General features: G+C 34.2%; 2 protein-coding genes, 2 long non-coding RNA genes and 1 pseudogene across 10 annotated transcripts; 2 read left to right on the top strand and 3 right to left on the bottom strand.

The window, feature by feature from the left end:
- Positions 1 to 16,685: 16,685 nt before the first annotated feature.
- Positions 16,686 to 25,700, bottom strand: LOC128315061 (uncharacterized). The gene is made up of 4 exons (XR_008297429.1): positions 25,160 to 25,700; positions 22,997 to 23,224; positions 18,924 to 19,044; positions 16,686 to 16,797 (listed from the first exon to the last, which is right to left on the bottom strand). It is a non-coding gene; the product is annotated as an uncharacterized LOC128315061 (long non-coding RNA).
- A 41,559-nt stretch (positions 25,701 to 67,259) lies between these two features.
- On the bottom strand, positions 67,260 to 221,232 carry SI (sucrase-isomaltase). 5 transcript variants are annotated; one of them, XM_015085747.3, is made up of 48 exons: positions 221,211 to 221,232; positions 165,222 to 165,339; positions 163,810 to 163,946; positions 157,401 to 157,518; positions 156,990 to 157,099; positions 155,870 to 156,021; positions 154,274 to 154,445; positions 152,509 to 152,608; positions 151,443 to 151,555; positions 149,167 to 149,292; positions 148,458 to 148,589; positions 148,251 to 148,370; positions 146,402 to 146,515; positions 141,147 to 141,231; positions 140,268 to 140,385; positions 138,766 to 138,937; positions 135,046 to 135,162; positions 132,887 to 133,041; positions 131,894 to 131,978; positions 130,753 to 130,809; positions 123,823 to 123,947; positions 121,721 to 121,809; positions 118,747 to 118,796; positions 117,839 to 118,009; positions 115,497 to 115,652; positions 113,844 to 114,050; positions 111,776 to 111,930; positions 109,957 to 110,125; positions 108,367 to 108,463; positions 108,110 to 108,222; positions 107,667 to 107,792; positions 106,015 to 106,143; positions 105,170 to 105,280; positions 103,190 to 103,252; positions 98,384 to 98,500; positions 93,150 to 93,237; positions 91,829 to 91,967; positions 84,154 to 84,287; positions 82,529 to 82,563; positions 82,329 to 82,445; positions 79,326 to 79,474; positions 77,284 to 77,368; positions 77,143 to 77,199; positions 76,420 to 76,544; positions 74,631 to 74,719; positions 70,665 to 70,714; positions 70,248 to 70,415; positions 67,260 to 67,462 (listed from the first exon to the last, which is right to left on the bottom strand). In XM_015085747.3, exons 2-48 carry the CDS (start codon positions 165,337 to 165,339, stop codon positions 67,394 to 67,396), a joined length of 5,484 nt encoding a protein of 1,827 aa, XP_014941233.3. In that variant the 5' UTR covers positions 221,211 to 221,232; the 3' UTR covers positions 67,260 to 67,393. The 5 variants fall into 5 exon arrangements, with proteins under 5 accessions (XP_014941233.3, XP_053077217.1, XP_053077219.1 ...); XM_053221242.1 differs by lacking the exon at positions 221,211 to 221,232 and adding an exon at positions 168,273 to 168,378; XM_053221244.1 differs by lacking the exons at positions 163,810 to 163,946; positions 221,211 to 221,232 and adding an exon at positions 168,273 to 168,293.
- LOC128315249 (uncharacterized) lies at positions 220,691 to 265,025 on the top strand. The gene is made up of 4 exons (XR_008297844.1): positions 220,691 to 221,476; positions 245,571 to 245,766; positions 246,111 to 246,295; positions 262,033 to 265,025. It is a non-coding gene; the product is annotated as an uncharacterized LOC128315249 (long non-coding RNA).
- SLITRK3 (SLIT and NTRK like family member 3) lies at positions 259,665 to 270,916 on the bottom strand. 3 transcript variants are annotated; one of them, XM_027061491.2, is made up of 3 exons: positions 269,720 to 270,338; positions 266,636 to 267,800; positions 259,665 to 264,989 (listed from the first exon to the last, which is right to left on the bottom strand). In XM_027061491.2, the coding sequence occupies exon 3, from the start codon at positions 264,966 to 264,968 to the stop codon at positions 262,029 to 262,031; it is 2,940 nt and encodes a 979-aa protein (XP_026917292.1). In that variant the 5' UTR covers positions 264,969 to 264,989; positions 266,636 to 267,800; positions 269,720 to 270,338; the 3' UTR covers positions 259,665 to 262,028. The 3 variants fall into 3 exon arrangements, with proteins under 3 accessions (XP_026917292.1, XP_026917291.1, XP_014941231.1); XM_027061490.2 differs by lacking the exons at positions 266,636 to 267,800; positions 269,720 to 270,338 and adding an exon at positions 270,743 to 270,916; XM_015085745.3 differs by lacking the exon at positions 266,636 to 267,800.
- An 8,412-nt stretch (positions 270,917 to 279,328) lies between these two features.
- On the top strand, positions 279,329 to 280,312 carry LOC106987450 (peroxiredoxin-5, mitochondrial-like; annotated as a pseudogene).
- The last annotated feature ends 8,046 nt before the right edge of the window (positions 280,313 to 288,358 follow it).

Genomic DNA, 288,358 nt, shown 5'->3' with positions numbered 1-288,358 from the left:
GTATTACTTCAAGAGGCAGATTAACTGAAATAAGCCCGGAAAAATTTACTAAGTGGATCGGTTTGTCCAAAACTACAGGTATGTTCTTACTCTTAATCTAAACATACTCATAATTCTTGATTTTTATTCTTTTTCTTAAGATAAAATATGATTGTATGTGAAAAGGAAGAAGGATCTTTCTCTCTCTCTCTCTCTCTCTGTCTGTCTCTCCCCTCCTTCCCCTACCGCACATGCTAAATAAGTTTTTTGTAAAATTATGTGAGTTTTTTTTGTTAAATAATCATTTTGCAAGAGAAGAAGATGAATCATCAGAAAGCTGTAACTTACCCATAGTCACATAACTAGTTTTGATCACATCCTAAATTGTAACTGGGTCTGTTTGATTCCAAAGTGGGTGCCTAGAAGCATGCATTGTGCTGATGAAGTATTTAATTATAGGGGGAAAAATTGGGAAAGGTGCCAAAGCAAGGAAAATGAAGCAGACTAAATTAAATTGGAAAAGGAAAAGGACAAAAAAAAAAAAGAATCCCCCTTATACCTTATACAGGTGACCACTTTTTCTAGAATTCACTTAAATGTATGTTATAGTCTACTGAAATGGAAGTTCTGAATCAGACCCCACATGCAGCATGACTGGAAAAGTCACTTGCAAATTTAAAGACAAGTGTAGCATTCATTAAAGTTCAACAAAGTCTTGCACTTTAGTAATACAATATGTAAATGATGAATTATGCCCGTATTCCTTTCAGCCTATTTCACAAGGGTTCTTACCTGACCTCTTAAATTGTCCATACAAGTTTTTAAAGATAGAAAATACTTCTTTGTGAAAAATTTCCATTCAGCATATATTGTTTAACCAAGGTAATGTTTCATTATAACAGACATACATAATAATTACAAATGGTTCCTACCATTCTTATAAAAAAATATTAAGAATTTTTACTATTATTATAACTACTCATTGTCCTCAGTGCCAGTAATTGTGCTTAGTGATAAACATGCATTTATATATCTTAAAGTGAATTAAATGTATATTATTCTAGAATAATGCTAGCTCAGGAAAATTTTGGTGAGTTACCATTGGATATCACTCATGATGCAAAAAATTTATAACAGCATATGACTGAAAATGATTAGTGTCCTTTTATTTCCTTAATATACTGTGAATTTTTGTTGAGCAGAAATTAAATGTTATAATTGTGTGTGTTTTACCCATCAACTCATAATTAGTACAAACTATGTTCAATAAATTTTAATTGAACAAATAACTTAACCAATTGATTAAGTTGTTATGATACTGAAAATTACAGATTCATAGAAAAGAATGCTTAATTTAGAATCAAAATGCCTCAATATGAATCCCTTCTTATTATTTATTGGTTATAAATGCGAGAAACCATACAATCTCTCTGATTCTCTGATTCTAATCTAAGAAATGAGGCCACCAATGTTACACTCAGGATTACTTTCAGCATCAAATGAGACAATGCATGCAAAATTATTTTACTCTCTTTGAAATTATGATTATGGATTTTCTAGTTTTCATTTATTTTAATGATACACATAAATAATACAAGCTATTATGTTATATATTACTCTTTTTTTTAATTTTTTTTTCAACGTTTATTTATTTTTGAGACAGAGAGAGACAGAGCATGAACAGGGGAGGGGCAGAGAGAGAGGGAGACACAGAATCAGAAGCAGGCTCCAGCTCTGAGCCATCAGCCCAGAGCCCGACGCCGGGCTCAAACTCATGGACCGTGAGATCGTGACCTGAGCTGAAGTCGGACGCTTAACCTACTGAGCCACCCAGGCGCCCCTATATATTACTCTCTTAATAAATAAGAGTCAAAATCTCCCAGTGCCTACATGACAGAAATTGCATGGTACAATAAAAAAGAGAATTAAGAAACGTATGCCTTTGCCTAATTTTGTCAGTACAATTTTTATCTTTACTAAACACCTTTATTATCTCTGAAACTTAAGTACTAGAATATTTCTGTGTTTCTCAGTTCTGCTAGGCCATTAAGGATTCTTTAGTAGCTACAGTAACATTAAATTGAATTATGTACAATATATTCATTTTATAAAGTGTACATATTTGTGACTATATAATATTGAGATTTTTATAACATTAAAATATGAATACACCTAGATTATTCTTCTCCTTCAAAAGATGTACCTTCAAAACCCATACATTTCCTTTTTTTCCCTTTTCTTTAGTGTTCTTTGCTTTTGGCTTAATGAACAGAAATTTATTTTCCTATCATTTTGGAAGCTGAAGGTCCAAGATCAAGATGTCAGCAGGTTTGGTTTCTCCTGAGGCCTCTCTCCGACGCTTGCAGATGGCCACTTTCCAGCTATGTCCTCACGGGGTCTTTCCATAAGTATTCATCTTTGGTGTCTCTTGTTGCCCCAGTTTTCCTCTTCTCTTATTTAATAAATGAAATGTACTTGGCATATAACATTATATTAGTTTCAGGTATACCACATAATGATTCAATAAAAAATAAATTGTATGTAATATAGAAACAGGTCACCACACTAAGTCTAGGTAACATCCATCACCACCCAGTTACAATGTTTTTTCTTGTGATGAGAACTTTTAAGGTGTACACTCCTCCACACTTTGATTGCTGTCATAGTGGCCCAATGCTCTCATCTTTTACTACAGGACACTCAACCATCAACCATTTGATACTCACTGTAATGTTTATTGTAGCAACAGTGCCAAATATATTGTCTGCCATATCTTTCAATGTCTCTTTTATGAGATACTATGTTCTTGGGGCCAGGAAAACTTTGGCTTCTTAGGAGCAACTGATATTAATTTTTATGATAATGACTAAATCTTATGTCTAATCATGCATTTCCTTTTCCTTTAGCTGCTAAGAATATCAGAGCCAAATATTTAGTCTGCATTCAATAAATACTGCAGAAACTTAAGGAACAGATTTTTTAAAAGCACATCTTTTCTTGGTTTCCAATTAACCAATCCTTCCTTCCTTCCTTCCTTCCTTCCTTCCTTCCTTCCTTCCCTCCCTTTCTCTCCTTGGTTCTCTCATTCTTTCTCCTTTTATGTCTTTCTTGGTTCTACTTCCTATTCTCTTTTTATTTTATCCTTATTTATCTGCATGTGTATGTGTGATACAATGGTAAATTATCTCAGTAACATTTATCTATGTGACATTTCATCTTGACTTTCATAAACTAGGTATGAAAATCAATCTTAGTTGTACTCTACTCACCCTTAATTTTAGATCAAAACAAAATGATTGTGCTTAGCTACTAGTTTTCTTAGACTGGGCATTTAACAATTTACCTCCTTCATCTGTGAGATATATTATATATATAATAAATATGTTTGCCTTTAGACTTTCTATCATCCCAGAAATACTGAATTAAAAATTATTTTCATTTAGGGCAATTGTGAGCCCCATGGTATTCTAATGTTATAATAAAATAAAGTATGAATATGATTAAAACCTATTTATGGCTACAAGTATATTCAGAAAAAAATTTAATTATCTACAATTGCTTAATTATTTCTAATGGAAGAGTAAACCACTAAGTGAATAAAATGGTCATATGGAGGACAGAATTGAGAATTAGGTAATAGATAGAAGCTGTACTCCTCTAAATATAATCTATTGTGTAGATCAAGCATTGGGAGCTTATAAAGGTTTTGCATAATTATAAAACAAATTAAATCAAAGTAGAAAAAAATCCCTAAAAACCATGAGAAAAATAAAACCAATAAACCTGAGTTGGTGATTCCATCACACAGAGAAGAAATATTTCAAGTGACCTTAAAGAACAGTAATTTGATTATAAAAAAAATCAAAATAAATAGACTTGGAATAAAAATAAGTGGGGCAGGAAGAGCAAACCTTAAACAACTTTCAGTAATACTGTTAGAGGTAATACTAATGTCTTCATTTTGAAATAAGCATACCAAATAAATAATTACATTAATATTTAGGAACTAATATTTTTAGTGGATGAAAGAAAAATTCGAAGATATATTAAAGAGATAAGCAAAACCCTACAGTCTTAACCTTTTTTTTTTTTTACTGTTTTCTTATTTTTGAGAGGCAGAGAGAGAGACAGAGCATGAATGGGGGAGGGGCACAGAGAGAGAGAGAGAGAGAGAGAGAGAGAGAGAGAATCTAAAGCAGGCTCCAGGCTCTGAGCTGTCAGCACAGAGCCCCACATGGGACCCAAACTCACGAACTGCAAGATCATGACCTGAACCAAAGTAGGATGCTTAACCAGCTGACCACCCAGGTGCCCTGTTACAGGGCTAAATTTAAACTGAAATACCAATATAATTCCTAACATACTTCCTCTTTTACATCATACATATTTCCTAGCTTTGATCATTGTAAAGGTCTAGAAATGGTGACAAATTCTATGAGCAACAAATACTCTATCATCCAGATGGCAGACTCTAAATATCATTTTTCACTAAAGGGAATTATGACTACTTACAGAAATGCAAAATTCTAGGTCCAGAGCAGGAAATGTAGAATAAGTCCTAGCATTTTTTTGCTTTGTTTGTTTTGCTTTATTTTGTAATCCCTAAAACCAAAGAATGTTATCAAGTTTACTGGAGTTGTATTAAATAGATACAGGAACCAAATTGAAGAGGTTGACAAGAAAATTTGAATGCAAGTTTGCCTTGTGGCTAACATTCATTGCAACATAAACCTCATAACTACATACCTCATCCACAAAACTCTGTTCCCATAAACCACATTCAGAAACCAAATAAATTACCAATGGTCTTAATTCCCAAAGGCCAAAATGTGGGCTTTTTTCTTTACAGTTATTATTATATTACATAAACAAAGGAACTATTTTTATTAATTAGATCTTTGTGGAATTATTTTTACCTTGCTTCAATATAAAAAGGATTTGAAATAGCTTACAAAATATATTCAAGGAGGTAAAAATGTAACAGAAAAATAAGGTGAAGGAAAAAATAAGGGAGGTAGTATTAAAATTTAAATTCCATGCCATTTATAAGCAAGTTCTAAAAAGTTGCTAAAGGAAGTCAGCAAATCTTTGGGATGTGGACGAACCATCATGAAGTAGCACATAGTTGTGATTAAATCCTTTACACCCATAAGATAAACACAACCTAATTAATCAGTAGAAACACAATTTCCCACTCAAGAATATTCATGAAATGGTTATTATGCTATGTTATGAAGAATTCCTTATAATAACGAGTCTATAGAAAATACAACAGAGACAGAAAAGGGTCATTATTTGAAACACCATGTGGGGGCAAAGTTCAGTAAATTCCAAACCACACATTGGCTAAGTAGCACTCTGGTCATGAGCTAAATCCAAAGAACATCTTTTAGAAATCTCAAAAGGGACAGCTGCATTTTCTTCAAGTTGTCCTTTCTAAATAGTATTTTTTCTAGCACAGATTTGCTAAGGATTGAACCATCATAAATTCAACTCCATTTCTCCACACTACTCTGTGAGTTTTCAAGCGAGGTATTAAAGTATCAACAGCAAATGGGCAATTGAAGGTCTTCTTTACTGAACTAGCATATGATTTCCCTGGAAGTATTCTCCACTCTTTCAAGTGAGAAAAAATAAAATAAAATGAGTGTGTAGCACAATCCAATCACTGTAAAAAAGAAAGAAACAAAACCCAACAACTAGATGAGGAAGCCACTGCATGTATTTACAATTAAAATGCCCAGCAGGATATTCAGTGGTATGTGAAAAGTAGGCATCTCAAAGTAGACGAGGGCTATTTCTCTATTTTAAAATATTTTAAAAACATTTTAATAACATACATTTCTTTAGATTGGTTATAAATTTTAGTTATGATCATAATCATTGGGCTGTAATATTGATCCACAGTAAATTGAGCCAGATAAAATTGCCATAGCAGCATGTTAAATTGAAGCATCTGAGAAAACACTCTGTAAAGTTACTTATTCAATTCTTTGTACCAGCATTTACTTTATATATTGAAACATAGAATACTATTTTATTATAACATGTCAGTAGGTATGTGGATGTGTGGATGTGAAATATGTTGGTTTGTTTGTATATTTGTTTTGTCTAGATTTTTGTTCTATTATTACCCAACATACCAGTTAGGGGAACATTGAAATGACATGTAGTCCACTGTTTATGTCATAGCAATGCATAACCATAGATATATATGCATGGTTTAAATAATACTAAAATGAAAGAGTTTGCATTTTTGATTTACCATATGTATATGCAATTCATTATTATGCTATCTCTTGATGGTGACTATAGGGTATTTAACCTCCCCAAAGTGTTGGATTCAGACTTCTTGCTATGAAAAAACTGTCTTTCAAAAATAAAACAAATGCTCCATATTACACTTAGTTACCAAATGAAAGCAATAGTCATTGAACTAACATTCTCATAGTATCAATCTTGCTATTCATTTCTAATATATTTAAACCTAAAACTTTTTATTATTTTACATACTTTTAATAAAAATCTGTAACCTGTATTAAATATTTATCTTCCTTCTCTAAGGATGCAGAACATAGTTTTATGATTCCTTAATGATGCATTGCTGAGTTTCAGACATTGGTGTAAAACAGTATCTTCCAGGAAAACCGAAATGTAAGTACTACTAGATCCAATAAGTTAATATTGATAAGGAACTCCTGGCTGCCATGCTGTTGTAAATTCTTGCATTTTTTACTTTTCAATTTATTTTTAATTAGATTCAACTAATAAAGAAAAACATCTTTATTTTTTTTAATTTTTTAATGTTTTTATTTATTTTTGAGACAGAGAGAGACAGAGCATGAGTGGGGAAGGGGCAGAGAGAGAGGGAGACACAGAATCTGAAGCAGGCTCCAGACTCTGAGCTGTCAGCCCAGAGCCCGACGCGGGGCTCGAACTCACAGACTGTGAGATCGTGACCTGAGCTGAAGTCGGACGCTTAACCAACTGAGCCCCCAGGTGCCCCAAGAAAAACATCTTTAAATGAATGAGGGGTTAAGTGCAACCGGTTTTCTCCCAGCCACAGAAACACACAGAAGGGTAGGGATGAAACATTACCAGAACAGAGCTCGTTAGACACCTGCCTAACATGAGATTGAAAATGCTTTGATGAAGGTTTGAAGCATTCTCCTACACACAGATTATAATATAATATAATATAATATAATATAATATAATATAATATAATATATAATTGTGTATATATTGAATGTTTAATAAGATATGCTTATATATATTTAATAACCAATATTTTGTGGACACTGCCTAAAGAGAACAAACACCAGCCACAGCACTGAAGTAAGATTCTAGGGATCTCCATCTATGTCCTTTGGTTGCACCATTATTAAGAGGACTGAGGTTCTTAGAATACAGGGCTAAGAGCAATTATGACTGTCAAGGGATTTGAGCTAGTTGCAAAATAAAAGTGTTGGCAAGTATGTGGAGGATGGAAGCTATAGAAAACGTTAACGGGTAGGCAAAATGATGCAGCTGCTATGGAAAATAGCGTAGGTTCCACGAAAACTAAAATAGGACTACTCTGCGATCCAGCAATTCTACTTCTGTATATTTATATAAAAGAATTGAAAACAGTATCTCAAAAGAGATACTTGCACTCTCATGTTCACTGAAGCATTTTTCACAATAGCCAAGAATCAGAAACAACCTAAACTTCCATGGATGGTTGATATACAGAGCAATGTGGGTGTACATATAATGAGATTATTCAGTCTTTAAAAAGAAGGAAATCCTACCATATGTGACAACATGGGTAAACCTCAAGCACTATATGTTAAGTGAAATCAGTCACAGAAGGACAAATACTGCATGATCCCACTTATATGAGGTATCTAAAGTAGTAACAGGGAGACAGAAAGTGCAATGGTGGTTGCCAGAAGCTGGAAGGAGTTAGACACGAGTTGCTGTTCAATGAATATAGAGTTCCAATCATGCAAAATAATTAAGGTCTATATATCTACTGTACAATAATATGCCTATATTTAGAAACACCATACTTCCACTTAAATTTTTATAAAAAGGGTACATATTCTGGGGTGCCTGGGTGGCTCAGTCGGTTAGGCATCTGACTTTAGCTCAGGTCATGATCTCACAGCTCGTGGGTTCGAGCCCTGCATCGGGCTCTTTGCTGACAGTTCATGCAGTCTGCTTTGGATTCTGTGACTCCCTCTCTCTGCCCTTCCTCTGCTCACACTGTGTGTCTCTCTCTCTCAAAAATAAACATTTAGAAAAGGGTACATTTCCTGTTATATGATTTTTTTACCATAATAAAAAAATTAAAAGAGAAATGCAAAGGAAAAAAATGGAGTGTGGGAGGGGTTACTAGATATTGTTTATTTTGCTAATTTCAGTGCCCTGAATAATATTTAAAAGCATTACTGCCACCACCTCCAGACCATTGTAGTGAAAAGACAAATAGGTTACAATGCAAACTGAATTTGTAACTCATTAAAATATAAGAATTCTAGAAGGACATATGAAGGTGTTAGGTTGTTTTATTTTTTTAATGTTTTTCATTTGTTTTTGAGAGAGAGGGAGAGAGAGAGAGAAGCAGAGAGAGAGGGAGACACAGAATCCAAACTAGGCTCTAGGTTCTGAGCTGTCAGCACACAGCCTGACACGGGGCTCGAACTCACAAACCACAACATCATGACCTGAGCTGGAGTGGGACACTCAACGGCCTGAACCACTGAGGCGCCCCTCTAGGTTGTTGTACTTTTAGGAATTATCCAATTTTTAATAAAATATCCTGGTTAAAGTCAGATTTGTTTGGATATGGCTTTACATATTCTTCCAGTAAGTTCAAAGAAGAAAGGGGTTTTGTATTTTGTTTAGTGTTCTATTCAAGAGGAAACATGTACACAAAACACAAAGCAATCTTATAGCTAATAGTAAACTATAAAATAATTCAACAGTTGAGTAAAAAAAAAAAAAAAAAAAGAAATCACCTGATATACGCTACTGAATCTGTAATGTGTAAAGTGTAGTAAGAAGGATAAGGGTTCTGATTCCAGTCAGACCTGAGGACATCGGGTTGTACATGACTAGCAAATTAAGGCTCAGTGTGAAAGGTAACTTTACATTACACTTGTCACTAATACTACTACCTGGAAAGTAGCACTGCTACACAGACACACACCAAACGGTCAGGTATGTGTTCCCTGAAACTGGTAACTGACTACAATCGCTTCAACAGCTGGATTCCTAAAGTGTCCTGCATATTTAGGTTTGAGATCCATAGATTTTCTGTAAAGATATTCTGGTTAAAACCTTTTCCTTTTTCTTTTTCTTAAGTCATAGGTTGGCACAGTAGATGAACCTTGTTCACACACACACACAAAAGAGTTGAAGGTAAGATCCTGACAGCTTTCCAGGCCCATTCTGATTATTGCCCTTGGTTCTGTGTAATAAAAGTTTCCAATTTTCTGATTCAAATAACTTTCTGTTAATTGAAGGAAATGGCCCTAGCTCACCACTTCAGTTTCCTAACATATAAAGAAGCAAAACTGTTGTCTTACTACCTTGCAAGGTCATGAAACAAGGTAATCTGCATAAGGGTCCAGTCGTCCTTAGTGCAGTTAGAAGGCACTCCGTAAACCTTTGCTATTACTTTTTACTTAGCAACTCCTCTTGGAAGCTAATCAGATGAAGTCAGAAAGCAGCCCAAAGCATTTAAACCCAGAAGGGATCTTAGAGCTATGAATCCGAAGCTAGAGATAATCTCTGATTCATGTAGTGTTCCTAGAAACTCATCAAATTAAGTTTTTAAAAATAATATTCCATATTTCAAATCTTATCCTCATTTAAAGAAATCTTCTGTCAAGTAAGTATACATTACTCACGAAAGGCTTTCCATATTTAACTGCTTAAGTTTTTTCAGTAATTGTTACCAAGGGATCATATTTCACTAGGAATTAATTCAGGTTTTAATGAATACAGATGTGGACTATGATTTCACTGTGCAATACTGCTGATCACCTTTTACTATATCAGCCAAGCTATTGCACTTCTAACAGAATTCTCATGAAATTCATTTTTTGGAAAGGAAATTATGACTTAAATAGTTTCTATTATTTAAAAATTATATTTCCAGGGAAGACTGGGTGTCTCATTCGGTTTAACACCTGACTTCAGCTGAGGTCATGATATCATGGTTCATGAGTTCAAGCCCTGTATTAGGCTCTGTGCTGACAGCTCAGAGCCTGGAGCCTGCTTTGGACTCTGTGTCTCCCTCTCTCTCTGCCCCTCCCCCACTCGCACTTTGTCTCTCTCTCTCAAAAATAAAGAAAGCATTTAAAATTTTTTTTAACAATTAATTAATTAATTAATTAAAATTATATTCCAGTGTTATAAAGGTATAAACATATATAAAAATTAATCAAGTTGAACACAGTATTCATGTATTTTACAGTATGTTATCTATTTAACGTTTTAAATTTATTTTTTAATTATTTTTATTTTTATTTTCTTATTTTAGAGAGAATGAGAGTGTCTAAGCAGGGGAGAGGGGGTAAAGATAGAATCTCAAGCAGACTTCACATAAAGCCCGACATGGGGTTCAATCCCATGGCCCTGGGATTATAACCTGAGCCGAAATCAAGAGTGTGATGCTCAAATGACTGAACCACCCAGGCACCCCAGTATATAGTATGTATTTAAAAGTGAAAATAAAATAAGGCATTTACTTAAAAGAAGCATATTTCTTACTATTGTTTAAACCTACTCTTTTGCATATGTAACACTGTCACATTTGAAGTATATAATAATATTATTGTGTCCGAAAATTTTACTAGTTATCCTTAGATAGAAAATTGATCATCTTAGCATCAAGATATTGATTGTCTCATATCGAATAAATGCATTACTAGCAACTCTTGTTTAAAAATTTACTTCCAATCTACAGAAATCACTTTTGCAGGATAGTCATGATTATTTTCAATGAATCTGCCTACCTTGGTAGTAAGAAAGAACCCAGGGAATTAACTATTATTGAAAAAAATCTAAGGGAGCCAAAGCATGCATAGATTTCTTACAGAGTCCCACAGTTCATTTGATGAATAATTTTGACAATTATTATCATTAAGAGGCATGTACAACAACTAAAAAAAGCGATCTTATTTCTTTTATTATAATATAAACCCCGTAACTTTGACTTGGTATAACAACTGATACCAATTACACTGTCATCAGTTTGGCCAGTGAATCAGGTTGAGAGTGGTAAGAGGGCAGAGTTTTATCAGAAACCGTTTGGAATAGAGGCGCCTAGGTGGCTCAGTCAGTTAAGCTAAGTGTCTGACTCTTGGTTTCAGCTCAGGTCGTGATGTCACGCACGGTTCATGAGTTTGAGCAGTGTGGAGCCTGCTTGGAACTCTCTGTCTGCCTGTCTCTCTCTCTGCCTCTTCCCTGCTCACTCTTTTTTTTTCTCTCTCTCTCTTTCAAAATAAATAAATGAATTTTTTTTTTAATTTTTATTTATTTTTGAGAGACAGAGAGAGACAGCATGAGCAGGGGAGGGGCAGAGAGAGGAGGAGATTCAGAATCCCAGACAGCCTCCAGACTCTGAGCTGTCAGCCCAAAGCCCCACTCGGGACTCAAACTCCCGAACCATGAGATTATGACCTGAGCTAAAGTGTGATGCTTAACCAACTGAGCCACCCAGGCACCCCAAAAAATATTTTTTTAAAGAAGAGTTTATAATAAATTGATACACTTAAAGAAAGGTTTTACAAACTTGTCTCAACTTTAGACAAACTAGGGTGCAGTTCTATCAATTTAGAATACTAGACCAAACTTCTAACCTACTAAGTGACTTTTCCATCAAAACAGTTTTGGTATCAACAACTTTGATACCAAGTGGTTCCTAATTCCTATCATAAGATATTAACATAGGTTTTTTTAAGTTTTTTTTTTTAATGCTTATTCATTTTTGAGAGAGAAAGAGAGTTGGTGGGGGAGGGGCAGAGAGAGAGGGAGACACAGGATCCCAAGCAGGCTCCAGGCTTTGAGCTGTCAGCACAGAGCCTGACACAAGGCTTGAACTCACAAACCGTGAGATCATGACCTGAGCCAAAGTCAGACGCTTAACCAACTGAGCTACCCAGGTGCCCCTTTTTAAGTTTTTATTTAAATTCCAGTTGGTTAACATACAGTGTAATATTAGTTTCAGGTGTACTCTATAGTGATTCAACAATTCCATAAAACACCCGGTGCTCATTACAAGTGTAAAATACTAACATAGTTTTTAAATAAAAAAATATGAAATATGAGGATATTCACTAAACTGTTAACAGTGACGATCTTTTGAATAGTTTAATTACAGGTGATTTTATTTTCTTCTTTAACTTTATACTTTGCAATGTATTTTCATATATAATTGAATATATTTTTGCAATATAAACATAAATTGAAATAAACAACTAAGAGGATGGATATCAGAAAAAATGCTCAAGAATAATAATACTAAACCCAATTATTTGCTCATAGCAAATACTGTTTTCATGCTCAATATATAATACTAAATAATTCTATCCAAGCTTCCTGTTTATTCAAATTTTATGTAGATAATCCAGATTGACCAATTGTCATTCTTTCCACTTATTCTCAAATATTGTTTGCACACTGACTGCATATCATAGATAGCACTGTATTATATAAGCTATTTTGTTGTTGTTTTGCTTTTAGTAATTTTTAAACTGTTCCATACCCCAATAATATTTTCCATGTTTTGAACAACAATGTCATGATACACAGATTGTGACTATCCACAGTAGAGTAAAATAAAAAGTACAAATCACAGTAAAAAATCAATACTTGTATCTTATTTATTTATGCTTTTCTTATTCAGAGGAGATCAAACTTTAATATTTACAATAACATTATCTTGTCAATTAAGAGATTCCAGGACCAGAATACCTGTGTTTGAATCCAGTTCTGCCATGAGCTAATAATGTGACTTTGTACACTTTGTGTTTCTTTATGTCTCAAATTTATCATTTCCCTTAAATGGTATGACATTAATACTTGTTATGAATGTAGATCACTAAATGTAAAACACTTAATAGAGCTTGTGGTATATACTAAGCTCTCTCTATTATTCTCACCTACCACAGGACTGAGTGCTGCCAGAAATATTAGCAATAGTGTCATATAAATTACATGGAAAACATTTGAGAATTGTAATTTTCAGGCACAGTATTCCAATGTAACTCCTTGAGTACATCTACATCTCAATCTAAATATACATATTAAGAATAATTCTACCCCACCTCACTGCACATTTGCATAGAATCACCAACTCTCATTGGCCTGAGTTTTCAATTTCACTCTGAATAATTAATAGCTCATTAGGATACCCTTTAGGCTGCAGAACTGAAGATGAGTTCCACTTGGGAAACCATTATTTCAATAATGAGATTAATTATGTGTGTGAAAACCTGCTGATAGCCACTGACAGTTTTATTCCAGAAGAAGAAAAATAAGTGGCTCATACCATGTCACTGGTAAATGCTATGTAAGGACAGAGAACATGAGCCTATAGAACATGTTGCCTTCATATGTAGCAATAACATGACACTGTCTGGAAAACAGGAATAAACTTTCTACACAAATTTTTATACGCCTCCCCAAAGAAACTGGTATGAATGTTTTCCTTTCAGTGGCTACCCTTGAGCAACTCAATTAGATATGTTCGTAACAGAGCTCATTGCTCTTCTATGGGCAGCCAACCATTTCCCTACAGTAGAAATCTGAAAGCAATTCTAGAGGCATCTCTCTCAAGCTTTGTCCCACCCCAATCCATTGAATCATTCACAAAGCCCAAAAGTTTTAATATTACACATATTTCTTAAATCCATTCCTCCCATAACCTTACCTAACCCATATCTCTCCAATTTTAGATACTGTGTTTCTCCCCTGAGGGTTTCAACAACCCTCTGATTGACTGCGCTGACTCCAGCCTTGTCTCTTTCAAATCAATCATCCATGCATTTGCTGGAGAGATCTATTGAAAATGCAAATCTCTCATTTAAAATCCTTCAACGTTTTCCTTTGGCTATAGTACACTGGCCAACTTCCTTAATGCATCAAATTAACTTTGTGCTACTTCATCTTCTATCTTCACAGAGAGAAAACTCCATTATATCCAGTGTTGCCTTCTCTGAATCTGCTTTTTCTTTCCCTTCCCCTTCCGTCTACATTCAGCTCTCCCCTCTCCTCCTCCAACTCAATTAGGTAGCAATTGTATCTGCTTCAATTATATCCTGGGGAAAAACACTGCAGTTGTACTTATTAAACTGCATTGTTATTATCTATCTGCCCACATAGGTGTTTAGCTCTTATAAAAGGAGTGATATATTGTGTAAGAGTGAGAACATTGAAGTTAAACAAGCCTTTATCATATTTTGATCAGTAATATACTACTTTAGTAATAACAGGCATATGTTTAAGCTCTTTGTACGTCAACTTTTGTATCAGTAAAATGAGTAATTGTGAGGTATAAGAACGCCTATTATTTATTTTAAAATATCTCAGTATGTGCACAATATTTAACTGATCAGAAATGTATACTCAGGGTGCCTGGGTGGCTCAGTCAGTTAAGCATCCAGCTCTTGATTTCGGCTCAGGTCACAGTCTCACAGTTCGTGAGTTCAAGCCCAGCATCGGGCTCTGAGCTGACAGCAAGGAGCCTGCTTGGGATTCTCCCTCCCCCTCTCTCTGCCCCTCCCTGTTTGTGTGCGCTTTCTCTTTCTTTCAATATAAATATACTTAAAAATAAAAATAAATAAAAATTAAAAAAAAAGAAATGTATACTCACCCCCAGAGTGGTAAATTAATATTTGAAAGATTCTAATCCACATTCTGCATGAAGCTTCTCAAACGGCTTCAACTATCCTTATTTCTGTTAAATATCACAGAGTTCATTAATTAGCATTATAAGCATTTAATTTTTTTTCATTGCTGAATGAGATATTCAAGATATGTACATTGGTTAGATAAATTTTTTTCAGGCCCTCCACCTTGTGTAAACTAGAAAAAAGAATCTAGAGCAACCAGTATCTTATACCCTTTCGAAATGCACCTGAAGTTTAGGATTCTGATACCTGTAATCAAAGCTGACAAGAAAGCTTGTCAATATTTCTGCTAGAATACTGTTGCATATGTCAGAAAAAGCATTCTATGCGAGGTGCTGGTGGGAGCACATCAAGGACAGAAAGCTAAAGAACAGAATGAAGACTGTTACTGAGCTTGTTTGCTAAGAAAGGTCTTTATGTGGGCAAACTCTTGTATGAGACTCACATTCAATTGAAATATACTTCCTAGGGGTGCCTAGGTGGCTCGGTCGATAAAGTGTCTGACTGTAGCTCAGGTCATGAGATCGCTGTTTGTGAGTTCGAGCCCCACGTCGGGCTCTGTGCTGACAGCTCAGAGCCTGGAGCCTGCTTTGGATTCTGTGTCTCCCTCTCTCTGCCCCTCCCCCACTTGCACTCAGTCTCTCTTTCTCAAATATAAACATTAAAAAAACTAAAAAAGAAAAAGAAGTATACTTCCTAGTAACAAGGTCACGGTTAAAAACATGTAAAGCTTTGCCCACTGCTAACTAGTAGAGGCTGCTCATACCTACATAAGAGCCATATAGTTGTAAGTAAAGCCTTTCCTTAGATAAATGTGCAACGATAAGACAACATTGTGCAAAGTGACAACCATAGAGTTTAGCATATAGTAGATACAATTATTTAATACATAACTGTGTTTACTTCATCTTTATATCCCTGCAGCCTAGTGTTCAATGTTGGCAATATTGACATTTTGGACCAGAAAATAGTTTTTTGCCGTGGGGAGGGGGCGCTATCCTATTCATTATAAGATGTTCAACAGCATCGTTGGCCTCTACTAACTCAATGCCAACAGCACTCCCCATCTGTGACAACCAAAAAGGCCTTCAAAGGTTAAGTGTCCCTGAATGAGACAAAGTCACCCTTGGGTGGTAACCACTGCTGTTACCTAATGTAGTGCTAGGTATATACCACAAGTTCTAAATTTTATTAGAAGTTTCAGGGGCTGCATAGCTCACATGAAACTCAATTAGTGGTTTCAATCCTCAAGTGTCATAATAAATTTTATTCTTTTCTTGCAACTTTTACCATTACCTCAAAATTTTATGTCATTGATAATTGAGAGATTATCCTAAATTTAGAATTAGTAAGCATCAGAGGGAGAAGGGTATATTTTTTCGTATCTTAAATCTATGGATGGGAAGGATGTGATGAAATAGAGACAAAACCTGAATTTTCCTCATCTCCCTCCCTTTTTATGAATGGGATTATTTCTGAACTTTTAATGCAAAACAATTAGAATTACAAAAGAAGAAAGAAAGAAAAAGAGAAAGAAAGAAAGAAAGAAAGAAAGAAAGAAAGAAAGAAAGAAAGAAAGAAAAAGAAAGAAAGAGAGAAAGAAAGAAAGAAGGGAGGGAGGGAGGGAGGGAGGCAGGAAGGAAGGAAGGAAGGAAGGAAGGAAGGAAGGACGAAAGAAAGAAAGAAAAAAAAATTTATTAAACCTGATGGGAAAATATATTTTGTTATGTATGAATCGTACCAATAACTGGTGTCATCATTTTTTTAAACTTAAATAAATGTAAAACAATTACTTACAATTTTAAGACCAGTGAATTTTACTTTCTGGTGAATAAACTCATACTCATTCACCCAACAATTTACAAATGCCAGATTGGTAAAGTCAGGTTACAAAACCAAATCCTGATCATACCTAAAAGACAAAAGATTAGTAGGTAACTTATGCCATGTATCTATAGCCAAAAGAAAACAATTACATAAATAATATATTTTTCAGACTTAGAACTTGAAAATGGTTACTCTATCAAATATCTCCCAATGGGACTGGCTAAATGCAAAACAAAAATTTTGATTTCTAATTAGAGTTTAAAATCCCATAAGATTAATGGGATCAATTAACATCAACATAAAAAAGCACACTATACATATTAAGAAAATAACCTCCTTTAATTCTCAGAATTTAATGGCAAATTCATACTATGAAGATGGACAGGTTTGAAGTACCCCCCCCAAAAGCCTCATTTATGGATTTAAAAAATGTAACTCTTTGGGGCGCCTGGGTGGCTCAGTCTGTTGAACGACCGACTTCGGCTCCGGTCATGATCTCACGTTTTGTGAGTTTGAGTCCCGAGTCGGACTCTGTGCTGACAGCTCAGAGCCTGGAGCCTGCTTCTGATTCTGTGTCTCCCTCTCTCTTTGCCCCTCCCCCACTCATGCTCTGTCTCTCTCTGTCTCAGAAATAAATAAACATAAAAAAAATTTTTTTAAATGAAAAAAGTAACTCTTCAATAATGAAATAAATTGCATGCATGAACTAACTCCAACATTATGCAGTTCTGTATTACCAATAGTTTTCCTTTCCTCCATTACTAGCTCTCCAGTTATGAAATAATACACAGTTTTAAAGAAGAAAATTTAAATTTTATAATACTTGGTTGTTTGATATACCTATTATTTTTTTATATATACAAAGTGTTAGAAGCATCTACGTATTTAGAGAACTTTTACTGAATCTCTATTACGTGCCAAATATTGCACTAAATTATGGTAAACAGCTGAGCAAGAATATTGGAAATTATTTTTGGTCACAAATCAGAAAATGGGAATTCTAGTCCTTAGAATTGTTAACATAATACTACTTTTCATTATACTATTATTGGCAAATAGTTATTAAGTTCCCTCTGTATTAATCCTGTGCTTTTAGCTCAATGCATTATGCATGTTGAATCATTTATATCCTCTTAACAATCCTGCAAGAAATGTATGACCTCTATTTTTAAAATGAGTAACTTGAGATTCCCTGAACTTCTCTTTTTCGACTTATAAAATGAGAATAATGATTTCTACTACTAGCTATTAGGATTGTTGTGGGAATCACATTCACTCATGTGCATGTGTGGGCAAGAATGACCCACACAAACCTCAGGTGATGTTGTTACCATGAATGGCATCAAAATAGTCCCTTTTGAGCATAATCAACCTTTTAAGATTTAATTCTTAGTTCCTTTTAGGAACTAGAAAGCATGCCCCCACATATAAGTCAGAGCCTCTGATACATCAGCCTGTCCTTTTTGGCCAGGGATTGTTGCAGTTAAGTGCCTCATGACTACCAGCCCAGCGGGGTGCCCTGGATGCTCTGACAGGGCACTCTACTAAACTGTTGTTGAGAAGCAGGAATGTGACCAAACCCCACGCAGCTGATGGTGTTCAACCCCAGGGAGAAAACTGGACTCAGAAACAGGTTTTCTAGTTTCCTTTAAGACTGGAATTTGAGAAGGGACAATGAACTAAGGTTGGTTTGGAGAAACAATTACTTTCAGAAAAAAGAATATATTCCATTGCTAAGAAATTTCTGTTCCTTGGGGGGAAAGGGGGCATAAACAAAGGGTGCTAGGTCTCAAAAAGAGGAACCAAGTGATCTGGCAAATTATTGGCTTCTATAAATATTTCCAAAGAATCTATGGAGACCTGTGGGCTCTTGAACTGGATGGAAAGAGGAAGTTCCTGGAAAAAAATATGGTGCAGGAAAAGAAGGCTGAACTTTCTAGAACAAGGGATCAGCAGAAAAATGACTATAATTTTCCCAGCAACATCATGCTTATCTTTTCTATTTTCTCTTCTGATACATTTAGGACAGATTCATTGCAATTTTGACAATAACTCTCCACCTGGCAGCTGTTTAGCAGAGTGATTCTCAAGTTCTGAGTTATATGATTGAGGTGAGGGAAACGGGGCCATATTATCCTCTCAATTTGCTCTTCCTCTCCAACAAATTAAATAACATAGTGATTGGTTCAAAACTAGGTTTTTACTAGTTACCTCTTCAATAACTGGTGTAATGCCATCAGACTCATTAATCCACACTTTTTGTACTCTTCTGTTATCATAGAGTTCATATGCTCCTCCATTTCTACATTTTTTCTATAAAAAGAGCAGGATCCTTAACAAAAGAAAAGGGAGAACATAGAAACAACAATTATGTTTTCAAAGGAGGAACTTAAATTAGTATCTTTTACCATTTCCAGAATGCTGACATATTTTTGACCATGGTTGTGAAAATCTTGAGCAAATTCAGGAAGGTCTTTGAATTTAACTTCATAATAACTGAAGTCTTATGTCTTTCATGACAATATCAGCGAACTGAACATACTGAAAGGCAACTGTGCATATCAGTAACCAGTAGTATTTACATGCAGTTTAAACTATTCAACATCCGGGTGTCTAGGTGGCTCAGTCGCCTGAGTGACCAGCTCATTATTTCAGCTCAGGTCATGGTCTCAGGGTCATGGGATCTAGCTTTGCATCAGATCCTGCTCTGAGTGTGGAGCCTGATTGAAATTCTCTCTCTCTCTCTCTCTCTCTCTCTCCCTCCCTCTAACCCTCTTCCCCACTCGTGCTTTTTCTCTCTGAAAAAAAAAAATTTAAAAAGTAAAAAAATAAAATAAAATAAAATAAAATATTCAACATCCAATATGCATTTCATAGTTCTGGAATTATGAAAAATTTATACATTTCTTTGGAATTACTTTTAATATAAATCAATCATAGTATCAATATATTCTTTAAATGTTTTCAAAATTTTAATATTAGTTACTAAATATTTTGTTTCACGGGATAGCATAAATATTCATCCAGAGTGTACAAGTAATTTTCACTGAATGAGAAAAACATGTTGTGCGGTTTGGCATTTTCACACAAAAAGTTACAGATAAACATGAAATACTGCATTTTTACCAGATTATAATAACTTTTCCTTACACTAATTCTCATAAAAAAACAAGGCAATAAAAATACTGATAAAATAATGACTGTCTAGTGTTCAAATCTATCAAATGATATAATTTTATGTACAAATATAAAATATATATGCATGTATATTTAAATATACTTATGTACATATGAAGAAATAATGTCAATATTGGTCATTTTGGAAATTGTTAAGTAACACATTTAGTCACTGAACTAACAAAAGAAATGCCTGTTTCCCAATTTCTAGCCACTATCTCTTTCACATCATCTATAATTAAATAATTTCAGTGGCTCAGGTGGAGTTCAAGCACCTAATATTAAAGTATCGGTGGTAGTCCAATAAGCTTAAACAAAGAAAACAAACAAACAAACAAACAAACAAAAACAGAGGTAAGGAATAAGGAATTGATTTGATGAAATTTCAATAAGTAGCCAAATTCCCCTGAATTGTGAAAAATAAGGATTCTGTATTTACTGAGAGCTATAAATGCCTTACCTCAAAACTTTGTAGAGTCTGACAAACATGACTTGTTATCTTAGCTTATCATTATGTATTTTAATTCACATACAGAAATCTATAAGAATTAAATTGACATATATCAAGCATGAGAAGAATGTGTAATGGTCATATAAATTGTGATTATTCTGCAAGGAAAACAGAATTTTTGAAAATACAAATATTCAAATACATCATTTTGTTTTAAATGTTAACTTATTTATCTTGAGAGAGAGAGAGAGAGAGAGAGAGAGAAAGTGTGCATGAGGGATGGGCAGAGAGAGAGGGACAGAGAGAATCCCAAGCAGGGTCCATGCTGTCAGCGCAGAGCCCAGTGAGGGGCTCAGTCTCAAGAACCGCAGGATCATGACCTGAGCGAAAACCAAGAATCAGCTGCTCAACCGACTGAACCACTCAGGCACCCCTTATTTTTAACTGAACATTTTAAAAATGGTAAAATTCTAGCACTAATGACTTATCTTTTTGTCTATGTGGTCTCTCTACTCTAAATTCATGATATCCAATCATGTAACACATATGAGCAAACCAAATTGTTTCAAAAAGTCATTTTAAGGGGCGCTTGGGTGGCTTGGTCGGTTAAGCATCCAACTTCAGTTCAGGTAATGATCTCACAATTCGTGAGTTCGAGCCCCGTGTCAGAGGCCTTGGTGCTGACAGCTCGGAGCCTGGAGCCTACTTACAGATTCTGTGTCTCCCTCTCTCTCTGCCCCTCCCCTGATCATGCTCTGTTTCTCAAAAATAAAAAAATGTTAAAAAAATTTTTTTTAATCACTTTAATAAGCCAATTCTTTTTCTAGTTGAATGTGTTCTACTATAACTGTAATAATGTCTTATTTGTCTATACTTACCCTAAAATTTGTTCCCCACATGACTTAAGGCAGTTTTAAATACATAAGTCATGTAAGGTAGAATAAAGGCAAAAATGTTCATCAAGAAATCCAAATGGAGAGAAATTTCTAAAAGAATATGTGCCAATATCATGAACTTAATACCTAATAGATTACATTCAATAAATGCTACAATTTTTAAATTGTAATAGCAGTCATTTTCCCATTGCATTTGCAGTACAATAGCAGTTATATTTCCATTTCCATATTGTGTCAGATATGCAAGATGCCTATATTTGCAAAACAATGTACCTCTAGTACTCCTTGGGTCTCCAGGTTCAAAATTGCAACTACCTATTCTACATCATTTCTTAGATGTCTAATAGACAACTGAGACATAACATGTCTAGAAACAACCTTTAGATTTCTGTTCTCATCCATCTACCAAACAAATCTGTTCCTTTTTAATTCTTCTACAATTAAGTGGCTGAACTTTGCTCTCAGGCCAAAAAATTTCCAGGGCCCTTATCTTTGTTTTATAATCCACCTCCATCTATCAGCAAATCCTTCCTTCTTACTATATTTTCCTAAGTACACACAAGTTTCAACTTCCAATAATGCCACCTTCACCCAATCAATTTTGATTATTACAATTATAGCCTATCCATTCTGCTTGCTTGCATTCTTGTTCCATCTAAATATTTTCCTACATAGCTCATTACTCATCTGTCCACAACAATAGGTGCCTAGCCACTAAAAATCAAAGCCCTTAAAATGGCTTCCACTGACCAAAACAATCTGCCCAGACTACCTTTCATTACCTCATCTACCTATCTTCATTTTACCAATCACACAAGCCAAGATCTTCCCAATCTCATTTTTGTTCTTGCTGGCCACTATGTCTAGAAATTATCTTCCCCAGACACCCAAGCATCTCACTTTCTACAGGTCACTGTGCAGATGTAACCTTACCAGAGAAACATTCCCTGCCACTTTACACTTTAGCAGGAACATACTCTCTTTTTATGTTCCCATTTCCAGTAAGCAAGACTAGGGGAAAGAGTTAGCAGAGTTATTTAAATGAGAAGCTATTTTTTAAACCTAAGTAGTTCCTGGCATATTGCCACAATATCAATTTTTATAACTGAGAGCAACAGTTCCAAAGAAAGACAAATGCAGCAGTAGGGGCTGAAGTCAAGCAAAAATAGAGAATTTGGAAGTAATCTGTGATGAAAAAGAAGTAAATCATGTTGACCTTTGTCGTGAACTTGCTAAATCCCTAGAAGGTGGTTCTGAGTTGGGAAATGCCATATTCAAATGCACTTATAATTTTGAAGAAATTATTTATGTTAAGTATATTGTTATACTTGCCTCTTTGTTTCCAATGTCAGCGGCAATTTAGACAGCCATTGTCATAATAAACTTATTCTACTTACCTTCCTTTCTACAGTGTGCATTTGTACTCATTAAAACAGTTTAAAAATAAAGATTTAATCTCTGATAGTTTCCAAATATATTTTCTGACATATTGATCTTTGCTATTTCCTAAATATAATTTTGTACTGTTGTAATTACTTTTGTCTTTTCCTCGATATCCCATATCCATTTTATCTTTTTTTGTTTCCCTAGCAACATTTGTCAAAAGATTTAAATGACAACATTGGGAATAATGTAGAAGGTTTTTCGTATTTTATATAGAAGAGCCTGCTAGGGAAATAGCAAAGTATCTCATATTTTACAGAAACATTGCCTACCAGAAAAACAAAAACAAAAACAAACAAACAAACAAAAACTTGTACCTTTTTATCCTTGATTTCTAAGTGTAAAAAGCTCAGATACATGGGGGCACCTGGGTGGCTCAGTTGGTTGAGCATCCGGCTTCGGCCTCAGGTCATGATCTCTCAGTTCGGGGGTTCGAGCTCCGCATCGGGCTCTGTGCTGACAGCTTACAGCCTGGAGCCTGCTTCAAATTCTGTGTCTCCCTCTCTCTCTGCTCCTCCCCTGCTCATGCCCTGTCTCTCTCTCTCCTTCAAAAATAAATAAAAACATTAAAAAAAATTAAAAGAAAAAAGGTCAGATACATGTTTGAAACTGGAGAAATGTCAAATTAAAAATCACTACAAAATGTTACTTGTTCTGATGACTTTAATGCTACTGAATGTACTGTAAGTGACTTCAAGAGATTACTGAGTGTTCAAAGTTGCTGATCCACTGAACTCTTTTAACATACTGATGAGGGACTTCATGTCTTTTGTTATTGGGATCTATAATCTAAACAGATTCACACACACACACACACACACACACACACACACATATATATCATAATTATGATATATTTGGACATTTGCTATTTTCCAATGGTCATAATGGTCCTATGTTCATTAATTAAATATAGAACAAGATTGTCACATACCTAGTTTGCATAATTAGTAAATTGAAGTTATCTGCGGCTTAGAGAATACATTATTTAAAATATAAAAAATGTTACTTTTAAAATGTTTAGAGTGACACAGTCAGTGAATATTTTCTAATTCTATGGTCAATCTGTAGATAAAATTATGCTAAAATATAAGTGCTGTTTTTGAGTTAATATAAACCTATAGGCATACATTATTAGAATATTTTAAAATAATTTTCATATATTTTAAAATAAAAGTAAACGAAATAATTTGAGGTTATGTTGCTTTACATGATTTTTAAAATTAGAATTTTTCCCCTTGTACATTGTCTTTGAAAATTGATGGAACTCTGTTGCTGCTGACATTACTATTGCTTGAACTAGGTGAATAAGTATCTACAAAGTTTTATAAATAGCAACCTAATCTGCTTTTCTAATTTCACTAATCATATTTACTTAGCAGTTTAATTTCTTTTTGCAAATATTAAACTTAAAACAATATTGAAGGCATTTATATAGTTTCACATTTTAAAAGTATTAATTGATCATTTTCACTTGCTAAATTTAGGGGACAAGAAGATTCTTATAACAGTTTGGCATACAACACACAACGTAAGAATCACTGTTCCTAGATAAATTCAATTTCCAAATGTAATGATTTTTCTAGGTGGTAAAATTATGTAATAAATATAAAAACATATTTTACTTTTTATTCTCATCTTCTAAAAAACATAGGGTGGATATGAATGGGGTTAGTATAAGTATCTGGACACAAAATGACCATTAAAATGGATATAATTAATATGAAAGTTTTATGAAGTTTATACAAATATGTAGCAATATACATATTTGTGGTAGAACAGCAAAAGAACTCTTGGGGTAAAATACAGATGCTCATTTTAAATCTTGATGCTATTTCTGTGTGATAGATACATTGTCTTCTGAAATTTTAATTTCTTAGTTTAAAGTTAGCTTGATTTGATTGGATCACTAACTCTAAACCAGTGGATATTTCATGGATGCATCTCAGGAATTTCCCTGAAACTACATGCAAAATTTAGTTTGTATGTGCATTTTTTTTTTTTTTGGAGAGGAGTTCATAGCTATTATTAGAATCTCAAATAGGGACTACAAAGAGAGAGAGAGAATAAACAACTTAAAATAGATTATCATATGGTCCTTTTTATTTCCAAATTTCTGTTATTCAATTTTAAATGGAACCCATACACTCTCTCCATTTTATATATCATTATTGTCAAGGAATATATGTAAGCCTGTTATAAATAATTTGCACAGGGAAGAAAAATATAACTTAAACAACTTGAAAACCAAACCTTGACCTGGAAACAATTGGGTGTCTTTGTGTTGTGAGAAGCACACTGTTAATATCATTGCCAAACAAAATAGGTAAATTTATCCTGCTAAATTTAGCTTCTAGCCCTTAAAAGAAATAGAGGGGGAAAAAAAAAACAGAGGGAGCTGGAAAAAGAACACACATGAACACCCCTCAAGGACTGTATAATTAAAGAGCATGTTGCTTATAGAGAAACGTCAGCCTCACCAGCATTTGTTGTTGTCTTTTGGTCAACCTCATAGCTATGATTGTCTGCAAAGAAGCACCAGGGAAGGAGAGACTCATTCAGTGGATGCCAACAGCAGCCGCGCTGTTCATACACTGCCTGGTAAAGCATCACAAAGAATTGTATTATTTGCCATTTTCTATTATGTCCATCTCAAATTTTCACATAGAGCTTCATTTGGCCCATGGTAATGAAAATACTCCTCTCTCTTTCCTTCAAAATGTGTTTTATCGTGAAACTCAATAGGATTTAGTGGGGGGGTAAAAGATACCTTATTGTCAGAGAGCCAAGGATGGAACTGCAAATCTGCCTCACTAGCAAATAAGTAGTTTATTTAATATACCTGAGTCTCCATCACCTATATCTGGAAAAGGGTTGTCATTTTACTTACATTGAATGAGTATTAACTGTGATAATGCTTGTAAGTGTTGGCATGGCACATGGCATGTAATAAATGATTAACAAATTGGATATCATAATACATCACATATACAATTGGAAATTGGAAGCTTTCTACAATTTATTATAAAACTCTGAACTAAGATGGCTTTTATTATCCTTAGTTATATAAGTAAATAATAGTCAATTAAACTGCTAGTAAATTAATCTTTGCAAATCACTTGCTTTTTTAGAGGAAATACATTCAGAGTCAGATTCTCATGTGTATACAACATGTGTTATGTTCACACACTTACAGACCATAATGCAATGAACAGTAAGACCTTTATCAAGGTGATGAGCTTTATCAAATACAGCAACTTGATTTTACAAGAAAGGAATTTATATACATATGCACTGATACGATACCCGAACTAAAATGAGAATAAATCACAAAGGTAAAAAATAATATTTTTTAGCACTTTGAAAGTCTTCTAAAAAGAGGAATATAATATATCAGGTCTGGGTTGTTATCATTTTGAAACATCTGGTGTTTCCTTTACATTCTTTTTATTTCCTATGTTTCAACTGAAATTCATCCATTTATCTAGCTTCATTAGGTGTGTGTGTGTTCCAGGTGTGGTGGCAAAATGTGTGCATAAGTGTATCAAATTTTGGTGTTCTTTGGTGTCCTTATTACACTCTTTGTTTTCAAGACAGTTAAAAAACTTGGACACATTATATTGTATTATTTCAAAAGAAGTAACAAGAAACAACATTTTGATCTCTTGCGTTTGTTATTGTTGTTCTTTTGTTTTATGATAATAAAAGAGATTATTTAATTTCATTAGAGATATAAATCACAATATCTGCACGAATTAACTTCTACTAACATGCCTGGCAAAAAATGTTCCATAATTCATTTCTGAGTGTTTTTTTTTTTTTTTTGCATGGTTTTTTATTGTTGTTGTTCCTTTAAGTGTATTTGACCACAAAGATGACTTCTCAGTTAGATTATGTTGTGGACGTTTTCTATAAATCAAGCTAAAACTTTAGCTCCCCAGTTGTAATGAAAACTTACCTGAATCATGTGTGCTAAAATGACATATAAAAAAAGAAGACTTGGGCTTGAGTACTCTGTGAGTAGAAAAGAAACATTTAAGTCACATAAGCCAAACTACAAACCTTAACTTTTATTATGCATTGTAAAGATAATCATAAGAGAAATTTAAGTTACCTTTCTAAAAATGGTATGAGATAATGACTTTTAATCAATACTCTGCCATCTGGAAATCCCTTGTAATAATCAGTTACTGCAAAAGTTAAGTAATTTCCCCATTTCGCTTTATAAACCATCCTGTAATGTCTTTGAATTTAAAAGCGCCCATTTCATGAACTTTTACTCTACTTTAGTAAAAGTGTATATACAATAAACTCTCACTAAATACTATTTAGTGATTTGGTGGTTATAATTTTGCTAATTCTGGGTTTTTGACACGTGATAAGATGAATTATAAAAAATGATGTTGTTGTAAGATTTAGCAAAACTAGTAATACCTTTTTTTTCAACCCAGAGCATATTGTATTAAGCCATGTGAGTCAAAGTGAAATCTGTTTGCTAAATCTCCGTCAAGTATTATGGGTACACTCAGACTTCCATAGCCTGAATAACTAATGAATAACAAGTCCTTCTTTGCAAAGTCAGATGTTTCTGATTATTTGCCTTCAAAAACAAAAAGAAAACAGAAAAGAGGAAATAACAGGGTTTCTGGCTAATATATTTTTTAAAAGAATAATTCTTTTGATGATACGCAATTATGTGTTTTAAGATAGAACTCAGATAAGTTTAAGGAACAGACTGACCTGTCTTGTAACAAATCTCTTTAGTTACTTTACCTATGTGAACAAAGTTTATCAACTTGAACAAAACTTAAAAGAGAAAAATAAGAGTATATCTCACATGGAATTCTATCTCATTCTATTAATAATCTATGGTCACTCACAGATGCAAGAATGTGGGGGAAGCCCCATTAAGCGCATTAAGAGATGTATGTTCAATAACATTTTATTTCTTCTTTCATAAAATATGCAATATACTTAAGGTATTTTGAGAAATTTTGTATTACTAGTAGTTGAAATTATTTCTTTACCAGAAGAAACGTTTGTAACACTTGGAAACTTAAAGCAATAGTAAATAAAATAAATTTATAATTTCAGTTTATTTATAAAATTTTGACACTGCAAGTCATAATATGTTTACCAACAAAGGACTTCTAGGCATAAAAATAGGTAAAACTCTCATGGCAAAGGTGAGGGGATGGTAGGGTATAAATACAAGTGCAAAAGAAAATGGAATAAAATTTCCTACTGAAAAAGAACAACTTGTATGTGTATATTTTTGGACGGATTACATAGCATGACAAATCATTATGAAAAAGTATTTTTATTGATATATTTTATTTTGTGGATGTGATAACTTTTTTATTATGGGATTTTTATTAAATGTGCAATTATTCAAACTCTGATAATGATTTTTTATATTTTAACTTAAAGGAGTTGGAAGGAATACATGGTTTTTCATATTTTTTATTGGCCAATTACTCTTGTCTACTCGGTAACTCCAGTTCAATGGAAGGGCTTCATCAAAAGTTTTCTAAAGAACAATTATTTTCGTTTAGTTGGTAAAAAATGTGATGGAGACAATAAGTTTTGCTTGTTCTCCCAAAGTTTTCTATTTCTTCTCAAGAAGGAGCCAGTATTTTGTAATTCTAAGAGTCAGGTTTTCTGCAGAGCTAAATTAAAAGCTCTTTGAATTCAGGGTTTCCTCTCCCAGACACTCCTAGAAGTAAGACCGTCGAGGAGTTTGATGGCAGCCAAGAAGAAGAGAGATTTGCTTCCCAATGTGTGGAAAAGTCAAGTGTCAGTAGCTCCCTGGGTGACCAAATCCAGCACCCCACTCTGCATAGTGCACTGGAGAGTTGGCATGACCCTAAAGCTAAGACGACATGACACATTTGAGGAATACAGACCTGAACCACAGGGCTGTTCCAGGATTGCAACAAACTGGCAGTGCCTCTTCAATTAACGGGACTTGCTTTGCTGGATGAACAAACCTATAACCAGAATAGCAGCTAAGAAGTCGTGCTTCACAAAACTACAAATTTAGCACAACCCTGGGAAGCAAGAGAAGCCCCAGCAGTGGCTAAAAATGAATGTCTTACCAATCGGACAGATTAAGGAATGAAAGATTATATTTAAGTTACTTAAGGGGAAAATACTTAATGCAAATATGTATATTTCTTGCAGGCCAGAGGTTGTGCACTAAATATTACATTTATAACATGAATATTAGGAAAATAAAATCCATGATAGAATTTGGGAAATCAGATTTCTTATATTCCTCAATAGAAAATATTACTTTAAAAACCAGAACCAGTGATAAATGAAAATAGCCATAAATTTTTCCACTTAGGAGGCTTTTGTTATCATATGGTAGTTCTATTTGTGATAAACTGAAAAAGGACAAACAATTACACATTTGACAACTGTAAGTCCTTCCAAAACACATGGCTGCCCACTCAGTCCTGCATTTGGAGAACAAAAGCAGCCATAATTTAGAAATTCCTTACATTAGCATAAATTGAGTCCTTTTTTTTGGAGAAACACAGTAGACTTGATGCTTAATAATTTGCTTTTTTGCTTAATTTGTTAATATCAAATATAGACCTTCATACTTCTTAATGATTGCATAGAACTCCATTTCATGTTCGAACTGCCACATGTGCTGAATTCCATCTTGAAGGATAAAGAGGTTATTGGCTGCTGTTGTCTTTCATTTTTCTTGTTTTTTTTTTCTCTTTTTGACCACCTAGAATATTTTATTTTATTTCATTTTTCTTTCTGCTTTATTGAGATACCATTGACATATAACATTATGCATGCTTAGGTTATACAGAATGTTAATCTGATAGATTTACATATTGAAAAATGATTACCACCATAGCATTAGCATTGACACTTGTTAATTACAAGTTTCTGTCCTATCAGTGAATTTCACCCACTATTTCTGTCCTATCAATACACAGAACTGGATGCCTCTAGTTCTTATATTTTGCCTCTGTATTACTTTGTAGACTTCAGTGTCTGTAAGATTAAAGACTTTTCTATAAGACTAAATTATTTCTTGTAAATGTACCTGATTTAAAATGACTAAAATTTAAAGTGATATATCACACACCTATATACATACACACATACATGCAGGATAGACATTGCAGTAGGGAGGCTGCTGGTGAAAAATAGTCTGGGGCATCTAAGCTGATTATTTTGGTATTTCTCTAGAAGTTTTACAAAAGAATGAGTATGTTTTTTGTTTGTTTTGTTTGGGCAGATTATTCCTTTGACCATTAAAGTAGATCTCAATAAGTAACTGACAAAATTTAAGCAGTTAGTATGAAACTGTGTCTTTAGTTAACCAAACCTTGAGATTTTTAGTTATAATCCATTTAGATGTAGAGCAGTATCTTAGAAAGAGTTGATCTTTTTAGAAGTAATGAAATAGCATTAACTTGCTTATTAGTTAGTCCTATGTAAAATTTCAATAAAATTATATTCTACTTTACCAGGGTTTCTCAACCTTGACACTAAGTTTCCCCCTAGGGGAAAAAAAAATTGCTCCCATTTGAGAACTGCTGTGTTATATCAATCTGTGTTTGCAGTAAAATTATAATTTATTTATAATTTTGATTATAACAACAATCTAATTTCATTCTAAAATTTATTTTATACATTATTATTCACAATATAGACAATAAATGTATGGAGTCAATAAATGCAGAAGTTCAATAAAAAAACTAATCAGTAATATATGGCCAAATTGTGTCTGAAAATATATTTTTTTGAAAATTATTTTTAAAACTGTTTTTACATCTTGAAAAGGGCAGATTATTCTTACTACTCTATTATAGTATGAATTTATAAATGGGACTTTATAAATAAGATTTGCCCAGGCCAGTTGATTGGGCCCAAACTTCTATTCTATTAGTTCATTAAAATGGATTAAGGAATGCAGAAACAAAGCATTCATAAAACTTCAAAAGAACAAAATAAAAGTGATGAGATTGCCTTACAAAGTCAGGTTTTTCCAACATTTTGCCACTCTGACCTAAGAATTATGGCTAAGTGAACAGTATGTACGTATGTTAGCAGTGGGCATGGTTTCATTGTTCTGTTATCAAATTTATCAGTAAAAATTTTTAAAAAATTAACATTTATTTATTTTTGAAAGAGAGAGACAGAGTGTGAGCAGGGGAGGGGCAGAGATAGAGGGAGACACAGAATCCTAAGTAGGCATCAGGCTGTCAGCACAGAGCCCAATGAAGGGCTCAAACTCACAAACTGTGAGATCATGACCTGAGCCAAAGTTGGGTGCTTAACCGACTGAGCCACCCAGGTGCCCCATCAGTAAAGATTTTAAACTTTTTCATCATAAAATATACACACACACACAAACACACACATATGTGTATATATATGTATATGTATATGTATATATCATGGCACCAAATAAGCTGCCATGGACAAATCAGTCTAGAAAACCTACTTAATTCTTAATTTTTTAATGGGTTTTATCTTATATGTTTAAGTTATGTTTCAGCTCTTGATTTACCAAAGCAATGATAGTTAAAACATAGCAAATTGTTTTACATGCTTTTCTTTACAAAAAAAGAAAACACAAATGTATTACTTAAAATCTCATTTGGGATCATAGATGAATGAAGGAATTCTATCTAGAAATAATGTCTTTAAGAAAAAGAAAAGAAATATTTTACCTAAAACAATTTATGACTCAATTGAGTAGTCAACTCAGTTTTATTTTAGAGTGAACTAGAAGAAAATGTAGTAATCCTTCTTTATTTAGAATCTCAACCATTGAAGAATTCAAAGAAATTGATACATATTTTTTAACATATCATCTCAAGCTAGCTAGCTAGAACTGACATTCTCTCACAGAATGTGAATTAGTGTTTGTTGACTGAAGACAGACTGATCTACTCCCCTTTTAAAATCTCTGTTTCGATATACACCCTACCTCAGAAGTGGCTTTGTAGCTATTGCCATGGTCCAGATTGTTGTGCACCTCAAAAGTAAGTTTTCTAAAATAATCTTATTTTTATATTTGTATGCTCCACCAAATGGAGCATACATTAAGATGCATACCATTGAAAAGGAAATAAAAGAGTTTGGTTTGAATAAGTAATACTTTCAAAAAATAAAAATCTCTCTCTCTCTAGAGCTATACAGAGAACATAGATATTTCATAATCAAGTTCAACAACAGGTAATACCTATGTTCTTTTAGCTATTCGCATTTATTGTATGGTCTCAATTCCTATATTTTCTGTCCACAGTATTGACACAGAAGCATGATTATATCCTGAAAGGTTTTCTACATTAAGTAATTAATCAATTAACTCACTAAAGTGTCTTCACCATGTGCCCAGCACTCAATAGTTATAGAAGATCTGGTCTTAAGATACATTTCTCACTCAATATTAGGAAATTTCCTTTGTCTTACAAAAACCAATGCAAATGCCATAGTTATACAGGGCCCACTTTCTAAAACACAAATTTGACCAAAATTTTGAGTTAAATGTATTTAGAAGCACTGTATAATTAATATTTTTTTTTTTTGGAAAAAGCACAAAGTTCATAGTTTAATGCACAAGACCATTAATGTTCTAAGTTTGTGGTTATGCCCTCAACTACTCACCTAAATGCCCTCTTCAGTTTCGTTTTTGGGCTATCTCAGTCCTATTGGATACTATTAATAACTTCATTTTCCATAGACATTTCTTATAAATAGAGAAAGTCAGGGGGATTCTTTTCAGGAAATGAGAAAATTTTAATGCCTGTGTTTATCAGCACCACCTATCACATGGATTATTTCCTTTCCGGATAGCTCTGTCATTGTCCACTAATTCACTCATATATTTTTTTTTTGTCTTTTTCTTTTTCCTTCTTTTTTTATTTGTTTTTATTATTTTGAATGTATCTTCCTTCCCCAGCGAAAACATTGAGGATGTACAATAAAGAAGCTTATAAAGTCAGGTACAGAACACTGGCACACTCTCAGGAGTACACATTCCTCTTGACAATCCTAGTAGACATTCTACCATAATAGTTACACTTCTGAATTTCAGTATAATTTATGATGTAAGAAATTAGAAGTTGTTAACAGAAAGAGACTTTACAGTTGAGGATTCTGATAAAAGAAAGAACATAATGAATTTTTTTCTGTTTTGAAAGTCTTGGAGTTTTGACTATTTGATCCAGGTAGTCCGCTTTTAATTATCCATGGTAAGTGGAATAATGCTATGGCTCCCCTAAATAAAAATGCTAGACAGTTCATGAAATATGACATATAGCGTGGTGCTATCCCAGGAAAACAGCTCATTTGTTTTGTGCATGCTCTGAAGGTGATCATGCATATCATGCTAAGGAAAGAAGGTAGAGATATTAATCCTTTGGAGCCAGGCAGTTATTACAGAAGAATAGGCAGAGGAGAGGTAGAAGTAAATAATGCACATTTATAAAGTCCAGAGTTACTTATATCTACTTTAGAAATATCAAATTGATCACAAGATTTGAGAAAATAATATTATTCTAAATGGTCCTAGGAACCCTTGAATATTTGGTCTAGTTTCCATAAATTATTTCAATGGATGAATGAAAAATCCCTAATCCAAATAGAGCATGGTTTCCCTTTACACAAAATATATTCTAAATGGTCTGCAATCATATTATTTTTATACCTAATAACAATTGCTGTAATACATAAAAATTGATGTAACATGGTTTGAGATCCTGGGAAATGACTCTTGCTTATTACATTTTGATATTTAATGTCCCTTCACTGTTACCTGAAACTGGGTTCACCTCTTGGTGGGTGTTGAGCCAAAAGACACAGCCAAACCAAAGAATAGGAAAAGGAAGGGTTTTACTTGCAACAAGTAAAAAGGAACACCTGGGATATTCCCCAAAGCAAAGTCTCCTCAAAGAACAAAAATGGGGAGGTTTCAGGGTAAAGGACCATACATATTCATGAAGGGACTTTCCCAAGAGGGATTTCAGCATGGAACTGGGGCAAAGTCACCTTAAGGTGACTAGTCCAGGTAGAAGTCAGGAGGGCCAACAAGGGTCTGCCATCATCAATACTCTGGATTTAGTCATCTGGTATCTTGAGTGCTCAAAGGGGTTTAGATCCTGCAAAGATAACTCAAGAATGCACTTCAGGTCAATCTTCACTTTTGAGCCAGCACTGGGAGTTTTACCACTGATTTATTGTCCTTGATAGGATTAGCCTATCTCCTAGCCTGATAGTGGCTCTTTGTTCTTAAATGTTTTCACAAAATGGCTGGCTGCCTAATCTGACTTTTCTTATGCCAAGAAAGCTATGTCTGTCTTTCTTTTTCTGGGGACCCCTAACTCTTTCTGCTTACATCACCTTTAATGGGTCATGTTTTAGTTCCATTTATGTTCATTACAGTCATGAGTTTCCATTATGTCATATTTTTTTTAAACTGTCAGCCTAGATTCCATCACAAAATAATTTCAATATGTGGCCTCTTAAAACACCCTTATGATTCCACCTCCCAGGCTTCCTTTCTCAAAGTTAAATTAATATGTGAAATTATTTGACACAAGTCATGCAGTGAATTAGTGAACCAGGCCTAAATCTATGACTCAGATTCCTGATTCATTTTATCTAACCTTTTAAGCAACACTTAAATACTTTAAACTATTTTTTTATGTTCCATCCCTTATCAGAGCATTCTACTAGTTATCTTCCCCAAACATTATCTCTTCTCTATCATTAAATGCTGTAGCTAATGACTACTATCTCCAAAAGCTATGTTTTACTGTTTTTGAAGAGAATTCCTTTGTGGTTATATTTGATTTTCACTGCTGTGACCTTGTTCTTTTTATCACAAATGTATTAGCTGTCATAGGTCATTTTATACCCTTTTTAACCAAATGTATTGCTGCCTTTATAATTTCTTTCTATTGTCAAGGACATTTCTGAATGTCCTCAACAGTAATGAGCAGCCTTTATAAATTACTGAAATAAAAGTGTATATAAATAAATCCTTCCAGCTCCAGAATTTGCAAGTAGTAAAAAGACACAGAAGCTGATTTTAAGCTATGTATATTATTCGCCTCAACATTTTTCATTTTATGTTTATATTGAGTAAAGTATATGACTACTTCCCGAAGTTTTCAGTGTATAAATACCAAAATGTATAGACATAAACAAATATTCCACAATCAATAAGAAGTAGAGGGTCAAGGAACTTAGGGTAATTTGTTATCCTTTAGCCTCAATTCACAAGCAAACCTAGAGCAACACGATTCATGCAAAATACAGTTTAATGGTTATTTTTTGGTATAGAAAGAAAAAATATGAAAAATTTGTGTAGAACACCAGTTTACAAAATGTTTTCTTCTTTTTATTTCTGATGCTAGAATTTCCTTTCATTAATCTAAAACTGATTGAATTTAAAGATTATCCTTATTCTTTCCCATCTTAACTAAACAACATCCTTCCACTATCACAATATATACTCTCTATTCTATCAAGGCCGGTTTCTAGATAACTCCCCTACCAGTACACTATAGTGAATTTATGGTACTTTTTATCCCCAGGATCCTCTCCAACTGAGAACTTCTTTTTTCTATTTGAGCTGTCAATTTCACGGTCCTATGTTCCCAAGAACTGGGCTGTCCACTTGGCAAAGATTAGCAAATCAGCAAATCCTACCCACCTGGTCACACCATGTGGTTCAGGGATGAACAACCCAAGGGAGTAAATCAATCAGTAAATCTCCCCCAAGATTTACCACACACTACCACACACACACACACACATATGTACTGTATGTACTGTCTTTTCCTTGAGATCATTAAACATAAAGATGATAGTAACCTTGGAGATACTAGTGACCTCTTTTTACTGTCATGCATAGCATTCTTGACTAAATAAAGTTAAGAAAAATAGGAACTCCTCTGTTCTGGAGAGGTACTAGGGCAAGTATTTAATATTGCTGACATACCAGCTACTTCGTGTAATAGCCAGTTATTCTCCAACCCATGTTATGGCATGAAAAATCCATAAAATCCCAGATGTCTTTGAGAAATTATAGGACAGGGGTATATGACATATATCCTAAAAAACAGAGACTCATAGGGCAGCTGTAGAAAGTACAAAGAGTCTGAATATTCTTCAAATGTTTATAATCTACAATAATTTATTTTTTGTTATGAGATGTTTCTTTTTAGAAAGAAGTAACAATGGTTCAAAATGCTTCTTCACTGAAAAATCCTATTCCATGCTTTTGCAGAATCTAAATTTGTCAAACATTCAATGGAATAATAAAGAAAGAAAACTTACTTGAAAAACTTAATCTTATAAAAACATTTACTGAAGAAAACCACTCTGATTGGGAGCAAAAAGTAGTACCTGTGGAAATATTTGAGCTAAAATATTTACACATTTCAATACAAAATAATAGAATTAGGTGTATGTTCCATTTAACAGAAGTGGCTCTGAGTTTACAAATTCCTTAGAACCTGTATGAGAGTATTTTAAAAATACAGTTTTCTACAGAAAAGTGTCCATGAAAGGTGCAAACAATTTCAAATTTAGAAACTAAAATGTAACATTAAAATATATTGTAGAAAACTTTATGAAAAATTATAATGAGGCTTTGATGGATAAATTTATGTGTCAACTTGGCTAGGCTATAGTGCCCAGTTGTTTGGTCAAACACTTGAAGTGGCATCTAGTCTAGATGTCACTACGAAGGTATTTTGTAGCTGTGACTATCATTTACAATTAGTTGACATTATGTAAGAGACATTATCATTGATAACACAGGTGGACCTTATCCAAGAATTCAAATATTGGATGGATATTTAAGTGTTAAAATAGGCTTGCTGGAGAAGAAGACATTCTTTCTGTCTCAAGACTATAATATAGAAACCCTGCCCTAATTTCCAGTCTGATGGCCTGCCCTACAGACTCTCAAGCAAACTTCAAGAAGTAGTTGTGTTTAGAATGTGGCCTAGAAAACCTTATAGACATTTCCTATTTCCCAGTGTAAATTAAATGGAACAGAAAAATTCCCGTGTCCTCAAGCATAGAAAGCTACAGCAGAAACTGGCCACAACTCAATAGACCAAAAGAGAGGAACAAAGGCTACTTAGGAAAAGGCCATCCTCAGTTAGGCCCAAGGGGAAATAGATGACTGGGCTCATGGCAAAAGGGATAGATGGCATCTATTATCAGACTGAGCTACCTCCAAATACTTTCATAATATGAGAGACCCCAAAACTTAGATGTAACATTGGAAAGCTTAGAAACTGAAATCACTTAGATTACTATTTTTGACTGATAGCCAAAGTTATCATTTAAAACAGAAATTAAACTAACAGAGTTAAAACGTTTTTATGTTTACAAGTAGATACAATTTATGTAAAAACTGTATGCTCTACCCAACATGTACTCACAACAAAAATTCTCAGAAAATTTATTGTATAGAGGGGAATATCTGCAACTTCGTAAAAAGCACCTAAAAGAAAAAACCTTCAACAATCTCATATTTAATGGCGAGAAAATAGATACTATTTTACTAAGATCAGGAAAAAAGTATGACTGTCCTCTCCCATCACTGCTATTTAATATCATACTGGAAGACCCAGCTAAATCAATAAGAAAAAAAAAGAAAAAAGGAAATGAAAAGTATATAGATTGAGAAGGAAAAAATAAAATTGTCTTTGTTGGCAGATGATATAATGTCTACATAGAAAATCCCAAAGATTCAACAAAAAGTCTACTAGAATTAATAAGTTCTGTTAAACATTTAGAATTTAGAGTGAAGCAATTAATGATTGGCTAAATGCTTTTAAGTAAGAGGTTACCATATCAAAATACATACTTATGATATACATTATAAAATTATATGTAACTACCGCTATATATTTCTCATTAATGCATCATATTAATGTTTCAAATTGAAGTAGAATCATCTTAGTTTTATCATCAATTATATTTTTAACTCTGTGAGGATACTTAAGAAAATCTTCCACTTCTTCTTTCATCCTTTACCTAATAAGGGAGGAAAAAAATCCCAAGGAAAATACTAAGAGAATTTTGAAAAGAACAAGTTTTGGCATTTTGACTGTACTAGCAAGACTCAGGACTCTTCCTTTCATTCATTTATTTTTAATTTTTTTGAATTAAAAATTTTTTAATTTAAATTCAAGTTAGTTAACATACAGTGTAGTCTTGGTTTTAGGAGTAGAACCCAGTGATTGATCTCTTACATATAACACACAGTGCTCATCCCAAAAAGTGTCTTCCTTAATGCCAATCAACCGTTTAACCCATCCTCTCACCCACATCTCCCCAGCAACCCTCAGTTTGTACTTGGTATTTAAGAGTGTCTTTTGGTTTGCCTCCCTTTCTGTTTTTATCTTATTTTTCCTTTTCTTCCCCCATGTTCATCTGTTGAATTTCTCAAATTCCACATATGAGTGAAATTGTGTGATAGCTATCTTTCTCTGACTGACTTATTTTGCTTAGCATAATACCCTCTAGTTCCATCCACACTGTTGCAAATGACACAATTTCATTCTTTTTCATCGCCAAGTAGTATTCCATTGTATATATAAACCACATCTTCTTTAACCATTCATCAACTGATGGACATTTGGGCTCTTTCCATAATTTGGCTATTGTTGATAGTGCTGCTCTAAACATTGGGGTGCATGTGCCCCTTCAAATTATCCCTCCTTTCAATAAATACCTAGTAGTACAACTGCTGGGTCATAGGATTATCCTATTTTTAATTTTTTGAGGAAACTCCATACTGTTTTCCAGAGTGGCTGCACCAGTTGCATCCCTACCAACAATGCAAAAGGGTTCCCCTTTCTCCACATCCTCGACAACATCTGTTGTTTCCTGGATTAATTTTAGCCTTTCTGACAGATGTGAGGTGGTATCTCATGTTGGTTTTCATTTGTATTTCCCTGATGATGAGTGATGTTGATCATCTTTTCATGTGTCTGTTAGCCATCTGGGTGTCTTCTTTGGAAAAGTATCTATTTATGACTTCTACCCATTTCTTCATTGGATCATTTGTTTTTTGGGTGTTGAGTTTGGTAAGTTCTTTATAGATTTTGGATACTAGCACTTTATCTAATATGTCATTTGAAAATATCTTCTCTCATTCCGTTTGTCTTTTAGATTTGTTGATTGTTTCTTTCACTGTGCAGAAGCTTATTATCTTGATGAGGTCCCAATAGTTCATTTTTGCAAATAGCCAAAGTAATGTTGAAAGAGAAAACCAGGGGCGCCTGGGTGGCTCAGTCGGTTAAGCGGCCGTCTTCGGCTCAGGTCATGATCTTGCGGTCCATGAGTTCGAGCCCCGCATCGGGTTCTGTGCTGACAGCTCAGAGCCTGGAGCCTGTTTCAGATTCTGTGTCTCCCTCTCTCTGACCCTCCCCCATTCATGCTCTGTCTCTCTCTGTCTCAAAAATAAATAAACGTTAAAAAAATTAAAAAAAAAAAAAAAAGAAAGAGAAAACCAAAGCTGGAGGCATCAGAATTCTGGACTTTAAGCTGTATTAAAAAGCTCTAATAATCAAGACAGTATGGCATTGGCACAAAAACAGACACAAAGATCAATGGAATAGAATAGAGAACCCAGAAATGGTACCACAAATAGAGGGCCAACTAATCTTCCAGAAAGCAGGAAAAAGTATCCAATGGAAAAAAGACAGTGTCTTTAGCAAATGGTGCTAAAAGAACTGACCAGTGACACACAGAAGAATGAAACTGGACCACTTTCTTACACCATACACAAAAATGACATTCAAAATAGATGAAAGACCTAAATGTGACACAGAAATCCATCAAAATTCTACAGGAGAAAACGGACAGCAACCTTTTTGACCTAAGTCACAGCAACTACTTACTTGACATGTCTTTAGTGGCAACTTCTCTTCATTTTAGTATTTGCCTCCCAGTTTTCTGTTCTTCAACTGTCTGCTGCCATCCAAAGTCCTGTAACCAAATGTACATGATTCCTTTTTTGGCTTTTCACTGGCATAACAAATGTTAAACAAACAAGCAAAAAAAGTGGTGTACAAAACTATGGGAAATTATCTTATAAATACTGAAATATATAAATATGATCCAATTCAGAAACTGTATATTTCTGATCTGCTTTCAAGAAACTTTAAATGCATTAACTGCTGCCTACCAGGAAATTAAAAAAAAAAAAGTGGAATAAATGGATGCAGTATACTCCAGTGAGATGAATTTCTGGTACATTATAAGTAGTTATTGAGGATAATGTGAGATTCCTTGAGTGGAAAGTGAAACTCTTGTTACTGGTATGGCTAGGCATCCTATAAATATAAGCATTCAGATATTGTCCTCTGCCTCATCATTTCTACATTAAAAAGTGGGAATATTTCACCATTCCAAGCTTTAGTACAATGCTGAACATAGTAGCCCCTTCAAATACTTTTTTGATAACTGAATAAAACATCTAGACAATAATTGAGAAACAGATTATAATTAAATGCTGTTTACTTACAACATTATCTTCTATGATTTATGGCAGCTACTAAAAGCCACTGATTCCGAGATCATATCTCCAAAATAATCAAAAATGTAATCAAAGGTTATGATCTAAGCAGTGAATTCAGACATGGAAAGAGTGATAAGGGCATTAAAATAAGTTGTTAGTGATAAATGTCACAGTGCCCACCCACTTCCTCTTAAAATAGGTTATTATATTAGTTTCCTAGGGCTATCGCAGCAAACTACCACAAACTAAGTAGCTTATAACAACAAAAACATGTTGCCTCACAGTTCTGGAGGGTATTCTTTATGAGGGAAAATCTCTATTCCTCGCATCTCTCCTAGCTGCTGGTCATTTGCTGGCAATCTTTGTCACTCCTTGGCTTGTAGATGCATCACTCTAACCTCTGCCTTCATCTTCAAATCACCTTCTCCCTATGTGCCTTCCCATAGTCTTACAATGTAAATGCCTGTGTCTGTGGCAGAATTCCTTTTTTGATAAGAACACCATCATGTTGGATTACGTCACACCCTAACGACCTCCACTTAAAAAAATAGAATATTTATTAGTTTTCATACACTGTTACATTACTTTCAGGTGTACAATATAGTGATTCAACAGTTTTAATATCATCTTTTCTATACTTTCTAACCCTTTAACCTCTTGTATCCCCAAACTATGGTGCTACAAACATCTGTTCAACCAGGAATCTGCTTTCATACCCAGGTCTACTATTACTGTGGCTACTCTTTTTGAATTAAACTTTTGAATTTTATAGATATATCACTTAATAACTTTGACAATATGACTAATTATTCTTCATATTCTTTTACTATACTGTTTATTAGATATCTACATATTTTTACCACAAAAATAAGGGGGGAAAATGTGTCATGAACTCCCTCGAAATTCTATAGACTCTTTCAATTCTTTTAAGCAGATTAAACTACTTTGTACTCATGTTAGTTTTCTTTGTGTTACTTTACACAGGCATTTCTACTTCTTAATCATTTTAATTAAAATAAGAAATTTTAGGAAAGGGGTTGGACTAGCATAGGTGGCCATGGTGTCATGAGCCGCACCCACTGCGTGTGCGCAGAGTTTAGGACGGGCATAGTACGTGCTCCCTTCTGTTGGCTGCAGTCGCTGCCGCCAAAAACGAAAGAAATTTTACAGACTGCTCAGGTATTAGCTAATTCTAAGGCTAAGAAACATTTTGCGTTCAATGATGAATTTTAAACAGGTATGAAAAATAGTTATTTTTTTCCTATTGAGTTGAATTGTGGATGATGCTAATAAATGAATTATTAGACAAAAAAACCTCACCAATTTATATGCTCCTTTTAAGGAAGAAGTAGATTTCCTTTCCACATCTGTACATGACTTGGGTTATTTTTATAATTTTTAAGTGAGTCTGCTTTAACTCTCATTAAAAAAAAAAATTAGCATTGTATACCTTTTTCAAATGTCTAAAACATAGTCTTACTGTTTTAAATATGAATCATATCATTCCCTTAGGACAAATATATTCTTGTTTCTGCAACCCAAATACCTTACCTGAAATGGCCTATGCTCACCTTTTCTACATACTTCTTAGTATTTCCTCCCCACTCGTTGCTCATCAGGCACTCTGGCCTTTCTGGTTCTCAAGCACCATATGCTGGGTCTTTTCTCAGGGATCCTGCACATACTGTTACAGGTTATCCTGAAGGAGTTGCGTTTGCCACTTTCCTGTTATTCACTTCTTGGTTCAAATGTCACAGTCTCCTGGTAGTTCCTCCTAGGAAGCAGATCTAGGTTCTGAAGAAAAGATAGGAGATAGACACCTCACCATTTTCCATGTTCTCCGTCTCTTCAGTGCTCATCTGCTCTTTTTTAGACAAGGGTTAGGGAACAAAATGTATTTGTGGCAAGATTCTTGATAGACCAGCTTGCTGTTTCAGGATAAAATACGATGTTTTACGACATGTATAGGAACAAATCAATGCGTACAACTTAAATTGTGATTAAGAGAAGAATGATTCAAGTCTACTTATTTTGAGAGAGAAAGGTGGGAGGGTTGGAAGGGCAGAGAAAGAGGGAGGAAGAGAATCCCAAGAAGGCTCTGCTCTGTCAGGGCAGAGCTCAACACTGGATCCTACGAACCTGCAAGAGCATGACCTGAGCCAAGCCAAGAGCTGTTGCTTAACCGACTAAGCCACGCTAGCACCCCAAGAGAGGAATGATTAAACTAAATATCAAAATGTTAATCACAATGAAAAATAATTATTATATTGTAAATAAAACAGAACACAACAGGATGTTTCTAGTGACTGTGTACAAGATGTAAAGGAAAGAAAAAAAAAACCTGTCACCCACCTACAGTGTGATTAAAATAAAAATAATATTAAAAGTTCTGTGGATATGTCTGGATGAAAGAACTATAGATGCCCTTACTTTTTATTGCTCTTTGCTCAAGTTTTATTATAATATGCATTATTATTTAACATAAAACACACAACATAAACACTTAGACTTTCAAAATGTACTTCAACTCAAAATAGTTTGTATATTTCTGTCAATCTATCTAATAAATGTGCCTATATGTGTTTGCTTACTTAAGTTAAATGTTTCATTTTCATTCTGGACTTTATTCAAATAAATGAGTTTTAATTGTACACATAACATTTTGGAGTCTGTCATTTAAGCTCTAAAAATCTTAGATATTACTATTTTTTAACATGGATAACTATTAGTTAAAATGCATTTGCTTCATAGTCTCATGATTAATTCTTAGGAATGGTATTATATGTTCAACAATTGTGTAAATTTTATGGTCCTTAAAAACAGGCTCAATTGGACATTTCTCTTTACTACATGGCTTTGTGCTATTTTCTAACTTCAATTTCTACCCGGTTTTGGCTTGCCATCATGATGACTGACATCTTCACAATCTCTTCTTTATCACGACTTTGAGTGAGAAACCCCCTCTTGTCTGGAAAATTCTAAAAGTGTCATTTCTTATTTGAAATTTAGTATATGGTGCCCCTATATTATCCTTAATGTCCTATTTTTGGAGTACTACACATTATATTTTATCAACATGCATAGAGTTCCTTTGTAAAAATATCTTCCTGATATTTTAATGGTCTCAACTTTATCCCCAATCTCAGTTTTATGCTACCAACTCAATTTATCTTTATTTGTAAATTGACATTAAAATGTATTATTTTTATATTGTTTTCTTTTTTAATGTTTATTTATTTTGAGAGAGAGAGAGACCACACATGCATGGGGAAGGGACAGAGAGGGAGAGAGAGAATTCCAAGCAGGCTCCACACCATTAGCACAGAGCCTGAAGCAGGGTTGATCTCATGAACCATGAGATCATGACCTGAGCGAAAGTCAAGAGTCAGACGTTTAATCTACCGAGCCACCCAAGCACCCCTACATTGCTTTCTGAATGACTATCCACAATCTCTTTTTTTTCTGCTGTATATTTTTCTTTCTTTTCATATAAATCAATAATTAAGATTGGAGGTTTCTATATTTGGTTCTTTCTTGCAAGCATCTTTCTAATCTTTATTTTGTTTTGCTAAAATAATGAGAAGTTACCATGATATGTTAATTGGCTCACTCATTTGGTGTTTATTGAGTTCCCATGTGCCATTTACTGTTCATTCTGAACTCATTTTAGTCTATGTTCACTACTGGTTTATAATTCAGTTTTTATACGTACGATTCTAAAACTTCAACATCCTCTTTAAATTGTTTCTTCATTTTCTTCCAGAATACTCACTTTTGGCTCTCTCTTACTTACCAAATAATTATCTGACTCTATGTCAATCTTCCTGTTTTCTGTTATATTGGTAAATGTAAACAATTCAATATACCTGAGAGTATTATACAATTTTTTTCACGCTATGTGTAAATATTTTTGAGTATTGACATTTTAGGACCATCACTAACATGAAGGATTTTTTTCTTCAAACAACTGTTTTAGATTTGAAAGTGAGATTTAGAAAGTGAGGAAGAATAGAATTTGTAAATGTTTATGGGTAAGTTAGTGATTTTTTTTTTTTTGAGAGAGAGTTTGCTTGCATGTGCACACATAAGCAGAGGAGGAGCAGAGGGAAAGAGAGATAGAGAATCTTAAGCAGGCTCCATGCTCAGTGCAGTGCTAGATGTAGGGCTCAGTCTAACAACTGTGAGATCATGACCTGAGCTGAATTCAAGAGATGCTTAACTGATTGATTGAGCCACGCAGGCACCCCTGGGAATTATCATTTCAAGATAAATTCAAAATCCATTTTCTTGGTAAGTGTACTCAATGATATGGTTCCTTATTATCATAATTTAGACTGCATGGAAAGGAATTCGATATTATTTCTTTCTCAGGGGCTTTGGGTTATTAGTATATTATGCCTTAGGATTTGAGAGATTGGGAATCTAGAGAGGAATAAAGCCAAATCCAAGGTATTTATAACCAGTTTGTAAACTCTTCATTAGTTTTATCTGCTAGTCGTAATATGTAAACAATATAAAAGTAAAACTAGTCTTGTATACTTTCACAGATATTCTATGTAGACTGCAAGGCAGACCTTCAACGTAGTTTATCTATAAGTAATTTCAATAGCACCTAAGCTCATATATGAGCATACACACACACACACGTACACACACACACACACACACACACACACACACACTTGCTTTCTGAATATAAAACAACACATAATTTTGCATGACTACAAAACATAAAAATTGGAATTCAGTCTTTGTAAACAGTGTTATCACATTATAGAAAATTAAACTAAATAGTTGAATTAAATTAAAACCCTTATGTATTCTGTTTTCAAGAACACAGTTATATTTGTCAACTCACATCTTTCTTTCCAGAATCCAAAATAATGTTTCAGTTTGCTATGACTAAACCCATATGATCTGATGTTAAGAAATATTTTACTGGGGCGCCTGGGTGGCTCAGTCGGTTAAGCATCCAAATTTGGTTCAGGTCATGATCTCACAGTTCATGAAGTCAAGCCCCACATTGGGCTCTGTGCTGACAGCTCAAAGCCTGGAGCCTGCTTTGGATTCTATGTCTCCAGCTTTCTCTGCTTCTTCCCCGCTTGTGCTCTGTTTCTGTCTCTGTCTCTGTCTCAAAAATAAACATTAAAAAACTTAAAAAATGTATTTTACTAAGTAAAGAAAAAAATTAACTTAAAACATCTAAGTTAAAAAAAAATAAGGATAACATAATTGGAAATGATGGATACAAGGTTTCCTAATGTGTCTTCTAAGGGATACTGCTATAGAGATGTGCTCCTTACAAGTAAGATAGAAGGGAAAGGAGAGAGAAAGGAAATAAATTTGTTAAAATATCCTGGAAATAAATGCACATCATAGGTATAAGATAGTATACTCATACCCCTCTAAAATCTGGAAGTTTAAAAAAATATTGAATTGTATAAAATCCATTTTTTCTCTTGTTGAATAAAGAAGCAATACTGAGGAATATACACATCTTCCCAGTGCATATGACTCTTCATATATATCATATTGCAACAGATTCCCTTAACTGTGTGCAAAGAATCAGAACAAAATTACTGTCTTTGTATGCCAGAGAATCATTTGAGTAACAGATGGAAAACATTGTCTAGTATTCAGTGGCAATGAAAAACATTGCTGTTAATTCGAAGAATTCTAATAGTTTGCCAATATACTCTGAAATGAGAAGTCCTAGCTTTCTATTTGTAAAATTGGAATATAGTAATATTTTTTTACTAAAATGTGCTTATGATTAGTTTAGCAAATGACACTCTGAATCATGATGTAATTGTATCTTATAGAAAATCTTAATTATAAGGCTGATCACCTTTGCTATGCAAATGATTCAGGTAATCTAGGAAATAAAAATAGGAATTTCAGAAAATGGGTTATGTTGCCTCCCCCAAAATTGGTATGATATAACCCACATCTAGGGAGTATAAATAAATTTTATTTAAAAAAAATTTAATGTTTATTTATTTTGGAGAGAGAAAGAGAGACAGAGGTCGAGAGGGGAAAGGCCAGAGAGAGAGGGAGAGACAGAATCTGAAGCAGGCTCCAGGCTCCGAGCTGACAGCACAGAGCCCGATGCAGGGCTCGAACTCACAAACCGTGAGATTGTGACCTGAGCCAAAGTTAGATGCTCAACTGACTGAGCCACCCAGGCGCCCCTAAATAAATTTTAATAAGGGGGCTATACTCACACTCTACTAATTACATTTGTATCAATAATTCCACTGTATGTTGAAAGATATTATGGAAAACAGATTTGATGGACATACAAGTTTGAAAATTTCTGTGTAAACTAATTTATATAGGTTTTAATATTTCAGGATTTCATACTACATTTCATATGCTAATAAAAAGTTTTAATTTCCATAAATAAATTTATGTATAGAATCTTTCTATTTTTTCCTACGATCACGTCCTAACGCAAGTATTATGATTCACCATTGTTTATCAATTCTATAGATATCTTAGGTTAGACAATTATTCTTATATTTTAGAATCAAAAATTGAGAAACAATTACATTTTAGTACAGAATGAAACATGGGAAAAAGATTTTGGGCCGCAACTATTTTAAGAAATAGACCATATATATCTAATTCAGCTCTGTATAAGATTTTGTTACACTTAAGAAACAATAAATGCAATGATTATAAGTTATTTTTACTGTTAAATCTTCCCCTACTCAAACATGAGAGATACTGAAATATCACCCCCTATGGGAAAACCATTTTGATTCTCATTTTACAATATGAATGAGTAATCTAATTATTACTCAGTGTTTGCTAACATGGCAGTTCACTCAAGAGTATTGAAATTTTATTATAAACATATCTGACCTATATCTATTTCTAGTAAGCATTTATCATGTAGTAAGTACAAAATCAAACCTCATGGGATCAAATATTCTTAACATAATAACCAGAGGAAAGAAATCACCTAAGCAGGCAAAAAATAAAATGGAGTCTATCTCTAGAAATTGCAGTTATTTTTCCTTGTTCATTAGAATTTCTGTAAATTTTCCTTTTTTGTTGTTGTTGTTATTGGGATAAGTGAGCATTACAGTGCAAATGGTATATTTATATTGAAATAAATTGACTACCCAAACTAAAAGAAGGTGTTAACAATCTGGGATTGGCTATAAAATAGCTCTAATTTAAAGGTAAGGTAGTTAGTCATAGAATTTAGCAGATCTCCTATTCCTTAACAAAATTAAATATAAAATTTCTCCCTTCCCTAAAGCCATGCCTTGAATTCTTCCTGGACTATTGCAGATTTGGTAAGGATGATCAGTGTTTTTGTCTACACACTACTTATTTGGGGTTTGAAAATGTTGAAGCACAGAGAAGTTAGTTCTAGACTGCAATTTTTAGTTCTCAGTTCACTTTTTAATTTTTTTTTCACACTATTCCATTTCATTATTGAAGTTGGATAAAATATTTTGTGTTCTTGTTTCCTGCACCTGTCTGATGACTTTTTCTCATTTCAGCTTGAGATTGTTTGCTCTCTGTGATTTCAAGAGATCACTCTGTCTGGTTTTTAATATCATCCAGACTAATTCTAAATGATCTTCAAAAGATTCTTTTACTTTCCCAAATATTAAATGTTGATCTTTTCCAGAGTTCCACCTTAATCTCATTGTTTCCTTATGTTACATGCCTTTCAATGATTATTTCATTTACATACATGATTTTATTTAACCAGTATATGGGGTAAGATACTGATTTGGGGGCCAGAAAAAAGGTGAGTTTTAATTTTTAACTTCACTTTCTTTAGCTGACGGACTTTGGACAAGATGCATAATCACTTTCTACTGGATGCTCTCCTTCCTTGCACATCAAAAAAACCCAAAAAACAGGGGCGCCTGGGTGGCGCAGTCGGTTAAGCGTCCGACTTCAGCCAGGTCACCATCTCGCGGTCCGTGACTTCGAGCCCCGTGTCAGGCTCTGGGCTGATGGCTCAGAGCCTGGAGCCTGTTTCCGATTCTGTGTCTCCCTCTCTCTCTGCCCCTCCCCCGTTCATGCTCTGTCTCTCTCTGTCCCAAAAACAAATAAACGTTGAAAAAAAAAATTAAAAAAAAACAAAAAACAAAAAACAAAAGTGGGTAATTTTTAACAAATTACTGTCGACTTATCTGCTCAGCAACTCCTCCTCTATATTCTGGAATTTCCCCATTTTCTGACTTCATCATCTCAGTATCTTGGTTGATGGTACTACCATCTTCCCCCTTAACAAAACGCACAAGAAAATCACATAGGTATTTGCTGAGCCAGCCCTTCTCCACTGCTACTGTTCATTTTGATGCTCAACTCCTGGCAGTTGAACATCTGTGTCCTGAAATTCTCATTTCTGCAAAGTAAAATGTGGAGCAACTATGTCAAAATGGTTTATAAAAATTCAAGACATCCAGATATTATTAATCTCAGAGCGAGCAGACTTTATTCTCAAGCACAATAATAAATTTATCTGATGGCTCATATTCTTCAAGTTTAAATGCACATTTTTGAGATCTCTAGTAAGAAGAAAGTTGGCCACTTTGCCCACGGTGATTCAGAGAAATCAGTATGTGTAGCCACAAGTTAATGCTGCCTTGAACTAGCCAAGAACCAGACCTGCCCAGCAGAGTTGCAAACTCAGGAGAATGATTTTTATCAAGTCACCAAGAGTGAATTTATTTTTCGCAAGCAGTCTGAAAAGTCAGAGTTATAGCTTTCTTTAAATAATTCAAAGCAACTTCTTGAAATCATGCCAGAAGTGCAAATATAAATATCTGTAATGAAATGCCATAAAACCTTTCATTTGCATTCTTGGTTTGGACAATTCATGAATGACTGGGAAAGTTTATGACATGGTAATTTGCAACTTCACAGTGGAACAAATTCAAACAGTCACATTTCGGAAGTCTTATATGTGGAAAGGAGGCATTTATCTGGGAATTGAGCCTAGCTCGCTACACAACATCAAAAATTCCATGCAGTTTCCCTCTTCTACACATGTGTCTGCTCCATCAATAATCTTAATGTGGGGCTGAAGGGCGTCACCTACAGATTTCATTGATAGTTTTTATGTACAAAATTTGGAAATTTGACCCTGACAATGGGCTTACAAAGCTGTGTTTTTTAATAAAGATAAGAATTTTAAGAGCCCTTCTCTGAAAATAACACACACACACACACACACACATACACACACACACACAACATGTGTTGGGGAAATTGTAGTCTAATGGTCATTAAAGGGTAAATTCAAAGTTAAAGGGAAAGAGATTTTTTGAAAATTTTATAGAAGTAAAAGAATACAATGTTATCTTTTCTAACACCTTTCTAATGACATCTAAAGAGAATATTTTAAAATGATAATTTCTAATAGCACTGTAGTGTGGTAACTTCTTTCATTATAAGTCTATACATTTTTCTAAGATAGTACTAGTTATAAAATGTGTATAAAGAACAGAAAGAAGGATATCATAGCTATTGGAATTTTTATGCTGCAGCACCAACAGTGAAAATTAAATATTCTTTAGAAAATGGGTTTTGGTATCTCTCTGTACATATAAAAATTGAGATTTCTAAAATGATGGTCATCAAATGTAAATAAGAGTCACTTCTGGGTGGTGTGATTTGGATGACTTGAAATTTTTTCTCCATAATTTTCTGCTTTGCTTAATTTTTTTAAAAAATGGCAATGCAGTGTATTTACTTAAATAACAATGAAAAATAACATAAAACCCTTTTTAATAGCTTTACATATTAGAAAGGCAATTCCAAGGATGATTTGAATGCTTTTGTCATTTACTAAATACAGTAGAAGCCCAAGTTTCAAGTCAACTGAGTTCAATACACAATAGTTTTTAACTGAAATGGGGATAGGAAGAAAAATTTCTTAATGAATTATCACTTTTGACATCTCTTCTCAAGATAAAGCTGGACTTAAAATGTAATCTCAAACCCTGTTTTACATTTAAGATATTTCTATTCAGCTTTCATTTGTTGAAGGACAAAATAAATTAATTGGTCTAACCAGAAGATATGTATTCAATTTAAATTTGTACTTGTGATAACAATTATTAATAACATTGACTTCAATATATTGATCACCTAACATGCCAGCCGTGTGTTATCTCATAGGTGAGTGGGTCTACATCTTAGAGATGAAGAAAGAAAATGTTAGAGGAATAAATAATTTAGCAAATGTCTAAAACTAGTAACTGATACAATAATCGGAATTTAAATCCATGCCCACCTGACTCTTGCATGTATTATTATTCTAATATTTTCTTCTGAAATTAAGACAAGAATGGCTAAACTATATTAAGTTGTTTCTGTGTATGTTTTCTTGAAATTATTTCCAAGAATCATTATCTTTAATCCATGCAAGTATACAAAGTAGATATTATTATTATACCCTTTTTACAGATGAAAATAATTACATACAGCTAATATTCCCACCAATGCCTATTGATATTCAATAGCATGCCTGTCTTACTAAAAAGTCACCACAGGGGTACTAGGTGTCTCACACACTTTATTGTCAAAGAATTCTTATTAGAGAAGTTTGTATTTGATACAGAATCCAGAGGAGAAGTCATTATTTATGATGACAGCTATGGGCTGGTGTATCTATATCTTCAGAGAATACATGTGGGATTCTGCCTGCAGGGATCAGACATCTTACTGATTCAGAATTATAGACTTAACTCTAGATGTATATACACTAATAGCATTTCTACTCTAAAATATTGCTTACAGATTCAAAGGTTATGAATCAAAAGTTGTATATGAAAACTACTGTTCTGAGTGCCATTTGAGGTTATACCTTAAATATCAGTGTATTAGTTTTTTGTAGCTGCTGAAACAAAATATTATAGATTTAAACTTGGAGTATTAAAATGACACAATGTATTATCTTACAGTTCTGGAGGTCAGAAGTCTGAAATGAGCCTTACTAGCTGAAATCAAGGTGTTGGCAGAGCTTTGCTCTTCCTGGAGGCTCCAGGTGAAAGTAAGTTTTCTTAGGTTTATCATCTTCCAAAATTTTCATCTATTTTTTGTCTTGAGCTCTCCTTCCATCTTCAAAGCCAAAAATGGCCAATCACATCATTGTAACAATGACTCTTTTCTGCCTCCCTCTTCCATTTATTTGAACCCATCTGATTATATCAGGATTACTCAGATAATCCAGGACAATCCTCCCATCTCAAGGTCGGTTGATTAGAAACTTTAATTTCTTCAGCAACCTTAATTATCCTTTGCTATGTAACTTAACATATTCATAGGTTTGGGTTTAGGACATGGACATTTTGAGGGGGACATTCTTCTGTTTATCACAATTGAGTATTAAAATAGACCAAAGATTAAGGTTTGAAATCACCAATTTTAACTCGATAACTATCTAACTTTTGTGATCTTGTGTTTGGGAAAATATAGTAAGTTTTTCCAAAGAAATAATATATTTGCTGTGGTAGTTCTTGTGAACGTAACTGTGACAATGTTTTGTGGGGATTCCGCTATTATAAATATGGAATGTAGCGTGCAGTTTCCAAAGTTTTCATTTCATAACATAATTATTGGCAAAGCAAATTGTGTTCCTGTTAAGGAAAAGTCTATTTTAAAAGTTCACAATATTTGAAGAGATAAAACACATGTCTGAATCCCATTTTAAGCCAATTTACACCTATTAGGATGTGTTGAACTGAAAAAGGAAGCATCCATATTTTCACTGTGTCAAATGCAAATATTTCCTGTATTTCGATGTTTCAGGGGTGAGAATGCTCCTCAGGTCAGCTAAATTTTACCACACACATGACTAATTACAGGCAGAAACCCATCAATGCCAAGGTAAATAATACTGATATCTGTTTCTTTATGAGATAGCAACAGGGAAATGGAGTGCCCCAGGGATGCCCATGTAAAATTGTAACCATTTTGTGGAAAGGAACACTTTATTTTCCTGATTCATGCAAGTGCATATGAGGGCATCAACCAGAATATTTACTGGCCAAACAGCTGAGATCCTAATCTCTGTTCTGCCTCTTTCTCGGTGTCTGATGCTAGCAGTCAGCTTCCTCATCTTAAAAACAGAGGTAAAAATACAAACTTCAAATATCATCAGGAACTCGAGTTAAATAAGATTTGTTAGTTCCTTGAGAAACATTTATTGAGTGTCTACTCACTGGCAGGCAATCTTCTAGGAGTTAGGGATAAGGCAATGAGCAAATAAGAAAGACCTGCTCTCAAAGAGCTCACATTCTGAGTTGAAGGAGGACAGTACACTGATACATAAATAACATATATAGTATGTTTTATGGTAATTATCAGTAAAGATGCACTATGGAAGAGGGATAGGAGTGCGGGGATATGGTCAAGTACAAACTCACTGAGAAGCTGATGCTTGGCAAAGACCTGAAGGAAGTGAGGAAACTAGATGTGCTATTACCTGGAGAACAAGGTACGTCCAAAGGGAAGAGTATGTTCAAATGTCTCAAGTGGGAAGAAGCTTGGAATTCCTAGGAACACAAAGAAGGTGAGTATAATTGGAGCAAAAAGAGTGAAAGAGTGCTTGACTCAAGGAAAGTATGAAGAACTAAATTGATACCAAACCAGAAAGATCCCTGGGCTTATGTTAGGGCTTTATTTCTACCTTAAGAGTAAAGGGAACTTAATGATAGGTAAGCATGGTGGTGATATAACTATATTTCTGTTTTTATTAAAAATCACTTTGAGGGGTGCCTGGATGGCTCAGTCAGTTGACCATCCCACTCTTGATTTCAGCTCAGTCATGATTTCATGGTTCATGAGCATGGAGCTGACAGCATGGAGCCTGCTAGGGATTCTTTCTGTCTCTCTGTTTCTCTGTCTCTGCCTCCCTCTCTCTCTGTCTCTGTCTCTCTCTCTCTTTCAAAGTTAATAAAATAAAAAAAAAATCACTTTGACTTCCACAAAGAGAATAGACACAGAGAGGGCAGGAATTGAGGAAATTGAAGAAGGTGGAGTAGTTAGTGAGCTGTTGGGGTGTTCTGAATGAACCTTAACAATGGCCTGTACTATGACTGTAGCAGGAGAGATGAAGAGCAGGAGACGTTGTCAAGAAAGAGTTAGGAACTAGAATGAGTAGGATTTGTTGACACATTAGATCTGAGATATAAAAAGGAAGCCACTGTCAAAGATGACCCAAAATTTGGCATGATTACTGGATGAGTGGTGGGGTCATATTCTTAAATAAGAAGTAGATGAAGAGCTAGTTTGGCAATTAATGTGGAGTTGGGGAATTGTGCAAGGGGATTATGAGTTTACTTTTGAAAAGTTTGCATTCGAGATGTGTGTGAGATGTCCAGGTTGCTGCTGAAAAAGAGGGAGTTGAATACACAGATGTGTAGCCACTGGTAGGATCTGGCCTAGAGTTGGAGGTTGCTGGAGTTTGAAATAATAAACAGCCAGAGAAATGGTGTCATCAGGGATCAGCCAGGCTTCGACTCAGGTCAACAAAAGGTGTTGGGAGAATATGTGGAGGAGAACGTGAAGATCTGGGCACCTGATGGATGACTGTGACACTGGAATATGTTAAGACTCAGAGAAGAATTAGGAGGTGAAGCGAAGATCTGTGAATATACTGAGCCTTTAGGGGATGTGGAATGTTTCTAAGTTTAATTTACAATATTCTCTGTAAGATACTGCATGTTAACTTTAGAGACAATTTTATTTTAATATTCTGAAGATTTGCTTTATTATAATTCTATATGTTGATAATAATATTAACATTTTAACTAAATATATCAGAGGTAATTTAAGAGTAAAAATATGGTAATTTAATCTTATTCTATTTCTAGAAAAGTATTTTTCCAAATAACTATCATATATTATGATTGTGATTTTTTGCATATTATATTATATTTATGCATTTCAAGTATGAATTTCACAAAGATGAGCTATATTTTTTCAAACTTACTAATAAGAAATGAAATACTTGATAATATGCAAGAAAAAGTCAGTGATAATGGAGAAAGTACAGTAATATGTGTTTTCTTTTCCAATTAACCTACTTTGTTGCAGTCTCATTTTTAAAGTAAAATGTTAATAGTTACTACCTACTGTTAATATTCATATCTAAAGTAAACCAATGTACATATCCATAGTAATCAAAAAAGTTACATCAAAGAGCCTTAGAATATTTACTGAAGTGACATTAAAGAACATGGAATAGTATTAATATGTCACAGAAGGAAAAGCTTTACCAGGCATTTGGCAGGAATATAAATCAAGAATAAAATGTGAAAGCTTGAGTGATTAAGGAAATAATTATTTGACTGAAAGGCTGATAATTTCAGGTCCTACATGATATGCAAAGTTTAAAAAGGGTCAAAGCTGTATCCAGCCATTAGAGAATTTCCAGAATCACTGGAATACCTAAGAATATGACAAAAAACTATAAAAATAAACAAGAGGCTAAAGGAAAATAATTTCATTAAAGGACTCATTTCAAACAATTTTTCAAACTTTAAAGGACTTGGAATAGAACGGACAATTTCATTAAAAGAAAATAGAAGGAGAAAATATATTTAAATTTTGAGAGAAAACAAAAGATATATTTTAGAGGATATAAAAATAAAAGAAAACATATCAATAAGCAACTACAAACCATAGTATTCAGTAACCGTAAGATACTACATGTGCTCTCAAGAGAGATTACGAAAGGATTGATTGATTGATTAGCTCATCATGTCATTCAATCCCTGAAATTAAGAGTTGTAAATTGAAAAATAGAACATATATAGGCAAATAATATTAATAATTATTCAATTATAAATCTTAACCAGAATAATTTAATAATTAGTAATATTAATTTTTATACATGCATCCATGGGCTAAATGGGTGTTGGGTATTAAGGAGGGCACCTGTGATGAGCATTGGGTGTTATACTTAAGTGACGAATCACTAAATTCTACACCTGAAACCAATTCTGTCATATATGCTAACTAAAATTTAAATAAAAGCTTGAAATTTAAAAATTTGAAATGACCCAAATATGCACCTTAATTTCCTCTGCAATTTGTCATCTGCTCAAAAGATGAGTCTCAATACTTCCCACCTAGTTGAACCAAAAGAACTCTGAGGGAGAGTCCTCAGTGCAGTGTGCATCTGCCCTCACATCTTTGATGTAGATAAAAACATTAACTTCACATAGACTAAGTTAAACATATTTGTTCCCTGCAGAGAGTCTGACACCGATTAGTTTGCCCCTCCCTTATTCTTGGAAAACTCCTCATCTAGCATAACTGTCTGAAATCTATGCAAGCAAATAAACTAAAACCATTTCTCTTGTTTTACTTAATTAAAAATCCCGTATATTTTTTTCCTAATTGATCAACCTACCATATACTACTTCTATTGATGTGAAATGAAAATTTGCCATTTGAATGCCATAGTAATCAGAGGAAAATACATTAGCTATGACTTAATTTCATGTTGTGTGTAAGAGAAAATCAGAGGGAAAAACTGTGCACAATATTTAAATAGCTCAGATTTAATTTCTACATTATTGTCTTGTTTACTTTTTGTGTCATTCTGATGTTTATACCCTCAAATTATTTAGGGAGATGATTGATTGATAAATAGAGTACAAAATAATTTGCTAATAATGGAATCTTGCTTTATATGTGTAATAATGTCCTATATAATTTCTCCTAATACAAATCCCAATAAAATTAATACTGAGAAGGCAATGAAGATTTTCAATGCCAACAGTGAGGCCAACAACAGAAAGGAGAAGCTGAAGGAAACAATATAAAACTCACAGATCTGGTAGCTTACCAATTTGGCACTCCTCGATGGAGAGAGTATATTTCTTCACCTTCCTGAATTTGGTCTGTGACTGTTTTTACTATTCTATCACTTCTTGCCTCTTTGACCTCTGAGCTTTCAAATAAGAAATCCAAGCAACTCAACTATAAAGAGAGGCCATGAGGATGAACAATGAGACACCAAATATAAGTGAGGCTGTCATCTTGGATTTCTAGGCAATCAAGCCTTCAAAGGACTCAATCCCAACCTACATCTGATGCACTACATGACATATAATACAAACTCATAAAATCATGAAAGATACTAATTTTTTTTTAAATCACAAGTTGTTGGGGGTAATTTTTCACTTAGCAGTGAATGAACGGAACTTTAGCTGCACCATTTTTTTCTTTGGCATTGAACCCAAGAAACATAGAAAGAAGTTGGAACATAGAAGTCATGAGTAAGCAGAGGAAAATGAGAATTGGTAAGCTTAAGCAATACTATACAATGTGTTGGTAAAGAGTGTGGTATCTAGAGTCAGATGGATTTTATCTATAAAATTTTATCTATTTTATTAATAGATATATGACCTTGGGCAAGTTATTTAACTCTATTCCTTACTTTCCTCGTTTATAAAATGAGGATGATGATATCACATACCTATTAAATGTTAATGGAGAAAAATTACGGTGTATAAAGTATCTCACACAAAGTAAATGTTTTAACAATTAATATAGTCCCTGATTATACATCTAGTATTGTGCAATAGCAATGCAGAAACAAGAGTTCTGACCTCACAGCAAACGTCCTTAATTTACTAAGCCATAGCATCTCCTTGGATTGCAGAAAATCTTTCAGAATAGGTTAACAATATTAGACTTTAATTCTGTTGCGGAAAAAATGGAAAACCTTCCAAGCATGCTGAGAAGGAAACAGTAATCATAAAAGTGAAGTTTGGGAACAATTTTTCTGAATTGGTGTCCGTGGTAGATTATAGGATGGAGAGATTGAAGGCAGACAGGCTAATGCAGAAGTATTTTAATAATACAGACTTGAGATTATGAGGATCTTAATTAGGTGATAGTGCAAAGAAAAGAAGGGACAAAATTGGCAAATATTGTGGTGCAAAAAAATAGACAAGGCTGGAAGGATGAGGTGGAAGAGATTGTAAACAATTAAAACATGATGTCAAGGTTTTCAAATATCTGAGTACAGAACTGTGACCCATTCTACAAAAGAAAGGAAGGGGAACTTTTGTGGACAAATATGGGAATGTATGTACTCTGTGCCCTGTAAATATCTTTCTGATATTCATTTTGTGAGTTACATACGTTATGTGTTAAGATTTTAGTTGCCCAAGTTTAAGAACAAAGTACCAAACAGTCTGACCACTGGATTTAAAAGGTGGTGGAGGTGGCAAGAGAGTATATAAAAAATTGTGCTTCTGTATATATTTAATATCCACAGTGGTTTATGAAAGAAGATAATACACTGTTTGGAGGGTAAATGAGTAGTTAGTGCTGGGTATTTGAGAGTAATTTCACAAGTTATGTGCTTTTTGATTTTTAAGCCATATGACTATATTACTATATAAAACTGCATTTTATACACACACACACATCCCAGGGGCAGGTTGAAACTTGAGTTTGAAACTGCACAAACAAATGTGTGACAGACACAGACATGATAGTTGATCTCATTGATAGGATACTAAAACAAAAAGAGTGAATAAGATCATCAGGAGAGAGAATTATGAAAGAGGTCAGCAGAAGACTATTAAAATATCAACAAATTTGGAAAAATTAATTTATGAAAAGGAGCTCTGTCAGGATTTTATTGCATGTTTTATTGTATATATACCTATATTCTATGGTTATTGCTGTAAAATAATCCTCCTAGATATAAGAGTTCTGATTGTGTAGAATTATGGATCAAGCCTTTCTCACATAAGACCGAGACTTCTCCAAGGAATAAAATATAGGAACTAAATAAAAATCATCCAACATATTTCAAATTACCTTGTCTGTTAAGGCTTTCAATTTTTATTTTTTAATTATTTTAAGCTTTATTTATTCATTTTGAGAGAGTGAAAGCATGAGCAGGGGAGGGGCAGAGACAGGGAGAGAGAGAGAGTCCCAAGCAGGCTCCATGCTCTTAGCATGGAGCACGGTGCGGGGCTCGAACCCATGAACCATGAGATCACGATCTGAGCTGAAATCAATAGTCAGATGCTTAACTGAATGAGCCACTCAGGCACCCCAAGTCCTTCAATTTTAAAGTAAACTATTGACATGTATATATAAAAGTACACACAAATAAAAAGTTGAGTGTACAACTAAATGAATTTCCACATAATTCACCTTTGGACCTAAAACCTGATCCAGAAAAAAGAACATTAGCAACACCCAGAAACCACATTTATGCCCCTCTGGTCACTACCACCACAAAGGTTACCACTCTAATGGCTTCTATCACTATCATTAGTTTTGCCTGGTTTTTGATCTTTACATACTTGGATTCATATTGTATATTTACTTTTATATATGGCTCCTTTAACTTTTATGATAAAATTTACCCTTTTAAGTATGCAGTTTGCAACTTTTGAGATATATATATACCTCAATGTGACTGTCACCAAAATAAGGCTATAGAACAATTTCATTGTCCCCAAATAATTCTGTGTCTCTTTATAGTCAACCCCTTCTCCCACTGCATGCCCTCGACAACTCTGGTCTGTGCTTTGTCTCAGTTTTGCTTTTCCAGAATTTCAAATAATATGATTTTGTTCTAGTTCCTATACTTCGTATAATGCAGTAGAGTTTATTCCATGATTTTACAAGTCTTAGTCATTCATTTCTTTTTGCGGTATACATAATTTATTTATCCCCTGGTTGAACTATAATTGAGTGTTTCTCAGACTTTGGTAATTAGGAACAAAGCCACTGTAACATTTGCATATACGTTTTGTTTGTGGACACAAGTCTCAATTTGACTTGGGTAAATAGATAAGAGTAAGATTTCCAGATCACAGGAGATGTGAACATTTAACTTGTTAAGAACTCCACACCGCTCTCCACAGCGGCTATACCATTTTGTCTTCTAAACAGGCATGTTTAAGAGTTGCAGTTGTTCTTCATTCTTGCCTGCATCTGATATCATCCGTTTTAAATTTTATTTTAGTCATTTTAATAAGTGTGCTGTGGTATCTCATTGTGGTTTTAATTGCATTGCCCTAATGGTTAATGATATCGGGCATCTTTTCAGGTGCTTCTTTGTCATCTGTAGACACTCTTCGGTGAAACATTGCTGAAGTGTTTTGCCCATTTTTTAATTGGCATGTTTATTTTATTATTATGTTTTTGGAGTACCTTATACATATTTGGATAAAAGTTCTTTACAGATATATAATTTCTAAATATTCTCTCTCAGTCTGTATCTTGTCTTTGCATTCTCTATACAGTACCTTGTACAGAGCAGAGGTTTTTATTTCTTCATAAAACAAATTTGTCAGGTTTTTTTTTTCTATGGTGTATTATGCTTTTGATGTCATATCAACAAATATTCAGCTAATACAAGGTGACAGAATTTTCTCCTGTGTTTTCTTTTAGACACTTTATAGGTTTTAGGTTTTATATGTAGGTGCATAAAACACTTTGAGTTAATTTTTAAATATGATCCAAGAGATACATTTTTCACATGTTTGGCAATTTTTCCAGAACAATTTGTTAAGAAGATTGTCATTTTTTTATGAACTGCTCTTTCACCTAAATAAAAAATCAATTGTCCACTTATTAGTGGGGCAATTTTTTTATTCTTCACTGGCTTTAATACTTCATATACCTTCATGCACATGTATGCACACACTCACATAAGTCATAAAGACTTTCTCCAAAGATGTACAAATGGCCAATGATACATGAAAGGATGCTCAACATCATTTTTCATTTTAGATATAAATTAAAACCACAGTAAGATACTACTTCACATACCGTAGGATGACTATAATCAAAAAGACACACAATATCAAGTATTAGTGAGGATAGGAAGAAATTGAAACCCTCATGTACTGCTGGTAGGAATATAAAATGGTGCAACCGCTTTGGAAAAGCTTTGAAGTTTCTCAAAATGCTAAACATGAAATTACTGTATGACTTGGCACTTCCATTCCTAGGTGAATATCTAAAAGTATGAAAACATATGTCTTGTACAAAAATCTGTATGTCTTTATTATAGTAGCATTACTCATGATTATAATCTCCTATGTATACTGTAAGAAATACACAAATTTGGGACGGCTGGGTGGCTCAGTCAGTTAAGCACCTGACTCTTGATCTCGGCTCAGGTCATGATCTCACAGTTTGTGAGTTTGAGCCCCTCAACAAGCTTTGCTCTGACAGCACAGAGCCTGCTTGGGATTCTCTCTCTCCTCTCTGCCTCTCCCCTGCTCTCTCTCTCTCTCTCTCTGTCTCAAAATAAATAAATAAACTTTAATAGAAATACACAAATTTCATCTGAGAAAATAAGAGGTTTATTATGAATTGCTCTTTATTCTCTCCCCTAGGCAAAGCAAATAGTGGTTATTCAAGGACAGAATAGCTTGTGTGCTGATATATACATTTTTTTCCATGTGTTTCAGGTCCTGGAGACCCCTCAGCTTTTGCGGATATAGGAATCTGCTTTGTGTTTTTGCCTTCTCACCAATATGACTCCTTCCATTGGCTCTTGGTACTGAAGTCTCTACCTAGAAGTCTGGGATTGTGTTTCCCTTCAATTGTGTCACTGGGCACAATGGGACTAAAAGAATCCTAGGAGTTCAAGCTGGATCTTTGCTTTGCAAATCTATAGCTTCCCATCCCTCATGTTGGACCCATGCTGAAAATCAGTTTCCTCCCAAAATTCCCAGTGGGTATGGAGTCAGAAATTTTTCATTCTTTTTTTCTCACCTCATAGAATAAATACCTTTTCTCCACTCTGGGTTTTTATGATACTGAAGTCGGGAAAATGGTACAAGATTGCTCTTTTGATTTTTTTCTCAAACCTTTGTCTTTTTTGCTGGCAATTTTCTGGATCCAGAAAAAAGTAAGAACTCATATTTCATCCTCTATATTTTATTCTCTTCTGATTCTGGCCACAGGAAAAAGCCTTAATAGATGATTTAGCTTCTCTACCACTAAACCATTAAGAGATTTAAAAAAAAAAATTAACTTCATTCTCTCTTTTTTTTTTTTGTATTTATTCAACATATTTATTAGCATCTACTACTGTGTATTGAGTCAGACAGAGGAAGATGAGAGGCAATCCCTATTCTTTGGCCTCAAAAGCCCATAATCTAGTTGAAAGATACAGTCAATTTCAATTTCAAGTTAATGTAATACAGTCAGTTCTATGGAAATATGGAGGAAGTTCTTTGCTTCAAGGAGTTAAAAAATCATGTCCATTGGGGTGCCTCGGTGGCTCAGTTAAGTGTCTGACTCTTGATCTTGGCTCAGATCGTGATCTCATGTTTCATGAGTTTGAGTCCCACATTGGGCTATGCACTATCAGTGTGGAGCCTAGTTGGGATTCTCTCTCTCCCTGTCTGTCCCTCCCCTGCTTGTGCTTTCTCTGTCTGTCTGTCTCTGTCAGAATAAATAAACTTAAAAAAAAAGGAAACCATGCCCATCAATTTGGCAGTGAAACTTAACTATAACATGATAATGGGAATTTGCTAAGAGAATAAGGCAAAAAGAAGCAGCATTCTAAGTAGTGAGGGAGGAAGAAAAACAATGAGTGTGAGAGATTAAGTTAAAATTAAATATCTTTATCTAAGATAAGGTATTTCTTGGGGTGCCTGGGTGGCTCAGTCAGTTGGGCATCCAACTTTGGCTCAGGTCATGATCTCATGGGTCATGGCTTCAAGCCCCTTGTTGGATCCTGTGCTGACAACTCGGAGGTTGGAGCCTGCTTCTGATTCTGCGTCTCCCTCTCTGCCCCTTCCCTGCTTGCACTCTGTGTCTCTCTCTTTCAAAAATAAAATAAACATTAAAAAAAAAAATAAGATAAGGTATTTCTTTCCAAAATATTTAATTTTGTCATGTTTGTTTGTAGAACTTTATGTTTTGGGTTTTTTTTTTTTTTAAACTTTCAGTTAGGACCTTGTGTATAATGGTTAGAATTTAGATTTTATTTGAAGGGAATCACTGGATAAGTGTGCTCAATAAAATGAAATGTTTGTAGTTTAGATTTTTTTTCTGTATTGTGTGTTAATTGGGAAAAATTGGAGGAGAGTGGAAGCAAGAAGAGATAAATATCAGATTATGTATCAGATTATGTATCAGATAATGTATCAGATTAGAAACGATGTGGACCTGAACAAAAATCTAGAGGGGAAATAATAGACTGGAGAGGGATTTGAAATATAAAATATAAGGCTTTTTAACATATGGGTCATTTTATTTTGGGTTACTACAAAGTAAGTCTCCTTCATGTAATCATCACCAAATTAATCTTTTTAGCCGTTAAATCAGATTTGCAACATTGATTTTGTGAATCACTAGGGAAGATGGTGAATGCCATGTATTTTCTACTTTATAAGATAACTTGTGTGCTTTGAAACACAGCCATTAGTCACTACTTATGAACAATGAATGATGTTCACCAAGATTACGCAGCAGATACTAGCCACTACACGTGACACAATTAAATGTTGGAAGCCAAATTTAAACTCATCTGTTTGACTCTCAATTTTACGTTCATTGGGTAGCCAAATGGATAAGTCACATAAACTGGAGCTCATATGGATGAAATGAAAATGGGGTAGAAGATTCAGCTTGCTATAGCTTTCTCTTTATCTATCCAGAGAAGGCTTTGCACAGATGTTATGCTCCTTAGGGGGGCTGCGTTTCTAAACAATTAGTCCGTACTATTCTGTATTTTGTATGCTATCTCACAGGCAAAAAGCAAGAAAAGTTATATTAAGTAGATAAAGCATCATAATTTGAACATATTATATATTCAGTGAAACAGTTTATTTTTTAGCATTTTTAAAAAATATTTTTATTTATTTTTGAGATTGAGAGAGAAAAGAGTACTAGTGAGGGAGGGGCAGAGAGAGAGAGGGAGACACAGAATCCTAAGCAGGCTCCAGGCTCTAAGCTGTCAGCACAGAGTCCAATGTGGGGCTTGAACTTGTGAACCTCAAGATCATGACCTGAGCTGAAGTTGGACGCTTAACCATTTGAGCCACCGAGGCACCCCTCAGTGAAACAGTTTTTAATTGCATAATACCCATTTTGAATACTTTTTTTTCAGTGTTGATAATATATGCTGGCTTTTAAGGAATAAGAAACTGATTGCCAGTACATGTTAAGTTCCTGTCTCCACCTGAAATTTGATTCCAAATGCCAACATGATGTCTTATATATCTTTATGTGTATTTGGTACTCAGTAAATACTTGCTAATTGATCCTTAGAGTGCTTATAATATTTTGTTGGGTAAACAGATACTTGTCTTTGGTGTATGGTTTTTAGAATCTTTGGTGAATCTTTATTTCTGTAAGTTTGATAGTATTCTGATTGGCATATGGATAAGTTTAAGAGTGTAGCAGGCAGAATTTAAGATGACTCCCATAAGCATCATCTCTTGGAATTCACACCTTTGTGTAATATTCTCCCCTTAAGGGTGGACAGGACCTATCAATAACTCTAAGTCAATGGAATATAGCAAGTTGATGAGATGTAATTCCTATGATTATGCTTTGTTATACAAGACTCCACCTTATCAGCAGACTTGCTCCAGAGATTATTCTTGCTGCACTAAGTAAGTGGCAATGTTAAGGAAGCATATACATGGTAAGGAACTATGGGTGGCTACTAGGAGGTGAGGGTAGTATCAGGAAGCTGAGGGCAGCCTATAGCTGGCCACCACCCAGAAAGCAGGTTGTCAGTCCTACTGATGCAAGAAAATCAATTTGCCAAGAACCTAAGTGAGCTTGGAAGTAAATTCTTCCCCAATATAGCCTCAGGATGACAAAGAACATAACCAAGCCAACCTCTTGATTTCAGCCTGTGAGACTCTGAGGAGCCAGCCTAGCCATGAGCCACATCCTGACCATTGGAAACTGTGAAATAATAAAATTGGATTCTTTTAAACTGGTAGATTTGTGATAATTTGTTACAAAGCAATAGAAAACTAATGTGGGAAAAATTATTTTGACAGGCTGAAGTTCCCCAGAGTAAATCAGTTCTTCCTTGCCCAGACAAGAGGAAGTTAATGTCTGTGGAAGACATTATAAGGTGAAATGGCAGTGGTGTTGAACAGAGGCGTAGATGGCCTCAGGTTGCTTAGGAAAGACAAGTATAGGATTCTCATTTTTACGTGAACAGCTGCAAGTAACTTCTCATTCCCTCTTCAAATACGTATTGGAAGCCTTCACACAATCATATATGAAATATGACATTGAGAACTAAATACAATTTCTGGAGTAATAGTCACAACACAAGTTAACTTTATATTTAAAGCTAACATGTTTTCACTGATTTCATCATGGGAACCAAAATTTCTTCTTACCAAGTGACTTAAGATCTGTAAAGACTATTGTCATTAAAAGTTCTATTAGGACAGACACTATCTCCACTTCTTTGCTACCATGGTCAAAAGTGATGCCTTTAAATTGGCAATTATTTTTTTCTAGGAGATGGAAGGAATGGAATAAGACTACGGCTGCAGTTGATAAAAAATAACAGATCACTCCTGTTAGTCCATAGAAGCAGATATATGGTATTTTTGTGATTTGGAGAGTGTTTTTATTGTTTCCTGTCCTCAAAAATGATTCTGAGTAGTCTTGTTTTTGACTTGTTCCACTGTGGTTAGATGTCTGTGGAAGTATTTATTTTCAATAGAAAAACATCATGGCTTAATTCTTAGAGCCAAGCCAACTCCTAGCTGAGAGCAGTCCATGATTATTTTTTTCTTTTTCAGCAACAAACAGCAAATATGCTTGTATATACCTCTTTGCACACCTCTATAAAAGCATCTCAAGAGTGGAACTCTGGGTCAAAGTGGATACACAAACTTAATTTTACTGAATACTGCATGATTGCCATTTAAAGATGGCTATGCTCATTTATAATCCCATCTGTAGTGATTGTGTATTCTTTGCCAGCACCTGATTTTATAATTTATAATCTATTTGTAAATTCTCCTTAACTGCTATAACGTTTCTTAGAAGTAAACTTATTTTTATTGTTGTTATCATTATTATTGCCATTATTGTCATTATTATTTTCCCCCAGTTCTTGTATTCTGAGGTATGAATTGTCTTAAATATTCCATTATAACAATACTCTAGCATTTTTTCCTTGCCTTCCCTTCCCTTTCCTCTTTCCTCTTTTCTGTTTTCTTTTCTTTTCTTTTCTTTTCTTTTACCTTTTGACCTTCTTCTCTCATTTCTTTCATCTTCCCCTCTATCCCTCCCCCACCTCTGGCAACAATCTGTTCACTATCTATGAACTCCTATTTCGTTTGTAATGTCTACATATAAGAGAAATTATATGGTATTTGTCTTTCTCTACATGACATATTTTACTTAGTATACTGTCCTCAAAGTCCAACCATGTTGGTTGCCACAAATCACAAACAAGATTTCATTCATTTTAATGGCTGAATAATATTCTGTTGTGTGTATATACCACAATTTCTTTACCCATTCATCTATCAATTGATGCTTAGATTGTTTCCATATCTTGGCTATTGTAAACAGTATTGCAATGAACATGGAGTGCATACATCTTGAGTTAATATTTTTGTGTTCTTCAAATAAATACCCAGAAGTAGAATTCCTGTATCTTGTGATAGTTCTGTTTTCAGTTTTTGCAGAAACTCTATACTGTTTTCCATAGTGACTACACCAATTACATTCCCACCAACAAAGCACAAGTGTTCTCCTTTCTCCACATCCTCATCAACACTTGTTATTTATTGTCTTTTTGATAATAATAATTATTATCCTTCTTATTGTTTCCCAAGTCCTTGTATTCTGAGTTATTGTCTTAAATATTCTACTTTAATAATGTTTTAATTTTTAGTTAGAAAAGAATTGTATCAAGTTACAGATATTACTTGATTAAGTAAATTCAAAGAAACCCAAGTGTTAAAAAAATACCAATGAATACTATTTTAGACCATGATTTAGAGCTTTGCAAACCACATAAATGAGTTAGAATGGTTTATTCAACTAGCTAAATAGAAAAAATTTTAATATTTTTTTTTCTGTATAAAAAGCAAACCTGGAGTACCTGGGTGGCTCAGTCAGTTAAGCGTCTGACTTCAGCTCAGGTCATGATCTCACAGTTCGTGAGTTCAAGCCCTGTGTTGGGCTCTGTGCTGGCAACTTAGAGCCTGGAGCCTGCTTCAGATTCTGTGTCTCCCTCTCTCTCTGCCCCTCCTCCGCTCACACTCTGTCTCAAAAATAAATAAACATTAAAAGAAAATTTTAAAGAAAAAACAAAGCTAAAACAGAACTTTGGGTTTCTGTTATAGACTGAATGGTTTGTCCCTCCCAAATTCATTGGTTGAACCCCCAATCTCCAAAATGATGGCATTTGGAGGAGCACCTTTAAGAAGTACTTAGGCCATGAGGATGGAGCCCTCATGAATGGGGTTAATGCCTTCTAAGAGACACCAGAGAGCTGGTGTCCTTTCTGCTCTTGGCCATGTGAGGATACAAGGAGAAGATGGCCATCTGCAGACCAGAAAGAGGGTCCTCACTGGACACCAAATCTTATGGCAACTTCATCAGACTTCTCAGCCACCAGCACAATGAGAAATAAATGTTTATTGCTCAAGCCACTCAGTCTATGATAATTTGTCACAAAAACCTAAACTAAAACAATTTTCTTTTGGAAAATAAAGAGAAATGTATATTTTTTATACCTATGTGCATTTTATTTTCTGTGTCCTAATTAAATGTACATACTAAGAAATAATTAAATATGATGACAACTGTTGTTACCTGACTTAAATTTACTAAACATTGGAGAAAATATTGTATACAATTACACAAAAATGTCATTTAAATAATCACTTATTTTAATTATATCTCAGTTATGCACATATGTATTTAGTAACTAGTTTATGGTTTTGGCTGATATTTAGCAAGGTAACTAGAATTACTTAAATCTTACTAAATATGTTAAAAAACTGGATTTAGAACACATTAATGTAATAAAATTAGTATTAATATCAATGTACCCTATGGAATAACTTTAGATAGACTTTATTAAAATCATATTTTATACAATATAAGAAACCAACAAAGAGAAAAAACTGTAAGTACAGTGAATCTTAAATCCAGGTGTTAATTTCCTTTTGACAACTGGAATTGATGGTGATCTTCATGACCAGATGATTTCTATTGGTTCATCAAGAATAACATTATTTACTGTCAGATCAATATTTAATATCTAAAAAGAAAGTAAAATGATAATTATTATTTAATCAGAACAATGTTGGGTCCCTTTGTTTTTTTAACAAAGACTATTTCCATAAATAAATTTTCTGTAAGTAACATGATAGTCTTTGTTTCTTTTTTTTTTTTGATGAATTTTTATTCCAGAGAGCTCACAACTATTTCACTAATAATCTCACCCAACCCACTCATTATTCAAATAAAAATAAATCTCAGATAGGTGGAATGGTTGTTAAAAGATTGTGAAAAACTAAAACTTAACCAGTCATCTTGATTTCTATTACTTTACTCTTTCTCCATATTCTGAAACATGGTATTATTTATAATTGCATTAGATAAATCTCTGTGCTTCCTGCTCTCAAATATGAGCCAGTCATCTACACACACAAATTAGATTAGAAATATGTTTTCTTTTGCATCAATCCCTAAAGGTTTAGGATGCTGAATTTATCGCCAATAATTTCAATTCTGTTGTGTTACTTTCTTTCACTGGACAGAACCTCAATTAGACCACGTAGGGACTAATTATGGAGGTGTCTAAGCAGCTGTAGTCCAATGTTTTTATGATATGATTTCATTAGACCTTACCATTGCTTTTTCTCCAATACACTCACATGACTTTCTGTGCCTTAGCTCAGAAAGTTTAGATTCAATTATCAAATATGCAAAAGAAGAGGAAGAGAATCAACATTCCTTTACTGCCTACTGAATACCAGGCACTCTTATAGGGGCTTTATAAAATATATTCTTTTCGAAAGCACAACATTCTGGGCAGAAGAATTTAAAAGGTAAAAGTTAAATAATTTTTTAAAATATAAATTAGCCAGATTTGAAACTGACCATCTTACACCAAAATCTAACTTAGTTCCTTTTTACCAAAACTGAAAAGCAACAAGTACGTCAGATAGCTTTTAATAGCTGTACAAAAGACAACAAAATGTAACTATTGCTAGGAAAATGTTTTTTAAATAATATGGATAAAGCAATTAAATCATGTTTTGCATATAATTCCCACACCCATGGAGAAGGGCAACCAGGATAAAGAAAGAAATTGACCACTCTCTAGTTTTCCCATATATGTAGAAAGGTTGGAAATAGTAGGTGCTCATTAATATTTGTTTTAATTAAATGAGTTTAGAAGGCACTGCTCAATTGTTAGTAGTTAAAATCTTTTGTAATCCCTGAGGTAATGAAATGTTGTAAAATTTCTTGTGAATGGATCTAGAAGTAGTGTAATGAATTTTTCTTTATAAATGATGTGTTTTTATGCCAAATATTCAGTCAAAATCAACTTGAAAAGATATTTGATATGTTAAAATATCTTATTTGACATTGTTCACCTGATTGTATTTAGTTTTTTTTTTTTATAGTAAAAGTTAGGAACTTTATTTTTACCAATGTAGTAGTAAATAAAGAGTAAGAAAGTATATATGGCAAATCACCCTTTTTATTCTGATTGAATATTGGGCAGTTCAAAAACACAGATTGCTAATTATGATTGATAACTATTAACTATTTATTCTTGGAGAATTAATTTTCCTCTTGCAGAACTCAGTTTCTTGGTCTACCATATGATTAACACTGGACTAAATCAGTGATGGCTTTACCATACAATTTTATAAACCAGTAAAATTTTAAAAAGAAGAAAAATGGGAGTGGAGCACTGTGTTAATCAATTTTTTTATTACCAAGGAAGGACATTAAATATACAAAACTCTAACTTCCCAACCTCCATATAATTTAAAGAAATAAACTTATTTTGATACAAAAATAGTAATTAAGACATAGTTCTGTATTAAAGGGGAAATGATACTTGGCTACAAAACAGTAGTAACAACAAGACAGGTATTAAGTTTCAACTGGATGAAACAATCTTTCAGGTGCTGTGCATCTCTCATGTTTGTAAAATCTATGAGGACCTAGGACTGTGGTCCAAGATGTTTGTTATTTTTTTTTAAGTTGAAGTCAGTCAAGTAACTGGCTATTTTGTAAATTAAGTTCACCTGAAGCGACTGGTTGACTCACAGCTACTTATTTTTATACAGCTACAAAGACAAAAGGTATACACACACACACACAATCACACAGTTTTAGCAGTGCAGACATAGCCTTATACTTGGATCATTTATGACAGTTAGCTGTCTTCTAGAATATATGCACTTTGGAATCTACCTTTTCAGAACAAAGATTCCAGAATTTAAATCGGAAGGAGCTTAAGAGATTGTTCACTTGCATATTCTTATTTAACTTGAAAGAAAAAAAAGACTTAAAATTATTTGTTCAATGTAAAAAACTAATTACTGGCAACAATGGACTATAACATAAAAATCCTGATACCTTATTTAACATATGAACCATATCCTCATACACCTGTGTGTCAAATTATTCATGAGTGCCAACAGACACATCTTGCAAGGATTTCCAAATATATTTTATCTAAGATGTATTAAATGTTTAAATGTAGACATTTTATATTAAAAAAAATTAAATTTTAAGGCACTTTACCATATAGGGACAACTGATTTAGAGGCTTAATGGAAATTTATCTTGCTTAGATTATATCAGGAGAATTGTAACATACATTCCATTAGGTTGATTCATAGGACATGTTACTAAGGATGATCATAATGGCGATAGTTCAGGAAGTTTAATGAATATGAATAAACAACAAAGGTCACAGGTATCCATAATTATGCTTCTTGACGGATAGGAAATATAAGATATCCATATAGACATTTTGAAAAACTCTATTAAAAAGTGTGTTTTCCTTTGTCACTTACCTCGTTGTTTGCCTCTTGAGTAAATTTAACTGACACTTTATTTCCATTATATATGAGATTAACCTCATTAACAGAAGTCTTTCCTTTCCCCCATATGTTGATGAATCCAAGCCTCATTTCATTTTTGTTTATGTAACCATTTTTCAATATAGTGCTTGTCAAGGTATTCTATAAAGTCACAGAAAAAGAAGTAATATAAACCCTTCATTTTCAAAAGCAATTAAATCTTTTAAAATCTATGTCTGTTAACTACAGTGGATTTCATAGTATAGCAAATTATTTACTCACATATTTGAAATGAGATACATTATACAGCAAATATGAAATATGAAAATATAAATAAGTATAAAATCTGGCATAAAATTTCAAATATTGTTTAACACAATTGCATACAAATGATCTGGCATGAATACATACCTTGTTCAAATTAAACTGTACCAGGAAATATAAGTCTCTTTCATAGGTGTCTGTAGAGAGAAAAAAAGGTAATATATTTATATTTCCAAAGAAGAAAAATAGTAAAAACTAGTATATCTTGCTTCTCTTTCCCAGTATAAAGGGTATCAAATACCCTCAACACATATCAAATTTTTCTCTAAGTTTACTGAACTTTTTCAAATATAGTCCAAAAAGGACTAAGATATGAAGGATGAGTCTCACCAGAGAGGGCTATAGAAGGCCAGGAGTGTGTGTATCTGTATGTAGGAGGGTAACACTAAAGGGTGACAGGTCTAAAATCACTTTAAACACCTCTGGGAGGGTGAAAGAAGTAAAAGAATTAACAGAATTGGGTGGTGATAGTGGTGGACACTTATGGGCCACTTCAATGACTGACAACATAATAATATGTATAAAGGCAAATGAATATGATGGTAACGTATTCTAGTGTCATTTGAGAAAAATATTCAGTTGTTAGAGACTATTATAGGTCTACTGAAATACAAATAATAAAACAGGGTTTATATCCTTGTTCATCAAAATATAATCTTGCCATATTAAAATCAATTTTTAAAATAATTTCACAGCTTAAATTAAGTACTATTCGTCAAACTTTAAGTACTTTATCACATTGCTCTAAGATAAGTTATTTTATTATTCTTATGGTTGAAGAGGAATGTGAGTCCCAGAGAAGTTAAATAAATGGCTGAAAGTAAATGAACTAATTATTAACAAAAGCTGGAAACAAGTCTAGATTTCCCTGAATTCTAAGATTGTGTTTAGAGGTAAAACTAAACAATCATGGGTAAGACAGAAAGGCGAAAGTGGAGACAAATACATGACTGAAACAAAATAACATTGAGGGGTGCCTGGGTGGCTCTGTAGGTTAAGCATCCGACTCTTGACCTGGGCTCAGGTCATGATCTCATGTTTATGAGTCTGAGCTCCACTCTGGGTTCTGTAGTAACAGCATGGGAGCCTGCATGGGATCCTGTCTCTTCCTCTCTCTGCTCCTCCCCCCAGGTGCACATGTGAGTGCATGCACCTTCTCTCTCTCTCAAAATAAATAAATAAACTTAAAAAAAAAACATTGAAAAAGTAACAGATTTTAATTTCCTCTTCCAACTTATAAATGCCGGCATTAGATTAAATAATTCTCTGAAAATTAGTTTGCAATTAATTTTTCCTACACTAAAATTAAATTATGTTCTGCCTAAAACATTTTTTCTATATGTACCAATGTATGCATGGCTTATTTGATATGTGTTCTGAGGCAAAAATTTTAGTCTTAACTTTTAACTATACAAATATAGCATAAGTTTTTAAGACCAATTGTTTATAGAACCATGAGGTAAAAGAACACAGAAGTGATAACTATTAGGAAGATATGGGCAGTTTTGTTGTTTTTCATAAATAAGAAAAAAATACCACAGATGATGTTAGTCAAGAGTACACATACACCTATTTCATTAAGATAAGTAGGACAGGGGTGGCTCAGTCACTTAAGCATCCAACTCTTGAGTTCAGCTCAAGTCATGATCTCACAGTTCGTGAGATCGAGCCCCCTGTCCAGCTCTGCATTGACAGTGAAGAGCCTGCTTGGACTCTCTCCCCACTCCCTGTGCACCTTCCTCATGTGCACTCTATTAAAATAATAAATAAACATTTTTAAAAAAAGATAAGTAGGACAAAATAAGATTTTACTAATCTACAACTTTATTAGTTAGCATGGTCAAAATTTACTTAATATACACGAGTTTAAAGATAGGTTTACAAAAGTCCCCCTTTATGTGTAGGGGGTACATTCTAAGATGCCCCCCCAGTGGATGTCAGAAACCTCAGACAGTACCAAACCCTGTATACACTCTGCTTTTTTTTTTTTTATAAAAGACTCACCTCTGATATAGCTTAATTTATAAATTAAGAACAGTAATAGATGAACAGTAACTAAAAATAGAACAATTATAACAATATGGTGTAATAATAAAAGTTATGTGAATGTGTTCTCTCACTCTCAAAATGCCTTATTGTGCTATATTCATCCTTGCTGTGACAATGTGAGATGAAAAATGCCTACATGATGAAATGATCATTTCAGAAGTAGGATCATTTGCTTCGGGACCACGGTTGACTGTGGGTAACCAAAATGGCAGAAAGCAAAACCATGGAAAAGGAGGAAATGCTGTATTTTATCTTTGATTTTCTTTGAGGTAAAAAATATATATCAGCAAAAAATAATACATTATAAAATGTGAATGTACTTAAAGGAGGAAAAAAATTAGTGTCTATCAACTAGATTGATGAGTTGGCTGTGAGAGAAAACTTCTTTGGAGATTCTGATCCACTAAATCCGAGCACTCTAAGCATCTGTTGTGTATTGTTGTTGCTGTTTACTCAAGAAATGTCAAGGGATTATCTGAAATCTTTGTACTTAAATACTGAGATTGTGCAATATAACCAAAAAACGCTAAATACAATTAGCCAAAATAATTTTGTATGTTTATATAGAGGGATCAAGAAATAAATATCTGACTTATGTTACTTTTCAGTAATTAAAAAAACCTGCCATGAAACATTAATAGGGTAAAGGTCATATCAACTTATTTCATCTATATCTTAGTTTGGTGAGTAGAGCTACAAAAAAATTTCTAAGGGGCACGTTGTCTCCTTTGCTGTTCAAAGGAATTAATTTGTTAGATAGTTAAATTCAAAGATTCCAAGACAAGGTTTAAATTATGCACTACTCAACTTTACAACCCTGGGAAGCTGTAGGCAAATTCAAAGTACAACCTGCTGGACCCAGGTGAGAAAGGCTGCAAACTTAGTACAAACCCTCTTTTTGTGTTAATAAAGATTAGGACTCTAAAAACAGGATTTTAACTAATAGTGGTCGATTCTTCACCTTAAATCACAAAATACTAGGAAAGGTTTTTTTTAAGAGTCTTGATTATTACAATATGATTCTTATATTAATCTCCTGATGTACTTTATTTACTAATAAATAATTCTTATTGTTAATATTGAAAAATATTAACTATGATTCACCTAAAAAGATACAAGGTAAATGTCTTTGCTAGTACTGAAAGATCTCTCTTCCACAGATAATTTAATTAGATTGTAATGAACTGCTCCATGAGAACAACGACTCACCCAGATATTAGTTTTTATGTGGATTGTGTTAAGTGAATATTCAGATTTCCCATCTAGTAGAGTTGGCATTATTAATGACAGTCAATAAACCTAATCCACAATGAGTGTTTAATTAACAGCATAATCATCACCTGAAGGTGATACCTGGCCTCTCCCCAAATTAATGGAAATTAAGTGGTCCTCAGAATTTGCATTTTTAATAGCCTACTGCAAGTGATTCAGAGGACAATGGTCAGCAAAACACGCATTGCTGGAAGCTTGGCGGTTCAGTCTGGTTTTAAGAAATAGTCATAAACATAGATCTAAGTTTAAATCTTTAAAGTTTTCATGTAAAAATATTGAATACAAAAAAATAGCCATGAAATACAAAATCAAACTTGAGTTTTATTTCTAGACTATGTCAGGTTTTAGTGGCATCCTTTATGCATCACCACATACACATGGAACATGGCTTTTCAGCTGGGCAGACCTCATACATATGGAATGTCTATCATGAATGGCATGGGCTAACTTCCAGGAGTAAAAGATGATCCATATACAATCTCTGTGCACACACATCTCTTAGATATGCAGACATTTACCATAGGGATCAACTATATTTAGGATAAGAGAAAAGTCTTTAATGTTCGTAACACTAAGTTTTTAAGTTGGTTCAGCTAATTATTAAATGATTTCAGCTTTGTATAATATTATTAGCTTCCATTCAGCCTCCAAAGTACAGTAGTAGATACATAAAACTAATGTGACATATATGTATGTCAGCAATTACATTTTTCAACTAAATGGAACACTCACCTATACTCTCTCCATCATCCCAAAACAGAGATCCCTGTGCCATCTGATTAGCATCTGCAGCAACAATGAGCTTCATGTAGTTTTGTCGACTAAAAAAAAAAAAAGACATAATTTTAACCAATGTTTATACAGTAGCATATGTTTAGTTATGATATGGCACCCACATAAGTATCCAAACGAAAACAAAGATGATTATCAACTAAGGAGAATACAAACTGTTTTAGACCAATAAAATTAAAGGACTTTCCTTTTGTGATGAGTTACTGGGAATGATATAAACCATAAAATCCTTCACATTTAATAGAAAATATCATGCATGTCTTTTGATCTATTGCAACAAAATGAAAGGAGCCTCACTTATAATAGTTATAACCATGTTAAATTTATTGATATATTTATTTATTTTTCTCTCTGCTAATCCTGTCACTGACCATTAGACATGAAACTATATTAATAGCAATTTTTATTTATTATCGTTTAAACCTTCTTCACATTTCCATACATAAATCACTGAAATATCATTGGAAATTATTAACAAGAATGTGAAGAGTAGTATGAAAATTTTAAGTTCTATTCTTGAAATGGGCAATCCCTCCCAAGCTTGTGTCTGCATAGGCCCATTTATGAACTAAATATCTGCTTCCATGCTCACTGTACAAGTGATTTCATTTGATAGCTTCGTATTGCTAAGGAAGGATTTCTCAGACAGTTACACTTAGGCATAATTACCTTTTCCAATCACAAATGTTGAAGGTTGTACTGCCATGGAAATTCCCTAAAATATCCAAAACATCTAGCGTTCAAATCTCTACAGCAACTTAATATTTTCCATGTCAAGATGTTAACATGTCTTAGCATGAATTTATATACATATATAAACATAATTTAAATTTTAGTTAGTTAACATATAGTACTATAGTTAATATTGTTAAGTTGTTTATATATAGTTATATTGTTATAACTATATATGGAGTTACATTGTTAACTATATATTTTATTGTATGTTAACTAAAATTTAAATTAAAAAAAAGGGAAAAATATTAAAAATGCATGTTTTTAAAGCAAACAGTATTGGAAGATAGGGCAGTGTTCTTTTTAAATTAATTAAAGAAATTTTACTGCCCAGGGCGCCTGCATGGCTCAGTTGGTTAAGTGTCCCACTCCTCATTTTGGCTCAAGTCAAGATCTCACCATTTGTGACATCAAGCCCTGTGTTGGGTTCTGGGCTGACAGCGCAGAACCTGCGTGGGTCCCTCTCCCTCTCTCTCTCTCTCTCTCTCTCTCTCTCTCTCTCTCTCTCTCTGTCTCTTTCTCACACACACACGCGCGCGCGCACACACACACACACACACACACACACAAAATAAATAAACTTAAAAAAATTTACTGGCCAGTATAATAACAAAGGTAAAGTCTCCCTTGGAAGCAAACAATGAACATGCTTGCTTGCAGCCCATTATAAAAGATTGCCTAGGTTTGGAGTTCCTTAGCTGTGGCACAAACCTCCTACATGTGTAGCACCTGCCTCAGCATAGGCCACTCCATGTCATCCCCATGGAACTCTGGGGGCAAAGAAAAAAGCAAACATGAAGTTTGTGTCTCTTGTTATGCCTTGAGTAAAACAGACCTTTGTGTCCTACCTAAAATTCATGACACAGTGGCAGACTAACTTACAAAGTAATTTGTAAGCTTTGAAGTAGGGTAAAATCTCAGACCCCTTCCCAGTTCTTGACAATTCTGACATGATGTATCCAAAATTTAATCTGAGCTCTGTAAACACTTCACTTACCTGTAAAATGTGTTTAAACCAGGCTCTTGACATGGTAGAATGTGACCACCACGGACATGTAGGTTTATTTTATATAAAGGAGCTTCAAATTCATTAAATTTTCCTCTGACACCAATATCTTGGCCCTGGAAATGAGATGGTTGGAAGGAAAGAACACAAGCAATAAGAAATAGAATCATCAGCAATATTGGTGCTTGAGAGGTTGCATTTTATAAATCAAATGATATACTTAATTTATAAATTAATAAAAACTCAAATACTTATTCAGGAAATCATATTGTTTAAAGCATGTACTTCTTAATTATTAATAGCTTTGAAAATAATTTACCACTATTTGTTTTTGTGATACTCACATGAAGAAAATGTGTGGGTTTTGAAAAGTCACAAAAGTTATTCCTGACTTTTCACATACATTATTCTTGGAAGGACTACATCACCTTTAATGATAATTTCATATATTCAATAAAGGGCAATGAACTTTTTGTGTATAATGTGCACTCTCTATGCTTATTCAGTAAAATAAATCAATGTCTACATAACAAACAATGGGGCATAAATTAACTCTCTTTCACTGTGTGTTAATTTGATTCAGCTGTAATTAGCAAGAACTATCTTACTCTTTTTAAATGTAAAGTAGACCAAATATGTCCCTAAAGAAAAGGCTTGGATCAAATTGTTACTCATTTCCACTTTGGCAATGCCCTAGAATTCTTAACTACTTACCGTATGATAATCAAACCACCGAGCATCAGGGACGTAGCCTGCTACAGTGTCCCTATACTGGAATTTAAAGATATAATCATTGAAAACATATAAACCAAATACAAAACTATTTTGTGAACAAAAATGTATGATAGAACTTACAGGTTGCAGTACAGGGGTAACCATAAACGCTGGACCCCACAAGAACTGCTTGAATATATCCCAGGTTAGCTTGTCATTAAAGAACCTTGACAAAATATTTACAAATTAGTAAATCTGAATATCATAAAATAATTATTCAAATCACATTTTGCAGTATAGACTTATGTGGACTGAAATGAAAACCAAACTATAAACAAATCAAAAACAATTCTATCAGTTAGGATTTAATGTGCAGTAATTAACACACTATTTTATGAGTAAATCTAGATTATAACTAAATTTACTTCAAAATGCAGAGAATGTCTATAAGACCAGCTGAATGAGAAACCTCTGAAGAGAACTCATAGAGGTACAAATATTAACTGTGCCTCATAAAAGATCAACAAACTAGGAAGCAAAAGTTGTAAGTACTCTGGATGAGAATTGTTAAACAGGTGTGCTCTAAGAACCTTGATTTGGTAATTCAAAAAGATTTTGCTTATCCTACTTAAAGCTCACTGAATGGTGCATTTAACTTAATATATTTCTGAATTTCAGAAACAAATGGTTGGAAACACCAGAATCTGTTTTTCATAGTTTGAGAATAGTCACTATTAAATAACCACATTTTTCTCTAATTGAAATGGAATTGCACATTTTTGTTTGTTCTTTTGTTTTTGTCTTGCTTTGTTTTACTATAAACTGAGATTAATGCCAAATGGGACTCTGAATTTACTCTTCATGGACTTCCCATGGGAACAAAGGCCCAGATGTTCTCAACAGGACAAGAGTCTGCATAGTTAATAATAATGTTTCTGGTTGGGGACTCAGTCCAGAGCTGATAATTCGACTCTGCTGGGAAGTAAATAGGGAGAACACAAGAGGGGAAAGTCTGGAAATAAGAGAGGCAAGATATTAATAAAATTTTATCAAAAATAAAGAATGGATTATGGTAGATAAATTAATAAAGTAACTAGAGGCTGATATGAATCTAGGAATACCTATTATTTTTTAAAACCCTATTCTGAGAACAGAAGGCATACTGATCAACTTATTATTTTGTCATTTTGCCTTGTGTATTATTATTTATTTTAGTAAACATGTGCCGTATATTTTTGCTGATTTATCAGTTGTGTAGTCTAACAAATCACCTCACTCAATTACTCTGGTAATATAAGGTACATAAGAAGTTAAGTATGATTATTTCAAAGGTTTTTTGTACTACTTTTAATTGTGTTGTTTTTGTGACATTAGCAAACAGAATTGTCTTATATTTGCCTTAAAAATAGAACAGGCTAAAATTTATGCAACTATGCTCCATAGAATAGAATTTCAAGATTTAATCATGTATCAGTTTGAGCTTTAAGAAGTGAATCCTAGGGCACCTGGGTGGCTTAGTCGGTTAAGCGTATGACTTTGGCTCAGGTCATGATCTCATGGTCCAGGAGTTCGAGCCCTACATCAGGCTCTGTGCTGACAGCTCAGAGCCTGGAGCCTGCTTTAGATTCTGTGTCTCCCTCTCTCTGCCCCTCCCCCTGTTCACCCTCTGTCTCTTTCTCTCTTCCTCAAAAATAAATAAACATTAAAAAATATAAGAAGAAGTGAATCCAAAACAATTTTCTAGGGAGAATGTTAGAACTGTTCTAGGGTATTCTATAATACACCTCCAAGATGAGGTGAGATGGTTTTCTTCAGTAAGTTATATATATGGTAGATTTAATTAATTGCTCTAAACTTCAGTTAATCAAAGCATAATATAAAGATAATATTACTTGCCTCCATTTTTAAAAGTCAATACAATAAGTATGTAAATCTAAATTAACTCTAGGTGTACAGTAGTTATTTCTAAGAATTATTACTTTTTAATAACTGATTAATGTTTCATTTTTAATAACATCCTGATTATCAATAGACTTATTTATGTAAATGTTTATTAACTGAAAATATATACTAAAATAACAATGAAAAAGTTTCCAGTTTCAAATATTCTATACTATGAGAGATTACTGAGTAAATTAAATGAAACCCATTTCTTTTTGGCAGGAAATAAAATGTGCACTTACTCATGCAAAAGGGGTCGAATAACAGTGCCACCATGAGCATGAATTTCATGCATCTGTGTATAGAAATAGGGTAATAAAGTGTATCTAATATTTAGAATATTCTTTGACATTTCAGAAAAAGTTTCATTCCAGGAAGCAGGATCTTGTCTCTGAAACAAAGCAGAATGAAATAGTCATAAGCATTTGTCCTGGTTTAAATCATAATTTTCAGATACATATATAGAGAATGAAAACTAGAAAATAATATTCATTCATTGCCATGTGTTATATACTTTCTTACCAAAAACCTTATGCAATAATATTACTATCATATGATGGAGAAAGAACATAATATTACTATTTCAATATGAAAAATGCAAATTATACCCATAGCTTGATTTAGTTTAGGTGAACATATGTAAAGAACAGTTCAATTTGAATAGATGACAACATAATGATAATCAGGGTGAAAAGACTAGAAAATAAATGAAATGCTGTATAAAAGCGGGTTGAAACAGGGGTGCCTGACTGGCTCAGTGGGTTAAGCATCTGCATCTGCACAGAACCTGCTTAGGATCCTCTGTCTCCTCTCTCTGCCCCTCTCCAGTTTGTGCTCTCTCTCTCTCTCTTAAAAATAAACATTAACAAATTTTTAAAAAGTGGATTGGAATAAACAGAGATACCCAGAACCTATCATGGTGACCCCCACATTATGTGTTCTCCTGAGAAATGGATAAGTTATGATATTAAAGAATTAAGATAGCAGAAAGAAAGGACCTAATTAATGCTGGATAAGGAAGAACAACATGCCCAGATACACTCTGGAATACACACTCCAGGTAAAAAGACTAAAGTTGATACTGGAAAGATTAAAAGCCTGTTAAGAAATGTTGTTGCACTTACTGGTCAAAAAATAATAGTGAAGGTGATTAGCATTTTATATTTTAATGTGTGCTGGGGAACAAACAAGGCTGCCACATAACTCTAGGGGGCAATATGTTTATGTTTTTCAACAGACAGAGAGGGTCCTTAAGAGCTGGCCATACCTATGAAGATTCCAACTTTTTTAGATTTCAGTAAGCTTGATGTAGATTAATGAGCTTTAGATTAGAAAGCTTCAAAGATGACTGGGTGTTTGTATATGTAAAAATGTTAGAAGAGGCAAAACCTTGAAAGTAAAAAGGTCCAAGAATTAAGCTATAAGATTCTATCCTTACTAGTTCCAAAGTCAAGTAAGAAAGACGCAAAGATCCTATCTGTTGCTTGCTGACTTAACTGATGTTATTTCAGTTTTAACAAGCTGATATACAAGCATTTAAGTCTAAACTATACATTAAAAAAAAGTTAATGTTTATTTATTTTTGAAGGTGAGACAGAGCATTAGTGGGGGGGAGGGACAGAGAATGAGTTAGAGACACGGAATCTGAAGCAGGCTCCAGGCTCCAGGATGCCAGCGGTCAGCACAGAGCCCGACATGGGGCTCAAACTCGCAAGCGGTGAGATCATGACCTGAGCTGAAGTCGGGTGGTTAACCGACTGAGCCACCCAGATGCCCCTAACCATGAATTCTAAATTTAATTGTACTACCTCAAAATTAAACTTAAGTTGAGCTTTCTGTTCTGCAGATTTTTATTGAGAAATACTTCTTCAGTCTTTTCCTCCTCCTCTATTTCATCTTCTCCAAAATTCCATCTTGGAGTCTTTCACTGACTCCGTCTGTCTGAAATTCTCCCTGCCCCCCATATCCTTATATTGCTTTTGGTTTTTGTGCCCCACTAAAGTCTCCACTCTAATGCTTAAGTCACTTTATTCAAGAGGGACCTTCATAGGTACCCCTTCTAAAACAGAATCCCCCAAATTGCTGTCACTTTAGCTTGCACTATCTTTTCTTTATATGCATTTATTTATACCTGATTATACATATATACATACATATATACATATATACATACACATAATTGCCTATTATCTCTATCCTGCCTACAATTTATGAATCTTAGAGCAGGGACATTGTAAATATTAAATAGTGGCCTCCTAATAAATACTTATTGAATAAATCCCTGTCCAGGCTTTTGATTCATCCCACTCTTCCAATATTACAGCTTTCTAAATTGCATTACTGACAGCAAGTTTTCCTGTTAAAATATTCCTATTTCATCAAGTTATGTTGTTATTGCCCAACTTTCAAATTCTTCCAAAATGTGGTCCCATACTGCCTTCTATCCTTGTATAGATTTTTATTTTCTAAAATAAATCTCCTCTATTCTAACTAAAATTTCTCAGGAGGGACACAAAGATTTCACAGCACCTGATGAGATTCACCATTCAGTTACTGCTGCTAGAACCCATCCTTCAAAGAGCAGCTCTGTCTACAACTCTTCCACGAGTTACTTTTGATAATTCATCTTTCCCCTGCACTTCTTCACTAAAGTCAATATCACAAAATTAAGCTCTTAGATATTGCCTTTAATTGTTCATACTTTTCCATAATTTGTAATACTGTCACCCCTCTTATTCAAACATTTCCTTCAGACAATTTAGTAAAGTGCAGAATTGTGCCACCACACAAGAATTAGCTCTTAATTCCCTCTTCCTTTTTTTTCTCAAATTTTCAACTCATTGTCTTAACATTTGCCTTTTAAATCTGCTCATTTTCATGCACTGATACTAGTATTTCCAAGGAGTTTTCATTTGTAATTTACTTTGAAGCTGATTTTTTCTATTGTTCTGTCTCAGTTTGGAAGAAGTTACATACAGAAGCAGTTTTTTTTTCCCCTCCCTGGCTATTCTAAAAGTATATGGAACAGCAGTAAGTATGCCAGCTAACCAAGTTCTAAACCCTAAAGTAGAAAGAAGAGTAACCCAAATCAGAAAATTCTCAAAGTGATGGGCTCCGATGTCCTCAGTAAATGTAAAGAAGTTCATTCAAAGCAAGCGCTAGAAATCAGCCAGGCAGGAGGAGTTCTATTCAAAACTTCTAAGGTTAGGAGGAAAGGAATGAAAGCACATGCAGTCATTACATACCCTAGTAAATGCAATGTTGTGATTTCTTGAGTATGGGTAAAATGCTCCAAGTTGCATCCAGCGGGCACAGAGCTCATACTCTGAGTTGTTGAAGAAACCACAGATATCTGCACCAGTCTAAAATATATTGTTACATTTAATTTCAATGTTTTTTCTTAAAATTTATAAGTTATGAAGATAAAAGAAATACAGTTACTTACATATGAGATTCCAAAGAGACTAAATTCCATCATACCTAAAAAAAATCAGGAAAAATTTAGAAAGATACTACATCATATATTTTGATATTTGATGATTTGATTTGTTAAGATGTTCCATTTCTAATAACCTCTAATCTAATGAAACATTTTTCAGATTTTTAATACACCTATCATTTCCTCTTAAAATATTCATGCTGTTATAATGTTAATGATGTAAAAATAAGACACTATGCTTCTTTGACACTTTCAAGATGGTATATTTAGAGCACAAAATAGGTATAAATACATTATAGCATGAGAATAAAATGGCAGTGTTTCTGTCTCAGTTTGGAAGAAGTTACGGAAGCAGTTTCATTTTTAATATTAATTTTATTTTTTTAATTTTATTTGTTTGTTTATTTATTTATTTTGAGAGAGAGAGAGAGAGAGACCATGAGAAGGGGAGGGACAGAGAGAGAGAGGGAGGGAGGGAGAGAATCTCAAGCAGGCTCTGCACTGTCAGCGCAGAGCTCAACGTCAGACTCAAAGTTGGGACCTGTGAGATCACGACCTGAGCTGGAACCAAGAGTTGGCCATTTAATCAACTGAGCCACCCAGCCACCACCTTGGTTTCAGTTTTTAAAACTGGGGTGCTTGGGTGCCTCAGTCAGTTAAGCATCCAACTTCGGCTCAGGTCATGATCTCACTGTGAATTCAAGCCTCATGTTGGGCTCTGTGCTGACAGTTCAGAGCCTGGAGCCTGCTTCAGATTATGTGTCTTCCTCTCTCTCTGTCCCTTCCCCACTCATGCTCTTTCTCTAAAAAATAAACATAATACATTAAAAAATAAATAAAAAGCAGTAAGGCTAGTAATTTCGTTCAGAAAGGAGGAAAAGTAGAGCTATAAGCTAGAGGTACAGGAGTGATCTGTTTGGTTGCTATGTAGATGATGATTTAGAAAATAATATAACATAATATAATATAATGTAATATAATAGGCTATCTATGTAATTATTTAACCATAGGCCTCATTATTTGGAAAAAAACAAACAAATAAGAATTATCCTCATTAAATACAATCCTCTGAGATCACTTCAATAAAATAGGATTCATGTGATATCCCAGCTCTTCTTTTAAAGTAGTAACATTGTTTCCTTGAATCCTAATATAAACGTAAAGTAATTTTAAGACTAGATCTGAAATGAAAAGTATCAATTTCCCCTTTAAAACGATAATATCTTATTTACCTAACAATTGTCAAAACACTCTTTCAAAATTTGGTTAGAAATGTTTCATTCTTTAGCATCTATGAGTGATTCTTATTCCCTAGAATCTAGAATTTCGACCCATTTCTATTCTTAGCTCCACATGTTATTTTCCCAGCTCCTGCCCTTTTCCTGGGGAACTGAGACCAAAAGGGATGAAATTACTGTCTCAAAATAAACTATTTGGATATTATTAGTTTCTAGAAAGCATCCCAGCTCCTACTTTCTGGCACACTACATTTTCATGATGCTATTTGCCATAAAATATGATGTGAAAAGCATGTTTCTGAGGACTTATAAGGTATATAAACTATTACCAGAAAAAGTGAATACTTAACAGAAAATGCAAAGGAGTAATGATAAAGATGGTGACTCACATACCAATGATTGATTTGTCCAAATTGTCCCACTGTGCATAGTTGTCTCCAAGCCAGTGTCCTCCCCATTGTCCACCAGTAGGATATGTTGAACGAGAAATAACAATTCCTCTTTTGCCAGTTGTCTTCTGCAATGCACTAATATAGATGGAGAAGTATCTATGAGTTCTTACATGAGGTATTTTTCAGATATTTCTACTTATGAGCATCTCATTAAAAAGATGTGTTTTTTATGGTGTCTTTGTTATCTCTTATTACAACTAGCTTTATAAGTGAGTCTTCTTTCATTATACTATAAAATTCTCATAGACATAAAGGACATTTTTCTTCCCTTCCAACATTTATCAGACTGACATGCCTAAGTGGCCTTTATTTGTTCAATGAATACAAGTTAAGTCAACTATTGAAGTTATCAAATCAGGTAAATAATTATATCTTAAGTTTTCTGAATGAATTCATTTAGTTCTACTTAAATATGTTCTCTTGAATACGCTCTATTGATTGCTCCAACCCTTCTCAATTATAGCTTGTCAACACTTAATCTCCACATTACTCAACAGAGAATCTTTGCTATAGTATTCCCTGTTTTAGAGGGTAGATTAAAGGGAATGAAATTTTGGGTGGTGAAAATAAAAGTAGTTGTTTTATTTCAAGCACAGAATCTATCCAAGCCATATCTCAAGAGAATGAATTTTACAAATTACATTATATTTCTTTTTGCTCTCTCCCCTCCTCAGTCTTGGAACAGTGACTTGATTTACTATTTACTTGATTTACTAAACAATGATTTACTATTCATTTTAAAACATATTCTAGTGCTAAAAATAATATAATAATGCATTATTTTACATTATCTGCATCTTTCTCTCTCTCTGTGTGTGATACTATAAGAGCATCTAAGGTAGAAAAAAATATTCTACTATTATTTTATTTGAGAGTGAGCGAGGAAGAGGCAGCAGAGGGAGAGAGCAAGAGAATCTTAAGCAGATTCCATGTTCAGCCTGCAGCCTGATGAGGAACTGGATCCTACAACCCTGGGATCATGACCTGAGCAAAAATCAAGAGTCTGATGCTCAACCAACTGAGTCACCCAGATGCCCCGAAAAATTTTCCACTATTAATTGGAAGTAAAATGTTTATTTTTATATTGTTTGAAATCAACTGCATATAAATAGAACTATTTCAGGAAAAAAAATTCTTCAAATACCTAATTAGGCAGACTTTCCAATCATTTTCTTATTACAGCATGGATCACAGTGTTTGTACTGATTGCTTCATATATAAAGTTTCTTTAATGAGACCCTGAAATTCTTGATGTTAAAGATAATGTCTTAATCTTCTTTGTACTTTTTACACCTAATACAGTCTTAGCATATAATGGTAACTCAAGAAGTTTTTGGATTAATGAATTTCTCCAATCAAAGTTACAGAAAACTGAAAGTGTTTTCAATGGACATATGATACATTGAACTATCTGTTAATAATAAACACCATATTGTATTTGCTAACTTAAAATTTCCTACTTGTATGTATGTCCATCTTTAAAAAGATCAATAAGAAAATCATCTTCAGTGCTTAATATTCTATAATAAATATAAAGGATCAAGTCTATTTAGGTACATTAATATATTTAACATACATTATATATATTTGCTGACATTTCACAAGAAATGACTGATTACTGGGGCACCTGGGTGGCTCAGTCAGTTAAGCAACTGACTCTTGATTTTGGCTCAGGTCATGATCTCATGGTTCTTGAGTTTAAACCCTGTGTCAGGCTCTGTGCTGACAATGTGGAGGGTTGGGATTCTCCATCTCTCTCTCTCTCTCTCTCTCTGCCCCTCCCCCATGGGTTCTCTCTCTCTCTCAAAATACATAAACTTAAAAAGAATGATTATTGATGTAGAGAATAAAATATCATATGATCAATCTAAAAATATATGTGAAACATATATTCTAATTTTAATTAATTTGAAAACAAAATTGATTTCATTTAACTAATAAAAAAAATTATCTAAAGGGATAGAACTGTCCCCAATTTTTAACATTCAAGAAATATATATTCTTAAAGAATTTCTTTTTTTCTGCTGTATGTCTTACTTTTGCAAAAATTATTTACTTAGGCTTTAAATCAATAACTGAACATATGCCTTATTAGATATCTGACTGAGAAAAATTCTGCATTAGGTATTTTTATAATAATTTTCTCCTAAGAAAGAGTTAACTTCTTACATTAGAAGAATCTTCTCTGTAACCCTTAAATGAATTGAGAACAAAACTTTGGGAAATACTTGCTGCCACTAAATATATAATTTAAAATCCCATCACTATAAATATTTTCCAAATATTTTTGATATGTTCTAATTTTAAAAATGGTTTAGTCATAATGAATTTAGCTCAATTTTAAGAAACATTTTTCACCTGTAGGACAGTTTGTCCTTTGTTACCGCTTGATTTTGAAAAATTTAGCTAATACAAAGGATTGCAATGTTGTGTTATGGAAGTATTTTTATTGTATGTTTTTAGTCACCTACATGAGCACTTCTTTGAAAAGGATTTAAAAACTTCTAAATATATCTTAAGTTACTGGGAAAAAATCTTTCTTAAAAAATGAGTTTTAGTATTTATATTATATTATTACATTATATTACATTACATTATATTATATTGTATAGAATATATAATTAAGCCTTCTTAAAAATGATTTTTAATATATATTATATACAATATATGTATATATCCATACATATATTGTATATACATACAATATATATGATATATATTACAAAAGTGGATAATGTGAAAGGAAAATATTAAATTGAAACTTTTAAATATATTTTAAATCTTCAAAATGAATATATTTATTTTCACCATGGGTACTAAAGGTAATAATTTGAAATTATTCAATTGGCTATTGTTTTTAATTACTGATGAAATCAATTGATAACTATATTCCAGATACTTCTGTCTCTGGGTGGCATTAAATTATTTTAGAATATTGACCAGTGTTGCTTAGAGTAAATAAAGTTATTGCAGGAGTATTTTTCTCAATATTTATTTAAACAAATTCATTGAAAACTAAAGATATTTTATTGAATTACTTTATAGAAAGCAAATAATTCAGTATTATATATTTAATATCCATTAGAAATAGTAATGTACCCATTTCTGAAATATTTCCATTGTTTTTGAGTGTATAATAAAATTTAAATTTGAAATTTCCGTAATTGAGAAGATAATGTGAAGGGCTAAACCATGGAAATAGCTTTATGGATTCAGATCTCAATTTTTTTTTAAAGTTTATTTATTTACTTTGAGAGGGAGAGAGCCTGCATGAATTGGGGAGGGGCAGAGAGAGAGAATTCCAAGCAGGCTCCACACTGTCAGTGAGCCTTGGGGCTTGAACCATGAGATCTGGTATCGTGACCCAAGCTGAAATTAAGAGCTCAGACTACTGAGCCACCCAGGTGTCCCAGATCTCAATTTTTTAAATAAGCATTGACACCAGCTACATCAATGTTCAGCTCAGCCATATTAATCAGAAATTAATGTCTAAGAGACATATGTCCAGTATCTATTCCAATGACTAATAGCTAATTAACAGAAACTGACAGTTGTAAACAAGAAAATGTCAAAATTATTGGAAGGGTGAGCTATATTGTGTTTGTTTTTATCTACCAAACTTATTTTTTGTTAAAAAAAATTTACAAGAGGCCACTTCCTATAGTACATAATCCTCCCAAAAAAGCACCTTTATTTTTCCAGTTAGATACATTAAACATAGAAAGAAGTAGAATATGATGTTTTAATTTGCCATTTAACCCAGTCTATAGAAATAACTAAAAAAATAACTTGCAATTATTGATTTTTACTCCATTCTAAATTATGATTACAAAAATCTGTGGCATTTATTTAAAAATTGTATCTTTAACACCACCTGAATTTCCAAAAGGAGACAGAAGATTTTGATTTTTCTGTATCCTTTCTAATGAAAAAAAATGTAGTAATCTCTAACATCATTCCCGGTATTTATTGAAGTTGAAAATATGAAATATGTAGTCATATAATCATTGAATAATTCTCTCAAATTCGAACACACACTTTGAGGTAGTTTTTAAAGTGTATTTATTTATACATTTGAAGCATAGACTTTGCTTGCTCCAGTGCAAGATTGAATTTTAAATAATAAGAGAGATCTATTGAAGACTGAAAGTTTTTGTATGGCATTTACATATGAAACTTTTCATTTGCAACCGGTAGCCAAGGTCCTTCCTCTAAAACCGTTTACAATTTCTCAAGCTGATTATTTATCTTCTGTTTCTGAATCCCCTCATTGTATTCTTTCCTTGCTTTGCTTGTTTGTGACATGTTTAGTGAAGAGCACAGTAGCAAGAACTAGTTGAATGTCAAATGTGTACCGTTTTTGAAAGACACAAAATGAATCAAAAAAGGAAACAATAAAATGCTACAGTCTGGGTAACATAAAGAACACATTATGTTTTTAATCCTTTCACTCTCCTCCAATGGTAAATAAAAAGTCTTTACTATCCATCCTTTGCTTCAGTGTAAATATAATTTACTTATAGCATCCTTTTACATTTGTCAAGGTCTTTAAAAATTTGACTATATTTAATCTCTAAAATTTCTGAAGGAGAGTTCAATATTTTTTTCTAATATTACTGCAAAAAATAAATATTAAGAAAGTATCTAAAGCATATGAAAAGTCTATGGGTATGTGTAAACTGAGCTATTTAACTCAACATTTAAAATTTATTAATCTGCTTAATTTAAATAACAAATGAAACATTTACTGAAAATTTTATGAACTAACACTTTAAAGAAATGTATAATGTCTTTATTTTTTTAAATTTTTTTTTTAACATTTATTTATTATTGAGAGACAGAGAGACACAGAGCATGAGCAGGGGAGGGGTAGAGAGAGGGGGAGACATAGAATCTGAAGTAGGCTCCAGGCTCTGAGCTGTCAGCACAGAGTCCGACGCAGGGCTCGAACTGACAAACTGCGAGATCATGGCCTGAGCCAAAGTCGGTCGGTCACTCAACCGACTGAGCCACCCAGGCACCCCAAGAAATGTATAATGTCTTTAAATCACAAAATGTTCTTTGGAAGATTGTATTGATCTCTTCCTCATAATGTTTGCTATTTAAGAGTAAAATGTACTTTCAATATCCCTAATTACCTTTGAATATCAACTATTTAAAAATTTACCTGCATGTCTCTAAATTTACTAAGCATCTTCCAGTGTGTTAGGAACCATAAAACGTGTTCCCAAGTTCAATTCACTACCTCAGTGAATAAATTTTTTTTTCAATTTCCTTTAAACTACATAGTTTGATCTCAAAATGTGTAAGTTTTGCCAACAGGATTATCAGTGAATTCTCAATATTTTTGTTCTTTTTAATATCTTTACTTTATGATAAAATGAGGTCAGCTGAAGATTAAAAAGTGAGGATAAATGTGCTCCAAAATTATGTTCCAGTAAGTTTAATCTAAAGAAGCATTTGTTCCAATAAAAAAGCATCGTAGGGGCTCCTGGGTGGCTCAGTCAGTTAAGTGTCTGACTTTGGGTCAGGTCATGATTTCACAGCTCATGAGTTCGGGCCCCACATCAGGCTCTGTGCTGACAGCTCAGAGCCTGGAGTCTGCTTGGGACTCTGTGTCTCCCTCTCTCTCTGCCTCTCCTCCACTCACAGTCTGTCTCTCTCTCTGTCTCTCCGAAAATGAATAAAAACATTAAAAAAATTTTTAAAAAAGCATTGTAAAGACCAATTTGTTTACTCTTAAAAATGGCATTTCCTAGTCTTTCTACATGATTTTAGTGTCACTATATTGGAATTTGGTGAACAAATATGTGGTAATTCATTCATGTAATAATATCTTAAATAATTCACTTCTACCAGGTTGAAAAAGTTTGGTGCTACAAATAAGATAAGCATGTATCACTAAGTGAAGAAATATTACTCATACTCTTTACTCCAAAATGCTTTTCAATGTGTTTTACCAACTACAGTTATATACTAGAGCTGTGTTTTTCAAATCTAGATGCACATTGGTACTACCTGGAAAAATTCTTTAAAATTCAGATCTTAAGGGACACCTGGGTGTCTAAGTCAGTTGAGTGTCTGACTTCAGCTCAGGTCATGGTTTGTGAGTTCGAGCCCCGCATCCGGTTCTGTGTTGACAGCTCAGAGCCTGGAGCATGCTTCAGATTCTGTGTCTCCCTCTCTCTCTGCCCCTCCCCTGCTCATGCTCTATCTCACTCTCAAAAATAAATAAACATTATTATTTTTTTTTTAATTCAGATCTTAGGCTATAGTACAAACCAATTAAATCAATACATTTATTAAAAATCTCCAGGTGATATATTGTGTAATTAAGAGCCAGTGACCTAGAACTGCACTGTGTAGTATAGTGCACATTAGCCACATGGGGCTAATTTAAATTTAAATTTATTAAAATTAAATAAAACTTAAAATTCCTTTCCTGAGTCACAGTAGCCATATTGTTCAACAGCCTTATATGGTTAGCATATACCATTTTGGACAACTCAGAATTATAAAACATTTCTATCATTACAAAAAGTCTTATTGGACAGTGCTAATAAAGACTTGATATTCAAAGGATGGTTTGGGTTCCATTATCACCGGCCTCACATAAAAGTTGGTTTAATGTGGACATTAAATAAAGTTCACTTATACATATTCTATTTTGGTAATATTGGACTTAACTGATTTACCCTAACTTACTTACTTATTTATTTATTTATTTATTTATTTATTTATTTATTTATTTTTAATGTTTATCTTTATTTTTGAGACAGAAAGGGACAGAGCATGAGCGGGGGAGAGGCAGAGAGAGAGGGAGACACAGACTCCGAAGCAGGCTCCAGGCTCTGAGCTGTCAGCGCAGAGCCCGACACCAGGCTCGAACTCGTCAACTGTGAGCTCCTGACCCAAGCAGAAGTCGGACGCTCAACCGACTGAGCCACCCAGGTGCCCTATGATTTACCCTATCTTTAATGCCTTAATTAATGACATCAAACTATACATTATTTACTCATTTATACATTCACAACTATTTATTGCATACCGATTATTTGTTAGGCACTGCCACTATGAGCTAGGAAAGATCAAAATAACATTGTTCAGGATACCTTTTGCAATAGGATGAAAATTTAAAGCAATGATAAATGATACATTTGAAGAGAGAAAGAGAGAGACAGAGAGACAGAGAGAGACACACATAATAATTCTTTTTTTAAAATTTCTTTTAATGTTTACTTTTGAGAGAGAGAGAGAGAGAGAGAGAGAGGCCCCCTGAGCATGAGTGGGGGGGGGGGGGCAAAGAGAGAGGAGACACAGAATCGGAAGCAGGCTCTAGGCTCTGAGCTGTCAGCACAGAGCCCAATGATGGGCTCAAACCCACAAATTGGGAGATCATGACCTGAGCCAAAGTCTGATGCCCAACCAACTGAGCCACCCTGGTGCCCTGAGACACATAATAATTCTAAGTGTCATAAAGGACCAAGTAAGTTACAGAGGACATTGGGTAAGAAATTGCTACCAGAAAAGGTCAGCAGGGAAGAACTCTGAAAGTAGGGAAGATTAATCCAAAAGATAATAAAGAGTCAAAAAAGATAATTATGAACACCGCTTACTCATAAGTAGGTTTCATTTGTGACCATCCATATAGATTGTGAACATCATAATGCAAAACGGGTGATCCATCACTAAGAATATGTTCAGTTTCCATACACATAGTTCTGAAATGTAATCCATTTGTTCTTTTTGTGATTTCTGGGGAGAACCAATGGGAAAATATTAATATATTATAAATTACCCTATATTTGAATGTCTAAATAATAACTATATATTCTTTTGGCAAAAATATTAACCACTGTTTTAAAATAATATTGTTTTCTAATCATTTGTACACTTTGTCTCTGCTAATTAAAGTGAAAAATAATCTGTAATTATAGCTGCACTTATACCTGTAACTGAAAAAATCTGTGAAAAAATTTACTGTATTCAGCAACACAAATATTATGAATTAACATGAATTAATAAAACCCTGAAAGATAAGCATACTCCTAAATGCGTACAATATTTTATGCACTCAGATGAGACGTATTGATTAAATAGATTTTGATAAAAAATCCATTCAGTAACATGAAGCCCTGGGGTTAAGAACCAGGCAATGCAATAACAACATTATTCTTTGATACACTTTTTCTCAGCTAATGATACATTTTTTCAGAGTTTTGCCATCACTTTAGATATCAAAAGTTTACGAAGTTTACTGCCTACATAACAGTATGAGGATGAATACTGAGCAACTGGATCCTTCTCTCCTGGGTCAGGGACAACCAAAGAAGTACTGTTAGTATTGTTTCATTTTTTCCTAATAAAGAAAAATTTAGAAATAAGTGTTTTAAAAGTGTTTTTTTTTTTAATCTTGAGGAATACTGACAATTTTCAAATCTGGGAAGGTTCTTAAGAAAATCAAAGTAACAGGGGCGCCTGGGTGGCACAGTTGGTTAAGCGTCCGACTTCAGCCAGGTCACGATCTCGCGGTCCGGGAGTTCGAGCCCCGCGTCAGGCTCTGGGCTGATGGCTCGGAGCCTGGAGCCTGTTTCCGATTCTGTGTCTCCCTCTCTCTCTGCCCCTCCCCCGTTCATGCTCTGCCTCTCTCTGTCCCAAAAATAAATAAACGTTGAAAAAAAAATTAAAAAAAAAAAAAGAAAAAGTAACAATTTCAAACATGCATAAGAATGTGTACATATAAATAAAATATGCTTCTTGATTTTTCTTTTCAAAATAATGTTAAATAGTATTGGGAATGGGTTGAGGTGTGATGTGAGTCAATGTGTAGATGGGTAGTGTGAATTGGGAATGTGAATCCAGTTCTCTACATCATAAAGTATATAAACCCGATTAATAAATAGCAACAACATCAAAAGTGTAGCAACAAAATTGTACCTGGGACATAAGGTGGATAATTTAACTCTTTATTTCTGCATTGATTAGTAACTGTTCCATGTACAAAACTGGATGGTTCATTCATATCCTAAAAAAAGAGAGAAAAGTAAACAAAAAATAAAGTAGAGCATATATTCTTAAAGGAACTAATTCAGAAAACCAATAAATTAAAGCAGCATATTTGAGTAATGGCACATTTACCGTTCTAAAGCAAAAATATAAGACATCTCAATACTAAAGAGTTAGTTTAGCTCAGTGTTTCTTTTTTACATTTCATGACTCCTTTGTAAAACATAAAATGTCCTACTCTTCTCTGTGCATATAATACACATAAAAAAGTGAACTGTTTTCTAGACATAAAATTATAGTAGTGTATATACTCCCATGTCCTCTCCTCTCCTGCCCCAATGCCTTCTATCAATTGCTTTTGAAAAACAAAACAAAACAAAACAATGGTTTGTGGCTTTAAAACCACAGAGTATAATTTATACACACAGAAAACATTATTTGTTTGTTTGTTTGTTTATTTATTTATTTATTTATTTATTTATTTATTTATTTATTTATGTTTCAAGTATAGAATTTAGTGATTCATGACTTACATACGACACCCAGTGCTCATCACAAACAGTGCCCTTCCTATAACCCATCACCTATCACCTATCCCCTAGCCAACCTCCTCTTCAACAACTCTCCATTTGTTCTCATAGTTAAGAGTGTGTTTCATTGTTTTCTTCTCTCTTAATCTTTTCCCCACTATGTTCAATGAGATGGAGTTTTATGTACAGTGATATAGGTGTTTTGCATATTATTTCTGCTCTAGTCTTTATTATTTTTCTTCTGCTGGCCTTAGGCTTCATTTGTTCTTCTTTTTCTAGTTCCTTTAGGTGTAAGGTTAGGCCATTTTTATGATTTTTCTTGCTTCTTGAGGTAGGCATTTATTGCTATATTCTTCCTTCTTATGACCATTTTTGCTGCACCCCAAAGGTTTTGGACTGTCATGTTTTCATCTTCATTTGTTTCCATGTTTTTTTTAAATTTCTTATTTAATTTCCTGGTTGGCCCATTCGTTATTTAGTTGGATGTTCTTTATCCTCCATGTACTTGTGGTCTTTCCAAATTTTTTCTTGTGGTTAACTTCAGGTTTCTTAGCGTTGTGGTCTAAAAATATGCATGGTACAATCTCGATCTTTTTGTACTCGTTGAGGCCTGATTTGTAACCTACTATGTGATCTATTCTGGAGAATGTTCCATGGATACTCAAAAAGAATGTGTATTTTGCTGATTTAGGATGAAAAGTTCTGAATGTATCTGTTAAGTTCATCTGGTCCAGTGTGTCATTAAAAGCCATTGTTCCCTTTTAGATTTTCTGCTTAGATGATCTGTCCATTGTTGTTAGTGGGGTATTAAAGTCCCCTACTATTACTGTATTGTTATCAATGAGTTTCCTCATGTTTGTTATTAATTGATTTATATATTAGGATACTTCAAGATGGGGGCATAAATATTTAAAATTGTTAGATTTTCTTGATGGATAGACCACTTTATTATGATATGGTGCCCTTTCTTCATCTCTTGTTACACTCTTTGTTTTAAAATCTAGTTTGTCTGATATAAGCATGGTTACTCTGGCTTTCTTTTGACATCCATTAGTATGTTAGATGGTTCTCCATCCCTTCACTTTCAATCTTCAGGTGTTTTTAGGTCTAAACTTAATCTCTTGTAGGCAGCAATATAGATGGGTCTTGGTTTTGTATCCATTCTGATACCCTATGTCTTTTCATTGGAGTATTTAGTCCATTTATATTCAGAGTGATTATTGATAGACATGAATTTAGTGTCATTGAATTACCTGTAAAGTTGTTGTTTCTGGAGATTTCTCTGTTCCTCTTTAGTCTTTGTGCTTTTGGTCTTTCTTTCTCATTCAGTATCCTTTAATATTTCTTTAAGGGCTTGTTTAGTGGTCACCAACTCCTTTAGTTTTTGTTTTGTTCCTGGGAAACTCTCTCTTTCCTTCTATTCTGAATGATAGCCTTGCTGGATAGAGTATTCTTGGTTGCATTTTTTTTTTCATTATGTATAGTAAATATAGGATGCCAATCTCTTCTGGCCTGCCTATTTTCTGTGGAGATATCTGCTAACCTTATTTGTCTTCCCTTTAAGTTAGGGACTTCTTTTGTCTTGCTGCTTTTAGTATTTTTTTTCTTATCTCTATATTTTGTAAATTTAACTACAATGTGTCTGAAGTTGGCCATCTTTTGTTGATTTTGATGGGAATTCTCTGTGCCTCCTCAATTTATAAGTCTTTTTCCTTCCCCAGATCAGCTATACTGTCTCAAATAAATGTGCCCCTTTTCTCTCTCTCCTTCTTCTGAGATTCCTATAATACAAATTTATTATAGGATATGTGATTAATGGAGTCACTGAGTTCCCTAAGTTTACTTTTATGATCCAAGATTTTTCTTTTCCTCTTTTGTTCAGCTTCATTATTTTCCTATAATTCTATCATCTATATCACTTATTCATTCCTTTGCTTCTTTCTTCCTTTTAGTCATTATATTCAGTTGGTTTTGAATTTTGTTTATTGTATTATTCATGTCAGCCCGATTAATGTTAAACTCTGTTATTTCTGTGGGAGGGTACCCCTGATGTCTTCTATGCTCAAGCCCAGCTTATGATTGTTGCTTCAAATTCTGGATCAGGCATATTACTTATATCTGTTTTGCTTAGATCCCTGGCTGTGTCTTTTTCTTGTTCTTTCTTTTGGGATGGATCCTTCATCTTGGCGTTTTGCATAAATCTCTGTTTTCTTCTTTGTAGGACAGCCTGTTATATTTATTGCTCCTGAGAGTAATGGCTTTATGAAGAAGAGATTATACAATGTCCAGGTCCTGGAACTTCCTGAAGTGTCTCCAGTGTGTTCTGCTAGCCCTCTGCTGCTGTGTTATGGCTGCTCTATCCCTCAGGTCAACCCTCTGCAGAGTTCTCGCCTGCAGTGGGGAGTGTTTGGACCTTGCCCAGAGTATGGTGAGTTTTAATTAGCTGTGCTCTGATACGCTTGTTAGAAGAAACCTTATGCTATTTCCACTAGAACTGAAGATTTGCAGAACTCAATGGCTAGGATACATGACACGTGTGGGGGTTTGTGTTGGTCTTCTTGAGGAGGGCCGTGAAGCACTGATTCTTAGGTGCACTTGCCCTAGGAAAGCAGTATCATTAGAGTGTAGAGGGGGTGGAATTTGGTGTAAGGGGTATAGCCTGCCACTGTTGGCACTGTGCTGCATACTGAAGTCAATTCATTTTGAGGGGAAAGGTAGAGACATGGTGCCACCAGCTACTTTGTCCTTGAAGAGGGAAGTTCATGCTTGCTGCTGTCAGGGAAGCCCTCTGAAAAGGGCAAATAATTTCCCCTCATGCATTCCAGGAATATTTCAGGTTGCTCTTTTCACACTGTCTGTGTCTGGTTGATTGCCTGCCTGGAGAAGTGTAGTGCATTTGGGGCTCTATTCCAGCCACACCAGCTGAGTTTTAAAACTTTAGGGATCTGGTGTGGTGTGGACCTGCTCTGGTCTTCAGGGGGAGGGTCTCACCATGCTGGGGTTAATTCAGGTTTGACCCAGATGGGCAGTCACACCAGAGTGTAGGATCATGGGATTTAGAACAAAGCATACTAAACAGCTAGCGTCCAGGTCAGTTGCCCTCAGAAGGTGTCCGAATCTATGTTAAGGAGTGGGAGAAAGAAACATTGCCCACCAGTTCTTTTATTCCCAGATAAGTAATGCCATCTTTCTCAAATGTGCTTCATAAAAAAGGGAACAGTCTTTCCCAGTGCATCTTAGGCAATTCTCAGATCACACCATCTTATCTACCTGCCTTCTCTCCAGGAGTAGGGCAAGGCCCTCAGAGATCTATCCCAGCCACACCATGGACCTCAAGAGTTCTAATCGTTGAGCCCCACTGGTTGCAAAAACTCATAAAAATTAGCCCCTCTCATTTTTCTAGTCAATGGTTTGGGGAAGTGTTTTCCTTGTGCAATTCCCTGTGCACTCCTCTCTCTCTTGCCTTTCTCCATGACCAGGAATCTCTCTTCTCCACCACACCTACAATCCTTTTATCTCCCTAACCACGACTTTGCAACTCCTACTTTCCATAATGTGGCCTCTTCTCTCCCTCCACTTGTGCAGTTTGCTCTGTCAGTCCTCAGACTGATTTCTTGGGTGTTCAGAATGATTTGGTATTTATCCAGCTGTGTTCAAGGTATGAGGCAAGTCTAGGATCCTCCTACCACTCCATCTTACCTCCCTGCTCTCTTACTGTCAACATTTTACATTTACACCTAAACTTAGCAGGTTGTTTGAAAGATAATTTTTGCTAAATTTGTAAGAGATTATGATTTTTTGTACCAAAGATGGACAGTTGTGTGAGATTTATTACTACACTGAATAAAAATAAAATAAATGTTTATAAACATTTGTGAACAGTTAGGAAGAGTTTATTTGATTCATTGGTGTAAGTAAAAATGTTCAGGAAATAGCATCTATATACATAAACTGTTAACACTGTATTTTAACTGTCCTTTATATATGGAAAGGACTTTCTTTTCTATGGAAAAATGAGTGGGCTAATTTTTTTAAGTTTATTTATTTTGAAAGAGAGAGAGAGAGAGAGAGAGAGAGAGAAAGAGAGAGAGAGAACACGAACAATGGATGGGCAGAGAAGGAGAGAGAGAATCCCAAGCAGGCTCCATGCAATTAGCATGGAGCCTGATGTGGGGCTTGAAATCACAAACTAAGATCGCGACCTGAACTGAAACCAAGAGTCAGACATTTAACTAAACAGAGCCACCCAGGTACCCCAAAGTTTTATGTTTTTTAATGTTTATTTGTTTTTTTATTTTTGAGAGAGAGGGAGGGAGAGAGAAAGAGACAGAGGGAGAGACAGAGAGCATAGAGGAAAGGCAGAGACAGAAGGGAAGAGAGAATCCCAAGAAGACTCCATGCTGTCAGCACAGAGCATGGCCCAGGGCTCGAACTCACAAACTGTGAGATAATGCCATCAGTCAAAATCAAGAGTCAGACACTTAACCAACTGAGTCACCCAGGCTGAATGGGCTGATTTTTATAAAAAAATGCTTTGCTGATGTTATTGGGATCGAGTAATAATTTTGTTGAATCACTACACAATAAAGTAAAACAATACCAACTTAAAATACAAATTGCTCAAAGTTTACTTACAATCCACAAGCCATCAAACTTCATCTGGTTATTGTAGAAATCTATAATTTCCTTTGCCCACCACTCTGCTGTGGAATTCCTGAAAAAATCTGGAAAAGCTACATGAGCTCTGGAAACCTGTAAAAACAAAATTCAGGCCTATATGTAGGAAGTCAAAAGAGAGACCATGAGTGTCTAAGTCCAACATTTATCTGTCTGATTCACAAGTTGTGCACAAATGATAATGAAGGCAACCTGATCCTAACTTTAATTACATTAACATATATTATTTCCCTCTACCACCCCAACAACAAAGAGTAAAAGAGAGAGAGAGAGAGATACATGGAGTGAGAAGGGAATAGCACTGGGGTCCTTATGGGGTCCTTTTTTTGAACTGTCAAAAAAAAAGTTCACAACATAGAAATATATTTTCAGTGCTTCTTACAGTTTTAGGAAATTTTTTTCTTTGTGTCCTTAGAGACCTATACTGCATATTTACTTTTTTGGAGCATGATAGGTAAGAAAAAGGCTTTTGTTTAGCCCGCTTCTCTGATAAAATTTTGTTTACCCAGATTTCTGTCCTTCTAGGACCATTAATATATAGCTTCACTACCCCAACTGTTTGTCTTTCTCTCTCACATCTAATCGTTCCGACCTAACCAGAAAAGAGGTGATTTACTCCTTTCCCTACCAAGAACATTCCCTACTTGTCAGCCTACCCATATAAATTCCAAGGTCAAAGTCTGTGCTAACTGAGGACTGACCTTCTGCAAGTAAACCAATTTCCTGAAAAACATGGCATCACCTGCATGCTTTCCTGCCACACTTTAATAGTATGTAGTAACTGCCAGGATAGTCTTCTCTATGAATAGGGTATGGGATGGCACTGTGCATAGAGAAAATGCAAAGGGTAGGGAATATAGGGATTTATAAAACACACATATATATCATAGATACTTTTAGGACTGAAGGGAAATTCATTATATCATTATGATCAATAATTACTTTTACTCATAAGGAAAGAAGGCTCAGTAGGTATAGTCAACAAATATTTTTTATGTTAGGTCCCTAGAGTATAATGAAAAATAAGTAAGAAATTAATGTCATGTTTTGTTTAAGATCTATTTTGCTCTTTCCACAATTTATTCATTTTTCTGTTTGCTTTATTCTTTTAGGTGGCTGCTTTCATTCTTTTAATGCAAATCATTAATTACATCCAGAAATTTCATCGGTTATATGTGATCCAAGATTCTCTGTACTTTTTGTGTTAGATTATGCCAGTGATTATACATAAACCATTGTAAATTGAAGGGATTCTCACCCCCCAAATCTATATATAGAAGCCATGCCTTCCTATCTACTGTTGCTAATATTACCCAAGGTAATACCTGTAATTGAGACTCTGATTTTTTTCCTCAAGAATATTGTTTAGTAATTCTTTGGCTCAACTCTAGAAAAGGCAAGTTTTAAAGTAAGAATCCTCCTCTAATTTTTCACACATGAACTTGTATGACTTAATGATTATAATTTAGCCTACCTAAAATATTGACTGCTCTTAGTGTCACTGATTTTTTCCTGTTGCCTTGATATGGTTTATTTCATTTATTTCTGCTCTAATTTGTTATTATTTACTTTCTTCTGCTAGTTTTAGGCTTAATTTGTTCTCTTCATAGTTCCTGGAGGTATAAAGTTAGGTTATTTATTTGATATCCTTCTTCTTTTATAATGTTGGTGTTTATCATTATAAACATCTCTCTTAGTACTATTTTTGCTGCATCCCATAAGTTTTAGTGTGTTGGATATTCATTTTTGTTTGTCTCAAAATATTTTCTAATTTCTCTTTTGATTTCTTCTTTGACCCACTCATTATTCAAAAGTGTGTTGTTCAATTTGCACATATTTGTGAATTTTCTAATTTTCCTTTTGATATTGATTTTAGTTTCATTTCACTGTGGCCAAAAAACAAACTTGTTATGATTTCAACAGTTTTAAATTTGTTAAGATTTGTTTTGCAATTTAACATGGGATATATCCTGGCCAACATTCTATGTGCTACTGGATAGAATGTTCTGCTACAGTTGGGTAGAAGGTTCCGTAAGTGTCTGTTAAGTCCTTATGGTCTATATATAGTGTTGTTTTTAAGCTCACTGTTTCTTTGTTGATTTTCTGTCTGCTTGTTCTATCCATTATTGAAGGAGAAGTATTAAAGTCTCCTACTATTATTGTATTACTGTGTACTTTTCCCTCAGTTCTGTCAATGTTGGTTTACATAGTCATCTGCTCTGATGTTGGGTGCATATATATTTATAATTGTCATATCTTCTTGATGAATTGAACCTGTTATAACTAATACTGTCTTTTTGGTATCCCGTGACAGTTTTTGACTTAAAGTGTATTTTTTTCTGATATAAGTATAGCCACCCTTGCTCTCTTTTGGTTGCCATTTATATAGAGTATCTTTTTTCATATCCTTTCATATCCCTATGTGTGTCCTTAAATCTAAACTACGTTTTTTGTAGACAGCACATACAAAATTGACAAACTGTTATTAGACTAAGAAAAAAAAGAGAGAAAAGTCAAATAAGTAAAATCAGATATGGAAGATCAAACATTATAACTGATACTATAGAAACACAGCAACAAACAGGATAACATAGAAAAAATTGGATAAATTCCTAGAATCCTACAACCTAGTAAAACTGAATCATGATGAAACAGAAATCTGAAAAGACCAATTACCTATAAGGAGATTGAATCAGTAGTAAAACAAAAACCTCCTAAAAAAAGGAGTACAGGACCAAATGACTACACTAGAGAAGTGGATCAAACATTTCAGGAAGAATTAATGCCAATCCTTCCAAATTTATCCCCAAAAAACTGAAGTTGAGAGAATACTTCCAAATTCATTTTAAAAGGTCCACATAACCTCATAAAAAAGTCAAATATACCACAAGAAAAACTACACAATAATACCCCTCATGAATACAGATGCAAACATCCCCAATAAAATACTTGAGAACTACATGCAGCAGTATATTTTAAAAAGTGATGCACCATGAAAAAGTGGAATTTATCCCAGTTCAATATATGAAAATCAATTAATGTGGTATACCACATTAACACAAAGAGGATAAAAAAATCACATGAACAAACAATGCAGAAAAAGTTGGCAAAAGTCAACACCCTTTCATGATAAAAACTCTAAAAAAACTAAGAATAGAATAAAATATCTCAACATAATAAAGATCATATATTAAACATACCCAGCTAATATCATGCTCATTCAAAAAGACCTGAGTTTTTCACACAGGTGTGCGCACACACACACATACACACACACAGAACTAATAAACAAATAAAGTTGCCAGATGTAAAATCAACATGGAAAAATCAGTTGCATTGTATACACTAACAATTAACTATCAGAAAAGATAATTGGGAAAATAATCCAATTTACAACAGCAATAAAACGAATAAAATACTTAGGAATAAAATTAACTAAGGAGGTGGAACACTTGTGCATTGAAAACTACAACACATTGGTGAAAGATATTGAAGAAGACACAAACAAACAGAAATAAATCCCATGTTCATGGATTGGAAGAATTAATATTGTGAAAATGTCTGTACTACCCAAAGCAATCTATAGATTCAATGCAATCTATATCAAAATACCAATGACATCTTCCATAGAAATAGAAAAAAAAAATTCTACAATTCATTTGGAAATACAAATACCCTGAATAGCCAAAATAATCTTGATAAAGTAGAACAAAACTGGAGGCATCACATTTCCTGATTTCAAAATATACTCCAAACCCACAGTAATTAAAATAGAATGATACCAGCACGATAGACACACGGGCTAATGGCACAGAACAGAAAGTATAGAAATCAATCCATACATAAATAGTAAACTGATCACTGACAAGAATGCCAAAAGTGTGAAGAAAGGACAGTCTCTTCAACAAATGGTGCTGGGAAAACTGGATATACACATATGCAAAAGAATGAAATTGGACCCTTATCTTATAAAATCAGCACAAAATGGAGTATGACTTAAATGTAACACATGAAACTGAGAAACTTCTAATAGAAAACAAAGGGAAAAAGTTTCATGACATTGGCCATAGCAAAGATATTATGGATATGATGTCAAAAATACAGGCAACAAAAGCAAAAGTAAACACATGAATACATCAAACAAAAAAGTTTTTGCACAGCAAAGGAACCACAAAGTGAAAAGGCAACGTTCAGAATGAGAGAAAATATTTAAATGCTATATATCAGATAAAGTGTGAATCTCCAAAGTATATAAGAAATCCTATGACTCAATAGGAAAAAAAAAAAGAAAAAGGAAAAGGAAAAAAGTAACCCAAACAACTTCTTAAAAAATGGGCAAAGGCTTGAATACACATTTCTCTAAAGAACACATGCAAATGGCCAACAGGTAGATGGAAAGATGCTCAAATTCACTTATCCTCAAGGAAATATAAAAGCTATAATGAGATATCACCTCACACCTGTTAGAATGGCTATTATTCAAAAAACAAAGACAACAAGTTTGGGAAAGGATATGGAGAAACTGGAATCCTTGTGCACTATTGGTAGGAATGCAAAGTGGTACAGCCACTAAGGAAAACAGTATGGAGATTCCTCAAAAAATTAAAAATAGAACTACCATATGATTTAAATATGGTCTTGTATAGAGAATTTAAAAACAATCAATCTTCTTTTTTAAAGAAAATACTCAAATTGAATTATTGGTCAAATTGATCATTAAATCCAAGTGCTTTTACTTATGAACTCAACCACTGTAAAACTTACATTAACAGCTTCATCTTCAGTTAGATTTTCGTCTATTGTTACATTGGGCAAATCTGGCCAAACCTACAGAGAAGGAAGAAATGGGAAAATAGTTCAAAATAAATTCAGTATGGTATGACCATGCTGTAAATAAAGTATAACAGAGTTCTGGAGGCATATTGTATACTCAAGTTCCCCAATTCAGTAATTCCTTTAATTGTTTTTTTCAGTTTGTGTTTTGGAAATGTATCATTTGCAAACTATTCCTAACTGCTATATTAATTTCCTCTTTAATATGGCAAATAGGAAAAAGAATACCAACCTTTGTAAAAGGTAGTGGTTTTAAAAACAATGCATATGAAACATCAAAAAAAAAATTTTAAAAGGGGGGCACCTGGGTGGCTCAGCAGGTTAAGCATCCGACTTTGGCTCAGGTCAGGATCTCACAGTTCATGGGTTTGAATCCCGTGTCAGACTCTGTGCTGACAGCTCAGAGCCTGGAGCCTGCTTCGGATTCTGTGTCTCCCCCTCACTCTTTGCCCCTCCCCCCTCACACTCTGTCTCTCTCATTCTCTCTCAAAAATAAACATTAAACATTTTTTTAAATAAAAACAATGCATATAACCAAAGGTTCTAGTCAAGAAATAATATAAAGGCATATACTAAATTCAATTTAATGTATATTAAAACTGTTTCTACAATTATTCCAGTATTACATATATTTTTATTTAAAAGGAATTGAAGAACTAATGGATAATGCCATGTTGAGGCAAGTATCTTCTTAGTTTTCACAGTTAGTACTATATCCTCTTCTCTCTCTTCCCTTCCAAACCCTTACCCCCATCCCTGCTTCACCATCTACCAATGTTTTCCTCTACCCCAACCACAAACACACAAAACAGAGTCCAAATTTAATCATGCTGAAAGCTCTCTTTCTCTTTCAGAAAGTTTCATTTAAAAAAAAATATAGATAATCCCCAAGGACTAATTACCTACAAGGGATTAGTTACTGATAGTGAGTAGTTCTTTTAAGGAATGGAACAGAAGATAGAAATCTGAGAAAATGTATAGACATATAAACTGAGAAGGTGGTAGGAAGGAAAAAACCCGTTTCTATGGCTAATCTGCTATACTCTATACTTGTATGTTTCTTAAAATGTTATGACTTCTCATCAAGTTTGTCGTAGGATTTTCTATTTTATCTCATTATTTTGAAATATTTTCAGACTTACAGAAAAGCTGCAAAAATTATACCTAGAGTTTTTCTATATCCTCACTTTGTTTCTCCTAATGTTAACATATTTATAACCTCTGTACAATCATCAAAACCTAGAAATCTACAGGCCATGTTGGAATTTCAGCACTTCTTTCACTAATGTGATATTTTTGGTCCAAGAGAGAAAAGAATTCCATACTGCATTTCATTATGTCCCATATTATGGAATTTTGTTTGTATTTTTCCTTTTCATTTTAGTTATGATGAATGGATTTTTGTTTACTCTTTTATATATAAGTCAATCAGGATTTTTCTATAATATATTAATATACCCAGGTCTGAATATTATTGCTTAAGTGAAATACAGTAAATTATATTCCTTAGTCAAGTCAGGAATATAAGTATAGCTTTTAAAAACATTGCCTCTTTTATTAATGAAAGAAGTACAAACATTTAAATGACTTGCAGTGTAGAATAATGAACAACCATCTTCTTAATAATTTTATAATAAAACACAAGGCATTCTAATAAATGCAATAAAAGACAATATAAGGATGAAACAAATAGTATTTAGATATATGAGCAATATAAATTCTTTCTGTTTCTAATAATTTGGGTCGAACTTAGAGTACATATTACTTTAATTATTAGCTACTAAATCATTACATTCTGTATTATATATCTCTCCTTCTGAATAAGTCTTTAACAGTTTTTTCTACTCAATAGAAATTTTCAATGAAATAACAGTTTTATACTTATTTTATTTCAAGATATCAATTCCATACCTTTGCCCAACAAATATCATTGGTGTTAGGCCATTTGACAAAAACATCTTTCTCCTGTCCTCTGTCAAATGCAGGGTAAGGCTTTGTTTCATTTCCCGAAATGGCTGGATCCTAATATTAAAATGAAATACAAACCAGGTAACTCTGGAATAAAAGTACAGCCACTTGGGTCACTGTTATGAGACATAATTTTCCATGATTACGTTATCATTTACTGTGCTCTCACATAGACTGACTGACAGACTGACTAGTATAAACTGTAGTGTTCCAGCTAGACTGTCCTCTAAATTCCTTAGAAGGAAACTTTAAGGACTTTTGAAAATGTATTGGCTATGATTTCAAGAAATATTACTAGCATTTTTTGTTTTGTTTTTATTCCTCCCAGTGGGTTTACTGGCTGCCTAGCTTGCTTCCTGTAAGATATTGATAAAATATTCTCCCCACTGAATCACTAACTTGAAGCCAAATTTTTAAACATGACAAGCATAAGAAGCAATCCCAGAGAATGATTTTAGAATTGTATAGAAATAGAAAATCCATCACAACTTTGTGATAGCTTCTATAAATTGAGGCCAGTTTGTAGCTTCAATGATTATTAGAAGACAGCTTGCCTTTGACTTCCAGATTCAGTCTTAGATCTCTAAGGATATACCAAAATGTGAAGATAGCCTGGTAGCAGCCCATGTAAATAAAAGTGTTAAAGGAAGAAAATATTAGATGCGGGAGTAGAGTTTAAAGTAATTGTCTTTCTATTTTGAAACACCCCCCACAACATCATTCTAGAAGAGAAATCTTAATAATATCAAGATAATAAGGCCCAGATAAAATATAAAACATAAACTAACCAGGATAATAATGTATCTCATTCCCTCCTGTCTTATTTTGTCAACAAACTCAGGAAGATCACGGAAGTTTTCATCAATTGTAAAGTCTAGTTGTCTTTCCATGTAATCAATGTCTGTGTATTGAACATCCTAAAACATATGAAGATAGTGGTAGTGCAGTAAGAATCACAGGAATCAATGCATCACTTTCTATCATAGTTATAAAACTAATACCAATATGAAAGTTTAAATGCCTTTTCATGTAATACTAAAGAGAATTAATCAAGTAACACAAATAAAACTACTGTATTAAAGGTGCAAAATATTCCATGAATAAGTTCATATAAATGTTCTGTTTTGTTAACAATTCATTTAACAACTTTGATTTCTAAAGAGTCTTTCACCTGAAAGACATATCCTTAGTTATGTAATTTTCAAAGAAAATAGAAAGACACAAGAGTAAAAGATTTATGAGGCTATGAAATTATGTTAAGTGGCAATTTGGAATTTTGTGCATTATATACAGAAAAAAGCATTGTTCCCTTTCTGGAAGCATAAAGCAAATATGGGATACTTTCAAATAATTTTCATATTGCCAAAGAAGAAGAAATAATTATTTATTAAATCCGTCAATTATAGGATTCTTTTATTATCTATCAAAATCATTTTTAGAATTATAGCCCAAGCATAAATAAACAAAACACTGCTTACAAATACATATGTACAAACATGTTTAAACTAATAAATGCTTGGATTCTATCATGATATCTTCACTTTAGACCTAAAATAACAAATTTGTCAATTATTTTCTGTTACTAGTCATTAATTCAATTTCTTCTTCTAGGTGTTATAAAAAGTATGGCTGATATAGTACACAAAATAATGGAAAACCTCCCTTTTTATAAAAAAATTTCCATGTGCATATTTTTATATCATCCACCTATACATTAAATTTCCTCATAATAATGTATTCAGGAGCCATATACTTGATTCTACTGCATGTACCAATGTCTTATAATGAGACTTTTTTCATTTTTCTTAGATTAAGTTCTTATATACCAAGTATTCTAGATGTCACTGTTGAAGTGCTCCCAGAAGGACCCCCTAGGATTCCTTAATCTTGCTAAAAAATAAAATCACAGGGACTATTATTTCTAGATACTCAGTAATATTTAGTTTCCTGAATATTGAGGGAGGAGGATATTTTGCAAGTGTTCAAATTCTAAGTTCCAGCATCACAACTATCACCTATTGCAGGGCAAAAATCACTCAGTTTTATCTCCACTTTCTTCTCTGTAATTTGTCACATCAGTTGATGAAGTAGGTTTCCGTGAACTCTTATTCTCATATAAAGAAAATATGGGGAATACACCTGATTACTTATGGCACCCAAAGCTTATTGGAGAAAACCAAGTGCACAGTCACTTGTTTAGTACAACTCACAATCATGGAACTAGAAAGAAGGGGGGGGAAAGGAATGTTATTATCCCTTTTCCTTCATCAATCTAATAAAAAACATTTTGTAAAATTCTCATGACCAATTCATTAGGTACTATGAAAAACTAAGCATTTATTATTGACAAATGCTTAAAATAATTTTAAAGTATACATATTTATTTGTTTGCTTTTATAGATGACACATTTAACATTATTTTAAAAACTGATATACATACATAAGGGATCTGAGCAGCCACCATATCGTTATATACTTGCTGAACCTCTGAAGTATTTCTGTACCCATAACGACATAATTGAAATCCCAAAGCCCAGTAAGGTGGCATGACTGGTCGGCCAATTACCTTTGGGGAAAAAAGCAACAACGTTATTTGTGAACTAAGAGAGTTACGATATATCACAGAGAAAACTTTGTGGTTTTTACAAAATGTACAATCATACTGGGGCGCCTGGGTGGCTCAGTTGGTTAAGCGTCCAACTTCGGCTCAGGTCATTATCTGACAGTTCGTGGGTTCAAACCCTGCACAGAGCTCTGTTCTGACAGCTCAGAGCCTGGAGCTTGCTTCAGATTTGGTGTCTCCCTCTCTCTCTGCCTCTCCCCACTCACACTCTGTCTCTCTCTCAAAAATAAATAAACATTAAAAAAAATGTACAATCATACTTCATGGTATTGTTTTGTTGCAACTTCCGGAGTTGGACCCAAAAACATATAGAAATCCAAGATTCCTCCAATTATGCGGTAAGTTAGAGCAGGAGTTGGCTGAAAAGTAACATCTGAAAATCAAAAAAATATAATTACACACATATATATATGTGTGGAGATATATATATATATATATATATATATATATATATATGTTAATTAGATTACTGGAGAATCACATAAAATGTAAGAAATTCAACAAATGATTGTTTTACCCATTCCATTGCTGTTAAGTAAGAGAACTCCATGAGCATAGCCTTCATCTTCCAGAGCCATGTAATATGGATGAAATCCATAGGAATTAAGTTTATACTAAAATAAGAAAAATAAACATAATATATAGTGCTTAAATAGCAATAGCATATGAATTTTGTCAAGGTAATATTTAAATTCATTATAAGATTGAGCCTATAAGAATTTAAAGGTTCCTTTTTGTACACAAAACTATACGTACTAAAATAAATACATCTCCTTTAGAAAATAATTGCTTTATTATTGAAACCTGTACTGCTTCAGAGCATGCAAATGAATATACAAATTTGTAACATGCACAAATACATTAATTGATATAAAAAAATTGGTATTGGTGTAGTTGGGTTTCTTTCCACAGATCATATGTCTTAATTTATTTATAAATTGGCACTTCTTTTTCAAAAATAAAATTTCTAAGAAATGATTACAAGATATCTAAGTTTATATAATATTATATGATAGTATTTTAAATGATAATATCTCGTTTATGTAATAGTGTATACAACATTTACTTTCATTTTTACCTAGGTCTTTCCTGAGTAAAATATCTATACTCAGGGTTATAAAATGACTTATCAAAACTCACAAAACTTTTAAGTTGATGATCCCTATTCAAACTGACATCTTTGAGCCATATGTATCCCACTAATTAATTAGCATGTGAAAGTAAATTCATATATTGAGAATCAAGATTATATTAACTTATTAATGTCAATACTAATGTTGAATAGTTTTTAAAGAAATATATTCTGTAAAACATATTCTTTCAAATCGATATAAATTAAAAACAGCCTTCATAACTTAGGCATGAACTATTATGATACAAATAAAAATTGTTTGAGCACCTAACAATAAAAGTAGTTGCAATAGTATACACATTTATAATCTCATGTGGAATACATCCTTTAGATTCACATCATACGTGAAAAATAGAAATGAGCTAGTATTTTTATTAAAATTGTTTTTTATGATATGCTTAGAATAATTATAGTTAATATTAATTGTGCAATGCATGAAATATTCATGAAATGTATTCCATTAATAAGACAAAACGTAGTAAAAAGTGACATGAGCATAAAAAAGCATTTTCTAAAGATGTAACTAGCAGTATGGCCGCCTAACATACACAACTATAGCTGGGTATCATTAAGGAAAAAGTTACCATTAAATCAATATCCAAGCAGTAAAAAAATAAATAAATAAATAAATTCTAGGAGAACCCTAGTCAGTTATTTCTAAAAGCTAGAGTAAAAGTAGACCTGGCAGGGGATTCTGAGTTTGAATATTCTTTGTATACAATTAACAAGGTAAAGAATGGGGTCACAACCTCCCTTTTCACTGTAATCAATGATGGTATCTATCCAATCTTGTGCTTTCACCTGTACTTTATTGTGGCTTGTTTGTTTGTTTGTTTATTTTAAATCTCTATAGCAGGTCTAGAGATCTCCAGCCCCCTTGTTATTACTTTAATGCTGAGTCTAGGCCTACAGAGAAGTGGCTGTCCTAACCATGGTCTTAGTTGCTTCATGGAGTAGTCAAATACTGGTACCTACACCAGGGGGTTGGTCTCTTGTGAACATTCCCCAAGTATGCCAGTTCAGGTCTCTCTTAAATGCTCTGTGTTCCACTTCCCCAAAACCATATATATATTCTGATGGCAAGCGAGTAGATATTTGAATAAACTGGTTATTAAAAGCAAATCCAGGCAGGTGAGAATCCCAACTGAAAAGAAAACAATTCAAATCCAATAAATATATCGAAAGTAGTATCAAAAATAATAATGGTAACTCTTACATGATATGAAAACAAATAATATTTTTCTCTATATGCCTTATTGTACTCAAATACTGTACTCAAATATGAAAATAATTATCGCAATACATTTATCTTTTGACTAGGTTAAAAAATATCTAACATAGGTTTCATTTTTTCAGCATTATTAATAAAATAAACTATATGAAAAATATGATTACACATTTATCTTTAGATATAAATTCTTTTAAAATAAAATTAATATAAAGTTATAAATAATATATGACCCAGAAGTAATATATGTCCTAGAAACTGAAAGTCCTCTGTAAATTTTTGCTACATATAGAATAAAATGAAATCAAAATCAAAATAAACTATTAAGGCATGATGGGTATTTTAATTCCAAGCTCTCTGTAATTTCTCCAAAATACAAATACAAAATACGATACAAAATTTCATTTTGTATTTATAAAAATTATTGTTTAAAAAGAAATGTATCAAAGAGAATGTATCATCTTTCTAGTCATTTGTAAAAGCATACAGGTGGAAGAAAAGAGATAAAAGTTGGCAGGAAAAAGAAATAAAAATTATAAAGAATTTGAGACATATTTAAATTTCTATATTAATGATTTTGGAAAAGTATTTACTAAAAATAATGTTTCCTAAATAAAAATAAATAATGCCATTGTACAAGAATTTTTTTACAAAATGACTTCACTTATCCTTTGAAACAAAAATATTATCATACCAACAGAATTTTTAAAACAGTACAGACATACTTTTCTTCATTATCTGTATCCAGCCTGACAATTCCTGACAACATCTTCTAAAAATTGACAGGCAAGCTAAAATACATAAACTGTCTTTTAGTATACTATGGTTTGTCTACAAACCTCTTATTTTTACTAAAGTAAAATGTTTTTACATAAACTTGTTAATTCATATAATTATTCATTCATAAATAATTTATTCATAAAATATAGAGAGATGTATGTATCATAATTTCTTTTCATCAATACCTGGCAGAGATAGTATTAACTCTATCAGATTCCAGAACTAATAAACCGCAATTTCAATTAATTTCTAATTAAATATTTACAAAACACATTTCCACCTAACTTATTTTACAACATTCATACTTTTCAAGAGGAGCCTTGGTTTTGGTTTTCAACCTGATTAGTTGAATGAGTGTGATAATAATTAAATCAATCATATGCAAAATGTAGATGAAATTTTCCAAATCTTAATGATAGTCCCACGAGTGTGATAATTATTTAGTTTTAAAATGTTAAAACAGGTGCCTGGGTGACTCAGTGGGTTATGCATCCAACTTTGACTTCAGCTCAGGTCATGATCTCATGGTTCACGAGTCTGAGCCCAGCATCAGGCTCCCTGCTGTCAGTGGGAGCCCGCTTCGGATCCTCTGTCTCCCTTTCTCTCTCTGCCCCTTCCCCAAATAAACATTAAAAAAAAGGTTTTTTAATATTGAAATAGGCCAAGTTACTTAATAGAACTGAAACTATTTTTTAATGTGAAGATACTCTAGCACAGTGAAAATAATCTTACCCCCTCCATTCTACAATCAAAATATTCCTCATGTCAAATAATTCAATCACTTACATAACTCTTCCTGTGCTTCTCCTTCGAATCTGGATGCCAAAAGGATTTTCCTTGATTTCAACATCATAAAGTCTATTTTCATAAGTACTTGTTGGCATGGCTGGAATGTTTAAAGGTACTGGAACTTCATATCTCTTATTTTGGGGATCATAAATCTATTGCAGAGAAATAATGAAAATAAATGTTTTGCTCATATTGCCGAAATACCATGCAAATAATCATTATATGACTTAAATAATTGCTGAAACAAGATATTAGAATTCTTATTTATATAATTCTTAATTCTGCATCCATGGCCCATATATCTATACAGAAATCTACATACACACATATATATGTAATGGGATCAAATTATGAATTGCATTTTATCACTTTTTAATGTTTTATAATTCACTTTTCATACTATGAGAAATCTTCAAAAACAAATGTTTAGAGTTAAATATTTTCTCATATGGTTACACAAAATTATTTACCACTTCATGGTTAGACACAGAATTTGTTTCAATGTTTTTGGTCACATGTTTGATTGGACAATGAATGGTAATGGTAATTTGTTTACTCATGTCTTTATTTCCTCAGTAGATTTCTTAGAAGTTATAATGTTAGGTCAGACAGACTATACTAAAATTTGTAAGGTCTTTGATATCTGTTTTCCAGAATTAGTGTACTAATTAATATTCTAACCAAAATGTGTACTCTAATATTATTTTATGTTAAAATAAAATCATTTATTTTTTATTTCACTCATTTATTTTTTTAAAGTTTGAAAGAAAAATAGAGAGCAAGCAGGGGTGGGGCAGAGAGAGAGGAAGACAGAATCCCAAGCAGGCTCCATGCTGTCAGCGCAGAGCCCAATATGGGGTTTGAAATCACAAACCATGAGATCATGACCTGAGATGAAATCAAGAGTCAGAAACTTAACCAGCTGAGCCACCCAGGTACTCCGAATTCATACTGTTTTAATTCTGCAAATTCTACATCATCTCCTCTTTTTTTGAGTTTTAACTATTGCCATTATTATATGTTTATTTTTCCAGATGAACTTAAAGAAAATTAATTTAAAAAATAGTCTTAATTAGGATTTTTTATTTTTTAATGTATTTATTTAATCTCTCAATACTTTTTACATTTTTTCTTATAAAGTCAATTTACTCCTATGATTTTTGATATATTCTTTGCGTTTTTTTAATTGTTTTTCTCATTTGATTTTGCCATTGGGACTTGCCTTTATTTCAATTTCTAAATGGTGAATAACAGAATACACCAAAACATTTTTTGGAGATATTATTTTACATCTAGTCTTTTTGATTTTCTTGTCATTTTAATAGTTTTAGTTTTCTTAATGGATTCCTGTGGAGCTCTTAAGCAAAAATTAATGAGAACAAACCGATAGTTGCCAGAGGGGAAGGGGTGGGGACATGGGCAAGTGGGTGAAGAGGAGTGGGAGATACAGGCTTCCAGTTACGGAATGAATACATCACAGGGATGAAACGCGCAGCATAGGGAACATAGTCAATGGTACTGTAATAAAGTTCTATGGTGACAGATGGTAGCTATACTCATGGTGAACATAGCATGATGTATGCATTTGTCAAATCACTATCTTATACACCTCAAACAAATGTAACATTGTGTGTCAGCTGTACTTCAATTAAAAAAAAAACTGCTAAGTGTACCTGTTGAAAGACTTTTTTTTAAATGTCTTACTGTATTGGTCAGAAAATTCAGGTCACTGTTTAAAAATAATGGAAATAGTAAATATCCCATTTTGTTTCTTTTTTTCTGTTTTATTTATCCCAATGGGACTATCGTCATAATCTGATTCTAAGTAACATATGTATTTAGCAAGAATTTGAAATTTTTAAATCACCACTACTTGTTTAATTATTCACAAATTTGCAAAAATAAGAAGCTGTATTGGAAAAGAAATTGTTTTTATAAAATCAAAACGTCTACAACTCAATTAATAGTCCTTAATATTACATTAAAAATGCAAGTATCTAATCTATTCAGAATATCTTGTCTTAAGAGATGAGTCTTGCATTGGGATAGTTTATATCAAACATACCTTAAATTGCAGCATATCATTTTTGTGATATTTCACTTCCACACGAAGTGTTGGTATGGGTTCAGAAGGTAGCTTTATTCGAGCACTTGCAGTATTCAGCTGGAGGTCAGCTGTTATACCCATTGATGAATATTGAGTTGTACTGACTAAATAAGGGTTGTGTTGTCTAGGAAAGTAACAGCTAGGTGCCTGGGATCTAAAGGTAGGCTAAAAACACAATACAGGTTAATTGCCAGAAATCATAAGCATTGTAATATTAGACTCTTCAAAACAATAAGGTAGATATGTTTAATCACATGATGTATAATTTGTAAATTTTATTATTTAATGCTAAAATTAAATTGTAATCACAGCAGAAAATATCTATTATGCGACCCAAATAGATACTATATACTAAATGATAAATAGAATAATTTATATTTTGACTCTAAAGATAGACCCAATAGAGGAAAAGGATCAAATGTTATAGCTTTTCAACAGAAAATAAAATGATTCTGTGATCTTTGCAAAAATTAAGTATATTACTCATAAATTTTTATTCCATGCTTGTTCTCAATCTTCATATTGACTATTGTCTTTTGTGTGTAAGATGGCTCTACAACAACCCTCAGAAAGGTCTGTTCTTAAAGGTTTTTTTCTTTTACTTATAATGAAACTGTATCATTCCATATTTCATGACTGGTCCTTGTACAGGTCAATTACATACTGACCAGTATTTGAATAGGGACTGTGGCCAAAGATCAAAGCTACTACTGTTATATAGGGGTGGAAGCTAGGACCTAAGAAAAACAATGGTAAATTGTAGCATGATGGGCTAGTTACCTTACAATAGTCCATTCTCCCATCTTTCTTATTAATTATATTATTATACATCTGGGAGAAGCAACATGCCCATCTGCATCTCTCTTTTGAGGAAATTGTATATGACCCCCCAGACCCTCTTAAAAGAAAAGGGAATAAGCTGATTAAAATAAGATATCCTTAGTCCTCCCTCCTTTGGCCCTGGAATGCATACATGATGGCAGAAGACGTAATACAGTCTTGAGGATAAAAAAATAAATGATAAATATGAGACATTGATGACCTTGGGAGGCCAGTATATTAGGACTGGGACTCTTTTTTTGTAAAAGACAAATAAATCATGTCTTGTTTAACCAAATCATTATTCTGTTGAATGGATGACCAAAACAACTGGCTAGAAATTACCCCTAGTGGAATTGCTACAACCAACCCAATAATTTGAGAAGTTTTAATAACTTGAGACAATGCTTTTGAAAGCCTGTCTCCTACTGGCATAATATCTTAGTCAATTAAGCTGGTCAGCCACAGCCAACACTTAAGAAGAGTTCAAGAAATAGAGTACTATTTTATTAAGTAAAATGGGCATACTTTATTAAGTAAAGCAAGGCACACTATCCAAAGTGCCTGGAAAGCAACTTACACATTCATGTAGTCTCGTATTTACTGCAGTATGTCTTTGGAGAATTAAGATTAAAATAAATTGCCTATAAGAAGTCCTAATTTCAAATTCCAAATGCCTCTCTAGATGAATTTAGTTCATATGCTGTAGAATTAAGATTATAATACATAGTGTTTACATTGAGATGTTTATGTAAAAGCCATGTTATGAATCATAATTAAAATTCTTAGTACCGTTTCCCATAAACAGCCACGTTCTTCACACTTTTCTCTAGTTGCAATGTCTGCATCTGGATAACAAGTAAACCTTTCATTTTCTGAGAATTTTTGACTCCATTGAACGGTAAAGTTTCTTCCAAGGTTAAACTTGAGACTATAAATTAAGAGACTCTTTGAAGACAAAGAAACATTAAAGAATATTTGTGGGCACTGGACAATTTAAAAATACTTAACATTTATAAAATGTAGCAACCACAGCAATTCTTTAAATTAAATCATTCCTATTTTTAATAGAATCCTTAAGGAAAAGAAAAGAAGGAGAAAACATGTCATGCTATTGAAAGGGCTAGAAAACTTAAAATAGGAACTATGAGGTAGAATACTAATGAAAAGCATTATTGCTAAATGAATTCAATTCTCAATTCTGCCATTTAATGCTTATGAGTCTTGGGGAAAATTGTCTATCCTGTATTATCCTCAATTTCCTCCCTTTATAAAATGGGGATGATGGACCCTACTAAAGGGATTGCTATACAAACTGAATGGTAAATGTAATTTAAAGCATCTAATACAATCCCTGGGGATTACTAGGTATGAAATAAATGTTAGTTCCTTCAAGAAAGAAAAAGGGTGGGAAAAGTTAACCACTTAGGTTGATACGGAGGCTCCCAGAGTCAGAGGAGGGAAATATTTATTTCTTCAATTCTGTCTCTAATTTGAGTAACTGCTTATATATTTGATGGATGAGTTAGATGGGACATAAGACATGATGCAAAAAAGAAAAAAAAAGAATAATTACATACTTACCTATAATAATACATAATTGTTTCTATTGTTAGGATATTGCAAGTTATTTTTTTTATTGTCTGTATACCTTGAGAATAATATTGGCAAAATTTATCCCAGACTTCCATCTGCATAGCTTACTTTATGATATCAACTTACCCTCATAACTCTACATGCATGAATGAAAATTCACATAAAGATCAATCTAAGTACAGCAGAATTAGGAAGGTGTACCTATTAAGTCCGTGCAAATCTTCCATAAGCATAAATATAGACACAGATATAAACTGAGATCGCAAAAAACAAATAAAATTATTAAAAAAATTTTTAAGTTTATTTATGTTTGAGAGACAGAGCATGAGCAGGGAAGGGGCAGAGAGAGAGGGAGACACAGAATCAGAAGCAGGCTCCAGGATATGAGCTGTCAGCACAGAGTCCGACGGGGACTTGAACCCACAAACCGCGAGATCATGACCTGAGCCAAAGTCGGACGCTTAACCAATTGAGCCACTCAGGTGCCCCCAAATAAAATGAGTTTTGATAATCTTATTTTTATGGTTTTAGGGATATATAAATTATAGTATATTTACTAAATAAAAATAATTAACAAGTACATATTTTTATGAAAATGGCCAAGTGAGAAACTCTGGGCCAGAGTAGGAAAAAAATTACTCTAAGAAAATGTTCTTTATCTCAAATAATTTAGAATTTTTGCTGATATTACCAATAATTTAAGATTTATATGAATGGTGGAAAAACAAATACCAATAAAATCACTTTGATGTTTTAAGTTATTATGGCCTACATTTTAAATGCAGTAGTTGACTACCCAAAGCAACATTATGATTCAAATACTACATTTTACAGATGAGGAAGCTGTGATAAAAAGGGATTAATTTGATATGCTTAAATGCAAAGATTACAGGGCTAGAATTTTAGCTCCATCCTATGACTCCCTTTCTCTGTCTAGAATACATCTTAAGATGTACATCCAATGTGGGGCTCGAACTTACAACTCCAAAATCAAGAGTCACATGCTCCACTGACTGAGCCAGGCTAGTGTCCCTCTAGTATATATCTTAAGACAGACAAAAATTACAACTGCACCTAAAGGGGAGAGTGTAAACAAAAATTCGATGAAAAAGCTACAAGATATATCAAGGACAGTGAGGATTCATGAAAGAAGAAGCATAGAGAGTGATTTATTATAGATAAATCAATATCTTAAAGAGTATTAAATGCAAAGCTAAAACATTTAGAACCTTTACTGTATGCAACAGATTAGAAAGTTAGAGTTCAGGGTAGGAAAATGGCATGAAAAAATATTATGAAGGTATACGTAAGTGATATCCAAGATACAGTGAAATAAAGAGAAGTAGAGCAAAGAGTCCCTTTAATGTTGATATCTAAATATAAACTGAATGATCTAAAATGGAATATCGGTAGCAAAAGGGAAAGAGAGAAAGTAATGTTGTGAAAAAAAAAATCACAAAACCAAGAGACTGAATGGTTAAGTTATGTTAAAGGTGAGAATATGTAACAGCTCAAATATTTTTAAACATTTAATTTACCTGGTTGGAAGCTGTATAAGTAAAATTGTAGTGAGCTTTCATTGGCTGATTATCTTCCACCACTGTGACTTGTATAACAGGATCCATCAACCCAAGGATTTTAATAGTCTCAAATGCTAATGTGTTTCCTTCCTGGTATGATGAATGTGTGCATATCATATCTAATTTGTTCTGAAAAGAAGTATATAATAGTGTAAATTAAGTAGAAGTTCACTGCATACAAACCTGAAATAACAAGTATACAAGTGTGAAACAGAAAAAGAACCAATCTTCTATCTCTCCATTCCCTTCAGTTCTCCACATCCACGTAGCATATATAAATACACTCATTGATAACTCTTTTCATTTTTTGTACACATGCCATAAAATTGATTTTCAGACATAACCTAAATTAGCCATGATGCAATTAATATATGTCTCTTCTCATTCTAGGTGTAATGTTGATGAAGAATAACAGTTTTGGCCACAAAGAATGTAAGAAGAAAACCAACATCTAAAACAGAATTGCTATTAAATATTCAAATTTTAGCTTTGTACATAGATTTTTCACCTTCACTCAAAATCCATGACAATTATTGCTGTGACTGGTATATTAAAACCTTTTCAAATATGTTGACATTGTTTTTCTAGGTCATGTTGCTTAAACCAGACATAGAACTTTAAGATGTCTGAAGATTTCTTGTGCATCAATTTCATCATCACATTACATATAAATACTAAAATTTAAGGTAAAAATGTATTTATAGTTTAACAATTTAAATTAAAAAATTTAACAATGTATTTCATTTATTTCTATTGAAATTAGGAAGTAAATGTAAACATCTTTTCAAAAAAAATTCCATGATAAAGGCCTAACCCAGACATTAACAAGATACATGTTTAGCTGTGTATCCAAGGAAAATACTTACATTAGAAACTGAAAATGTATATAAAATGTATCTGCCATTTTGTATGGTATCTGAAATGGGAAAAAATAAAGATATCAGATCAAAATGTAATTCTCTATTGTTAAATTCTCTATTTTTACAGTATAACAATTAAGAAATTTGAAAAAAATATGGTTTATTAATGAAGCAAATTAAACAGATTATCTTTTCATATTAAGGTTTTTAATCACCTCTATACACAATAATCTTGGTAGTTTATTATCACAGTGAGTTAATGTAATGAATACATATGTGCCTCATTTAATTTTTCAGAGATGCCTAAGATATTTATGGAAATTAAGAGAAAGAAAAATTTACAGTAAAATGTACATAAAATAAATTCATTATTTTGAACGATACTTTATCTATTGCTAGTAAAATAAACCATGTAACATTCAGCTTATTTTGGAAGACGTGGCACACCATAATTTTATTCTGTATCTTAAATTTTTTTCTTTATTTGAGGAAATAAAGTGAATCTGGAGACATGTTAAAGACTGAACTAAACTTTAATGAGGAAAATGGAACAAGACAATGATTTTATTTTTAAAAAAATTTTTTTGTTTCATTTATTTTTGAGAGAGAGAGTGAGAGACAGCGAGAGAGAGCACAAGCAGGGGAAAGGCCAGGGGTGGGGGTGGCGGACATAGGATCCAAAAAGGGCTCCATGCTGACAGCAGTAAGCCTGACGTGGGGCTTGAAGTCACAGACCCTGAGATCATGACCTGAGCCAGAGTCGGATGCTCAACCAACTGAGCCACCCAGGCACCCCAAGACAATGATTTTCTATACTATCTATATATGTGATACAACTTTTTATTAATATTTTTATTTAACAGAGAAACTGAACATTATGGCTAAAATAATTTGAAAGAAATAAAGTGAAAAAAGGTCAAAGGAATTCAAGAACATATAATATTTTTTCAATAACATTAATTTACCTAAAATTTATCATAGTTAATGAGATAAAAATCATAAACTGAAGGTCATTTCACGGTTTTCACGTTTATTTATGAGTTGATTATTTAGAAAATTCTGATTTTAACTTTTCGAAGCACATACCTATATAGATACCATATTAGATGACCAAATCACATATCCATATTTAACCATCTTCTTATATGAAAGTAAATTATCAACATACATTTTCATGAGTAGAAAGAAATATATTTGGGTATATTTATATAATTTGAGAAAAAAAGAATAGCCTTAAAACCAAGCTCCACATCCTACCAATACAGATATGATCTCAACAACATTCTTTAATTGATGATCACAAATAATTTAGTTCAGCAGGAATCCAATCTCTTTTTTTTATATGTTTATTTATTTTTGAGACAGAGAGAGACAGAGCACAAGCAGGGGAGGGGCAGAGAGAGAGGGAGACACAGACTCCGAAGCAGGCTCCAGGCTCTGAGCTGTCAGCACAGAGCCCGACGCGGGGCTTGAACTCACAGACTGTTAGATCATGACCTGAGCTGAAGTCAGACGCTTAACCAACTGAGTCACCCAGGCGCCCCAGGAATCCAATCTTAAGTAACTTTTACGTAGTAAATGTTTGGAACCTATTATCATGACAGAGCTCACCCTAGTGTGCTTAGACCCTAAGGTATTTGAAACCGAGCAAGAAGGCTGGTGTGCTGAAGTAGAATGAGAAATAGAATGAGAAATAAAGAGCAGTAGGGGATAACTGTGTGTGTGTGTGAGCTTGTGTGTGTGCACACATGTGCAAAGGTACAGATCACCGTCAGTGGTCTAGGTCTTTGTAAAGTCTATGGTTCCTAACTGAATCATCTTTTAAAAGATGATTTTAAAATCTACCTGCTGGATTGTAAATAAAATGTACATGGAGTTTGAGAAGAACTATGGACATAGACCAGTTAGGGAGGTATTACAGTAATTAAAATGAAAGACAGTAATGATAGTGGTGGAACTGATGAGAGAACTAGGTCAAGGGAGAACCAAGAGAGATTCCTAGGTTGTGAGAGAAAATGGTCAACTGAAGTTTTTTGGCATCTTGTAGAGATGAAATTACCATCAACTGACAGGTAAGACTGTAGGTGGAGCAGATATATTGCAGTAATCTATATGTTTATACATAAGGCTTAAAAATGAACATGAATTTTTTAATAGATTCCATATTTTCAAATTATAAGAGAGCACAACAATGCATAGACTATTTCTTGAAGTTAGAGATATTAAGATGTTTCACACACATACAAAGATATATGGGATATTTAATACATCTGAGAAGTAGTGGGCTAAAATAGGAGCTAAACTATAATTCTTTGTACACATATATATAAAACAAATACCTAAGAGCCTTCTATTAAAAGAAAAGATAATATGAAAGTTAACACATTTATTAGGGTAATTATAATTGACTAAACCGATATTTTTACTATGGTGTAATTATATATTAGCAAAAAATGGCTCATTGTTTATTCATTTGGATTACTGAATTTTCAAGTTTGGGGCTCATGAAATAAAATTAAAGACAATAATTAAATTGTGAAACATTTATATGATAATATTCTTACCTTAAATAATTTAACATTAATTAACTAAACTTTTAAATGTTTGTTTTTTTACAGTAATAAAATTTTAGTTTTAACTATTACAACCATTTAAGAGAGTTGAAACTATGATACAATTTCTATATCTGTGAATTTATTAACTACTTTAATTAAAATTAATAATCTAATAGAGAAAGATATCTATACTCGTCAAAAAACTTGACAATGAACTAATAGACAAAACTAAATATTGTAATTTAATATTGATAATTTAAAGAACAATGTTAAATTTCAGAAAGTAACCTCATAGACTAAAATAGATAAAAAACAAGAATTAAAAATAAAGCTTGTGACATTTTTTAAACAGATGCATATATCAATAAAGGCAAATGTTCCCTCATCAGAATGAACATTTAAAAGCATATCACATTGAAACTTACTTTTAGTTTCACCATCATCCCAGAAAAAGTCTCCTTTTGCTGTGTTATCTTCATCTAATGCAACTATAAGTCCTAGAGGGTTCTTTCGGCTGTTAAGTAAGTTTGGGAGATTTGTTATTCAAAGTAAATTTATAATAGTGAAATATCCTATAAATAAGTCCATTTCAACCTAATGGATTTGTAGGAGTACTGCATTCATGTGAGAACATTGATATCAATAAAATTTATGTCTATACTTATTAATAATTTGTCCACAAGAAAATAATTTATAAATAAAAATAAATATAATAAATATAATATGGAATTGTTTGGAGGCTAAGTAGGACACAAGCAAAATTGAAACAGTATAATGATACTTCAATTCAAACAAGAAAAATTAAATATACTTTATGAATGCAGAATATATTTAACATGTATTTGCAACACCTCAATTAACTCTACCTTGCAATTTATCAGGGCTACATCTTATATACATAAAAATGAAAAGTACAATATAAAAAATTTAACGCAGAGCGCCTGGGTGGCTCAGTCGGTTGAGTGTCAGGCTTCAGCTCAGGTCATGATCTCATGGTTCGTGAGTTTGAGCCCAACGTCTGGCTCTGTGCTGACAGCTCAGAGCCTGGAGCCTGCTTCTGATTCTGTGTCTCCCTATCTCTCTGCTCCTCCCCTGTTCATGCTCTGTCTCTCTCTCAAAAATAAATAAACATTAAAAAATTAAAAAAAAATTAATGCTCAGTGGAATATCTAATAACCTTAAAAATCAAGCTAATTCTATCCTGAGACATAACAAATAAATTTTTTTCCTTAGTTATATATTACTGTAGGTTTTTAAACCTAAAATAGTACCCCTGAGGCTATGCAGTCCAGGCAACTGCTCTGTATACAACATATTCCATCCTGCATACACTCACCAAAGCGTATGCTTTTCTTGTTCAATACAGCTCTAGAATATAACTAATTTATTGGAGAACACATTCAAGAAACAGTTACAGTCTGAAAATAATCAATTGTAGAATGCCAAAATAATTACATTACTAGCACACATTCATTCACTCATATATGTATTCCTTCAACAAATATTTAGCAAAAATAGGGAGCAGATTATGAGTCAGATGTTATTATTGGTTTGGGGACTAAAGCAGCGAAAAGTCAAGTCCCTGCCTTCATGGAGTTTACAGTCTAGGGGAGTGAACACACTACCTATACGACTCCAGATATTCTTAAGGTTATGAAGAAAACACAGGAGGATAAGGAATAGAGAGTGACTATCTCTTGGGATGTTGCAGAATGTGAGGAAATATGTGGATTCAATATAACAACTTATGTGCCCTTTTGAGCCAGAATTTTCAAGTTTCTTCTTTTTTTCCTAAATATTTCTGTAATTTATTCTTAATGAACAACTTAGTTTCTGTCTTGTTCTTCCCCTACACAGAATTTTCCACCTCATTTATCAATTTAAATGTAAAACATTTTAACAGAAAGAAAAATGTGTGTCATTTACATATGGAAAATCTAAGTATGTAACTGATTTTTTAACAATTATATAATTTACTTTAAGTTCTCATATTTTTATTAAGATAAGGACTTAACTTTAATTATACATATTCTATAGAGAATGTCAGCACATTTTTGGCACAAGAAATAAATTTATAATCTAATTATGTTCATTCTTTAAGTCAAGCAATTTGTAATAATGTATATAATTTGCATTTTTTTAATAAATGATGATTATATTTAAGAATTCCCTCTCTACATAAATATTCTGGTGAAAAAATGAAACATTAATCTTTGATTCTTTTTTTTTTTAATTTTTTTTTCAACGTTTTTTTTATTTATTTTTGGGACAGAGAGAGACAGAGCATGAACGGGGGAGGGGCAGAGAGAGAGGGAGACACAGAATCGGAAACAGGCTCCAGGCTCTGAGCCATCAGCCCAGAGTCTGACGCGGGGCTTGAACTCACGGACCGCGAGATCGTGACCTGGCTGAAGTCGGATGCTTAACTGACTGCGCCACCCAGGCGCCCCTCTTTGATTCTTAATAAAATAGAAATATTAAAACTTTAATTATATTTCAGATTTAAGTTAATGATTTGTCATTTTACCTTGCATTTGTAGTTACAGCAGGTTGTTGAATGGGGATAACATAACCTCCTCTAAGATGTAATCCTATTTTGTCTCCTGGAAGGTACATATTAACACATTGTTTTTTCCATGGCCTTTTTGCACCCTAATGTTTAGAAGTTAGGAAGATTTTTTTTAGTATTTGTAAAAATTTTAATCCCATTTCACAATAATTTGAATTTACACATTGAAATAAGTTTTACTGTGAGCAATTCAGGTCACTTAAATGAATATTAATATGCTGACTTTGAACTTTGAAAAAAAATTTTTTTCAGTTTACTGAACAAAGCAGGATAAAAATAAATCTACTTTCCCCCCCAAAACAAAAACCCAACTTAGAGAAATCCATTTCCCCTCTATGATAATTAGTACTCTTACTTAGCCCTATTTTTATTGTTTGTTCTTGTTTAAAAAGCTTTTAAAAATCATTGTTTCTATAAAAATAAAGAGTCTGCTTAGCAAAAGTAAGTGATCTACAAAATGATGCCTTTTAAAATAAATACTTCTTAAAGGTCTTAGTCAATTACAAAAATAGGTTGAATATGAATGCTACCATGTTGCCTTTTCAAAGTTGAAATGAAAATCTTTCCCAAACTTTTGAATGTACCATTATAAAAACAAATGTTTAGGATTAGCTCAGTACTCAATTCCTCTGGCATTAAAATAAATATATAAAATAGGAAAAGTATTAAAATGAATCCCCACTCCTTACTAAAATTACCCCTGACTTATTTCTGTAAACTAAAAATAAGTAAGACTCCAGGGGGAAGATGGCAGCATAGGAGGACGCTGGGCTCACCTCATCCTGCTGACCACTTAGATTCCACCCACACCTGCCTAAATAACCCAGAAAACCACCAGAAGACTAGCAGAATGGACTCTCCAGAGCCAAGCGTAGACAAGAGACCCATGGAAGAGGGTAGGAAGGGCAGAGAGGCGGTGCGTGCTACATGGACTGGCCGGAGGGACTGGGTGGTGGAGGGGCACCCCACCAAGCAAGGCAGAGCGCCCGAAGTCTGGCTTGCAAAAGCCGAGGGGTGGGACTCCGTGAGTTCTGACAGCCAGTGGGACTTAACATCTAGAATGTTAAAAGTCAACAGCTCTGCTCTCGGAGACTGGGGAGGGTGAGACAATGCAGGGAGGGAGAGTTGTTGAGCCCCGGAAGACAAAGCTCAGCTTGGCATGGGAACAAAGGTGCTGGCAAGTGCCATCTCCCCCTCCCATCCCCCAGCCAAAATTCCAAAGGGAACCAGTTCCCGGCACCAAACTTGCCTGCACTGTGCAAACACCCAACTCTGTGCTTTTGTGGATCCATCCCTCCAACGGGTCTGCCTCCCTCCTGGTGCTGCAAGGCCCCTCCCACAGAGGACCTCCCACAGCAATTCAAGCTAAGCCTGCCCCTCCCGCCCCTGTGCACCTTGCAGATCCACCCGGGCTAATATGCCAGATCCCATGCAAGCCTGGCAGTGTGCAAATAGCCCAGACAGGGGCCCCACCACTCCACGGTGAGTCCTGCCCTCGGGAGAGGGGAAGGTAAGGTACACACCAGTCTGACTGGAGCCCCAGCGGGGGACTGGGGGCAGACATCAGGTCTGACTGTGGCCCTGCCCACAATACAAGTTACCCTGGACAGCACAGGGGAAGTGCCCTGCAGTTCCATGCCATCCTAGGGACTACCCAAATGACAAAACAGAAGAATTCTCCTCAAAAGAAATTCCAGAAAGTAGCGACAGCTAATGAATTGATCAAAAACAATTTAAGCAATATAACAGAAAAAGAATTTAGAATAATAGTCATAAAATTAATTGTTGGGCTTGAAAAACCGCATAGAGGACAGCAGAGAATCTATTGCTACAGAGATCAAGGGACTAAGAAACAGTCATGAGGAGCTAAAAAATGCTATAAATGAGGTGCAAAATAAAATGGAGGTGGCCATAGCATGGACTGAAGAGGCAGACGAGAGAATAGGTGAATTAGAAGATAAAATTATGGAAAAAAAGGAAGCTGAGAAAAAGAGAGATAAAAAAAATCCAGGAGTATGAGGGAAGAATTAGAGAACTAAGTTATGCAATCAAATGGAATAATATCCATATCATAGGAATTCCAGAAGAAGAAGAGAGAGAAAGGGGCTGAAGGTGTACTTGAACAAATCATAGCTGAGAACTTCCCTGATCTGGGGAAGGAAAAAGGCACTGAAATCCAAGAGGCACAGAGAACTCCCTTCAGACGTAACATGAATTGATCTGCATGACATGTTGTAGTGAAACTGGCAAAATAAAGGATAAAGAAAAAATTTTGAAAGCAGCTAGAGATAAACATGCTATAACTTACAAGGGTAGACCCATAAGAGTAGTGGCAGACCTACCTACTGAAATTTGGCAGGCGAGAAAAAAATGGCAGGAAATCTTCAGTGCGATGAATAGAAAAAATAGACAACCAAAAATTCTTTATCTAGCAAGTCTGTCATTCAGAATAGAAAGAGCGATAAAGGATTCCCCAAACAAAAACTGAAGGAATTCATCACCACTAAACCAGCCCTACAAGAGATCCTAAGGGGGATTCTGCGAGTGAAATGTTGCAAGGACCACAAAGTACCAGAGACAGCACTACAAGCATGAAACCTACAGATATCACAATGACTCTAAACCCATATCTTTCTATAATAACACTGAATGTAAATGGACTAAATGCACCAACCAAAAGACACAGGGTATCAGAATGGATAAAAAAACAAGACCCATCTATTTGCTGTCTACAAGAGACTCATCTTAGACCTGAGGACACCTTCAGATTGAAAGTAAGGGGACGGAGAACTATCTATCATGCTACTGGAAGTCAAAAGAAAGCTGGAGTAGCCATACTTATGTCAGACCAACTAGACTTTAAATTAAAGGCTGTAACAAGAAAAGAAGGGCATTATATAATAATTACAGGGTCTATCCATCAGGAAGAGCTAACAATTATAAATGTCTATGCACTGAATACAGGAGCCCCCAAATACATAAAACAATCACAAACATAAGCAACCATATTGATAAGAATGTGGCAATTGCAGGGGACTTTAATACCCCACTGACAACAATGGATAGATCATCCGGACACAGGATCAATAAAGAAACAAGGGCCCTCAATGATACATTGGATCAGATGGACTTGTCAGATATATTTAGAACTCTGCATCCCAAAGGAACAGAATATACTTTCTTCTCAAGTGCACATGGAACATTCTCTGAGATAGCTCACATACTGGGTCACAAAACAGCCCTTCATAAGTACAAAAGAATTGAGATCATACCATGCACAATTTCAGACCACAATGCTATGAAACTTAAAATCAACCACAGGAAACAAAGTCTGGAAAACCTCCAAAAGCATGGAGGCTAAAGAACACCCTACTAAAGAATTAATGCATCAACCAGGAAATTAGAGAATAAATTAAAAAATATGTGGAAACAAATGAAAATGAAAATACAACAATCCAAATGCTTTGGGATGCAGCAAAGGCAGTCCTGAGAGGAAAATACATTGCAATCCAGGCTTATCTCAAGAAACAAGAAAAATCCCAAATACAAAATCTAACAGGACACCTAAAGGAAATAGAAGCAGAACAGCAAAAACACCCCAAACCCAGCAGAAGAAGAGAAATAATAAAGATCAGAGCAGAGATAAATAATACAGAATCTAAACAAACTGTAGAGCAGATCAATGAAACCAAGAGTTGGTTTTTTGAAAAAATAAACAAAATTGGTAAGCCTTTAGCCAGGCTTCTCAAAAGGAAAAGGGAGAGGACCCAAATAGATAAAATCATGAATTAAAATGGAGTTATTACAACTAATGCCTCAGAAATACACAATTATAAGGGAATACTATGAAAAACTATATGCCAACAAACTGGACAACCTGGAAGAAATGGACAAATTCCTAAGCACCCACACACTCCCAAAACTCAAATAGGAAGAAATAGAAAACTTGAACAGACCCACAACCAGCAAAGAAATTGAATCAGATATCAAAAATCTCCCAACAAATAAGAGTCCAGGACCAGACGGATTCCCTGGGGAATTCTACCAGACATTTAAAGCAGAGATAATACCCATCATTCTCAAGCTTCTCTATTTTGGAAAATAGAAAGGGAAGGGAAACTTCCAGACTCGTTGTATGAAGCCAGCATTACTCTGATTCCTAAACCAGACAGAGACCCAGCAAAAAAAAAGAGAACTACAGGCCAATATCCATGATGAATATAGATGCAAAAATTCTCAATAAGATACTAGCAAATCGAATTCAAGAGCATATAAAAAGAATTATTCACCATGATCACGTGGGATTCATCCCTGTAGGGCTGGTTCAACATTTGCAAATCAATCAATGCGATACATCACATTAATAAAAGAAAAGAACCATATGATCCTGTCAATCAATGCAGAAAAAGCATTTGACAAAATTCAGCATCTTTCTTAATAAAAACCCTCAAGAAGGTCGGGATAGAAGGAACATACTTAAACATCATAAAAGCCATTTATGAAAAGCCCACAGCTAATATCATCCTCAATGGGGAAAACCTGAGAGCTTTCCCCCTGAGATCAGGAACACAACAGGATGTCCACTCTTACCACTGTTGTTTAACATACTGTTGGAAGTTCTAGCATCAGCAATCAGACAACAAAAGAAAATCAAAGGCATCGGAATTGGCAAAGATGAAGTCAAGCTTTCACTTTCTGCAGATGACATGATATTATACATGGAAAACCTGATAGACTCCACCAAAAGTCTTCTAGAACTGATACATGAATTCAGCAAAGTTGCAGGACACAAAATCAATGTACAGAAATCAGTTGAATTCTACACACTAATAATGAAGCAACAGAAAGACAAAGAAACTTATCCCATTCACAATTGCACCAAAAATCATAAAATACCTAGGAATAAACCTAACCAAAGATGTAAAAGATCTGTATGCTGAAAACTATAGAAAGCTTATGAAGGAAATTGAAGAAGATACAAAGAAATGGAAAAACATTCCATGCTTATAGATTGGAAGAATAAATACTGTGTAAATGTCAATACTACCAAAAGCTATCTACACATTCAATGCAATCCCAATCAAAATTGCACCAGCATTCTTCTTGAAGCTAGAAAAAGCAATCCTAAAATTTGTATGGAACCACAAAAGACCCTGAATAGCCAAAGTAATTTTGAAGAAGACCAAAACAGGAGGCATCAAAATCCCAGACTTTAGGCTCTACCACAAAGCTGTAATTATCAAGATAGCATGGTATTGGCACAAAAACAGACACACAGACCAGTGGAATAGAATAGAGACTCCAGAATTGGACCCACAAAAGTATGGCCAACTAATATTTGACAAAGCCGGAAAGAATATCCAATAGAAAAAAGACAGTCTCTTTAACAAATAGTGCTGGGAGACATGCAACATGCAAAAGAATGACACTAGACCACTTTCTTACACCATTCACAAAAATAAACTCAAAATGGATAAAGGACCTGAATGTGAGACAGGAAACCGTCAAAACCCTAGAGGAGAAAGCAGGAAAAAAACCTCTCTGACCTCAGCCACAGCAATTTCTTACTTGACCCATCTCCAAAGGCAAGGGAATTAAAAGCAAAGATGAACTATTGGGACCTCATGAAGATAAAAAGCTTCTGCACTGCAAAGGAAACAATCAACAAAACTAAAAGGCAACCGACGGAATGGGAAAAGATATTTGCAAATGACATATCAGACAAAGGGCTAGTATCCAAAATCTGTAAAGAACTCACCAAACTCCACACACGAAAAACAAATAACGCATTGAAGAAATGGGCAGAAAACGTGAGTAGACACTTCTCTAAAGAAGACATCCAGATGGCCAATAGGCACATGAAAAGATGCTCAATGTCACTCCTCATCAGGGAAATACAAATTAAAACCACACTGAGATACCACCTCATGCCAGTCAGAGTGGCTAAAATGAACAAAGCAGGAGACAATAGATGCTGGCGAGGATGTGGAGAAACGAGAACCCTTCTTGCACTGTTGGTGGGAATGCAAACTGGTGCAGACTCTCTGGAAAACAGTGTGGAGGTTCCTTAAAAAATTAAAAATAGATCTATCTTATGACCCAGCAATAGCACTGCTAGGAATTTACTCAAGGGATACAGGAGTGCTGATGGATCGGGGCACTTGTACCCTAATGTTTATAGCAGCACTTTCTATAATAGCCGAATTATGGAAAGAGCCTAAATGTCCATCAACTGATGAATGGATAAAGAAATTGTGGTTTATATGCACAATGGAATACTACTTGGCAATGAGAAAGAATGAAATATGGCCTTTTGTAGCAACATGGATGGAACTGGAGAGTGCTATGCTAAGTGAAATAAGTCATACAGAGAAAGGCAGATACCATATGATTTCACTCTTATGTGGATCCTGAGAAACTTAACAGAAGACCGTGGGGGAGGGGAAGGGAAAAAAAAGAGAAGGAGAGAGCCAAACCATAAAAGACTCTTAAAAACTGAGAATAAACTGAAGGTTGATGGGGGGTGGGAGGGAGGGGAGGGTGGGTGATGGGTATTGAGGAGGTCACCTGTTGGGATAAGCCCTGGGTGTTGTATGGAAACCAATTTGACAATAAATTTCATATTTAAAAAATAAAATAAAAATAAATAAGATTTTATACTAAAGAATATAACTTTATATTAGTCACATGCAACAAACATATACTTGCCCATGTGCAACAAAACATGTATAACGGCACAAATAGTACCATTATCTAAAATTATTCATTTTTTATAAGAATCACAAAAATGCTGACAACAGATAGGCTATATGTTTGGAATTAAGTTTCCACATCAGATGTTTCACAGTATAATCCTTGTGAGTCTATTATTATATTAAAGTTACTTACAGTTTCATAATCATACCAAGTAGCATTAGGGATATATGCACTCACTGTATCTGCTCCCTAAAATAAAACAAGATAATTTATATGTGTTTTCATTTGTTTACTTTTATCAGAAAAGCATTATACCCAATATTTCTATGTTTTTCATTTGTTTACTTTAATTTGTTTACTTTTATCAGAAAACTTTATACCAAATATTAAGTTGGGTTTTATTTTTTTTATTTAAAAAACAATTTTTTAAGGTGTATTTATTATTGAAAGACAGACACAGCTTGAGCAGGGGCGGGGTAGAGAGAGGGGGAGACACAGAATCAGACATAGGCCTAGGCTCTGAGCTGTCAGCACAGAGCCCAACGTGGGGCTCAAAGTCACAAACTGCGAAATCATGACATGGGCTGAAGTCGGTCGCTTAACCAACTGAGCCACCCAGGTGCCCCTAAGTTGGGTTTTAATAGTCAAGAAAAAAACTTCCTTTGTATTGTTACATTCCCATATTTGTTATAAATAATAATCAACAGACTCTTTTATTAGTTTTATATAATATAATAATTTAAAACACACCAAAAGCAAAGTTGAAATTAATTTAAGTAGCAATTGAAAAAAACAATGCACACTTGCATTTGTACTGTCATAATCTACATGGTAATTGCAAATGTGTACACATTAATTTTTGTATATTTCCATGAGCATATAGACTTTTAAATGATAGATAAAACCAAATATCTCACTCCACTACATTTTCAATATGGTCATATGATCAGCTGACTTTCAAGAACCTCTTTATCTAAAAGTTAGCAAAATTTCAATGTCTATGTATAGTTAAATGAGAGTTCATTGTTATTGCTATGGATTTGATTTTGATTCCATAAATAAAGTTGTCTTCTTAAGAAGAATACTAATTTTATATAATTTTATTTCCACAGTTACACATTATATATTTGAAAAGCATAAATCTACTTATCATTTTTATTATTTTTAGCATTTCTTCTACATTTTAGAATTCAATTCAACATTTATCAGGTTGAATCAGTCTACTGAGTAACATTTATTACCAAGTTGTTTTTTGTTTTTTATAATTTAGTGTGGATTTGGTTATAAAGTTTTCCTTTAAAAGCAATAAATGTATTAGAGTTGTAAAACTTACCTCTTTCAAGACTGGAGTAATAAGTAATGAGGGGCCCCATAAGAATTGAGTGTCCTCAGTCCAGGTATTCATATCCTCATAAAACCTAAGAATAATGACAATTTGCTACATAATGACATGTTTACAATATAAAGGTAAAGAAATAAGTTATCCATATTCCTTCTTGGGTTTATCATTTCAGTCTTTTCCCGGGAATTATTATTAGCTTTAATTTTCACTTGTTTGACCTGTCATTTTGAATCTATGGTTCTTATATCTTTATGGTTCATCTGACACTCAAGAAAGAAGGGAGGAAGGAAGGAAGGAAGGAAGGAAGGAGGAAGGAAGGAAGGAAGGAAGGAAGGAAGGAAGGAAGGGAGAGGGGGAAGAAAGGAGGGAAGGTGGGAGGAAATTAGTTCATCTGGGCTCAAAAAAATCTATGATACATGATAAGGTTATCTGTTATCTGTAATAAACAACTATTCTGTTTAATTCATTTTCCCCTCTAAGATAGGTTTGTAAAGTACCAGAAATCTTTCATACACGACTTTCTTCCTTTAAAATTTTTCGTTAAAAAATTCCTGTTTTGATATGGATTCTAAAGTCATTTCTTGAGGAAAGGTCCTGCTTTGCTCAAAATATACAAAGGCAAACACAATTCATTGCTCTGTGACTATACTGTACTCTTGATCTATATACTCAGATGATTTTGACAATACATAATAAGTTTTCAATAACTGCATATTTAATATTACTAATATAATTTACCCAATATATTTTCTATATATTTTTTCTTTTAAGATCTATTTAATTCCTACATTTCTAACTTAATCTTGTCCAATTCATTAAATTAACCATATTTATTTACTAATGTTATTCCACAGTTCATCAAATGATTTATATGAATATAAAAAAAGCAGAAATCCATTTGACATCTTGATTAATCTCCATTAATTTTTCAATATATGTCTCATATAATTTGAAAAAATTAAAATTCTTGAACGTAGTACTCACTCATGAAGAACTGGCCGTGCTACTGTTTCTCCAAATTTATGGGCTTTGTAAAACAGAGTATATAGGAAAGGTAATAAGGTATAGCGAATATTCAAATAGTGCCTTGATGAATTAACCAAAAGAGAATTCTGTCCAAAAAATGCTGGATCCTGATGCTATGGAATAAAAAGGAAATTGACATTAAAAATGCTAAAATGTGAATGAAAATTAAAGAGAAGCATTTAAGCTATTTTTGAAATGCAAATTATATACATTTTAGTTTGTGTATGAAAATTTGAAATTGTTCCTCTTTCATCATCAAAGTATATAAGTATTTTTAGTTTTTATATTTTTATTTGGATATGTTTTAATTAAACTTTGTTTTAAACTGGGCATTTTTCCTTTTTATATATTAGAGATGAAAAGATATTTTAACGAAGAATTTTCACCTATATTATTTGTGGTAGACTGCATTATTGGCTCCAATTTTCATGCTCCCTGTACCTCCAACCTTTGCTGTATAACTCTGAAATCCCTACCAATAAAATGGAGTGTATTTCCCATCAAGTGCACTTGACTTTGTGCTCAGCTAAGTGACATACTTTGGCCAATGGAGTTTTAGTAACATGCGACCCATTCATGTAAAGGCTTGAAATGTGCTTGCCTGAGGACTTACTGCCTTGTGCCTTGTCCTTGCCATTAGGAAAAAAAGCCCAGGTAGTCTACTGGCCCAGAGATACAGGGAACAGAGCAGCTTGGCCAGCTCTTGTAGCTGAAGGACAGCTTGTAACCTGAAGGACAGCTTTCCTGCTAAGCCCACGCTAGATCAGTGGACTCTCTTAGTCTAGGTGCAGTGATATGAGCAAACCTGCTTAGATCTCCTGTTATGGGTAGCAAAATTATACTGAGGGCACCAGCTGCTGCCTCCCTTGATTCACCATCATGTTTACTCTGAAGACATTTCCCTTTGGCTGCTCCCAGCTAATCAATGAGCATGGTGGGAGTACTATTCAGGCCCATTCATAGAAAACACAGGACATTTCCAAGGTCATCTTTGCACTGAGGACTTACCACTGCGCTGAGTGGAAACTTCCTTAGAATTGGGCTGCAGTGTGTGACTCTCTTTAAAAACCCGCTTTCCTTGCCTTCATCGTCACCAGATTCAGACCCCAATTGTGATGTGAAGGCTCTCTCTCTTTATTTTCTCCTCTCCCTCCCCTTTATCCTTCACAAGTTTTTCACTAATAAATCTCTATCATGTCTGTCTCAGCATCTGCTTTTTGGGGTCAGAAATTAACACACAGTGTAATATAATTCATATCAGTATTCCCCATGAGCACAAATTTCTTGAAAGCATGTCTCAGAAGATTAGGTAATGACTAATCTCCAATTTATACCTCTTACTTTTGTTCTGTCATGCCTTCTTCCAGGCTGAGCTCTGAGTGGTTGTCCCTCTTCTCAAACAGAATTAAAGCCCTATGTGTAACTAGTGTGTAAACAATGAATCATTTCTTAACATGCACTTAATTGACTTAATAGTCTCACCTAATTTTCCCAGTTTCTCTGAGAAATATGTTTCTGAGAGCCCAGAGCATGCTGAATTCACAGGGCTGGTACTTCAGTATGTCCTTATATATCAACTCCCACCAGTTCAGATACATATGGTAAGTGTTAGTTTTATTTTTTCCCAAGCTGTCATTCCAGTTTTACTTATTATGGAAAGACTCTGGACTCAAACTACTTTTACAGTGTCTTGAACTTTTTGTGTTTCTTTAATGAAACAAAAACTGTAAATCCTTAATATTACCTTGTATTTTTTATGAAAGAAAAATTACCTGGAAATTACATTGTTGGAATCCAAGAATCTAGACTCAAAACCCTTTGGCTTTAATTTTAAGTATTAAGTTATTTTAAGTTAAAGTGATCTAATTTCCTTGTATATGCTTTATGCTTAAATAAGGTATTTATGTTGTGACCCCATTACATTTCACGATTCCTTTATTTGACCATTTTTTAAATATACAAAATATTTATAGGCCTTGAGAAGGGAACTTCTAACTCCTCTTTAAAAATTATGCTACAAACTTTCAGCCCCTTTCTTCTACAGATATAAATTTAAGTACATTGCTAAAACTAGAATAAGGTTTTATTTCAAAACATGGAGAAGAAAAGGAATTTACCTCATATATATCACCATTATGGTTCCTGGAAAATGGATAAAAGGCCCCAAGTTGCATCCACCTCCTGCAAAGCTCTTCTGTGGTATTAACCACAAATCCACAGATGTCCGCTCCAACCTAAATAACAAATATATCTATCATTCATAGTGTAAAGAGTCTCAAATTTGCCTAGGGCATCACATTTTATGCCTCAACAGATTAACCTGCATTACTTACAATCTTTATTTTACTGTCTTCATATATTCTTCCTTAACTTAGTTTTTTATTTTCCATTTTTGCTATTTATTTGCCTCTAATTGCATCATTTTACACTTTTTTTCACTCTTTATACACTATTAGTCTCATGTATTTATTTTCTCCTTTGATCTAATCATTGTTAATCTATAGTGTGAATTTATATTATTAAAATGTGTTATTTCTTAATCCAAAACTCCCCTCCCATGATCTGATTTTTTCCATTTATAATATATTACTGTAATAGTAAAATAGTAAAAAAAATGGTGTCTAACATGTAGCCATTAAAATTTCATTTCTCTTCCTTTAAGGACCCTCCAGGAAAAACTCTTATCCTTAATTTAGTATGTTTACATTTATTTAAATGTTTACAGCCATTTCTTTATTTTTCTAAATAGTATGTAAATATCCATAAACAAAATATAGTATTTTTTACATGTTTATTAACTTTATATAAATGGCAGACTGTACGAATGACATTGCATTTCATTTTTTTCTCAAGGTACTATTGTTGTGAGATTCACTTACGTTAATGTGGCTCTAGTTTTCTATCATATGGGATCTCATGACTATGAAAAATGTTCCTATCAAACTTATTTGTAGGCTTTTTTGTGAGTAATATTCTATGGAAATATATATATATATATATATATATATATATATATATATACATACACACACACATATATATTTACCTTTACTCTATGGTATTATATATACGTTTATATATACAAATATTTTCAAGATTATTTCTCTGGTTTATTGGAAATGCACATTGTTTAATCAAAACCAGCTGTAACCATTAGTAAGCACATTCACAGTACATGAAAATTTCCTTTGTTCCATTTCTTGTCAATTCCTGTTATATTTCGACTTTTAATTTTTGCCACCTATATATATGATATGTAAACCTCACTAAAATTTTAACTTGTATTTCTCTGATTACTATGGAAGTTGGGAACTTTTTCATATTCTTACTGAGTCCACATTGGTTTCTCTTCCTACAGAATTACCTGTTTACAACCTTTGCTAATTTTTCCATTGTTTTACCTTCTACAAATTTACAGTAGGTAGTTTAAATTGAGTATTAGTCATTTATTGACTATATGAATTGAAAATGTCATTTTAACTTTTAAAATAGTCTTTTAATGAACAAAAGTTTTTATTTTGTTACAGTAAAATTTATATTTCTTTATTATTTGTGCCTTCTGTGATTTGTTTAGGAAATTATACCTCTAACCCAACATCACAGTTACTCATATGTTTTTCTAATATGTTTAAAGTTTACTTTTCTTTTTAAAAAAATTTTTTTTAACATTTATTTATTTTTGAGACAGAGAGAGACAGAGCATGAACGGGGGAGGGTCAGAGAGAGGGAGGCACAGAATCAGAAGCAGGCTCCAGGCTCTGAGACATCAGCCCAGAGCCCAACGCAGGGCTCGAACTCACGGACCGCGAGATCGTGACCTGAGCTGAAGTCGGACACTTAACCAACTGAACCACCCAGGCGCCTCTAAAGTTTACTTTTCATACATAGCTCTTTAATCTATCTGGGATTGATTTTTGTGTGAAGTGTAAGTCATGGACCCATTTTATTTTATTATGAATAAATGATACTTCACATATGAATATTTGATACTTTCCTCACTGATTTATAGTGATAGTGCAATCAGTTAATGCATTTCATTAATGCATGAGCCTATTCCATATTATGCCGCATTATTCTCTTTGAATATACAGAGTCAAGAATTGTGCTATATTACTGTTTTATTGGATAGGGTGAATCCTTGTGCTCTTTTCTACTTCTTTACATTGTATTGTCTCCCACATGAAGTTTAAAAAATCTTTTATGTTCCCCAAACTCACTTTATAGTTTAAATTGGAATATCACTAATGATGGATAATAGTTTGGGGAGAATGTATATTTCTAATATATTAAGCTTTATTATCTATGAACATGGCATGTATTTAATTTAGCTACTTAAAATTTTCTCAAAACTATCCTACATTTACTTTTAATATTTACTCCTGGTTAACTGTGTATTAATTACTTGCTATAATAAATTAACACTTTATCTTAAAATACATTGTAACATTGCTTATTTCTTTCAACCTTTTTTAGACAAAATTTGCCAAAAATCTATTTTATTCAAATTTCCAAAGTCATCTTTGTAATTTCATTTTATTAATTTTTCTCTAGAAACTTTGCTTCCCTGCATTAATGTCTTCTCTTATTTTCATTCCTTACTTCTTTCTTTAGGTTTATTCTACTTTGTTTTTTCCATTTTCTTAATTAATGCACTTTACTCATTAATATTCAGCCTTTTTTGTTTTTAATCTAAGCAGTTAAGGCTGTAAGTTTTCCTCTAAAACAAATTTAGTTGACAACTTATAGTTTTGATATTAAGTATAATTGCTAGTACTCAGTTCTAAGGATTTATTCCCCACCTGTTTCCATTCAGTTTGTTTTTTCACTCATGAATCATTTTAAAATGCGTTTTTTAATTTCCCAAGTCAAGACTCTTGAGTGTGTGTGTGTGTGTGCGCGCGCGCGCACGCACGTGTTTGATTTTTGTTGTTATTTGGTTGGGTTTTTTTTTAATATGAAATTTATTGTCAAATTGGTTTCCATACAACACCCAGTGCTCATCTCAATAGGTGCCCTCCTCAGTACCCATCACCCACCCACCCCTCCCTACACCGCCCATCAACCCTCAAATTGTTGTCAGTTTTTAAGAGTCTCTTATGGTTTGGCTCCCTCCCTCCCTAACTTTTTTTTTTTCCTTCCCCTCCCCCATGGTCTTCTGTCACGTTTCTCAGGTTTTCATTTTGTTTTGTGCATATGAAAGAAAGAACAAATGAACCACTATAATTTCCTAACACATTTTACATTATTTTTTTATGTAGTGGCTCTCTTTAATGTTCAATTATCAACACTGCATACATTTTTTATTTGATATAGAGACTGATTAGATTCTAAATATCCAGAGTTGCCTGGAACAAATTTTCTCTGCTTTTAAAATTTGAGACTTCTCTCTGTCTTTATTTTTTATCTTTTATTTTTTTCTTTTAAATACAGGAAACAGCTTTATTGGTTTTTATCTTAAACTGACAATCTAGTATTTAAAGATATTTAGACTTTTGACATTTATCTTTATTACCACTATATTTGGATTTTTCCCTACCATCTTATCTGGGGCTTTATTTACTTTATAAAAGCTTTTCCTTTGCTTTGTTTATATTGATATTTGTTTCATGTATTATTTTGAGTTCCTTGAATTTTATTTATTCCTATTTCTCATTCTAATGGCTAGAATGTTATAGATACCACCTATATTCTTTTTTTTTTCATAAATTCCCTAAGAATAAAGATTGGATTTTTCTGTAACGTACATTTAATCATTTTATTGAAGATTATTAAGATCGCATTAGAAAATTAAAAGTCATGCACAGCTAATATAAATGACACTGTATGAAATTGCTTACCAATGGCATTCCAAATAAATTGAACTCTAGCATTCCTGTGATAGACCACTCCATTTGCTCCCATGAAGCAGTGTTGTCCCCTAACCAGTGTGCAGCATAGCTTCCAGACCCAGCAAAAGTTGAGCGGGTGAGAATGAAGCTTCTCTTATTAGGGAAAACTTTCTCTATGGCTCTAAAAGTAAAAGCAAATGAATAAATCAGATTTATTTTTAAATAACTTTTTATTGACCTTTTGTACCAATTTTGTATTAATCTACCAATGTTTACTAAAAAACATTCCAATCAGGGAAAGGAAATCAGACTTTGATTTCCTTTACCAAATTAAATAAACATACTTTTTGTATCCACTCAACACTTGTTTTTAAAATATATGGTTTAAACTCACTGAAATCCTTTTTTAACCTGAAATGTCGTAATCTGAACTTGAACTGTCTACAAAGTTTTGAGATGCAATGATGCTAATGATATATTAATGTTTGTATTTTCAAATATTAGCACGCAATGTTGGGATGAAAGTTACATATTTGAGAGGCATTTTATTTTGTTTGTATCTAAAAGTTTACTATCCACAACTACTAGCATTATTTATCTCACCTCTATTTGGTACCTGAGTATTATTGATATTTTTTTCTATAAATAGGAAATATTCAGGAAAGATACAAAGTTTGATTTAGTATATAAAATTATCCAGACTACCTTAGTAAAAAGATATAATGGTATTCTCAGGTGGTTTTTCTATATTAATATCTTTATAACATTGAACTATAGTGTTGCTATTTCCTTCTAGAATTTATTTATTTATACACTTCAATATATAAATGCTCTACTGAGTTTAAAAAGTGAAGTAATCAAACTCTATGAAGATAATGTATAAGAGTTGAGATACCATGGTATGTTTTGGGACTAGACAAATGTAGGTGTGTCTTTAAATTAAATCATATTTATTTAATTATGAAAAAGATTAAAAAATTATTGAGGTCGGGATCTGGGTTTTATTGACTATTGCATTGTAGGTTCTTATATAATACTTGAGAAAGAATAGGCAATCAGGGTAAGATTATCCCCTTCCTTTGTTTTGTAACTTGTTATTTTTTTGCATCCAAGTACACACAACATTAGAAAGTTACTTTGTGAGATACTACATAGAAAACTACATTTTAATTGAAACCCTTGATTTTAAAAAGACCTACTCTAGAAGCACCACTCTCTCAGGCCAATTGTGTAGTTCATGCTTAGAACATAATTATATTCAGAGATAGCAAAGTGAATCAAAATTTTGAAGTGTACTTTAAATCTATGAATTAAAAAAGGACCACAGTTAAATACATACACCACATAGTTCTTGATGAACTAAGTTCCAAATTCATGAAGATTAGTAGAAGTACTGACACCATGAAAATACTATCTTTCTTACTCTTGCTCTTTTCCAACTATATTAGTGTATTACAACATATTTCTAGACAATAAGTATGAAAGAGGTTTCTGAATGAAACTGCACTTACTTCTCTGTGGCTATAGCCATGCTGTATCCATAGAGGCTGTGAACATCATACTGTTTCCCCCAGTACTGCACAGCATCCATGCAAATTGTTTTGGAATACATGAGTTTGTCAAGAATATCTTAGAAAAAATATGTAAGAAATGTTTCTTAAGAGAGAGTTTCCATTTTAAGCTTCATAATCCTTATGTACACAATATATATGTACACATATATATACCTATTTGTATTATACGTCACACAAATATATATACCCCTTTAACGCTTTCTAGGTTAGTTTATTTAAATATAATTTAATTTTATATATGTACATCTGTTACACAATTACAAACCATCTAAATCCCTGATTTTCAGGTTTTTTATTGTGCTTCAACTTACAGGCTTATGTGGTGTTGCAATAATTACTGTCATCTTCAGATGTACTTATTGCTGTCTATTCTCCCCTAGGAGCAAATCTTTCTTTGGTTGTATTTTTTACCCACTTTTAATGGTGAAAAACTTATTTTTTAGAATATGTGACAGGTAACTATTCCCATTAGGTTCATTCTAAAAACTGCACAAATTACTGCATAAGGCTCGTGGAAAGAAGTTGATCATTTAAATTATAATTTCAAACAAATTGTGTTTCTTTTCATTAATTATTTGATCATGGGCAGTTTATCAGTAATAAAGAGAAATCAATAATCTTTCCCAAAATTTAAAATCATTCTTCTTTTCTTAAGCATAAAAATTTTAGCCCAAAAGTAACACAAAAACAGACAAAAACACATTGATTTCAGGGACTCAAAATTTTATCAAGGTTTGTGATATAGAAATATATGCTAGAATTTACCAGGAAAATTATTCTTAGTTAATGGTAAGTAAATAACCAAATAAAATTTACCAGGAGTAAAAGGTGGATAATTCAGTTTATTGTCATTGCATCCTTTTTTTGAACCTTGAACAAAACTGGAAACTTCATTCATGTCCTAAATGGATATAACATGAAGAACAGCAGATTTTAAGTGATAACAGAGGTAACTTGTATGGGATTCAGGGATTGTATATAACAAAAATGTATTTAACTTACCTAGTTTTAATTATACCTATAAAATATTAATAACATTACAAGTATTAAGCAACTGTCTTTTCCAAGTAGTTGTATCAATTTTCTCAAGGTGAGTCCACCATTGTGCCACACTTCTGGCACATTCATTTATGCACCATCGTTTGCTCATCTTACCTGACATTTATCTAGTTTCTGTGATGTGCACTGCCAGCCGCGAGGCACAGCATGTTTTGTATAGCCCTTCATTCCTACACTCTCATGAGAGAGTGAAAGTGAAAATAGGTAAATAGCATTTTAGCATTAAATGAAAATAGTTATGACCTTACTTAACCCCTTGAACAGTCTCAGGGAACCCTAGGGCAGCTGGACCACATTATAAGAACCAGTGACCTAAACATCTCTTGGAGGCAGAATTGTGGGGATGTGTTTATAGATTTTTTGCCGTGTAAACGTAAGCCGCGATAGTATCTTGCCACATACTAGTTTGTGACCATTACTTTAAAAAAATAAAGGCTTTGAACTAAAAAGATAATATATATAAAATTATATATCACACTACACATGCTCAAAAAATAATCTATTTCTTTTTCCTTCTCTGTTAATTGCATTGTAGGACTTCCACACATTTTTGAAGCTTATTTCCCACATGTCTATAATATGCAGTCTCTGCTCTCACAAAGACTTCATGCTCGGTCAAGTCCCTTGTTACTATTGTTTTTCTTCAGAAGGAATAAATTTTCTTTATTACTCTTTTTTTCTTCCATACACATCATGCCCAGATGGAATCAATGTGAAACATTAAAGTTGCAAAATAAATTTTTCATCATTAAAAGGTAAATGTTTTCATTTCCCAAATATTTTCTCTTTAAAAAAGTTTTTAATGTTTATTTTATTTCATGTTTTTTTTTTTTTTGAGAGAGAGAGAGACAGAGAGACAGAGCATGAGTGGGAGAGGGGCAGAGAGAGGGAGACACAGAATCTGAAGCAGGGTCCAGGCTCTGAGCTGTCAGCACAGAGCCTGATACGGGGCTTGAACTAACTAACGGAACTGAGTCATGACATCATGAGCCTAGATGAAGTTGGACACTTAATCGACTGAGCCACCCAGGCTCCAAATATTTTCTTAATAGCCACAAAGAAGAAAAATTATGTAGTTATTTTACAGTATTGGGGTTACTTTATTGAAATTACCTGGAATATTATATTCAATTTGATTTTCCTATGTCTAGTAAAATTAATACAAAGAGATACTATAGTTGGGCCACCAATAATTTTAGATGAACCTAAGCACTTTTTCTTCATGAATCCATGAACCAAATTAAATTTAAAAACAATTTCAACTGCTGACATTCATAATTGGGAATCAAGTTGCATTATTTTAAATTTTAAGTTTTTCTAAACTGTTTAGCATCTTATATGTATAATTATTCTTGAGAAAATACAAAGCAAAACATTTAACTATGAAATTTATGTTATTTTATTAGAATTATGTACTTGCAAATTGAAATAAAATTCACAAGTTCTTCCAGCATTTGCTCAAAATAGACGTAATTTATGTAACTTAAGAATAAACATAATTTTTACAGAAATTAATTTATTTCACATGAAAAAATTGATCAAAAATATTTGTTTAATCATTAATATTATACTGTAGGTTAACTGGAATTTAAATAAAAATTAAGATAAAATTAATTATTTTATCATGCAACCATGTAAATAAGAGTAAATCAAATGTTTGATTTCACCAGTTCACAATATAAAGGAAAAGAGTCTCTGTACTCCAGAAGATAAATGTATTCATCTATTGGAGGGAAAAAAACCACTTTTACATGATTGTAACCATATTTTACAATAAACACAATATTTGCTATTTGATTATTTATTTTTAAAATATCCTACCTACTTGGAAAGATTTGTTATTAATTAAACATACTACACATAACGTAATAGAATTTATTTGTATCTCTTTTAATGTATATTGTATATTTGCACTTTTGAAAATTCTGAAAGTATTTTTCTCTAATGTCTATAAATTATTTAAATGATGCTACATGTATTTAGTGTCATTTAAAAATCAACTCAATTAGTATTTTTAATATTACAACCAGCAGGTTGAAAGCAGTGGAAGTCACAAGGCAAAGGCCTCAGTGAATTGATAGTAATAAGTATACCTACAGATATTCAAGTATCATTCAAACCATCCCAAATCGAGTAATGATTATTCTTAGGAATTGTCAATGCCATTTTTAGGGATGTTTCTGAAAGTTCTTTTCTTTGAAATCCATTGAAAATTGTGTACAAAAGTTTGGCAACTTTTTAAAATAAAACATTTAAAAAAAATCTTGGTATTTCATAATTTCATCACTTCATATTTAAACTAAGTCTACATAAAAATAGCCCCATTTTTCAAAGAATTCTAAAAATAATTCACTGAATTTTAAGTCTGTCACTGAATTTTAAGTTTCCTAGAACTATGTATTAAATTGTTGAGCTTTTTTATGGAAAAATTCTGCTTATTAGATTTTTAAGAATGAAATCATAATAACACGATCACAACAATATATATATTTGTTCAGAGAAAGTGGAAGTGATCTTTGAATTTTAAAAATACTGACTGGGTACATTTATTTTGAAATTACTGCTTCAGTCTTTATTAAACCAAATGCATTAGTCTCTTATTTCTCAAGTATTAGGAAATAATCTCAAGAATGTTGCAAAAAAGATAATTCAAGTATATTATATGTCTATATACAAAAATCTATTTTTCAATGAAAATTATGCTCATAGTTTTCCAAAGTGATTTTAATATTTAAAATTAAAATTCAAAAACATTAGCTTGGCATTTAAATTATAAATCTAGGAAATGATGACACTAATTTTAAATTTGACAAAAAAATAAAATGTTTTCAGTTAAATAAGAATACTTTGTTTTATTGTACATTCATTCTATCAGAATAATCTGAAGAAAATGAAAGAATTAAGGAAACAATTTTATCAGTAGGATTTGATAGTTATTCAAGTAAAAGCTGGAAGCAGAATAACCATTGCTTATACATCATATAAATTAATTCAGTGATGTTTAGTGAGCTTTGAAATCATACTGATTATATTGCATTTTGTTTTGTTTTTTAAGCTTAGTCAAATGCTTATGTATTAGGAGGAGAACAACTCCACCTTTCTCAGATGCTCCTCCCCTTCCCTGCCCTCCCTCTCTTTGGAGTTGAATCAGGTACTGTATTTGTGTTCAATGGATATAGGAAATGAAGTATTCTCTTTCTACAGCACAGTCAGATTCTCTTTCACTATTCCTAAAGTATCAGTTATACTGTAACTGTGCTCCAATGGACTCAAATTATTTCATTAGCAGAAACAAAAACCCAAACATTTTAACTTAACTAATACAACTGAAATTGGAGCTGGAATTAAAAACAAAACCAAGAATGGAGTGCAAATTTTTTTGTTATTCCTATAGGCTGCTAGGTATTATTGTGACCTCACTAATTTTGTGTCCAATAACTAAAGCCTCTCCATTTTCATTCTATTCTTAAGAATCCTGGAGAGTATGCTAACCTCTAACTCAGTTCCATGTTGTCAGCTAAAAACATAATTTTCCACTTTGTATTCTCCACAACATACCTGATATACTGATGGTGCAAAATATACACTTAACTAAGTAATTGATTAAATAATCACTGAATAAATAATGAGCACTTCATGAAAGTAGAGCTATTGTGTAACTCAAGAGACAAAGACATGTATGTCCCTAAGACATCCATTATCTCCTTCTAAAATTCTGTGCAGTTGTAATAACTTTGAACAAAATCTCTGATGTTCCTCTGTATTCAAGTTTATTAGACTTCTTTTTTCCCCTGGAACATAGAATTCTGGGGTCACCAAGTAGTTTCACTCACCAAATATGGTTGCAGTTTCCATAACAAAAGACACTAAATCATTCTATATGGTAAACCCAGAAATAAGTAATCAATAGCTACAGATACAAAACTTCATCCAAAGAAATTTTCAAACATTAGCATTTCCCTTTAATAGCTTTACCAATAATCTAGGATTTTGGTTGTTGCTGTTGTTGTTTATCTTGAAATAAAACATTTAACTTATTTCAATTTTGATTTGTTTTATTCCATAATTTACTAAAAAGAAAGTTTCTAGGGGTGCCTGGGTGGCTCAGTTGATTGGGCGTCCAACTGTTGATTTCAACTCAGGTCATGAGTTTGAGTCCCACGTAGGGCTGGCTCTGTGCTGATGGTGCAGAGCTTACTTGGATCCTCTCTCTCCCTCTCTCTTTGCCCCTCCACCACTCGCATGCACATGCACACATGCACTCTCACTCTGTCTCTAGCAAAATAAATAAATATGTTTTTTTTTTAAAAAAGCTATTTTTGGGGGGCGCCCGGGTGGCTCAGTCCGTTGAGCGTCCGACTTCAGCTCAGGTCATGATCTCGCGGTCCGTGAGTTCAAGCCCCGCGTCGGGCTCTGTGCTGACAGCTCGGAGCCTGGAGCCTGTTTCAGATTGTGTGTCTCCTTCTCTCTCTGACCCTCCCCCATTCATGCTCTGTTTCTCTCTGTCCCAAAAATAAATAAACTTAAAAAAAATTTTAAAAAAAAGCTTTTTTTTAAAAAAAGAAAGTTTCTAAGGGTTAGTGATATGTTATGTATCCATAGTGCTGCAATCGCTTGAATACTGTAGACTATAATAAATGTTTTTAAAATTGCACTACTTACCTCCAAATCTTGCTGTTTTCAAACATAAATTGTTAGTCATAAAAATATGGCATCTTACTGATAGAAATGGAATTTATTCTATAAAGTGTATCACTGAAGAAGAAAACTTGCAATTTGCAGTTTTTACTTAAGATTCTTTTCTAACCCAGGAACATGACAGGTATGAATTTATACATTCTAGAAAAATATTATAAAATTTTTAAATTTCATGTTCAAATGATTACAAAATTTACCTTGTCAACTTTATAATTATTTTATATATTTTATTTATTTATTATAATAATAATTATTTATAGAAAAATAATTCTATGCTAATTGTCTAAAATTAGTGATTTAAAATAGCTACTTACAATCCAAAGTCCATCATATTTCACTTCTTGATGGAAAATGCTGCATTCATCTGCCCACCAATCTATGCAGTTTGGATTAGTAAAATCAGGGTATACTGTTAATCCTGGCCACACCTAAAAGAATAGATCATTCATATATATACATATATAAAAGGAAAAATAAATAAATGATAACTCAAGGTTATTGAGTAGATAAGAATAGTAAAAAAGCATTAAAGTTATAATATTGTACTTCTTAAGGTTTATGTGATCCATGCACCATTTATATGTATAATAATCTTAGACCTATTTTAAAATGTTTTAAAAAATAAAATAAAATGCATATAATGAGAGTAAAGTAGAGAGAGAGAGCATAAGGCATTTAGGAAGGCAAAAATATAAGAACATGGGATGAAACTGCTATTTTGCAACTAAATTTATTTCTTAGCATACTAATGGGTTAGGTTAAAAACAAATAAAAACCAGACAATGTATTCATTGTCTGAATAAAAAAAGGTACACGGTTTAATTTCCAAAAGCATTTGTTTCCAAGAAATTCAAGCAAAAAAACCCCTTGTGTATTTATTATTTATTTAACAAATGAGAATATGACATTTGTTTTGTGCTGGGTAATGTTCCGAGCATTTTTATAATTACTAGCTCATTTAATCTTCACTAGAACTACAGAAGATGGGTATTTTTTTAATCACTGCTTTACAGATGAGTTAGTCACTATAATTAAACCCACTTTACAGATGAAAGAAGTGATAAACAGAGAAACTAAATACATTTTTCAAGATCACACCGCTAATAAGTGGTACAGAAGGAATTCAAACACAGCAATCACATATCTGAGTCCAGGCTATTAGACACTACCCATACTATGCTGTCTTTTTATACTTCTTCAAATTATATGCTCATTACTTAAAGTAATGACAGATTAGAGAAATTCAGTTTCAGATGAATGAAAAAAATAATACTGTTTTATATCCAAAAATATGACTATTGGCTATCCAATCTGTTCACAGCAAATGGAGTAGGTTTAACAGGGTATATTCTGTGAGATATTAATAGGAATTATGGGAAGAAATTCAGCTTTTGTTTCTGATGGAGCTCATAATTATTTGAATAAGACTTTCACCAGAAATTTTGATATTGATGAATTCAATAAAAAGTGATGGCTAGTATATCTTCATTACAGTAAATAATGCTATAATACATGTCTTTTATACACTGACATTATCTCTTACTTTATTTCCTTTGACTAAATTACAGAAGTGGAATTACCAAGTTAGTGTATCTAGACTTTATAGTTTTTGATATGTCTTAGACAGCTGTCTTCAAAAGAATATGTGTTCTGGTTAAGATTATGCATTTGGGAACTAGTCATTTTCATAACTCTGTTCTTTATTAGCTCTGCGATATTAGGGAAGTTACTATACCTATCTCAAATTCACTTTTTTCACCTATAAAGTAAAAATTCTAATTATGGGTATGTATCTCATTATTTTACTGTGAGGATTAAATATAAATCATAAAATTTAGTATCCAGCACAAAAGTACTCAATTTATAGAAGTATTTATTTTACATCAAAATATCAGAATTTTTGTAATAATCTAATTATATTGTTAGTTTTGTTTTAATTGTGTATAGCATTGAAATCTATGTCTTCTTACTAAAACTGTTTTAGAGATAGAAATTTTGAAATATTTCCTCTCTAAAATTTCTTTACACAATTAAAATACCAAGTCCATATTTGAAAGCAAATACACACACACACACACACACACACACACACACACTTACGAAAACTGTCATTACACAACAGAAAATCTAAGCAACACAACTTTAATGAATATCAGAATTTACCTCGCCAATAATTGCTGTAGTCCCATCTGAATCATTTACCCACACATGTTTTGCATTTCCCCTCTCATAGGTGGCATATGCCGTTCCATTGCTTAGCTTATCTATGGAAATTGCGGGATCCTAGTAATAGAAAGAAGAAACTATAGAAAATATATTAAGTTACAAATAAGTAAATACTAAAAACATATTAATACATAATGTCATTACCAAGATGATGACATATTTCTGTCCATGGTCGTGCAAATCTTGAACAAATTCAGGGAGGCCTTTAAATGCAACTTTATCATAAGTAAAGTCTTTCTTTGCTTCCATATAGTCAATATCAGTGACCTGTGTATCCTGAAAATTAGTAGAGTATATTTCAATAAATAGTACTGAAAGGACTCTAATCACTTCAACCTTTAAGCCCAATGCTTTATAAATATAATGATTAAAAGGTAAATGAACTTAGATCTCTTTTATTTTACTAAAAACCATGAAATAGTTTATAAACTAATTTTTCTAATTCTAAAATACAAAAACATTAAGTGATTATTCACATTTTTTTCAGTGATGATCACTGAATAAGTACTATATTTTATATACAGGAATCACTGTATAGAAAACAAAGCCTATATGCTACATAAAATATGTTAAAAAGTATATAGGCAGTAAAAATAATCTATTTTAAAAAACTGAATATGATGTTCACAGCTAAACATGTATTCTAGTATAAATAATAATTAGTTCTTAAAATCTCAAGTATACCTGGCCTTGTGTATAGATTTAAAATATACTTTAACATTAAAACACATCTTAATAATCCACATTTATATTATATAGTATAATATCATGTGTAATGCTGACAATCACATTTATTATTATGTGACAATATTTAACTTGGTATGTAATCCCATAAACCCTTCATCCCACTTACAAATGGTATGCCAGCATCCCGATTTCTTTTTACCACTTCTTTCACTACATCAAGTGACTTATAATTCCAGCGACTCAGCTGGAATCCAAGACTCCAATATACTGGCATTGCGGGTCGTCCAACAAGCTTGAAGTAAATGGATATTTGATTAATTTCAATAAAGAACATTAAAATTATTATTAATATGCTTATTATTCTAATATCTCGGATATTTATTTAACTTAAATTACATATTTTGAACAAAGAATTAGTGTTACTTGCATTCTAAAATGCGTTCTGGATTTTATGTTAGAATTTTATTATAAATTAGTGTGTCGTCACAACAAGAGGACATGACTTTGGAAATACGTGGAAATCCAAGTGTAAGTAATAGTAAATGGTTTTAACTAAAACTGAGTATTAAGTTATAGTACAGTATAGTATAGTATAATAACCTTTTTGGCATAATGATTTTTTTTTAATTTTGGCATCCACATACACACACATTCCATGATTTCTCTATCATATATGCATAAAAAACTACAATGTAACAATTTTTAAGTTACTTATATTGGGTTATATATTCTATTCAATTTAAACATTAAATTTATTTTAAAAATAAAATAGTATAAAAATTGAAAAAGTTAGCATTTTTCATCTCATTTCACAAACATCTTATGTTTCACTACATTTCATTATAGATTTGGACATATAATTGAAATTTCTTTGTGTGTGTAGTATACACATGTAACATAATTTTTCATAAAAGTATGTAAAATATTATTATATGTTATATTAGCTCACATATTATTTATATTACACTCTATACAGAAACATTGTTTTTAAAACTATTCACCAGTCAAATGAATTGTTTTATATTTTAACATATTGAGACCGTAAAAAAAATTGTTTTTCTTCAAACAATAAAGTTTCTTTTGCCTACTCTCTACATAGCTTGTACCTCATTTAAATGCACTGATTAACTATATTACATTCTACACAACTATTGTATCTTATTGCTTAAATACACGCCTTTGGAAGACTGCCCATAAAATGATTCAAAGCAAGTGCACTACTATACTAAATGTATGCTGCATTCATACGCCATGCATAACTCAGACTCAATTCCTGCTGACCACAGACTGTACTCAGCATGTAACAGACAACAATCCTAGCTGGTATTTCACAAATCCAATGTCAAATTCTTTTTAAAAAATGTGCTATCCACAGTTTTGGTGGTGTGGTAACCATATGCAAAGTTGTATAAAGGCCAGCCTAACACTGTAATTATAATTTAGTATTATAGATTGTAAATTTTGTATCCTTTTCTGAAGTTCATATTTATCAATAGCAATTTGGGAATTGTTAGACACTGTAAATTATTTAATTGTGTAAAACTCTACCTACTCTCATATCAGACATTTGGATCCTAATTAAAGAAAAGTTTTTGATAGTAATTACTTCTCCTTTAAGATCATTTTAGCAAATGGGAAATGTATATCAAAATACAAATCAATAAAACAAAATTTTAAAAAGACCTAATCTGTAAATTTTAGGCCAATAAAAACAATTTATTTTTCCATACTAACACCAAGAATTATGTACCAACAGTCACAGGAGAACAACTATATAAAAGAATTATATAAAAGAAATACAGAATTATATTTTAGAAGTAGACTCAGGGTACCCCTGGATTCCTTGTCTCTCTAAGACCCACCTTGGACTTAGGTACATGAAGACATTATTTAATAGGGAAGCAAGAGTTGCTTAGACAGATGACCTAAGACTTCACACTATGTTTCAAAATCTTCTGTTCTAAGCCTGAGCATCAGAGACAATTTTCCTGGAGTTTACCTACTATGCATTAACAGCAAGTTTTACTAGTCTTCCTTATAACTCATTTGCCTCTAGGATTTTTATCAAAGGGGTGTATGACCTACACACCCTTGCATATCCTCAGCCTTGAATAGAAAATACTTTCCTCGGCTTTATCCTAACAAAGTAGGTCATGAATAAGTAAAGATTTAATATGCAACATTTCAAAAAAATCCTACTCCTGAACTCAGCTGCCTAGAACCAATAAATAATTTGATATAAGAAATATAAACATATAAATATACATAGTCATCATTGTATAGGAAAGACAAAAACAAAAACCACCTACTCATACCTGAAAATGGTAAGATTTAAAAATATATTTAGCTAAGAGGCCCCAGATATCTTAAATAAAATTAGACATGATGGTTGAAAGAAAAGTATAGTAGAAATTAATTTATTAAAATAGATGTAAAACATACCTCTTGATACTGTTGAACTACTTGTTCTGGTGTATCTCCTAGAAAGATGTAAAAGTCCAGAATTCCGCCAATAACTCTGTAAGTTACTATTGGAGTAGGCTGGATGAAAATTTCTACAAATTAAATTGGAGAAACATATATAACTAGTAAAAATATACACAGTGATAAAATAACCGTAGTGTCTATTTTAAGTACTTCATATTAACCATACATTTTTGCACTGTTTTTAAATAACTAAGGTAAAATAAGATACTAAAGATAGGAAGAATATACGAGAAAAGTAGAACGCCACCATCTATGAGGTTTATAATAGGAAATCACAGCTGTTTCCTTCTACAGATGTTGGCAGAATCTCTCCCTAGAAACTGCATAGCCAGGTAATCAGTCCTTTTATAACAAAATTTTGTTTTCTGAAATTGCATTTCAATTAGTTGTGTTAATTGAAGATTCTCTAAAAGATCATATTCTCACATTAATTTTTAAGAAAAAACTACAGAATTTTTTTTCTCTACATAGACAATAATTGCCTGGATAACCATTTTAATATACTGTTCTCGCTGGGACACTGTTGAATTTTGGAACTTTTTATTATCACTAATTCATATGTTATACATTGGTATTACACTCACAACATTTAAAAAAAAACATTCTACATTACTTGAATTATGATAAACTCAAAAATTAATCTTCTTTCTCTCCCTATATTATATAGACTTTCCTTTTTTTTTTTTTTTGGTTATAGTGGTATGTTAAATTATCTTAACAAGTGAGGCTGTGGGAATGGGAATATTCCTTTCCATGGATGTGTTTCACTATTGCTGTGAAAGCTCTTAAGAAAGTGCCTGACTATAATAACATAGTATACTCTCCCTAAAATAGACACACTTATAAGTAAAATTCCATTGTCTTACTCACTACAAACTCTGCTTGTAATAATTTCATATACTAAATCATTACCAATAGAGTTTACTCTGACATACATTATCTATGATTGGAATAAAGAGAACAGTTCAAACATTTCAAGTTATATCTCATTTAAATATATTACCAGATAAATCACTCTTACCCATTGCATTGCTGTTCATTAAGAAAACACCAAATGACTTTCCAGAAGTATCTTCAATGCACATGAAGAATGTCTGATGACCATATAAATTATTATTATTCTGTAAGGCAAAAATTTGAACATAAATTTTAAAGTATATTTAAAGTAAAAAAGATTATATATTTAACATGGCCTTTATATATTCCAATTAGTTTCTGTAATTTACTCCTCATACTTCTATACTAATTACTATACATACCATATGAAACACTGTGACAAAAAAATTAACCTATTTTGATTATTAATATGTTACTATATAAAATATGTAACATAATATATTCATTATACTATGACTAGATTACTTAACTTTCCTTTATGTTTTATCTAATTGAGTTTTAATTAGCCATTCATGTTAAGAAAATGGCACTTTTATTCATTATGGCCCATGTTATGTCCAAGGCAGGACAGGGAATTCCAAGATGACGTCCAACCTTATAGAACTTCCCCACTACATTTGCTATAAACCAAGGAGTACATGAAATAGCTGAGAACAATTGGGAATACACTTATAAGGCAAAAGAAAAAAGAATTCCTGGCTGATAGGATATGGAAGTTCCAAGAAAAGAATGAATGGAAAATAGCCTGGTGTTTATTAGGTGTTCATTACAGATAGTGATGCTATAAAAACAGACTGGTAGAATCTTTATTAGTAGTAGTTCTGTACCAAATGAGGCTCTTTAAAGCAACCACCATTTATTCATTTTTGGGAATGAAATAGCACTGGCATTTTAAAAGTCACTAACAATTGACTCAAAGCAACCATGAATCAATTAAAAATATTAATTTTTTTATGTTTATTTAATTTTTGAGAGAGAGAGAGAGAGAGAGAGAGAGAGAGAGAGAGAGAGAGAGAGGTGGGAGTGAGGGGCAGAGAGAGAGGGAGACACAAAATCTGAAGCAGGCTCCAGGCTCTGAGCTATCAGCACAGAGCCTGATGAGGGGCTTGAACACACAAGCCATGAAATCACGACCTCAGCCGAAGTCAAATGCTTAAATGACTGAGTCACCCAGGCACCCCTAAAAATAATTTTTTAATGATATGGTCTTTGCTCTAAAGAATCTCATTTTAGAATTATATACAAATATATACACAAAGACTAACCTGTAGTGACTGTCATACTAAAATATGAACAAAAGGTTAGAAATAAAGACTAATTCTGCACGGGGGAGTTTGGGAGAAGTTCTTATGAGATTAAAGTTCAAATTATCTCTCAGTGACTTATTGTACAAATGATAAGACCTCAAGTTGCAGTATTTAAAAAGGGAACCAACCCTCTGTGCAAATATATAAACTTATATAGGATTATCATATGTTATGGAAGGGGAAGATGCAGACATAGATGTACAATACGATGTCCAATAAATAGGCAGACACCATATCATACAAAGTGATAGAGAACACAGTAAGTGTTTAGAATTATTCTAGTTCAGTGACTAGCCATGTATTGGTTTAAGCATAAGAATGATTGAAAAGGGAATGATAGAATACAAAAATCAAATCAAAAGAAAATATTCATAAAATAGATATACCTATTTGAACTAAAATCTGTTGGTTACTTTTTGAGTTAATTTGAGACTACTACAAATCATCACCCTTGAGGTAAACAAGCTCCTGTATTAGGTATCACTGACATACAAAAAATGATGGCTTCAAATAGGGTAACATTATCACCTGCTCCAATATAATGATTTTATTTACATAAAAAAAAAAAAAAGAGTTCCTTACGTCACCGGGAAGTTGATCCCGGGTAAAAATTGGCCATGTTTTCCAGTTTAAATCGTGACGAAATCTCTTATGAATATGTTCCCCAATGCCATAAATATATTCACTGGAAAGTCTGGTTGAAATCTGTAAATACTGGTCAGAGTACACCAAAGGACCAATGCTGGTGTCAAACCTGTACAATAAAATAAATAAATAAATAAATGATCTAGAAACAAATAAAATGTTCTACCAAATAAGGATCTATGTTACCATGCTGAATATTTCACTTTAAATATGTCAATCTTTAGCTGTGATCACTTCTTAGGAATATATGAATTATACCATAAACAGAATTTGTTAATTCCATCAACACAATTTGCTTCATCACCACCAATATGATTCTCCATATACATCCTCTCCTTTAATCATCACAAACTTGAAGTGTAACTACCAGTATCAGTTCCATTCTACAAATAACACAAATTGGGAAAATTATGTCCTGTGTTCTAAGGTGACAAACTTGTAACTAGCAAAGACAGATTTCAAACCCAGTTCTGCCTTGCTCCAGAGACACTATTTTAAAATATAGTACTAAACTAGCTTTCACACCTCTAACACATATATTAAAGTTAGGTTCAAAATAATTTTTCCAAAATTAAGAAGATTGTATGTTTGATTCATATCAAATATATCCTACAAGAAATGTTAAATGCATTTAATACTTTTGTGACAATTAACAATCATTGCGTCAATTGCAAATCATTAAAATATATTTAAGGAAAGTAACTGCTGAGATTTAATCTTGACAATTGCTCAGTTAACCTTTTTAACTTAATGTTTATTTTATTTTTGTGAGAGAGAGAGAGAGAGGGTGAGGGGCAGAGACAGAGAGGAAGACAGAGGATCCAAAGCAGGCTCTGCACTGACAGCAGAGAGCCCGATGTGGTGCTCGAACTCACGAACTGTGAGATGATGACCTGAGGCAAAGTCAGAGCTTAACTGAGCCACCCAAGCACCTGCTCAATTAACCTTCTTAGAGATGTGAGGTATCTTAAAAATTGCTAAATCCCTTGCTGCAAATATCCCCCCAAATTCATTCATAATGAAAGCATTCAGGCAATATTTAATTAAGTATATACATTTTCATACACATTATTTCACACATATGCATTTTTTCATATATATATATATATATATATATATATATATATATATATATATGAAGTCCTTTATTATGACTATGGGAATTAGCCCCCTTCTGAATAACTATTTGATTCTAAAAATTGGCAACAGAATATGATAAACAATGGGGAAAGGACAAAACAGGAGTTCTAGCTATGCAAAAATACAGGGAAAGCTAAAATGCTTTTCGGTGATGCTCTTTACCTTCATCTTTGATTGGCCCTAGTTTGTACATTTTCATTCACCTTTGTAACTTTCATCCACAGGAAATAAAACTGCTTTACATTATAGTCTTTACAAGGATGCACATCCACCCATTTGGGAGGAAATTTATTCTTTCTGAAAATGCCTTAAAATTAAACTTTTCCTAATTCTATAACAGAATACAATTGACTGGTTATTTAACCTTAGAGAAATGTAAAATAAGATACTTACAAAATTCTATTATTGCTTTTTCTAATAACTTTGATGCTAAATGGATTTTCTACAACCTGCACGTCATACAATGTGTTAGAAGCTGTGGTACCAGTAAATTCTTTTACAAACTGATGAGGAACTTCATATCTTCTATTATTTGGATCAGTTATCTGTAAAGATTAAACAATTAGCATCATTTTATTCAAAACCATTATTTCATCTTCCAATTCAAAATTAAGTATCAAATGCAAGTTTTGAATAAAAAATACTAAATTTAGTAACTTAACAGAGGAACTATTAATCTGGCCATAAACTTAATTCTAACGTTGTTGTATGGTTATGCACAAATTGTATACATTGTTAAGGAATATAGAATTGGTCATAAAAGTACCGTATATAATAAAAATATTTTTGGCTGTTAAAAATATATATTAATTATATAATATAATATTAATATATTAATATATATTAATGATAGTATTACTAAATATTGATTCTTGAATACTGTATCTTTGTGAATTTAATTATTCTTATTGCTTTTTAGTATTCATCTCCTTAGAAATCCCATGAAGAATTTTATATTTGGTTAAAAAAAATACTTAATTCTTGTGAAATTGCTGAAAAAGTAGTGTACAAAGAATATGGTGTTGTTTTCATTTCCAAATCCAAAAGATCCAAAATTCAAGTAAACTACTCACTTACAAAATAATAGGAATTAGTTTCTTTAAAATCATGAATAATAGGGATACCTGTAAAAAGAACTAGTAAGTATAAGTCACATGTATACACCACAATTAACATGTTTCTCAAATTAAATTTTAAACTAATCCTTCATCATAGTCTATGGTTGAAGTAATAAAAACTGCTAAAGTTTATTGAGTGTTTACTCTTCTCAACACACTGTATCCAATATTTTACATTGACTGTATTATGAAATTTTTCAAAAAGGACTGCCAGAGAAACTATTCTTATGATACATTTCAGTAAACAGGCTCAGAGAACTGAAATAACTAGTCCAATTAGTCCTTTGCTTTGGAATAAGTATTTCTTAAGAGAGAAAATGTCTTGGTAAGATGAAGAATGTGCTCATAACTTCCTTTTATGATTAATTCCTCTTTATAAATATCAAAAAACAAACCTTAAATCGGAAACGATTGGGTGTCTGATTTTGAGTTGTGATAAGAACACTAGTAATGTCATTTCCAAAGAGCGTAGGTGAAGGTTTCCTGTTTAATTTGGCTTCAAGCCCTTAAAGGAAGAAAAAAAGTTGGTGCGAGTGATTTTATTTATAAAGAGTAATAATTATTAAATATTTTTCATATTTTTATAATTATATTTCCTTTATTACAAATAATGACTTCTTTTATTATTTGGAAGATACAATCTTGCAAAAATAAAATCCTTGATCTAACATATTTTAACATTCTTGCATACAAATTTCCCACTTGATTCTATTTAAGATATTTTCCCAAAGAAAAATTTAAAATATATTTTTTGTTTTCCAATTAAAATATATTATATTGGATCACCATGATGGAACATTTCTCACCAATACTTGTTGTTATCATTCTCTCAACATTATAGCCATGATTATCGGCGAAGAAGCACCAAGGAATAAGAGAGTCATTCCATGGCTTCCAGCAGCAGCCTCTCTCTGAGCAAACTGCCTGTTAAAACATTTATAAAAGGAATCATATCATATGATTAGTACTGTTATCATGTGTTAATACCTAGTTTTTAAACATCCATTCCAATAAATGTTTGAATTAAATGCCTGGAAAACAAGCTTATTTCTTCAAGAATACCGTATGTTAAAATAGCATGTATTCTCAGGGCACCTGGGTGGCTCACTTGGTTAAGCATCAGATTTCAGCTCAGATCATGATCCCACAGTTCTAAGGTCAAGCCCCGTGTTGGGCTCTGTGCTGACAGCTCAGAGCCTGAACCCTGTTTCAGATTCTGTGTCTCCCTCTCTCTCTGCCCCTTCCCTGCTCATCATGTTCTGTCTCTGTCTCTCTCTCTCAAAACTAAGTAAACATTAAAAAAATTAAACAAAATCATCTATTCTCTTGTTCCTTTCACTTAGCAGAAATATAAATATTTGATAATGTGAATTAATTACACCCTATCAGAAATTGATACTCTGAGTTGTGATTTATCAAATTTACATATCTGTGCACATTATTGTAAACTTATGTTTTTCTTTATGTCTTTGATTTTAATTTTTTTATTTGAATATACTGCTCAAAGCAATCTACAGTTTGAATATAATCTCTATCAAAATACCAACAACATCTTTCACAGAACCAGAACAAATAATACTAAAATTAGGATGGTACCACAAAAGACACCAAGTAGCCAAAGTAATCTTGAGAAAGAACAAAGCTGAAGGTATCACAATCCCAGATTCCAAGATCTACTACTACTAAGCCTATGTTTTTTTAAAAGTCTGCCCTATGAGTAATTATAATGTATTCTGTTGTCACATAGTCAATACAGAAGAACTGAAATATTTTTGACTATCAATTATGTATCAAGCTACAAGTAAGTGTATAAAGATGAAGACATGGCTCTGAATTCAAGCCTACATAACATGTTTAAGGCAGTTATTTCCAGCCACTTGTTAGTTTAATATTTTAAGTAAATAATTAAACTAATTTATGTGCCAGGTTGTAACTAGTTGTAGCCATTATATCCAAAGAATAAAGCAAAACACTGAGCTCCTGAGTAGTTTTATGATCTGTATGGAAAGATTATGTGAAGTGGAAAAAACTATATATGCTTATGTAAAAAGTTGAGGCACATGGTAATTCTGTGTGTTAACATTGGTATAATTAAAAATCTACTTAATATTTAAATTTAATAGTGTTACACACTTTCATAATTTGAGCATCTGTGTGTTTTTTTTTCTTGCCTATTTGTCTTGAAAATAGTTTAAAGCTACTCTTTCAGAGGCTGACATATTAACTTATCTCCTACTTTAACATCAAATTAAACTGGCTTCAGATACACATACACATGCACACACACAAGTACAAACATACATACATGTACATTGAAAATGGAAGTACAATTTGACCTGATATTTTAGGGGTTCATTACCTATCAGAATCTAAAGTACGTGTGACTTCTGATCAGGTAATTTTCCCTCTAGTTATAGAACTTACAGAAGTACTCCCAGCAATAGAAAGAGATAATTACACACACAAAAAATTGTCATTTATGGTAATCTTTACAAAAAGCTCTTTAAATGTTGGTACAAAACTGAGAGGTAGAACTAAACATAGAGAAATGGATTTGGGAAGGTGTAAAGCTGTTAAGAAAATATAAATAAGCAAACTATAATCACATTTTGCTAAAATAAAAAAAATATATAGTAAAATGGAGTTACATGAAGTTCTTCCAAACATACTATATTTGGGTCCTAGGGCTGTTCTAATAGGATTGTCTGAATGAACAGAAATTTATTCTCTCACAGTTCTGGAATCTAGAAGTCCTACTTCAAGGTGCTAGCGGAACCATGCTCTGTCCAAGGCTCTAGGAAAGACTGCTTCCTTGTCTGGTCATAGCTTCTGATGGCTCCTGGAAAGTCGGCATTTTTTGATTTGAAGACACCATACTCAAATCTGTACTTCCATCTTCACACTGCCTTCTTCCCTGTGGTTCTCTGTATGTCATCCCCTTCTCTTGAAGGGACACCAGTCATTGGATTTAGGACCCACCCAAATCGCAAGATTTCATTTAGCATATAATTACATCTGCAAAGATCTTATTTCCAAGTAATGTTTATTTTGAGAAAGAGAGGGACAGAGACAGAGAGTGGGAGGAGAGGCAGAGAGAGAGAAGAGAGGGAATCCCAAGCAGGCTATGTGCTGTCCATGCAGAGCCTGATGCAGGGCTTGATCCCATGAATCACAAAATCATGAGCTGAGCCAAAATCAAGAGTTGGATGCTTAACTGACTGAGCCACTAGGCTCAAATAAAGTCATATTATAAGGCTCCAAGTAGACATGAATTTGTAGAGGACATATCATTCATACCACTACATATACACAACAAAATACTAGTTCAAAACTGTATATCCTCATTGTTTTAAAAAAGCTTTTTTAATGTTTATTTATTTTTGAGAGAGACAGAGACAGAATGTGAGTGGGTTAGGGGCAGAGAGAGAGGGAGACACAGAATCCGAAGCAGGCTCCAGGCCCTGAGCTGTCAGCACAGAGCCCGACGCGGGGCTTGAACTCACGAGCTGTGAGATCATGACCTGAGCTGAAGTCGGACACTCAACCGACTGAGCCACCCAGGCGCCCAATCCTCATTGTTTTTAAAATATGGATAATTTTGGTTTATCTTTAGAGATTTTGATAATTATTATTTATGTTTAGTCATTCTGCCTATTTTTCAAGATTACAGGCATTTTCCCCTATTATTGTAATAGTGTTTAAAAAGCTACTTCTTGTTTTTATTTAAATTCCAGTTAGGCTTAATAATCTATATATAATTAATTTTATGATGTGAGCTCAGTCATTCTCAATTAGTCACTTCTGATATCTTTGTAAACTCTTGAGTTAAAAGAACCCCTTCCAGGCGCCTGGGTGGCTCACTTAAAGCGTCCGACTTCGGCTCAGGTCACGATCTCATGGTTCATGAGTTTGAGCCCCAAGTTGGGCTCTGTGCTGACAGCTCAGAGCCTGGAGCCTGCTTCAGATTCTGTGCCCCGTCCCTGCCCTCCCCTGCTTGCACGCTCTGTCTCTCTCAAAAATAAATAAACATTAAAAATTTTTTTTAAAGAACCCCTTCCAGAATTGTTAATGACATGAAAGTAACTGGATATTTGCAGTATCATTCTTTTTGCTCAGGAGAAACAGATGAGGCAAGAACACAATAGTGAATGATCCCATGAAGACTTGTTCCTGTTTAAGTGAGCTAGCTGCTTAGGACAGCCGCTGGGAAGGAACAGGTGCTCATAATCATGTCTAATATTTGAGTGCTTTCAGTGCATTACATGTTTAGTCCCTTCAAGAACTCTATGAGACAGGGGTGCCTGGGTGTCTCAGTCAGTTGAGTGTCCAACTCTCAATTTCAGCTCAGGTCATGATCTCCTGTTTCATAGGACTAAGCCACATGACTGGCTTTGCACTGACAGTGTGGAGCCTGTTTGGGATTCTCTCTCTCCCCTTCTCTGTTCCATCCCTGCTCATTCTCTCTCTCTCTCTCTCTCTCTCTCTCTCTCTCTCTCTCTCTCTCTCTCTTCTCAAAACAAATAAACTTGATAAAAAATAAATAAAATCCAGTTAGTTAACATAACGCAGAGTATTAGTTTCAGGTGTACAACATAGTCCACACTTCCATAAAATACCTGGGGCTTATCACAAGTACCCTCCTTAATCCCCATCACCTATTTAAGCCCCCCCCCACACACACACACCTCCCCTCTTGTAACCATCAGTTTGTTCTCTATAGTTAAGAATCTGTTTCTTGGTTTGCCTCTCTCACTTTTTCCCCTTTGCTCATTTGTTTTGTTTCTCAAATTCCACATAGGAGTGAACTTCAATTTTCTTTTTTCTTAATTGGAAAAAGCAAAAAATTAAAACACATTAAATACCCATCAATAGTCATAAACTTTGGTGGATAAAAATACAATAAATTTGTTTTTTTCTTATTTTTATTATATGTGTGTTAGTATACATATAGAACTACATGTAATAATATTGTTATTATTATAGTTACAGCAATTGATTGTTTTATGGACTGAACTGTGTCCCCCAACAATTCTTAGGTAGGAAGCTTTAATCCCTGACCCCTTATATGACTGTATTTGGAGATAGGGCCTTCAAGGAGGTAATTAAGGTTAAATGAAGACATAAAGCTGGGATGCAAATCTGAAAGGATTGGTGCTCTCATAAAAAGAGGAAGAGATGCCAGAGCACGGTCACATATATACTCTCTCTCTCCTTCTGTGCATGCACAAAGGAAAGACCAAATGAAGATACAAGAATCCAGCTGTCTACAAAGCAGGATGAGATGTCTCGCTAGAAACCAACACTGGTAGCATCATGACTTCTAGTCTCCAGAACAGTGGGAAAGTAAATGTAATTATTTAAGCCACTCAGCCTGGCATTTTATTATAGAAGCCCAGGCTGATTAATACATTCTGGGTAGAATTATAGCTGCTGTTAAAATAAGTTCACCTTCTTTTCTTAAATGACAAATACTTGTTAGCTGAAATTTGTTAAATTCGTAAGTTTAATTTGTTTCACATTGAAAACACTCTTTAGCAACCTTACAGGCTGACAGTAAAAACTAATAGTAGCCATCAAAACCTTAAACAATTAGCTTTTAAATATTGTTTCCCTGGAGCACTGGATGTTATATGTAAGTGATGAATCAGCAAAATCTACTCCGGAAACCAATATTACACTGTGTGTTAAGTAACTAGAATTTAACTAAAAACTTAACATATAATAATTAAATAATAAATTACAAGTAAATACAGCCTTCAAACTAATAAATAAAATAAAATAATTAATGTCATTTCCCTTTAAGATCTTAGCAGTCCATATTGTCCCTAATAGAATTCTATGTTAAGCTTCAATTGTTCCCTAAGAAGAATACACCTAAAGAGAATATCTGGCCAATTATCTTAGTGTGTCACAGTAAACACTATTTATCCAGCTCTATTATCATTAGGTAAACTATAAAGACTAACTGTTCCTAATACTGTCCTAAGAAAAATTTCATACATTTGCTACTTTTCATAGCAAATATTAAAAAAATTATGTGGTAACTATGAGGTAGCTTAGGTTAAGGCTAATAGAAAAATTTATAGTTCATTTACTTAATCTGCTTGTGATGAAAAGAGTGAGAGAGGTGAGATTCAGATATGTCTATTACAGATAACATATATTATAGATCTGCATATTACATGCATATAATAGATAAATAATATACTATAGATATGCATATTACATTAACATATATAATATAATATATAATATATAATTAATATATATTTACATTACGTGGGTATTATAGATTACATAGATATTGCAAATTGTGAACACACACACATTCACACACAAACACACACCTTCACTGACCTTTATTCTCATAGGTTATGAAGACTAGGAAGAGTCAACTCAGGGTTACATGAATCCATTAAGTTACCCTTAATTTTCTCCATTTGGGCTTCTCCCAAACTACCAAATAATTAAAAAATAATAATTTTCCAAAATATCATATTACTTTATTTTCCACAGACAATTCTTGTTTTTAATTGTTTTTAAGTTTATTTATTTTTGAGAGCTAGCAAAAGAGAGAGAGAGAGAGAGAGAGAGAGAGAGAGAGAGCGAGCACGCGCGCGCAAATGGGGGAAGGGCAGAGAGAGGAAAACACAGAATCAGAAGCAGGATACAGGCTCCAAGCTGTCAGTACAGAGCCCGATGCCTGGCTCGAACTCACAAACTATGAGATCATGATCCGAGCAGCAGTCAGATGCTTAATGGACTGAGCCACCCAGGCACCATTTCCACAGACAATTCTTAATGCCATCATTACAAATACTTTTATGGAGCATTCATTTTCTCTCATATTCTCTCTCTCTCTCTCTCTTTCTCTCTCTCTCTCTCATACTCTCAAAGGTTACAATTTTTTTAAGAAGTAGATTTGCAAGAATAGATTTCATAAAGGTTTTTAAAATTAGCAATAGGTTGTTAAGCACGAAAAATATTAAGTTGTGAATTTAAATTGAATAGAAGTACAGGAAAGCAAGCTCAGTAATTTCTGTTATTTCTCATCTCTTTATACAGAGCTACAAGAAAAAGATAAATGTAGCCCAATTGATGGCTAGATCTTTAAATATATGGTATTGATCCGATATTGAGCAATTCTCTTAATATACTTACTATAATATATATCTATTTATAAAAAGCATTAAAGTCTTTTGTTTTGTTGCAGACCTTTGTTGGTAATTGATGTGGAATGCAATTTATTCTCTCATTGATAGGATCATTTAGCTCACTTGGACACTTTCCTGAACCGGGAAACACAGTGGTTGTACGAGTGGTAGGTGGGCTTGAAGTAGAATTACTAATCGCTAGGAAATAGAGAGGTCAATAAAATAAAACACTGTGTTAAATTAATATTTTCATATTGTGGGAGTAATAAATACCTTACATTGTAAGAACAACTAAGTTTATATATAATAAAAATAAAAATAAATTTTACATTAATAAAAAACTGACACTTTCAAGTCCTGATTACCAAAGGAAGATATCCAAATGGTATTTAAAAATTGTGCAGAGCCCTACTGAGTGTTTTTGTAGAAAACCAAAATATTTTCACAGAAGGTCTTGAGGTAGATTCAAAAGGAAACAAAATGTACATTCCACCATATTTACAAAAAAATGTGTTTTATAGATGAAGAAAGAAGATGGAGAAATATGGATGGGAGAAGGAAATAGAGAAAGAGACAAGAATTACTGCACAAGAGAGAAAGGTAAGAGGGAGAAAACACGTTGGAGTGGACAGAAGAGAAAGCAGGGCACAGCAAAGAAAAGTAAATCCCAATTCTATATAAGACCTTTCCAGTAATCAGATATGGGTAATAAAATTGGTTACTTCACAAAGTAGTGAGTTTGCAGTATACTAGAAAAAAGTAAAACAAATGACTAAGAGCAGTAGAAAATTAACTATGGTTAGACTAGAAGATACTTTGTAACATTATCATTTCCAGTCCTGATTTGGTCTAGAGAGAATGATGAAAAAGGGAAAGCAGGTGAGGTGGATAGGAGTAGTATGCATTTACTGTAAATGAGGATAGAAATATTCAGAAAAATAATAGATAAACTTTTCAAGCTTTGTTTCACCTTCCCTCTATCCTTTTTTTGTTATACATCCTCTCTCCTTTAAAAAAAAAACAAAAACAAAAAACAAAAAACAATACTGAGCCTAAAATAAAGAGGGAAGTCCCATAGATTTTCCACCCCCCCACCCCCAATTTTCCAAGTATCTGAAGGCCAGAGCAAAAACCTAGGTATTTCCATTAATTAGAAGAACCTCACTAAAAACAGTAGATGATTATTCCTCCTGCTTCCATCAACACCTTGATCCCTTTGCCTCTTCACTATTCCTCAAGCAACACAACGTGGGGAAGGTTATTAATGTCAAAGCAGATAGATTCCTTAATTACAACAGCTCTTAACTAAAATAACTGTAATAGATAGAAAAAACTGGAGTAATTATGTAACTTGCCAGAGATCTTTCTTAACGTTTCATCTCATGTAGATAACTTTTAAAAACCTATAACTAATATGGAGTAAAGTTTCTTTAACTTCACTATAATGTGTAAGTATTTTTTAACATTACTTACCTTCAACAGCAGGTGTCCTAGTTGCTAAAACAGCAATTAGGGCAATAGCTATTATAGTAACTATAGCAAAAAGGACAATCAGAGAGATTTCTAATCCAGAAAATTTCTTCCTTGCCATCTAAAGAAAGAAAAGAAATATATGTTTAAAATGTAAAATATGTACTTACAGTACACCACCATCATTATCATTAAAGTATATACATTCCTCTTTTTTTAGCTACAACACAAGCAGAACTGCAGACGGCTCTGTTTATAATCTAAATAAATATTGGCAAAAATGTAAACAACACTTGCAATTTTTAATAAACTGAGTGGATTTGTGGTACACATTATTGTGGTAACTAAGATGAAACATAAGTAGTGGAAAAGCGAAGCAAAGATCTTTCAGCAGATGTGCCTTGCTCTCTCATTTTAGGGCCTTTCTCAAGTGAAAGAAACCTACCACTTGCACTGTGTTCCCTACTTCTCACAATTTTAGGAAGGAGGTGATGTTATCCACATTTTGCTTCTTAGCAACTTCAAGCTTAGAGAAAATAAGTTATTGTCTCTCAAAGTCAAAATGATTTTTAACCATAGTTAATACAATTGGATCTCAATTTCAATACTGCTTTCTTATAACAATACTGTGGAAAAGAATATAAATATATTTGGAAAGAATATACATATGAATATAAATATAAAATATTGTGAAAAATTATATATGTATACAGTATATATTTGGGAGATGTCATTTAAAAAAAGGTTTGAACTGCATGATCTCCAAGTTCCTCCCTCAAAATGAAAATAAAATATACTAAACTCTTGTATCAAACACAGGTGCTTATTTTCTGATAACATAATACATTTCAGTTAGTATACAGAGGATACTTAAATGTAGATTGGGAAGAGCTTTTTTTTCCAGCGATTATCTTAAATTTTATTTGTTTAGTTTAGTTTTGACCATACATCTCTCATCTCTCTTAGTCTTCAAGTTTCCCTGACTTTTCTGTATTCTACGATTTTTTATAAAAATCTTATTCAATGGCATATACCCAGGTGGGAATTTAGAATTTCCATGGTAAATGCTTTAATAAATTGCAGATATTATTTTTCTTAGATTTTATTTAAATTTTAGTTAACATACAGTATTAGTTTCAGTTGTGCAATATAATGATTATAAATTGCTGATTTTAAAATAAAACTTTTGGCCTCTCACCCTAGCCTCTTCTGTAATTATCTAGATCAGTTCATATCCAGTTGCCCCAACCTAAAAACTTCTTTCATTCATTCATTCAAAAGGCCTCTTGGTTCTACCTCCAAAATATTTTCAGAATTATACCTTCATCTTAACTCCAACACTGCAACATCTTTTTTGTATAACATATCTTCTTAGTACATGTTGTTTAGTCTTTCTTCAATCCTTCCATATCTGCTTTTCTAGGTCACTTCCAATTTATGCCAGTTCAAATGCCATGTCCTTTGTGAGTTCTTTCCTACTCTTAGAGGCAGAGTTAATCCATCCTTTTTTCCATTTTACCATATTACATAGCATATCTACTGCCCTTCTTTATACATATGTCAATTTCCTTAATTGTATTGCTCTATTCTTACGAGCAATAATCATGAAAGTAGTTCAGAGCCTGACATCAAGTAAGCACAATTCATTTTTTAAACTGCACCTTATGAATGAATGTTTAAAGATTAGCATTCAATTTTATTTTATTTTTTTATATATGAAATTTGTTGTCAAATTGGTTTCCATACAACACCCAGTGCTCATCCCAAAAGGTGCCCTCCTCAATACCCATCACCCACCCTCTCCTCCCTCCCACCCCCCATCAACCCTCAGTTTGTTCTCAGGTTTTAACAGTCTCTTATGCTTTGGCTCTCTCCCACTCTAACCTCTTTTTTTTTTTTCTTTTTTCCTCCCCCTCCCCCATGGGTTCCTGTTAAGTTTCTCAGGATCCACATAAGAGTGAAACCATATGGTATCTGTCTTTCTCTGTATGGCTTATTTCACTTAGCATCACCCTCTCCAGTTCCATCCACGTTGCTACAAAAGGCCATATTTCATTTTTTCTCATTGCCACGTAGTATTAGCATTCAATTTTAACATATGATTTCCTATTACACATATGTAAGCTGTTTATTGTATCTGTAATCTTCAAAGAACCCAAATGTAAACTAGACTTAATCAAAGTGACAGAGGATATAGGAGGTTGTTGAGAAAATGAAACCCAACTGCTCAATGTTATGTGAGAAAGGACACAGTTGCATTTAATGTTTAACTTCAGATAAGTTTGTCTCACTCAAAGTAATATCTTACTTTGGTATCAAGAAGCCAATAAGGATTGTGCTTTTCTTTTTTAAGAAAAGTCTAAAAACAAAAATGCATATTGTTATGAAGGAGACCCTCTTTTATCCAGAAGAATAAGAACAAAATTAATGTATTAAAATTAAATTACTCATGTGAGTACTCATAAACAGTAAGTACTAAAATTGCTCATGTGCTGTAGGTGGTAATTACATTGATCACATTTTGGATCACAGCAATTTTAAGCAAAACACTTTTCGGGAAATTATATATTGATGTCCTTTCTGTGTAAATTTATTTTAAAAATGAGTAATACTTTACTAGATGGTAGTTTAATGACTTTGTAAAAAAGATTTGCTAGAAAAGATTAAATGTTTTTTAACTGTAGCATTCTACTCCACCTATACATATTTTCTTAAATAAAATACATTTAGTCATACTTAGAGTATTTCTACATATTTTAAGATATGTTTTGATTCTTACTTTTTTCTATATGAAGTAGTTAAACAAAATTTGCTTTGATTCACTTATAATGAAGAGCTGGGGAAAGAAAATATTCTCATATCTTAAAAAAATTTAAAAATGTTTTCTCCTGTTTTAGTACAAAGACTATATATTTAAAATGGCAAATGAAAATAAGCTGTCTTTTCTCTTTTAGAGAAGTACAAATAGACAGGAATATTGCTAACATGAATTAAAGGAATACATAATTACTTAGAAACATGAAAGTAATGAAGAAATATGATCCATAAACGTACCTTATTTCATAGCCTGTTCTGTTCACTATGCCGTACCAGAGCTGGGTAAGGCTGCAAAAGTTATGATCAAGGAAACTGCTCAGATATATATGGAGCTACTCATAAAGTTTTATTGCACCTTCACCAGCCTGTCAGCATTTAATAAACTTCAACACGCGTCGAAAAAAAACCTTAACCCTGAAAATAGTTGCATAAATAATTCTGTATAGGAATCTAAGTTAATTAATAATTGTGCCCTCAGATATTCTTTGATTCCTGAAGCTATGAACTAGCCCAAGAACATAAAAGTGTTTATTTATATTGTTTTTTTTCATAATTTTATTTCTTTCACTATTTAGATATTGTTTGAATAACTGTCTTATCTAATTATGTGAAATTTAAACTATTACTAAAATGTAGAAACATATTGGTAAGGTAGATCTGGAAAACATTTGCAGGAACTAACAATTAGAAGATAATATTTAATGGAAGATAAATAAAATAGATATAAAATAGAAGATAATATAAAAAGCAATGATTAAATAAAAGTTATTTCCTGTGTCTCATTATTAACTTTAAGGTTGAAAGACTGAGCCAATCCGTAAGACTAAAATGTAAAAGTAGAGATATATAAATAAGTAATTCAGAAATAAAATCAAAATTTTATCTATATTTTTATTTATAGCACAAATTTAATTATCAAAAATTATATTGTAAACAGCATTTCATACAGTAAAATTATAGTATCAATTACATTACTTGTTTAAGTTAGTATAGTGTTTAGGAGCAAAGGATTTAATATAAGAGACCTGGTTCCAAACGCCAGCAGTACTACATATTCCTAAGAAACTGTGGGCAAATCTGTTAATGTTTTTAAGCCTAAACCTCTTTACAATGAGGAAATAAAAATATCTACCCAAAGAGTCATTGTGAGATTTATATGCACTAACATAATCTATTAACATTATTGCAGCTCTGTCATCAGAGATTACAATTTGAAGTGCTTAGTGTCTGAGTTCTGCACACGATCTTGGCACTATCTTTTCAAAGGAATATATATTAAAATAATGTGGTCACACAAAGTACAGTTACTGGTTTTTTGAGACAATCTGAATAGGAGTAAAAGAAGTGAATACATGGATTACTGTCAAGACTCAGGGGGAATATAAAGGAGAACTTCCAATATATAAAGAGCAGTGATATGGAAATAACATTAGAATCATTCTAGATTGTCTCAGTGGGCAGAAGTCCAATGTAATAGAAATTATGAATGATTTACTCTCTACTCACATAGCACACAATTATGCATGTGGAAAAGTCATTCAAAATACTGAATTAGAGTCAGGATGTGAGTGTAGCAAGGTCACAGAATATAAAGTCAATGTACAAAAGTCAATCATGTTCTACATAACAGTAATTGCAAATTGAAACTTAATATATTACATATAAATATATTTTTAGATTTTTAGATTTTTTATCTAAAAAATATATATAAAGAGAAATATATATATAGAGAGATATATATCTAACATATATCTTTATAGATATAAATGATAGATAATTTATGATAGCATGAAAAATTAATATTTAGGTATAAATCTAACAAATATATGCAGACTATTCTGAAAACAACAAAATGTTGATAAAAGAAGTTTAAGATCTAAATAAATGGAGAGATAAACTGTATTCATGGATTAGAAAACTGAAAATTATTAAACTGTTTATTCTTCATAATTAGATCTACATATTCAATATAATATCAATAAAAATCTCAGGAAATAAATATAGATAAATTGATTATAAATTTTCTACATCAATGTTTATAGAAGCTTTGTAATTTCCCCAACCTGGACACAACTAAGGTGCCCATCAATACCTGGCATACTACTCAGGAATAGAAGTTATGAATACTGATTCATGCAACTATATGGATTAATCCTAAAATTCAGGTTAGTTGTTTTCTCTGCAATTTAAATTTTCTGACTGGCTCAAAATAAAGTAATTAATTAGCAATTTGTCTACCCTTTGTTTTTTTTTCTCTTCTAAGAGTAATATCAAACACTCCAGTGTTTCACATCTTTGAACTGAAACTAATTCTGTCAAGTTTTAATTAATATTTTGTAGATTTTCTTTTATGTGTAGATATATTTTAAGTAATACTGTTTGTTCTCTCGATTTAAAAAGTTTATGTGATTTGAAATTTTCATGCCTTCTCTTTCATATCCAGGTTTCCATGTCTGGTGCTGTGTGTGAGCTTGCCTTTGCCTTGAACAGTTTCTTTAAATGTTTATTTATTTATTTTTGAGAGAGAGAGAGAGCGCGCGCGCATGCGAGAGCACATGCGTGAGTGGGGGAGGGGCAAAGAAAGAGGGAGACAGAGTCCTAAGCAGGCTCAACGTTGCCAGCACAGGGCTAGACAGAGACTCTGAATCTGGAACCAGGAGAGTTGTGGCTGCTTAGCCAACTGATCCACTCAGGCGCTTTTGCTTGAGCAGTGTCTTTTGTTTCCATTGTTCCATACTTCCTCCCACCCTAGCTCTGGTTCCATTCATTAACTTCACCACCAGGGGAGTAATGTGTTCATGAATTGCTAGGAGGTAAATTCAAACAAAACTATAATACAAAGGTATTCAATTATAGACATGACAAAATTATATACAATAATGAAAAATGTGTTTTAACTTAAAACATAATTTTATCTAAAAGTAATTGTGAGTTTATTTTTTTTTATTTATTAATATATAAACTGTACAAAATTTTAAAACTGCATTAAGTAAATTAACAAAAATTGAGTTAGGGGTGCAATAGGCAAAAAAAGTTGTAAACACAACAGTGAAATGGAACCATACTTGGTGATTGACACTTTTACTAAACAGAACAGATTAGTGTTCAACTACTCTCTTTATGGACTCTGTTCTGTTTAGACTTTCTAATTTCTAAATTCTAAATTTCTAATTTCTAAATTTCAGAATTTCCAACATATGGTGGTTAAATCATGCATATCAAACATACACTTTGGGTTAAAACTAATATCATTTATAATCCCATTTACAATTGCACCAAAAACAATTAGATACCTAGGAATAAAACTAATCAAAAAGCTGAAAGACCTATACTCTGAAAACAATAAAACACTGATGAAAGAAATTAAAGATGACCCAAAGATATGGAAAGACATTCCAAGCTCATGGACTGAAAGAAAAAAAAAATATACATATATATATATATGTATGTATTATTTAGGTTTCTTTATTTTGAGGAACTGAGAAAGCACATGCATGCATGCATACAAGTGGGGGTGGGGCAGAGAGAGAGGGAGAGAGAAATCTAAGGCAGGCTCTACACTGTCATCACAGTGACCAACACAGGGCTCAATCTCATGAACCATAAGATAATGACCTGAGCCAAAATCAAGAGTCAGACACTTAACCAACTGAGCCACCCAGGCTCCCAGAAGAACAAATATTGTTAAAATGTCTACACTAGCCAAATTACTCTTCACATTTAATTCGTCCCTGTCAAAACACCACCAGCATTTTTCAGAGGTAGAACAAGAAATCCTAAAATTTGTATGGAACCACGAAATACTTCAAATAACCAAAGCAATCTTGAAAAAGAAAGGCAAGGCTGGAGGCATTACAATTCCAGACTTCAAGTCATAACACAAAGCCATAGTACTCACAACAATATGATACTGGCACAAAAATAGACAAATAGATCAACAGAACAGAAGAGAAAATCCAGAAATGAGCCCACAATTACATGGTCACTTAAGCTCTGACAAAGCAGGAAAGAATAACCAATGGGAAGTCTCTTCAACAAATGGTGTTGGGAAAACTAGACAGTAACATGCGAAGAATGAAACTGGATCACTTTCTTACACCATACACAAAAGTAAATTCAAAATGGATGAAAGACTTAAATATGAGACAGAAAACCAACAAAATCCCAGAGGAGAACATAGGCAATAACCTCTTTAACGTTGGCCTTAGCAACTTCTAACTGACACGTCTCCAGAAACAAGGGAAACAAAAGCAAAAATGAACTATTGGGACTTCATCGAGATAAAAAGCTTCTGCACAGCAAAGGATACAATCAATAAAACTAAAAGGCAACTGATGGAAGGGAAGAAGATATTTGCAAATGGGTTTGAAATTTGATATTTGATAAAGGGTTAGTATCCATAATCTATGAAAAACTTCTCAAACTCAACACCCAGAAAACAAATAATCCAGTTAAGAAATGGGCAGAAGACATGAATAGACATTTTTTCCAAAGAAGACATCCAGATGGCTAAAAGACACATGAAAAGATGCCCAACATTACTTATCATCAAGGAAATACAAATCAAAACCACAAAAAGATAACCTCACACTTGTCAGAATGGTTAAAATTAACAACTCAGGAGACAACAGATGTTGGCGAAGATGTGGAGAAAGGGAACTCTCTTATACTGTTGGAGGAAATGCAAACTGGTCCAGGCACTCTGGAAAACAGTACAAAGGTTCCTCAAAAAGTTAAAAATAGAACTATCCTATGATCCAGCAACTGCACTACTAGGTATTTACCCAAAGGATACAAAAACACTTATTTGAGGGGACACATGTACCCTAATATTTATAGCAGCATTATCAATAATAGCAAATTATATTAAGAGCCCTAATGCCCACCGACTGATGAATAAAGAAGATATGGTATATATACATACACACATATGTATACATATATATACATATATATACATACATATACACATGCACACATTCCACACAATGGAATTTACTCATCCATAAAAAAAAAAAAAAAAAAAAAAAAAAACCCAGAATCTTGCCGTTTGCAACAATGTGGAAGGAGCCAGAATATACTATATGGGGTGCCTGGGTGGCTCAGTTGGTTGAGCATCTAACGTCAGCTCAGGTCATGATGTCACTGTTAGTGAATTCAAGACCTGTATCAGGCTTGCTGCGGTCAGCACAGAGCTCACTTCAGATCCTCTGTCCCCGCCCCCCCCGCCCCTCCCTGTTCACACTCTCTCTCTCTCTCAAAAATAAATAAGCATTAAAAAATAATATATTATGCCAAGTGAAATAAGTCAGTCAGAGAAAGACAAACACCATATGATTCCACTCATGTGGAATTTAAGAAACAAAACAGGTGAACATAGGGGAAAAACAGAGAAACCATAAAACAGACTCTTAACTACAGAGAACAAACTGAAGGTTGCTGGAGGGAATATGAGTGGGGGGATCGTCTACATAGGTGATGTGTATTAAGGGAGGGCACTTGGTGTTATATGTAAGTGATGAATCACTAAATTCTACTGAAACTAATATTGCACTACTGTTAACTAACTAGAATTTAAATAAAAAACTTGAAGCAAACAAACAAAAACTATCTGTTCACTCTAGATCATTAACCTTTCTCTGAGCTATACAATTAGAGACAAATAATCTACCTTCCTTGAGCCAGTGAATAATTTGACTCTCTTAATTAAAGCATTTTATACTCATCTAATACAGATTGTAAGAACAGACATTGCTTATTGATAATAAATTTTAATGATGAAATATTAAATGTGTCTACTCTGGATCAAGAGGTTGGTAGTTGGATTATGTGTATTTATTACCTTCTCTAGACTTCCATTATGTAGCTTGTCAAGTATTTTCATAAACCAGAAAACTACAGGTACACATATATGGCATAAACCTCTGGGACTATTAAGATAATAAAAATCTTAAAAACCCTAATAGTATCACTATAAATGATTGTAAAATGGAAAGGAAAATGAAAAGGAGTCTCACTCATGCTTTGCTATTTTATAGGAAAAATTTATGTTTTTTTTTCTATTCTGCATTCTTGAAGTGTGAATTGTGGACTTAAATATGGAAGGGGCTGTTTCATTTCAAATATAAGTTTTCAGAGAACTCCTAATAAGTTAATTTTTAAAACCTATCATTTAATCATCACTGAAACAAATGGACAGAATAGACTGTTACCTACTAAATTTCAATCATATTATATGTAAAAATATATTTTGCCTGTAATACTATCAGTGCTGTGAAGTTACATAAAATGGAAGTAATTAAAATTAATTTCAGAATAATCTTTATAATTATCATTCTAAATATTGTAAATATCATTGAAATTATATTGCAAACATCGATGAAAATACTATCTAGTTCCTGAAAACAGCCCTTGAAAAACAATTTTCAGCTTGTTAATGCTGTAATTTTATTTACTCTATTTCCATGTTTTGATTCTAGGAGATTTATTGTGGGAAAAAACTACATTTTTTAAAGTTTATTTATTTTGAGAGAAAGAGAGTGGGGAAGGGACAGAGAGAGAGGGAGAGAGAGAAATTCCCAAGCAGGGTCCACGCCATCAGTACAGAGCCAGCGTGGGACTAGAACTCTCAAATCCTGAGATCATGACCTCAGCTGAGATTAAGAGAGTCTGATGCTTAACCAACTAAGCCACTCAAGTGCCCTGGAAAAAACTAGTTTTAAAATGTAGAAAACTCATTCACATATTGGAAATAGCCAATAAAAAAAGACTAATGAATTTAAACAGATCATGATTTCTCTGGAGTGGCTATTTAATGTATACATTCCTGAAAAAGAAGTTTTATAAATAATAGTAGAGAAAAATAAAAATAAAAATAAAGTGACTAGAGGCTGGTCTAAAATTAATCTCATTCCTTTAGCACTTATGAGATTTACCTACTTCTAAATATTCACTAGAGATTTAAGGCCATATTTCTTTGGCAAATAAGCTGAGAACAGTGAAGCCAGTTTAGAAACCTGCTATCTAAGTCTTTCTGAGGGAATTTCCACATTGTTAAGAATGAACAATCAGTAAAAATTGCACAGAACTCCATGTTTAAAATATATTATTTTATTATGTACATAATTTGCAAATATTTTTCCATGTTCTATGGCTTGGTTACTCATTCTCTTAACAATGTCTTTTGAAGAACAGTTGTTTTCAATTTTTTAAAGATCAATATTTATTTATTTGTTTATTTGTTTTTTAGTTCAGAGGTGCCTGAATGGCTCAGATGGTTAAGCATCTGACTCTTGATTTTGGTTCAGGTCATGATCTCACTGTTTATGAGATTGAATCCCTTGTCAGGGTCTGCACTGACAGCATGGAAACTTCTTGGGTTTCTCTCTTCTTCTCTCTCTGCCCCTCCTCTGCTTGCACTCTCTCTTTCTCTCACTCTCTCTTGAAATAAAATAAATTAAAAAAATTAACTGGTTCATTCTTTTGGTGTCCTATGTAGGAAATCCATGCCTATCCAAGCTCATAGATATTTTCTCCTATTTTTTAGAAATTTTCTGGTTTTAAGTTTTATAATTTTAGTACTATATTCTTTGTGGATTTAATTTTTATGCTGTGGAAGTTCCGGCAAAGTTTAATTTTTTTGCACGTAAATAACTAATTGTCCCAGCAATACTGTTAAAAAACAAACTATCCTTTATCCATTAAATATCTTTTCACCTTTGTTGAAATTTTGTTCATACATGTGTGGGTCCATTTTGGACTTTCTACTCTGTTCCAGTGATCTATATGTCTAGCTTTTCTTAAAGACCATACTGTCTATTGCTTCACAATTATTCATGTAATCCAGAAGGATGAGTCTTCTAGTTTTGTTCTTTTTCAGAATTGCTTTGTTAATTTTAATTCTCTTTTTCTCATGTATGTTTTAGAATAAGTTTCTTGACTTCCACCTAAAATTCCTGCTGGGATTTTACTTGGGATTGCATTGAATCTGTAACTCACTTTAAGGAAATTTTATATGTTATTAGTATTGAGTCTTTCAAACCATAAACATGGTATATATTCCCATTTACTAAGGCCTTGATTTCTTTCATCAGAATTTTTCAGTATGCAGATATTGTCCATATTTTAATATTTATACATAAGGGTTTTGTTTGGTGGTGCTAGTTTAAATGATATTTTCTTATTTCAAATTGAAATATTGTGTTAGAATATAGAAAAATGGTTGAATTTTGTATATCAACCCTGTATCCTATAATTTTGCTAAACTTATATAGTAAGTTCCCAAACCATTTTGTAGAATCATTGTGATTTTTACATAGATGACCATGTATATCATCTTTTATTGAGAAATTTATATTCTTTAATTTCAATCCATTTGTCTACTATTCCTTTCCCTTGACTTGTTGCACTTACTAGAACTTCCAGTAAAATGTTAAATGGAGCAATGTGAGCAGTCATCCTTGCATTGTTCTTGATCAGAGGGAAATATTTAATCTTTCACCATTAAGAATAATGTTTGTAGGGTTTTGTTTGTTTGTTTGTTGACAGATTCTCTTGATCACATTGAAGAAATTACTTTCTTCTCTTAGTTTGTTGAAATGGATATTGAAATTTCTTAAAAGTTTTTTCAGCATTCATTGAGATGGCCAAATTACTCTTCCTGTTTGGTTTGTCAAACTGGTGAATTTCCTCCACTGATTTATAAGTATAGAAAAAAGTCTTGTGCTTTCAGAATAAATCCTATACTGTCATAATATATTATCTTTTTCAATAATGTTGGTTGCATTTGCTTCTATTTTCTTAAGGATTTTGGGGTCTATTTTCGTGAGGATACTGGCTGGTTTTTTTTAATTTCCTCTAATATATTTGCCTGATTTTTGTACCTGGATAAACTGGACTCATAAAATGAAATGGGAAGGGCTTCCTACTCTTACCTATTCCGGAAATTTTTATTTGGAACTGGTGTTACTTCTTCTGCAACTGTTTGGTAGAATTCACCAATGAATAATCTGCTCCTAGAGATTTTATAATAACGAGTTTGTTTTTTTTTTTTACATACAAGTACATTTTTTTTCAGAGATATTATAATCTATTAGCTATATGCTCCAATTTAGAAGACAAGGTCAAATGTCACCAACTAAAGAGATTTGAGTCCCCTAAATTCTGAGTGAATTTTTTATTCATCTAAATGGTTTACACTTAATAGAGAACACATAACCAAAGAACTAGAAAAACAGAAGTTCCAAAGAACTAGAAAAATAGAAGTTAAACAAGTTTCATATTAAGTAATTATCACAATTTAAAATAAATTTGGATAATTAGATTATTCATGAAAAGATACTAAAAAATATTTATAAGAATATATGACAAACACCATCAACTCTAGTTTTCCTCATAAATGGAAGAGTTATTTAAAATCAAAGTCATTGCTTTATTATTTTGTTTTATATTGTTTGATTTTTGTGGCTGCAAATTTACATAAGTTTTTTTTAAGTTCTTAGTTCATTAATCCTTTCATGAAAAATCTGCACAATGACTACAGATAAAAGAATCTTTACTCCTTCTTTTGTCCAATCACCAGCTCATATTTTGTCAGCACCAACACTAGTGTTTGCAGTCCCCCTGACTTTCTTCGCTCTGTTCTACTGTTCCTTTCACTGTTTTCTTGAGGTCTGTTTCTTCTCATACAGTCCAAGTCTTGCAAGTCTATGTTTGGGTTCATTTTTCTTTGCATAACCCAATAATCATAAATCATGCCAAACAAAGCTAGTTGTCTTGCCACTATCAAAATGAGTTCTGAATCTAAACACAAAGAAGACATCTGCTGCGGTTTTGTACATTTTGGCTACGTTTTTGAAACTTCTGTCTTGGGTTTTGTTGCTTTTCCAGGATGAAGAATATCAATGACCATTTGTTTTTGCTGAAGTAGTTGGATGGTCATGAACTTCATGGTCTGGATAGTTACTGTGTTGTTCATGACGGTGGCCAAGCTTCAAGCAGCCGGGGGGAACTATATATGTTTTTTAATAAAAAATGGAAGGTGCTCAAAAATGATACAGAAAGAAAACCTAAAATTAAACATTTTCTTCTTTTTTTTTAAATTTACATCCAAGTTAGTTAGCATATAGTGCAATAATGATTTCCAGAGTAGAATCCAGTGATTCATACCCTATGTATAACACACAGTGCCCATCCCAACAAGAATCTTCCTTAATGCCCCTTACCCATTTAACCCATCACCCACCCATAACCCTTCCAGCAACCCTCAGCTTGTTCTCTATATTTAAGAGTCTTCTATGTTTTGCCCCCTCCTTGTTTTTATATCATTTATGCTTTCCTTTCCTTATGTTCATCTGTTTTGTATCTTAAATTTCACATATGAGTGAAATCATATGATATATGTCTTTCTTTGATTAATTTCACTTAGCATAATACCCTCTAGTTCCATCCACATTGTTGCAAAAGGCAAGATTTTGTTCTTTGTGATTAACGAGTAATACTCCATTGTGTGTGTGTATATTAAATGTGTGTGTGTGTGTGTGTGTGTGTGTGTGTGTGTGCCACATCTTTTTTATCCACTCATATACTGATGGACATTTGGGCTCTCCATACTTTGGCTACTGTCGATAGTGCTGCCATCAACATTGGGGTGCATGTGCCCCTTCAAAACAGCTCACTTATATCCTTTGGATAAACACCTAGTAGTGCTATTGTTGGGTCATAGAGTAGTTCTATTTTTAATTTTTTGATGAACTTCCATACTGTTTTCCGGAGTGGCTGCACCAGTTTGCATTCCTATCAGCAATGCAAAAGACATTCTCTTTCTCTGAGTCCTCACCAACGTCTGTTGTTGCCTGAGTTGTTAATTTTAGCCATTCTGATTGTTGTGAGGTGGTATCTCATTGTGGTTTTGATTTGTATATCTCTGATGATGAGTGATATTAAGCAATTTTTCATATATTTATTAGCCATCTGGATGTCTTCTTTTGAAAAGTGTCTATTCATGTCTTTTGTCCATTTCTTCACTGGATTATTTGTTTTTTGGGTGTTAAGTTTGAGAAGTTCTTTATAGATTTTGAATACTAACCCTTTATCTGATATGTGACTTGTAAATATCTTCTCCCATTCTGTTGGTTGCCTTTTAGTTTTGCTGGTTGTTTATTTCATTGTGCAGAGCTTTTGAACTTGATGAGGTCCCGATAGTTCATTTTTGCTTTTGTTTCCCTTGTATCTGGAGACGTGTTGAGTAAGAAGTTGCTGCAGGCAAGATCAAAGAGGTTTTTGCCTGATTTCTCCTCTAGGATTTTGATGGATTCCTGTCTTACATTTAGGTCTTTCATCCATTTTGAGTTTATTTTTGTGTGTGGTGTAAGAAAGTGGTCCAGGTTCACTTTTCTGCATGTCACTATCCAGTTTTCTCAACACCAGTTGCTGAGGAGACTGTCTTTATTCCATTGGATATTCTTAACTGCTTTGTCAAAGATTTGTTGGCCATACATTACTGAATCCATTTCTGTGGTCTCTATTCTGTTACATTGATCTAAGTGCCTGTTTCTGTAACAGTACCTTACTGTCTTGATGATTACAGCTTTGTAATATGTCTTGAAGTCTGGATTGTGATGCCTTCAGCTTTGGTTTTCCTTTTCAAGATTTCTCAGGTTATTCGGGGTTTTTTGTGGTTCCATACAAATTTTAGGATTGTTTGTTCTAGCTCTGTGAAGAATGCTTGTGGTATTTTGATAGGTATTGCATTGAATATATAGATTGCTTTGGGTGGTATTGACATTTTAACAATATTTGTTCTTCCAATCCATGAGTATGGAATATTTTTCCATTTGTTTCTGTCTTCTTCAATTTCTTTCATAAACTTTCTATTGTTTTCAGTGTATAGATTTTTCACCTCTTTGGTGAATTCCTAGGTATTTTATGTTTTTTGGTGCAATTGTAAATGGGATCGATTCCTTGATTTCTCTTTCTCTTGCTTCATTATTGGTGTATAGAAATGAGACCGATTTCTGTGCACTGATTTTATATCCTGTGACTTTGCTGAAATCATGGATCAGTTCTAAAGTTTTTTTGGTGAAATCTTTTAGGTTTTCCATATACAGTATCATGTCATCTGTGAGGAGTGAAAGTTTGACTTCCTCCTTGCCGATTTGGATGCCTTTTATTCCTTCATGTTGTCTGATTGCTGAGGCTAGGACTTACAATATTATGTGTTGAACATCCCTGTCATGTGCCTGACCTTAGGAGGAAAGCTCTCAGTTTTTCCTCACTGAGGATGATATTAGCAGTGGGTCTTTCATATACGGTTTTTATGATCTTGAGGTATGATCTTCCTACTTTCTTCTGGATTTTTATCCAAAAAGGATGCTGTATGTTTGTCAAATGCTTTCTCTGAATCTATTGAGAGTATCATGTGGTTCTTGTCCTTTATTAATGATGTATTACATTGACTGATTTGTATATATTGAACCAGCCCTGTATCCCAGGTATAAATCCCACTTGGTCGTGGTGAATAATTCTTTTAATGTATTGTTGGATCCAATTGGCTAGTATCTTATTGAGGATTTTGCATCTACCATCTGTGCTCCCCTGTTTATAGAGTCCTAATGGTATTGAAATCTCTCCTTTCTCCTTTTCTTGGTCAGTCTCTTGATGTTTCCAATCTTTGTTTTTTCTCTCCAGCTGCTTTCAGAGGGAGTGCTTTTCCTATACTCTTCCCCCTGTCTCTGTCCTTCCTTCACAAGCAAACACAGCTCTCTACCCTCTGCAGCATCCCTCTCCCCCAGCTCACCTCTCTGAGCCTTGTACCTGCCGAGTTCTCCAGTTCAAGTTATGCATCTTGTTGTGTTAATCTTCAGACCAATTTTCTAGGTGTGCAAAATGGTGTGATGCTGATTTAGCTGCATTTCAGGGATGAAAGAAGCAGAAAACTTCCATGCTGCCCTGTCATCTTGACCCTTCTTCCTCTAAATATCTTTTGTTTTTTAAAAAAGTCAAATACTAAAAACAGATAATTTAGTTCAGGTAAATAAGTTGGAGGAACTGTACATGACAGTCAGGGTAGTTAGAGTATTTTCTCAAATGAGTTTTTCCTCAAAATGGAATCATATTTATTTCAACCATGGAATCTGCTTATGAAGAGGCATATATTAGAGAAAGAAGTACTAGAAAATCTGTTTATATCACACTTTTCTTTCTTTACAATTTTCTCAGAACTTGTCTTATTAATGACAGTTAAGCCCTACATATATTTTAAGTGTATTTAACTTTATCTTTTATTCCTCTAACTTAGAAACAAATATTCAATAAATTTGTGATGCGATAGATAAAATGAATAAAATTAACTTGCCAGGTAAAATATTTTATGTATTAAGCATATTTTTATCATAAATACATTTGTAAAAATTTAATCTCTTAACTCCTTATATTTCTTAAAGACATTCTCTGTAAAATAATTATCATAAAATACATTTTGCATTTAAATTGTAAAAATTTATTTGGCAATTATTCAGTAATTTCTCTGTATCATGCACTATTCTAGGCACAAGGATTTTAACAATAAAAAGACAATGCATTGCCTTGCACAGCTTAGTGAGAGATAGAGACAACAAAATAATGTTTAACTCCAACATCCCAATGACTCAGGTGTAACCATTTTTTTCATACAGCTCACACTAATTTTTTTATTAATTTAGTTTTTGATTCAAGTATAATTAACATAGTGTTATATTAGTTTCAGGTGTACAATATTATGATTCAATAATTCTATACATCACTCATTGCTCACGTGATAAGTGTATTCTTAAACCCCTTCACTTTTTTCACTTACTCCCTCACCAACCTCTCCTCTGGCAACCACTAGTTTGTTCTCTATAGTTGAGATTCTTCTTTTTTTTTAATTTGTCTCTTTCTTTTCTTTATTGTTTTGTTTCTTAAATTCCACATATAAGTGAAATCACATGGTATTTGTGTTTCTCTGACCAACTTCTTTCACTTAGCATTACCTTCTAGATTCATCCATGATGCTGCAAATGATGAATTCATTCTTTTTTATGGCTAAAGTAATAATCTGTGTGTGTGTGTGTGTGTGTGTATGTGTGTAATATCATCTTCATCCATTTATATATTGATGGTCACGTGTTGTTTTCATATCTTAAGTATTGTATGTAATGTTGCAATAAACATAGGATGCATATATCTTTTTGAATTAGTGTTTTTGTTTTCTTTGGGTAAATACCTAGTAGTAGAATGCTGGACCTTATGGTAATCCTATTTTCAAATTTTAAGGAACCTCCACACTTTTTAAAAGTGGCTGTATCAGCTTGCAGTCTCAGCAACAGTGCATGAAGTTTCCTTTTTTTTCTTCACATCCTTGCCAACACTTAACTTCTTGTGTATTTGATTTTAGTGGTTCCAACAGGTGTGAGACTATATCTCATGATGGCATTTCTCTGATGATTGGTGGTGTTGAGCGTCTTTTCTTGTGTCTGTTGGCTGTCTATATGTCTTCTTTGGTGAAATGTCTATTCATATCTTCTGTCCATTTTAAATTGGATTATTTGTTTTTTAGTGTTGAGTTGTATAAGTTCTTTTTATATTTTGAATATTAACCCCCTATTGGATATATCATTTACATATATATGTTCTCATTTGGTAGATTGTTTTGTTTTCTTTTGTTGTTTTCCTTCACTGTGCAAAAGCTTTTTATTTTTGTGTAGTCCCAAGAGTTTAATTTTCCTTTAGTTTCCCTTGCCAAAGGAGACATAGTTAGAAATATGTTTCTATGGATAATGTTATATTACTGCCTATGCTTTCTCTTGGCAATTTTATGATTTTAGACCTCACATTTAGGTCTGTAAAACATTTTGAATTTGTGTATGCTGTAAAAAAGTGGTTTAGTTTCATTATTTGGCAAGTAGCTGTCCAGTTTTACCAGCACCATTTGTTGAAGAGACTTTCTCCATTGTTTATCTTGTCCCATTTGTTGTAGATTCATTGACACATAATTGTGGTTTTTTTTTCTGGGCTTTCTGTTATGTTCCATTGATCTGTGTGTCTATTTTTGTGCCAGTATCAAGTGTAATAATTTTAAAGGCAGTTGTCCTCTACCTCTTTCTATTTTGTTTGTTTGCTTATGATTTGTTTCTTTTTTAGAACAATCAATATGTGAAATGTAATTTGCTAAATGTTTTTAAACAGATAGTTCTCATTCTCATTTTAAATATTAAAAGTAAACCAAAATAAGAAATAAAACAGAGAGGGGGGCAAACTATAAGAGACTCTTAAACATAGAGAACAAACTGAAGGATGCTGTAGGTGAGGTGGGTAGGGGGATGGGTTCAATGGGTGATGGGCATTACAGAGGGAACTTTTTGGGATAAGCACTGAAGTGTCATATGTAAGAGATGAATCACTGGGTTCTACTCCAGATGCCAAAACTAAACTGTGAGTTAACTAGAATTTAAATTTTAAAAAATATATAAAGTAACTCAATATAAATAATTATTGTATGTGTATTGAAATTTCACCTATATGTAAATAGTTTTTGAGTAAACCACAAATGTAGTTCATCATACAAGATTATGTTTCTTTGTCTTTTACCTCAAATATAAAGTTATTTCCTTTTAGCATATTTTCTTTTTTTAATACTTTTTTAAGAGCAGTTTTAGGTTCACAGTAAAATTGCACAAAAGGTATAGAGATTTCCCGTATAACTCCACCACCCCATTCATTGTTGCCCTCATTTTCACATGCCCCACCAGAATGGTACATTTGTTACAATTCATGAACCTAAATGACACATCATTTATACCCAGAGTCATGGTTTATATTAGGGTTCCCATTTGGTGTTGTACATTCTATAGATTTGAATAAATATTTGCCACTATAGGAGTGGTAGCATACAGAGTAGTTCACAGACCTAAAAATCCTCTGTACTCTGCCTTTCCTCCCTCCTTTCTACCAAACCCTGGCAACCACTGATATCTTTACTGTCTCCATAGTTTTGCCTTTTCCAGATTATCATATAGTTGGAATGATACAGTAGGCAGCCTTTTTAAATGGCTTCTTTCAATTAGTAATATGCATTCAAGGCTCTTTCAAGTCTTTTCATGGAACCTTAATAGCTAATTTCTTTTTAGCCTTGCATAATATTCCATTGCCTGGATGTATCAAAGTGGTTTTTAATTTTTTTTAAGTTTATTTTATTTTTGAGTGACAGAGAGACTGAACATGAATGATAGAGGGGCAGAGAGAGAGAGGGAGACATAGAATCCCAAGATCTGAGCTGTAAGTGCAGAGCCAGCTGCAGGGCTTAAACTCACAAACCGGGAGATCATGACCTTAGCTGAAGTCAGATGCTTAACTGACTGAGCTACATAGGTGCCTAACCACAGTTTTTTAATCCATTAACCCACTAAAGGATATCTTATTTACTTCTAATTTTTAATATTATGAATAAAACTGCTATAAATATGTGTGCAGGTTTTGTATGGACATAAGTATTCAATCGATTGCATTGTATGAATCATATCATAATAATATATTTACTTTCATAAGAAGCTGCTAAACTCCCTCCTAAAGTAGCTGCAACATTTTGCATTCCCACCAACGATAAATGAGAGTTCATGTTGTTCTACATGAGTGTGTAGTGGTGTCTCATTGTTTTAATTTGCATTTCCCTATGAGACATGTGGAGCCTCTTTCATATGGCCATTTTCTATCTGTATATCATCTTTGGTGAGGTGCATATTATGGACTAATTTTTTAATCAAGTTGTTTGTTTTCTGATTGTTGAGTTTTAAGTGTTCTTTGTATATCTTAAATAAGAGTGATTTATCAGTGCATATTTTGAAAATATTTTCTCCCAGTCTGTGAGTAGTCTTCTTATTCTCTTGACATTGTCTTTTGGAGAGTAAGTTTTCAATTTTATTTAAGCCTAGTTTGTCAATTTTTCTATTATAAATTATGTCCTTGGTGTTGTATTTGAAAAGTCATGACCATAATCAATTATCCAAAAGCCATTTATAATTTCTGATATGTTACCTTCTAAGAGTTTTATAGTCTTTCATTTTACATTTACATATTTTAAAATTACTTTTCAAAAAAACTTTATTTTGAGAGAAAGAGAAAATAAGTGTGCTTATGGGAGAGGGGCAGAGGGAAAGGGAGTGAGAGAATCTGACGCAGGTTTTGCACTGTCAGTGTGGACCCTGATGTGGGGCTTGGTCTCATGAACCCTGAAATCATGACCTGAGACAAAATCAAGTCAGACACTTAACCGACTGAGCCAACCAGTCAGTTACAAAAGCATCTGCATGTTTTACATTTTTGTCAAGGGTGTAAGGTTTATGTCTAGATTTATTTTTTGCATTTCAATGTCCAATTTTCCAGCATCATAAGGTGAAAGACTTTCCTTTCTCCACTGTATTGCCTTTTCTCCTTTTGAAAGACCAGTCTACTATATTTATGTGGGTCTATTTCTGGGTGATTCATCCATTCTTTCACCATTATCACATGTCTGGGTTACTACTTCTTTTTTTTTTTTTAATTTTTTAACATTTATTTATTTTTGAGACAGAGAGAGACACAGCATGAATGGGGGAGGGGCAGAGAGAGAGGGAGACACAGAATCGGAAGCAGGCTCCAGGCTCTGAGCCATCAGCCCAGAGCCCGACGCGGGGCTCGAACTCGCGGACCGCGAGATCTTGACCTGAGCTGAAGTCGGACGCTCAACCGACTGAGCCACCCAGGCGCCCCTGGGTTACTACTTCTTTATAGCAAGACTTGAAGACAGTAGTGTCAGTCTTCTTTGTTTTCCTCCTTCAATATACAGTTGGCCTTTCTGAGTCTTTTGTCTCACTAGATAAGCTTTAGATCAGTTTGTAGATACACACACACAAAGTTGGATTTTGGTTGGAATTGCATTAAACCTATACATCTTGTTGGGAAAAACTGAGATCTTGACCATATAGAGTTGTCTTATCCAAAATGTGGAATACTCCCGTTTATTTTTATTTCATTCATCAGAGTTTTATAGTTTTCCTCACATATATCTTTACACATTTTGTTAGATTTGTACTTAATATTTCATTTTGAAAGTGCTAATGTAAATGGTATTCTGATTTTAATTTCAAGTTCCATGTTTTTATTTCTTGCATATAGGAAAGTGACTAACTTTTGTATACTGACTTCACTGACCTTGTGTTTTTCAGCCTTGCTATAATTTTTTATTAGTTCCAGGAGGCTTTTTTGGTTTGTTTGTTTTTCAGAGAGAGAGATAGAGCACACCCATGGTGCAGGGGAGGGAGGGAGGGGGGTAGGGAGAGAGAGAAAGAGAGAGAGAGAGAGAGAGAGAGAGAGAGAGAGAGAGAGAGAGAAAGGATCTTAAGCAGGCTCCATGCTAGGCATGGAGCCTGACATGGGGTTTGATCCCACACCCTGGGATCATGACCTGAGCCAAAATCAAGAGTTGGATGTTCAACTGACTGAGTCACCCAAGCTTCCCTAGTTCCAGGAGTTTTTCTGTCAATTCTTTCAGATATTCTACATAGACATTTATGCCATCTATAAAAAAAAGGCATTTTTTTTTCTTTTCAATGTATAATTTTTATCTCTTTTCCTTGATTTTTTGCATTATTTGGGGCTTCCAGTATAATGTTGAAAGGGAGTGGTGAGAGGGGACATGTTGCCTTCTTTTTTAAAAAAAAATTAATGTTTATTACTTATTCTTGAGAGACTTAGAGAGACAGAGCATGAATGGGGGAGTGGCAGAGAGAGGGAGACACGGAATCGGAAGCAGACTCCAGTCTCTTTGCTGTCAGCACAGAGCCTGATATGGGGCTTGAACTCGTGAACCACCAGACATGACCTGAGCGGAAGTTGGTAGCTTAACTGACTGAGCCACCCAGGCACCCCATTTTATCTTGTTTTTGATCTTAGTGGGAAAGCTTTGAATTTCTCACCATTACATACAATTTTAGGTACAGGTTTTTTTGCAGATGCTCTTTATCAGGATGAAAAAGTTCTCTATTCCTAGTTTTCTGACAGTTATCATGGATGGGTATTGGATTTTGTCAAATGCTTTTTCTTTTTTTTTGTAATGTTTATTTATTTCTGAGAGAGGCAGAGACAGAATGTGAGTGGGTTAGGGGCAGAGAGAGAGGGAGACACAGAACCCGAATCAGGCTCCAGGCTCTGAGCAGTCAGCACAGAGCCCGACGTGGGGCACGAACTCACAGGACTGTGAGACCATGACCTGAGCTGAAGTCGGACGCTCAACCAACTGAGCCACACAGGAGCCCCTGTCAAATGCTTTTTCTGAATATATTGTTATGACTATGTGATTTTTCATCTTTCACCTGTGTGATATATTACATTGATTTTCAGATGTTGAACCAGCCTTGCATATCTGAAATAAATCAGACTTGGTCATAGTATATAGTTCTTTTTATGCATTTTTGGATTGAATTTGCTAATAATTTGGAGGAGTTTTCATTTATGTTCATGAGAGAAATTGGTATGTAGCTTCTGTTTCTTGTAATATCTTTGTCTGGTTTTGGTTTTGGGTGATGCTGGCCTCATAGAATGAGTTAGGAAGTAATCTCTCTTCTTTTATCTTCTCAAAGAGATTGTAGAGATTTGATATAATTTCTTATTTAAAAGTTTAGCAGAATTCACAAAACTATCTAGGATTACTCCATTCTTTTCTGGAAGATGAGTGCTTAATTGATTTGATTCCTTTAATAGGTGTGTGCCTATTTAGACTGTCTTTTTCTTCTAGTGAATGTTTTGGCAGACCGTCTCTTTCAAAAACTAGTCTATTCAACTAGTTTATCAAATTTGTAAGTATACAATTGTTAATATTATCTTCCTCATAATGTTCACGTACTCTGTGGCTCTGTACCCTCTTTCATTTCTGTTGTTAATAATTTGTTTCCTATTTCTTTTTGTCCTTAGTTAGCCTGGCTAAAAGTTTATCAATTGTATTGAAGTTTTCAAAGAACCATATTTCTGGCTTTTAATTTTCTCTACTCACTTGTTGCTTTCAATTGAATTGATTTTTGCTCTAATTTGTATCTCTTTTATTCTGCTTGCCTTGGATTCTGATTTTCTTATTTTTATACTTTCTTAAAATGGATGCTTAAATGATTTATTTTAGATATTTCTTCTTTCCTAATATATGCATTCAATGCTATACATTTTCCTTTAAGCAGTGCTTTTGCTACATTCAAAACATTTTTATAAGTTGTATTTTCATTTTCATGTAGTTCAAACTATTTTTGAACTTTCTCTTGCGATTTCTTCTTTGACCCACATGCTATTTAAAGTGTTGCTTAATCTCCATGTATTTTTGGACTTACCAACTCTTATTGATTTATAGTTTAATTCCATTGTGATCTGAGTTGTATGATATCTATTCTTTTAAATTTGATAAGGTGCATTTTATGGCTCTGACTGTGGTCTGTCTCAGTGAAGATGACCTGGGGACTTGAAAAGAATGTGCATTTAGCTGTTAGATAAAGCATTCTATTGATATCCATTATAACAGTTGATAGGTGGTGGCATTAAGTTCAGCTGTATTCTTACTGATTTTCTGACTTCTGAATCTGTCCTTTTCCAATAAATGGGTGTTGAAGTTTCCAACTGTAATAGTAGATTCATCTATTCCTCCTTGCAATTCTATCAGCTTTTGCCTCATATATTTTGATACTCTGTTGGTGGAGCACACATATTAAGGATAGTTTTGTCTTCTTGAAAAATTTACCATGTATCATTATGTTATGCCCCTCTTTATTCCTAATAATTTTCCTTGACCTGAATTCATCTGTCTGAAATTAGTATAGCTACTCCTGCTTTCTTTTGATCACTGTTAGCATGGTACATTTTTCTCCATCCATTTGCTTTAAAAAATTTTAATTCTTATTAAAACATTAATAATGTTTTTGAGAGAGAGAGCAGAGTTTGAGCAAGGGCAAGGGAGGAGCAGAAAGAGGAGACACAGAACTCAAAGCAGGCTTCAGGCTCTGAGCTGTCAGCACAGAACCTGATGTGGGGCCCAAACTTACAAAATGTGAGATCATGACCTGAGCCAAAGTCATATGCTCACCCAACTGAGCCACCCAGGTCCTCCCCAAGTCCACTTTCAAATAACTCTCTACCACTTCACAGGAAGTATATTATTTAAAAAATTTATACTAATTCCTTCCTTCCATCTTTTGTTTCATGCTGTGATTCATTTCACCTATACATAAACATACACAACACATATAATACAGAAGCATACATGATAAACTACATTGGTGCTATTATTTTGAACACACTGTTATTGGTTGGACCAATTAAGAATGAGAAAAAAATAAGTTTTTATTTTACCTTCACCTATTGCTTATCCAATATTCTTCTTTTCTCTATGTAGATCTGAGTTTCTGACTTTTATCATTTCCTTTCTCTTTCAAGAGTTTCTTTTAACATTTCTTGCAAGGAATGTCTACTGGCAACATATTCCCTCAATTTGTGTTTGTCAGAGAAAGTATTTCTCCTTCACTTTTGTAAGGCAATTTTTGCTCAGAACAAAATTCTAGGTTGGCAATTTCTTTCCTCTCAAAATATTTACTCCACTCTCTTTTTGCTTACATTGTTTCTGGGTGTAATTCTTATTTTTGACTCTGAATAAGTAAATTGTTTTTAATCTATGGCTTCTTTCAACATATATATATTTTAAATCTTTGATTTTCGGTAGTTGGAAAATGATATGCATAGGTGTGGTTTTTTGAGGATTTATCCTACTAAGAGTTTTATGACCTTCCTTGATCTATGGTTCAGTATGTGACATTAATTTGGGAAAACTCTTGGGGTGCCTGGGTGGCTCAGTCGGTTAGGTATCTGACTTTGGCTCAGGTCGTGATCTTGTGGTTTGTGAGCTCCACATCAGGCTCTGTGCTGACAGCTCAGAGCCTGGAGCCTGCTTTGGATTCTGTGTCTTCCTTTCTCACTGCCCCTCCCTGCTCACACTCTTTCTCTCTCAAAAATAAATAAACATTAATTGTTTTAAAAAAAATTGGGGAAACAGTCATTATTGCTTCAAATATTTCTTGTATTCTTTCTTGTTAAGAAGAACAGAATGCTCTAGAATATTTCAAAATGGTTTCTTTTCTCTCCTCTTGCTGGAAGAAGATTTTTCTCAGATATTCATCTTGGGAAACTGGGTAAGCTCCTGGAGGTAAAACTCATAAAAGAGTGGGAGCCCTTGATGACTGTGGTCCCCTGGTTTTTTTCTCTCAGACTTATCCACATTGAGCTCCCATCTATTCATCAGTTGTAGTTCAGGTTTCCTTACCTTGGCATGGGTTCCCATCGAGCTTTGTGGACCTGGGTTTCTTCTCAAGAAGAAACGATTGTCTGTATTTGTCTGCTAGCCTCTCTAATTTGAGAGTAGTGGTTAGTCCTATGATCCTACCTGTCTGTCAGACATAATAAGAGTTTATGATTTTTCAGTTTGCTCAGCTTTTTATTTTCTTGTTAAGGTATATTAGCAATTCCTAGCTTCTTACATGTTGACTAGAAACTACATTTTCTCTGCAAATATTAATTTTCATCAGCCTCCATATTACTATAATAATAAAATAGACGGGGACACAAATCAGCCCTCAACAAGTGCAAAAAATCAAGATCATACCGTGCATATTTTCAGACCACAACGCTATGAAGCTCTAAATCAACCACAAGAAAACATTTGGAAAGATAACAAATACTTGTAGACTAAAGAACACCCTACTAAAGAATGAATGGGCTAACCAAGAAATTAAAGAGGAAATTAAAAAGTAAGTGGAAACCAATGAAAATGATAATACCATAGCCCAAAACCTCTGGGATGCAGCAAAGGTGGTCATAAGAGGAAAGTATATAGCGATCCAGGCCTTCCTAAAGAAGGAAGAAAGGTCTCAGATACACAATCTAACCTTACACCTCAAAGAGCTAGAAAAAGAACAGCAAATAGACCCCAAACCAGCAGAAGACAGGAAATAAGAAAGATTAGAGCAGAAATCAATGCTATTGAAACCAAACCAAACCAAACCAAACCAAAACAAACAAAAAAACCCAGTAGAACAGATAAATGAAACCAGGAGGTAGTTCTTTGAAAGCATTAACAAAATTGATAAACCACTAGCCAGTCTGATCAAAAGAAAAAGGGAAGAACCCAAATAAATAAAATCAAGAATGAAAGAGAGAGATCACAACAAACCCTGCAGAAACACAAACAATAATAAGAGAATATTATGAGCAATTATACACCAATAAAATGGGCAATCTGGAAGAAATGGACAAATTCTTAGAAACATATACACTACCAAAACTGAAACAGGAAGAAATAGAAAATTTGAACAGACCCATAACCAGTAAAGAAATTGAATTAGTAATCAAATCTCCCAAAAAAACAAGAGTCCAGGGCTGGATGGTTTTACAGGGGAATTCTACCAAACATTTAGAGAAGAGTTAACACCTATTCTCTTAAGTCTGTTCCAAAAAATAGAAATGGAAGGAAAACTTCCAAACTCTTTCTATGAAGCCAGCATTATCTTGATTCCAAAACCAGACAAAGACCCTACTAAAAAAGAGAACTATAGACCAATTTTCCTGATGAACATGGATGCAAAAATCCTCAACAAGTTACTAGCCAACCGATCCAACAATACATTAAAGAATTATTCACCACGACCAAGTGGAATTTATATCTGGGATGCAGGGTTGGTTCAATATCTGCAAAACAATCAATGTGATACATCACATTAATCCAATAAAGGATAAGAACCAAATGATCATCTCAATAGATGCAGAGAAGCATTTGACAAAATACAGCATACTTTCTTGATTAAAACCCTCAAGAAAGTAGGGATAGAAGGATCATACCTCAAGATCCTAAAAGCCACATATGAATGACCCAATGCTAATATCATCCTCAATGGGGAAAAATTGACGGGGATGTCCATGACGGGGATGTCCACTCTCACCACTGTTATTCAACATAGTATTGGAAGTCTTAGCCCGAGCAATCAGACAACACAAATGAATAAAAGGCATCCAAATCGGTCAGAAGGAAGTCAAACTTTCACTCTTCTCAGATGACATGACACTCTATATGGAAAACATATATGGTGTTGGGAAAACTGGACAGCAACATGCAGAAAAATGAACCTGGACCTCTTTCTTATACCATACACAAAAATAAACTCAAAATAGATGAAAGACCTAAATGTAAGACAGGAATCCATCAAAATCCTAGAGAATAAAGCAGGCAAAAGCCTCTTTGACCTTGGCTGCAGCAATTTCTTACTCAACACGTCTCTGGAGGCAAGGGAAACAAAAGCAACAATGAACTATTGGGACCTCATCAAAACAAAAGGTTTGTGCACAGTGAAGGAAATAATCACCAAAAGTAAAAAGCAACTGATGAAATGGGAGAAGATATTCACAAATGACATATCAGATAAAGAGTTAGTATCCAAAGTTTATAAAGAACTTCTCAAACTCAATACCCCCAAAACAAATAACCCAGCGAAGCACATGAATAGACACTTCTCCAAAGAAGATATCCAGATGGTGGACAGACACATGAAAAAATGCTTAACATCACTCATTATCAGAAAATTACAAATCAAAGCCACAGTGAGATACCACCTCACACCTGTCAGAATGGCTTACATTAACAACTCAGGCAACAACAGATGTTGGCGGGGACGCGGGGAAAGAGGAACTCTTTTGCATTGTTGGTTGGAATGCAAACTGTTGCAACCACTCTGGAAAACAGTATGGAGGTTCCTCAAAAAAGTAAAAATAGAACTATCTGATGGCCCAGAAATTGTACTACCAGGTATTTACCCAAGGGGTACAGGTGTGCTGTTTCGAACAGGCACATGCATCCCAATGTTTACAGCAGCGCTCTCGACAACAGCCGAAGTATGAAAAGAGCCCAAATGTCCATCAACAGATGAATGGATAAAGAAGATTTGGTATACATATGTAGTGGAGTATTACTCAGCATTCAAAAAGAATGAAATCTTGTCATTTGCAACTATGTGGATGGAACTAGAGGGTATTATGCTAAGCGAAGTTAGTCAGTCAGAGAAAGACAAATATCATATGACTTCACTCATATGTGGAATTTAAGATACAAAAAAGATGAACGTAAGGGAATGGAAGCAAAAATAATATAAAAACAGGGACACAATGCTATAGATTTCAAGGGTGAGTCTTCATTTTTCAGATGGTTTTTGTTTGATTTTTGTTTTCTTGTTTTAATACTTCATCCTCTTAATTTCTGCTCTCTCATGTTCTAAATTAAAAAAAAATTAGACATGGACGGACTCTTCTTATTTTCTGTTTATTTTGTAATTTTAGCCATAATGGAATGACATTAAGGAGTTTTGGTTTGGAGTTTTAGCCACTTGAATGTTTTGTCTATTAAGTTGTTTTGTTGTACTTATTTTTTAATGTTTATTTTTTGAGAGAGAAAGAGAGAGCAATCAGGAAAGGGCCAGAGAGAGAGGAAGATAGAGGTTATGAAGCAGCCTCTGTGCTTACAGCAGACAGCCCGATGTAGGGCTTGAACTCACAAATTGCAAGATCATGACCTGAGCCGAAATCAGATGGTCAACTGATGGAGCTACACAGCATCCCTTAAATTATTTTAATTAAAATATTTGAGACAATGAACATTAAGTAGTATGTAACCTACCACTTGGTTATTTTTGTTTTTGCTTTTATTATATTTGTATCCTCCATACCATAGTATACCATGTCTATCACAGAGAAATAAATTTTAGATAAAGTCAATTACTAAACTCTACTAAACATAATACAAAGCTTCAAAGAAAATAATACATTCTATCTGCTGTTATAAAGGTTATCCTGCCAAAATATGTCAGAAGAAATTTATTTCTCTCATTTAGCTTATTAAACTTGGACAGGCCGCTACCTATAAAAAACGTAAGTTAACATTTTTAGAAGCAAACTCACTACACTATATTTACAAGAATTTTATTCCATACAGCACAGTGCTGATATTTAAATCCTACCACTTTTTAGAGATCAAGACTTATGTTCTCACAATTATGGAGACTTTTTTTTTTAACTTCCCACACCTCTTTTCTTACCCTAGCTGTTAGCAATTTCTGTTATCTGTACAACTCCATATGGTATGTTATGTTCTCTAATGTATTTCTTTTGTAATTTGTTTTAAAAATATTTGTTTATATTTGCCAATGTCTAAGAATCCTTCAATATTCCAAACCACTTAGAATATGGCCTCATATTGTGGTCTATCAAATAGTAAATACTCAGTAAATATCACTGAGTGCATCAGCAAGTAGACCTATTTATTTGTTTACATACAATTCTCTTACAGATAACAAAAAGAACTTGAAAGCTTATATAAATGTATTAAACATCACAAAATATGAAATTTATAATTAGTGATAATAAATACAATTAGAAGAAATTAGGATAGATGATAATGCAAAAATTATGACACAATTCCTTGAATATTTGAGATCAATGACCATAAAATTTGTTCTATGCTCTCTGATAGCCTATGCCAAGTGAAAGTCAGAATCATTTATGCAATTCCTAGTGTTCATTAGCTAAAATAAAACCATCTGTTCAGAAAGTTTACACCAATTCCTTGTACTTACAGCGTAAATGTATTTATTTCAGGTGCATTTTTGTATAAAACTCAGGTAATCAAAACTACATCATATTGTTCAGTTTCAAAGGCAATGAACTTCATTGGTTTGTTTTTTCTACTGGCCCCCAGTATAAGCCTAATGAAAAAATGCCAAAAGTATGTTTAGTATAATTAATATTAATTCATAAATAATTTAAAAAGAACACGGTATTTCAAGACTAAATTTTTGTTTGTCTGGCTTAATCTAGCTATATATGTTAGAATGCCTAACTTTCCTATTTTCAATTTTTGATTCAACTACACCTTTTGATATATACTGACACCCCAAACCACCTGTGTATTACAATCCACACCTCTGGACATCACTAGATGAAAAAATATTCTGAGCAATCATAAGCTGAGATACAAAATGTTACAGGACAGTAACTCATAATTTAGTTTAAGCAGGTTTGTTGTTTTTGTTGGTAAAGCCATGTTTGTGCAATTATTACATTTGGGTATTATCATGAATTTTACCCACACTTTTAAATAAAAATAGTGGAAAATGGAAAAAAAAAGAGAACAAGTTCTGTTATTAGTGACAACAAAGTACAAGTTTCCTATAATTAGGACATCCTTAGGTGTGATTATACTTGCAAAGATTTCCCTCAGTCTGATGTTCAATAAACATAAGCAAAAAAATTGTATTTTCAAATGTGAAGATGTGTAAAATCCCAGTAATAAGTATTACTGAGTCAAAAAAGCAAAATGTAATTTGGGTCCTTTGACATGTTTTAGCTGTCTGGAAACAGAAAACATTAAAACCAGAAAACTGGCTTTAGTACACATTATCAGGATTACAGTTTTATAAAATAGGATCACTGTCCCACTAAATTGACCACTTGGTAAGAGTTAATTGGCAGTGACTTTGGTTACACTCCCTAAGAGTCACCTCAAATGTTGTTCTCCGTTGAATGTACTTGAATGGTCAGCTGAAAGATGGTATTTTGACACCTTCCTGCAAAAGTAAAGGAGCTGGCAAGAACGCACCTGAATTTCACTCTCCTTTGTATTTCTTGCTCTTTCATCTCAGAAGCGAAGGATAGATAGAGTTGAGTGGCAGTAATTCAACCATATATAGCCCAAGAAGTTTCGTAAGTGTGTGTGTGTGTGTGTGTGTGTGCACGTTCAAAGATAAATACAAGTACTCAGGTTCTAAATCTAAATATTATCCATTATACTTTTCTTCTTATATAGCATTTTTTCTTCTCTTTTTGTAAGAACATGAAGAAAGGATGCTAGAAAACAAATTCATTAGAATATGGTTTACAAGATAAAAAAGATGCCTAAAATATTACATTGAGTCAATCAAGTATCTTCACTATGAGAAACAGTAATACAGATAATTTGAGTTAAACTAGAAAAGAGTCAAAGCTATTAATAGATATAACTTTTTTAAAACATATGATTAGTTCCCTAATCTTTTTTTTAACAGCTAACCAACATCTTTTTTTTTTTAATATTCATTTATTTTTGAGAAAGAGAGCAAGTGGGGGAAGGGCAGAGAGAGAGAGAGGGAGACACAGAAACTGAAGCAGGCTTCAGGCTCTGAGCTGTCAGCAGAGCCTGACAAGGGGCTTGAAACCATGAACCTGGAGATCATGACTTGAGCTGAAGTTGGATGCTTAACCAATTGAGCCACGTAGGTGCCCCTGATTAGTTCCCTAATGTTGAAATTATTTCTGCAACTTAAAAATAATTAATCATGAATGAAACATTTGATTATATTTTCATGATATCCATATTTCAAAGACACAACTTATGAACAAGCACTGAATATAAATATGGTTATCTCTAATCACAATTAACTGCTAAATAAGAATCTATAGGAAAATGGAATTGTCTGTATTCAATATAACTTTTTATCAGATATTGGTATAGAAAACAGTAAATTTATTTTCAGTTATAATTCAGGGTCATGAAACCAATGCATTCTCTTTAGCTTAAAGTTTGCCTTGGACTTTTTTAAGAAAGTGAACATTACTAAAAATAAACATACTTTTCTGTTCCTCAAAGATTTCCTACACAGAAGAGATTCAGTATTGTGGAGGGAAATCAGGTTAGAAAAATAAATGTACCTACCTGATCTATAAATGAAATATTTTTACCAGTATATTGGTTAAAATATAACTAGATTTACATCTTTGTTTTCCAAATAGAATTTTAAGGAGGCACAATATTCACTTTCTGAAAGTGGACTTTTCATATTTTTCATCATTGTCAAGGCAATATTGAGCTAGATCTTAAAAGATAGAACAGCAAAAAAAATAATATGTTTTATTGACTTTCAAAATTACTTTGGTGCTCTGTTCCTTCTCAACATCCTATCCCTTAGAGAACTCATCCTTCAATTGTCATCTCTATACTGAAAACTGCTAAATTTGTTTTTCTAGCTTATCTTCTCACCAAAACTGTAGTATGACTAACATTCTACTGTATATTTTTTCTTGTTTCATCTTCTCACCGAAACTGCAATATGCCTTACATTCTATCTACATTTTTACCTGAATGCACTTTCTTTTTTTAAAATTTTTTTAAGTTTATTTATTTTGAGAGAGAGAGAGAGTGCGCACAAGCAGAGGAGGGGCAGAGAGAAGGGGAAACAGAAGAGCCCTATGTGGAGCTCAAACTCATGAGCTGTGAGATCATGCTCTGAGCCAAGATCAAGAGGTAGATGCTTAACCGACTGAGCCACCCAGGCACCCCTATTTGAATGAACTTTCATCATTCAGAGTCAAAAGTTCTTAAATTAAATTCAGAATTTTTTCCTGTCAAATCTCTGCTAAAATGTTTCACGATATTTCAGTGTCACCGTTTCTACAGTAACCATCCTCAAAATCTACCCATCATTTTTCATGCATCAGTTCTTGCACAAAGCCTTTAAACATTTCAGCTCTTCAAGTTTTTCTCTTTTCAAAATTTTTATAACATTTAAAAAATACACTTAAGAGTAGGTACATCTTGCTTTACTTCCTACTGGTTTCAGGTGTGTACAACATAGCTATCAATAATATGTGCTAAAAGGCTTACCTACATAATCTTCAATCCTTACCAAATCCTGTTAATATAATTTATAATTTCCATTTTACAGATGTTTCATTGAGACAGAGACTAATGTTTATGCCAAAGTCACAAAGCAAAATTTGGGTTTAATTCTATTCTGATTTATAATTTGAAAAGCTTCATATATAATATGTTTTCTCCCTATATATCAACAAACATCTTATTTTTCCTAAATGCTACTTCACTCTGAAAATAGAGCAGATACTTAATAAATGTGTGTTGACTTGTAAGCTAATAAATACGAGTCTTGCAAAACCAAAACTAATCTATTTGATGACAAGTAAAGGTATACCAGCTTTCAGGGATAATAAAATCATTGTACATATATAAGTATACTGAGTTATTTAAAGCTGCAGTTAAAACTTACTGAATCATAGATAATATGCACAGAGTAATAAAATCTAAAGCCAAAAGATAGGTTTCCAAATGTCAACACGTGAAAAGTATATAAAACAAAATATTGGAAAGGGTGTTTGAAAAGGATGTCATGATTAATTCTGAACTGTGTATTATGCCTATTTTATAGGTATTAGGTATTATAGGTATAGGTATAGGTATTAGGTGTTATTACCTAATGTTTTCATTTTAGCAGAACCTCAACCATGGGAAACACTAAAAGTCCTTCAATATAGCCTCTTTTTACCATAAATAAATAGTGGCTAAAGAAATCATAGTAATAGTATCTCAAAACCCAAATCCTATTGAAGGGAAGACCCCAAGCCATGGAAAGTAAGGACTGTCCCTTGTGACAGAGGAGAACAGAGAGTCTCTTTCCCTGCTCTTAGCAGATACTTGAACTACCAGACATAATTCACTGGGAAGCAGTAGAATTGCGGGTCTAACAGTGTTGACAGCATCCTAAGCAGATCATTCTTAGGCTCTATTTTTGGCTGTCCCCAGCACTGCTTAACACCCTTTGATTTTCTACCCTTTTTCTTAACTTTTTACTGATACTAAGAGTCAGTATTTGCACTTGATTAAAGAGTTATACAAAAATTAGGTTAATAATCTTAGCAGACATTCATATAGCCTGAACGAAAAAATTAAGAAAATAGTAGAATATTTCCTCAAAATACTGGACAATGAAAAATCATTTAATCCATAGGATGATAACCAAGATGTGCTCCAGCTTCTCAAAGTGTCTTCAGGGAAACTAATAGAAAATGTTCCATGAAGATTAGCAATTATTATGTATTAATTTATATTGATAACATTTTAAATTGATAATGCACATAGGAAACCAATCCTCTACTCAACATTTCACTTAATTAAACAGGACAGTCTATTCTCAGGCCATTCCCAATGACTGTTTCCAGTTGCCTTAGCAACTTTAGTTACTAAAAGCTCACTTAGACACAATTAAGTCATAGTGGGAATAAGAGACCTTGGATGGTTTTGGCTTTTAACCTCCTAGGTCACAAGACACTTAGAGCAGCATCAATCGATACAAATATCCCTCTGTTGAGGAGGTGGCTTACAAATAATAAACACTATGCTTCAGTATCAAAGTTTCAGGAATTTGGAGGGATTAGTAGATCACATACAGCTCATTTCATACCCTTGCCATGTCCCTTCAGTTTGCTTCTCAATCCCCTGCCTCCATTTATTCTTTCCACATAAAAGTGCCACCCAAGGTGTATAATTTTTTCTTCAATATTTAAAATAGAAATTTTGAAAGTTAGCCTCAGATTACAGACAGCGATTTACAAGATTGTCCCTCAAACTAGATTACAACTTAATTTGAGAATGAGAACTACATACTAATGTGGGCTAATTTTGTGTTTCTAAAGTGTTTTATACATTACAAGCATTCAAAGGAAGTGTGTTGGAAATTAAACATCTTTAAATCTACTGATAAAAATGTTATTTATTAAAATTAATTTTAAATAGAAAAACACAATAACTGAAATATCAAGTGACTTTATTATAATACTAATGACGCTTCAGTATAATTACCAGTTTATTTGGTTGCATCTTCAATTGGAATCTAATTGTTCACTTATCTAATTTCTAATCAATTAGAATCTCTGTGTGAGCACAGGACATCATGTCTGGTTTATTCTTTGTGGTACTCCTCAATAAGAGAGCACATTATATAAACATTTTTAAATTAATGATAAAATCACTTATTCAAAAAAGCAATATTTTTATTAAAGTACATTTGTGTGTGTGTGTGCGTGTGTGTGTTTGGATATTTATCTTTGGTTTTACATTTACAATCAAAACACTGTTTTCCAAAGTTACTTAGGTCAGTTCCTTTCTTTTTTTATTTTTGGAATTGAAGTACAAGTAACATACAGGGTTATATTAGTTTCAGGTGTAAAATATGATTCAATAGTTCTATACAGTACTCACTCAAGGTTCAATAAAACTGTTGTACTCCTAATCTCCTTTATCTATTTCACACATCACCTCACTCAACTCCCCTTTGGCAACCACCAGTGTGTTCTCTGTATTTGAGTTTCTTTTTCTTTGATTTGTCTTTTTTTCTTTTTGTTTCTTTGTTTTGTTTCTTTAATTCTACATATAAGTGCAATCATACTGTAATTATCTTTAGAGAAAGATACTTACTTACTTAGCATTATATTCTTTACGTCCACCCATACTGTTGCAAATGGCTAGATCTCACTCTTTTTTATGAATAATATTTCATGGTGTGTGTGTGTGTGTGTGTGTGTGTGTGTATTCTATATTCATTTATTCATTCATCTAGGGATAGACACTTGGGTTGCTTCCATATCTTGACTATTGTTAATAATATTGCAATAAACATAGGGGTGTATATATATATATGTGTGTATATATGTATATATACATATATATGTGTTCAGATTAGTGTTTCTATTTTGAGTAAATACTCAGTAGTGTAATTACTGGATCTTATTCTATGCCACAATATTAATATTCTTACTATAAAGTTCAAATGAATGAGAAATAAGGAACCTGACATTTTAAAAAGGAAAAAGATAAATAAACAGTGTGGGTTTTGTATCAAGGGAAACACACACACACACACACACAAATCAAAACAAAATATATAAAGTATAAGCCAAAAAGAAAGAAAAATATTAAAATAGAAAAATCCATTAATTTGTAATCTAGAATGAAGAAAACAGCATAAATAAAGTATGAATAAAGTGACAGAAATTCTAACATAATAGTGATTTACATATATGATATGAACTTATCAATTAAAAGCAGAGAATCTCAGAGGCAGTATGTTGTATTCAAAAGACACTTAAAATTTTTAAAAATACAGAGAGTATTATAAGAATAGGAGAATATACTTGATAAATATTAATGAAATAGAATTGATGTATCATACTAATTGAAAAATTAGCATGCAGTGCAAAAAAGTATCAAAAGAAGAAAAAAACATGTTATACAATAGAAAAATTAACAATAGAGCAAGAAGATATAACCATAATGAAATTGTATGTATCTAACAAAATGGTCAAGAATATATAAAGCAAAACTGTAAGTATAGTAAATACAGCAGACCCTTGAACAACATGGGTTTGAGTTTCATGAGTCTGCTTTTACACATATTTTTTACTGTACAATCCTGCAAATGTATTTTATCTTATGATTTTCATAACATCTGTTCTCTAGTGTACTTTACTGTAATAATACAATATATAATACATATAACAAATTGTGTTAATTGACACAGTGTATGTTATCAGCAAGGCTTCCTAGTCAACAGTAGGTTGTCACTAGTGAAGTTGTGGGAAAGCCACACATTATAGTATGTGCATTTTTTATTATGAGGGTCAGCCCTTCTAACCCCATTTGGTTGAAGGGTCAACTACAGGTACAGGTAAAACATTCACCTTAGGGAATAGGAAGAAGTTGAGTATGTGGAAAAGTAATTTTATTTTAGATGTATGTATGTAAAGACCCTTTCCCTTAAGTTTTATTATATTGTTTTGCCTTACTCTGTGCAATTCACTATAAAAGAGTTAAAGAAATATTGGAACAGTATCATGTGGTAATAACTAGGATGACAAATAGACTCAAAACAATGTAACAGTAATGATGATTAGTATTTATTTTAGCTCTTACTGTGTGCAAGGTACACAATTTGTATGCATTTTAGAAATGTGATTTTCACTTTTATATGACACTCTCAGGATCATACAGTTAAGATAACAACTTATAATTTTAACTATATTTTATACTTTTTTGTTACCAGCTTGATAAAAGTATCTAGAAGGATTAATGAGAGTTGGGAGATGGTTTCATAGTAAACATAATAGCTAAACCCAAATACGTGAGAAATCATTACATACAAATGACTGTTCATTTATATCATCAAGGGGCAAAATTAATATTAGTTGATATAAGTTCAGTGAGAACTATTCCAGTTTTATACAGGACAACTTCTCCATAGGCTGCTTTCAAAAAGAGTGAATTACTCACCTTTGATATTAGAAAAATTAAGAAAATATATGTTGTCAGAACTATTATAGAAGTAGCCAATCATAAATTAGACGGTTAGGATAGAAGATGAAATTTAAAGATTCTTTCAAAAACACAGATTTTATAGTGCTTCCACAGATCAAACTCTTTTGTTTTGGATAAATGCTAGACTGTTAATGTTTCTTTTATGCCTGTAAATTACTAAAATCAACATACATAAGAACAAAATTTCATAGGTCAAATTACAATTCTAAATATGAAATATCAAACTGTGTTCTATGCCTGCCTTTAATTTACCATATATGATCTCTAAGCTTTCTTTTATTTATTTTTAATTTTTTTTAATGTTATTTATTTTTGGATGGGGGGGGGTAGGGAGGGGTGGGGCAGAGACAGAGAGGGAGACACAGAATCCAAAGCAGACTCCAAGCTCCGAGCTGTCAGCACAGAGCCTGATGAGGGGCTTGAACTCACGAACTGTGAGATCATGACCTAAGCCGAAGTCGGATGTTTAACCAACTGAGCCACCCAAGCGCCCCACTAAGCTTTTTTTTAAATGTCCATAGGTTTAAGTAAAATGATATAGATATGATGGGAACAAGATACATGTTTATATGCCATAGCACTTTTGTTTTCACTAATAACTTTGGAATTACAAGTAAAAAGCAATTGATATTTTGGTTAATTATTGTCAGATAGTTTAATTTAACAGTTTTGCTGAGATGAAAATAATTACATTTGACGTTTGACGTTTTGGATTCCAATGTCAATGCATTCAACTACTTCAGGGAATATTTTGCTGCTAATCCTTTTTTGCCAACCATAGATTAACTACAATTAATAATCAAATATCTTCAAGGAGTCATTTATATTTTAATTAAAGTAAATAAATAAAAGTTAATACAAATGTTTACGTCAAAATCACTTCTTTACTACTTTAAAATTCAGAATCCTAGATCATAGATAAGTAATAATTCCAGTTCTTGATAAGCATTGTTGGAGTAACAAACTTAATGGGAAGAAACTACTGAAGTCCTCATCAAAGCAAAAATAGAATACTTCTCCATCTAGGAAGGGTATGTCAATTCCTTTATTATTAGGGTTGTTCCACTACCTTCACATATGGAATGTGTATATATTCCATATATATGTATATGTATGTATGTATGTATGTATGTATTCACACATAACACAGACTATCGTCTTTTCACACAGTTATGTGAGAACTCAAATTATTGAATCCAGACTTTCTGAAGGTTCATTTGAGAATATTTATTAAACCCCTACCATGTATCACGCACTTTACTAGGGATTTACATGAATCACTTAATGTAAATAATACAACACCCTCTGAGTTAGGTGTCTTATTATCTCCAAATAACATAAATCAAAATTTATGATTAAGTAATTTAGACCTATAATTTGTTACATATGCACTTTCTTAATCTGCTATGCTCTCTGTATTAGCTAAACCAGCGATTCTCTAATGTTTTACTTTCAGGACCCCTTTACCCTCTTAAAAGATATTGAAGTTCCCAAAGAGCTTTTGATTATGTGGATTTTATATACAAATACTTATCACATCTGATACTAAAAATGAGAATTAAAAATATTCGGTCATCAAAACATGTTGTTAATAATCCATTGCATGTTAACATAAAAATATTTTTTGGAAAAATATACTGTCCAAAACAAAAAGTAATAAGGGAAGTGACACTGTTTCACATTTTTTTTTGCAAATCTCTTTAACGTTTAGCTTAATAAAAGATAGAGTCTCATTCCTGCCTTGGATTTCAACCTGTTATGATACTACTTTTTTCATACACTTGTGAGAAATTCAAAAGCCATATGATATATTTGTATTATTATAAAAAGGTTTTAATTATGGAGCCCTTGATTGGTCACACTTGGAGAAGCACTACACTGATGCATCACTTGATACATCTACCTTTCACAGATAATTTTAACTTACTCCATAATTATAAAGAGATACTGAAAAATATACTTTAAAGAGTATATAAACAGAATTTTAGCTAAGCAAGTATGCAAAGTTTTCGCAATGCCTGACATTGTGATCTTTTAATAAAATCAGTTATAAATATTTAATATTTTATTATCATAATTAACATATTGTTTTTACATTATCCCTAGATGTTCTTATATTTCCTTTACACATCCTTAGTATGATCACAAGATATGGCTTTAGGAATAAAGGCAAAGGAAGCTATTTAGTGATGAATGTACATATTGTATTTTTTTTCATATGACAAACATTTATTACATAATAAGCCCTGTGTTAGGTGTTAGAGATAACAATAGATCCCAGTATGTTAAAAAATATTAGCAAATATTTCCCAGGAAGTTGGAGAGAAAAATATATCTGAGTAGCTAAAGCTGTCTGGTAGAAATTGGAAAGAAATTTCTATAGCACACCAACCTGTTAAAAAGTGAGATATTGTGCTAGTTAGTAAACTATTTTTTTCTGATAATGATCAATATATTTTTTTAATTTGAAAAAGATTTGACAAAACTTTTTACTACCTAGAGCGTAAATGACAAATGTGAAGCATGGTTTATGCTTCACATATGGAGGAAAAGAAAAAAATATTTTTTGTTGTTCTTTAATATTTAAGGAATGGAAACGCTAAAGACAGCTATTGAAATAAGCCTAAAACCACTAACTAGACACCGATTTAATTTTAACTGGCAGCACATGGGTTATAGGAATGAAATATTTTGGAAAAGATAATGTGTTTTATCCTTTGTCTATTTGGTTTTATATGAAAAAAATTCAGCGTTTTCCATTTATAATTCAGAAAATTAAATATCTCTAGGAGAAAAAATGTATAACTGTATAATTGTTGGTACACTACAATACAATGAAATATTCTGAATTCATGCATTCTTGATAAAATACAGCACTGACATACTACAGTAATTTTTACAGTAACTAATTTCCTACTATGAAGGGTATAAACATAAAATACAGATTAACAACATAAAGTTCACTGTGATAAATCAACAACACAAAGTTCACTACGATAAGAGATCAAAGTGCAACAAGTCTTTCTTTTCCACTAAATTATCTATTTTACAGCAATTATACTTCATGAAAACATTTGAGCAGAAAGTATCAGTTTTCACTGAACTATCATTATGCCCTTTGAATTAAAATGGAAATATTTAAACATACTTTTACTATGTTCTAAAATGCTTTATTCACCCAACTAATATTTATTGAGTATATATTATTGTAATGCACTCTTCAGGTATCGGACCTAAATCACTAGGAAAAAAAAAAAAGAAAGATAAATCCCTGTTACACATTGGAGCTTACATCCTAGTGGAAAAGTAACACAACAAACATGTCAAATAAGTATGTTTTTAAAGTACATTAAAACATGGTAAAAGCTATGTGGGTGAAAGGAGTGGAAGATGATTTTGTGTGCCAGAGGAAAATCTTGTTGAATATTTTTTTCTTTTTGTCTTTTTTTTAATAAACATAAAGTAAACCTGCCTTTTGATGGTGTACACTTTTATGAGTTTTTTTTTTTTAATTTTTTAACGTGTATTTTTGAGAGAGACAGAGACAGAGAGTGAACAGGGGAGGAGCACAGAGAAAGGGAGATACAGAATCGGAAGCAGGCTCCAGGCTCTGAGCTGTCAGCACAGAACCCCACACGGGGCTCGAACTCACAAAACGCGAGATCGTGACCTGAGCCAAAGTCAGACGCTTTACTGACTGAGCCACCCAGGTGCACCCCACTTTTATGAGTTTTAACATACGTGTTGATTCATATAGCCACAACCACAACCAGGGTAACGGACAATTAAAAAAATCACCAAAACTCCTTTTTGCTGCCCCTATGCAGTCGAACCTTCCCCCATCCCTAAACAATTCTACTCTTCCCCATTTCCATAGCTTGGAATTTTCATGAAAGTCTTATAAATGGAATCATACACTGTGTATCCTTTTAATACTGTCTTCTTTCACTCAGCATAATGTCTTTGAGATTCATCCAAATTGTTTATATTAATGCTGTGTTCATTTTTATTAATGAGTAGTATTCCATTGTGTCAATGTATCATAGTTTGCTTACCCATATAGCTGATGAAGAACAAATTTATTGAGTAAATACAAATTTTAATTTGTTCAGGGTAAATATTCAGGAGTAGAATTACTGAGTTATGTAGCAAGTGTATGTATCAATTTATAAGAAATTGCCAAACTGTTTCAGTTGCTATACCATTTTGCACTCCCATGAGCAATTTTTCTTTGCCTATCCATATAAAATTTAAAATTAGCTTGTTTATATCAATAAAAATATTTCTGGAATATTAATTGGAATTGCATTGTATCCATATATTTGAGGAGATTTGAGATATTTATTATGGTGAGTCTCCCAATTCATGAAATGATAGGTCTCTCCAGATATTTAGGTCTTCTAAAAATTTGATTTCCTTCGTCATTACTGTGTATTTTCTGAATACAGATGCTTTACATGTTTTATTAAATTTGTACCTTAACATTTCATTTTTTGGAGTTGCTGTAAGTAGTACTGAATTAAAAATTTTTGTTTCCAAGTGTTCATTATTAGTACATAGAAATATGATTGATTCTTATGTGTTGACCTTGTACACTCTGTTGAATTCATTCATTCTAGTTTTTTTTTTTAGATTCTGTATCATCAAGGTTTTCCAGATAAACAGAAAAAAATTACATATATATGTATATATGTTTGTGTGTGTTTATATATGTGTGTGCATGTATATATGTACATATGTATGGATGGATTTTGAGGAATTGACTTTTGCAATTTTTTAATTTGGCAAGTCCAACATTTGTACAGCAAGCCAGTAGGTTGGAAATTCTCAGGTGGGAGTTGAGGCAGAATTTCCTTGTCCTCAAGGAAACCTCAGTTTGGTTTTTAAGGGTTTCCAACTGATTGACTTAGGTCATCCACATTATAAAGAATAATCTCCTTTATAAAGTCAATTGATTGTAGATGTTATTCACATTTACTAAATATCTTCAGTGCAACACCTTAGTGTTGATTTAATGACTGTATATTATAGCCCAGCCAGGTTTACACATAAAACTGTCAAGATTCCTTGGGATTTTCTAGGTAGACAATATCATCTATGAATAGGGTAGTTATATTTCTTCCTTTCCAATGTGTGTGACTTTTATTTCTTTTTCTTATCTTATTATACTGGCTAAAACTTCCAGAACAATGTCGAATAGAAATGATGAGAGTGCATATCTTTGCTTTTTCCCTGTTATTAAAGGAAAAACACTCAATCTTTCAACATTAAGAATGATGATAGCTGCAGATTTTTAAATATATGTCCCTTGTCAGATTGGTGAAGTTTCTTTTTATTCCAAGTTTGTTGAGCATTCCTGTCATGAATGCATGCTGAATGTTGTCAAAAAACCATTAATATAATCATGTCATGAATTACTGATTTTTGAATATAGCATATTCTTACATACTGGGATAAACCCCACTTCAACTTAGTCTTTGAGTTTTGTTTTGTTTTTAATGTGTTGCTAAATTCAACTTGCCAACATTCTGTTGAGGATTTTTGCCTCTGTGCAGAACAGATACTACTCTGCAGTTTGTTTTTCTTATTTTTCTGGTTGTAGTATTAGAATTATGCTGGCTTCATAAAAAAATATTTGGTAAGTATACTATAGTGTATAGAATTAATGTTACTTATATTTTATTTAATTTTTTTTTAAATAGGCCTACCCTATGACCCAGCAGTAGCACTGCTAGGAATTTACCCAAGGGATACAGGAGTACTGATGCATAGGGGCACTTGTACCCCAATGTTTATAGCAGCACTCTCAATAATAGCCAAATTGTGGAAAAAGCCTAAATGTCCATCAACTGAGGAATGGATAAAGAAATTGTGGTTTATATACACAATGGAGTACTACGTGGCAATGAGAAAGAACGAAATATGGCCCTTTGTAGCAACGTGGATGGAACTGGAGAGTGTGATGCTAAGTGAAATAAGCCATACAGAGAAAGACAGATACCATATGTTTTCCCTCTTATGTGGATCCTGAGAAACTTAACAGAAACCCATGGGGGAGGGGAAGGAAAAAAAAAGAAAAAAAAAGAGGTTAGAGTGGGAGAGAGAGCCAAAGCGTAAGAGACTCTTAAAAACTGAGAACAAACTGAGGGTTGATGGGGGTGGGAGGGAGGGGCGTGTAGGTGATGGGCATTGAAGAGGGCATCTTTTGGGATGAGCACTGGGTGTTGTATGGAAACCAATTTGACAATAAATTTCATATGATAAAAAAAAAAACAGTAAGAACCAAAAAAAAAATTTTTAATGTTTATTTATTTTTGAGAGAGTGAGAGAGAATATGATGGGGGTGGGGGGGCAGAGAGAGAGGGAGACACAGATTCTGAAGCAGGCTCCAGGCTCTGAGCTATCAGCATAGAGCCTGATGCGGGGCTCAAATCCACAAACTGCCAGATCATGACCTGAGCCAAAGTTGGACACTCAACAGACTGAGCCACCCAAGCGCCCCTATGTTACTTATTTTTTAAATGGCTGAGAGAATTCACCAATTTAAATATATGGGCATATAAACTTCTTTTTTGAGAAATGTTTTAATTACAATTTCAGTATCTTAAGTAGCTATAGAAATGCTTAGATTATGTATTTCATCCGGCTAAGTTTCAATAGTTTGAGGTTTGTGTCAAATTGGTGCATTTAATTTAAGCTGTCTAATTTATATACATATAGTTGCTCATAACATTCACTTAGCATTCTTTTAATGCGTCTGGTATACATAGCGATATCCTCTCTTCTATTCTTAATATTCTTATTCATATTCTCTCTCTCTTTCTTCTCATTTGCAGACTTATTAACCTTTTCACACAATAATATTTCAATTCACTGTTTTACCTTTTTTTTGTTTGGTTTGTTTTACATGCAATGTAATATTGATTGGAGATATTAATACATAGTATTTTATTATTTGTTTTCTTTTTTACCTCAATGCTTCATTTACTTATTTCCTCTTTTCTGCCGTTTTTTGGACTATTTTACCAGTTTTTGCATTCTACTTTAATTGCCTATTGTGTTTTTGAGTATATCTCTCTGTTATTACTCAAGTGGGTTTATTCAAGTAGGTTTCCTTGGTATTAAAATACATGCACTGATTCAGTTTCTAGTCCAGCACATTAGGAGCTTGGAAGTCATCAATCCATCCTAACAACAAGTTAAAACAAAACAAAAAAGAAACTAAACAAACTAAAAAATCAACTGCTCTTCTTTGATTCATCGGAGAAGTGAGGTCACAGGACAAACTGCAACAGCCAAAACTAGAGACAAAGGCAGGCAAGTAGAGAGTCACAACCTGCCAGAGCAGAAACCTGCCTGGAAACCAGGACCGGATGGGAAAACCTAAATTGTATGTGCACAGTTGCTGGCGATTCACTGTGAGTCTGAGAGATAAAATTCCAGGGGAGCAGTCATAGGGGGCCCCCAATGTTTTGTGAGTTTTACTTTCAGAAGTTCAAACAGGTTCTCGCAGTGATAGACCACATTCTGGGCCATAAGACATACCTGTACAAATTTAAAGAATGTAAAAAATACAATGTATGCTCTCAAACCACATGGAATTAAACCTGAAATCAGTAACAGAAAAATGTAAATTACAAATATTTAGAGATTAAACAACATACTTCCTAATAACGAATAGGTCAATGAAGAAATCTCAGGAGAAATTTTAAAGTATTTCAACTAAATGAAAATGAAAATACACATCAAAATTTGTGGCATGGAGTGAAAGTATTGCTTAGAGGAAAATTTATGGCACTGAATACATATATTAGAAAAGAGGAAAAATTAAATTTAACAATCTAAACTCCTACCATAGGAAACTAGAAAAAGAAGAGGAAATTAATTCTAAAGTAAACAGAAGAAGAGACAATAAAAATTAAAAAAGAATTCAAGGAAATTGATAATAGAAATCAATAAAGAAAAGCAGCAGAACAAATACTATATTCAGTTCTTTAAATTGTCATGTTCTTGGTTTCAAGGTTAGCCTCACACAAAAGAATTCAAGAGAGGAAACAATAAAAAAATACGTATGTAGCAGGGCACCTGGGTGGCTCGGTCGTTTAAGAACCTCATTCCTGATAGACTCCTGAAATCGGCTCAGGTCAAGATCTCGCAGTCATGAGATTAAGCCTCACTAAGCATGGAGACTGGTTGGGATTCTCTCTCTCCCTTTCTCTCTCTGACCCTCCCCAACTGGTGCTCTCTCTTGCTCTCTAAATAAACATTAAAAAAAGCATGTAAGGAGGTATGAATTTAAATTATACCTTTTTCTATTTGTGTTTTATTGTGATAAGTAACATCTAAATGCATTTTCTGCATTAAGCAAAAAATATGTTTGCAATTACATCAGATTAAATACATTTTGAGAATTTTGTTGGTCACTTTGAGCAAAAAGTGAGGAATGCATGCTGTTTCTTTGGAGAAAATCTATTCTATTCTTACAACTTCAACACTCAAGTAAATGCCAACAAGCCTAAGTGAATTGTTTGAAATATCATGAGCCTATATTTTCTCTTTTAAGTCCACTAATAACAAAACAAATTTAAGAAAAACAGCCAAAACAATCTGTGAAGGCAAATGACTAAAAATCATCCAACATACGCATAATAGCCATCAAAACAAAAATAAAAATAATCAGAAATCAGTACAACCATTTAACCACTGAAGATGTGCAATATTACATAACTCTATGCTTCTTTTTATTATAAAAATAATATATTGACTGAAATAAAATTAAGCACTTGAAATATTTTGGATATTTCAGGTCACATTATAAAGTTATCTTCCTGTTAAGGAAAAAAAAATAAATTTACATTTAAAAACGATTTCCACAAAAATGACTTCAAGGAAGGGGCGCCTGGGTGGCTCAGTCGGTTGAGCAGCCGACTTCGGCTCAGGTCATGATCTCGCGGTCCGTGAGTTCGAGCCCCGCGTCGGGCTCTGTGCTGACAGCTCAGAGCCTGGAGCCTGTTTCAGATTCTGTGTCTCCCTCTCTCTGACCCTCCTCCATTCATGCTCTGCCTCTCTCTGTCTCAAAAATAAACATTAAAAAAATTTAAAAAAAAAGATAAAAAAATGACTTCAAGGAAAAAAATACTTTAAAATTATAACAATATATTTGGTGAGTTATTATATATAGCACATTGCTGAAGCAAGGTGAAACATGTAGTATTGTGAAATGAAAATAGTGTCCAGTGGGAGAGATAAAAGGAAAGAGAGTTCTAATTTACTAAGCCCTTACATAAAACATTGTGTTATTTTTTCTATTATTTTATTTTGGCCACACACACACACACACACACACACACAAAAGAAATGAACAGGTGTTCTAGAGAAACAGGCAAGGAAGGCAAGGTTCAATGTACACAATCAGTGAAAAGAGCCAAAGGTTTTTATCTCCAAAGGCCATGCTCATTGCATTAAAGCATAAATAACTCTGGAGCTTAGCCTATCTTATATTTTAAGCAGTACATAATGTGTTCATGCAAAACGCTGGCATGAATAAACTCCTTAGTACTGTCTGAATTATCTGGGTGAAGTCTCAGAGTTCATCAGGTCATTTGTATTTACAAAGATACTGCCTTGATTGTGAGAGTGTACACGCAGGAATCACATGCTATAATAGTGACCTGTTTCCAATGAGGTACTTTGCCAATTAAAGCATATTTCACCTCTTTCTCAATCATAGAGACGAGAAATATAGGAGGGATGTAATAGTTTTTGAATTAAGTAGATAATTAAGGGTGCATGTAAAAGATATTGTTTCATATCCAGTACAATTTGTCTTCCTACCCACTTCCACAAATTCCAAGGTAATCATTTACATCAGCCTGTGAATTTTCAAATACCAGCTATAATGTTTAAGGACTGATTCATCCTTAGAAGATGACTATAGGTGTACTTGTGGCATCTTTATTTTTCATGGACAGGTGTTCCCTCTTACTGACTATTTAAAAGAAAGGCAGATATGTAGTGACTAGTATGAAAGAACCACCAATGGAAAAAAGCCAGGAGCAAAACAGTTTGCATAATATGTATTATGTACCTGTGTTACCATTCCTAAATTTGGGGGAAAAAAAGCTAGATCTGCTGAAAGCCTCCTCCCCCCCCCCCCCCCCGCTCCCCTACACACACACCGGGTATTGTTTCCAGAGTCTTCTCCTTCTTATTACTACCAAACTTCACGAGCCATTCACTTTGGTAGGTTGCTTGGTGTAGAAGAAGGAACTAGAATCAGAATTAGAAGCTTTGTATCTTAGGTGGGTATCTTAATCTCTCTTTGTCTCAGTTTATCTCAAGTATAAAGCAAAGATAAATCTTATTTTCATGAAAGATAGTGTGTCATGGTAAATCAGATCACGGGCTTTGGGGCCACAGATCGAAGACTAAGTTTTTGTCTGTTATTTCTTGGCTTTGTGTCCTTGATACAAATGATTTGATCAGAGACATAGATTGTTACAGACAGAAAACACTGCATCTGTTGTCTAATTAATTTTAATAATCTATTCACAACCTCATACAGTACATTGTCAAACAGAATTTCCTTGATAGCAATATAAAAAGACAAGTACATATATACATTTTCTTAAATTGTCTTTGTTCAACATAAATTTTGTAGTTTTTATTATATAACTTAAAAAAGTCTTAACTACTTTGAGGCTTTACAGTATGTTGACTTTAGAGTTTCTTATAAACCTTCAATTGCCTTAAAGCAGTAAAAGTTGAAATACGGTATCATTCATTTTTATAATACATCTTTTCCTGCCCCTTTAAATAAAAGTATTATTTCAAGGCACATGAGTGGCTCAGTAGGTTAAGCATCTGACTCTTGATTTCGGCTCAGGTCACAATCTCATGCTTTGTGAATTCAATCCCAGAATTGGGCTCCATGCTGACATTGTGAAGCCTGCTTGGGATTCTCTCTCCCTCTCTCTCTGCTCCTTCCTGACTTGCACTATCTCTCTCAAAATAAATAAATAAACTTTTAAAAATAAATAAAAAGATAGATAAAAGTATTATTTAGCAAAATAATTTGAAAACAAAAATATATAGTATTTAACTTTGTCTTGGATTCTTGTGAGACGGGAAGGTCGGGATGTAAACTTTAGGACAATAAAAGATGAATGGCACAACATGCACTGGAAATTAGTAACTTGATTATATATATATATGTGTGTTTTGTAATATATATGGGGATATATATATTACTTTTGGTTAAGAGAATGTGTCCTTTTCTATGCATTTAATTTCAACATGTTTTTGGAATATCTGAAATAACTTGAATATTTATTTTCCTCAAATTAAATACATCAAAAAATGTATAATAAACATAATCTTTAGAAATGATTCTGGTTTGAGAACATTGGCAATTCACAGTCACTTTGGCTAAGAAACTGTATAATAATTCATACAAATGGTTTATTGAAGAACTCATATTTAGGGCATCAAATAATTTTGTGCTTAAATTTTCCCTTTGGTTATGACATTTGTTCCTACTTCCCTCACACTCAAAGTTTATCTTATCGGGGTGACCTTATACTTCATTCTTATTGTCCAAAAGATATGTTTTCACATACATAAACACTGGTCAGAAATCAAAGTTAGGTTTTGAGAAGTCATCTAAACAAAGAGAGGAAACTAAAGAGAAAATATGGCAGTGTCCCATAGCCATAATTACTAAGCCAACGAACAACAATAAAAAAATTTGAAGCCTCATTGATAAACAGGAAAACATAATACAATAGTATTACTGGAGATTAGAGTAGGAAAACAAGTCTTAGAAATTATATGTGCAATGAACTATAGAAGGAGTATCTTCCATTCAGATAAAATGGATTTCAGTAAGACTATGAAGTAAAATAAACAACACTCCATTATGGTCGATAGAAATTTATTTAAAATCAAAGTAAATTACTCAAATACATGCCTTACTTCCAAACTTTATCCAGAATTTAGAAACTTATATTTGAAAACCATTTCAAGATCCATGGAGCATTTATAGTCACTGAGTTAGATACATGTTCTTAAGTATTGAACTTATGCAATAATTGATGATAAAACATAGATCAAGAATATTTCTTGGATCAAAGAGATTTCATGCTTACGTTTATTTGTTAAGCAAATATAAATGAAATAAAGCCATATATTACAGTCCTGTTATAGCAGTGTGTTCTAATTTTTTTATAGGCTTGCTGGGCAAAGATCTGAATTTGATGATACCTGAAGGTACTGTCAACCCTCTACTACCTATTTAGTTCACAGCACCTAGAATAAACATGTCCTGAGTACCCTAAATGCTTGTGGAATGCAGGAGTTACATAATTTTAAGAAATAACAGGGCAATATACATAGCATTCTGTAGTATTGACAAAACTCCTAAATTTCTACAAATGTAAGATGAAAGACATTCTGATTGAGAGTTATAAAAACATTCACTATAGCATTCTTTAGTTCTTTGCTAAAAGTGCTGGGACTATCCTATGTTTTCAATACTAGAATAACTTCAATAGTACACACAGTATAATGTCTTCAAAGGTGAAACTTCAACTCAGCACTGAAAGAAGGGTAGGAAAATAATTTGTTTACACCACGACTAAGTAATCAGATTTGAAGATAGTCATACTATCAAAATAATCAAACTACTAGAAGTTATCAACAGATATCCCAAGGCATTTCCTGAGGTTTTCTGTTATTGAGTTTTTTTTGAAAAAACCAAATGGAGAATTATTTTCAATTTTTAAAAAGTAACAAATACTTCCTCAAAACATTATTATGTACCAAGTATTTCATCACTATAACTGCATAGAGACAAAACAAAGGTAAACCTAAAATGAGTACATTTTATTGCAAATAAATTATACTCTAAATAATGTTTAATTTAAAAAGTTTATTGCAACTATAGAAGCACTGTGAATAAGAACCTATTACTCACCCATATTTGGTCACCCAGGTCATCAACTCCTCAGATTCAACTGAGATGACCTTTACCAACATGCCCTCACCAAGCTAACCCAAAGCTATTTCTGTTTCAGGGCTTACCAGTTTTATAACTTTAGTTGTAATAAAATAGTCTGTGCAATTGTTAAACCTATAGATTCCACAGCCCACCTAAGACCTCCTGAATCTGTATATTTGACAACTTTACCAGGTGATTCCTAAAATGAGCACATTTGAGCATCAGAGCTTTTGTTTCCCCAGTCCCTCTTAATAACCATTTTTTCTACTCCAAGTGAGATTCTTCCAACCCAAATTTCTTTCTATTTATTTTTGAGAAAGAAAGGTGGGGGAGGGGGGTGTGGAGGGGCAAAGAGAGAGGAAGACAGAGGATCTGAAGTGGGCTCCGTGATGACAGCAGAGAGTCCAATGTGGGGCTTGAAGTCACAAACGGTGAGATCATGACCTGAGCCAAAGTTGGGTGCTTAACTGACTGAGCCACCCAGATGCCCCTCAAATTTCTACTACTCTTTGAATTGTCCAAAGTTTTACGTACTTCTGTTTTCTAGAATTCCAAATATGTCGGCATGCCATTAACGAATCCTAATCCAGAATTCAAAAAAGAATAAATACAAGTAAAGACTAAAGATCTCCTACTTTGGTTCATTACAATCAGGTAATGGAGTAAAAGAAAATAAAAAATATGGCATGGGCACTTTCAATGTCACTTTCCTAGGGAGGCATAACACCGCAATACTACTATTCCTAACTTCCAACTTAAATACTTTGCTCAAAAACAAAGAAAAAGCTTTAAGGACTTTGAAAGTGATTTTATATCTTTGAAGAAAAACAAAACAAACAAACACCACTACCAAACAAGCAGCACTATATAATTTCACTACCTATTGGGAAAAGCAAATTTACTAATTTAAAAAAGGAATTCTAGTGTCCCAAGCAGTTACTGATGTCTGAATTCAAAGGAATGCATTACAATATCCACTTGTTTTGGTTATTAACACTTACTGAGGTTAAATATACAGTGAATATAGCTCTCACCGAATAAACTAACCTCAGCACTTTAATTAATTATTTTTGTTTTCTTCACAAATTCAAAATTATTGAATCATTTCAGTTATGGTTATAGAAAGTTGTCCAAAATGAGTACAGATGCTGACAATTATCTAAAATTTCTGATATCCAGAATAGATATTACCAGAGAAGCAGCCTTCTGGCTTGTTATAGCAAGGCTTACTTAAGTTTTACTAAAGTAGAGTTCCTTAAAGAACCACAAAGAATTATTTCGAATACTAATCAAAAACAGACTCTTGGACCCAACTCAGAAACAATGGATCCAAATCTTAAAAGCAGTGGCCAAAGAATCTGTATTTAACTAGATTCCTAGGCAATTCACATGCTGAAACTATTTGGGGAACCTTTATATTTTAATGACCCTAAACCTGATCCAGAGAGGATTCTTCCACTATCACTGAAGTCACAGAAACTGTATCATGCCCCAGAAACACAGATGCATCTGTATGACAGTGTTATGTCGACTATCTATAAAAGCATTTCTCCCAAAGTAAACAAATAATAAAAGAATTATTAGAAAACCTTCCTCAGAACCATTTGACATTGATTTTTGATTACTCCTTTAGAGGAATTACTATGGCCACAATCTAAAAGAAGCAATAATTTTTCCTTAAATGCTACAATTCCTAAAGCATAATCACTTGATTTAGCCAATTGCAAATGTGTGTGTGTGTGTGTGTGTGTGTGTGTGTGTGTGTGTGTGTGTGTACCTTACTCCATCCTCAGAAGGAGTTTTTCAAGAATATTTCTGGGCTGGCAGAAATGAGTTGGTAGTAAAGTGGAGGTAAGGGAGGAAGAATATTACACATTACATATGTAAGAACAGTGATTTAATTTTTAAAATTCTAATATTGTAACAAATACTGTCACAAATACAGAACAAGCTAGGAAAGAGACTAGCTAATTAACAAGTAACAATACATTGTTTTGTTGAATTTTTTTAATTCTTTCAGTATATACATAATATTCTGTTTCCTGCCTACCATCCTTCTTTTTCTATCTTTCTCCCGTCTTCTGGACTCCTGACTTGACATTTTATCCCATCCTATACACTTTCCTCATTCTTGTACTTCCTAATCTGTATGTAATATGATCACTTTATTTTCAGGTGAACAGTTTATCAAGTTTTTACAGCATGTGCTTTAAATATTTTGGAGGACAAGGTCTGACATAAAAGTGATTCCATTTAATAACAAGCTACATTATAACAGCATGTTTTAAATTGATCTTTGCCCAGTACATAAATCCAATGATAATCAGTCATAAAAATGATTAGATAACACACACAATTATAAGTCAAGTTCTCCCCACATGGTAAGAAATGTACTTTTGCAGGGCACCTGCATTAATTAAACCAACAAGACCCAGAAAACAAAATACATTTGGTATATAAATCTACACATCAAACTTACCAAGGGAAAGATAAATATTTCATTCATTTCATTTATTCAATTTTTTCTGATGTTTTTTTGAGGAGAAAAATACTTTTGAGAATGCCTGATAAAGAAAAGCAATCAGCATTGGTTTCCATAAAAATTGATGCCCTATAAAGCCATTTACTAAGGAGCACCTTGACAGTCTTGAAAGAGTCAATGCATCTCACAAAGAGAGGTTTCCAGGAAGGAGAGAGAAGGTCTAGCAGAGTATTTATGCAGTGCCATCTTAAAATAGGCTAAATAATTTATTAATGTGGCTCCTTTTCTTTCACAACATTTTGAAAACAAAATGCTTTTAAAATTGAATAATCATTGTAGCAAGGTGAATCTTTCAGAGATAACAGAAAAATAAACCTTGCAGAAATGCAATTAAAATTATGACAAAGTACTAATTAAAAATTGAGCACATGTTCCAATATGAATGCTTCTACATACCTAAGATACAATTCTGGAGAAATCTGCATATTGAACCTGCTATGGCTTAGACAATATCATTTGATAAAATCATATAGACCTTTCATTATCATGCTTATTTTATTTATTTTTAAATCTTGGATAATGGCTTTTACCTCCATGTTTATTCATATGTTATTAAAATTATAAAATTACTTTCCCATTCATAATGGCTTGAGTCTTCAGTTTTAATTTCCATTATTTTAGGAGTTGCCCTTAAGTCTCAAAAATATATAAATATATATATTTTAGGTAGTAAGTATATATGTGTGTGTATGTAAAAGGCTCACAGGCATATGTAAGTAGATATAGTAATTATATAGGTACACGTATACATGTAGTATACACACAAATATGTACATAATATGTAGGAGGGATGTGGTTTGTGTGTGTGTGTTTATGTGTGTGTGTGTGTGTGTGTGTTGATAAGGATTTTGCTTTGATTCCATATCTTAGTATAATGTAGGCTCTCAGTAAGTAGGTAATGAGTGAACCACATTTCAAAATTTAGTATTAAATTTCAACTGGAAAATCTTTATATATTCTTGAAAATAAACTATTCAACTTCACTAAGTTGATATTTCAGTTATATTCAAATATAAACTTTTCCTTTGAATCGTATGCCCAAGTCTTTACCATTTTCTTGAGATGAATTTTTGCATTTTTTTACCCTATATTGAAAATTTACTAGTGCTTAACAGCCCCTAATGAATTTTACTCTCCATTAATTAAAACAGATATCTTCCTGTCATATATTATTATCTGAATTTTGGATTCGGTATATTTCCCTTTAGCTCTAATTTAAAATAATAGGAATGATGTTCTTCAAAGAAGTATATCCACTGAAATATAAAATAAAACCTAAATATATTTTCAATTCACTGCACAACAAGGACTATCTACTACCTATTATATAATCTAAGTTATAATACATCATAACAGGACGTTCCTTTCTTTTAACTTCAAGGCAATCTACCATGAACAACCATCCTTCAAACTGTCCTTCATATGTTCTTTTTCACAGGATGTTATAAATAGACCATAATATTGTGAAATTCTCACTTAGGTAAATTTTTTTAAAACTTTAGTGTGGCAAATGGCCACTAGTGTGGCAAAATGGAAAAACTGTATGAAACAAAAATTATATAAAATGACAAATGTTATTATTTATTCAAAAAAATAAATTAAAAAGCATGCTCCCAGATACTGCTCTAGGAACTCGGAATAACAAATAAGGCAGTTATGATCCATGTTCTAATGGAAATTAGTCTACTCTATTAATAGGAATGTGACATTATTTACAAAATGACACAACACTTTTATCCACATTCCATCTCTTAAAATAATTTTTTAACATTTATTTACTTTTGAGAAACAGAGACAGAGTGCAAGCGGCAGAGGAGCAGAGAGAGAAGGAGACACAGAATCCAAAGCAGGCTCCAGACTCTGAGCAAGCTGTCAGCACAGAGCCCGCCCAATGTGGGGCTTGAACCCACAAAATGTGAGATCATGACCTGAGCCAAAGTCGGACACTGAACCGACTGAGCCACCTAGGTGCCCCTCTACATTCCATCTTGAAATACAGGTATTTTAAATTAGCAAAAACATTCACAGTTTACCTAGAATGAAATGGCTATAAATATACTACTAATTATATACTGACTGTACTAACTACAAATTAAGATATAAATAAGGTATCTTCCAGCTTCATAATTTTATGTGTTAGTGATTCTACATGATCTCAAATTCTTGCCTCAGCACCTGGAGACCAGGGTACGGATCAATAGTGACCTCCCTGTCTACCCTTCTGTCATCAAAATGTGAGGATACTATCTTTGCTAAATACCAAGGAATCTTATAAATCTCTCTGAACAATTGCACACACACCATCTAGTTTCACTTCTCTCATTTTTAGTTTGTTTTTAATCCTCACAATGTCTTCCTTTAATGCTAATAAACTTGCAACTTCCTCAAAACTGTTCAACTACTGGAAAAACAAACACCCTCAGAGAATCCCACTGACTGCCTTCTCTGTGTCTAAACATGAAAGACTGAAGGATGCCAGAGAAATTCACTTCCCCAGACTGGATCAGGCCTGACACACACAGTTGTGCGTGTTGCTTAAAATTCTAGAGTGCCGCGAGTCACAACCATCACCACTCTCCAAAGCATTTTCACTGGAATGAAAATCCATCACCACTCTCCAAAGCATTTCCCCCACTGGAATGGGAATAATTCCATGATCTCCAAGCTTAATTGTGTCCTTAAGCATGTTCCACTGTCCTACTTCTCAAATGAGCTTTCTCACTCAACTTTATGCAAACCTAAGAGCAATGGGAAAACATTGCATGGTATCAGAAAGGGGAGTAATACAATCAAATTTCCATTTTAGAAAATTCTCTAAATGGATAAAACAGGCCACTGGAGAGACTCAAGACTGAAGACTACTGCGGTAGTTCACGTGAAGGATGTTTGCTTGAATCTAGACAGGAACAATGAGCATGAAGAAAAGGGCCAGATCTAAAGTAGGACACAAAGTCCTCTGCTGTGACCTAAGAGCTGAAGCTGATATGGCTAGAGAATTTTTTCCCTTGCCCCTTAGAAAGTTATCTTTTAGTAGAATGTCACAGAAAATTTTAAAAAGTTAACGAATAAAAAGTACAAAACAAAATAGCAAAACAAACAAACAAACAAAAAACCCAAAAAACAAAACCCAAACCCAAACCCTACCTCAGAAAGTGAATAGTGTTTTTAACACAGAAAAAGTAAGTTAAGGGACATGGATCGGAAGGTAGGGGATAGGAGTTATACAATGAAATATCCTTAACAGATGAAGCCTTCTGGAGAACATACGATTTTAGCAAGGCCTTGACAGCAGGGAGCGAATGAACCACATGCGTAGCGGGGACGGGACGAATACCCCAGTAGAGGGACAGGAGGCAACACAGAACCTAAGCAGGCACTTACCCTGAGTCTGGAGAAGCAACCCGCACGACAGCAGTGTGGAGTAGATTGCCTGCGGGGCCCCAAGGCTGTGTTCTCAGTGCTGGGTGCCCACCGCCCCTGACCGCCTCTTACGCGTGGCGGACAATAGCCGGCAAGTGCCAGTTAGAAACGCACCCACCTTTGACCTCCATCCGGGTACCGGGGCCCTGAAATCCCGCCCCAGGGCCTGAGCCGCTTCCGCTGGCTGGCTTCGGGGCAACGTTCCCTTCAATCCTAGAATCTGTGAGGTGAGTCTGTCCCGGGAAATGCTGAGGGAGGTGACTAGAGGAGTCGGAGGTGGGCCTGGGGTCCACGCCTGTCCCTGCATTACTGATGGAGCTGAGGTGGGGAAGAGAAGGCGCGCACATTGGGCTCCTCAGGACGTGGCCTCCCCTTAAGAAGGAAACAGGTGCGGCGTGAGCGGTGCAAACGAGATGAATTCAGAGGGGGAAATTGGGGGCCTGGTCTTGTGCTTTGTAGACTCTTAAAGGATTTTGGCTTTACGTAGAGAAAAATGGAACCTGCTGCAGTTCTGAGCAGGGAAGTCACGCTATCAGTCTAGTTTCAGTTTAGTAAGGCTCTGGTTTTTGTGAGGAGACCAAGACGTAGGGTATCACTTATAAATAGGGACATGCAGGGGCGCCTGGGTGGCTCAGTCGGTTAAGCACCCGGCTTCGGCTCAGGTCATGATCTCACTGTCCATGAGTTTGAGCCCCGCATCAGGCTCTGTGCTGACATTGCAGAGCCTGGAGCCTGCTTCTGATTCTGTGTCTCCCTCTCTCTCTACCCCTCCCCTGCTCATGCTCTGCCTCTCTCTGTCTCAAAAATAAATAAAAACATTTAAAAGAAATTTTAAATAAATAAATAAAGACATGCATTGCAAGAATTAAGGGGCATGCTGGTGGCTTGACCCGGAATAGCAGTAATGAAGGTGGTAAGAAAGGGATTCTGGAACTAGATATTTATATTTATATATATTGTTGGGATGATACAAATAAAGCTTGTATAAATATTCGTATACATGTTTCTTCATGAACGGTGAGTTTTCATTTCCCTGCTATGAATGACCAGGGGTGAAGTTTCTGAGTAGTATGGTAGTTACATGTTTAGTTTTATGAAAACTGCACACCTTTTTGGGAGTGGCTGTCCCATTTTGCATTCCCATCAGCAATGTATGAGTGATGGCAATATTTTTTTTTAATTTTTTTTTAAACGTTTATTTATTTTTGGGACAGAGAGAGACAAAGCATGAACGGGGGAGGGGCAGAGAGAGAGGGAGACACAGAATCGGAAGCAGGCTCCAGGCTCTGAGCCATCAGCCCAGAGCCCGACGCGGGGCTCGAACTCACGGACCGCGAGATCGTGACCTGGCTGAAGTCGGACGCTTAACCGACTGCGCCACCCAGGCGCGCCAATATTTTTTTTATTTTAGGCATTCTCGTAAGTGATATCTCATTATGGTTTCAATTTGCACATCCCAAATGATGTTGAACATGCTTGTGCTTATTTGTCATCTGTATATCCTTATCAGTGAAAGGTCTCTTATTTCTTGGCCATTTTCTAATGTTATTTTTTTATTGTTGACTTTTGAGACTTCTTTATACATTCTGAATATTCATGTTTTGTTGGATGTGCCCTATGAAATTTTTTTTCTCCCACCTTGTAGCTTGTCTTTCCATCCTCAAAACAGGATCTTTCATAGAGCAAAAGTTTTTATTTTTCTTTTATGGATGGTGCTTTTAGTGTCGAATCTAAGACCAAATCGCCTAGCTTCACATCCTAAAGGTATTCTTCTATTTTTCTTTCCTTCAATACTTATGTTTAAGTCTATAATTCATTTTAAGTTAACCTTTGTATAAAGTATCAGAATCTTTTTTCTCCCTTATGTAAGTCCAGTTGGTCCAGGACCATTTGTGAGGAAGGCTGTGCTGTCTCCATTGGACTACTTTTCCACCTTTTCAAAACTCATTTGGGCATATTTATGTGGGTTTATATCTGGGTTCTTTATTCTAACCCATTGATCTATGTATTTATTCTTCCACCAATACCATACAGTCTTGATTACCATAACTGTATAACAATTCTTAAAAAATGTATTATATATATGTATATATATACACATACATGCGTATATACATATATGTCTTAAAATTGGTAGACTGCTCTTACCTTATTGTTGTTTTTTAAAATTAATTTAGGGGCCCTCATTTCTTTTTATTTCCGTATAGATTTTAGAATAAGCTTGTGTATTTCTACCGAAAAATCTTACTGGGATTTTGATGGGAATTACATTAAAACTGTTGTTTATCAATTCAGGGAGATTTGACATCTTTACTAGGTTGAGTTTTCAAATATATGGACCCATTATGTTTGTCTATTTATTTAGATCATCTTCAGTTTCTTTTATCAACTTTCTGTAGTTTTTGAGCATGCAAGTCCAAAACGTATTTTGTTAGATTTACATCTAAGCATTTCATTTTTTGTGCAGTTGTTATTTTATTTTTTTAAATTTTGGTGTCCATGTATTCATTACTAGTAAGGACCTTTGTGGGGTATGTATGTATGTATGTATGTATTTATTTATTTATTTTTAAAAGTTTATTTATTTATTTTGAGAAAGTGAGTGAGTGCGTGCAAGCGGGGCGGGGGGGGGGGGGCGGAGAGAGAGAGGGAGAGAGAAAGAATCCCAACCAGGCCTTGCCCTGTGAGCACATGTAAGTTTCGCATTGTGAGATCATGACCTGAGCTGAAATCAAAAGTCAGATGCTGGGGTGCCTGGTAGCTCAGTTGGTTAAGATTAAACCTCAGACTTTGGCTCAGGTCATGATATCCTGGTCTGAGTTTATGCTCCACATTGGGCTCTGTGCTGACAGAGCAGAGCCTGGAGCCTGCTTAGGATTCTGTGTCTCCCTCTCTCTCCCTCCGCTACCTTGCTCACTTTCTGTCTCTGTCTATGTCTCTCTCTCAAAAATAAACATTAAAATTTTTTTTAGAAGAGCTGGATGCTTAATTGACTGAACCACCCAGGCACCCCTGACTTTTTTTATCTTGTATCTTTCAGCCTTACTGGTCTTGCTTATTAGTTCTATTCTTTTTTTTTTTTTTTTTTGTAGATTCTTTGAATTTTATATGTAGGCAGTGTGCAGATAGGGATAGTTCTGTTTCTTTCTTTCTGATCTGTGTAAGTTTTATTTCCATTTTTTGCCTTATTACACTTCCAGTACTATGATGAACTTCCAGTACTATGTTGAATAAGAGTAGTGAGAGTAGTTGTTCTTGTCTTGTTCTCCATCTGTGGGGGGAATGCATTCAGTATTGCCTATTAAATATACCATTAGCTGTAGTGTTTTTTGTAGATGTTCTTCATCAAGTTTATTCTTATTTTTATCATATATGGGTGTTGAAATTGCCAAAAGATTTTTCTGTGTCAAATGATATGATCATGTGACTTTTCTTTAACCTGTTGATATGGTAAATTGCATTGATTGATGTTCAAATATTGAACCAGCTTGGTATCTCTGGAATGAACCCCAGTTGATTTATGATTTTGTCAAGGTGGCCTGTGACACCGGTGGCAAAGAATTGCACAATGAGTGGAGCAACAAGCAGGACAGAGTTTATTCACTCTTCCAAAGGAGGAGAGGGACCAGACATCCAGAGAAATGTCAGCGCTGAGTTTCTCTTAAGCTGGGCCTTTTAAGGGATTTTGAAGGAAGAGGGTTGCAGCCTTGCCCATGGTGGGGCGTATGGGGAAGAGGTCTACTTTTAGCCAAGTAAAGCAGGAAGTGGCAGGGGCTCTGTCTAGGGCTACACCAGGATGTAGGTTGGGCTCAGGCTAGAGGAGAATATATTTTGTACTTGGGATCTGTTTTCGGAGAATGTAGGGCACTGTGGCCTAGAAAAACAAAGAGGGTCAAGTTCAGACACCTGTGATTTCTGTCTGTAAATGTGACTGGTGGTGGTGGGGGGGGTAGGGGTGGCTTTGAATAGATACCTTTCAGGTATATAACTTTTTAAATATATTATTGAATTCAACTTGACTAATATTTTGTTAAGGACCTTTGCATCTGTATTCATGAAGGATATACATTTGTGGGGCTTTTGTGTGTGTGTGTGTGTGTGTGTGTGTGTGTGTGTGTGTGTGTGTACTGGCCATTTTTGTCTGATTTTGGTATTTGAGTAAGGTTAGTTTCATAAGTCGAATTGGAAAATTTCCCTTTGTCTTCTATTTTCCAAGAGAAATTGTTTTGAATTGGTGCTAATTCTTTAAATATTTTGTAGAGTTCTCCATTGAAACCATATGGACCTGGATATATCTCTTTTGGAGATTTTCAAAATTGTAAACACAATTTCTTTAATAATTATAGGGCTGTTCAAATGACCTGCTTCATATTGGACAAGTGATCATTTAATTTTTTTGAGGAATTGGTCCATTTCTTCCTTGTGTCAAATTTATGTGTGTAAAGTTGTTCACAATATTTTCTTGTTACTCTTTTGATATCTATAGGGTCTATAGTGGTATCTTCTGTTTCATTCCTGATATTGATAATTTGAATGTTTTCTGTTTTTTTTCTTTTTCAGTTTTGCTAGAGGTTTGTCAAATTTATTGATCTTTTAAATGAACTAGCTCTTCATTGAATTTTCTATACTGTTTTTCTCTTCTATATCTTTCTATATCTGCGTTTCTCTTTATTGTGTCCTCACTACTGCTTGCTTTGAGTTTATATTGATCTTCTTTTCTAGAATCTTGAAATTAGACCTAGGTTATTGATTTGTGACTTTTCCTTTTTAACATATGCATTTAGTGCTGATAGTTTCCCACTCAACATTGCTTTAGGTGTGTCTCATAAAATTGATATGCTGTATTTTCATTCAGTACAATGTCTTTTTTAAAAATTTTTTGAGACTTTCTACTTAACTCATGGATTATGGACAATTAATGTTTTAGTTCCCAAGGACATGGAGATTTTCCTATTATCTTTATGTTAATGATTTCTGGCTTTACTCCATTGTTATCAGAGAATACACTTTCTATGACTTGGGTTTTTTTTTTTTTTATTTACATTTGTTTTATTGCCCAGAATATGGTCTATTGTTAGTTGCTGTGGGACATGAAAAGAATGTGTATTCTGCTACTGTTGGGTGGAGTGTTCTATAAGTTTTAATTAGATCCCGTTGTTTGATGTTGTTGAAATCTTCTGTATCCTTGCTGATTTTCTGTCTAGTTGTTCTATCAACTGTTGAGAGAAGACTGTTGAAATCTCTAACTGGCTGTGGATTTGTCTATTTCTTCTTTAAGTTTTACCAATTTTTGCTTCACTTGTTTTGCACCTTTCACTGTGTCTTCTTGGTAGTTGATCATTTTATTATTATATAATGTCCTTCTCTTTCTCTGGTAACTTTCTTTTCTCTGAAGTCTATTTTATTTGGCATTCACATAGCCATTCTTGCTTTCCTTTGATTAATGTTTGTATGATATATATTTTCCACCCTTATTCTTCAAATTTGCCTGTATTATTATGCGTAAAATTAGTATCTTGTAGACAACATACAGTTGAGCTGTGGTTTTTAATCCCGTCTGCTGATCTCTGTCTTGTAATTGCTATATTTAGACCACTTATGCCATTTACATACAAAATAATGATATGTTAAGGCTTGAGTCTGCCTCCCTCCCCCCACTTATGTGCCTTTTTCTTTATTTATTTTTGAGTGTATATTTGTAGAGTTTTTTTCAATTGGATACTATAGGTATTACATTATATATGCATGATTATTACTACATTCAACTGGGGTCATCATTTTATCTGTGCCTGTGACATACAGAAAACTCATTTATTTTCATATCCATTTTATGTCCCTTTTTTTATATTTTTCTTTTTATATCCCTTGTCTTCTCCCATTTATAATATAATTGTTTTAGATATTTCCTCTACAAACATTTGGAACCACAGCAGGCAGTGTTACAATTTTTGCTTTAATAATCAAACATAAATTAGAAAACTCAGGAGGAGAAGGAAAACTTGGTACCTTTATCCTGTAAGATATGATCCATAAGGCTACAAAGTTATCTATGTAGCCTTAACTTTGTTACTCACTAGCAGTGTGATCTCAGACAACTCACATTTTCTCCACTTCCCCAATTGTAAAATGATGGCAGTTTATAGGGCGCCTGGGTGGTTCAGTTGGTTAAGTGTCTGACTTCAGCTCAGGTAATGATCTCACAGTTTGTGAGTTCAAGCCCCAAGTCAGGCTCTGTGCTGACAGCTTGCTCAGAGCCTGCAGGCTTCTCCGGGTTCCATCTCCCTTTCTGTCTGCCCCTCCCCCGCTCATACTCTTTCTCTCTCAAAAATAAATAAACGTTAAAAATTTTTTTAAAAATGATGGCAGTTTGGCAGGTCTATTTTAGATGTCCATTTCAGTTCTAGGGCTTTGTGATTTTATGATTCAGATAAACCAATTAGTGATATAATTGTTTGTGGTAAAACACCAAGGGTCAAACTCCATCACTAAAAGAATGGTTACTCTTTTTTATTACAACCGTACCCAGTTATATTTACCATACTGCTTTACCCTTTCTGACACCTTTGCTTTATGATTCCTGGAAGTCCTCTAATACAGACATTCACAACTCACATTCACAGTTGCCTCTTTGACCTTATTTTCTTTTGGAACTGCTCTATTTCCATGATATTAAACTCAGAATAGTCACTGCTACTCCCTTATTCCTAACATTCCTTATATTGCCCAGTTCCACTAACTTCAAATTTTTCTTCTTCATGTTGTTAAGTCCCATGATTCTAAACACAACAGAAAAGTCATCTAATTACTAATTGAATCCCCTATAAAGTCAAATAAACAATTCAAGAGAAGGCCTCAATTGTACCAGTCAATTCTTTTATTTATTCACAAATAAATATCAGATCTGTAAACATGGTCTCATTTTTAATGATTAATGAAGAAAATTCTTCTTTCCATTCAGTTCTCACTCCATACCATAAAACTTCTTAACTTGTTAGACTGTCATTCAGTGCTTCCATTTCTTATATGTTACTCTAAAGTTTTTGTTTCTGATATCTGCTCACATACCTTCCCTGAAATTGAAACTTCAAAGGTCAAATACTCAGTGCCTTTGAATATAAAATTGAATGACACTTTCTCATTTATCACAAGACCTTTCAGAGATTTTGCCATTTTCAACCACTAGGTGCTTCTCAGTTCCAGGATTTTAATTTTCTACCAGCCATTACATTTCTCCTTCCAGAGTTTTCTATTTTCCTTTTTTTTTTTTCCTTATTGGACTTAATATCTCTGGGGGGATGTCATTAAATAATTACCTGTATACTGATCACTGTCAGATTCTTAACTCCAACCAGGTTTTTAGAACTATATATTTCAATTATATATTTGACCTTCCCACACAAATGTCCTACAGGCCTTTCAAACACGAGATGCCCAAAATGAACTTCTTTTCCCAAGTTAGCTGTTTCTCCTGTAATTACTTTTTTCTGTAAATTTATACCCACCCAGTTATTCTTTAATTTCCGCATTCTTCACTACAAAGTATTTCCAAAAAAAACTTTTAAATATACCGTCTTAATATTTCACATCCCATACTATGTCTGTTGCCATTCCAGAAAAGCGAATCAGGCAAACAAAAAAGGAAAATGAAGAAGCAAACAAATAAGCACAAATGTCCTTAGAGATGCAAAGACAGTCATGATTAATTGGCATTACAGAAGTTAGGGGAGAAGAATGGGGTTCAAAGAAATCTACTATTAAATTGTCCAGTGCTGTGGACAGAAAAATAAGTTAAGGACAGTATATTTTATATTGGTTTTGAGGACTAGGCTATTAGTCACATTTAGAAATGAATGGCAGATTAAGAAGTAAAGACAATGAGTGTTTACTATTCTATTTAAGGCATTTGGCCAATGATCACAGGGATGAGGGAGCAGGAGAACATGGCATTAAAAGCACACCTGGTAGATTCAGTGCCCAACAGTAAGAGAAACCATCTCCCAAGATAGACAAAAGGGAGGTAGACATTTATATCAATAATAACTAGTAAATAATAATAACTATTAGCTTCCAGTTTTAGTACTTGCTTTGTGCCAAGCCCAGTGCTACGTGCTTTACATATACTTTGTCATTTAATAAGTTTTACAAAAATTCTATGTGTAGACTTTTTTATTAGATTAAAACTGTGCCTAAAGCTTCCTAAGTGGTAAAATGGAAAATCACACTACGTTGCTTTTGGCTTCTATTATATACAGCTTCACGTTAGAGATAATGTTTTGTCCATAATAACGTAACAGAAAGTTTTAAAAATCCTGACTTGAAAATTATGATATACATAGGAAATTCCAAATGGAAAATCATTATTTACAAAGAACACTTTCTAAATGTGAAATTAGAGGTTAGGTTTCAGGAATAGAATATCTTGAATGTGATAGCACACTTCACACAATATACTTTTAGGATGCTGCAAAAAATCAGGTTTAACATTTTGTCAGGGCCAGGACTTGGGTGAGGGAAACAAGAGACCTGGTGCAAAATTTAAGGAAGCCCTCACTCTTAAGGTCATGCAAGTGCAGGGTCACCATCCTCACTGGACGGTGAGTGCTTCCTTACATTTTGTGCCTTAGGCACTTTGCTTGTCTCAACCTAGTCTTGGTCCTACCATTTGTCAAATTTAATAATATGCTTTAAAAATCTTATGAAAAATAATGCAGCATAGAAATTAGAAACAACAGTTAAGGCAGAAGAATGTTTTATGTTCATAGACTCTAAGACTATATTGCTTCATCATCAAGTTGTGTATAGTATAAATTATTTAAAATATTAATTATTCAAGGTGAGAATGGTTAAATAAATCAGAACATATATAGTATATTATATAGCCATTAAAAGTGTATTTAAGTGATTTTAATGACATTACAAAAGTAGGGGGCGCCTGGGTGGCGCAGTCGGTTAAGCGTCCGACTTCAGCCAGGTCACGATCTCACGGTCCGTGAGTTCGAGCCCTGCGTCAGGCTCTGGGCTGATGGCTCAGAGCCTGGAGCCTGTTTCCGATTCTGTGTCTCCCTCTCTCTCTGCCCCTCCCCCGTTCATGCTCTGTCTCTCTCTGTCCCAAAAATAAATAAAAAAACGTTGAAAAAAATTAAAAAAAAAAACAAAACAAAAGTAGCATGTATAATATTAGGCAAAAAATATGGAAGTTCTAAAGAGAGTTTATTATCTGATCCAATTTATGTAATACACATCCATATAAAAATGTATAGGTATGGGGGTGCCTGGGTGACTCAGCCGGTTAAGCATCTGACTTCAGCTCAGGTCATGATCTCGTGGTTCATGAGTTCAAGCCCCGTGTCAGGCTCTGTGCTGACAGCTCAGAGCCTGGAGCCTGCTTCTGATTCTGTGTCTCCCTCTCTCTCTGTCCCTCCCCTGCTCATGCTCTGTCTCTCTCTGTCTCAAACATAAATAAAACATTTAAAAAAATTTAAAAAAAGATGTATAGGTATGTACACGTTTAAGAAAAAACAGAAGGAAATATATCAAAATATAAGTACTTAATTTTAGTTTGTAATCTTAGTAGTTATTTAAATATTTCACTTTATATTTTTCTATATTTCAAAATTTTTCTTTAATAATTCTAGATTCAGAAGAAAAAATAACTTTAAAATCATGTGTTTATTAAACATCTGCTTTGTTCCAAATGTAAAATATCTGGGAATTAAAAGATAGATTTAAAAAATTGTCCTTGCCTTCTTCAAATCCCACTCTTTATTCAAGGACACAAATCTCACACACACACACACACACACACACACACACACACACAATTACTTGTGGTGTAATATAGTAGATTCTGTGCTATAGTGCAGAAAAACTGTCAGTGTGATAGCAAAATATGTTTGGTCCTTAACAAAATAGTTAATTTTGTGAGAAAATAAAATGAATTGTATGGAATTGCTAAACCCAAAGGATATTTCACTCTTTTTTCTTCTAAGTCATTTTCCATGAGAAACAGTATTCACCTCTAGAAAGTGATCAGTCGATGCCTAAACTTTATGTGTGGTTCTCCATGCAGCAATGAAATGATTGATGAAAAAGAGGTACTAATGGATTGAACATTTAGTTAGTAATCATTGTAAAGTTATCGCTGCCCATTGAAAGGATATAACCTTTATTCTCTTTCATTTCTGTGCCTGTTTTAAGAGAAGTCGCAAATAAATTCTGACGTGTTTTGCTGAGCATGAATTCATGTTTATATATGAACATTGTATCTTTTAGGCTTTGTATATTATATGCTTTGATAATAAACTCAAATCTAAGTGTATTTTCCGTGCTAATACTGCAAAATGCAGTAACAGATGTTTTCAGTTACTATGAAGCCATTAATTTATCTTACTTTGATAGGATGATTAATCTGCTTTATTTGACCTTAATAGTTTGACATGTTTTGTACCTAAGTTTTTACTATCTTTCAGCAATACCTATTATTTTACCTTACTCCATATGCAATGATAAATGGAAGATTTCTTTGGTGTGACAGCTCTTTTTACTACTTAGTTTCCATGTTTAATTATTCCTAATACTTTCAACAAATACCAGGATGCCATATTTAAAAGCCAAGTACTTTTCTTCTCTGTCTCTTTCCTTCTGTAGTTGCCCGTAATTATCTAACTAGCTACTTAAAAATTACATTTCACAGGCAAAATAATTGAGACATTAAAAATATCAGTGACTGCCAAGGACTGAGGGTGGGAGGATGAAGGATGAAAAAGTGAAGCACAGGGCAGTTTTAGGCAGTGAAACTATTCTGTATAATACAATGATGGTGGTTATATAAATTTCCTAGAGCTGCCATATAAATTACTAAAAACAGGGTGGCTTAGAACAATGTAAATTTATTTTCTCAGTTCTGGAGGCTAGACCTCTGAGATCTAAGTGTTGTCAGGGTTAGATCCTTTGGAGAGCATAAATATGAGAAATTTATGCCATGCCTCTCTCCTAGCTTCTGGTGGTTTGCTAGCAATCTTTGCATTCTTTGGCTTGTAGATGCATCACTTTGGTCTCTTCCTCATCTTGATGTGGTGTCTCCTATGTGTGTCTCTGTATCCAAACTTCTTTCTATGGCACTAGTCATATTGGACTAGGGGCCACCCAATGACCTTATTTTATTTAGTATTTCTGTAAGATTATATCTCAAATAAGGTTACATTGTGAGGTTCAGGGGGTGGGTAGGACTCAAACATATATTTTGGGGGGTGGTACACAATTAAATCCATAACAGTGGATATGTTATGCATTTGTCAGAACCCATGGAACTTTACAGCACCAAGACTGAACTTAAGTATGCAAATTAAAAATATATATATTTAGGAAATCAGGAGGTCCTAGGAGGCCCCTTCAGCCTCCCACTGAAGGGGGTGGGGCAGAAGGTACTGACCTAGGTAACTTTGGAAATGAATGGAGTTTGTAAGACTAAAGGCAAAAAGAACTGCACATAAACAGTGTACTAAAGTTTTTTTTTTCCACAGAGGTACAGGTTAGCAATCTTACATTGCTGTACATGTGTACTAGAATTCAATAAGTAAATGTGTAGTGGATAGTGGGAACCAGGTTTATCACTGTTGGAGTGGGAATTTACAAATAGAAAAGGGAAAGACACTAGGGTTATTTATGGGGTAATGGATTAGAGTTGGAGGCATCGGTAACTGAGTTAACCAATGGATACATATAGAAATACTCATAGATACGTGTATGTACAGGGGTTAGTATACAAAGGTATATTTATTTGCTCTATCAATTAGGAGTGCCTAAAAGAAATGACATCCCAGGAGCAATGAACACAACTAGACCCCAGATATTGGTTTCTAATACCATTTACCATTAAAAGGAATGAGGGCTCCTTGCAGAAATGACTGATTCTCAGACTAGGACTGTGGCAGGAAATAAACAAGTTGAGCCTCTAGTAGTAGAATTCTTATAGTGTTAGAAAGTTAGGAAGTGCTAAAAAAAGTCACCTTAATGAGGGCAAATCAAGGGGTACAGGAACCAAGTGAAAGATCTGAGCAAATAAAGTACTGAGTTCAAGCCCCATGTCAGGCTCTGTGCTGACAGCTCAAAGCCTGGAGCCTGCTTCTGATTGTGTGTCTCCCTCTCTCTCTGCTCCTCGCCCACTTTTATTCTGTCTCTTTCTCTCTCAAAAATAATTAAAAACATTTTTTAAAAAGTATAAAATAAATATCCATGATTCTATACTGATATAAACAAACATTGATTAAATTAATAAATGGGCAGGGGCAAATCTCCTGTGAAGAATAATTTCAAACAAATTTTGTAGAAACTTTACCCTAAAGGAGTGGGAACATAACTCCCCACTCCTTAAGCATAAGCTACACGAAGCTTATGGTATAGAAAAGGGGAAATAAAGTTACAGTGGAGAAAACTGGCAGTACTTCAGCTAGGTGATCAAAAGCAATATCAACAACCATAAACAAAAACAAACTAAGAGAAGTAAATAACTAACAAGAACTAAAATTAAAAAAAAAACCATCATAAATCATGTTGATTGTATGTACCCTCGATATGGTGAGATGAACATAGCACTTTATCTCTGTGATCTTCTTCCCAAAAATCCATTAAAAAATTACATTTCAGTTTGCAAATGTAAGCAGATTCTACTCCATCTCTAATTAGTAAACGTATTAATAACAATTTTTGAAATGTAAATAAGACTTAGAATATATTATAGACTAAATGTTTGTGCCTCCTCTCCAAATTCATATGTTGAAACCCTAATTCCTAATGTGATGTTATTTAGAGATGGAGGCTTTGGGATGTAATTAGTTTTAGATGAGGTCATAAGGGTAAGTTTTCACAATGGGATTAGTGTCTTTATAAGCAGAGGAAGAAACATATGAGCTCTTTATCTCTTCACTGTGTGAGAACACAGTGAGAAGGCAGCCAGACATCTGCAAGCCAAGAAGAGGGCTCTCACTAGGAAGTGAATCTGTCTGGCACCTTGATCTTGGACTTGCCAGCCTTCAGAACGCTGAGAAATAAATGTTACTTAAGCCATTCAGTCCATATTACTTTGTTATAGCAGCCCAAGCTAACAAAGACAATGATTACAGTGCTTCAGGTACTGTTCTAAGCATTTGACATGTATTTTGTATTCCAATAAAATGATTCATTTATTATTTACAGAATTCTTGTGAGGTTGACTTTATTATGATTCTGTTATGATGCCCTGCCCATTATAGAAGTTGTAGATCTGTCTTTTGAACCCAGGCAGTCTGATCTCAGAGTTTGTGTGCTTAACAACTGTGCAGTGCTGTTTCTTGACTACTTGAGGTCTATAACACGTCAGAAAAAAATGATATTTATAAGTTTATGCATGTGTGTGATATTATATATATGTGTATATATATATATATATATATATATAAAACTATATATAACTATATATGTGTATATATATATATGTATATGTATATATATAGTTGGAGGAAAGTGGGAGTACTCTGAATCTGCTATATATTTAGGACAAAGGATACAGTGCCCAAACAATCATCTTGATGAAACTTTTGCTGATTGGTGGAAAATGGAATTACCAGTTCTTACCAGTAAGAACAAAAATGTTTCAGTGGTCTTCCAAACTCTATAAATCCAGTCTTTGCTCTCTAAATCCAGTGATGGCCATCAAAGTGTTCTTTTCAGTGAATTTCTGCTATTTCCTTAGTAGGGAAAAGCTAATTATATTATACTTCTTTGGAAGATGGAGTTCAGTTCATTCATATATAATGGATCTTTGTTATTCACAGATTCTGTATTTGTGAATTTACTCATTCACTAAAATTTATCTGTAACCCCAAAATTCATGAGGCATCTTCTGGGGTAATTGCTGGACATGTGCAGTGGGGCTAAAAATGTACATATTCCCAATTGAATTCAAACACTGCAACACTGCCTAGATTCACTTCTCATTCAGCGATGACCAGAGGATGGAGATAGTAGGTGGCAGTGTATGTAATACAAGAAGCTCCAGCACTGGCGACAGTTGGATGGAATTTAGATCCCAACTCTGGCACCTGTTAATGGGGCAGCCTCAGACAAGTCACCTAACACATCTGAACCTCTTTTTCTCTTTTGTAAAATGAAGAAATTAGTCTATCAGAATTAGTTGCTTTTAGAATTTAAGATTATAATGTATATGAGAGATGTTTGTGCATAGTGTGCATGTATATATAATACATATACGTATATATGTATTTTCTCTAGGAGCAAAGTTCAATATTTACTAATTTATTATTCCCTACTTATTTATTATGGGAAGGAGTTGAGTACTCACAAGTTAAGTGGGAAAAGCTAATATTTTTAGTAGATTTTTTTTAACCCAAAGTCAAAGGAGATAGAACCCAGCCCTGTCTAGGACTTCTGAACCATAAGGACTGTTTTTCTTCTGATTCCTCTCACTGCTTCCCTACTAGGAAGTAAGATGTGGGGTGGAACAGGCATATCAATAATTCCAGTTTAATCATTCAACCTTTTTTTTTACTATTCTCAATCCAGTTGTCAAAGAAAACCTTTGGAATGTGGCCCTCTTCTCTCTTTTATGGCTTCCAAAATTATCCACAGCCCATAGTTAGTGAAAGTGTGCCTTACACTTTTACTGGCCTCTGGCACTAACTAAAAGAACTTATTTTTATATGGCTAGCTGCCTATGATTTTTATATTAACCATCCCTCTTTCTTACTTAATACACTTGCACTTCTGTTGGGATATCAAATAACACAAACATCTAAGTTAATTTCCCTACTATTTTTCATCTTAGTAGATACTAATGAAATGTGAAGAGAGACACTACAGTCCTTATCCAGTTGCATTCCAGCACAGACTTAAGATATGATGCAGGTTTAATGGAATTTTAATCTATCGTGAGTACAGATAAAAAGAAATTTACAATTTGAGACAGAAAGTATAATACAGGTCAGCTCTATTCTTTCTCTTACTCACCCTAATTTCTAACATTGAAGCGTAGATTTATCAAAATAATTCACTAAAACAAACAAACAAACAAAACAAAAAACTACTGAAATAAACTCCTGTTTCATTTCAGCATGTTTTCTTTGAAACTATTAGTTATGTCATTCCCTTAGGCCAAATTTTAAACACCTTCCCATATCACTTTAGTCTAATCTCAATAGTGTGATCTCTCTTGTACCATCTGAGGAAAGCTCTTCCCATCCCAACACTTTCCAAACCTTAATCTATATCTAAATCAGTGAAATCTTACCCATCTGAAACAAACCATGTTAGTATCTCCCATTAGTTTCATAAAATTTGCCACTATTTCCTCAGCCTTTGCCTCCCCTTCTTGCCCAGCACCATTTCTTAAGTCTTGTACAGTTAGTCAGATTCTTCCCAGATAGAGGTTCCTAAAATTGAGAATAGGCACTGGAGAGTGTGATGCTAAGTGAAATAAGCCATACAGAGAAAGACAGATACCATATGTTTTCACTCTTAAGTGGATCCTGAGAAACTTAACAGAAACCCATGGGGGAGGGGAAGAAAAAAAGAAAAAGAGGTTAGAGAGGGAGAGAGCCAAAGCATAAGAGACTCTTAAAAACTGAGAACAAACTGAGGGTTGATGGGGGGAGGGTGGGTGATGGGTATTGAGGAGGGCACCTTTTGGGATGAGCACTGGGTGTTGTATGGAAACCAATTTGACAGTAAGTTTCATATATAGAAAAAAAATAAAATTGAGAATAGGCAACTATTGGAATAAGGACCACTTATTGCAATATCACTATGAGAACAAGGAAAAGGTAAAGGCCTTCAGGTTTCGATTACAGAACTCTTGTTCTCCATTGAGGGCCAAGGATGACTTGAGTAAACCGACAAAACACTGAAGACATTAAACTACTCCTGTGAGCATTAATTTCTCACAAGGTGTCTCTAGATTCCTGAAAGTTATACTCATGAAAGCTACTCACACCAAGTATTTATAGATGATCACGGGATTGCTCCTGTGTATATCCTTCAATTTTTATTTTTAAAACTTTTTAAATTAAATTTTTAAAGTTTGTTTATTTATTTATTTATTTATTTATTTATTTATTTATTTATTTTGAGAGATACAGAGAGCGAGAGAGCATGTGAGCAGAGGAAGGGCAGAGAGAGAGGAAGAAAGAGAATCCCAAGCAGGTTCTGTACTCTCAGCGTAGAGTCCTATGTGGGACTTGATCCCATTAACCATGAGTTCATGACCTGAGCCAAAATCAAGAGTTAAGTTGTACCCAACTCTATGTGTATGTCCTTGTGCTCCATGTGTGTATCTTTTTATAGAACTTCTAATTAGGGCTCATTAAACACTAATGTTTCCTCAAAACTTCTTTATAGCTTTTTTTTAAATGTTTATTTTGAGAGGGGGAGGGGCACAGAGAGAGGACAATAGAAGATCCAAAGTGGACTCTGCACTGACAGCAGAAAGCCCAATGTGGGGCTTGAACTCAGGAATGGTGAGCTGAGCTGAAGTCGGACGCTGTAACCTACTGAGCCACACAGGCACCCCTCTTTATAGCTTTTCTTATGTCCTCATCCTCAATGTATACTTAAGGGAAACAGAATTTATGATAAAGTTCACATGTGTCCCACTTTCCATGTGCCCCTGAAAAACAAACTGATTTTATAATCATACACTCTCATATTCTTTGTGCTAGTAAAAGTGACATACATTTTACAGCCAATGGAGGTAAATTATCCCACCAAAATGTAAATTTCCCAGGACAATGATTCAAGTTATATAATCTTTTACTTTATCTGTAAGCATACACTGAAAGTTACAAGCATACACTGACAAAAAGTATGAAAGAGACAAACTGAGACAGACAAACTTTCTTTTAGGAAAAGTTTTGGCCTATTAAGACTGACATATACTATCCTGAATAGCCTAATAATCTTTTTAAATCTCCTTTCCTGTACTTTCATATCATTCCTGAGGTCTGACTCAAACAGGAATAATTAAGGTATTGTTTAATGGAATGATGCAAAATGTGCATATTCCCTGTCAACCCCTAGCCTTTTTGTTTTTTTAGTCCTTTTGGTTGCCATAAGAAAATACTATACCTTATAAACAAAAGGAAATTATTTCTTACAGTTCTAAAAGCTGGAAGTCCAAGATCAGGGCACCAGCAGATTTGGTGTTAGGTAAAACCCCACTTCCTGGTTTATGGACCACAGTCTTCTCACTGTCCTCACATGGTGGAAGGGACAAGAAAGTTCACTGCTGTCTGTTTTGTTTTGTTTTTTTTTTAATTTTTTAATGTTTATTTTTGAGAGAGAGAGAGACAGAGACAGAGACAGTATGAGCGGGGTTGGGGCAGAAAGAGAGGAAGACACAGAATCTGAAGCAGGCTTCAGGCTCTGAACTGTCAGCACAGAGCCGGATGCAGGGCTCAAACTCATGAACTGTGATATCATGAGCTGAGATGAAGTTGGACGCTTAAGTGACGGAGCCATCTAGGTGCCCCAACTGCTGTCTGTTTTTGAGTGCACTGATTGCTTTCATGAATTCATGCTCCACCTTCATGGATTAACTTCCAAAGTCTCTACCTATTGATGCTATCACTTGGGCATTAGCATTTAACTTAGAGTTTTGGGGGGACACGAACATTCAGTGTGTAATGCATTCATAAAAATAAGGCCAGCCACATAGTTGATGTATTTTCAGGGTTAAAATAGCAACCCCATCAATATGAACCTTTAAAACCTAGCCTTCACAGTTTTAGTACACTCTTTTAGAGTACAAATACAGAGTGAATCACTTTTATAAATTTTTGGACTCTTCAGTTATGCTAGATAGCAGTGGTTATATTTTTCATTTAGATTTTTCTTAGAAATAAAAACATGTTGATTTGATTTCTTTTTTATACCCTGATGATTAATAAGCCATTGTTAGCAAGTTTCCTGAATAAATATTAAACACTTATGTAAAAATGGAAGTTTCCCCTTTAAATGTATGAATAAAGTATTAGCATGTTTGTGATAAAATATATTTGACAATTTCTCATTAGCATTTCTTCTCCTTAGGAGAGCTATCATATAGTTGAAAAGAGAGTGACATCCATTACCTTATTGCTTTAAAATTGTATCTAAAATGTTCCCTTATGCATTTGTTTTGTGACCATCTCATATGTATTTCAATCTTAAAACAAGTAAAACACATGTTTTAAAACAATTCATTATTTCATCACACCTTTTCTAAACCATAACATAATATTTTATAAATGGCTAGTTTTTTAAGGCAGTAAAATACACTGCTTTAAGAAGCCACACCATTGAAGCTCCTCTCTGCTAAGGGTAAGCAATTAATATAAACTCCTTAAAAAACTTGATTTAAAAAATTTCTATTTGAAAGTTTGGGACATTTCATACCACAAGAGACTCTTAATGATAGAGAACAAACTATGGGTTGATGGAGGAAGGTGGGTAGGAGATGGGCTAGATGGATCATGGGTACTAAGGAGGGAAATTTTGATGAGCACTGGGTGCTGTATGTAAGTGATGAATCACTGAATTCTACTCCCGAAACCAATACTGCATTGTATGTTAACTAAGTAAATTTTAAATTTAAAAAAGGAAAAAACATGCTTTATTGCTAAAAAATGCTAACCACCACCTGAGCTTTCAGCAAGTTGTAATCACTGAGTACAGACCAGTGATTCTATTATTATATAGTATTATAATAGAAAAGATATAATATTATAATTACATATAATTATAATATTTTAATTATAATATATCTTTATATCTTTAATTATTATTATAATATAAATATTATATATTATAACAAATTTAGTATGTGTTATATATTATTATAACAAACAGAATAATAATGAAAAAGTAAGAAATGTTCTAAGAATTACCAAAATGTGACGTGGAGACACAAAGTGAGCAAATGCTCTTGGAAAAATGGCACTGATAGACTTCCTTCATGCAAGGTGGCCACAAACTTTCAATTTGTAAAAACCAAACCAAAACAAAACAAAACACACTATCTGCAAAGTGCAGTAAAGCAAGGGATGCCTGTACTCAGTAATAAAAAGAATAAACTATTTTGATATGCAAGTACAAAAAAAATAAAAAATTTCTACTTGAAATTTCGGGACATTTCATATCATAAAAAATTAATAAATATTAATTATATGGAATTAATCTTTTGTATTGTATTCACTTAATTGCATGTGCAATTAATATGTAAATAATTAATATGTAAATAATTAATGTAAAGGATTAATTATATAGGTAGATTTTGTCAGAACTACATTTGTCAGTTTTTTCCTGACAAATTTGTCAGTGTACATTTGTCACTGTAACGGAACACTGATGAACATACATCTTAAGATATCTCTTTTGCCTTCTCATTAACCTCAAACTCCATTTTGAATGGTAGGGGGAGGAATTCTGTGAAGCTGGATACTGACCAAGTACTTTTGAACATTGTATTAATTCGGGTTTTGGTTTGTTGGTTTTTTTTAAGGAAGGCAAGATCATTTCTTGTTGCTGTCTCACTGAAATGGGAAAAGGGCCTCTGTATTTTTTGATCTTTGTTTTTGTAGGTACATGCAGTATCTGTCTCTTCTCCAATGCCTAATTTTGCCATAAATTTTTCTATGAAGAGACAATTCGTTGCTACTTTGTTTGGGGTATATGGAATTGCCTTCCATCATTCATTTGAAATATATTTTAGAGACAGACTACATTAAAAACGAACTAAATAAAATTTTGCAGAGATTCAGTGCAACCTGGAATATCAAACTAATAAATCGAAATTTTAAAATGTGATGATACAGTGTAGAAAAAGCTTTTAGAACGCATATGTCTACAGAAATCTTGGAAGGTATAACCCCAGATGATAAGATGTAACATGATGATCCACAAAAATAAAGTTTATTAGACAAAATAAATGCTTTTGACAGAAGGACAGATGTATTGATGCAAATATTTAGAAGAACTTAGGGCAAAATAGTTATTTGGAATTCAAAGTTAATAGTTTTAATTTGGTACTTGTATTCTCTTGTGCATACTCAAACACCCATCAGTCAAACACAGTTCATTATTACCGTTAACTACTGCTCAGAATTTGGAGACATCCTTGTGGCTTTAGGGAAGCAGAAGCCAGCCCTAGTTTCAGTTGTGGTGAGAGTGAACTGTTCCCAAGAATTTCCTTTCCGAAGGCCTTTGCATATAGGTTTAAGGATTATGCTTTGACCTCATAACATCTTGATCAAAACACTGTAATAACTGGCAACATTTAGACATGTTGATACTGGTTTGGCATTTCTTTAATCAGTAAATTTATCTCTAGATCTTTTTACTTTTGCTGAATTAAAATTAATTTTATTCTGATTCTTGGTAAATGAGATCCCTCCTGGTGCATTATTTACACCAGTTTCAGGAAGTAGGAAATTTTTATCACACTCCAAGGTCACTTTATGTGGTCAACTGAAGTTCCTTACATCATTTTTACATTTGCTATCATTGGTTTATTCTTATTAGTCAGTTGATTGTTTAGCCTTTTGTTTTCTTCCAAGTATATTTATTTTACACATATATGCACACATGCACCTGCTAGATCTCCTGGCACACTCTCTTTTTTTAAATGTCTATTTGTTTTTGAGAGAAAAAGAGTGAGTGAGGGGCAGAGAGAGAAGGAGACAGAATCTCAAGCAGGCTCCACACTATCAGGGCAGAGCCTGATGTGGGGCTTGAACCCATGAACTGCGAGATCATGATCCAAGCTGAAACCAAGAGTCACACATTCAACTGACTGAGCCACCCAGGCACCCCTGGCACACTCTTTTATATTAGTTCCTTCATTTCAGTCCCATTTTAATTGGCTCATCTGTATAATTTTAATCAAAAACTCAAAACCAATGTTTGGCTTAGTTATGTAATAGCCTCTTACAGTGCTGACTTTAAATTTGTTCCTATGCATATACTGGTAACGGTTGCTATTCCAACATGATTTAAACTGCTCAAGATGGCTTCCTGTTACCAAATCACTATTTTGTGCTTTAGTAGTAAAATATTGATTTGATAGCCTTGCTCTTATAATTTATTACTTCAATAGCTATTGTTTGTGACCACCCACCTGACTAGAATATATGTGTAAGAGTGTATGTACTAAACCACTCTTTTATTTCTATCACAATGTTCCTTCTGTTTCCTCTGATGCAGTTTTTGCTTTTAAAGTCTTAAATTTCTCCATTATATAAACACTCCATAAATATTGCCCAGAATCTTTCAAAGGAAGTGAGCGCATCATTCAGTTGCTGTTGTACAGTTGCACACAATAATAAGTCCAAAACCACAAATCACTTATTTGATGTGAGCTTTTGCATGAAGATTTCATTTTAATATGAAATAATATCTCTGTTTAAAGAGGAATGTTACTTTTCATGTCACTAAATCACTTTACTAATTGTCTTCTAGTAAGTTTTATTAATTCCATTTGCCAAAATAAATTTTTAAAACGTTAAATAAATTACCATGTTCTACCAACTTGATTTCTGTACTTTATCTTTCTTCCTTCTGGTATAACTAAGCCTGTCTACCAAAAGAATGTGTCCTGTGCAAACAGTGACAGGATAGGCTCTTGATTTTTTTCAATCAGAAAATCTTCCTGGGGTGCCTGGGTGGCTCAGTGGGTTGTGTCCAACTCTTGATTTCTGTTCAGGTCATGATCTCAAGGTGGTGAAATAGCCCAGCATGGGGCTCCGTGATGGGTGGCATGGAGCCTGCTTAAGATTCTCTCTCTGCTCCTCCCCCACTCACTCTTACTCTCTCTCTCTCAAAAAAAAAAAAAAAAAAAAAAAAAAGAAAGAAAGGAAGGAAGAAAGAAAGAAAGAAAGAAAATCTTCCTTATTAAATCATAAATACCTATATGATAGGAATTCAAAGTCATTTATCTCCAAATTTCTCTTCCTTTACCCCTGCCTTACCTCCTCCTATGAACGCTTATTACAATGATTTGATGATAGCAGTTTATTATATTTAGGGTGTTGTTATTATAGTTACAAAGCATTATTTTCTGCCAAAGAATTGTGCTAAACAGCAGTATATATATAAATTCCCATCTAATTTTCACAAATTGATACCATTATTACTATTCCTATTTTTCAGTAAGGGAAATTAGTGCTTAAAAAAAAGGTAAAATTATTTGCCCAAGATCACATAACTATTAGGGGGAGTGCTGGGATTCAATAATAGGCATTCTAACTCCAGAGGCCATCTCCTAACCAACAGACTATAACTCCACATTCCCCTGCCTCCCTTGGCCAGTTTCTAACAGGCATTACTTGCTGTTATGCTGTCTTTGTGTCCAGTCCTTAGTATCTCTGATGCACATTGTGCTTTAAGTGCAGCTGACCCAGGAGCAGCCCCAATGTACTACTTCTGGTGCTTAAGACTATAAACAGTGCTTGTGGCAGGCAATTTTTTCAGACTGCTTTCCAGTTTTGCTCAATCTCTTCTCATTTCTGTTGCTTTGTCTATTGAATTCCTACCTCTGTCTGCCTCTGACATCAGTTTCTGTTCTATATACTTGAAATCTCTTTTTTAAACTTTTAATAGAATTTACTAGGATCTAAATTCCTACCTATGTTAGATTGTGCTCATGCCTTTGATTTCAGATACACTGTGTAGCCTTGAGTGGATTGCATTCTTCAAAATCCTGTCTTCTGACTTATTATCCATTCTTTCCACCAGGGAGAGATATTTAGATTTTGAGACTGACTCATATTAACTAAAATAACAAGAGATTGATGTATAAACCAGAATGCCATTATTTAAAGTGAAAATTGTGTTATGGAGATCAGGATAGTTAATCTGTTTCCAGTGGCTTTTCTTTCTAAAAAAATAAAAGGAAAGAAAAAAATTGAAAAGAGAGTATTATTTTGGGAGTATAGAATCAAGGCAGGGGTAGAGTTGAATAATCTTAATTTATTCTGTTTCACGGCAGGACATTTAACCTTGATATTTTCTCATGGGATACCTATCTCCCTGAGAATGTTGGAGAAGTTGTGACAAGTTCTTGCTCACTGAGTTCCTTTAGTTAGTTCTTGGTTTAATAGTTTTTCCTCCAACTTGATTATGTTTTAGTTTTTATTTATTCATTGATTAATTCATTTAAAATATTTATTGAACACAGACCATGTGCTAAGCACTGACTAAGTCATGAAAACACATTAACAAAGCGGATATGATTTCTGTCCTTAGTGAACTTACAATTTAGTGATGGAGTCAATTATTAAAGAGGTAAACATACAGATACCTAATTAAAACTGTCTTCATTATTTGAAGAAAAAACTGAGTTGGTGTTATGAGACTGCAAAACAGAAGAGCTGGTTTTCTGTGGGAAATTCGAGAAGGTTTCCCTCTGGGAGTGATTTTTTTAAGTGAGGGCTTAAAGGGTTGATAGGTTGGAACCAAAAAAGTAGAAGAGACTTTTAGTCAGTGGGGACATAAAAGAGGGTCCTAAGTGGAAAATAGTTTGGATATTTTTAAGTAATTAATAGAAAATGGATGTGTCTAGGGGCACCTGGGTTTCTCAGTTAAGTGTCCGACTTCAGCTCAGGTCATGATCTCACAGTCATAAGTTCGAGCCCTGCGTCAGGCTCTGTGCTGACGGCTCAGAGCCTGGAGCCTGTTTCAGATTCTGTGTCTCCCTCTCTCTCTGCCCCTCCCCTGATCATGCTCTGTCTCTCTCTGTTTCAAACATAAATAAAAACATTAAAAAAAAAAGAAAATGGATGTATCTGGAGCTTAGTGCATGAGTAAAAGAGTTGGTATTAATAATGTGAGGATGCAGAGGTGACGATTTGGGAGGTAGAGATCATGCAGGGTATATCTGAATTTTGGACTTTTTAAGAAAGACCATAGGGAACTATTGAAGGGTTTTTAAGCAGGGAAGAAACTGATTAGAATTGCTTTTAAAATTATTTTTCTGCTGTTGTAAAGGTGTTTAATTCATGTAGGATCAAGAATGAATATGGTTGGAATAATCAGCTATTGTAATTCAGGAATAAAATATGATGACTTAATGAATGGTTTTTTGGAGATGGAGAGAAATAATTCCAGAAATATTTGGGATATAAAATCAATAGACTCTCTTGTTCCTATCATGGATTCCTGAGACCAACCTAAATCATTCTGACCAATGTGATTATATAAGAAACTCCTTAACAGAAATAACTGTATGGGTTATTCTGCAGATGGCTAATATTTTCCATTATGAATTGATAGTATTATGCTTATGATTTTTACTTTCAGGGCCTCTTTCTAAGTTCTTAAGAGCAGAATACTGCTGACTCTTATTGATGGATTGCAGAGATCAATATTTTTTTTTATTGAAATTAGTAGAGTATTGCAGAGTGGTAAGAGCTGTGAGAACAACCTGGAAGATTCTGGAAAAACCTGATCCCCAACTGCACAACCACTATAATCTCAGCCATTCTCTCATAGCAGTGTAAGTAGGTCTTTCCTACTGTTCATAAAAGGCTACATGGAAACAGTGATTATTAATCAGTTTAGAGATAAAGATGGCAGTACACCCAAATTCAAGGAGCTGGAGTTTATTTTCATAAAATATGCTTAAATAAATATTTTAAACCATGATGATATGAATTTTTTTTTCTCCAGAAGGAGTGCTTAATGATTTCAGATGCAGTTGTTTGGACAGGTCAGCATTTCTCCAAATCGAGAATGCTTTTTTAAAAATTGCAATAGTTTGAATAATTATAACTGTGTGATTAAGTGATTCAACAGCCCAGGACTTTTAAGTGTAGAATTGTGGTTAATCTTTTCCTTCAGATAATTTGCAGACTTTGCTATTCTACAAACTTAAGAGTTGATTTAAACTCATACAGACTGAAACTGAAATGAGCTATGAACAGGGAGCTACAGCTATGCTCTTCAGCATTCCAAGAAGTTCTTGCTGGGGCTGACCTGGGTGTTGAGGACATCAGAGTAGATACCACGTGACTGTCTGTCAAATGGTAATTTAATTTCTTCTTAATTACTATTGTGTATCCTGTCTATACCAATAGTATTAACACCTTAAACTAACCTCACATGTTTAAGTCATATCTCCCAAAACTAGTTTGTCATTTCCTTGAGATCATATAGTTTTGTATTTACAATAGCTTGCCTTCAAGCAGGGATGTTCAATAACTCTATGCAAAGGACAGTACCAAAAATTCTTGCTAATACCCCACCCTCTTTTTGACAAGTAACTTTGCATCATTCCTAGCACATACCTAAATAAGTCACATTTTATTTTATTTTATTATTTTTAAAAAAAATTTTAACGTTTATTCATTTTTGAGACAGAGAGAGACAGAGCATGAATGGGGGAAGGTCAGAGAGAGAGGGAGACACAGAATCTGAGACAAGCTCCAGGCTCTGAGCTGTCAGCACAGAGCCCGACGCGGGGCTCGAACTCACGGACCACGAGATCATGACCTGAGCTGAAGACGGACGCCCAACCGACTGAGCCACCCAGGTGCCCCTAAAAGTCACATTTTAAACATCATTTAAGAGGCATCATGTTATATCGTTTGCCTCATAAAATCCCTGCCCCTTTGTTGCCTTATAGCAGGCTTAAAATTTAAAGTAATAGAATTAAATTCTTCACTCAAAACAAAAAAAGATAAAAATGGGAGGAAATTACTAGTACAAAAAAAAGGACTACTATAACTGGGGAAAACCTAAGCAGTAGTGTTAACAGACAGCAATGTTAAAGTCATTTAAAAGTAAGCCTTGAAAAATTACATCTTTTACTTTAGGGAAGAAACCTATAGAAGCTTATGCAGAGAACTTACAAAGATATTTTTAAATGGCACATACATTATTGAAGGCTCTTCTCCTATTTCTATTCTAACAATATGTAAATTATGAAAATAGTAGATTCTCCACGCAGCACTGTGGTGGCTATGTCTGCATAGGAAAAGCCAAGCAGAGAGTTGAGACCATTACTTCAAATCACACCAGAAAGATTAATAACCCTGTGGATAAGGAAGAAATAGGAATGTTTTTAAACATCTACGTTCTTATCCATCACATACCTATGTGAAATCAATCTTTATTGACATTTCATCTATTCCCAAGGGCTGCAGTTAAAGGACAAAATCTGCTAATGGGAATCCTGACCTGGATTCTACCATGCTGGTTCTGAGTGAAAACATTAATTTTCTTAATAACATTCTTGTTTGTGAATGCTTTAAATATTATTTATTATTTTCCACTGCTTAGAATGCACATGCATTCAGAGAATAAAATGAAAGCATATATAATAAATAAAAGATATATGTGAGGGCCCAGAGAATAGAGTAAATAAATATAAGACAATAAACAAGTAAGTAAGGTCAGTTTCAGTTTTTTCCGTGCCATTTGCACTGAAGAATCTGAGTCTCAGGACCTATGGCAACACAATAAAATAACTATAGGTAATGTGTATAAAGCCCAACAATGCAAGCGCCAGGTAAATATATAGAGAAGTATGAAAGACTGCTCATAGTCAAGAAGGAACTTGCTCATTTTTTGGACTTCCTTCTATCAACTTACATACACCCACTTCCCATCAAATGAAAGGTAGAATAGCTCTAAATGTTTAATATTTTAGTATGCACACAGATCATTTCCTGTTGTCACATCCATCATCACATTCTAGCTGCCCTTTTGTCCCTCATTGATGTTCAAGGCATATGAAGAATGAACCCACCACAAGATTAAATATAAACTATAAAATTCCAGTCAGAGTGGCTTATCATTGACAGAGGCTAGACACATGTTGATTCTTATAAGATCAGGTAATTAGCAAAGTCTGAGCCATTTGGCTACGTACAGCACAAAGTATCCCATAGCACCATGAACAAATACTGCCCTTTCTCACTCTGCAGATGCCTTACTTTGTTTGGCTCAACCAGAATTAACTTCTGTAATTTTGCTTTAGATGAAACTTATGGTGGATCTAAAATATTTTACCACCCTGCATAGGAAATTAAGGGCAATTTCTCATTTTTAGTGTGTTAGTCTTATCAATCTCTATGACTTGAAAGGAGTGATTTAAGATGGACAGAGGTAAGACACATCATAAGTGAACCTTTAGAACATCCTTGGACCTTTTCCAGCATAGCAATCTACTAAATATTTCTATCAAAAACAAAAGTGAGTCCTTTTGCTAAATTCACCAGTCTCACCCTTAAGATATCCATTCTTAGTACTTTGAAGAGAACTATGATTAGGAATGGACTGAACACAGGAAATCATGTTGTTTATAGGATTTTTGAAATTAGAATTCATTATTACACTGTTGTAGTTTTTCCACTGATAAGTATCTTGATATTACAAAATTATATAATATCCCCTCGATTGCAATATATTTCAAACTCCTAGTATACATTTAAGTCCTTCTCACTATAGCCCCAATTTTGCCTATTAATATTTTTAACAATTCCCTCCAACTCATCAAACCTTTTACATTTTAACATTCTGTCCACTTTTATACCCCTGTGCCTTTGCCCAAATTGTGTAGTACCCTATCAACTTGGCATCGTACAGTGGAGCCCTTTGCACTATAGAATCTGTATTTAAGACCTAAATTGGGATAGAGAAGGATGGTAATGTTATCCACGCATCCTCTGTGGCCCCAGTCAAGGCTTGGCATTTATAACTTATACTCTTATTTGATAGGTCCCTGAAAAAACTCCACAGACAGAGTGTGGATCCAAACAGGAATGCCTCTCTCAACTGGCATCTTCATTAAAAGTTTCTTTGCAACCCGAAACAATATTGAAATTCCTTTCTGATAATAATGATTGTAGTGATGGTAGTAACCATGATGATGGTGATGATGATGAACATCACATAGTGGCCATCATTTATTGAATACTTCCTATGTGGCAACCATTGATCTAAATGTTCTACATACATTATTGCTAATACTTGCATCTTAACAAGTCTAAAATGAAACTCATGATTTTCCTTCCAAACATGCTCCCATTCCACCTTCTAGTCATCCCGTCTCAGTAAAAATCACCAACATCCACTCAGTTCTTGAAGCTAAAAACTACAAATCATTCTTGATTCTTTCCTTTTCTTCATGACTCATGTCCATTCTGTAGTTCCTAGCTCTAGCATGTTTCACGTCTATTCCCCTCTATCTTCACTGCTACCAACTAGTCCTGCTCATTAGTATCTTTAGGATGGAGCTTGGAAAAATAAAATAAAATAATAAAAGTGTCACTGTTAATGCAATGTGATATCCTGGGTTGGATCCTGGGGCAGAAAAGGGAGATTAGTGAAGAAAAAAAAACAAAAGCTGCTGAAATTAGATAAAGTCTGTAGTTTAGCTAATGGTATTGTGCCTATGTCAGTTTCCTAATTTTAACATACACCTTCACTGTGTGAGATATTTAACATTAAGGGAGCCTGACTGAAGGATGTACAGGGAACTCTTTTTTACTATTTATCTACATCACTTTTCTGTACAATCTAAAAGTGTTGGAAACAAAACAAAACAAAAAAAGTTTTCTTAGCTTCCATCGTAGTTCCCTTCAATCCATTCTTCACAGCTGCTGGAGTGATCTTTTAATAATATAAATCTGACCATTAAAAGAGTTTAAACATCTCAGAAAGATTAAAACAACCTGTCCAAGATTATGTAGGTATTAATAGCTGAACAGGGATTCTCACCGACATTTGACAAGATTCAACGTCTCTTAAACATTATACTACTGAGTTCTCTATGTGATGAATTCAGCACTTAACAAAAAGAAATCATCGTCTTCCAGCTTTGCACATATCCCATTCATGGTTTAAATTTGGTCTGATTCAAAATCCTAAGACATCCCTGTGAATACCAACTAAACTGATAGGCCAGAAGAGTGAAAAAGAGTCCTTTATGCTTTTCAACTATACTACATTTTAAAAGATTTGAGATAATGCAGGGTCTAAGGTGTTCTTAAGGAATGAGAAAAGGTCTTCCTTTGAAGTTTTTGCAGTAGTCACAGTTGCGTTCACCATGATGGCTTACAGGGATGGGTATTCAAAAGGATACACCAGCAGAGTGGGCACAAGCAGAGGGTCCAAATTCTGAATATAGAACTTCTTTCTTCCCTTTTTTATAATACAACAGCTGGATCATGAAGACATCCTTCTAAAGGTTAGCCTCTTCCCATATTCTAGAATATAGTGGAAACTGAAACTATTTAAAACCTTCAACTATTTTCAAGCTGTATTATTACAGCCTATTCATTTTAGGATTAGGACAAAAAGAAGGTCCAATATCTCAAATACTGTTTTCACAGGGGGAAATACATTTAACAGTGAAACTTATTATCTTTAGTTATCTATGGGATCCTCTTTAGACCTAGCTTTCTATTAAACCGTATTAGCTTTAGTGGACAAACTTGGACAAAAGGATAAGATTATAAGCTACAGTAAGTAGTCTTTTCTTACCCAGTCATTTCTTCACCTGATAATAGCAGAAGGCAGGGGAATCCTAAATCCCTATAGTACTCATTTGATAAAGATTAATAGTTGTTGGGTTTACTTTTTTATATTTTTCACTTGTTTTTGAGACTTAAGTCTCTTAAAATGAGAACATAATCCATAATGAAGTAATATTGACTCAGAATAGAATCTGTATACCACAATAATAGGAGATCCTAAACTATTTAAACAAATCTGATATCGCAATTTTCGGAACTATAAACAATCAAAAAAATTACATTTTAATAGGCAGTGAAAAATGCTGTTTTATGTTTATTAGATATCTGCACTTTATAAAACCTCAATAAAACTTACAGTTTGTGAGCATTTTTAAGGCATGGAGAAGCTTTTCCTTAGAGTTATTAATTATTATGAAATCTCTCAGTACAAGATCATGTTTCTGCACAGCTGGTTATTCAGAAAAAATTTAAGTTGAAATGTTTACTAACTTTTACAATGGGTCAAGATATGAAAATCATTTCATATCTCATGTTAATGGGTTTTGTAAGTCATATATTAACTTCTTAAATATTGTTATAGCTTTTTTAGTAAGGAAAATAATGCAAGTATTTGGGATATTGGTACACATATCTACATATATGAATATTTTACTTTAAAATCAGAATATATTTAATAGGCCTAAAATTAATATTTTTATATCTTAATTTTATATAAGTCTACTTTATGTTTAAAGAATTTATTATGTCTACATCCCTAACTCTATTGACTAGCAGGAAATTCTTATGTTACATCTTCTGAGACAAACTGAACTACATGCCATTTATTTGCTTTGACAGTGGTTTGAAGTTCTGCAATCCTTCTGCACAACAACTTCTAAAATACTTGAATTATACCTTCAATGAATTAAAAGATGTAAATGTACAGTTTGGGATCATTTTATCTCTAATGATTAGAGTCCAAACACAAGCATATTTCAAAGACAACGTAAAATGTCAACGAGAATATACAATCATAACACGAAGTTAGACATCCAAGAGAGCTAAGATGTAGCACCACAATGGCAAGGTTCCAGACACCTAAAAAGGACTGATTTTTCATACAATATCCATAGCCTTAATGAAAATAAGTAAAATAGATGCTCACAGTGTATTAAAAAAAGTATGTGTCTGAATTTTCCTTAAATATTTCTTATTGGGCTAAATTTACCATCAATTAAATTCTCATCGATGACTTTATTATAAACAGAGGAGAGTATGATTATAGTAGCATTTCAAGATTCAAACTTTAAAAAGAACACAGATGATTTTTCTTCTCTTGTTAAAGTCTCACATCACCTAAGTGAAAATGTGCTCAGCTTTGCATTATAATTTGGATCTTTCAAAGAAGAAATATATTTTGTATATTCATTCATATGATCATCTTTGCAATTCTTTTCTCATCATCTAATTTTACCTCACGTTTGTCCATAAGATCAGAGTCTAAAATATAGGAATGGAGCTAGTCATATCTTGTCACTCTGAGTGTGAAAATATTATACATTTGGCTGGCATAGAAGAGATAAAAATATTTTAAGTTGCTTATCTCTCTAAAGGAAAGTGGTACATGTAATACTTGTATGTATGCCCTATTTTATTTAATATTCTTGGCTGGATTAACATTCCAGTAGAATTTTCACTAAAGTGGTAGAACGTTCATTCAGTTAAGCAATTTTAACATAGAGAAATCAAATAAGCCTACTAAATTACTGCTCTTATTTGCAAATGTTTAAGTAACTGAGCACAGCTTTATTAATACTACATCTACACATACTACTGGGCATATGCTCCTTTTACTGCTTTGGCCACCAGTGAGGAAGATAAAACTAAGTTTTATAATTACTCCTTTTCTGTTCCCTTCTTTCCTTCCTCCCTCTTTTCCTTCCTCCCTCCCTTCCTTCCTTCCTTCCTTCCTTCCTTCCTTCCTTCCATCCTTCCTTCCTTCCTTCCTTCTTTCCTTCATTCCTTCCCTCTCTCTCCCTCCCTTGCTCTGTCTCTCAGTCTCCTTTATTTTTCTTTCTTTCTATTAGTTTTTCCTCAGAGACCTACTCATACTACTCCTCTTCCTCAATCTTATTTCCTTAAGGTCAGTGTGTATCTTATCAATAGAAAACCCAAGGAAAGTAAACAGAAGTCACTACTGCTGTCATGCTCTCACATTTCTTGCTGCCTCTTGCTCTCCAGACTCCTCCATCTCTTCATCACTTCTCTCAACTTTTGCAAGAACTCATAGACCATACATATTTTAACTCTGTTCATTCCATCAAAAAATAATTACCTACTACCTAGTGTTATTAAGGCTGTGTGTTAGAAATAATGGGAAGAAAGGTAGCAGTAATGAGGCTATTCTAGAAATAAGATAAGATCCATGAAACTCAGTTTTGATCACAATATATTTTCCATAGCTGTGCAAAAAGATGGTCCTAGACACTGTGCTACAAAAGACCTTGAAGACAGTCTGTGTTCTCAAGTGCTTACAATATAATTGAAAAGCCAGATTCTTGGCACAGACAGGCAAAGTGACTGAAGGACACTTAGGATAAAATATTCCAGCATACCCAAATCATCATAAAGTAAACAGTGTGCATAAGTAAGTGAGAGAATATTCAAAATTTAGTTACTGTATCAATAAAGGCCTACTGGATGAGGACATTTGAAACCTAATTTTGATGCCCATGAGAGATGTGTATTTTCAGCAAATAAAAGAATGACCACAGTAATTTGTGCAAATATGAGAATTGGCAAACTGCATGCTAAAAGATAGATTATTTGCTTGATTGTAACTAACGTTACTTGCTGAGAACTTGCTAAGTTCTCAAAATGATGGTTGTTGAATGGGCATATCAGAATTAGATCAGGCGCTTTTTTTGACTACACATTGTCTTCTGTCTCTCTTCATTTTGTTTTGCAACATTCCTTTCTACTAGTTTGTGATGTCCCTTGCAGGGCAAGTAAGAGCGGAACTGGGCTTGTGGCAGTTAAGATAGGTAGAGAAGAGTTTTTCAGAAAAGTTCTTCAGAATCAATATCTCTGCCCTCCTTTCTTTAAGACACAATGATTTATAGAAACGCTAACTTATTTTTTTGAAATGGAGTAACAGTGGTAAATGTAGTATCTCAGAACTGGATAGCCATTAACATGAGATGAGAGGTGATTTATTGTCGAACTCAAGCCTGGTTCCTTTAAGAATAAAACATTAGCAGCTAGAATCTATGTATTGTTCAGTATTTTACACTATCTTTTACTCCATTTTGAACCTTGAATTTAAATATTTTTAAAATTTAATCTGTGCAGTACTGCATTACGCAAACTGTCACTTGATAAAGATGTTAGTAAATAAATCCCTCTATCTATCTATCTATCTATCTATCTATCTATCTATCTATCTATCTTCAGAATTAACTTAAGCAGTGTTCAGCTATCACATATCTACATTTATAAAGAGAGAAGGGTATACAATCCAAATTAAGGAGCAGTTTCAGTATCATTTATACTACTAACTGCAAATCATAAGCACAAATAGAGAACAAACATTTCAAATTACTATGTTTGGTTCTGGATAGTTTAGGGATATGTTATACAATATACATATGTTATATGTATACATATATACTATATATGTTATATAATATACATATAATATATGTATATTATAAATTACATTCAATTTCTAATAAATAATTAAGTTTTCTTAAATATTAATAATTGGGCTGTGTTCCTTAAATGAATTCTGGTATGGGGCTCAGGAGAAAGTTATGCTACTGTGGCCCCCAAAATAACTAAGGGCTAGCGAAGACCTCTTATTTGTTTAGGAAAAACTACTAATTAAAAAAAAAAACGACTTCATAAGTCACTTTACACAGCCATACCATGAATTAAGCTAAATGTTTTAATATACGTTGTCACTTCAGTTTATCCTTGTGATTTCTTTTGCATTAGAATTACAGTTAATTATAGCTGATTGAGTTACTTTAATGTTAAGGTTTGATATCATGTTCAATGGTTATGTTAAAGATGACAGTTGAAGTGGCTTAGAATCATGTTGAAAGACATAGTGAATCTATTTGGAATATAAACCCTTCCAAATGTAGTACACCAAAAGTTAATGTGAATGTCTGATTTAAACTTCCTCCATTAACCCTTTATCAGATGGTCTTCAGAAAGGGAGAGCATTTTCATTTTTTTCCCCTTCTCTTTCATTGTTTTTCTTGTTGAGGAAGGTTTTCTGAAGGCAAAGTGAGTGATTCATGGATCCAGTTATTACACAGATTACTTACACCTGTTAACATTTTCTGTCCCCCCCCCCCAACCCCTACCTCCCTTCAATTGCCCGCTAGAAAAGTAAAGCATCTAGTTAACTGTTCATTACAAAGAGGAACAGATTTCACTTTTGAATCCAAATCAGGTGAAGAAGAGCACAAGTAGGGAAAAAAATCCCAATTCAATTTAATACATATAAAATGTCCAATTTAGATAGACTTTGAGGGTTTCTTTTTTTTTCCAATTACAGTATATGGTTAATAGTTTACATATTGACAGACTTGTTTTTATTAAAAGTTAGTTACCACAGAACAAAAACAAAATAAATAAAAAATATAAAAAGACATTTTAAGATAAGCTTTTTACCAGAATTCGGGGGGGGGGGGGGAGGGGGAACAGCCTTAGAATTCCAAGCAACAGGTAGGTGAGTGGTCAGAAAGTTTATACTATAAATAAGGAAAAACTACGGAAAATATGTGGGTTCCAGAAACAGGTAGTCTTAATACAAATATTTTACATTTGTATCTTAATTTTAATTATTAAACTAATATTTTGGATGCAATGGCAAAGACAGAGGGCATTTTGAAGGAGGAAGATCAAGGTTTTGAGATTTTAAACATAGGTTCCATATTTTTAAAGCATTCGCTGATGCATTCTTGATTTCCAGTAGTAGTTCTAGTTTTACTGTTACAGGTTTTGACTTTTTTCACCAGACTTACAAATGATCTCACAATGAAGAGAGATATGTTGAATTACTTTCTCAGCCTAGGTACAAAGAGAAGTGAATTGGACATTCTGTCATTAGGTGCAAGGACTCTCATCCATCCCTGGTCTTGCCTTGGTGCCTAATTTGAGCTCAGCGAATGTGCCCTCAGTCACAAGAATATCTTGGTGCTGAGTCAGAAACAGACGTAGAAGCAGAGCTGTCAGGAATAGTGAAAGGAAAAGGGCCAGGGAGAAGAGAACTGCTTTTTGTCCCTGCACATACTCAGATGACATCTTTGTTTCGGCATCGTTTTTCAAAAGAGCTAACTTGACCACCCCCAAGGTAGGGAAGTCACGCTCTTGTTTAAAATACTACAAAAGTCATTATATCGTGTTCCATCGTCCGAATAAACTACAAGCCTAAAAGTAGTAAACTGTGTAATAGCATAAAAGCCCTGTATTGACATATAATACAGTATTGGTAATGTGGTACTTGTCATCATCAAGGGAACAACCTGCTAATTGAAATAAATTATTCAGGGGCGCCTGGGTGTCTCAGTTAGTTAAGCCTCTGACTGTTCCCATTCAGGCTGTGATCCCACAGTTCAAGAGTTCGAGCCCTGCATTGGACTCCTCGCTGACTGCACAGAGCCTGCTTGGGGCTCTCTCTCTCCCTCCCTCTCTGCCTCTCACCCACTCACGTGCTCTCTCTCTCTCTCTCTGTTTCAAAATAAATAAATAAACTTAAAAAAATTATTCAGGTTTTTTTTACTTGCGGTTATATTTTTTAATGAAAATTGTTTGATTTTGATACAACTTAATACACTGCAAACTATCAATTCCCTACACTAATAAACAAGTGGATAGACTGAATATACTAAAGGAACAGTTAACTAGGTATGCTGGGCCTTTTTGTCACTGGGTGGTAATGAGGAAAGCGTCCTTTTTTCATCTGTGTTTTAATGTTAAAGATGTAGGGGTTGTGTCAACCTCAAATTTATTATAATGCCACCTTGGCTATATGTCTTTAATGTTTACCACAAGTATTATTTTCTATTAGAATTTTAAAGTTATGTGAAAAAATCATCTACATCAGTGCAAGGAGAAGAAATGATACATATTTTCAAAAATATGTATATTATATTCAGGAGTAAATATTATCAGAATTAAAAAGTCTACCCAAATTATTCCCTCTTCACAACCAGTAACCCCTGGTATACACCTTTCCTGGTAAGAGAAATCATCTCCTTCATTTTAGATTTCATAAAAGCATACTAGAAATGGTTATCTCTATTTATTATTATTGCTACTATTATACATTTTAAATAAAGGATAATATTTAAAAGAAGTAAATAGGAAAATGAATGTCTTAAACAGGAACTTTTCTTCTCTTGCTTTTGCTTTTAAGATTTCACTTTTTCAAGACAAAAGGTCTTGTCAAACTAATAATGCTCTGGAATTATTTTCACCTGTTAAATTTATTCTAGAAATAGAAAAGTGAAAAGGAGCACTTGTTTTTCATTTGACTTGTGTTGCATATTTATAAGATATTAGGATTTTTTACGGTTGAGGACTTAAAATAAATCACAGTTTGACTGAGATTTGTCCCCTATGACCTAAACAACAAAAGGAAACAAATTGAAAGATAAAAGAACTTTTAAATTCAGAAATATTAATTACAGTGTTACTTTTTACATGTGAACATTTCCAAAGTGAAGACTCATAATTTCATCCATCTTCACTTGGACATTAGCTAGACAGAAGCAAAGAAAAGAAATGCATAAAACTGAAATTGTTATACATGTGAGAAAAAGTGCATAATTTACATGTAAATATAATTCAGCATATATAAACTATATACATGTATATACAGTGTATATACATATATAATAGTTATACACACACATATATACGTCATTGCCCAATTACACATGTGTTATTGCTCCTATTTTAAAAGGCCTATAGTATATTATTAAACTGAATACTTATATGGTGAAATTAGTGATATTATTTATAATCTGTTAACCTGAATTTTCAGTTGAGGATTTTTGAGCTAAGTATAAGTTATAAATGTCTAAATTCAAATTAAACTAAATTTAAGATGGAGTGTTTTTTTATTATCATTTCCTCTCATCTTGTTATAGTCATATGTCTCACATTTTGTAAAGCATTACATTAATATTTCCTTTGTTATAGCTATTTTACATTTATTGGCTCAGACAACATAATTCCAAACGGATAGGACTCTGTGAACAATGGATTTACACTAAGTGAATCAAAATAATATGTCACAATAGTTAAAGAAAATTCCTTATGTTATGCAATTGCATTATCAATTTTTATAGTGCTAAACCCAAATATTCTTCTCAGATATCAAGGGTTTAAAACTAACATTCCTAGTTAAGGGGGGGAGGGGACAAATTATCAAAGGCTTAGTCATTAAACTTTCCTTGTGATCTCTCTCTCTGTAAATTTTTATTTAAAATATGGTGCTTATCATCCATATATATATACATATATATGTATATGTATGTATAGTTTTTAGTATTTTTCAATTGGAGGAAATAATGTAGCTTTTAAGATAAAAGCAAAAGCATCCATGTAAGTAATGCTGGTGTATGATAATGTTGAAATTATTACTGAGTCATACTAATATTTCACTTTCAACTATTTTCCAGTAGCCATCTTACAGTAAAAGAACATTACATTTTATTAATTTCAAATATTATTACTATAATTTGTAATAAAGTAGCAATGAATAAATAGCAGATATCTGCCTGATCTGGGTCTGCTTCAGTCTAATTGACCACCACTATGAGGTAAACTAGGAATCATTTTCTCAAAACTAATGTTTTACTACAGCAAAAATATGGAACAAATCCTAATCATAGTACCTATATTAATACCCATGGTACTTTATGAAAACATACCTGGTATTATAAATTAAATCTAACTTTAATAATTCTAATAGACAGCTAAAGTAAGTAGCCTAGCGAAGGGGGTAGAAAACTCCATGGAAGCAAAAATTTATCTCCCTTGAATACAAAATTCCATTCTCATATAAATTTGTTTTCACTAAATAAAATTTATTCCTCATTCAAGAGTAAAATTACTATCTATATTTAAGGTAAGACATTCTTTCTGTATTTAATAAATAAAATATAAACATAATTATCAAGTTATATTGTAATTTGATACGGTTTATGGACACACATTTTTCAAATGTCAAAAGCACCAGGATCATTAGGGATTGTACTTTAACCTGATTTGTATAATATGCCATGTTATGAATGTGCGCATGGTTATTAAGGAAATGATGGTTACTGTCGGAAATATCTAGCTTTGCATTTTGAATGTTTATTATGCACATGCTTTCTACTATTCACCAAAGTATTTTATTAGGAGGAATGGAAACATGATAAATCACTAATTTAGAGGGACTCCATAGATAAGCTTTTAAAACACTTAAAGGTGTTTAAAACACTGACTTTCTGTGCTTAAAAAAAGGCTTCAAAGAAGGGAAAGATGATTAGAAAGAATAAGGAAAGTGAGATAACTATGAAAAAGCTAACTTAGGGGAAAGTAAAAAGACGCGGAACATAAACCAAAACGGGAGAATGACACCTAATTAATTGTGGATTTGATCCTCTTGCATAAGGAAAGCTACATTTCAATATTGTATGTAGAGAAATGGTGAATCATGTTTTCCTTCATCTGCAGTAATTCCACTGTACCTCAAATAATGGAAGACAAAAGTTTTAGGTACAATGTGCCAAATGCAAGGCAGCCCTGAAAAGTTGCATTTTTGTATTGATATATGTGGGGTTTTTTTTAATTTTATTTTTAGGTATACCTGTGTTGATACCCATACATAACTAATCAAGAGATAGATACTTATAAACATGTTTTTCTAGACATTCATGGGGCTTTTTTAAGTGCAATGCCTTAGTTTTTATATCAGTCACACAGCTTTAGAAGCTGCTGGTCTTTTTAATGGAAAAAAACAAAGTGATGTAAGGCATTAGTGACTTGTGGTGAATTACATTCAATACATAATGATAATTTCTACTAAGAGCAGCTTGAGAAAACTAACAATACTGGCCCCTCTGCGTAATTCTGCAGCAACAGGGTCTGTGAATCTCTGAAGCTCTGCTGCCCTCTACTGGCGTAATGAGATAAGTGCCTGCCTCAAAACTCAGGTTTCTTTTTATCAGTTTAGTTTCCTCCACAAACAAGACACTGGCACCTTAAAAATCCAATTTTCTTTGGTTTCGCTCACATGCAAATGGATAATAACTTGGGTTATTGTGAGATTAATTTTAAACATCATACAGTTTAATATCATACAGAAAGAAAACCTCATTCAGCATCTCCTGTCTTAGTTCAAGCAAGACTGGGGCCAGTTGCAGTAGTGGCTGAAAAAACCAAGTAACTAAATATAGCAGTGACCACTTGTACAGATAACAGCATTCTGACAGTCAAATTGGCTACAAGGCCTTAGATTTTGATTGTGTGTGCGTGTGTGTGGTGTGTGTGTGTTTGTGTGTGTGTGTGTGTGTGTGTGTGTGTGTGTGTGTGTGTGATATTCTGGTTCATGTTTTTAAAAATAGCAATTTCACTTTCCTTTTTCTTTCTGTCATTTACTATTTTAAGGTGCATGGATCCTTGATTGCCTCCTCTATATAATCCTATTACTTCTTAGCAATCTAGTTACTCTATTTTCCCCCAGTCACAGCCTGCCTAGGAAAACCGGTGCGTCACTGGGGTAGTGAGTTTGAGATTCATAATTCAAGACAAAAATAAAAGTGAACTATATAAATCAGATTTTTTTAAGTCCCGACTGTATCCTGGCATGTGATGGGGGTGGTGGGTTATAAGATTTATCAACATCACAGTGCATCAAACTTATTAATAAACCAGCTTTGTGTATAACAAGTAAAAGAAAGGTTCAAAAAATTGGGAGCACAAAAGGCACGGCATAGCTGTGGTTTCAGGTCCAAGCTTGGTGTCCTCTATATATAATGTATTATATTTTTCAAAAACTCTTTATTAGGAAAGCTATACCAGACGCATAATCACTATACAATGATTAAACATTACCTTTACAATTTATAATCACTGAAATTACAGAATAAATATATGCACATTTCTTTTGAATCTTTGTGTGAGAGAAAACATTAAAAGTGCTTCCTACAAAGCTGTTAGTGATATATACCCAGTTGCTTTTTTATTTTTTTAATATTATATATATATTTATATATATATAAGAAAGTGCAGATGGTCTCCAAAAACTCTTGGCATCAGGATGAAGTGTCACAAAGAGGATGCTTATCCCTAGGTATGTGCCTCTGGCTGTTAAACCAGGCCTCCACTTCATTAGGATCCAACCTAGAATATGACCTTTCCCAGGGTGGTAGGCGAGAGCTGTACACTAGGGGTGAAGGGAAGGTGAAGCTATGAAGAGGAGAGGAATGGATCAAACCCGAAATAATTAGATAGTGTTAAAAGGGAATGGGGTGTGTATATTTGTGTGTGTTTTGTGTGTTTTGTGTGTGTGTGTGTGTGTGTGTGTGTGTGCGCGCGCGTGTGTATGCATGTGCAGGTTTATACGTCTGCATGTGTGTGTACCTGTACCAGAAGGAAGAGGCTGCAGGTTTAGGGACCTAATGGTGTGCAGCGATCGGTGATTTGCATGTGGGTATGTGTGTGACAGAAAAAAGAGTGGGTGAGAACATTCAAGCAAGACCCGCCCCCTCCCTCCCCGTCTTGCAGTTTCCAGGCATGCAGCAAACTGCATTGTTAATACATGTACAGAATCTGTGCCATGATGGGAAGAGGAAAGAAAGCCACAAATGTCAATTTGTTTTCCCCCCTCCCTGTCAAACGAAACTACAACTAAAAAAAATTACTGAAAATAAAAAGACGTTGAATTTTACTTAATTAGGATCAATACAACGATCCCCAATATACCTTATACATGGCACAGTCAAAGTCTCAAGTTTCAGTATAAAAAAATAATGATAACATTTGCTGGCAAAAGTCTGCGAAGGCACTTCATTGATTAATGATCTGAGTATGGCCCTTCCTCCAAATCACATCTGAGAGGGGAGAGCATACATCTGTATTTTCTAGTTATCATGCGGTTTCAGTCCTGTTCAGGGCAGGGAAGTTTGTGAGAATGGAGTTATTGGGACAAGTGTAAAGGGAGCAAGGGGTATTTCTTTTATTTTCCTTTTCTTTTGAAAAAAAAAAGCACTAATTTATTTTTCTTTTTTCGTTAGAACCTGTATGTTGTCTTCTCCAGGACTTCGAGGTAATCCGGCTTGGTTTGAAGTTTGGCCCTTAACTCGAGGTAATCACTTTTTTGGGTTTGGTGGTCTGTGAAGCCCTTTCCAGCTGAGAAGAGAAGGGTTTCTTTGAGCCTGGCATCCTGCTGTAAGTCTGGATATTGCATGCCAGGAGGGTGGACGTGCAGTTCCTTTAATTTGGGCACTGTGCCATAGAGACAATCCACGAATCCCACTGTGCAGGGGGCTGGCTGTGGCCTCTCTCGGTCTAGGAGCATACTTCCACCGCCACAGCCTCCCCCAGGAGGAAACAGCACCACCCCACCATTCTTCTCATGGTGGCGGAACCCAGCCAAGTCTCCCCCAGTTCCCGCAACTACCCCAGAAACCCCACCAACTGCTGGGTGGTGAGGGTGAGGGTGATGATGATTCACCGTCACTATGGTGTTGAGCTGGGAGCTGGACACTGCCAGGGCCCACTCCTTTTCTTTTTCCAGCAAGGTCCGGTAGTTGCTGTGGTTCTCCTTGGGTGTCTCTGCAAACTGCTCACTTCCTAGGAGAACCTCACCTACTCCTGGTGGCTGTGTCCCAGGACCCCCTCGTTCTGCACTCCCTGACTCCTGGACTGATGAAACAGCCACCTCCTCCTCCTCACGAGGCTTATAGATGGGGTTGTTGCACATTTGGGTCACTGGGTGGGGGATGTACTCATATACGTGGCCCACAGGAGGGGCCTTCTCTGGGGACGAAATAGTCGCTCGGCCCCCACATCCACTTCCACCTCCACCACCCCCACCATCCTCAAACAGCCGGTGGCATTGCATCTGGATGCCGGTAAGGTCCACCCCTTCTTGTCGCTTGCTCCTAAAGGGCAGCTTCTTCCGGCGCCGTCGGAGCACGTAGGCAAAGAGGCCTGCAGCAACAAAGACTGCTGAAAAGAAAAGAACCAGCAGGCTGAGAATCAACACAGAAAGTGGCACAGGGCCCCCGGGGGGAGAGAACTCATAAGGTGATGCACTCGTTGGCCCCCCAGCAAGGTGAGACTCTCCAGGCTGGGCTGGGGATGCTCCAGCTGGTGGGATGTGCAGCATCTCTGGGCAGAGAACTTCCAGCTCAATGGTGCGCACATCGCGGTGGGTGAGGTTCTCAGGGCTCCTGCAAAGCACATCACCCACCACGCTGACTGAGCTGATGGTTTCAATCCACTGTTTGAAGGGGACCAGGTCACAGGTACAGTCCCAAGGATTCTCATTGAGGTCTATCTGGACAATGGCATTCAAGTGTTCTAGGACGCCAGCCACAGGAAGATAGAGGAAGTAGTTCTTTCTCAGGTTGAGCCGGGCCAGGGATGTGCCTGCAAAGGCATCTGTCGGGAGGGTCCTCAGCAAGTTATTGTTGAGGAATAGCAGCTTCAAGTTGGGCATGAGGCTGAAGGCTGCAGGCTGGATTTCTCGGATGACATTGAACTCAAAGTACAAGTAGTGCAAACTCTGTAGTCCTCGGAACATGCCTGGTGTCAGCTTCTCAATATCGTTGCCATTGAGAAAGAGGCTCTTTAGGTTGGGCAGGTTGATGAAGGCCCCATCCTGGACATAAGAAATACGATTGTTCCCCAGATGCAAGAGATCCAAGGAGGAGAAATTCCAAAAATCAGAACGGTATATTTTCTGAATCAGATTGCTACTCAGGTAAAGTTTCTTGGCATTCAATGGCCTTGGAAGAAGTTCAGAAATGTTATTAAATCCTCGCTCTTTGCAGTTGACAGTCAAGCCAAGGTCGTTGATGTGCAAATTACAGGTACACCCAGTAGGACATATAATGGGAATGGGTGGTCTGGTCTGGTAAGGAGCAATGGGAGGTTGGTTTGGACCAGGGTATAAAGCTTGGGATGTAGAGGGTGGCCTTGGTGTTCGGGGCTGTTTGGTGGGCTTGGGCTGTTTATTTGAGGACTTGTATTCAACAGAAGAAGCAGTGAAATGGACAGAGGACAACATTGAGGAAGGCTTAGTTGGCCATGCATTCTCCTTGCTTGATGACAAGTGGGGAATCCCCAAACTAGCCTCCACCTCAGAGTCAGACAACAAGGGGCAGAGTTCTGTCTTCCTGATTTCTCGCAGATCCTTTCCATGGAAATGGAAGGGGGTCTCACAGGTGATGTCTCCCACCAGGGCGGTGTAAGGAATGCGTTCCAGCCAACTCTTTAGCTGCACAATCTCACATGTACAGTTCCAGGGATTTTCTTCCAGCTGGAGCTCCATCAGGCTTCTGCCAATGTGGTCTAGCATTCCTCGGTAAAAAAGAACCTTTAACCTATTTCCACGTAGGTCCAGATGGGTTAAGGAGACAGCCTTAAATAAATTGTTTGGAAGCATGGGGATGAGATTATCATTTAAAATCAGAACTCTCAATTTACTTAGGTTCCGAAATGCCCCACTCTCAATACGTTTAATGACATTGTAATCTGCCTGCAGATATTCCAGACTTTCCAAGCCAAGGAAGGTGTCATTTCTGAAGATGTCTAGTTTGTTCTCATGTAGATATAACCTCTTTAAGATCTTAAGACCATTGAAAGCTCCTGATTGAATGTCCTGCAATGCATTGTTCCCAAGGTTAATGGACACAGCGTTATTCAAATGAAGAAAACTGTTGGTGTACAATTTCCTCATTGAATTCCTTTGCAGATACAGTTTAAAAGGTCTTGACCAGAACTCAGTAATCTGACTAATATTTGTAAATCCTTTACTGTCACAATGTATATGAAAGAGGCTTTCTTTAACTTCACAGTAGCATGGATCAAAACAGGGCTCATCTATTTCCTCTGAGTCCTCTATCAGGGGAATCGGGGTAGTCCATCCTAGAGCAATTGTGCTTAGAAGAATTATCCACAACATCCTCCCTCTGTGAAGCATCTCAGCTATGGAAGATTTCATCGTTCGTAGTTGATTACAAAACTGCAACAGAAATAAAGATGCAGATTTTAGCCTTTACTCACTCGTATGCACTATTCTAATTGACTCCTACATTTGGAGCTTTTTAAGAGTAATACAAAACTTTGGTAATTGTCGAACTGGCACTCGAAATGATCTATCAACCTGCTTAATATGTCCTGTATTTAAACTTGGGTGACTCTGAAATATTGTGCCATGCAATGCATTTTTCCTGAACCAAGCCATACTTGGTAAAGAGCATATCATACAAACAACAGCAGCCTTCATTGCCTCCTATAGCAATCAAGGGACTGGTATACAGGGATGTCTTTTAGATATAGGCAGATTCAGTAATAATGGCAGTAATTTGGCCATTACACCTGTTTGCCTGTTAAAATTCGCCTTGATTTCAGAGGTGCCCATTATAGAACTGATTGGGATTTTGACAGGAAATAAGTATTCTTTAAACTATAGGCTTCTACTCATAAAAAGCCATGGCATACGACAAATTTATTAGATTAGAGTGTGATGAAGTATGAGCTCATTGCCCAGTATCAGATGTTGAGATGTATACGATGTTGGGTATCTCTGGAAAACTTAAGATTTCTCTTCAGAGATGATCACAGTGTACTTAATTATAGTGTATGCTCAGTATCACATTATCCCCCCACCCTATTTTGCCCAAGCACAGATTTTTAACATCTCCTTTAATTAAATAATTTTTACACAAGTGTATCATTTGGCTATTTAAACCCTTTAGGAGTGATTAGCCTTTCTGAAGAAAGGCCCGTGCAGTCATCAGAGTTAGAGATAATGACAGCTAAAGGATGCTGAGCCTGGGAGTGTCTGTATTAAAACACTTGCAGAGCTTAGTTTGGAATGTGTATCTGTGCCTTCAATATCAGCTGAGGAGTCCTGTGAAAAGCTGGACGGGCAGGTGGCTGGTTAGAAGACAGTTGGGTAAAGGCAAGAAAGGGTGGAAACCTCAATTCTTACCTGCTGATAATTGATCTATCACATGAAATACATTTCAAAGAAAGACATCATTCTTTTCCAATCAGAAGAAACAAATACTGTGTACTATTCTAATAATACAGAGCCTTCCTCCATGGCTCTCTTTCCTTGCCTTATATCATCAATATATGGAAATGCGTACCTAAATAAATTATATTAATGCAGTTTTATTAGATTGCCCTTTCTGAGTCACTGAAATATCAAATTGGAATAATTATTTTTAATCAAAAATAAACCCGAATTTTTAGCATATATTTTCTCTCCACACATAAGATACATACATTAAGGAAATATTTTGCCAACCCTTCGAAAACACAATGATATAATTTACAGGGAGAGTGAAAAGAATAAATCTTCACATTCAACTTGCATATAATGTACACAGCTGTAAGGAAAGGAAGACCCATGAGAAAGCAAAGAGAAATCTGCCTCAGGCATGCAATACTCAATTTTTAGAAACAATTAAATGAAGAAAAAGAGAGAGAGAGAGACAGAAAGCAGATGAGGCTACATTGCAGTATCAGTTAGTCTTCCCTGTCTCCCTTATAAAATATTAAAATCTACTTAAGTTATTTCTTCACCAATTTAAAATGTTTTTCTTGTTTCTGAGGTCCCTGAGATTTAGGTAGGAAAGGCTCCAGATGTCTTTGACTTACCTATTTTGCAGGAGGTTTTTTTTTTAAGTATTTAACATTGGAAGGAAAAAAAAAAGCTTGAGTTTAAGGATTCTCTCTCTCTCCCTCCCTTCCTTTTGCTGAAGCTGAAGCAAAGGGGGATAGAGGGGGTGGGTGGGGGAGACGAAGAGAAAAAATACAAGCAGCAAGCTTGAGACGTGCTGGGAATGCAATGGGCCTTTCAATGGGCTTCTTTAGAATGCAGAACTGCCGCTTGGTACACTCAATAGAGGAGGGAGGAGAAGGGGCTGCTGCAGGCTTCCAGCTTCGCTGCTGCCGCCGCCGCCGCCGCCGCCGCTGCCGCCGTGGCTGCTCTCGTTGGGTACCGGCAGCACATCATTGGGCACTGGGAGGAAGGGCGGGAGGGAGGCAGGCAGGAAGGCAGGCTCAATCTCAGTGCAGAATCTCGGACTTCTCTTGTGCTGGCTTTTTTTTTTTTTTTTTTTTTTTTTTTTAAATATGTGCTGCAACCCTGGATCCGGCTTTCCACGTCACGAAAATGAGCTCCAAGAAGGGGAACGCGCTTAGCTTGGGTCGGGAGCGTGCACTACGAAGCCCTGACTATAGAGTGTGTGTGTGTGTGTGTGTGTGTGTGTGTGCGTGCGCGCGCGCGCGCGTGTGTGTGTGTGTGTGTGTGTTTAAGGGGCAAGAAAAGAAGTGAAGGGATCGACTTAACAAATTGTCAAAATAAGAAACACGGAAGCAGAAGCCAACCTAAAGGAAACATTCCTTTGGTGGGGAAGGTGGAGGGAGAGGGGTGTAGGCATTTTTTCCCTTTAAAAAAAAAATACTGTTTTTAACTCTCAAGGAAATCATCTGACTGGTTTGCTCTTCTGGTTTCCAAAGCTCGTCTCTCTGGTGTAGACTGGTTGAAAAGTAAGATTATCCTTTGGAATTATCCTTTTCATAGCACAGACATTCCCCTTTCAAAGGCGGGGATAAAGGGAAATTCAGGTCCCCAGAGAAGAGCTGGATCTAGCTGATTCTGCTTAGGTGTCCCGAATAAGAGCTCAGGCAGCCTGAGGGACTTGGACTGAGTGTCTCCTGCATTTTGCTTCGATCTCTTTGCACCAGGAATCCTTTTGTTGTGCTGCAGCTCAAAGCCTTCGATTTCCCCTGGATTCAACAGCCATGTGTTTGCTTCCACCTTTTTAAAAACAGAGACAAGCCAACGCAGACCACTTGGTAACAATGGCACATTTCACTTTCTTCCACTGGGAAAGACCTCGCGGGGATAGGGGGCAGCATTTCAGGATATATATATATATATATATATATATATATATATATATATATATATATATTTCTGCCCCCCCTCGGCCCTCCTCATTCCTCACTCCCTCACTCCTCCCTGCCTCCCCCCCCACATGCTGTTTTTGGTCCAAATGTTTCTCCATGATATTTTGGGGAAGAGGAAGGTAGGGAGTCGTGAGGGTGGGGGTGATTGAGCGAAGACGTTGCAGTGAAGAGGGGCCACCAGATCACATGAACCTTCTAAGAAGGCTCAACTGAGGGTTCTACAGTCCTACCTGCTGGGAGGAAATTCAGCTTAGTGGGGAAACTGGAGAGAGGGAAGTGTGCAGCAAGCGTGTCTAGTTAGCGGGAACTGTAATGGCATCGATTGCCCTGTGTCCCCCCCCCCCCCAGCTCCTGGGGAAGGGAGGGACTTTCTGGCCGCTAAAGAATTGGATTGAACCTCAACTGCCCAAGGACTCAAAGTTAGCGGGTAGAGATGGCTTTCTCTTAAAGAGCTTTTTACAAAACCAAACTTTAAGGAAAAACCACACAACTCATGTTATCAGTTCTCCCCATTTTAAATATATGTCAGTCACTTAATGCAAGAAAACATTCCTTAAGAGTCAGTCATTAGGAGATTCCCATGATATTTTGCATTTAAAATGACCGCACAAGTGTCCACCGCTCCAGAGTAGCTAAGATTGGAAACCACGATCACAGACTTAGTAAGCAGGCAGGCAAGATTCTCTAACACTATATGTACATGCTTAATATTCCAGACCCACCCTATTTCTCATGTCCCCGCCGAACAGACCATCACCGACAGCCTGAGCTCAGAACCAGAGCGATCCCATCTCCTTCACCAGCTGCCAACCTACCCCCTCCTCCGCCGCACACACCACCTTTGGTACCCAACGTGCAGAGGCGGTGACTGTTTCACGGATCATATCGGAACCCATGATGCGATGAAATCGATGGGTAACAACAGGGAGGCTTCCCTGAGCCTCTCGATGATGGTAAATGACCATCTCTGCAATCGTCCTCCGTGCTCTCCTTAACTACATCCCCTCAAGTTCTTGGTCTGGTCCATGTCCTAAAGGCTATTTCACCCCTTCCCTTTCCTTTATCTCCGTATAGCGTGTCTGAGTGATAGGAAGAGCCCCAAAAGTTAGAGGATGAAGGGCCCTGAAGCCCGTTGTCGCCCGCTTCCTGCTGGGAGCGCCGGGCATCATTTGTCCACGGGGAGGACAAGAAGCCCTTTCTCCCCACTGTGTCCCCTTCCTCTCTCCCCCTCCCCTTTGCCCGATCTCCGAGCCCACTAATCTCTCCATATCTAAGATTAAATATTCCAATATGGAAGCAAAACGATCTCTCCTAGAACAAATAATTAAAATGCTGCATCATTCATTTTCTGAAGAGGTCTGAGCCTTCTACAGATCCTTTTCTAATCTGCTGTCTCCAGGCAAAACGCACAATGGGTATGTTTAGAAATGGAAAATGATTAAAACCCCAACCCGTTTTCCTTCTTTTACCGCACGAGCGAGCGACCCACTGGGGGAGGGGCCCTTCGCTCCGCCACTTGGCCTATTTGTTGGAGTTACTTACAATTTCCTCCCCCAGGAAAGGGTCTGGGGGTATGTGAGTCTCCAGCACCTTCCCTTCTATCTTTGTCCTTACAACTAAATGATCCAGTTCAAAAATGCAACAAACCCCTAGCACCTGTGAACGAACAGCAGCCACCGAGGCCAAACTCTGTTCTACAATGCACATCCTGCAAGCGAGAAATCCTGGTCTCAATTAGGCAAAGTAGGAAAGGATGGCGGCGAATACCTATCCGCGCCGAGCGCTCTAGATCTCCGAGATGAGCTCCGAGGGGCTTCCCAGCGGGAGGTGCAAACTCTCTGGGCGGCTGAATTGTATCCATTATGCCGTAGGCTTGCAGTTCCTCTCCCTCCGTCCACCAACTTTCAGAAAGGCCACCAAATCACGCTTGTAATCCTTTTAAATGTTTCCACCTTTGAGACTCGAAGGGAAATGGTCGCTGCATACCAATGGGAGAGCCGGGCGCTCACCTAGCGCGACGAGACCAGTGACAGGGAGCTCACAATCACAGTTCTGTGTACCCTCGATGGGAGGCAGGCAGCGCGAGTGTCCTAGGACTGGGTTCTCTCACTTAAAATCTCGGTACTCTCGGTTCAGCGTCGAGCTTCGTGGTCCCCGAGAGTCCTGGCTAGGTCTCTGGGTTTTATTTATTTATTTTTCTTTCTTTCTCTTTCTGGCTTCCTGAAAGGTTGTCACTCAGTGCAATCCCTGCCCAAGGCCTCCTTGAATCTGGGGAGATGGGACTAGCCCTTGCCTTCTCCCGGTGTCTTTGCTCTTGACCCTTTGGGTAGGTGGGAGTGGGGGTGGGTGGTGTGTAGATGAGAGAAGGGGTTGGGGAGGGGAGGGAAGGAGGCAGGAAGGGGGCGACTAGATCCCAGATCCCAGCATTGGCCAGACGGCGAAGCGGGGGGGGGGGGGGGGGGGGGGCGGGGGTAGAGAGAAAAAGAGGATACAAATACAACGGTATGGCTGTACACACCAAATTCGACTTCGACTGGGGCGGGGGGAAATCTCCGGCAAAGCACGAAGGTGAAGCGATCCAGCGGGCAGAGAGTGAGCCCCCCTGACAGCTCACCATTCAAGCACCCTCACATCTCGAGCGGGAGAGGGTGGGAGGCGGGGAAGGGGACCGCGGAACGTTTCAGGCCAAGGAGACGCTCGCGGCAGCGGCATCTTTTAAGATTGACCTGCTTTAAAAGTGCCACTTTAATGGCTTAGGAAATAACTAAAATCGGATCACACGTTACTCACCAACGTCTGCACCTAAACTGGGAGCTCCAGGTCGGGTTTTAGGAGGCAATATAGGAAACGCCAAGCTGGAACCCGAATGCAAATCCATCAGCTGCTGCCCCCAAATCGCGCACAGAGGGAGAGGCGCTCGGGAGCCCCCAGATCAGCCCATCGCGGGAGCCTCCGCCAGCTTGTCCCCCCTCCCCCCCCCCCCGCACCCCCGGCCCCTCCTCCGCGCCAACTGTGTAAATCAGCCGCCGCAGTCCTCTCGCCGCGCATCGCAGGCAAATCCCTGCTTAGGAAGCAAGGAAGCAAGTGATCTCTCTTCTCTCTCTCTCTCTCCTCTCTCTCTGTCTCATGCTCTCTCTCATTCTCTCTCTCCTCTCATCCCCCCCTCCCCCTTTATCGGTCACAATCTGGCAGCTCTACAAAGAGAAACCTTGTAAAATTGAGTGGCAGGAAGTCAGCATTCTGTGTCTGTGGATTGATTTTAACTTTTATTTGCAAATGAGGGGTGGCTGTTTGGAAAATTACAGCCCAGGCCCGAAGGGGTTCGGGCGGGGTCATCAAATTAAGAGCATCTGAGCTGTGTTGATGGGCGGTATCGCTAAACGCCTCGTAGAAGCGGTTTCCAAGTGATTTGCAGTGCCCCCCCTCCCCGCTTCATGATACATAGGTGACATTTTGGAAGTACACATATTTTTCTCATCTGTTTACACTTGCTAAGAGGGAGGAAATAAAACTAGGGTGAGGGGCGGTGTGGGGGGCATCTGCTGGAGAGATGCTGGGTACCATTTCGTGACCAAGTAAATGAGGACACTTGAGCAATTATCGCACCTATGTGAGAGTATTATTACAACATTATATACCCACTGGAGGCGACCATTAGCCCCACTGCAGTCATACTAATGCAGTCATTTAATGCTCCATTCAGTCTGCAGTGTAAACCAACGCAGATCTGTTTAATAGATTCTTCTCATCAGCGACTATGTTGGAGAGAGGGCAATCTTCCACTAACTTCAAACTGAATAGAAAGTAGTCCCAGGAATCATCTTCGTATCTCTTGCCATCCCTAACTGAAGTGAATGGAACAAAATTATCCAAGACAAGCCAAGTTGTGTAGCTAGTTTATAATTGTAGACATAAACTACCTCGACCCTGTTTTTAAAAGCTCTCAAAGGAGCTAACTCAACCCTGGCAAAGAGTACTCTCTTTCATATGTGGAAATCTTTGAGAAACAGGCCTGGAGGTATGATTTTAGCCTTGATTTAATGGATTCACTATACACTATATTATGCCATTGTTACTCTATCTTATATGTGTATTATACCACAAGTCTAGTGTCTGTATTACCTCCATTAAAAGAGAGAAGATGATGGAACTGGTCAGAGTGGAAACCAGGGGCCTGTGGAATTTCTTTGGATTTTACACATATATTAGCCAAAGTCAGTATGGCAACTGTGTTTGTTGGTTGTGCATAGAGTGAATTTAGATGTCCTTTTTAATATAGTGTTTCAATTTGTTCTCCACAATAGTGTTAAGACTTTTTAGATTAGTAGGGTATCTCCTAGGGACCTAGAAAGTGGCAAAAACAACATGATATCAAAACCTATACTTTTAAATATAGTTTTTCAGATCTGCTGGCCCAGAGTTGAATCCCTCCTCAGTACTTTCTTGGATAGTAAGTGCATCTGTGTGGATTTTATATATGTGGAGACATGGATAAGAGAAGAACACTTGTTTGGGGTTTTTCACTTACTAGTTCTGTAAAATTGAGTTTTAACGAGATATATCCAGGAAAGGTTGTGAAAAAGGTCATCCCTATAAGAAATCAGTCTGATTTAGGAGAAATGAGCTACATCAGTAGGCTGATAAGTCATAAAGATGTTTCTGGCCATTTCAGGTGGTTGCTCAATTTGAGGAGAATCACTCCTGAGTACACCATATTCTATGTGGGCAAGTGTGAAATCACACACATGCCCCTGAGCCTCAAGGCTGGAGGCTATTAGAGTAACCCTGAAAGAAGTCATTCCTGAAATAGCTGAATCTCTTTAACTTTTTGGAGCTTTTTTAAAATTTCATTTGATTTTCAATGTTATTTGTTGATCAAAGAACGTTGAATGTGTTAATAAATTAACTCTGAGCAGATGTTGGTTATGATCTGTTGGTACTGGGGAGCTACAGAAGATTGAATAGCTAGAACGGTTCAGAGTTAAAAGTGAGTGCTTCCAACACAAATATTTCAGGTCAGATAAAAATGTTGCGGGCTAAATGATTGTGACGGGCCTTTGAGTGATTCTTTGTTGTGATTTTTTAGTGCATTTTGCAAAGGTATTTATTTACATGTCCATAGTTATATTTTAATCAATTTATATTGTGAAAAGGAAGAACTGTTATGAAAATACTGTGTTCTTTATATGTGATGCATAAAGGATGAAAGGAAAATGTAGAAATAACATTCAGAATGTAATTAAATATGGTTATATTGCTGATTTGACATACGTATTTTTAGTTCCAAGGACAACAGTATTTCTCAATTTCCTTTGAACTGTTCTGTCATTTTCCAGAGAGAGACAGTGGTATTAAAATGAATAAAGTAGGGGTACCTGGGTGGCTCAGTCAGTTAAGCATCTGACTCTTGATTTCATCTCATGGTTTGTGGGTTCAAGCCTCACAACGGGCTCTGGGTTAGCAGTGCAGAGCCTGCTTGGGATTCTTTCCCTCTCTTTCTCTACCCTCCCCTCCTCTCTCTCTCTCTCTTTCAAAAATAAATAAATAAACTTTTAAAAAATAGAAAAATAAAATGAATACAATAGTTACATTTTTTCTTATCTAGTATATATTTTACTCCCTCTGATTTAAATAAAATAAATACATTTTGAAAGATTTAATACTAATTTAAGTAATAGTAGAGAGCTCCTTTTATCATGGAACATTCACCCAAGAAAGTTCTAAACTCTGCAGTAATTTATGATTATGTATGGCATACCTAAATCATCTATATATCGTATTCATCTGTGTTTGCACAAGCATTCGTGAAGCCTGTCTCTCTCCCTCTCTCTCCCTCCCTCTCTCTCTCTCTCTTTTTGTTTGTTCCAAATAGTTTTCAGGCCAACAAACTACATGCTTGATAATTATCAAAAAGCCAATTGTTTCTTCATTTGAGCAACTTTTGATACCAGTTTTGAAACAATTGAAAACACAATTACTCACACAATACAATTTTGCAAATGAAAATTTAGCCTATAAAAATTAAGCAGATAAAAATATGATAAAACAGAAATTAAATGTTAGTGTTTATTGCAAGAATTCAAAGGATTAAACAATAGAGACTGAAGGTTATATACTTACATAAATGTTTCCTTTTGTAAATCTTCCTCTAGCTCCACAGTAGAAACACGTTTGAAAGATTTTATATTTTGCATAAATTCCAAAGCTATTGATAACTTTGTTTTCTTGAAAACATCTTGTAAAATTTAGTGAATCAACATATTTGTGATACCTGCATTATCATTATAATTGACAAGCTATAAATATAGAGAAGTAGTTACAAGGTATTCAATTAGACATTGATCTTTTCTATTTTGTTTCACTAAAACATTTAGAAGCACTTTGTAAACTCCCAACCTAATGAAAATTTAGGTTATCTTTGAAGTAAACGTGTGTTTTAATCTCAAAGATTAAGTGGGCTATTTTAGAACTCCCAGAGTTAATCTAATATGAACAAAGCCTCCAAATTTTTTGTAGTCTGGATTAAGCATGGAAAGTTATTGTTCCCTTCATAAGTGATTTTCTAAAATTATTTGGAATTAATTGATTGTAGATGTTAAGATTAAAACTACTGAGAAAAAAATCTTGAAAGATCAAGATAAGAGGAAATTAATCAAATATATTTGTTGAAATGAATTAAACTATTGAATAATACATCAGGAAATAATGAATAGATATTATATGTAGTGGAAAGAGGTAAATCACATAAGTTTTAGTAGTGAAAGGAGTTTTTCTTTTTTTAATATATGATGAGAAAAGGGAATGAAAATAATTTTATAACATTATAGAATCTCAGAATTAAGAGGGACTTGAAAGGTTATCTAGTCTGACCAATTATGTGATATTCAAATCCCAATTTCACTGTTCTTTGCCAAATTGCTATTCAGACTATGATTTAATATTGCCTGTGATGTGGAGCTTGGTACATTTCAGGGCAGCTGATTTTGTTTTGGGACAAATCTAATTGGTAGAACAAATTTGAGACAAACTTAAAAAAATGTATTTTCTTTTACTTCCCATTAAGTAGTCTTATTTGCTTACAAATCTAAGGTAATGAACTTCCTACTTATTCAAATTAGGTTTATTTTCATGCAAACGGAGAAACTTACCTGCCAGGTAGAAATGTAGAAACAGTCTTCAAGAGATGAGCAAGGGCTTGGGTGCCTGGATAGCTCAGTCAGTTAAGCAACTGACTCTTGAGTTTGGCTTAGGTCATGATCTCATAGGTCATGAGATGGAGTCCCCTGCCTCATTAGGCTCCACTCTGGGTGTGGAGCCTGCTTGATATTCTCTCTCTCTCTCTCTCTCTCTCCTTCTGCCCCTTCTCTGTGCTCGCTCTCTCTCTCTCTCTCTCTCTCTCTCACAAAAAGAAATGAGTGAGAGCTAGAAAAGGACTCATTTAAATTGAGAAGATAATTGAAACTATAGAATTTGTGGTAACTACCCTAAAGTGAAAAAATGTTAATATTATAGTGCTTGAAAGTTACTTATGAAATATTTAAAATAATTTAGCTAGTTTTCATGTAAATCCCTTTGGAACCACATTTGAAGTTGTATATGTGTCCTCTTAATCTACTAATTTAAAGTTAACTACAGCATCATAAGAGGTATAGTTTTGGCATCAGCTAAAGAGGCCAGAAAGCCTAAACAATACCCATAGATATTTATAAGTCAAATCAAATTTCCCCGGTCTTTGAATTTTTGAAAGCTATTTGAGAACATGAATATGAAATGAATATTTTTAAATGAGGCTGATTTCAATATAAAACCTTATGAAAAATTCTTTCTTACCAAGTATGGGACAAGATAAAAGGCTTAATATGATTGTATGCTGGAATTCACAGATAATGGAAATATTATGTACAACTTTGCATTTTAAGAATAGAACAAAAATGTTATGAAACACTGAATATATATCTGAATGTTAACAATTCTTAAGGTGACTTAAATCCAAAGAAGTAAAGTTTCTTTGAATTTGCCTGTCTCATCTGTATCACTCTGCTGAATTACTTAGGATATAGCTTCTTTTAGTTTTAATGTTCTATCTAAATCTCCTTGCACATTTCTGTGTTGTTAATTACTGTGTAGTGATTCTAATATCTGTAACTCTGTCTTTTGAGTATTGAAATTGATGTTGTCTATGTATTTTCACATAGGAAAATATCTGATTCTATGGGTGCCAATCCTTTCCCTTTCATATCCAACAAAATACTCTTTTTTCACAGGTGAATGGTCTGAATTTTATTTTCTCTAATAGTACTGTTTTTTAAGAATTTGGTGAGTGGGGAAATATTTATTACAAATGTTACATTTAACAAATATTTTAAATAAGAAGAATAATGTGATTTAATAAACATATGTGGAACAGCTAAGATGCCATTCACTGCTTTTTAATGACAGCAAAAATTATCAAATAATGTGGAACCTATAATGCTATTAATTTACCCTCATCCAAAAGATATAAAATACTTTCTAGAGAGTGTCACCAAAAATATAAATAAAAGATAAAGAATATTTGCATATTTGGGCATGTATTTTAACGTACCCTTGTTATTTTTAAAGGATAGTCTGACCTAAAACTTTTTTAAAATTTCTTGTATTAGTTACATATGTTCATTGACAGTGGCGTGGTGAAATGTTTCATGTGATTAAGACAGTGACAGTGTGTTTGCTAACTTCCCTCACCTGCCCATTAAAACACTCTATGGTTTATTTTGTGACATTTCATTAGAAATGCCATAAAAAAGTAGCCAAAATATGTTTACACATCTAAAAAATGTTACATATATGAGTGTGTGTGTGTATGGGTGTGGGTTGGGAGGATATAACATTTAAAAATAATGGGTTCTTTATAAAATCTTTGCTTTGTTTCTAAAATTGTTTTGTCTCTAATAGGGGAAGCAACAGAGTTTCAAAGACTCAAAATGTAACAAAATAGTCATCCATAAGATATAAAAGTTTCATCATATTTATTTTATTGATATTGGATGAGAATATTCATTAAGTTAGAAACTCTTGAAACATTTATGTCACAAAAGATCAGATGGATTATCTTTGGGAGCTGACCTTTTTTTCTATGGGTTTAAGCCAACACCCTGGAAAAATAATTATGTTCAACAATTTAGTAGTCTGACATCAACTCCCCAATGTGCAAGCACTTTCTATCATTTATAAAAAAGTAACATGTGTTTTTAAAATTCTACTACCGTTTAGCTCTTATGCCAAAATACATAAAAAGCCAAAATACCCAAGTCTTGAATATGTTTAACGTTCATTAGAGTCTTTGGCAATCCGGTTTAAGAAAAGGGGGATATTTTTTTAAAAGGCTGTGCAGTGTTATCTCACAGAAATTCAAGTACTGAAACAAGTACAGCCAGACCTCATGGGGAACATAATTGGAAATTAGGCCACACTTTGTATCTCTCAGGGTCCACATGGTCTCCCTGTTCCCTCCCTCACTTCCCATCTGTTCTCCACAGCAGCAAGAATGATTCTTAAAAACGTAAGGCTCCTCTTATCTTTTAGTAACCCTCTAGTGGCTTCCCATCTCTCTGGGCCAAAGCTAGCATTCTGACCCAGGTTGACAAGCCCAGTGGGATCTTTTTGCTCACTCCATTTCTGACCTCATACCCCATCATTTGGTTTGTTGCTCCCACTCCACCAGGCATACTCCCCCTGCCCGTTGCTATTCCTTTGATTCACCAAGCACATACCTATTTCAGAGTCTTTGCATCCGCTGTGCACTCTGTCCGGCAAACCCTTTCCACAGTTATCAGCACGGCTGGCTGGCAACTGCAGTGCATTCAGGTTTCTGTTCCAAGAACACACCATCAAACATGCACTGCTGACCATGGCTGCCCCAAGTAGCAGTTCCCCCATTGCTTTTAAACTTCATGGCATGCTTTATTTTTTATTCCCACAGTTTTCTCTCCTCATGAAATATAATTTATATGCTCATGCACTTTTACCGTCTATCTCCCACTACCAGAATAAGTTTCATGAGAACAGGCGCTTTGTTTTATTCATTGCAGTATTGCTGGCACCTAGAACAGTACCCTGTGCATAATAGGAACTCTATACAAATGTATTAGAGGAATTAAATGAGTGAATGTTCTCTCTAATCTCTACTTCTTTTTGAGTCTGCACCATTTTTTTTTCCTTCTGCTAAGCTGCTTTCTCTGCATCAGCTAGCATACAGCTCATAATTGCTACATGGCCTTTCAGCTGCAGGATTCTCCACCAACTGGCAACTTCTGTCTTTTACTTTAGTTCAAATTCCTGAACATTTAATTGAAAGGCTTATTTTTTTTTCCAGTAAGGCCACATAGACCATAAGTTTCTGGTCAGTCTCTGAATGTATTCTTTTTGCTCAGATGTATTCCTGGTCCAGTAAGGCTGAGCCAGTTCAGAGCATGGATGATTCAGTGTGAGGGTCTGTGGACAGGCTTCCAGGTGACACAAACATGTCTAGTCCACAAAGCCATTGCAGCCATGCTGGCATCTATGCTCTTCATTGTCCCAATTCCTGCCTGACCAAGAGCCTGACATCACTCTTTAATTCATTGCACCAACCTTCTGCTTCCGTGTCCTTCCTGATGAAATGACTTGTCTACATTTTCCTCATTATATTTCTTTGTTAGATATAACTATGCAGCTGTAAAACTCCTATAATAAATATGTCCATGTCTCTGCCTTGATCCCAAAGGGGACAAAATGTCCTTGCACTTCCATTCTCCCCAAGCTGTTCCACTTAAGCTTTTGCATGGTAAGCAAAAAATCTCTTGTGTCTTTATAGAGATCCCATTGTGGACACAACCTAAAGTGATCCCCAATGTGTCACATCCTTGCATAATCTCATCTTCATAGTTTAGTGTGGGTGGAGCCTGTAACTTTTTTTACCCAATAGGAAATGGCAAAGGTTAAGGGATTTTGCAGATGTAGAATCCCAAATCGGTGATTTTGAGTTAGCTGGAAGGGAGATTGTTCTGGGTCAGCCTGACTTAATTAGGTGCATGTCCTTAAAAGACAGACTAGTGTCCTCCCTAAAATGAAGACACTTTCTCCTGGTGAACTTGAAGAATCCAAGGCAATGAATTCTTCCAACAGCCTAGTTGAATTTAGAAACACATTCTTCCCCAACCAAGTCTCCAGATAAGAATACAGCCCAGTGTGTCTGGGATGGGCACGCTGCTGGTTGGGCTGAACCTTCTTGGTAGCTGAGCAGGCTTTGTTCTTGTCTGGGCAGCTGCCATTATCTGCAGCATGGGTGGGAGTGGGAGCAGGAGGGGGCCAGCAATGAGTCAGGGAGTAGATGCTTGGCAGGGCCTATGGTTTCAGCAGCACCAATTCAGCCATGGCCCCAGTCGAGGTGGGAGATTGCATCCCTTCAGTGGTGGTTTTAGGAGGGGAGGCTAGGAACAAACTGAACCTGGCAGAGCTGTTCAGGGGCATGAATGGGGTGCTGTTTGGAATCCCTGAGGCCTTTACCCTCAAATGTTCCAAGACCCACCTGCTAGGGTTTGTGGAGCCGGCTGAGGCTTTGAAGGCCAAGGGGTCCAGGTAGTAGCATGAGAAGTTTTAATGATGTCTTTGTGACTGAAAAGTGGGGATGAGCTCACAACTTTGGAGACAAAGTTAGGCTCTTGTCTGACCCCACAGGGGCCTTTGGAAAGGAGATGGATTTGCTACTAGATAATTCATTGGTGTCTGTCTTTGGAAAACACCAGCTTAAGAGGTTTTCCATGGTAGAAGAGGATGACATAGTGAAGTCCCTGCATGTGGAGCCAGATGGTATAGGCTGCACTTGCAGCCTGGCCTCTAACATCATCTTGCAGCTCTGAAGCCCTGGCCTCAGTCATGCTCCTTGTAACCTTTTCTATTTTACCTACCCAGGCCTGGATGGAGGGCCCCAGTCCAACTGAAACAGGGGCCACCCAGTAGGAATCTTGGCCAAATTTCTGCAATAAACATTTCTGGTTCACATTAAAACAAACAAACAGCCCAATTGATACCAAGATTGTCACTTTGTGAGACTGAGCAGAGGACTCATCTAAGTCATGCCTGGATTACTGACCTATAGGAATTGTGAGACAATAAGTGTGCTTTGTTTTAAGCTACAAAGATTGTGGTAATTTGCTATATAGCAATAGAACACATACATAGATTCTTCATCCTAGTTCACAGTAAAAGACAAATATTTAGAGTCCCCATGTTATTTTAGTTCTTTAGTCCTATGTGGGTCTTTGACTTGGACTATTTTTGCTTTCTTTGAGTTTTACATGCTAAATTGTGAAAATAGAAATAATTTGCTTCTTTGTTATACTCTTATTTGGGGATTTATACTTTTTTTTTTTAATTTTTTTCATGTTTTATTTATTTTTGAGACAGAGAGAGACAGAGCATGAGCAGGGGAGGGGCAGAGAGAGAGAGGGAGACACAGAATCCAAAGCAGGCTCCAGGCTCTGAGCTGTTAGCACAGAGCCCGACGCGGGGCTCGAACTTACAAACCACGAGATCATGACCTGAGCCGAAGTCGGACGCTTAACCAACTGAGCCACCCAGGCGCCCCAGATTTACACTTTTAAAAAATATTTTTTCTTGTTTCAATGTCTTAAGGCTAATTTTAGACCCTCTTTCATGGGACAACACATGGCCATGATGCTTCTTCTCCTTGCCCTAGCCACCTAATCATCTCTTTTGCATGTAGCATCAACTCCTATGATTTTCAGCCTTTGATTCTGATCAGCATAGAAACAGTATCTTTGGCTATAAAGTTTACATGTCTACCCTTCTCATTAATGTCTCACTTTTTTTTCATGTTTATACATGTGAATATTTTTCATTCAAATCATTCTATAAATTCTGGTGAGTTTTTATGTAAAGAATGATTTTGTAAGGTCAAAACATTTGTGGTGGGGAGCTTTATCCCCTAATTTATCTGTTTGTTACATCTAAATGTTCACGTATCACATTTTACTTTGTAAAAGTTAGACATATCTGTGTTTGGTCAGTGTTTAATTTGTTATTATATGTAAGTTTCCAAATGTTATTTATTCTGCTTGTAATCTTAAACTGTGTATTTGAGCATGTTGCCTTTCTAAGAAGTTCAATATAACCCTAACCATAGTGCAACATATAAGTCATATAATTTAGGAATCAGTTAGTTGACACTTATGTTTTCATATTCCATAGTGCTAGGAGTTGAGGGTATAGAGACATAAAGAGTTACCATTCTTTTTAATCCTTTCAGCACATTTTCACACATTTTACAAACTCACAAAAAATATAGTTTGAGTATTTGATACATACTGTCTCTATTTAAAAAAAATCTTACTTTTCTTTAGAATATAATGGTATAGAATATAATGGTATATGTTGAAAAGCTGGTATATTTGTGTATCAAACACATAGAAATAAACATTTGAGATGAAATATTGATGAAATAATTTTTCTATGTTTATCCTGTCAGAATTTCCCAAACACTGATTTGAAATTGAAGTGATTAAGAATTTTTGTTTCCCAAAAGGGCCCCACATAATATCATCAAGCTCTGGTCCATATTTGTCTGGAAAAATGTACGATCGCAATAAATGGATCCCTTATTAAATAGTTTCAAAGTCAAATTTTAATTTTAAAGACAAGATGACATCCCAAATCTTGATGCATGATATGGACATAGGAGTGAGGTAGAGTGGGGGATGGGAATAGCTAATCATGTTCATTTTGATCTGTCGGGAATAACGAAACACTCAATAATCACATTTCTAAATGCATATCACAATAGATAAGCCTTTAAGTGCTCTAGCCAACTAATTAATTAAGCTTATATCTCATTCAGGTATACAAATTATCCTCTTTAAGGGAAAGAAGCTTAGGGAGGTATTTAGTGGGAAATTAATTTGAGGAGCTTTTGTTGAAATGTTTAAGTCCTATGAACACTGTATCAAATGAACTATAATCGAAACTGTTTTTTCTTGTTATCATACTCAAGTCAGTGTAATGCACTGATAAGGAACACACTAAACATTTCCAGAGGTAATGTGTGTAATTTTTAAAAAAGCAGAGCATGTTTAACACCCTGGCATTGTATTAGTTCAAAGGCATAGATTTCTCTTTTGGAGAAATATTTTTGTTAAATATTGAAATCATAGAAACTTCTGATAGTAGCCAGTGTTAATTATTTTAATTTGAGTTGAGTCAAAAAGAAATAAGATTAATTTGTCAACTCGTTATTTGTACATAAATGAGATCACAGTTTTTACCGTATTGTGAAGAATGAAAGAAATAGAACATTTATGAGGATTTCTTGCATTTTTGTCTTATATATGTGTGTATATATATATGAAATATATATGTATGTATGTATATATATATATATATATATATATGAAAGTGTAAATAAACAGTATGCTTATTTTAACAAAGAATTTGCTGACATTCTTGTTCCACCCAGTTGTTCTAAGTTTGCTGCGGCTGCCTCCAGGCGCCTCCAGATGGCGCCCTGGTGCCCGTTCTCTCCGCCCAGCGGCCGACCAGTTGCCTGCTGGTGGGGAGAAAGAGCTTGGAGCGGCGGGGCTTAACCCAGCGCGGCTCAGAGGTGGGTTGCTGAAGGACTCGGGAAACAGCTGCAACAGGGCATCACTCACTGTCCAAGTATTTCCATTTCTGAGCGCAAAAGGAAGAACTTAAGCAGGCGGCAGTTGGAGTGTAAATTGCTTTGTAGTATTTAAAAGCAGCAAGGATCGTGGGCAGCTGAGCTGGTATGTGCAAGAGAAACTACTGAATTTGAATTGTGCTGGGTAGGAACCCGTCTGATCATTCTTTGTGTACCAAACGTTCTGTGTCCTGAATTGTGCCTATGTGTATACACTCATTTCATTTTTGCCTGGATCATGGGGATTTGAGGTCACAATCTTTCATTTTTCAACATGATATAATAAAACCGTTGCAGAACATTGTCTATTGATAGAAATATGATCTGACTAATGGTCTAAAGAAACACATGATAACGGCACCAAAATACTTTTGTTTCTTTGTTAGAGAAAAAAAAAAAGAAGAAAGTAAACCTAAACCATATTAGCATGTGATTTTACCAGATACGACTTTCAAGAGGCAATAGAAAAAAATATATATTTAACTGTTTAACTACTGTGGATTAGATATTAAGTTACTTTTACTGTAGGTGTAGACATAAACAGACCTATAAAATATGAATGATTTTTATATCTGTGGGCCAGAAAAAAATATTGTGCAGTTAAGAAAACACTAGTGATGAAAAACACATATCTTGTGTATGTACGTTTTGTATGGCCTCATATGCCATGTGAATGGGTGTTGTGTATGTGTAAACAATAACATATATGTGTCACCTACATGCAGAATTGTTTATGTTATAAAAATGCATGTGTTGGATGTGGATAGATTTTCACACCTTCACACAATATTTCTATCTAGATAACTTAGTATGACGATCATCTCTTGCCAAAAATAAATCTGAATTTAAAGAATGTTTAAGTCTTTGAATAGTTTCAGTGTTAAACGTGTTAAATTTCCCAAGTTTCATTCAGTTGTGCACTTAGTTGTACTTTTAAATCCTGAGGAATAGTTTGGTTCTTATATTTTGAACATAAAATATTGGCTGAAGTGATTATATGGAAATAGAATGCATAGGTATATAAATATAGATTCCCCAGACTTGAGGTTACTATAGCTGGAATGCACAAAAGTCTGAAAACTTGAGAGTTCTGACTGGGAGTTTATATTTGAAACTACTCAGCAAACTGAAAGATCCAAAAGTTCAGAACTACATTGGAAATAACGCAGGCCACGGCTTTACTCTTTGTATTATTGTTCTAAAATTAATGTTAGGCTACTTATAAACTTGTATGTGTTCCCTTGTAACAGATTTGTACATGAATCAGGTACTGAATGTTATGTCCTGCCATTGAACACAGCAAATACAACACAATTCAACGTAAGAAGTGAATTGAGACCTGATGGTTTAAGACAGTGTACCAAATAGCCTGAGACATCAAGACAAGTTAGAAATAGTCCCTGCCCTCAAAAAGTTGCCAGTCAAATAAATGACTAGGATGGGCATTTTTATGAACATGAGTATATAGTAAAATATAAATCAAAATAAATGCTATTAGAGAGGGGCATGCCCAAGATGTATAGCATTTAAGTGGAGGGAGAAATCTGACTTGGGGACTTGACATTATAAGGCAGTCTTCTCAAGGGATGGATGGAAAGATTGATTTTGGTGAGTAAAGATAATGTGCAGTCAAGCATTTAGTTTGTATTGGCTACTGCTTTCTTCATTGATCTCAGGAGTGAGCAGTAAGAGATAATATTATACAGGGGGAGGCAGGGGCAGTATTAGAGATGGCCTTGAACATCAGACTGAACATTTTGGATTTTCATCATTAGTTCACTCCCACTGCCATTAAAAATATCGGTATTAAGTACTCTTTTAGAAATATTGAGTGTTGTGTATAATAGCAAGAGCCAGTGTGAGGCTTCACAATAACTTTATGATTTACTTACTGTATATTTTCCATATTAAAATATAAGTTCCAAGACAGGGAGGTCTTTCTCAATAGTATATCCACAGAACCTAGACATTTCTTGAAAAAAGTATCTACTATATAAATGAATGAATGAATGAATGAATGGGGATACGGCTAGGATTCTATATTATTTACATTTAGTTTTCCTACTACTCATCAATGATTAACATCCTCAAAATTTACCAAGTCTTTGGAACTCTTGTTCCAGCGGATCCCCCCTATGGCTCAGGTAATGAAAAGCAAGTTCCCTGAATAGCCACTATTGATGTTTCATCTTCCTCTATTTTTAATCTTTTACATGAACAGTCTTCCCTTCGCATTTTTAAAGGAGTTACTAGGATAATTACAAATAGGCAGAATTCACCAGCTCATTTTCATATCTCTATGGTAGACATATAAGAGGATATTAACACGTTAAACAATTCAGGAAAACGGTTGTAGAGTTTGAGGGATGTCTTTGCACACTGAAATATATATTTACCTCCTTACATGAATGCTTCTAATATCTGGTCATCTGCAACTTAGTACAGGAAAACTCTCTAGAGCCTCTTTCTATTTCTGGGAGTGCCCAGTTATCACTTCAGAGGTCATTAACTCTTTGTTTCCATGGTTTTAGGGGGTACTGAGGTAGCATGCTTGGGGTCCCAGCCCCCATACACGGAGGTAGTCCTTTTCTCTGTCCCTGTGTAATGACATTGATAGCTTTTATGGGCAATGACAGATACATGTAAATAAATTAGTGAAGAATTGTGTTGTTATTGTTGTTTGAAAGGATGATACTAAATGAAAATAAATAGACATTTTACAGGAAATTATAAATGTAGTTCACTTGATTAAATTATAAATAAATGTATATAGTGTCTTACAAATAAAAAAGCCAAATAAACAGGGTCATTGAACCAACAACATTAAAAGATAAAACAAACACCTGGAGTTTCCCCTTTTGCCCCAGAGAGACCTTTCTTCTGTGATAATAATTTATACATCTTAATTTACTTTCATAGAATTCATTTAAAAATATGTAAGGGAGGAATTTCTCAGTTTGAAAATATATGTTGATGGGGTTTGTATATGTTAGTTAAACTAAGGATGCAGGATTTCATTCACTTCGACCTAATCTGCACAGAGTCAGGCTTTTTCTCTCATCCGTGTCAGTATGACAAATTTTCACACCAGTTCTGGTTTCTATCCTGCTGGACATGCTGTTAATGCTTTATTTTTAACCCATGGGAGAGGAGATGGGAAGAAACAGTGACCCAGGATTTTTACCTTATTGTAAGCCCTGGGGCATGGTTTGGCCTGGAGACCGATGGATTAGGGGAAGCATATCTTGTCCAAATAAAGCTGGAGGTTCCGTTTCGGAGAAATATACTGCACTGTGTACTGCAGATTTTTCCCCCTAGTGGTTGACTTAAAACTGTTGTGTTTCTTATAACAATTGAAATAGATTTTTCTTCGTATATTGGAACTAGTTTGTCAAGATTCTTTAAATTAAGGTTAAAAAAAAAAACTTGTTTGAGAGCGCAGAAGTTTCTTTCAATGATCATTTTGAAAGTACAAAAAGTACAATGCCTTGGAAAATATATTGGAGGCTTTTTCTTTATTCTTTGGAAAGCTAGGCATTGAAAAATACACAAATACGAAATATACACAGATAATAAAAATATTCTGCTACTGGATTCCTCTTTCTTAGCATGGAGAAAAGTTTTCTTCTTCCTCTGGTGTCCTGATGTTGCTGTTTCCTTTGGTCAGTCCACTGAATTGGTTTAACATTTTTTCTTTTGCCTTTCCAACCAAACTGTAAACTCCCTAAAGGAAAGCAACCATTTCCATGAGGCTTAAAACATACTTCCAGCCACAAACAGCACTGAAGTTTGGTTCCTGACAATTATATAAAGATTAAATTCTTTTTCCCCCTCACAAATTCGAATAGATTTAGAAATGTAGCAGTGACTTCTAAGGGGCAAATGGAAATTTTTCCAGAAGCTCTGTAAACTGAGAGTGACACACTACAACAGAAAGGGAAAGTTATTTCTCCTCAAATCGAGTGTTTGAAATGAGATTTTTAAAAAGAAATATTTGATATACAGAGATATCTATAAAGGCACAAACCTTGCCTTCACTTGGTAAAGCTATTTACATCTGGAAGAGATACCTCTGGCATACCTGTGTCTCTGGGGTGTTGTGTAACTGCAGGTAGAATATTCCAAAGTCAGAACTGCTGGAAGTGAGGGCAGATCGGAAGTGTTCCTGGCAGCAAGAATTAACCTTAAGCAACCTTAGAGCACTGACATGCTTTAAAGTTGTTCCTGGGGGGACAAAAAATCATGTATTTTTTGTAATGAGGACTTTATGAGCATACAACAGGCTGCCACCAAGATGAATACAAATGAGAGTGAGTAGCAGCAAACGTCTATTTTAGCAAGTGCTAGAGGAAAATAATAAAGGTCATGTAGCTGTATTGTTAATAGGAGTGAAGAACGTTTCTTGTATCTCTGCACTAAAGGCTAACGGAAGAGCTCTTGGTTACTAAGATGTATTCTTTTCTGGTCTCAGGATCATTAACGATGGAAGTAGGAGGGAGAGGGTATAAAACGGCAGCTGCGGCTGTGGGCACTCAGATCATTTGTCACCTGGCATGAGGCTAGTGTTGGCAGCTCCAGAGTTCCAGCACAGAACTCCAGAGAGCAAATGCCAGCTGATTGTTGTTCCTTACCAGCTTCCCGGCTAACTCTGACTCATTCTTCAGATCTCTGCTCAAGTGTTGCTTCTTCTGGGTAGCTTTCCCGGACCTCTCTAGCTACACTTAGCACCTTTCTCTCTGCCATTACAGCCTCATATTCTCATCCCTGCCATCGTACTTACCGCTTGAAGACCTGCCTGCTCCCTTCAGTAGCCTGAAAGCAACAGCTGAGTCTTATCCCATATTGCTCGGTTTCTGTGTCTAGCTTATAATACGTTTGTGACTCTTTATGAATATTGTCTGTTGCATGATAGTTTAAAGGATGCGAATGGGCTGTGGGGTCAGCAAAAGTTGCGTTTGACCCTTGGCACACATAAGGTGAGAAGTAACTTAAACTCTCAATCCCAGTGTCCTTATCAACTGTCTGAGGCAATTATATACCTGTTCCTTAAACATGGCTGTTAAGGTTAAAAATAATACTTATTATCGTTACTATTATCATCATCATTATTATTATACTATGATTATTTTCTTGTGGGATTTCTAAATATCAACTGAGTTAATCTTCAAATTAAAAATGCTTAATCAAGTTGTTACTACTGTCATTCTACTTTATATGGGAAATAGGAACACAGAAAGGTTAAGTTCCTTGCTCAAGGCCACAGAGGGAAGAATAATGAAAACAGAAGAACTAGAATAGTGCCCAGGATAGAGTAGACTTGTATTAAATGCTAGAATGGGGGTACCGCAGTTTTATTTGGGGAAGACTGATTTCTGTGTAAGTGAGAAACTACCCCACACAGTTAAAAACAGTTTGTTCCCTTATTTTAGAGCCTTCTGTTGCAGATATTGTATTTGTAGAATTTTCACGGAAGCCAGATATGGTCAGAGAGAAACTTATAATGAGTGTAATCTGAGAGGATCTTTATCTTTCTTTGAGCATTTTATAATGTTGGGTATAAAAGAAATTAAAGAAACCCTTATAAGAAATATATTCTTGTTACAACCTCAGGGGTAAAAAGAAGCAAATGATAGCATTGCCTCATTTTGCTTGCTTTACAGCACTTTTTTATTTTGTTTTACTTATACATTTCATTTATATGATGTTTACTTTCT

Source organism: Acinonyx jubatus, chromosome C2 (genome assembly GCF_027475565.1).
Source record: "Acinonyx jubatus isolate Ajub_Pintada_27869175 chromosome C2, VMU_Ajub_asm_v1.0, whole genome shotgun sequence".
In the NCBI taxonomy this organism is placed as follows: Eukaryota; Metazoa; Chordata; class Mammalia; order Carnivora; family Felidae; genus Acinonyx; species Acinonyx jubatus.
The sequence above is the reverse complement of the archived record's forward strand: the minus strand, read 5'-3'. Positions and strand labels throughout refer to the sequence as shown.

Bases quoted from the DNA above. Each gene is read 5' to 3' on its own strand.
- SI (XM_015085747.3), bottom strand. From the start codon at position 165,339: ATGGCAAGGAAGAAATTTTCTGGATTAGAAATCTCTCTGATTGTCCTT. The intron at 131,979-132,886 runs GTGAGTACTACG...CATTATTCTTAG, and splicing joins GCACGGCCAGTTCTTCATGA to GTTTTATGAGGATATGAATA. The intron at 123,948-130,752 runs GTAAGTAACTTT...TCTAAACATTAG, and splicing joins CTTGGTATGATTATGAAACT to GGTGCAAAAAGGCCATGGAA.
- SLITRK3 (XM_027061490.2), bottom strand. From the start codon at position 264,968: ATGAAATCTTCCATAGCTGAGATGCTTCACAGAGGGAGGATGTTGTGG.